The 228,288-nt window shown below is 39.7% G+C and overlaps 3 protein-coding genes and 1 pseudogene across 5 annotated transcripts; 1 reads left to right on the top strand and 3 right to left on the bottom strand.

Moving 5' to 3' along the window:
* Positions 1-10,114: 10,114 nt before the first annotated feature.
* PRPF38B (pre-mRNA processing factor 38B) lies at positions 10,115-18,974 on the bottom strand. The gene is made up of 6 exons (XM_030327817.1): positions 18,421-18,974; positions 15,485-15,553; positions 15,039-15,190; positions 14,899-14,959; positions 12,459-12,682; positions 10,115-12,163 (listed from the first exon to the last, which is right to left on the bottom strand). Exons 1-6 carry the CDS (start codon positions 18,697-18,699, stop codon positions 11,302-11,304), a joined length of 1,647 nt encoding a protein of 548 aa, XP_030183677.1. The 5' UTR covers positions 18,700-18,974; the 3' UTR covers positions 10,115-11,301.
* A 26,962-nt stretch (positions 18,975-45,936) lies between these two features.
* Positions 45,937-55,306, top strand: HENMT1 (HEN methyltransferase 1). Its single transcript, XM_030324727.2, has 8 exons — positions 45,937-45,988; positions 46,914-47,015; positions 48,273-48,383; positions 50,905-51,020; positions 51,613-51,747; positions 52,757-52,936; positions 53,595-53,793; positions 54,671-55,306. Exons 2-8 carry the CDS (start codon positions 46,992-46,994, stop codon positions 55,094-55,096), a joined length of 1,191 nt encoding a protein of 396 aa, XP_030180587.1. The 5' UTR covers positions 45,937-45,988; positions 46,914-46,991; the 3' UTR covers positions 55,097-55,306.
* Positions 55,307-63,727: 8,421 nt separating this feature from the next.
* On the bottom strand, positions 63,728-159,082 carry FAM102B (family with sequence similarity 102 member B). 3 transcript variants are annotated; one of them, XR_003970789.1, is made up of 12 exons: positions 158,885-159,082; positions 109,957-110,077; positions 98,941-98,970; positions 92,778-92,894; positions 88,582-88,628; positions 79,426-79,535; positions 76,218-76,313; positions 75,888-76,077; positions 75,661-75,788; positions 74,437-74,506; positions 66,186-67,928; positions 63,728-64,457 (listed from the first exon to the last, which is right to left on the bottom strand). XR_003970789.1 is itself a non-coding variant. In XM_030324728.1 (11 exons), exons 1-11 carry the CDS (start codon positions 159,019-159,021, stop codon positions 67,886-67,888), a joined length of 1,083 nt encoding a protein of 360 aa, XP_030180588.1. In that variant the 5' UTR covers positions 159,022-159,080; the 3' UTR covers positions 67,508-67,885. The 3 variants fall into 3 exon arrangements, 1 of the variants encoding a protein (XP_030180588.1); XR_003970790.1 differs by lacking the exon at positions 63,728-64,457 and having other exon boundaries at positions 65,609-66,272; positions 67,509-67,928; XM_030324728.1 differs by lacking the exon at positions 63,728-64,457 and having other exon boundaries at positions 67,508-67,928; positions 79,432-79,535; positions 158,885-159,080.
* Positions 159,083-171,321: 12,239 nt separating this feature from the next.
* LOC115522466 lies at positions 171,322-171,448 on the bottom strand (annotated as a pseudogene).
* Between the last annotated feature and the right edge of the window lie 56,840 nt (positions 171,449-228,288).

Raw genomic sequence — 228,288 nt, 5'->3', positions numbered from 1 at the left:
GTCAGTTGAGTATCTGACTTTGGCTCAGGTCATGATCTCATGGTTTGTGGGTTTGAGCCCTGCGTCGGGCTCTGTGCTGACAGCTAGGAGCCTGGAGCCTGCTTCAGATTCTGTGTCTCCCTATTCTTTGTCCCTCCCCTGCTCTGCTCTGTCTCTCTCTTTGTCTCTCAGAAATAAATAAAACATTAAAAAAAAAAAAAGCTAGCTCCTCTAACAATGATGCATGACCGTGCAAAGGTTTGTTTGTTTGTTTTTGTGAAAATTGCCATCCAGTTCTATTAATCTGAGAGTGGATCTTTTTATATGTGTCCCATCTTACCAGAAACCTGGAATTGTTCTAATTCCTGTTTAAGTGAGCTCATACATCAAGCAGAAAGCTTTTATTACAAGACAGTTCATAGTTTTCCAGCAGGTATAAGTTCTCCTGGAGTTACCAGAATTTCTTTTCTCTTTTTGCAAACTTAATTTCACAGATACCAACATTTTCTTTCTTAAAGAGGCCAGTGAACTATTTAAGGTTAATAGGAATCTTAATTTTGAAAGTTTTTAGTTTTTTTTTTTAACGAATCTGGCTGTGGCATAATTGAACCCATGTTTTTGCCACTGTGAAAACTTGAGAGTTGAAAAAGTTTCCAATGTTTAGAGATAAGTTGGGAAAAGTATGTCCCTTAGTGTTTATTTGATGCATACCATAAATGGCTACTAGGATACAGGTATTCCCTGAATATGACTAAGACATGGTGTTGCTTCATACTGAAACATAAAAAAAACTTTTCCCGTGAATGATTAAACATGGAATACTACTCAGCAATAAGAAGGAATAATAAATAAACTTGATACACGCAGCAACTTGGATGAACTTCAGCAAAATTATGCTGAGTGAAGAGCCGAGTTATATCTCAATAAAGTTGTTTAAAAAAGCAGTCTTGGGGGAGCCTGGATGGCTCAGTCTGTTGAGCGTCCAACATCGGCTCAGGTCATGATCTCGTGGTCTGTGCGTTCGAGCCCTTTGTCGGGGTCTGTGCTGACAGCTTGGAGCCTGGAGCCTGCTTCGGATTCTGCGTCTCCCTCTTCTTCTGCCCTTCCCCTACTCATGCTCTGTCTCTCTCTGTCTCAGAAATAAATAAACATTAAAAAAAATTTTTTTTTTTTTACAAAAAAGCAGTCTAGGGAGCGCCTAGGACGCCTGTCTCCCTCTCCCTCTGCCCCTCCCCCACTTGCATTTTCTCTCTCTCTCTCTCTCTCTCAAAAATAAAAACACTAAAAAAAAAAAAGAACAAGTCTAACTCTAACACTCTGAGATCCTTCCCCTAAACTACTCTGCCTTCTACAAGTTGGCTACTTTGAATTCAAGGCATTTTTGTTTGTGCATTCAACAAGGATATATTGATTACTTACTGTATAGCAAGATCTATTCTAGATCCTGGGGATATAAACATTAACAAGCCAAAGCCCTATACTCATGGAGCATACACTCTAGCGGGAAAAGACCAAAATAGGCAGCTAAAGTAATAAATGTCTAATATTTCGGGTGTTGCCAAATGTTATGAAGAAAAATAAAGCAGAGCAACAAGAAAGAATATTGAGGGGTAGAGTTTGTTTACTGTGGTCAGGGAAGACTTCTCTGACAATGAGGCGCTTGAGCAGAGCCTCCGGGAAGTGAGGATGAGCCCTTCTGAAACCTAGGAAAAGAGTATGCCAGGCAGAGGGCAAAAGAAGGGCAAAGGACCGGAGGAGCAGGAGCGCTAGGCTACAGCAAAGCGAGCACTCATCCCTCTGGCTGTAGGGAGTGTTTGTGATCACGGCTCAGGCTCAGTCTCTCAGACTTGCCCTTGGCAAAAAAGTCAGTCACACCTTCTTCTGGGGCAGCCACATCCAAAGAACTAGGAGATGAAGGAAGAGAAGTGCCCCTTGCCTGAATTCAGGACATATCTGGAGGGGAGACGGGAATGGAGCACTACGGCATCCCCCAGGGCTGGGCGAGGGTGAGGTTGGAAGGGCACTCGCTCTCAGGTTCACATGAGCCCCAGGTTCTGGAGGTTTATGGTCATGAGTTTAAGAGACACCAGTCAGCATGATCGTAAATTTTCTCCAGTCATGTCCAGCCACTGGTGCTCGGTAACAGAGAAGACTGAGGGTTGTATCCAACTAGGACTAGGAAATACCTAGGCAAGTATGATAGACAGAGACTGCAGGAAGGGAAAGGAGGGCGTTTATGAGGAAATGATGCATGATATCAGACTGTGGCAGCTGAGGAAGTGAGGCTGAAGGGGGTGCCGTGGAGAGTGAAGAGCTGGCAGGGACAACAGATAGGAGGCCCCAGTGGAGTCAAAGAATTGTTGGCAAGGGTATTAGAGGAAAGCAAGGAGAAAATTTGGGCGTTGGTAATTAGAGAATGGGATGTTTGAAATGGAAGCGGCGGAGAAATTTCAGTTACTGATAATGGCCAGTTCTTGGATGCAAAGAAGCTGCAGAGAAATTTCAGTTACGATAATGGCCAGTTCTTGGATGCAAACGTTGGAATCGGCAGCTGAGGTCGGGTGGAGGGAAAAACCACTGGCGGCCAGGAGATCAAGAAATTGAGAGTCCTGAGTGTTGGAAAGATTGGTCAGTGGATACTGGAATCACTAAGAATCATGGCAGGAGTAGTGAGGAAAGAGGTATCGAGACACACGTTAGACATAAGTGTTAAAATTCTAGGGGAGTATCTCTCAACGTCTGTGGATGACACAAGCTGAGGGATAGTGGATGGTAGAATCTGATGACATGAACTTGAGAGAAGCTAGGAGGTTCCAAGAGGGAGAAACGGTATCTGGAGGTACAATGATTTTATGTTACCAACTGGGTTCTGGCTAATGTCAACTTCTTGATTGTTGTTGAAATGGGTTATGAGTGTTACTGCTGAACACTCCACTGGTAAACAATGCCAATAAAGCCATTGTTTTGTAACATAAATGTACTTTAAAACTTCACATTTCTAAATTTGCCAACTGTCTGTAATTCTCCTTTCAGGGCCAGAATTCTGCAAAGCAGTACATGCTGGAGTTTAGGTCCTGAGGAGTATGGAGCCAGGACATCTAGAGGGGGAATGGCTACAAGAGGAGTCTGTTTAAACATTCTCAGTGTACCAGTTGGGTAATGCTAGGAAAATTAAATTAGCCAATAATCCAAAGGCCTGGAGAGGAGCTGAAAATAAAAATAAAGACAAAGTCGGAATGAAAGAGAGAAAATGTTAGGATGCTGCATATCAAAAGACATCAGCTTTCTTGCCCATGATACCTGTGTCTATGCCTCCTGACATCCGACCTCCTTTGTGGAGCTAATGTTACATATTTTAGGCTTTGTTACTTGGTATATAATTTCAGATATAAAAACTGTAATGTCAGGATCATGCTTTTCTGAGAGTGACAAAAAAAAAAAAAACCATATAAAGAAAGTAGCTTAAACAGAAGTTTCTTTAAAAAAAATTTTTTTTTAATTTTATTTGAGAGACAACGCATGAGTGGGGCAGGGGCAGAGGGAGAGAAAATCTTTTTTTTTTTTTTCCTTTTCTTAGAGAGAGAAAGTGTGTGACATGGGGCTCTATTTTAGTATTGTAAGGTCATGACCTAAGTGGAAATTAAGAGTCAGATGTTTAACGTTTTATTTATTTATTTATTATTTATTTATTTAATGTTTATTTATTTATTTTGAGAGAGAGAGAACATGCTTAGTAGCAGGGGAGGGGCAAGAGAGAGAGAGAATTCCAAGCAGGTCCCATACTGTTTGTGTAGAACCCAATGTAGGGCTCGAACCCACAAACCTAGAGATCATGATTTGAGCCAAAATCAAGAGAAGGATGCTTAACCAACTGAGCCACTCAGGTGCCCCGACAAGTTTCTTTCTGATATAAAATAGTGGAGGCAGAGCATTGAGAGCTGGTATGGCAATTCTGTTTCATGGGGTCTACCAGACCCAGGATCCTTTCAGTTTTTTAGTTTGCCATTCTGAGGATGAATTCTTCCTTTCTTGGTCCAAACTAAAGTTCCAGTTATCATATCAAATTCTAAGCAGCAAAATTCAGTAAAGGGGGAGAGGAAAAAAGATTAACTTTATGCCAACAAGCTCTTAAGGAAGGTTCCTGCTGCCATTTACATCCCATTGGGCAGAAAGTTGGTTTCATGGCTACATCAAACTGAAAGAAAAAAGAGGCGTACACAGTCAAAAAATTCTATCACTGTGGAAAAAGGAAGAATGGATATGGGACATTTGGCAGTCTGTGCCACACGAATGTAGAAGTATAAGTCTAGGGCAGAATTACAACATTTAACCAAAGAATAAAAGTGAGAGAGGTAAGGAGGAAAACAGGATAGATGTGACTGCAGCTAATGTTGTCATTTGAGGGAGAGAGGACAGCAAGTTGAGGGATTTTTTTTTTTTAATCTGATAGTCTCTGTAGATGAAGGGAGAATGAGTATGGAGGTGGAGAAGGGGACTTAAGAAACTAGTGAGGATTCCAAAGAAGACCTCCAGATGGCCAACCGACACATGAAGAAATGCTCAACATCACTCATCATCAGGGAAATACAAATCGAAACCACAATGAGATACCACCTGACACCTGTCAGAATGGCTAACATTAACAACTCAGGCAACAATGGATGTTGGCCAGGATGTGGAGAAAGAGGATCTCTTTTGCATCATTGGTGGGAATACAAGCTGGTGCAGCCGCTCTGGAAAACAGTATGGAGGTTCCTCAAAAAATAAAAATAGAACTACCCTACGATCCAGCAATTGCAGTACTAGGCATTTATCCAAGGGATACAGGTGTGCTGTTTCGAAGGGACACACACACACCCATGTTTATAGCAGCACTATCAACAATAGCCAAAGTACGGAAAGAGCCCAAATGTCCATCGATGGATGAATGGATAAAGAAGATGTGGTATATATATATAATGGAATATTACTCAGTAATCAAAAAGAATGAAATCTTGCAATTTGCAACTATGTGGATGGTTTTATGCTAGGCAAAATTAGTCAGAGAAAGACAAATATCATATGACTTTACTCATGTGAGGACTTTAAGATACTAAACAGATGAACATAAGGGAAGGGAAGCAAACATAATATAAAAACAGAGAGGGGGACAAAAACAGAAGAGACTCTTAAGTATGGAGAACAAACTGAGGGTTACTGGAGGGGTTGTGGGAGGGGGGATGGGCTAAATGGGTGAGGGGCATTAAGGACTCTAGTCCTGAAATCATTGTTGCACTATATGCTAACTAACTTGGATGTAAATTAAAAAATAATAATTTAAAAATTTTTTAAAAAGAAACTAGTGAGGATTTGAAATAGCCTTTATAGGAGAAATTAAAAAGTTGTTTCATGATATAGAAGGGACATGGAGTAGGATTAATCATCCAGGAAGAAACTGGACACTGTGAGATTTACAGTGGCCCTAGTTCGTACTTCATTTTCCTATATATCCCCCTTCTGCCCCCGGGCAGACAATTTCTACCAAGGAAAAGCAATTGCACTTAGAGCTGCTTTGTTGACTTCTTTGCCAAGTCCAATCAAGAAGATGATATTTTCTTACTGGTGCCAAGCACAGATAAGAATTAAATGTCAAGGAAATGTCAGGTAGACATCCACTGATCAGGGATCTCTGATGGTTATGATAAAAGAAACCAGAGTTAGGCTTGTGGGTTCCAAGGTAGAGAAACTCAGGCCATCTTAAGGGGAAAAGAATTTGCAAGGATAGCCAATAACCAGACCAAAAAAAAAAAAAAAAAAGCAAAAACAAAATCCAACTGGAGTCTGCAGGAAGTAAGGGCGCTTCAGGGTGTTTAGTGTACCATCTTTTTCATTTTTTTCATTTCATCCTCATATGACAACTACGCAAGTCTTATCCCTTCTTCTAAGGATTGGACAATTCTTAGTTCTCAGTCAAAATTCTGTAAGGAGTCAGTCTGATTCACTTAGAAACTTCCCAGCAAACTTAATGGGTTGAGCCCCTTATACTAGGGGTTATCAACCAACCTAATGAATGAGGTGGGCACCCTTATGACTGTTATCTTATTCCATTGTATCACTCAGGGTCCAGTCCAAAAAGGAGACACGGGAATTTGAACTGGGAAAGTGTGATATAGAGAACTAGTACCTAGTAACAGGGGATTAATTAGTAAGGGTAAGGAGAGCTCATGAATACAGCAGTAGTGGGTATAGGAGCAGCCGATATGTCTAGGGCTGAGTCAAGTGACCCAAGTAAGGAACAAATTTGGAACAGTTTCCCTTGCAAGACTGAGAGTCTGACTTTGTTGGAGAGGGTGTGGCTGTGACCCACTGTTTGCTACTGAAGCCCAGGGCTGGAGAGGAGAGGGTGTCAACAAAACTAGTTCAGACGCAACCCACTGGGCTGTCACTGAGACTTGCTGGCAAGTGGCCCACTTAAGATTTGCTGGGAAGCTGGTGGGGGGACCAGTGCACTCGCTGGGAAACGCCCTCCCACGAGGTGCCACCGGCCCCCACACACTGCCGAAGCAAGAACACACACACAATCAGGATGAGAAGCTTTTCTTCTGCAGCATCCCTCTAGTATCCTCTACCGACAAGTTTAGTACTGTGCTAGCAGGCAAAAAGAAATGTTTGGAGCGCTGAGCCCCAGTATCACCAAGCAAAGAGAGATTCAGGAACTGAGAAGAAATAAACTGGTAACTGGTACAACCACAAATCCGTGCAGTTCCTGCACAAGGCTCAGCATAACTCAACTTCCCAGAACGGGGGTCAGACATCAGAGCATTTCATTCAGGAAGGAATGCTCACTGACCCAGTAGCTGGACTGGCTGATTGAGTCCAGCATTTAAGAAATGTCATCTATTTACTATTATTAAGGACACTGGTGACTTCAGAATTTTTTTAAAAATATAATTTATTGTCAAGTTAGCTAACATACAGCATATACAGTGTGCTCTTGGTTTTGGGGGTAGATTCCTGTGATTCGTCGCTTACACGCAACACCAGTGCTCATCCCAACAGGTGCCCTCCTCGATGCCCATCCCCCATTTTCCCCTCCCCCCACTTCAACCCTCAGTTTGTTCTCTGTATTTAAAAGTCTCTTATAGTTTGACTCCCTCTCTGAAACTATTTTCCCCCTTCCCTTCCCCAATGGTCTTCTATTAAGTTTCTCAAGTTCCACATATGAGTGAAAACATTGATCTGTGACTTCAGAATTTCTGAATAGGAGGAAAGTAGAGCGGGCAAGAGAACTTCTCTTGCATTTGCTCAGCAAGCATGTTTTCTCACTTTAATTGTATATTTACTAGGGATGTTGGGAGGCCAGGACTGGTGGAATTTGTGGGGGGAGCCACTAAATTCAGGGACCCAATGGAGAAATAATTCAGCTTCAGAATGGCCAGAACAAGTACTGACCAAGGAAAACTAGCTTTAGACTAGTGGATTTTTGGTATTTGTATGTCAGGGAAGCTTAAGTGAAGATTTCCTTGTGATGGCTTTTCTTTTCCTGGTACTTGTGATTAAAAAAAGAAAAAAAACAAAACTTCATGGTTTGTGTATATGAAATGCTTTAAGGTCAACTGTTCAAGTTGAACAAATATAACTCATTCTTTCAACAGGCTGAAAAGTAACCCGAATACTCCACCTGTGCAACAGAAATTTGACTATGAATGCTCTGAGCAACAATGGATTTTAAGTTGGCTATGAGAATAACATTTTCTTTAATGCATGCTGTCATGCTTCCAACAGTAACAAATGACAGTGATCCTAAAATGAAAAAATGCCACTTCGATAGTATTCACAAAGTACTGTTAAGATCTCACAGGATGCAGTGAAGGAATTTCAGAGACTGAGACTATCAGGAAAAGTGTTTCCTTCTCCATAAAAATACGCTCTTCCTGTAATTGGATTACTCAAGGCTGACTTCATCATTTCCATGATGGAATCAGATTGGGACCAGAACCAATTTAAAGTCCATTAATTGATCAACAGAACCAGTGAGAACTGGCCAACTAAGTCAGTTGTGTAATCAAGGCTGCACATTGGAATCAGTTGAAAATATTATAAACTGCTGTCTGGGCTCATCCCTGCCCAAATTAAAAACTATTTATATTCATATTTGACAACTCTTTGGGGGAGTACCATTAGCTTTTTTCCGTTTTACCTTTTAAGTAACAAAACAACCCCAAAGCTATTGCCTTTGGTAGACTCTCAGGAATTTAAATTTACTATTCCTTCCCAACTACTGTTCACCTAATCACAGTTTTTTTTTTAAAAAGAAAACATCACAAAAGCCCTAGGGCAACTTAGTTCTTGTGAAATTACAAGCAAGTTTTAAGAGTACTTTTATTTTTGTAGACAGGATTTGTAGCTTTCATTATATTCCTAAAAAGGAACCCATAACTCAAAGGCTAAGAACCATTGCCTTAAAGGGACAGTGCCTGGGTGGCTTAACAGGTTGTGGAACTCTTGGTTTTGGCTCTGTGCTGTGGGTGTGGAACCTGCTTGGGATTCTCTCTGCCCCTCCCCAACTCATGCACATTTTTCTCTCCAAACAAAACAAAAAACAAAACAAAACAAAACCAACCCCTCCCCCCAAACCACACTGCCTTAGAGGAGCTAAGGCACTAAAACCCACCAAACATTATAAACTGATCATCAAAATGAAAATTTTACATTCAAATTTCAAGATTGAGAATATACTAGCCCATGTATAGTATTTAATTGCAAATGGAACATTAGAAAACAGGTGAAAGACGTTAATACATGAAAAGGTAAAATCATTTCAGTAAGCTGAGAACACTGGATGGAAGCTATTTATAATTCTATCAAAAGCTTTTCAAGTTTGCTCATGTTCCAAGAAATAATTCTGAAGGGCACCTGGGTGGCTCAGTCCATTAAGCATCAAACTTTGGCTCAGGTCATGATCTCACAGCCCGTGGGTTCAAGCCCCACGTTGGGCTCTGTGCTGACAGCTCAGAGCCTGGAGCCTGTTTTAGATTCTGTGTCTCCCTCTCTCTGCCCCTCCCCTGCTCACACGCTCTAAAAAATAAATATTAAAAAAATAAAAATTTTGAGGTCTTTTTCACAGCCATTTTTCCCCAGTGTTTCAGGAAGCCTCTCTCCAAATTAAATCATCATATTTGGCAGCAATTAGTATTAACATGTTCCACCACTTATCAAAGTGTTCAAGAGCAAACTTAACATTAAAAATCATATGAAATCAAATACAGCTTGATAGTACTTTTATCTCTATCTGAAATAAATTCTTCCCACATTTTACCTAAAATACAAGGTTAAATTAATATTTCAGGAGGAACTATATTCAGGAGTAGCACCATAATTAGGTATGCTAAAAATGTTTTCAATGTACATCTCCTTTCATTACTTGAAAATACTTTTTAATTTCTATGTCACGCCAATTTACTTGAAGCTCAATTGAATAGGCATGACTGAACTTATTTAAAAGAAAAAAGTATAGCATTTTTCAGAAAGGAATTCCTTCATTTAATGAGATTTTTCTGGAGTTAGGTAGGTACAAATGTTAAGCCAATACATAAAAGGACTTGTTTGTACATTGAAATGTACTTGTTTGCCCCATTTAACACTTTTGCAAGGTGGCTTCTGAGTGCCCATCAAGCTGGCCAATATGAACAGTGAGATAAAACATGTTAATATGGTATACACTCACTTTTAGTCTTGGCACTGACTGAACAAATCACCTTGCACCTCCATTTCTTGTTCTAAGAAAAACTAGATGAGTTAATCTTATAAAAGTTACTTCAAGTCCAAATTTTAAAGGATTCTAATATGTGATCTAAGTGCAAAGTATCTCAATAAGCACCTTTGACGTGAAAACTAAGTAATCCTCCAATCCAAAGAACCACCTAGTGACACAGAGAACACCCAATGACAAAGGGAACCGCTGTTATTTAGAACCTAGTAAGGGTTACTATCAGGTATGTCCAATTCTAGTCTACACGTTTAAAATTCACTGGTCATCTGGGCACTGAGATATCTAGTCCTCTACACAAAATGGGACTCTTAACACTGTTTCAATTTCCACAACAAAAATACTTAAAAAAATGCTGACAAGTGGGGCGAAAGCCAACACCCAGAATAAAGGATTTAATCCAGTATTTATTCCACACTCATGATCGTTCTCTGTAATCAGAATACAAGTCATAAGAACAATCTATCAAATAGTTTGTTGATAATCTTAAATAATGCAGCATAGCATTACTTTTAATACTTCTCTGTTCTAGATTAAGTTTAAAAACTCAAACAGCAATCTTCATTATCAATAAAAAAAGTTTTGAATTTTAAAAAAAGGACACTATATCAAGCGGTTTCATAATTTAAGTATTTCCCATTTATAAAAATGCTTTGGAAGCTTCAGGCTTGAATCTATTTCTCTACTCATCTGCCCCACCCTCTCCCAATTTCACGTTAGTACAGGGTTGCTGCAAGAATGCTAGGCTTTAGACATTATTTTTCTCCTTTAATATAGTACTTTAAAATCTGATAAATTCAAGAAAAAAAAGATTACATGTCATGTATTTTTTCAAATAAAAAAGGAAAGCTAAGTGAATAAACTTTAGGCATACTAACAGTGTCCCTTTGAGGTAGAATGCTAAAAGGACTTTTGATCAAATCACAGCCTAATTGAAACCTCTGCATCAGAAACAAACTTGTCATGAATCTCTCTAAAGTTAACTGTGGAGAATATTAAGTGTAACATAGTAACAAGAGCCTTCCAAGATAATATACAGTGGACAAGAATGTTAATCCTACGACTGCTGCCTTCATATACACTGAAAGCACAAAATTCTCCTATAAAAGACATCCAAGATCCATTCTCAAAGTCTTTAGCATTCTATTATGAAAAGCACAGCCATGCTAACTTCAGTACACAAACCATAATCCCACACCTACAAAACAAAAATAGAATTAGTGGCAGTTTATTGCCTTATACAAATTTAACCAACATGGCAACCATGCCAAAGGAATTAAAACATTTTCAGGACATATGTACAGACTGTACATCTCAAAAACAATTAAACAATAAAAATGCAAGAACAATCTGTGCATCATGTATCAAACTCAACAATTGGGTGAAAACATCAATGCAATAAATGGGATTACAAAGGCACTTCCCTACACAAAAGAGGAAATGAAAATGCAGCCTACAGGGAGCTTGAAGAGTGCGTAACTACTGCACAATCTCAACTTGGGAGGAAGAAAAAGAAAGCAGATTTAATCAAACATTTATAGGATTCAATGTGATCCACTTTTACAAAAAAATTTTCACACAGTCTCATCTTTGTTTTTATGTTGTTTCTCTTGGCTCTCTGGTTCTATACTTTGGCTCCTTCGACGATCATGTTTGTCAGACTGGTCCTTACTATCACTGTGATCTCGTTTGTGGGAACGTTCTTTGCTTCTGCTACGCTTTCTAGATTTTTCTTTGCTGGGGCTATGTTCCCGTTTTCTTGATTTTTCAACACTGTCAGTTCTTCCTTGACTGCCACTTCTACTTCGTTTATTTGATTTTTCTTTACTTTCATTTTTATGTTTACTTGATTTCTCTTTGCTTCTGCTTCTGCTTCGTTTCCCTGCATTTCTACTTCTACTCCTACTTCTGTGTTTCCTTTCTCTGCTTCTACTCCTACTGTGTTTTTTCTCCTTTTTGGAATCCTTTTTGTCATCTCTGTGCCGCCTATCCTCTTTATCTTCTTTGTGTTTCTTCTCTTCTACCTCACCTCTACTTCTCCTTTCCTTGGACCGTTCTCTCGATCGCTCTCTCTCCTTTTCTCGGTCATTGCCTCTTTCCTTATCATAGTCACGATCTCGTCTTCTACCTCTCTCATTTTCTTTCTCTCTTTCCCGATCCCTGTCCCTTCGATCCCCTTTCCTATCCCGACTTCGACTACGACTTCTATGCCTTTCCCTGCTTCTGCTACTCCGCCTGCGTTCTAATCCCCGATCGATACTTCGGGATCTTCGCCTTTCTTTCTCCCTTTCTTTGGCTTCACGCTCTAGTCGCTGGCGTTCTTTCTCTCTTTCTAATTCTCGGTCAAAACTAGAAGACCCATGGCCCTCTCGATGATGACTTCTACTTCTTGACCTTCTTGGGGACCTCCGTGGACTCAGTGATCTCCTTGGAGACCTAATATTTAAAAAAGGAAAGAAAAACATTTCAATGAATAAAACGTATCCTAAAACTTTAACTTTCATCAGTGTTATTTATTTACATCCCCAGACTTACACAAACACGTTAGGAACAATTAAAGGCCTTGAAAGGCAGAAAATGACCTTTTGGGGTTAAAGTGACAAACCCATAAAATGAACAGCATAAAAGCTGACTAACATGAACAGCATAAAATTTCCTACGAATTTGCCACTGATTTCCAAGGACCTTTGTATAAAGCCTATTTTTAAAGTAATTCAAGGAGTTACATTACCTCGAACGCCTGCGTTCAACATGTCTGTCTATTTCCTCAGCGCCTTCCTTCCCATCTTTTTTGATTTTTCTAGGCCGAGTTTTAATCTGTTGATCAATATTCTTCTGAACTGGAACTGGAATTCTTGGAAACAGGGTAGAAAACCACTCCAGCTTTGTGAGAAAAGACCGTAGCATTTCTCCAATGGTCATTACACAGCCTCCACCAGCCTTCACATCTAGGTCCTACAAAAACACAAAAGATACCCTAGCCGTCAAAAAAAAAAAAACAATTTCAATACGTATGTGAATACTATAAAAATATTACCATCTTTGGAATCTCAAATACAAAAAATTCTAACAGAAAAATTTTAATTTGTGTACCCTACTAATCTGGCAATGAACGATACAGAGAAATATTTGGGCTTAGTGTGTGCATGCAGGTGAGAACAAATCCTGCAGCCTCGTGGGCATAAAGAGCACTGAGCTCACTCAGTTAAAAGGAGTATGAAACAGCCCCTTAGGTTACTAAACTCTGTGGAACAATAAACTTAAACTAATATTCCACATACCTACTAAGTACGTATTTCTTTCTGTGGACACGTCTGCACACATCATTCCTAGCACTGTAGCCTAACTACACGTATGAACTACTTCAGACAATCGTGTCTAAAGATATCTTTTAACAGCTCTAATATAAAATGAAGCCCTAATAAAACTGGAAGCAATAGCAAACCAACTGCCATGAAGCAGTGAGGTTTCTAATTTAGAGTTATGTAGAAAATAAATAAATGAACAAATAATTGGAAACGCATAATCCATGATGACCATTGTCTCTGAAAAGGGTCATTACCGCATGAAGGCCTTCTTGCTATGCCCTCTCACAGCTCAGGACATGTTAGTCAGCTATTGTCAGTCCCAAACCTATAGTGCAAGCACACAAGGAAAGTGAGATTTGTTATCTAAACAGGAAAACAAGAGCTAAAGGTAAAACTGCTTGCACTCACACACATTTAAGTGTTCAGATATACAGTATTTCCAAATATAATCGCTGCAGATATCTAAGGAAGAAAACAATAAGTTAGCTTAAATAGAGATCCTCAGGTTTGTAAATACAATAAAAAACAGATTAAATAGAAGCATTCAGAAACAAACCTAATACAATACCAATCATAAAGAGGAACATGCTTTTTAAATATAGAAGAGAGAAGTGCTTTGGCCTGAAAAATCTCATCTAAAAAGAAAAACAATTTTAAAGATTGTGATTTATCACCTAGTATGTTTTTTGCTTCTCCAAAAATACAAACAATTCAGTAAACAGCCCCCATCAAAAAAATGCAGAGAAAAATTCTCATTGTCTATCTACACTAGTGAGATTTTTTTTTAGGTGTGCACGAATTAACAAAAACACACTAGAAAAATCTCTATTAGAATGACCCTTTAATAAATCCTTTGAATAAATGTTTTAAATAGGACTACTGGAACATAGCACTCAAAGTTTACTTTACGGACCTTATAATACAAAATGGTGGGAGCTTATGTATAGACAATACAGGTATGTTTTAAGTACCTTTTGAGATCTTGGACTTCATTGTGTAAGCATATCAATATATATGTATATATATGATTTAAATCTGACATAATTACGATTCCCAAAGTAACTTTTACTTTCTGAATGTATGTAACAAGCTCAACCTTGTTAAGCTTGAATGGTAAACTAGATTTATAATTAAATAACAAAAAGGGGCGCCTAGCTGACTCAGTCAGAAGAGTATGCGACTCTTGATCTCAGGCTCATGAATTCAAGTCCTACGCTGGGTGTAGAGCTTGCTTTAAAAATTTTTTTTAGTTAAAAAAACCTAAAGTACAAATTTTAAAAAAGGGTTTTTTTCTGGCTTTATAAATATGCATAGTATATCAGGAGTCAGAAAGCTAGAATTCAAATATTTTGATCATCTTGAATAAGTCATCTAAATTCTCACCCTATTTAACTCCCACTCAGCTCTTTGACTCTGCACTTCTATGCAAGTGGGAGTATTAACATGTGCAAGAAGTTAGAGCATAAAGAACTGAAAAGTTCCAGAAGAAGAAAGTGCTATAATTAGTATTGTATGCGCAGGTCTTAACGCCTCAATCTTGAGCATGGCCTACTTAAAAAGTCACTATCAACTGCACAGGTCAAATCAATGCAATATACAAAACGTAATTAGAAAGAATAAATTTTCAATTGTTACCAAAACACACTTAAACAGTTAAGAAATAAGAAAAATAAATTTAAGAAACTTAACCTAAGGTATATAAAGTCCACGAAGTCTTAGTAAAAGGACATTCATTCCAAAAGTATGAGTAAAATAAATTTAACTACAGAAAATTCTGAAAAACACTAAGCGTCCAATAAATAAAAGATATTAAAAACATGAGAATAATCAGAAGAAAACTAATTATTACCCTTGTTGACATACCTCTTCATCATCAAGGAAGGATTCAAACCAGTCCCATAGATCTGTAGGGGGCTGTGTGTACCTAGAATAACAAAAGATTGATTAGGCTATGTGATTTAAAATGACATATTTAATAGAAACGTAGATAAATGCATGCTTACCTTATATACATAAATCCAAGAGCTCTAATATATGGAGAGTCCGTGTGTGTTATGAGACCCATCACTTGCTTGCGAGTTAACTTCAGGGTAAATAATTTGTATAACAGGCAGAAAGCTGTAGAAACTATTCCTCCTGTTCCAACACCTCGAACCTTTAGGAGAAACAGTTAAGATAAAATAGTAAATTAACAGAGACATTTGACACCAATGATTCATCCCATTAGGTATTAATAACAAGATATAATCCAGAACTGAGAATGGAGCTTTAATAAATAGTAACTTTTCTAACCCCATTCACCAGACACTTGAATTTAGATCAAAACAAAAAAACAAACTTCTAAGCTTTGTCAACTGCCATTTGGGTAACTGTCAGACTTTTAGTTTCCTAAATATCAACTTAGTTATCAGACACAGAAAAACTGAAAAATGCACGTACTTCTACTTACCCCTCCGCACATCCCCGTTTGGCCCGCTGTTTTCCTGCTTCCTTTCTCCCAAGGTTCAACATGTGTGACCTGAAATAGAAAAGAGGAACACAACAAACATTCATACTTTGAATTTTTTTTAAAACCATGATTAAAGTAAACCCAATTCCATATCAGAGCAGCTTCTTCCAAATGTTTGGAAGTTGGGTATTCTGACATGATGCATGTATTTTGTTTAAAATCTTTTAAACTTTAAAACATCTTTTAAAAACTGCTTAGATTTTAAAGAGCACCAATAAAACTGCCAGGGCTTAACAAAACCTCAACAGCTTTATGAGCAGAGATTCCATTAAAATAGCTTTGTAGAGAGTGGATACGTGTGGAGCCAAGAGATTTCTAGTAGTCTCATGTACTTGTAAAAAATATTTGGTAACAAATCAACTTTGTATCTTATTATGAGTTGCCTAAAAAAATAAAAATTCTCATTTTAAATTGGATTTAAGGCTCCAATTTAAATAAAAAGGATCAAGATAAATAAATAAAATGAATACATAAATACATAAATAGAATCAATGAAGTTTTAGTATTTATTTCAAAAAAAATTCTTCAACACCCTTGATAATTTTATGGTGGTTTAAAATTTTACATTATAAAACAAATGACTTGGAAGTATGTACGTTAAAACAGTAACAAGTTACTTGTAATGCAAAATTATGGAACTTTGTATGTTTTGGTTTTTTTTTTTTACCATGAACAGGCATTATGTTCATTCCTGATTAAAGATGAAATTACAAGGACCACGCCTACACAGATCATTCTCGTTAGTGTGTGATTTATTTTCAGCCTAATTACATGAACCAAGTCAATTTTCCCCATAATATAAACTGCCAAAAAACTGAGTGTGACTAGTCATTCATTATATTAAGTGTAATCGATACAATATCGTCTTTGTTGAAGTGAGTACCCTATAAAAACCACATACTTTACCTAAAAATAGCAAAGAACGAATATTAACTCAATAACATATAACTCAAGGTGTTTTGGAAAAATAAGATCCATATTTAGTCTAAAATAAAAACAAAATTAAACCCTGTTCTTTCACTATGCATTTCTAAAACTGTATTTTAACTCATCCATGATTACATTTTATAATCTTTTTCAGTGGCTTCAGACAGAAAAGCACGCATTTAGAGCTCTACACTATTTTCCTCAGCACTGCTTTACTATTTCATTTCGTTCCCCCAGTTTGCTATATTAAAGATGTTTCAACTCCTTCCCGGCTAGCCAAAGGGGTGGATGCAAGACAAAATCCGACTTAAAACTAGAAGCATACATATTTCAGTAATTATTTGATCTGGACATCTTGATAACAAAACCTGGGTCTTTAATTTTACAACTAAATTTAAATTATCTCTACTATAATCTTAAGTTTTCAAAACACAGTATTTGAAATTTGAAAACAAACTTTTCCTCTATCACAGTAACATTTGCCTGTATTATTAAACAGAACCTGCCACAAAAAGGGCAGGAACCCAATTTTCAATTGTTTGAAGTTTACTACACAAAGCTAAGAATTAAATATTCACCATACTGTATTCATGCTGAAAAAGGCCTTACCTTTTTAAAAGCTAAAAAAAACCTAGTTCACAGTATTACAATTACTTACAATACTCTTGTAAAAGGATAACAAAATTTCAGTGTATTTTACATACCCAAGGTTGAACTGTATTCTCAAAATATGTTTTCTATAAAAAAACTACTATCTCAAATCCTTTGATAACCTAATCACTTGGGGGGGGGGGGTAGATTGTGGATAAAATATAACCTAAAAGCAAATAAAGAGAATTTCCTTTTGTTAACACCTCTACAGATATGTTCAGACCACAGAAAATACTTTATGTGGTCTGTCAAGTGTTTTCAGAGTCAAATAAACAAAATGGATGGTATTTTATTAGATGCTCTAGCTAAAATATTTAAAGGATATTAATTCTATTATTAATATTCCTTAAAATATTAATTAACCGTAAGAGGCCTGGAAGATATTTTTAAACTATATAATTTGCAGGTAAGTGGAGGAAACCTATCTAGTTGGTGAAGAAAAGCCCAAAACCAATGGCCAAAAAATACCTAAATAGCCGTTCATTTAACCAGGGAAATGCATTTATGGCGATTGAGCATGATTAATAGTGCATACCTCTACCTGCGACCCTGGGCTGCTCCGAGCCTCGCTGCAAGACTGAGTCAATCCTGCTAACGAAACAAGAACTGAGACAAGAGTGCAGTGAGGAGGCGCCAGGTGAGCTCCCCAGCACAGCCAAGCCAGCACCGACCCTGCCGCAGAAGCCCAGGGCCCAGATAATTCTAAATAAGCCCAATGCACAAGTTACTGAGACCACTTACTCCTGACTTCCTGCTGGGAAAATTTCCAGGCCTTCTTCTGCACACCTCTTGCACTGGCTCCTCTCCACCCTCAACCCTCCCACCCCCACCCGCAACACGCACTGACCATTTCCCTGTCTGGATCGGATAGAGAATACCAACAACACGAGGCCAACACTGTAGTCTATACACGCCCTGGCCCAGGGTGAGCGGGAGAAGCACCAACAAGTTGGTGCTGAGTAGATGCACGTCAAAAAGAATAATTTTAAAGCTGTAAACTGGAGAGGATGGTTACTCTTTTCTACCCTCCCATCCAACTCCCCCCAGGGGTGGGCAGGAGGTTGCGGGAGGAGAGTTCGATAGCGGCGGGCTCTCCCAGCCCTAAAAATCTGAAAAAGAAATGAGAGGGCGGCCCCCATTTGACCCCTCCCTGGCAGACTACTCGCCACCGCTCCCCCTCCCCACCTTCCCGCACCTACAAATGCTCAGACCTCAAGGGCTGCCTCCGCCCAACCGTATACCTTCCTCCGAGCTTAACCCGACCGCCCCCTGGCCCCCCAGGCCAAGACTCTTCGTACCTTAAAGTAGATCTCGTCCACCACCTCGTGGTAGGTCTTGAGCTCGTAGAGCTGCACTTTGAAATAAGGCGACGACAGGATATTGGTCAAGATCATGGGGTTGAGGTTCATAGTCTTCTCGTTGCCCCACAGCGGCAGCACATTTCCCTGCTTGCCCGAGACCGCCGGCTTGGTGGCGCCACCGCCGCCGCACTGCTGCTGCTGCTGCTGGGCCGCGGCTGCGGCCGCCTGGTGCTGCGGCTGCGAGTTGCCTGTCAGCGCGGGGCTGTTGTTAGCCATGTTGCGGCGGAAGGAAGGAGGGAGGGAGAAGGGAGGGGGAGGGGGGCCAAGCTCGATCTCGCTCTTCGGGACAACGGTCCGGGACCCTACTCCATGGAACGCCGTCGGGAGAGGGGACCGCCTCGCTGTCCCCCGGCTGGGTGAGGGAGGGCAACGAGGACGCCGACGAATGGACGCTGGATCGAGAGCAAACGCCGAAACGCGAGCTGCGAGAACTCCCGGCAGAAGGCGAGCCGGCGGCCACGGAGCGCGATCTCTTCCGCCAACTGCCCCTGGGAACAAGATGGCGGGCCCGGCGGAAGTGACGCCTCACGCCCCAGAGTTCCAAGATGAGCCGGGAGCCAATCAGAGACGCCCAGCTGGGCTGGAAATTCCTCTTCCTAGTTCCGCACGTTCCGTGCACGCTGAGGTCCCCTCGGTGGTCACCGGTCCCAGACTCGGGAGATTTCCCCTGGGAATCTAGGAGTCAGGGGAAGGGGTTATAGGTTCAGTTCCTATGCTTTAGGATCTGGGCTGCGGTCCCAGTTTCTCCTCTTGAAAGCCGGACAGGAAAGGGTTCGCATGGATATATGCTTGCGAATTCGTGACTCTGACTTCTGCGAAGTACCTTCGTCTCTTGAGTTCAGTTTTAAGATTCTCTGTAAGGAAGGATGATCAGGACTTTATTCCTCCATGTGATTCCGATGCAATTGTTACATCTTTCTGTCTGCCGGCTGTAGGGTACGACCGGAGGATTTATTGTTTGAACCTAAATTTATTCAGCTGTAAGATTGGAAAATGTGCTGGGCTGTTAAAACATCTGAACATTAAAAGAGAGACGGTACTTGTAGCGACTAGTAGAGTACTCCAAGTATGTGTTAGGTGACTTTTCTTTCCTCCTTACTCGAGTTAGTTCATTATGCGGATGCATTCTGAGTGGTAAACATTGGGCGAGGAATTGACGGGGTGGGGGATGGGGTTGAGGAGGCGGGAGGTGTAAAAATGAGTCAGAAATCGGTCTTGTCTCTCAGAAGCTATTGTTAACCTAGAGAGATTCCTGGTATTTGGAGTTAAGAGAAAGCTGCGAAAAGCACTTAAGTTTCTACAGATGCTGTCAGGCTGCTCAGCTTTATCAGCAGAGATCACCCTGAGGATATGTAGAAGCAGGAAAGATCAGGTTTGTTAGAGCGAAAATAGCCCAGTTACAGGAGCAGGGAAATAACGCTTATGGGAGGGAGAGTAATGGCCTGGTTGGAATTGGGCCACTGTTTAGTGCCTGGAATGCCAAGTTGAAACATTAGGAATTTAATGATGTTTAAATCCAAGGGCTACATAATTAAACCCCTAAATCTACTTTTAGATGCTAATATTCCTAATATTCTCTGGCTCCAATCCATTCTTCAGTACTCTTCAGAGTACTGCCAGACTCTTTGTTACAAAAGTACAAAACCCCTCCTCAAAACCTTGGATGGCTTACTTAGTGACATCCCAATTGCCAAAATTCAATGACTTTTTCATTCTTCATCCTATATGATTTCTGTGGCACTTTTTTTTTAAAGTTTTATTTGTTTAATCTCTATACCCAACGTGGGGCTTGACCTCAGGACCCAAGATTGAGTCTCATGCTCTTTGGACTAAGCCAACCAGGAGCCCCTGTGGCACTTTTTATCATTTACTCTTTCCTAGAAACTATTGGGGTTGGAAGTTTGAAAGTGGAGATCTTTACTTTCAGTGGCCTAGACACTGAGGAGGGGAAAGGGTAAGAGAGAAACCTTGGGAAAAATCCACACCTGGTTGAAGATGAACCAGCAGGAGACTGAAGATAAAGCAGTAGGAGGTAAACTGGGAGACCATAATATGACAATGCAAGGAAAGATAAATGATAAATGAAGGGTTGGAGTGACTAATAGAGTTAGTACATGAATGATCATCCTTTATTTTACATTAAAGAAATGAAGCTTTGAGAGAAGCGGGTTTCACTTCCTAGTAAATCTTGTTTTTCTATACATTAGTTTATACCAATGCACTCTCCAAGGAAAACTGATGATCTCAATCTCTAATGAATTACCAAGTTAAAAATACAACGGAAAAGGGGTGCCTGGGTGGCTCAGTCGGTTAAGCATCTGACATTGGCTCAGGTAACAATCTCACAGTTCATGAGGTCGAGCCCTGCTTCTGTGCTTTCAGCACAGAGCCTGGAGCCTGCTTCTGATTCTGTCTCCCTCTCTCTCTGCCCCTCCCCCCCCCTCGCACTCTCTTCCTCTCTTTCTCCCTCTCAAAAATAAATAAACATAAAAAAAATACAATTAAAAAGAATTTTGAGGGGTGCCTGGTAAGCCTCTGACTTCAGCTCAGGTCATGATCTCACAACTCTTGAGTTCAAGCCCCTTTTTGGGCTCTTTGCTGTCAGCACAGAGCTTGCTTCAGATCCTTGGTCTCCCTCTCTCTCTGTCCCTTCTCTCCCCCCCCCCCAAAATAAATAAAATTAAATAACATTAAAAATTTTTTTAAAAAAGAAAAAGAATTTTGAACCCAGTTTTTCCTTTACGTGTATTTTTCTTCCTTTTTTAAGACTTCTTTCCTTTTTGTTTTTATTTACTTTTAAAGATTCTATTTATTTAAAAAAATTTTTTTTCATGTTTATTTTTGAGAGAGCGCGTGCACATGTTAGCACAAATGGTGGGAGGGGCAGACAGAGAGAGAGGAGACACAGAATCCAAAGCAGGCTCCAGGCTCCACACTGTCAGTGCAGAGCCTATCCAGGGCCTTGAACTCACAAACTGAGATCATGACCCAAGCCGAAGTCAGATGCTTAATTGACAAATCCACCCAGATGCCCCTAAAGATTTTATTTTTAAGCAATCTCTGCACCCAACATGTGTCTCGAACCCACAACCTCAAGTTCAAGAGTCACATGCTCTAGTGAATTAGGTTGCCAGGCAGACAGGTGTTTTTCTGTTTGGATAATAAGTTTATTGAATTTTTCTAGTGACACTCCCAATTGCCAAATTCTATGATCTTTTTTATTTTTTACTGTTTATTTATTTAGAGGGGGAGAGAGAGAATTCGAGCAGGGGAGAAGCAGAGAGATGGCACAAGAGAGAATCCCAAGCAGGTTCCATACTGTCAACACAGACAGAGCCTGATGGGGTTTGAACTCACAAACCGTGAAATTACGACCTGAGCCGAAATCAAGAGTCAGACACTCAACTGACTGAGCCACCCAGGTACCCCCCCAAATTCTGTGATGTTTTAATAATTCCTTACTATATGGGGGTGCTTGGGTGGCTCAGTCAGTTGAATGGCTTTTTTTTTTTAATGTTTATTTATTTTGAGAGCGAGAGAGAGAGAGAGAGAGAGAGAAGGAGGCAGGGAGGGGCAGAGAGAGAGGGAGACACAGAATCCTAAGCAGGCTCCAGGTATGACTGTTGATCTCAGATCTTGATCTCAGGGTTGTGAGTTTGAGCTCCGTTTGTGCTGGGCATGAAGCCTACTTAAAGTAAAATTAAAAAATAAAAATAATAAAATAAATAAAAATTCCCTAAAACATATGATCTAGTCTTAAACACTCATTTACCCCTAGACTCTAATTTAATGAGCTCAGTAGAGGTTGAGGTTTAATGTCTAAGTCTCAGTAGCACCAAACTAAGGGAGCCAGGTATTATGATAAAATGCTTAGCACAGTCAATGACTCCTACAACAGCCTGAAGATATTACTATTATTCCTCATTAAAAATTAACCATTCATATTTAAATTAGAAACACTACACTGCATATAGATAAAGCAGGTAAGTCTGGTTTGATCTGTTTTGACATGTGCACACCCATTGTCTTAGTCCATTCATGCTGTTATAACAAAATAGCGCAAACTGGGTAGCTTATAGAAGTAATTTATTTCTCACAGTTCTGACTAGTAGTCCAAGATCAAGGGACATGCTCTTCCTGGTTCATAGTTGGCACCGTCTAGCTATAGTCACATGGTTGAAAGGGTGGGGAACCTCCTGGGGTCTTTTTTATAAGAGCACTAATCTAATCTCATGAATGTGGGCTCTACCCTCATGAATTAAATACCTCTCCAAGACCTCACCTCCTAATAGGTTACTTTGGAGGTTAAAATTTCAACACATTGGGGCCCCTGGGTGGCTAAGTCTGACTTCAACTCAGGTCATGATCTCCTGGTTTGTGAGTTTGAGCCCTGCATTGGACTCTCTGCTGTTGGCACAGAGCCCAATTCAGATCCTCTCCCCCTCCTCTGATTGTTCTCTCTCTCTTTCTCTCAAAATAAATAAGTAAACTTAAAAAAACAGTAAAAAAAAAAAAAGAATTTCAACACATGAATTTTGCAGGGATACATTCAGACCACAGCAGTCATTGTCATCACCACAATCAAGATAACACATCACTTCCAAAAGTTCTCATGCCTTTTTCTATTTTTCTAATCCATCTCTCTCTCCAACTCCATCCCCAGGCAGTCATTTTCTGTCAGTTTGCATTATCTTCTATTTTGAAGTTACTTCAAATATTTTGCCCATATCCTTATGTGGTTATTGGTCTTCCTATTGAGTTGGAAGAATTCTTCATATGATCTGAATATAAGTCCTTTGTCTAATATGTGTTTTGCAAGTATTTTCACGTAGTCTGTGGCTTGCCTTTTAATTTTCTTAATGGTGGCTTTCAAAGAGCAAACGGTTTTTTATTCTAATGAAATCCAAGTTACCAAATTTTTGTTTTGCTTATGATTCGCACTTTTTATGTTTAAGAACTATCAACGCTAAGGTGGCCATGACATTCTCTTATGTTTTCTAAAAGTTTTATAGTTTGGGGTTTTTTTTTTTATTTTTTTTTAACGTTTATTCATTTTTGAGAGACAGAGAGAGACAGAGCATGAGTGGGGAAGGGGCAGAGAGAGAGGGAGACACAGGATCTAAAGCAGGCTCCAGGCTCTGAGCTGTCTGCACAGAGCCTGACATGGGGCTCGAACTCACAAACTGCGAGATCATGACCTGAGCAGAAGTCAGACATTCAACCGACTGAGCCACCCAGGTGCCCCTATAGTTTGGATTTTGACACTTAGGTCCGTGATCCATTTTGAGTTACTTTTTGCCTACAGTGTGAGATAGTTGGTTTTCACTCTCCCTCCCCCCCCCCCAGAGATATTCAAGTGATCCAGTACCATTTGTTGAAAAGACTTCTTTCCGTATTGAATTGCTTTAACATCTTTGTCAAAAATTAATGGACACACCATGTATAGCTCTGTGTCTGTTCTGTTGATCCTTATGTTTGTCTTTTCACCAATACCCAACTATCCTGATTACGGTGGCTTCATAGCAAGTTTTGAAGTTGAGTAGGTTAAATCTTCCAACTTCATTCTTCTTTTTAAAATTGCTTTGGTTACTCTAGGACCTTTATGTTTCCATCAATTTCTTAAAAAAAAAAAAAAGCCTGGCATGTCGGCATGTAGTAGTTGCTCAATAAATATGTATACTTCACTAATAAACAAGTAAAGAGGTAAAATAATTGCCATGTGTAACTAAAATAAATGTTCTGGCATTTTGAACAATTTACTGTTTAGAACAACTACAAATCTAGGGGTGCATGGGTGGCTCAGTTGGTTAAGTGTCCGAATCTTGGTTTCAGGGTCATAAGTTTCAGCCCCATGCTGGGTGTAGAGATTACTTAAAAAACAATTATTAGAGTTAACTAGGCATATAAAAGGGAAAGGATATTCAGTTAGGGCTAGACTGTGCAAAGGTTCTGAGGCATGAAAGAACAAATGATGTATTCGGGGAAGTCTTTGTGACTATTATACTACTTAAATTTTTTTCAAGGGTGATATGAAAAATTGGTACAGTCATACAAATGAATACATAATCCTGATTATAATGTAATAATCTGATTTGTCACCTTCAGCCACCAGAGGGAGGGTCTTTCAGTGAATCATTCCCAGCACTAGGCATAGGGATGGACACATAATAGGTACTAAGTAAATAGTTAAAATCATTTTTCTTTTTCTTTTTTTTAAATTTTTTTAACGTTTATTTATTTATTTATTTATTTTTAAATTTTTTTTTAACGTTTATTTATTTTTGAGACAGAGAGAGAGAGAGAGAGCATGAACGGGGGAGGGGCAGAGAGAGAGGGAGACACAGAATCGGAAACAGGCTCCAGGCTCCGGGCTGTCAGCACAGAGCCCGACGCGGGGCTCGAACTCACAGACCGCGAGATCGTGACCTGGCTGAAGTCGGACGCTCAACCGACTGCGCCACCCAGGCGCCCCTAACGTTTATTTATTTTTGAGACAGAGAGAGACAGAGCATGAATGGGGGAGGGTCAGAGAGAGGGAGACACAGAATCCGAAACAGGCTCCAGGCTCTGAGCTGTCAGCACAGAGCCCGACGCGGGGCTCGAACTCACAGACTGTGAGATCATGACCTGAGCCGAAGTCGGCCGCCTAACCGACTGAGCCACCCAGGCGCCCCAAAATCATTTTTCTTCTCACAATATTTCTGACATCAAATGTGTGGTTTCACCCCCACCCCCACCCCTACCTTCTGCCTGGATATACACACCAACCAATTTTCAAACTCTTTAGACACTGACTAGATATTCTACAATTTAAATCAATTCTGGCACTAACTACTCAGAATTAGCACAGACTATGGGTTAAGGGCTCACTCCCACAAAACTGCCCCAATTTCAGACAAAATTACAAATAGCGGGGCCCCAGGTTACATATACTTTTGTCCTTTGGATACAAATTGGGAGTTCCCTTGACCCCCTCTTCAGGTTTGACAATTTGCTATCATAGCTCTCTGAATTCAGGGATATACTAGTTGCTGTTATAAATGACACTTAAAGGATGTTATCTTTCATTTATTTTTTTTAAGGATGTTATCTTTTAATATAAGGGATACAAATGATGAGCCAGATGAAGAAGTGACAGGACAAGGTCCAGAAGGGTCTCAAGTGCAGCAGCTTCTATCCCAGAGGAATTTGGAGTGTACTACCCTATCAGCACATGGATGTGTTCAGCAACTTGGGAACTCTTTGAAACTCATTACTTAGCATTTTTTAATAGAGTTTCTATTAAATTGACATTATTGATTATATCATTGGCCATGAATGTCAAGGATGGGACTGAAAGTTCCAGCCCTCTAATCATGTCATTTGGTTTATCTGGCAATCAGCTCCCACCTGATGCTATCTGGGGTCCTATCTAGAGTCATCTTATTAGCATACAAAAAGGCACCTTGGGAGCACCTGGGTGACTCTGTTGGTTAAGTGTCTGACTTTGGCTTAGGTCATGATCTCATGGTTCTGATTGAGACCTGCATTGGGCTAGTTGCTGTAGGTGGGAGCCCACTTTGGATCCCCTGCCTCCCTCTCTCTCTGCTTCTCTCTCTCTCTCTCTCTCTCTCTCTCTCTCTCTCACACACACACACTCTCTCTCTCTCTCTCTCTCTGTCTCAAAAATAAACACTAAAAAACAAAACAAAACAAGACAAAAAAGGCACTTTTATCCCTCTAGAGACTGGAAGGGATTTAGAAGCTCTTGTTTCAGGAACTGGGAGTGAAGACCAGATATATGTATATGTCTTATTATGTCACAATATCACAGTATTTATTTATTAAGTGAATAGACAACTGAATGAATTATTGCTTCTATTTGGTTGGAGGGTGAGACTGATCCAAAGTATTCAATGAATGTGAGAACAGTCCAAGAAAGTCAGTTAATGCCATGTCAGGGAAAGATAGAAAATAATAAGGAGGGATTTGTGTCTCAAAATGCAACAGTTTCTTTCAAGGATGGAGCAGTAATCACAATGTAAGATAACATTTCATAAGAATGAACCTGAATTACTTAAATTATAGTTATTGGGACATGAGATTATATATTTTAGAAAAACTTAAATGAAATTATTAAAGTTATTTAAGTTAAAAAAAAATTAATGTTTATTTTTGAAAGAGAGAGACAGAGTGCAAGTAGGGGAGGGGCAGAGAGAGAGGAAGACACAGAATCTGAAATAGGCTCCAGGCTCTGAGCTGTTAGCAGAGTCCAATGCGGGCCTCAAACTCAGGAACTAGGAGATCATGACCCGAGCTAAAGTGAAATGCCTAACTGACCGAGCCACCCAGGCCCCAAGTTATTTAATAGTTAACCCTTGGGGCACCTGGGTAGCTCAGTGGTTGAGCATCTGACTTCTCCTCGGGTCATGATCTCATGGTTCGCCAGTTTGAGCCCTGCATTGGGCCCTGTGCTGACAGCTCAGAGCCCAGAGCCTGCTTTGGATTCTGTGTGTCTCTCTCTGTCTGCTCGTCCCACACTCATACTCTGTTTCTCTCGCTCAAAACTAAATAAAACATTAAAAAAATTTTTTAATGGTTAACTCTTAGTTTTCTGAAAAAGGCTTTTCTACATCATTTCACTTAACTATAAGAAATAAGCCCACTGACCCACCCAAAGGATGGACATGGAGACTTGGAGCACAGTGAAGCATGGCTTGCAACGTTCCTGCAAGAGCGGGTGCCTGATGCGCAGTTAACAGCAGGCAATTTATCTCCTAGCGTCAAGTCCCTCCCCTGATTCCTCATTGGCTGTGTACTACACAGGTTTAGCCTTACCCTCCCCAACCCAAGTCGGCTATGTCCAGGTAAGGCAAAATGAGGTCTGAGTGGAGCAAATGTACATTCCTTGAGGTGACACAGAGACTTCAGTTCTCTGACACACGCTCATTGCAAAGCCCGCGAAAAATAAGCCCATGAAACAGAGAGGGGGGTAAAAAGAACCAGGAAGTGAAGTATCTAAGGGTTTGGCACTCCATTGGGGGTGGGGGGTGGCGTTGATACATATTTCCAACAGGTTGTCAACCTTCTGTTAACTAGACAGCACAGCTTTTATTTGGTATTTCTGAATATGAATCATCTCACTTCTCACATAACCAGCATGTTGCTGTAAAAAAAAAAAAAGGGGGCCACAGGCAGCATAGCACTTTGGAGCCAGGACACCTGGGTTTAAATTCTGTCTCCACTATTTTAATTTGGACAAATTGTTTCACCTTTCTCTGCTTTTGTTTTCTCATCTGTTAAAGTAGGGATGTTATTATTACCTACTTTCTCAGGTTTTATGTGAATAAAATTTCTTGATATATATGTAAATGCTTAGAACAGGACTTAGTACATACTGTGACCTTCAGTGTTGTCCATTATTGCTTTCTAAAAAGCATTTAACATTTTTATTATATTCTAAATTCACCTTGAAAATGTTAGTGCAGTCTTACTTTCTAAATCTGTTAACTTTTCACTTCCCATTAGGAATCTCAATCCTGATAACAGTTTCTGCCAGAGATATTTTGTGTGGCTGCCGGCCTTGTAGCATGGCCAGGATTACAGATGGGATTGATCTAGTTAGCAGATGGGTCATAAACTTGATACCAGATTTATTTCAAGCTGTTAACAAGAAATAGGGAATATTTCAGAGGTTGTACTCAAACCTTTGAAAATCATGTAAGAAGAGAATAACTGTGAATAACAGCCCCTTCTCTGTATAGCTTTTGTACACCCATTGCCCCTTCTATGTGTAACTGTCTCACTCCTGGTGCTTTTGGCAGGGCAACCCTATGTGGCCATGATTTATACCAAGTGATGTTGGCTGTCTGGCCATAGCTAGTTGGACCAGAGGTAATACTGATCAACAAGCTAGCCAGTGACCTGTGATAATGGCTCCCTCTGAATGAGATGAGCTGGGGCTTCCAGATCCTTGCTGGAATTTGGATGGGGAACATAGGGAAACCAAGCAGTTTGCAGTAGATCCTAAAGCAAAAAGAAAGGAGTGAGATAGGAAAGGAGTCATAAGAGGGGCACCTGAGTGGCTCAGTCGGCTAAGCAACCAACTCTTGATTTCGGCTAAGGCCGTGATCTCATGGTTCATGAGTTTGAGGCCCATGTCAGGCTTTGCACTGGCAGTGCGGAGACTGCTTGGGATTCTGTCTCCCTTTCTCTCTGCCCCTCCCCCTCATTCTCTCTCTCTTTCTCTCTCAAAATAAATAAACTTAAAAAACAAAAGGAATTATGTGGATTCAGCTGGGTTCATACCCAAATTCTGAAGAAGCAGGAAAAAAAAAATGAGCAAGGACCTATTAGAAACAACAGGCCCAGGCTCAGTCTATGGATCAGGCAACTCTTGATCTCAGGGTTGTACATCTGAGCCCCACGTTGGGTGTAGAAATTACTTAAAAATCTTATTTGAAAAAAAAAAAAAGAAAAAAAGAAAGAAAAGAAACAACAGATCCAAAATGGAATCACTTTCACTAAGCCTCACCAAGACTTAACAGCTAACCTAACTGCAGTTGCAGCCTCTTCTAGGAATGGATTTTTAAACGAATCAGTCTGGAATTTCCTGATCAGCACTAATAAGGTCATCTGTCTGATAAGACCCCCACCCTGTACCCAGGCTTGAAAGAATCAAGTCTTATAACTTTCTTGTCCCACCCTCCTTCTGCCTATGAAAGCATTTGGTACAACTCCTAGGACCTCCCTTGGATTTGCTAGATGGGATATGACTCATTTATGGATCCTTGAAAAAAGCTAATTATATCTTTAAATTTACTCAGTTGAATTTTTTTTTTAGCAGACCTATCAAGTTGAGAAAAGATTAAGTTCTCAAGCCAGTGTACTATGAAAATGCAGCATTTTGATATAGTTTCCTCTAAAAATTCCTTAAGTATACAATTCATATGGTTTTGTGAGGTTTGCCTGGATGCATGGACATTCATATTGTTTTAAGGGATTCACTTTCCAGATTCCCAATTTCTTTATCTGCACTTTGCTAAAACCAACCTTCTTCAGATCAGTGGTAAAATACTTGTTCTCTGTTCCCTCCTCCTCCTCTTCCACAATAGGTTTCTTCTCCCACTTTGCAAAAGAAAGGTATACATCTCACCCATCAAAATCTTATAATGGTGCATTGTCCTGGGGTATAAACACCTCAGGGTGCCAAACAAAGTGCCATGTTGGCACTGGTGTTCATAAAGTAACTGACTCTAATGACTAGGTAAAACATCCTTTTTCAGGTGGGGAAGACAGTTTTTTCAAGGTGAGGTGGTATCCAATAAATAAGAGGAGGGCCTAACAAAATTGTCTTTAAGAGATCATTAAAAATAATTTTTGGGGTGCCTGGCTGGCTCAGTCAGAAGAGCATGTGACTCTTGATCTCAGGGTTGTGAGTTCAAGACCCACATTGGGTGTAGAGGTTACTAAAAAAAATAGCCTAAAAATTTTTTTTTTAGTGTATTATCACCAAGTCAGCTTGGCATTGTTAAACAAACAAACAAAAAAAGTCCAACTGAATAAATTTAAAGATCTTACTGGCTTTATTCTATGATCATGAATCAGGCAGCATCCCATCTAGCAGATAGAAAGGAGCTCTAAGGAAGACTTTTATAGGCAGGAGGAAGTGGGACAAGGAAGTTATTCCAGCAAGAAGACGATTGTTTCAGCCAAGCTCACCTTCATATGGGGGACCACAGGGGCTCTGTCAGGCAGATTACCTCCCCTGTACTGACCAGAAAATTCTAATATTTCTTTTTTTTTTTTAAGTTTATTTATTTTTGAGAGAGAGAGAGTGAGAGAACACAAGAGCAGGGGAGGGGCTGAGGGAGAGGGGGACAGGGGATCCTATGTTGGGCTCAAACTCACGCACCATGAGGTCATGACCTGAGCCAAGGTTGGAAGCTTAACCAACTAAGCAACCTAGGTGCATTCCCCTAAATAATCAAATCATATAGAGCCGTTGGAGGACGTTTTCTCACCAAGAGAGAAAATATCAGCCCCCAGCTGTAGCTGGAACATGGTGAGAGCCAGACTGACCTGGGCTCTCAGTCTAGCTCTGCTGCTTATGGAATTTAGATCTTGGATAACTTTATTTATTTATTATTATTTTAAAACTCTTATTTTTTTAAATGCTTATTTCTGAGAGAGAGAGAGAGAGAGAGAGAGAGAGAGAGAGAATGTGCCAGCGAGTGGGGAAGGGGAAGAGAGAGAGAGGGAGACAGAGGATCCTAAGCAGGTTCCGCGCTGACAGCAGAGAGCCCGACATGGGGCTCAAACTCATGAATTGTGAGATCATGACCTGAGCCCAAGTCAGGTGCTTAACCAATGAAGCCACCCAGGTGCCCCTTAATTTTTTAAAGTAGGCTCTATGCTCAATGTGGGGCTTGAACTCAGGGCCCTGAGATCAAAAGAGTCGCATGCTCTACTGCCTGAGTCAGCCAGGTGCTCCAATCTTGGGTAACTTTAGGTCTCAGGTTTTTTTCTTTTTACCTGTAACATAGAATCATTGGTACCCAGCTTGCAGGTTCTTATGAAGAGTAAATGGATACTATATGTGAAATGTCTAGCATCACATATACGCTCTGCAATTGCTTAATAAAAGTTATCTATAATGAAGTACTAATTGTTGCTTTACTCTTATGGACTTATTTCCTGGAATCTAGCTCTTTTTGATTCTTCTTGTGGCTTTTATGGCCTGAGACATAAAAGTGTGCCTTTTTGAGGTAGAAATTTATCATTTGTAGCTTTGAACGCTTTTTATTTTTATTATTTATTTATTTTTTAAAAATATTTTTTAATGTTTATTTATTTATTTTTGAGAGAGAGAGAGAGCCCAAGCGGTAAGGGACAGAGAGAGAGAGCGATGGAGACACAGAATCCAAAGCAGGCTCCAGGCTCTGAGCTGTCAGCACAGAGCCTGATGTGGGGCTCAAACTCATGAACCGTGAGATCATGACCTGAGTGGAAGTTGGACGCTCAACTGACTGAGCCACTCAGGCACCCCTGAATGCTCTTTTTAAATTTGGTAATTTCCCACATAATGATATTCCTCTCAAGATAGAATCCTCACCCATACTGTAAGGGTTAAATTGTAGTGTAGGGCTAACCTGTAGCCTTAAGAAATAACAGCTTTGTTTTAAAACTATAGGTTAAGAGATAACAGCCTTATCCTATCAATCAAGGGATGGATTAGTGTTTGATTGGATTGGGGCCAGGGCATGTCTGAACTGTTTCCACCCCCATCTGGGAACTATTCCTTTGTTCTGTTCCCAGGTGATGATAAGACGATGTGGTCGGCTATAAAAACTCTGTACCCCAGCTGTTCGAGACCACACTCTGGTCCAGAGTGTCAGTCCCGATCAGTTGGCCTTGCCTCTTATTGCAATAAACTTTGTTGTGACTGTCACTGGTGCCCGTAGCATTCTGTTTCAGGAGTCGTGTGGATGCAACAATACCTCCCCAAAAGCTTGTATACCAATACACTGCCGGATACAAACTCTACTCAAATTATCAGATATACCTATAGAATTAGTTTCAAAAGTGAGCAATGGAAGAAGGTGGCCCCATGTCTAGGGATTAATCTTCTGACAAGTATGGTAGTAGAGGTGGCAGAGGTTCTGACATCCAGTGTGGAGCCTCAGATGGGCCAACTGGTGTTTTTGGTGGTGGTGTTTTTGGTAAAAAATCCCCTTGGTGGTTGGGTCTTATTCTAGGATGTATACAGTAGTTGCTTTCTCTACTTTTCTGAGAGATTAGGTGAGAATTCAGTATCCTATCATAAATTTCTTGCCACTACGAGCTCTGATTTAATACATTTCTAAGTAAATAAATATCAGAAAACTTTATCTTCATTCCACCCATCCCATCTTTTATCAGATCACCAGTTTGGTGTTAAAAGTCATTTTGGGGGGAGCCTGGGTGGCTTAGTCAGTTAAGCGTCCAACTCTTGGTTTTGGCTCAGGTCACGATGTCACATTTTGTGGGTTTCAGCCCCGCATCAGGCTCCATGCTGACAGCGTGGAGCCTGCTTGGGATTCTCTCTCTCCCTCTTCGCCCCCTCCCACTTGCTCTGTCTCTCTCAAAAATAAATAAACTTTAAAAAAAGTCATTTTTGTTTTAAAAATATCTTAGGGGTGCCTGGGTGGCTCAGTCAGTTGAGCATCTGACTTCAGCTCAGGTCATGACCTCATGATCATGGTGGGTTGGTGGGTTCTAGCTCTGAGTCGGACTTTGCAGTGACAGTGTGAGGCTGCTTTGGATTCTGTCTCCCTCACTCTCTGCCCCTCCCCCACTCACTCTTGCTTTCTCTCAAAAAGAAATAAACATTAAAAAAATGAATAAAATATCTTAAATTTATACCATTCTTTAGATATTTTAATTCTTTGTTTCTCTCACTTTGATAGATCTTTTTAATTCTCATTCTTCAGATAAGGAACTTGAGGGCCACCAAGTTATCTGTCCTACTTCCTCTCCAACCATGCTTCTCTATAAGAAGTCCTGATCTTCCAAGCCCACAGAGGGAGCCCTATGTCCCCAGTGAGCTTGAACAACCGCTCAGCCCTTACATGTGATTGACCCAGGAGTGGAGATTTGACCAAAGTGGACCAAACAGATCTCTCCTGTTGAGAGTGAGGACCACCATGTGCCTGAGGTCTTGCCACACTATATTGAGAGTGGGATCAGAGTAATTGTGATGTACAAGCAACTCCTCTAGACCTGATCCTGGCAGAGCAGATCCAGGTTTTGTGGGTTTATACAATGTGGGGGAAAATATTTTTATTTAACTAATTAATTTATTTACTTTTAAAGTTTATTTATTTTGAGAGAGAGAGAGAGAGAGAGAGCCAGCACATGTGTGCACGTGTGAATGGAGGAGGGACAGTGGGAGAGGGAGAGCAAGAATCCCAAGCAGGCTCTGTGCTGTAAGCATGAATCCCATGTGAGGCTTGATCTCATGGACCGTGAAATCATGACCTGAGTGGAAATCAAGAGCGGGATGCTTAACAAACTGAACCACCCAGGCATCCTACATGATATTTTTAGTATCATACAGAGTGTAAGCTGGCTCACAGACATCTGCCTTTCTTGAATATTGTAACTTTCTCTGAGTTACTATCTATGAATGAGAAGCCCCAGATAGTTTATAGCCCTGAAGTTAGAGGTTAACTTGTGGAACATTGATAAGGGGGGCTAAGCGAAACATGTCAATCAGAGAAAGACAAATACCATATGATTTCATTCATATGTGGAATTTAAGAAACAATACAGATGAACATATGGAAAGGTAGGGGGAAGAGAAGAGAGGGAAACAAACCACAAGAGACTCTTTTTTTTTTTTTATTAATTAAATGTTTTTATTTATTTTTGAGAGAGAGAGAGACAGAGACAGAGACAGAGACGGAGTATGAGCAGGGGAGGGTCAGAGAAAGAGGGAGACAGAATCTGAAACAGGCTCCAGGCTCCTGGCTCCAGGCTCCTGGCTCCAGGCTCCAAGCTATCAGCACAGGGCCTCATGTGGGGCTCAAACTCATGAACCGCGAGGTCATGACCTGAGCTGAAGTCAGATGCTTAACCGACTGGGCCACCCAGGTGCCCCAAGAGACTCTTTTTTTAAATTAAAATAAATATTTAATGTTTAGTTTTGAGAGAGAGAAAGATGGAGTGGGAGTGGGGGAGGGACAGAGAGAGAGAGAGGGAGACACAGAAGCTGAAGCAGGCTCCAGGCTACGAGCTGTCAGCACAGAGCCCTATGAGAGGCTTGAAGTCACATACCATAAGATCATGACTTGAGTGGAATTCAGAAGCTTAACAGACTGAGCCACCCAGGTACCCCAAGAGACTTAATGATAAAGAACAAACTGAGGATTGGTAGAGGGAGGTGGATGGGTGATGGGTCTTAAGAAGGGCATTGGTGGGAATGCTAGCTGGTGCAGCCACTCTGAAAAACAGTATGGAGGTTCCCCAAAAAACTAAAAATAGAACTACCCTACGACCCAGCAATTGCACTACTAGGGATTTACCCAAGGGATACAGGTGTGCTGTTTCGAAGGGACACATACACCCCCATGTTTATAGCAGCACTATCAACAATAGCCAAAGTATGGAAAAAGCCCAAATGTCCATCGATGGATGAATGGATAAAGAAGACGTGTGTATACACACACACACACACACACACACACACACACACACACACACTGGAGTATTACCAATCAAAAAGAATGAAATCTTGCCATTTGCAACTACGTGGATGGAACTGGAGGGTATTATGCTAAGTGAAATTAGAGAAAGACAAAAGTCATATGACTTCACTCATATGAGGACTTTAAGAGACAAAACAGATGAACATAAGGGAAGGGAAACAAAAATAATATAAAAACAGGGAGGGGGACAAAACAGAAGAGATTCATAAATATGGAGAACAAACTGAGGGTTGTTGGAGGGGTTTTGGGAGGGGGGATGGGCTAAATGGATAAGGGGCAGTAAGGAATCTACTCCTGAAATCATTGTTGCACTATATGCTAACTAATTTGGATGTAAATTTAAAAAAAAAATTAAAAAAAAAAAAGAAGGGCACTGGTTGTGATGAGCGCTGATTGTTGTATATAATTGATGAATCGCTGAATTCTCCCAAAACCAATATTGCACTGCATGTTAACTAAAATTTAAATTTAAAAAAAGGCATTCTTACTCATTTCTTTGTGACTTGATTTATTTCCTTTCCTTGGAACTCCCTTTTCGCCATTTCACCGTATACAGCCCAGCTGAGAAGCCACTTCTCTGTAGATTTCTCTGACCCACTCCTATCAAAGGCAGAATGAATTGTCCACTCATTTATGATCCCACTAGTTTTTACCTATCTCTCTCATAGTACTTATTTCACCCACTATAATTCATATTTTTGTCTCCAGCCAGGGTCAATGGAAACACTAGGGAGAACTTGTTCAATAATACCAAGAGATATCAGGGAATGCTTCATAGAGAAAGTATCCTCTGCAAATGCATAGCTCCTGAATACTTTCATTCTATAAATATTTTTTAAGTATTTATCATGTACTCCAGGAATATGTGGTTGAAGTAAGATATTATTCCCACCCTTAAAGCACTAGGTAGTGCTTTAGGTAACATCGCTAATCAACACACATTTGTTGAAAAGCCATATTCAAAACATGAAAAAAGATGAATGGCAATGCGTACCTTATTTTCTTAAGTGGTGAGTAGACTGCTGAATAATTTTAGCTTGTCCCCCCCCCCCAATTTTTAAAAGTAATTCTACACCCAATGACCCTGATTCAAGAGTCATGTGCTCTATGGAGTGAGCCAGCTAGGCGCTCTAGCTTGCCCCTGCAACACAGCTTGTATTGGCTAGGTAGATTAGATGACTGTCCTGGCACAATTCTTTCTCATGCAATGTTTTCCTTACCTTGGACAATGTAGATAGCTAAAGATTAATGGTTTCTGACAGTACTGCTTTTGCAGCACTTTACACTTCTTTTAAATCCATTAACTTTTTTTTTTTTTTTAATATCATGGTAAAATGTGTGACAAGTGGTGTGATTTAATCAGGAGCCATCTAATGTCTGATATGAAGAGGGGCTGACAAATAAACAAAGATCTAATGAAGACACATTTAACTCTTCTGCTATTTTTCCACAACTTTTCCTTTTTGGCGGCTTTTATTTTTATATTTTTTTAAAGGTTTATTTATTTTTGAGAAAGAGAGCGCATGCATGCGAGCGGGGCAGGGGCAGAGAGATGGGGGACAGAAGATCTGAAGCATGCTCTGTGCTGACAGCTGTGAGTCTGATGTAGGACTTGAAACCAAGAACTGTGAGATCATGACCTCAGCCGAAGTCGGACACTCAACCAACTGAGCCCTTTCTGGTGGCTTGTAAATGGCTTTTGTACTCAATTGGAACAGGGGAAAAAACAGACTTTTGGTAACTTAAGGATCTAACCAACAATCATTTTTTTTTTTCCAACAATAATTTCTTGAAGGCCAACGAAGTGGCCAACACTGTTAAGTGGGGTAACATTTATCAGAGTGGGTCATTAGTAAACATTTACTGAACACAATTTTTCTATTTTTTAATTAAGTTTTTTGTGTTTTTTTTTTTGTTTTTTGAGAGAGAGAGAGAGAGAGAGAGAGTGGGGGAGGGAAAGAGAGTGAGGGAGAGAGAGAATCCCAGGCAGGCTCAGTGCTGTAAGTGCAGAGCACAACATGGGGTTCGAACTCATGTACTATAAGATCATGACCTGAGCTGAAGTTGGACGATTAACCAATTGAGCCACCCAGGTGCCCCTCTCTCTTCCTTTAAAGAGTTAAAAACTTTAAGGGGTGCCTGGGTGACTCAGTTAGTTAAATGTCCTACTCTTGATTTTGGATCAGCTCATGATCTCATGGTTCATGGTTTGTCAGATCGAGTCCAACATTAGGCTATGTGCAGACAGCATGGAGCTTGCTTGGGATTCTCTCTCTCCCTTTCTGTTTGCCCCTCCTCAGCTCCTGTGTGCATGTCCTCTTTCTCTCAAAATACATAAATAAATATTTAAAACAAATCTTGCAACATGAGCAGGGGAGGGGCAGAGAGAGGGGGACGGAGAATCCCAAGCAGTCTCTGACAGTAGTGAGCATGACCTGGGGCTGGAACTCACCCCAACTGTGAGATCATGACCTGAGTTGAAGTCGGATACTCATCCAACTAAGCCACTCGATGCCCCAATGCCTGATTTTCAATGCTCTTTTCTCCATAGGTTTTTACATCTACTAAAGTTACCTCCATGTTTTTCAATTGATCACACCAGAAACTTGGTAAATATTTTTGGGGGGAGGGGTGCGCCACAACTTGTTTATGACAAATATTCCACATCCATGACCTTCCCCAGTCAGAAGTTCTCTGAGATAATGCTGTCTTGGTCAGATCCAGAATGGAATCATCTGACTGGCCTCTCCTGAGAATGGCCCTACAGATAGTATAGATTTTAAAGGGCCCATTGACCTGCCTTTCACCATTTCAGCCTCAGTCATGTTCATCTGGTTGGACACAATGATGTAGTTGCTAGCAGAGTGTTTCTGCAGCTTGTGCAGGCCCAGGAACTTGCCTGCGTCCTTCTGCACATCCAGGTCGCACCTAGGGCTACCACAGCGAGCAGAGGTGCACAAGGCTGGGAAACATCCTTGAGTTTTTCACCCCTTACAATCCACCATATCATTATGAAATTGTTAGTTTCACTGTCAAGGTAGGTTCGGACTCTGTCCACACCATTAGACTTTCCCTGCTGTTACAAAGTCCAGGCCTTTCTTGTACCTCTTCTGACTTACTGAAATGGCCTTCTAAATGGTCAGGATGTTTCCACTCCTAGGGGCCTCCAATTCATTCTCCACAAAGCAGCCAGAGGGGTTGCCTCTGGTCCAGCTCCCAGAGCCAGATCCTGAGACGGGAAGATTTATATGCAATTAATCTTCCTCGGGGAGAAGCTGTGAGGGAAATGGGGGAGCAGGACTGGGAGGAAAACAGGCAATATGCAATTTTGGGTCAAGTACTGTGGATAATAGCCTGATACCTCAGGGGAACTCTGGAGTATAAATTATACCCTATAGTTCTAACTTGAGGAAAGGAGCTGATTATTTATTTATTTACTTATTTATTTATTACAGATTGACTCTTTTTTTTAGGTTTTTTTTTTTTTTTTTTTTTTTTTTATTAATCTCTATATACTAACACGGGCATCAAACTTATAACCCCATGATTAAGAGTCGTATGCTCTTCTGGCTGAGCTAGCCAGGCACCCTGAGGAAGCCAACTTTTATATATCCACACTGCTTAGTTGTTGGCAAATGCTACCTAGGGGAATGTAAATTCTCAAGATACTTCCAGCTCTGTGTGTGTGGGCAAAGTTGCTCTCAGTCCTCAGGCAGTTAGCTAACATGGCTCATCTGGGTCTGGAGGATTCTCCTCTAAGATAGTTCACCCACATGGCCAGCAAGACAGGTTGATGCTGTCAGCCAAAGGGGCAGGGAGGGGGCAAGTTTTGGCTTCTCTCCCTGTGGGCCTCTCCATGGGGCTGCTTGTTCTTCCTCATAGCATGGCACCTGGATTCCAAGAGACAAGAGGTTGTGAAAGGGCGGGCCTACGCCGGCCGACTCCATCTTGTTCTGTGTCCTTCACCTTGACGACGCCTCCTCCCCTTGAGTAACCCCCCCCCTCACCTGCCTAACAGGACTCGGACCCTTCCCCAGCCAATCGGCTGAGGCCACAGCCATTACCTCACCAACTGCCCCTAGGCCCCAATAAAACCTTTGTCCTTTTGAAACTCGCTCTCTCTCCCTGGTATCTCACCTGCGTGTCGGTGCCGGTAGGGGATTGAGCTCAAGCTAGCTCGAATAAAGGCTCTTTTGCTTTTGCATCGGACTTGGCTCCCTAGTGGTCTTTGGGGATCAAGAATTCTGGGCATAACAGTTGAAGCTACCAGTTTCTTAAAAAAAAAAATTGTTTTTTATATTAGAGAGAGAGAGAGAGAGAGAGGGAGGGAGGGAGTGTGAGTCGGGGAGGGGAGCAGAGGGAGAGAGACAAAAGATTCTTAATTAAGCAGGCTCCAGACTCATCATGGAGCCTGATGCGGGGCTCCATCCCATGACCTTGGGAACACGACCTGAGCCAAAATCAAGAGTCAGAAGGTCAACTGACTGAGCCACCCATGCTCTCCAAAGCTTCTAGTCTCTTAATACCTGGGCCCAAAACTGGCATTCTGGTATTATATTCATTGGTAAAAATCATAAAACTTATTCAGACTCAAAAGGAGAAGAACTAGACTCCACTTATCGATACGAGTATCAAAGAATTTGGGTATCTTTTTTTTTTTTTCCTTTAAAAAATTTGTGAGGTGCGCCTGGGTGGCTCAGTAGGTTAAGCATCTGACTTTGGCTCAGGTTGTGATCTCACGATTCATGAGTTCAAGACCCTCATTGGGCTCTCTGCCTTCGGCCTGGAACCTGCTACAGGGGCTTCTGTCCCCCTCTCTCCCTCTGCCCTTCCCCTTCTTCTCTCTCTCTTAATAAGTAAACTTTAAAAAAAATAACAAATTTGAATTTGTGCATCTTAATTCCCCACCCCCATGCAAAAAAGGTGGTTTTATTAAAACACTGGGACAGGACCTGTGGGCAGGGAGAGCTGCCCTTCCATCTTAATCTGTCATAATCTTCCTTCTGGCCACAAGCTGTTTATATTCCTTTTATGTGCAAAATGCGATAATCTTCTCTTCAGACCTCTAAATATTTCAGCCTATTTTGAGTATCAGTTTCAATCTGGCATCCAGGATAACTTTTGGTCACTTATTGCAAGGCAGACGCATAAAAGAGGACTTCAACTACCTCCATTTTGACCTGTGAGTACATTCTAACTAAATTCTTCTCTCCAGCTTATCTCTTAACTCAGGCAAAAGACCCTGTAGGCAAAGCATCCCTTGGTGGGAACCAAAACTACCCCTCAAGGAATAAAGACTGCTGGGAGCCAGCAAGACCCTGAGTGATTGACCCTAACACAGTGCTTGACCTGACCTTTATTGCCCACCTACTTGTACCACTGACCTTTGTCCCACATTTTCCTTGCAGTAACCTAGAAGTATTTTCAGCACTTTGGAGATGAGAAGTTAGTTAGTCCTCTGTTTTCCCAGTGTTGGCCTCATTGACATGAATTCCTTTCTCGTTTCACCAATGCTTGTCTCTCTGCCTTTGGATTTTGTCAGCAGTGAGTGGCCAAGCCTGGTCTGATTGGAACCCTTGTAGCCCGGTGCTCTTGCACACCCAGTTACACACCAGCAGTTTCTGGACTTTTGTCTTCTTCACTCAAACCAGTACTTGGTCCATAATAGGTACACTCCACATAGTTATTGAATGCGTAATCTTATTTTTCACTTATCAACTGAAAAAATTTCCAAAGGTTAGAGTAATATTAAAAAAATGGTTCATGGGTTCGAGCCCACATGGGGCTATCTGCTGTCAGCACAGAGTCTGCTTCAGATCCTCCGTCCCCCTCTCTTTCTGCCCCTCCCTGACTTGCACTCTCTCTCAAATATAAACACTTAAAAAAGATAAAAGCACACACACACACACACACTTATGTAGAATTTATTATTGAAACCCTTGTTATAGATGTGAATGCATTCACCCAGAGACCTCCTCTTAGTTGGCCAAAGTCCAAGACTTTATTTTATAATAATAATAAGTAGCAACAGACAAAAGGCATCAAATCTAATCATTCTTTAACTTATCCAAACAAACACTGTTTACTGAGGGCCTGCTATGTGCCAGGTAGACAGTGCTCTAGCCACTGCAGATACAACAGCTAACAAAACCAAGTCCCTAGTAGCTAACATTCCAGGGGGAGGAAACAGACAATAAGCAAGTGAACAAATACTAGGCTATCAAATGGCAATTAAGTGCTGAGGCAAAAAACAATGCAGGGTAAAGAGAAAGGGAAGAGGGGTGGTGGAGAGAGATCTATTTGGCCTATTTGACTTAAACTCATTCTGAAAGCGTAGAGCATGGTCTGTATCTCAGTGGGACTTAGAATCTGGGGGCAGAAGTTAAGATGAGGTACAGTGAAAAAAGATGACAAAGAGTAAGCCAAGGTATTGGCCACGGGAAGGAACAGATGCAACTGACAGCTTGAAGAAGTCAAGATTTGGTGATTGTCCAAATGTGGGAGGGGTGGAAATGGACAGAGCCAAGGAGGATTTTCAGACTGAGAGTAGGAGACCAGGAAAATGATGAAATAGGCAAATTTGGAGAGGGAGCTGGACATGAGAATTCAAGTTCATAAATGAGCTGGCTAGCAGGTTAAGGCAAAAACTCTAGATCCAGGAATCCTGTACAGGCCATTAACTTAAATTCTTTAAATATTTTAAAATTGTGGTAAAATATAACACTGAAAATTTTTTTCCCAGTTTATATTGATTCAACAAGTCTGTTATGCTGAAACTTACCATCTTATTTAAAAAATTTTAAACATTTATTTACTTTTGAGAGAGAGAGAGAGAGAGAGAGAGAGAGACAGACAGAAGGAGAGAGGACACACAAGTGGGGGGGGGGGCAGAGAGAAGGAGAGACGGAATCAGAAGCTGGCTCCTCCCTGTGAGTGCTGAGCCCAATGTGATCCTCGAACTCATGAACCATGAGATCATGACTTGAGTGGAAATCAAGAGTCAGCCACCCAACTGAATGAGCCACCCAGGTGCCCTAAAACTTACCATTTTAAATATATGGTTCAGTGGCATTAAGTATATTGATATTGTTGTGCAACCATCACTTCACCACCCATCTACAGAACTTTTCCACCATCCCAAACTGAACTCTGTATCCATTAAACAACAACACTCCATTCCTTCTTCCCCCCAGCCCCTGGCAACCACCATTCTACTTTTCTGTCTTTATGAGTTTGACTACCTTAAGTGTCTTATATAAATGGGCTCATCTTGAAGGGGAGGAAAAATAATGTTCCCTCTATCCTTCTGAGTTTTTGGCTGAGACCCCTGTAATAAAATACATATTAAGGGGCCCCTGGCTGGCTCAGTTAGTGAAGCATGTGACTCTTGATCTTGGGGTTATGAGTTCGAGCCCCACATAGGGTGTAGAGATTACTTAAAAGATAGATTAAGAAGAGAAAAACAGACAAGTTTATTAACATGCATACCTCGTGTATACATGGGAGATACCTGGGAAGAATGAGTAACTCCCAGAGAAAGCCCAAACCAGGCCTTTAAATCCCATCTTCAATAAAAATAAAAGAAAGATGTTGGGGTAGGGGTATTGGGGGAGGCCAGTTATGGGAGGTTACCAGGAAAAGCACAGTAAACAAGGGTGATTTTTTTTTTGCATTTTTTTAATGTTTATTTTTTAGACAGAGAGAGAGAGGCAGAGAGAGAGGGAGACACAGAATCCGAAGCAGTCCCTAGGCTCTGAGCTGTCAGCACAGCGCCTGATGCAGGGCTCAAACTCAAGGACCCGAGCCACCCAGGTCCTCCTTAAATGTTTATTTTTGAGAGAGGGAACGGCACAGAGAAAGGAGGACAGAGGATCCCTTTTAAGGGCTTTGCGTTGACAGTAGTGAGTCTGATGTGGGGCTCAAACTCAAGAACCATGAGATCATAACCTGAGCTAAAGTTGGATGCTCAGCCGACTGAGCCACCCAGGCGCCCCTTATTGAGCCACTCTCTTAACCCTGAGAATAAGTCAGTTAAGTTAAAAAGTTGTGCCTCATTTCATGAAGTGGTGTTGCAGGTGAGATCCCAAAGTTAGGCCATATGGAACAAGCAATCAGGATTTAATAAGAGGCATTTATTAAAATTTTTTTTTAATTTTTTATTTATTTTATTTTATTTTATTTTATTTTATTTTATTTTTATTTTTTTTTCAACGTTTATTTATTTTTGGGACAGAGAGAGACAGAGCATGAACGGGCGAGGGGCAGAGAGAGAGGGAGACACAGAATTGGAAACAGGCTCCAGGCTCTGAGCCATCAGCCCAGAGCCTGATGCGGGGCTCAAACTCACGGACCGCGAGATCGTGACCTGGCTGAAGTCGGACGCTTAACTGACTGCGCCACCCAGGCGCCCCTAATTTTTAAAAAATATTTATTTTTGAGAGAGAGAGAGAGAGAGACAGAAACAGCACATGATCGGGGGAGGAGCAGATAACAAGGGAGACAGGCTCCAGGCTCTGAGCTGTCAGCACAGATCTCGACGTGGGGCTCTAACTCATGAACCGTGGGATCATGACCTGAGCGGAAGTCAGAGTGCTTAACTGACTGAGCCACCCAGGTCCCCCAGTAAAAGAAAAACAGAAGTTATGGGATAGACTACAAAGTGAGTTTTTGGGTGCAAAGGGGCAGTTAACTGAGAAGATTTCTAGATGCTGGACTTGAAGCATCTTCAGTCAGACTGAGGAGAGGCAGTGGTGACCATAGATTTTCCTGGGATGCAGTGTGAATGTCTCTGGTGATGTCACCAGGTGTTCTAGTGAACTTTCTGGCTTGGCCCATATAACAAGGCACAAAGGTTGTCCATACATGAAGTGTTGTGGTGACTTCCATGGAATTCATATCAAATTAACCAGCTTTGGCTTTCAGGGCTTTTGGAAAAGGACACTTTGTGTTATTACTGATTCCAAGTCAGAAGGATGGGAGAAAACTGATAATGTTAGAGAGTCAGATATTGGAGCAAACTAGAAAAATTCAAGATCCAGTCATTTGCAGGTAGATAACAAAACCTCAAACACAATGAACAGGACTAAAATCTGATATCCATTAAAGTGTGCTACTGAAAATTATTTTTCCTTGTTCCCTTGCCCCCTTCCAGTATTTGTCCTTTTGTGACTGGCTTATTTCACTTAGCATAATGTCTTAAAGGTTCAACCATATTGTAGTAAGTTAGAATTTCCTTCCTTTTAAGGGCTGAACAATATCTCATTCCATATATATGCGACTTTTGTTTATTGATGGGCATTAGGGTTGTTTCTACCTTTTGCTACTCTAAATACTGCTGTGAATATTGGTGTACAAATATCTGTTCAAGTCTGTTTTCAATTCTTTTGCATATACACTGTTAATAGGTAAACTGAAGCATATTGACATTTTTAGGAATTTGAAAAGACTAATTCAGATCAGGTAGGTCGTAACCACCGTCAGGAACTAGAGGAAAGACCTGTATAAGGAAGATGCCAAAGCAAAGCAGGGAAATTATTTGACTGGTTACAGCTTAACCAATTACCTTATTTGGGAAAGCCTAGAGATCTGTTTGCCCTTGGACATTCTTAGGTTTCCATGTTTTAACCTTGAGACACTTAGAGGTTTAGGTTTGCTTATGTAGGGCTGCCAAGGCACTAGAGTCATCTCAGTCTAACGGCCTCCTTGTTTAATTAATTTAAAAATACCCAGAAGTGGAATTCACTCATTAACTTGTAAGGTTCTGTTTAAAAAAAATTTTTTTAATGTTTATTTATTTTTGAGAGAGAGACAGAGACAGAGTGTGAACAGGGGAGGGGCAGAGACAGAAGAAGACACAGAATCGAAGCAGACTCCAGGCTCCAGGCCATCGGCACAGAGCCCTGCGGCGGGGCGGGGGGTGTGGGGGGGGTGTGCGGCAGGCAGGCTCGAACTCATGAGCTGTGAGATCATGACCTGTGCAGGAGTCAGCCGCCCAACCGACTGAGCCACCAGGAGCCCCTGTACGGTTCTGTTTAAATTATACATTCTGTAATAAGGAATATGCTTCTCTAATGAAGACAGTCTGTTCACATTTCAGTTTTAACCCCAGGACAATAGGAACCTCTCAAACAGTGAAGCTTGAGTTATATGCTTTTTACTATGAGACTAGACCCCTCAAAACACCAAAAACAAAGATTGTGTAATCTAACCTTGTGATATTCCAAAACCGTTAGCACCGTCCTTTGCATATTGTAGGTGTTGTTTGAAAGTACAGTTCTCATATGTAATTTATGATATATCAGGGGATTATTAATTCATTGGTAAACACCAGCTTTTGAGTCTTTTAAAATGGAGAAAAAAAAATTTTTTTCCCAAAGGCGGCGGCTTCGCATCTCTCCCCTCCGCCTCCTTAAACCCCTCTATCACATACAATAAAGAAATAACCGATTATAAAGTGTCAGGTTAAATGTCTGGCAGGAGAAGGACAGGATACAGTAACTTTTCTAGGAGATCATACAGTTGCATCCCCAGCATGCGTAAATTACCAGTTGGAGGTTTGGGGGCTGAAAGAACGTTCTTCTAGGCTTAGATGTTATTGGACCAACTTTACTCAGCCCAGAGTCCTCTCCAGGCCCCTGGGGATTGTTGTGAGGCTCTGAGAGGCGGCTGAATCGGACACAAGCCGCTGTCCGGCTCGCGCTCCGCCTGGCCGCTCACCTTGCTGCCTTCCGCTGCCGGGGACCGTTTTCTGTTCTTTGCTGCGAACGGGGAGAGCCAGGAACCCAACAGCCGCCGGAGCCCGCCGCCCCGCTCGCGGCCCGCAGACGCGCCTGGGGCGCCGCCGCTTCGACTCAACAGTCTCGGCTCCTGGAGGGCCGGGGCTGGTCGAGGTCGCGCGCCAGTGCGGGGCGTGGCGGTAACAGTGGTCTCTGCAGAGGTTCCGAGGGAAGGCTAGAAAATGGCCTCGGGACATGCGCTACAGCGGCCGTTTAGAGACGCAAAACCAACGCTTTGGAACCTGGAGCCCGGAGAGGAACAGGGCAGGGCGCGGGGCCCGCGAGCGCCACCTACCCTGAAGATTAGGGAGTACCGCGGCAGAGCCGGCGGCGCAGGTGTGGGCGGTGCAGGTGTGGCCCCGGCGGGCAACGCCCCGCGGCGAGGCGGCGCTAGCGGAGGCTCGGGGGCGGGGCCCGAAGTTAAATAAATACAGTGGCGGCGCGGCAGACCCACTCAGTGTTTTCTGCGCTTTGCTTTGCTGCGGTCGAACTCCTTATGCGGAGGTAGGACGTAGTGGGTATCGTGCCCTATGCAGACTTTGGCATTGGGTCGCGTGGGGTTGGGGGTGGCTTGAGATAGGACTTAGTGAATAACTGAAAAGTGAGGTGATTGACATGCTTACGTTTTAGGATGAGAACCAAAATTTAGTTTCAAGTCCATCTAAATTGGATAGATGTTGAAGCGTTTAGTTTATCAATTACTTGGGACATTCCCCCCCCCCCCCCCCCCCCCGGCCCAGTTTTGATTTTGGTCATGTGTGAGCAAGTGCTTGAAAGAAATTCAGGGGAGACGGGTGCCTGGCTGGCTCAGTTGGTGGAGCATGGGACTCTTGATCTTAGGGTCCGGAGTTCAACCCCATGTTGGTTGTGGAACCTACCTAAAAATTTTGAAGTTGAGGGCTTTAATGAAATAGTCACAACTGATAGGATTGTTCAGTTTGTATCAACTTTAACAGGAACTGGGAAGAATGGGTGTTACTGCATTTAGCCAGATTTGTCCTAGTGAAAAGTCACTTGGGCTTTCTGTGCTTGTTTCTTACCCGAAACCATACTCAGTAAATTCTGTGGATTAAATGGTAATATGTAAAGAGAAGGGAGGAAGCCTGCTTTCTCCCTTTCCTTGCCTTTTTTTTAAAACTTAGATTATTTTTTTTAAAAATGTTTATTTTTGAGAGAGACAGGATGTGAATGGGGGAAGGGCAGAGAGAGAGGGAGACACAGAATCTGAAGCAGGCTCCAGGCTCTGAACTGTCAGCACAGAGCCCAATGCCGGGCTTGAACTCAAAAACCACAAGATCATGACCTGAGCTGAAGTCAGACGCTTAACTGACTGAGACACCCAGGCACCCCACTCCCTGTCCTTGTCGGTTAATACAGTTCTTTCTTGTCCAGGCTCCTCTTTATGAGAACTAATATTTTGTGTTTACAGAAGAGTCAATGCTGATTCATAGAACTTGAAGGAGAAATCTGCTTTTTGTCTCAACGAAGCTTCAGACTTGGAAACAAAATGGAAAAAAACAGCATGGAAGAGGTAATGCTGCTTTTCTCAACCTACTTGTATGAGTTATCTCCCTGAGAGGTATTGTGAGGTAGTTAGAAGTAAAATCCATCAGATTTAGTCCCTAACATTTCCCAGGGTGTTGGTTGGGATTGAATAAGAATCTACATAGATGAAATTTCACATTGGTGTATCTGAAGTGGAATAATTTCTGGTTGTTAAGTTAAAATCTACATTAGACACATCTTTTAAAAATGTATATTTTTGAGAGCTACTGGGAGAGAGGCAGAGAGAGGGAGACAGAATCTAGAGCAGGTTCCTCTCAGCGCAGAGCCCGATGAATTGAGGCATTTTTTTGTCTGAAGAAATTTGATTTTGGCCACGTGTAAGCAAGTGATTGAAAGCAATTTGGGGGTGCCGGGCTGACTTAGTCGGTAGAACATGCCACCCTTGATCTCAGGACTGTGAGTTCAAACTGCACATTGGGCTCTGTGCTGGGCATGAAGCCTACTTCAAAAATGCTTGCATTTATTCTGGATTAATCCAGATATTATGATTAATCATTCCTCATGTTAAAGAAATTCTGATACTTGTAGAAGTGATTAACACAACTCAATGAAAAAGGAAGGCTTTTCAAGGACTGAAATAAACATGACAGTAGGTAGGGAAGGTGGATTTGGGTTTAACTCCTATATTCAACAGTTTGTGATTTATAGCCTATGGGATTTATAGTCTATGAAGACCACAAGGGTGTCAGGGTCTTGCTAAGATTTAACAGGAATCGGGATTAAGGCAGCCCAGGGGGACCAGATTACAAAAGTGGTGGTGAGGAATTTGATCTGATAAGAGTTTAATGAGCTATTTAGGGTAGGGAATTTTTGTCTCAATTGACTTAGTAAAAACTGGGCTAATAAGCAAAGACTAGTCAAGGCCTAGTTAGAAGAGGTTTTAAGGAGCCTGACTTTAGTTGGGTCAAGAAGTCTTTGTCAGTCTCCTGTCTCCAGTCTTGGCAGTTCACTCCACTATAGGTCCCTTGTGGCTAGGAGACTTTATTGTTATTAAATGCATTCATTAGGAATTTTGCTTTCGGCAGACTAAACTCTAGGAAAGCATAAAGCCAGATTCTCAAAAAATAGAAGGCTTAGATGAACTGGAGAGGAAATGCAGTATCACATAGTGGTTGAAAGGCCAAGCTATTCTACAAAGTGACTGGGGAAATTAAGCTGGTTTTTCCTCATGGAGTTCCTGAAGTTGGGCATGATTGAGAACACTTTTTTTTTTTGTTTAAAGTTTCAGCGCAGCACTGTTCCACGCAAGAACGTGATCGAGTTCAGACCTCCGTTATACAAACAAAGATACTTCTTTGTTAAAGATATAGTCAATCAATATAAACCAAAGAAGGTAGGTATTTTTCCTTTATTTTAAAATAAAAGTTTATCTATTTTGGGGTGCCTGAGTGGCTTAGTCATTTGGGTATCTGACTCTTGATTTCAGCTTAGGTCATGATTTCATGGTTTGTGAGTTCAAGCCCCACGTCAGGTTCTGTGCTGACTTGTGGAGCCTGCTTGGAATTCTTTCTCTCCCTCTCTTTGCTCCTCCCCTGCTCGCCCTCTCTCTCTCTCTCTCAAAAATCTATTTTGAAAAGAGTGTGAGTGGGGGAAGGGCAGAGAATCCCAAGCACACTTTGTGCTGGAAGATCATGACTTGAGCCACCTAGGCACCCTAGTATTTCTCTTTTCAAACACTGAAGAGGGTCTTTATGAAATGTGTAGTCAAAAAATAGGAAAAAACTTAAGGATTTAGCAAGTGGGTTTAGAATATTCAAAGATTTGTTACAAGGGAAGGAAAGGGATTAGGGCAATAGGGAGAACCCTGACTGTAAGATTAACCGGTATCCCAGTAGTTGGGAAAAAAGGTTTTTGTATAAAAACTGGGTGTGGGGAAGTGGGATAAGAGGGTGGGTAAAATTTAATTCCCCTGAGGCTATCCTGTTTTCTAGGAGGGAATCCTTGAGTAGAGGCTGCCTTCAAGTTAAGGCATGTGTGGGAAGAAAAGCTTTAGCTAGTTGGGCTAACAAGAAATTGGGTATACTATAGAAGCACAGTTTAAAGCTGCTAAGACTGTAATTTGCTCTCTGGGATTAGTTTTTTTTTAATTTTTTTTTTTAACGTTTATTTATTTTTGAGACAGAGAGACAGAGCATGAACGGGGGAGGGGCAGAGAGAGAGGGAGACACAGAATCAGAAGTAGGCTCCAGGCTCTGAGCCATCAGCCCAGAGCCCGACGCGGGGCTCGAACTCACGGACCGCGAGATCGTGACCTGGCTGAAGTTGGGATGCTTAACCGACTGAGCCACCCAGGCGCCCCTGGGATTAGGTTTTTTAAGTGCTTGCTATGTAACCCTTCTCCCCCATAGGTGTGCCTGCTTCAGAAAAGAAAATTACTGATTGTGGCCAGGGCACAACATTGTGGTTTACCTAAAACATTGAAGGAAATGATTTTGCAGTCAAACACATTTGAGGACTGAGTATAGGTTGAATATGCCTTATTTTTTAAAGTTTATATTGAGAGAGGTGCCTGGAGGCTCCATAGGATAAGCATCTGACTCTTGATTTCAGCTCAGGTCATGATCTCACAAGGTTCCTGAGTTTGAGCCCCACACCAGGCTCTGTGCTGACGGCATAGAGCCTGCTTGGGATTCTCTCTCCCTCTTTATGCAGATCCCCTGCTCACATGCTCTCTCACCCTCAAGCGTTAGAAAAAAAGTATTTTGAGAGTGAGCAGGGGAGGGACAGGAGAGGGAGAGAGAGCCTGAGTGGGGTAGAGGCTGAGAGAGGGAGAGAATCCCAAGCAGTCTCTCCATTGTCAGCACAGAGCCTGCCACCCAGGCTCCCCTAAATGTGCCTTTATTACTAAAGTATAGTTGTATTCCCCTTTTCCAGAGGAGAATTAGTGGCTTTTTGTTTGTTTTTTTAAAATATTTTTAACCTAATTTTTGAGAGAGTCCCGGAGAGCGGGAGAGGCCCAGGAGACAGGATCCAAAGCAGGCTCTACGCGGTGAGCACAGAGCCTGATGCTGGGCTCAAGAATTCAACGGTGACTGAGCCACCCAGGCACCCCCTTAGTGGTTTTTTTGAAAGCATCCTGGTAACTGCTGTAATGGAGAGTTTATGTAATCTTCGTTTTCTAATGGGATGAATTTTGAGGTAAACTTTAGTCTGTTTTTTAAACCCTTTGGAAACCTTTTTGTGCATTTTAAGATATATGGAATCTTTCCTGTCTGAGTATCCAGAAATAGTTCAAATCCCCAGATATCCCCTTTAGACTGGATTAGAGCCAATTAGCTACACTAGAAGCTGATTTGGGGTATCTTTGGTATTGGGTACCTTTAAATGTCATTAAATTTTTATCTTAATTTCCTTTTCCTAAAGTGGCAATCAGAAATTTAGGTGATACAGCTGTGGTAAATGAAGACTTCAGGGCATGATCAAAAAATCCATTTAAGAGTATATAACATTCACAATAAGGGGAATAGGTTAACATGACTGGATAAATTATAAAGCACTGGTAAAGATCAGGCTCTGTCCTGTCCTTTTTTTGTGTTAATTATGAAGCTCAGAGGTATAAAGTTTGTATAGGGTACCTGCTTGCCATGTGTGGTGTCCCTGTGCCAGGCCCCTAGGATGCTCTTGGTACTCAACCTGAATTAGAATTTACTTGTAACAATCCACAAATCTGCCTCACCGCCAGCTCATCTAACATCTCAGATTAATTTCCTTTTTGTGTACCTTTTTTCTACCAAAAAAGATCTTGGCATAGTGGTTTATTATATTGTAATTTATTTCTAATACCCAGTTTCCTATAAAGGCTTTGGTCATATTTGACTTCTGGCTATGTCTTCAATGTTCTATTTCATCTGTAGGTTGCAGACTTGGGGTGTGGTAACGCCACACTCTTATGCATGCTGAAATTCCATAGTTGTGTTCAAGAACTTGTTGGAGTAGATCTCCTCATGGATCGTCTATTAGATTGGAACAGGTAATTCAAGTGGCAAAATCTTAAATTTCTTTTTTTAAAAAGTTTATTTTATTTTGAGAGAGTGGGAGTTGGGGAGGGGAAGAGGGGGAGAGCGTCCCGGGTAGGCTCTGAACTGTGTGGAGTCCCACACGGAGCTTGAACTCACAAACTGAGATCATGACCTGAGCCGAAACCAAGGGTGGGACGCTTTACCCAGCCTCCCATGTGCCCCTAAATCTAATTTCTTTAATGCTGGACCCCAAGGCAACTCATTACAGAGGATTTAAGTTGCCCCAGGTCTTTTAATTTAATTCAAGGCAGAGCAGCTCTCTGGTCTCTCTCTTGTACACATTTTTTCAGGAATGTTTTTCCTCTACAGAACAAAAATTTGAAATCACTGATCCAAAGGGAGTGGGAAGACCAAAAATATTGAGCAACAGCAATATTCAAAATCTTGTTCTCATTGGCCAATTTTGAGAGGAAGTTACCCCTATGCTTAATACATCAAGTCATGGAAAACTGATATAGGGAGATAATCATCAAAAGATCAGATTTATAGCTAGTGAGATATTCTAAATTAGAGTGTTCAAATGTTCCTTCTATATTTTTGCAGTGATAAGTTGTCTCCGTCAATAGGGGATCATTTAGGTCCTAGGGACCTAGATTTGAGTATTGTCTTGTATCGTGGCTCTGCTGTAGAGAAAGACTCCCGCTTACTTGGATTTGACTTGATAACATGTATTGAATTGTAAGTATTCTTACTGTGTTGAAGTTATTAGAAAAATGTGAATTAATCTCCGTAAATTAGTGTCCTAACTAGATTTAAGTCCTCTTAATTCAGATTTGTAAAGTATATGCTTGACAGTTTGGACTGGCTTTTTACTAGCATGTTTTGGGGCTTTAATTCAGAAATTTCAAATTTACAGGTAAGCTGCAAGCAGTGCCAGGATCACCCTTTATGTAGATTCACCTATCAATTTTCTCCCCTACCCTTTTCTGAATTATTTAAGGGTAGGTTTTACCCATCATAGCCTTTTGCCCCAAATTCAGAATGTATTTAAAAGCAGGGGTGTTAAATGAGTCCCCCTCACCTCACTTTTAATAAGAATACTCATGTTTTGGCTCTTGGTGATTATGCCTTCCTGGAATACTGTAGAACGGTATTTGGGTCCTTCTCCGGGCTTCCATTCACAGAGGCCCAACGTCCATTTGTCTCTCCCCAGTGATGGTAATTTTGATAACTCCCCCAGTCAAGGTATATGTTCCTACTGGCTGCCTGTATTGGCAGTTGATCTTGTCCTTGGGTGTGGGTAGACAACTCTACTGGGATCTGCTGCTGAAGCCCACAACTTATTTAAGACATTCTGGTTATGGCCCTGCAGGGCTCCTGGGGAGCTTGCCAGTCTCCCCTTGCATGCTTGAATCCATTGTTCATTGTTGGTGTGCAGACTTCACATGTAGTCTCTGGCACTTGGCTATTCATCCCGGTGTCTGGGTTTGTCTGTTTTCTCATTACACATTCACTGTCCTGGTTGGTCTACCACAGAAGTGGTTGTATTTGCATCCTGCCAGGGAGCGGGCAACATGGCTGATGGGCAGAGTGAGAATATATGAATAGTTGATTTTTAGGTCATGTAAGTACTATTATATATTCAGAGAGGGGATAAATCAGTGTAGAGATAGAAAGTGTTTGCTAAATCAACTAGGAAAATAATTGCAAGAGAACTTCATTCTGTCCTTCCCGTTAACCATTTCAGAATAGAACATTTGGATTCAGAAGATCTGGCCAAGTTTCCCGAAGTCGTATTTGGGTACTTTTCTCCAGGCATGGTTGTCATCAGCACACCAAACTCAGATTTCAATCCCCTGTTTCCAGCATCGACCTTTAGAAATTCAGATCACAAGTTTGAGTGGAACCAAACGCAGTTTCAACACTGGTGATTTCATAAAGTGCTTCTTTGTTTTTTTGGGGGGCGGGGGACCCCACAGGAGTTTAAAGTACTATGAAGTCAATCTTGACCCCTATACATTACTGAAATTATTTTATCATAATAAAATTCCCAGGATGCAGCTTAGCAATTAATAAGATCCTAAAGGGACCAGCATATTTCGGCAAAATAAATGGGGGAGTGTATTTTCTATGTCCCACAGGCAAGCGTGGAAAAATGGGGTGCACCAGGTGCTTTTTTATATGAGAACATTAGGAGTATCTGTGTGGAGGAAACAGAACGGGGTGTGGGGAGGTGAAGATGTGCTTCATGCCCTCATGTGCAGGGGTGTTTCCTCCCAGGAGCTTGAAGGGTGGTCATGTTTCTGGTATAACTGCAAACCCTAACAGGTGTTGGGACTGTAGTCATCATGGTCTTGCTTACTCCTAAATTCTCCGTAACTTTCCCTTTCTGTCATTGTGATCACTTGGAAACTGACACTCATTATCCTAAAGCCCCTCAGAAGTAAGCAAAACCTGTGATTTGGCACTATCTGGTGCTGTAAGAATTTGCAACAAAAGTATTTTAGTTGTATTTACGCTCTATTCTAGTGGAGATTCTTTAACAGAACCTCTAAGTTTCAAAAGATGGTTTCTTGTGATTTCAGGGCTTCAAATGTGGCAAAACTCTATAGTTACACTGTAGAGTTTACTGGTGTGGGTGCTCCACCACCATGGGCTAAGCATGTTGGATACTGTACCCAGATAGGGATCTTCAAGAAAAAGCAACCGGATCCTGGCAGCTGGATCCTGGCAAAACCAACTGGATCCCGCGTTTCAGAGCCAGAGGAACATGCTTATCAAGTTGTGAGTATTCTTTGTGAGGTAGCTATCGGGGCAAAAAGCACATAGATTAGGATGGTTAATTATAGTGGGTACAGAGTCCCCACTGTAGAGATAAGTGTAAATGACCTTATTTTGAGATTGACTCTAGGAAGATCCTTCATGCTCACAAATGGTGTCAGAGTTGGTCTACTGCAGTTCCGGAGACCACCTGGCCTTTTGCCATATCTCAATGCGCACCACAGAGAAAGATCTGGAATCCTAGAAAGCTTCCAAGCGGTTGGGCTAGCTACCCCCCCATTGTAATCTGTCAGGATCAGCAGCAGGAAAGAGGAATGCCAGCAGACTTCCTCCACAGCGTGGCTCAGGAAATGACTGTTGGCAGCTGAGCCTCTAAGCTTAAGCTTCTTAGACCCTTTTGGTTGGGTTCAGGAGGAATGGTGAAGAATAAACAACACATTTCCCTTTTTTTTTTTTTTAATTTTTTTTAACGTTTATTTATTTTTGAGACAGAGAGAGACAGAGCATGAACAGGGGAGGGTCAGAGAGAGGGAGACACAGAATCCGAAACAGGCTCCAGGCTCCGAGCTGTCAGCACAGAGCCCGACGCGGGGCTCGAGCTCACAGACTGTGAGATCATGACCTGAGCCGAAGTCAGCCGCTCAACCAACTGAGCCACCCAGGCGCCCCAACACATTTCCCTTTTAACAATTTTTCTTTGCCTTTTTCCCTCTAATATCAAGTACAGGAACATTGGGTTAGTGTGACTTTGTGAATAGTGTGACTTGGTGGTGGCTTTTGTGACTTTGATCTTGATAATTAGAATTTTTAAAAGCAGATCAGATAATGTCTGTCAGTAGTTTGATTCCCATTATACTGTGGCATTTTGATTTGCCTTCAGGTTTTTACAGCCTCATTCCCGAGTTTACAGCAAAAACACTTCCTCCTGTTTGTATTGTGTACGGAGGTGTTAAAAGAAGTCGAAGCCATAAGACAGAAGTATGTCTGGATTATGAAGAGAAAGGAATCCAGTGAACCCGAGTCAGAAGAAGACACTGACAGTGGCTTGGTCAGACGGCCCGGATTATTCCTCACCGATGCCCAAGTAGCCCAAATAGAGAAGTCCCCCAAGCCCTACTCTGTGGGAAAGAGGTTTTATGTACCCCTGAAAAGACTTATTGGTTATCCGAAGGTGAACCGCTTGGTTGCTGATGTGTCCACGCTGAGAACACTCCTTGCTGAAGGAATTCCAATGCGAATGAACAGAGCTCATACTTCAGTGCAGATCGACTTGGACCCTTATGATTACCCTCACGATTACCGTTAGTGAGCGGGAGCTATCTTTGTCCTAAAATTCATGATTTTAAGGATAGTTAGGCTCATTTAGAAAATTATAGTCATAACATAGGTAGCTTAATTTTGATATTAACCTCGTTACGTGTTTTTTTAAATGCTTTTTTGGGTGGATGGTGTAAGTTCACAGTGTGCGTGTTCAGGTTTTTTTGTTAGACCCATGTTGATGTGACATTAAAATTTTTAAAAATAAATTGAGTTATCAATGTTTAAAGCTTTTCCCAGGGAATAAGAGTAACTTTAAAATCTTCTTAGGATTCCCTACCTCCTTTGGCCTAAATTCTGACCTGTAATACTTAGATAAAACACAAGACAGGGTGGGGGTGGGGAGGGGAGTGGGTGTTTGAAGGGAAGAGAAGCCTCAGAAGCCCTGTCCAGTTTTAGAGCATCATCCTCTTCGGGTAGTTTTCTGGTTAGAATTGGGGTAGTGGTCTCCATTGGGAGAGAAATAGAGTTTCACACAATGGGGAGAACTGGTCTAAATGAGACACTACTTTCTGAAGTATAGGGAGGGGTGTAGGGTGTAAGTTGCCCACACAGGGCAGCTCTACCACCAAAGGGACTTAATTCACCCACCTTCCTGTTCTGATGCCCCTTGGGGATGTTTTAGCTTCCACTTGCATATTCCAAGTCGGGAGAAAAAGGAAAAGGGGCAAACAGCATGTGCCAGCTTTTGGGTACAGTTCTACACTGTTAGGCTCTTGTTGAGCGGATTGAAGTCCTCCTTACCACCTGGGAAAGCTGGGAGGTGTAGTCTGATCTTCTGGGAGGGCGTATGCCCACGTGACACTCCTGTGAAGGGACAAGGACAGAAAGGACATTGTGGCAACTCTGCCACAACGGGCATATCTTCAACTAACCTGGGAGAGACTGGCTGTGCAGTGTTGGTGCTGGGAATGGCATGCTGGGGCAGATTTTTCAAGCCTTTTTGAAGGGTTAATAAGTAGATGGAAAGTAGATTTGGTGAAGGCAGGGAGGGAAAGAAGGGATTCTGGAAGAGAATCCGATCACTGTAACCACTCCTATTTTCTAAAAATTAAAACACTTAAAATTATTCGGAGAGAGAATCCCAAGGAGGCTCCATACCACGGGTCTTGAACTCACAATACTGTGAAATGGTGACCCGAGCCGAAATTGGGTCAGATGCCCAACTGAGCCCCCCCCCCAGGCATCTGGTGATCACCGTAACCACTGTTAACCAGTTGTTCTTAAATATAGACTGCTCCATCAGTCCCCTACCCCCTTTTTTTCTTACTGATTTTTCCCTCTTGAATGCATAGTACCAATAGATTTACCTTTGCTGCCCTCCCCTACCCACACAAAAGGCCCTGTCTGTCCTCCCCTTTCTAGGCCTCTGCCTGACTTTCACCCTAGGGTTTCCTTCTCATCTGTGTTAGAGCCAACATCTTAACCCCAGGGCCAACGCTTTATCCTGTTGTCCTCCAGGCTAATTGATCACTGTTCAAGCTGCTTCACCTGAAAACTCATGGCTGCTATGGGTGATGGAGCTACAGTCTTCCCAGGGCTCCCCCATGTCTTGGTAACAGCAGCACCTACATTCTTCATGAAATTGGTCTTTACCTTCTATTTTGATAGAGGCCTTTCTCTGCACATGGAAAGCTTCTGTTAATGCTCTAAGCCAGGGGTCAGCAGATGTTCTTGCAGGGACAGCAAATCTTTGCAACCTTGCAACTACTGAGCTCTCCGGGAGTTGAAGTGGAATAGCAGCCAGACATAACATGCAAACAAGTGCATGTGGTGTTCCACTGAAATACTTACTAAAAAGGCAGCTGCTTGACGTTGCCAATAGTTTGCAGTTTTTTGTTTTTGTTTTTTATTTTATTTATTTTTTTTTTTAATTTTTTTTCAACGTTTATTTATTTTTGGGACAGAGACAGAGCATGAACGGGGGAGGGGCAGAGAGAGAGGGAGACACAGAATCGGAAACAGGCTCCAGGCTCTGAGCCATCAGCCCAGAGCCTGATGCGGGGCTCGAACTCACGGACCGCGAGATCGTGACCTGAGCTGAAGTCGGATGCTTAACCGACTGCGCCACCCAGGCGCCCCTGTTTTTGTTTTTTAAAACAAAGCTATCTACTCCAACCTTCTGCAGCACAGAAATGCGATCTTTCTAAAGGGACAAAACCAAGTAGAGACCTGCTTTCGTACTGCTGTAAAAGCAGCCAAAGTCAGGTTTGCTAAGGGAATTTTTGGCCCACTTGTGTGTATGCCGGGAGCAACGAACTGCTTCACAGAGTTCTTGTAAGCACTAAGAAGACTGCGCCTGGCCCAGAGAAATGTTCCTTTATAAGGCAGCTGTGTTAATCTTAGGGATGTTAGGTAACTTCAGTGTCTGTTCAGTAATAAGGCTCATTCTTGTATCTGGCTAGTCAGTTCTCACATCAATGCATGTTGCAGGTCTAGAAGGTGAACAGTCCTTCTTTAAGGTTCTTTCTGAGACAACCATCAAATACCTGACTAAAAAACAGTGGTGGGGCACCTGGGTGGCTCAGGTCAGTTGAGCATCTGACTTCGGCTCAGGCCATGAGCTCATGTCCATCCGTGGTTTGAGCCCCACGTCAGGCTCTCTGCTGTCAGTGCAGAGCCAGCTTTGGATTCTCTGTCCCCTTCTCCCTGCACCTTCCCCATTCTAGCTCACTCTCAACCATTTTTAAAAAGTGGCAACCCTATTAACTTCTATGTAGAGAATTTGCTCCGTATACAGCATGAGTTGTATATACTTCAGGCCAGATTTGAGAGGACTCACAGGTAATTGAATGTGGGGAGCTGCTCAGATGAGAAGCCTAGTCCTCTCCAACCACTACCTCTGTTACACCTGCTCTCCCTTTACTACCCCATCCTAGGGCATTCCCTCGTTCTTGTAAAACCCACCACCCCGAGGGGCAGGGGCAGTGCTGGATGGCCACCTCCCTTCATCCCTATTCTGTATTTCTGAAAATGGTTTTCTAGGAGCTTCCCAAGAAAAGGGGACATGAAGGCAATTTTAAAATTTTTGTCTAAAAATGTCTCTTTACGTAAGAATCATGTCTTGCTATGAATGGCTTTTTTCTCATTTGGTGAGCTGTGTATTAGCTGCCACCCCCTCCCCTTTTTTAGGTTTATTGTGGGGGAGGGGCAGAGAGAGAGAGAGAGAGAGAGAGAGAGAGAGAATCCCAAGTAGGGTGTGCACCATCAGCCTGGAGCCCAACTTGGGGCTCTGATCTCATGAACCATGAGATCTTGTCAGACGCATAACCAACTGAGCCACCCAGGTGCCCCCCGTATGTAAATGGTAATAACTATTTTTTTGATGCAGCTTCCTTTATCATTAGCAATGTATTTTATTATTTTTTTTTTCCAACGTTTATTTATTTTTGGGACAGAGAGAGACAGAGCATGAACGGGGGAGGGGCAGAGAGAGAGGGAGACACAGAATCGGAAACAGGCTCCAGGCTCTGAGCCATCAGCCCAGAGCCCGATGCGGGGCTTGAACTCCCGGACCGCGAGATCGTGACCTGGCTGAAGTCGAACGCTTAACCGACTGCGCCACCCAGGCGCCCCTAGCAATGTATTTTATAAATTCATTAAAAAGAATGAATACACATAGATGGTACAAAACATGAACAGTAATGCAAGTTCATGCTAAAAAAATCTAGACTGATTATTAGGACAAAAAAAATGTCAACAGTTTGCATACCCCCCATTTCACTCCCTAGGGACAACTATCAAAAGTTCTTAGGTTTCTTCAATTAACTGAGAATACACACAGATTCCAGTGTTGCAAGAACCAGTGACTTTTTTTGTGGGAATGGTTGTTCCTTTTTCTAGGAAAACCCTTTGAATGGACCCCAGGGTTTTGTAAATATAGAGGCCTCGAAACATTTCAGATGACTTTCCTCCAAGGAATTTCACTGCACTGAATGACAATAAAAAATGTGGTTCTGCTGGAGACCATTTTATCTGCAGATCTTTTTCTTTTTAAAAATTTTTTTTTTCCAACGTTTATTTATTTTTAAGACAGAGAGAGACAGAGCATGAACGGGGGAGGGGCAGAGAGAGAGGGAGACACAGAATCAGAAGCAGGCTCCAGGCTCCGAGCCATCAGCCCAGAGCCCGACGCGGGGCTTGAACTCACGGACCGCGAGATCGTGACCTGGCTGAAGTCAGACGCTTAACCGACTGCGCCACCCAGGCGCCCCTGCAGATCTTTTTCTTAAGAGGGAGAGTTGTCAAGACCACAGTTCACCTCCCAGAGTAGGTGTGAAATGGGTTACAAAGTATTAGAACACCCTGGCCCTTGATCTGAGTGAAAGTTTGTCTCCAATTTTTCTTTTCATGGTCTAAAAGTGTAAGTTCTCACGGCACTCTGTCTTCAAGTTCGGTTTCCATGCATTCTGTTTCCATGCAGTTGAGATATAAAAGTGCGCTGACAGCTCCTTGAGGCTCAGCTCACACGCTGCCCCCCGCTGCTCCCCACCCTCCTCTGTTCTCTCACTTCCAGTCTCAGGTACATCATATCCTGCACTTGAGCTCTCTTTGAAGTACTTCTGTCAGCCCCTTGGGCTCTCAGTTCTGTTGCTGATTGTCAAGGAATAAATTCCTAGAGTTTTTTTTTTGTTGTTGTTACGTTTTTTTTTTTTTTTTTTTTTTTTTTTGAGAGAGAGAGAGAGGGAGGGAGGGAGAGAAAGAAGTGGGCTCACCCGATGCTGGACTTGAGCTTACCCAATTTGAGACTTGAACTCATGAACTGTGAGATCATGACCTGAGCAAAATCAGATGCCTAACCTACTGAACCACCCAGGTACCCCTATCAAGGAATAATTCCAAATGTAATTTCCTCAGCTAGATGACAACAAAAGCACCTTGTTACATGGGTCCTGTGCATTTAGCTGCTGACAGATCAGGGAGGAGCATGGTGCAAGGTACGATGTTCAAGGATGCCAGATGTTAACTATGACTGACATCCTTTATTATCTATAGGATACACATCTTTGGGGATATCCCAAAGCAGGGAACACTTACGGGTATTGTTGATCTAGCAAAACAAGCTGGTAGGAGTCAGAAGTCTAAGTCTGTATGGTAAATGTTAGTTTCACCTCTTGTGCAACTAGTTTTTGAAGACTGTATGAAGCATGCAAGTTAATATACTTTTTTAAATTTTTAAAAATTTATATTTTAATTTACATCCAAGTTAGTTAGCGTGTAGTGCAACAATGATTTCAGGAGTAGATTCCTTAATGTCCCTTACCCATTTAGCCCATACCCCTCCCACAACCCCTCCAGCAACCCTCAGTTTGTTCTCTATTTTTATGAGTCTCTTTTGTTTTGTCCCCCTCCCTGTTTTTATATTATTTTTGTTTCCCTTCCCTCATGTTCATCTGTTTTGTCTCTTAAAGTTCTCATAAGAGTGAAGTCATATGATTTTTGTCTTTCTCTGACTAATTTCACTTAGCATAATACCCTCCAGTTCCATCCACGTAGTTGCAGATGGCAAGATTTCATTCTTTTTTATTGCTGAGTAATACTCTATTGTATATATATCCACGTCTTCTTTATCCATTCATCCATCGATGGACATTTGGGCTCTTTCCATACTTTGGCTATTGTTGATAGTGCTGCTATAAACACTGGGGTGCATGTGTCCCTTCGAAACAGCACACCTGTATCCCGTGGATAAATGCCTAGTACTGCAACTGCTGGGCCGTAGGGTAGTTCCATTTTTAGTTTTTTGAGGAACCTCCATACTGTTTTCCAAAGTGACTGCACTAGCTTGCATTCCCAAGTTAACACACCTTTTATACATGTTTTGAAAGTTACCTGTCAGTGCTCTATGCCCATTTGTTGGGTTCTCCCTGTGCCTGTGAAACTGTGCATACTCCTGCATCACTGCAGTTCTCTCTGCTTCTCATCCTCCTGTCAGGACCCTAGCTGGAAGTAGTCAAATTAGGGTCTGATCCTTTTATTGGCTTTTCCAGAAACACTGCATTCCTACTTCCACACCTTGGCTTCGATCCAATCAGAAATTTTGCTTTTGTTGGATAGGCTGTTATTCCACTATCTTTGTCTAGCCTCATCCCTCTGGAAGCCATTTATCATGCTGACCATCCACTCCTTTTTGGTAGGAATCCTCATGAACTGAGCTGACAGAATCTTTTAATTCTAAACTGAAGGAAAGTAATTTTACCCAATTTAAGCAAAGTCTGTAATGCTTATTTTTTTGCAAGTATATCACATTATGTAAAATTTGTACTGAAAAGGGGCAGCTGCCTGGCTCAGTTGTTTGATCTCAGGGGTTGTAAGTTTAAGCCCCATGTTGAATGGAAAGAATACTTAAAAATTAGTAGTGGGGGCGCCTGGTGGCTCAGTTGGTTAAACATTCGACTTCAGCTTGGGTCTTGATCACTTGGTTCATGAATTCAAGCCCCATGTTGGGCTCTGTGCTGACAGACAGCCTGGAGCCTGCTTCGGATTCTGTGTTTCCCTCTTTCTCTCCCCTTACCCTGCTTGCGCTCTTTCTCAAAAAATAAACAAACATTAAAAAAAAGTTAGTAGTGGGGCGCCTGGGTGGCTTGGTCGGTTAAGCATCCGACTTCGGCTCAGGTCATGATCTCACGGTCCATGAGTTCGAGCCCCGCGTCGGGCTCTGTGCTGACAGCTCAGAGCCCGGAGCCTGTTTCGGATTCTGTGTCTCCCTCTCTCTCTGCCCCTCCCCTGTTCATGCTCTGTCTCTCTCTGTATCAAAAGTAAATAAACGTTAAAAAAAATTTAAAAAAAGTTAGTACTGAAAAAATTTAGTGTAGTTTTTCTTTGTCTAAATTCCATGTTGTATTGGGAAAGAAGGGCAGACACAGGGTCACTTTGGGAGAGTTGAACTGAATCACTGAATTTAAATACCACAAGGTGGCACACTTTTCCCATTTAAAAGTAACTGCACTCAAGAACTCCCCAATATAAATAAGCTATAAAATAACTTGAAGTTTTTTGCAATGATACTTGGAAATCACTGCTAAATGGTTTAAAGATGTAGTGGTGAAGTCAGTTTAAGAAATGGTTAAGGAGAGGGGTGCCTGGGTGGCTCCATTCTGTGCTGACAGCTCAGAGTCTAAAGCCTGCTTTGGATTCTGCGTCTCCCTCTCCCTCTGCCCCTCCCCTGCTCATGCTCTGTCTCTCTCTCTCTCTCTCAAAAATAAACAAATATTTTAAAAAATTTAAAAAAATGGTTAAGGAGAACTAGGAGTTAAAAGTACATAGGAATGGGGTCTAAAGTAATTCATGCAGGAAGGTCTCTAACATTTCCTTGTCTGGTGGGCCCATATGGAGATGTCATTGATTTGAGGAATGTCCATAGTTAAATCTTTTATTTTTCCTGAATTTTTGTTACATTTTGTGTAATGTGGGATGGATTAACTCCACTAATGATTTCCTATCATGCAAATGTAAAATATTTCATTTCCTTACATGTGTCCACACCAGGTATGTGAGATGTAGGTACAGGAAGGAAGGAGTAAAATGTAATGAGGCGGAATGAGGGAGATAAAAACACTGGTGTTGAGGAAAGGTGGGATAAGTCATAAGCAGGCTGGGCCTGGGAACTCCATGCTTCAGGTGTGGGCAAAGTAGTATGAGGGCAGAGCAGAGGGCCCTGCCAGGTTCTGCTGTGATCTGGCACAAAGTTATCCCCATCCCACTTAGGCCAGCAAGCAGGATCTTTCTCCTTAATGCACATTACCTCCCATAACCTGCACTGTCCAGGAAAGCCATGGCAATCTGCAGAGAGAGAGACAGAGAGAGACAGAGAGACAGAGAGAGAGAGAGAGAGAGTGCATGCACACATGCACACAGGGGAGGGGCAAAGTGAGAGGGAGGGAATCCCAAGCAGGCTCCACTCTGTCAAAGCAGAGCCCCAGGTGGGGCTCAGTCTCATGAACTGAACCGTGAGATCATGACCTGAACAGAAACCAAGAGTTGGATGCTTAACCCACTGAGCCACCCAGGCGTTCCTGAACCATTGCTCTTTATTTAAATTGCTATTGTAATTTGAATGACAGCAAAGGGAATGTCATGGCATTGTTTTTCATCTGTGAGGACCTAGTCAAAGGGAGGAACAGTCTGTACAGTGGTGACACTGAGTATCATTTAAGTGAGGGTCTTAACCTAATAGTGGCACATTTATTGACAATCTATGTGTCTCACACTAGAATTAAGCTCTGTACGTAGCTGCTGCACAAAGGCAAATTTTGGCTTGATAATAGTGCTTATTGTGACATGTTCTTCACACTTCATGGGCTCTTGCTCACAACACAGAAGAGTTAGTGGTAGTATTATCTCCATCCTAGATTAGAAAACAGGTTCAGAAGGGGGCTTGGATTCAGTCTCAGGTCGGTCTTACTCTAGAGCCCATGTTCACACCACTGCAGGGTGAACCTCAGAGTTCAAAGAAGGGTCTTTCACCAGAAGATTCAAGTCTGTGCTATACCATCTGCTAATAAATGAGGGGAACCTCTCAGGAAAAAGTTACACTGTTTTACTTCTGTTTTCTTACCTTGGCAAGGATCTGATGGATTTCTGGCAGAATCTTAACTGACATTTTAAAGTATAAACACTGTAAAGTTTAAGATGATTTTTATTGAAGATTCACCTTAACATTATTACAAATACAATAAAAGGGGTTTTTTTTTTTTGGTAAAAAAATTTCCTGGAATTACAGTTGTACAGTAAAACAAGAAATACATAAATATGAAGGTCATTTTCCAAGTATTAGAACAATACTAATGGAATCACTTCCATAACAATTTTTTTTTCGGTAAATATTTACATGATCACCCACAAGTATACCAACTTCCAGAATAAGACATATTTCCAAAAAACAATCAAACAATATATCCTAAGTCTTTCTCTGCATGGGATTTGGTCAATGAATATCAGCAAGAGAATTTTGTTATATATATATATAAGATGAACATAAACATTTGTAAATGCAGACTATGCTGTGTAAATAAAAAATTTTGCCAGCTTTGTCATATAGGGAGTAGCTAGAGACCACTCACATGATTAAAATATACTGTGTATATATTATCTTATGAAAAATCACATATAAGGTAATAATAAGGCCTTTGTTTCCAGAGTAGTCTTAAAATAAGGTTAACAGGCTTAATTTCATCCTTTATATTTTTAGAGTTCATATTCTTAAACATCTTGGCTATTAAAATTATGCATAGTACCTAAGCCAACACAGAAAGTGGCATAACAATTTCAGTTACAGTACTTGACTATATTCACATGACGTACCATCTAAGAATTGACCAAGTATAATTTCTGAACTGTCCCAGTTTGACCTGTTAAAACAAAATGCAACCCCATCATATGAGCCCAGTTTCTTTCAAGCATATTATAAAAGTCTTAGGAAGCCTAACAGTTCAGAGTACTTAAATGAAGTATTTTTTTAATTTTTAATTTTTTTAAATGAAGTATTTAATACTGTCAGCTTGAGCTTGCAAAGTGGTCTAGTTGGCATGGAAATCTCAGTCTAAAATTACTTCTGGATGTTTTATGTTTTGGTTGGTGGTTCGTTGAGGATTTGTTTTCTTTCTAGAAACAAATGGGCTAAGGTGGTGGATCTTGATGGCTCACAGTTTTCATGAAAAGCAAAACAAAACAGAAGAATCTAGTTTGGATAACATTACTCTCATGGTATTTCCTGGAATGGGATGATGGACTTCAGGATTTTTGGTCAAGACTTTCTCAGATTTTAAGTACTAATCCATATCGGTTGCTTGTATATGGAAGCCTTCAACACCACAAAGGGGAGTCAACCATCAGAATGCAAACTGATGGCCCAGGGCTGCTCCGCCTGCCCCCTTCACATCCACTCTGGTCTCAGTTACCAGCTCAAGTCATGGGAAGTGGGCTCCTGACCAGCTTCTGTACTTCCCCCAAACAAGGTATTTAAGATTTCTGTATCTAACCACAAATATATAGCTTTAATATGCCATTATGTTTCTCTAGGATAGGATTAGAAAGACAAGGTTATATATCTGCAAATTCTCTAAGACTGGGTGATTTGAAATTTGATTTTAATATTAAAAATCAATTTATTAAAATCTATTTTTTCAAATCCAATTTTCTAAACTCCAAATGGAACCAAAAGTGCACTTGGTATTTAAAAGGCAATTTTTTTTCAGTAGTTACATGGTTACATGTTCTAAGAAAAACCAGAAAAGTAAGGCAGACACTTAAGTGAACTTTAACAAATATTTTCAGAGGACTGTAATGAAATGTGATTGCAAAGTATCCCAATGCAACACAAAATAATATGAATCCAGACTTGCACTGATTTTTCACTGATCAATTTTTCTATTTATTAAAATGATTTCTGGGGTGCCTGGGTGGCTCATTCGGTTAAGTGTCGGACTCTTGATTTCGGCTCAGGTCATCGTCTCACAGTTTGTGAGTTCGAGCCCCTATGAGTTTGAGCCCCTGCATCTGGCTGTGTGCTGACAGTGCAGAGCCTGCTTGGGATTCTCTTTCTCTCCCTTTCTTTCTGCCCCTCCCCTACTTGCGCAGTACATGTGTGTGCGCGAGTGCACACACTCTCTCTCAAAAATAAACATTAAAAAATAAAATGATTTTCTACTACATAAATCAAGATGTATCTGGTGGCTGCTAAAATTATAAAGCCATGATATTTATGCATTTCAAGATTTCCACATTTTGTTTTTAAAAAATAATTCTGTATCCTTTTAAATACTGGGAGTCAGTCTTGTATAAAGGTATCAGGCTGAGCGCAGGCAAGATGGACAATGCCTGGATTACAGCATGTTTTACATATCTGAAGAATGTCTTCCCTGAACCTTGCTTACAATCTATAGTTATTTTCAAAACTGCAAAATTATTTGCATTAGTGCCAATGAAAAATATAGTCTAGAAATATTTTGAAAATAGAAAAATATGTTTTTAATACATCATAAATATCTCCAACACTACCTTCTTATCTCTGTTAAATACTTTGACACCCCCCCACCCCCGCAACACCCCCATAATATATAATGGACGGATCAACTCACTTGTTAATCACAGAGAGCAAGCAAGTCTTTACCACTTCAGCTAACATTTTCCTTGGTTAGACTAAAATGTTCAGGTCACATTTTTTCCTTTCAAAACAAAACAACAAAAGTATTAGTAACGACTCAGAAAACCTTATCTCTCAACATTCAAAATATTCTAAAATGGAATTTAACCTTTTAAAAAATATCTAGGTGCAACAGTAGTACTGGATTAATTTGGAATACCTAATCCTTGAATTGTTAAAAAACCGAAAACTGTAACATGAACTACTCAACTTTTTCTAAACCTTTAAATTTGGGTATTGAAATATTTTAATGTATTTTCCCTTTACTTTGCCAAAACAAAAATACCTAGACCAAAATTATTCAAACATACCACATTTTTTTTTGACATGGTTTTGAAAGTAAGGACTGGGAATTACTGGTTCTAAAGAATCTACATTTTTCTGCAGTGACTGAATGATTCCAAGAAAATTAAAACTCGTCATGTAAGACCAGAAAAACTCTTCCCACCTGATAAAAAGATGATCTATGTTTCGAGCTTGTTAAACTGGATCCAGATCAGATAATACTTGAAAAGCTGCATTGGATTATGTTATATTTTATTGTCTCAAAACAACAACTGTTATAGTAAAGGAAAAAACATACTATCCCATCGTGGGGAGTTAAAATAGAAAATCACGAGTCTATGTCAGTAATGTCAAGCAGCTGTCCCCTGTCTTATCTGCCACCTCCTTGGAACAATTTTCAGTTTCAGATAAGTCTGAACTTACACAGAAAAGGCTGCTTGGCTTTTGATGCTAAGGTTTTTCTCCTGTTCTGAATTTTGACTCCTGAAACCAGCAGATATTATTCAGTGAATAATAGAACAGCTCTTAAGGTGCCTCATGGGAGCCTACCATACTGAATATTAAGCTTAGCTTGAATCTCATATATAGTGCTAGCGGGAGTTGTGCAGCTCATCTAACATTAACAAGTAACAATGCATGCTGCATAATAATGGCGTTACACTCATTCACACATCTCAGACTTAAACACGCTTATTCCACTTGTGACGGATACATTTAGAATTAAGCATTCTCCACGCTTTGACTGTAGTATAACATTTCCCCGAGGGATGAACACCCAAACTTTCTATCAATTATTTAACTAAGAAGAGTTAATAAACCTAGTACAATACCATAGGTAGTATATAATATTATGGAAGATACCCTTAAGAGATTGTAACTATCTTGACAGAATTTATAGGGTTCAAGACATTCACTTACTATCTCCCAAACATTAAAATTAAATAATTAGAGCCCAAACCTGTTGAGCACCTACCTCTACTACAGGTTTTACACTTCAGGACTGAGCTATAGTCAGACGTATAATGTTGTTTTCCCCACCTGGCTGTTTCAAAAGAAAGAGCAGGCTTTCATTATCATGTGCAGTGACCACAGAAGCTGTGTGCCTCTAAACACACGTGGCACAGCACCTGGATACTACTGTTCTGATGTTCCCTTTTGGTGGGTGGGACAGGATGGTGGCACACACTTTCACAGAAGGAATCAGTGTTGGCTTTCCTCTTGATAGAGGAACGCGCTTCATGTTTCAAATATGTTCATTTTCTCATAAATGCTTGAATGAAGTGCCTTGACAGCTTGATTGCCCATGTCTCAAACTCCCAGGGAAGAAGCTTCAGTTCACCAGCTTGACTTCTAGCGTTTGATCACAACTTGTTCATAAGCTCCAGACCCCACCCTACAACCAGAGGAAGAAAAAAAAAAAAACCCTTCAAAATCTTTAACTGTAATGTTTGAAATTGTTCTAATTAACCTTGCACTCAAAGAGTTAGGTGCATTAGGCATTTTCTACTAGATTTGATTTCCACAAGGTTTAAAGATATCACAGATAGAAAACACTGAAAATATTAAATGTTTAGGATTAGTACACTGGATTAGTCTAGACACACTTATTCCTACAATAATCTAGTACTGTTCCTAAATCTTGACCTGTGGCAAGAAAACTTTTCTTTAAACATGTTTATACATAAATCCTAAAATCAGTCTTATCCTAGGGCATATACTAACTGGCAATTTACCCAGGCCTTGCAGAGTTATGGGTGATAGTTTTTAGTTGCAATTATAGTGTGATGTCTTTTTTGTTTGTTTTATTTACTTATTTTGTGAGAGACAGCACAAGTTTGGGAGGGGCAGAGAGAGAGAGGGAGAGGGAGAGAGAGAATCCCAAGCAGGCTCTACACTGTCAGTGCAGAGCCCCATGTGGGGCTTGAACCCACGAACTGTGAGATCATGACCTGAGCTGACGCTTGGACGCGCAACTGAGCCACTCAGGCACCCCTACAGTGTGAGGTCTTAATGCATCTTCCTGGAAAGTGTGAGAATTTTTTTAGTCAACATGCCAATGTTTTTATATGTAGTCAGTAATGTAAATTATACCCGTGTAATACAGATTTGAAGTGAAGTGATCTTGAAGAGAGGTTTATTTCTTCACTAGCTTGGTTTGGCAGGCTGCTGGTTGTCCCTCTGACTCTATCGTCTCCTTCTTCGCAGTTTCAGCTGGCAACAGGCTGTCCAGGCTGCTCAGCTAGAGGCCACATTTCCTAAATGCCTTGTTGATAGGTGTTGCCATGTGACTGTTTCATGCCATGGAACATGAATGGGGATGTGTCAACTTTGTCTCACTTGCTTAAAGAGCAATTGCTTGCCTTGGACTGGTAGCAATCCAAGTTTGACAACAGGTAGGGAGGATGGTGAAGGGCAAAACGGAGGGCACTTGCATCCATGAATCACCTTTTATGGCAAAACTCTCTGTCCTAACAGCCTGGCCACTGTATTTTCGTTATACGTATCTGTGATAGCAGCTTTGCCGCAAAGCTGCTCTGCCTTGATATTCCAGGTGCTAACCGACCTCTATCAATAAAATATGGAGAATACTAAAAATTTAAAATTAGCAAACTCTGTGAATAAAACAGGTGTTTAAATGAAGTAATGGCCTCATCAACAGAAGGTTTGTTACTGCTGATGTACCCAGAACCTTGGCCCTATGTTATAATGGAACACACATGTTCCCTCTATTGTTTCTTCATCTGGGAGGATACAGGTTTTCTACAAGTCTGTAAAAGCACAGTGTCTTTTTGATGGTAGCTGGATTTATTTTTAGATGAGGATTTTTGACCCCTCGAGCAATCAGGCGGGGAGCTGAGTGGTGGTGTCGCATGGAGGGGAGAGTATTACTGCTTTCAGTTTTCACCAGTACCTATCTCCTCATGTGTCAGGATGCCAGGGGCCACACAACCTGACATTTCACTCTGAGAATTCCAGAGACCAGTAAGACCAAAAGCAAACAACATGGTTGGTCTCTTCCCATAATGAGGAATAAGAGGAAATCCTAAAAAAGTGGGAGTAATGCAGTGGTTATCAGGCCACTGTGTACTGACTTGGAATTCTCAGTTGACTGCTTAGAGGCTCCTGTTCTTACAGATTCATTCTGCAGAAGAAACAGGAACATCCTTAATGGAACACCAGTGAACACCCATTCACAATTACAGATATTGGAATCTGAAGGAGTCTTGGTGAGCCCCACTGCACCCTGGCTGTTAGATGCCTTAAAACTGTTCTACTCTGGCAATAATGTAGTAATAGGAACCAGACTTTCCCTCCTGTTGTAAATAGCTATAATATTTTATAGAACATATAAAACAACATTTCATATCCTGGACAACAAGCAGCACAGGACTGGTCCTGAGAGAAGGGAAATCAACGAAGAAAAGTCTAAGACAGTTTCCTTCAGGGTCCTCCCAGCCTTCACTGCAGGAAGACAGAACCCAAACATAGCCAGGTGGTATGTATGTATGTATGTATGTATGTATGTATGTATGTATGTATTTATTTATTTATTACTTTCTAAGCAGGCTCCATGCTCAGTGTAGAGCCCAATGTGGAGCTTGAACTCACAACCCTGAGGTCAAGATCTGAGCTGAGATCGAGAGTCGGATGCTTAACCAACTAAGCCATCCGGGTGCCCCAGCCAGGTGGTCTTTCTGAGTGTGGGAGTCACAGGTCAGAGCACAGGGAGGCTGCGGGCTGGAATTTGTGGGTTAGGATAACAGAAGGAGGGGTAGGGGAAAATAATGGCTGGAGAATTTCCAAATTTGATGACAACTGTAAACCCACAGACCCAAGAAGCTCAATGAACCCCAAGCGGAATAAACACAAAGAAAAACCCAGGCACACCATAACCAAATTGCTAAGAACCAGTGATAAAATCTTAAAAAAGTAGCCAGAGATGAAAAAAAAATCACATAGAAGAATAAAAACCGAAATGAAAGCAGACTTTTTTGTCAGAAACTATTGTCTCAAAGGCAAGCAAGGAGCAGCCTGTGCAAGCACTCCCAGGCCGGTTGGGCTGTGTCCACTAGACTTTAAGTGTATGACTGGGGATACTGCTCCCCCAAGTCTCTATTACTCTGCTCTGTTCTCTTCATTTTCATGGGTTCACTTTTTTTTTTCAATATATGAAATTTATTGTCAAATTGGTTTCCATACAACACTCATGGGTTCACTTTCTTAACCACATATGGTTCTTGTGCCTCTTCAGTGCCTGAGTAAATGACTCTAGTTTCATCTTGTGCTGACAGTTTCTCTCTCAGAATAGATCTAATGCTAACACATTAGTTTCTCTGAGACACACCAGCTAGTTATGGAGAGTCTATGTGCACAGGTATTGTGCTGGACACTGCAAATAGCTCGATCTCAATAATCCTGCGAGAGAGACCTTTAATTAGTGTATATGCAGTACTGCATGCTAGATTATGTTTTAGTCACTTACATGTCTTACCTCACTTAATTTAGGCCTTGTAACTCTTACGAGGTGGGTTCTGTTATTGTCACTATTTCGTAGGTGAGGAGACAGGCAGAGAGAAGTGAAGTAACTTATCAAAGATGCACGGCTGATACGCAGGAGGGCTTGGGACTGAACCCATGTAGCCCAACTCCAGAGCCTGTGTTGTTAACCCCAGTGATAATGGTTGTCTTTTTGGTGGTAGGTAAGAGATGTAACTTGTCAGGATCATAGCTAAACTAAGCTAAGCTGGGTCATGATGGTTAAGCCAGGAATGAAATCCATGTCAGACTGCATGGCCCATTCTCTTCACCACGATACACTGTCTCTAACATTCCTCAGGCTTTCAGTGGCATGTAACATTAATCATCTACTTCAACCCCTAATTATCATTTTAGGCTTTCATGCATTAGGTGATGATTATTCTTTTTTTTAAAATGTAGATTAAAAAAATTTTTTTTTTAAAATTTACATCCAAATTAGTTAGCATATAGGGCAACAGTGATTTCAGGAGTAGATTCCTTAATGCCCCTTACCCACTTAGCCCATCCCCCCTCCCACAACCTCTCCAGTAACCTTCTGTTTCTTCTCCATGTTTCAGAGTCTCTTATGTTTTGTTCCCCTCCCTGTTTTTATATTGTTTTTGTTTCCCTTCCCTTATGTTAGGTGATGATTATTCTAACATTCATTTGGAAAAGGAGTGGGAGCCAGAATTCTAAATGCCTTCAGAGCCTAGGTTCTAGATTATTTCTCAAATAGAAAATTAACCTTCTTTCCTCTTAATAACAACGATATAAACAGCTAGCATATACTGAGAGCCTTCTGTGTATTAAGCACTACGCTAAGTATTTTACATAAGTTATCTAATTTAATCAGTAAAATCCTATCAACTAGGCATTTATTGGTCACTCCCATTTTTCAGGTGAGGAGAGTAAGGCTGACAGAAGTTAATAGTATCAGTGAAGTCAATAGGGGAGGGACTTGGACCCTGAGCAGTCTGAAATGAGAGTATAGATAGCTGTTGCTTTTGAACATTCACTATTTTGGTTCCTTTTGGTTGGAACTTCTATTGTTTGCTATTCCTGTACCTAAATTAATAAACACTAGAGCTTACTGAGTATATTAGGTCATTTGCTCTTTACAACAATCCCATGATTATCCCTGCTTTTCAATGGAGGTAACTAAAGTTCCATTGAAGTTAAATGATTTACTGAGGCCCCAAGTGGTCTGGCTCAGATATGAACTCAAGTCTCTTTAACTCAAAACACATGGTCTCTCTACCATATAATATGTATTACTGTCTTCATAAATGTCATTTTCTACCTGTTCCTTGCTACTAGTCTCTCCTTGTTCCAACCTCCCCACCCCCATCAAATTATGGCCGCTTAGTTTTCTAACATGCTAGTATCATAGATCATTTTCCTGCCAAAGAATGACCAAACTGTGCACATGACAGAAAAGGATACATTCTTTGTTATGGCAACAGAGGCTGTTTATAACCTGGCTTTGAGATTCTTACCAACTTCATGTCCCACAGGCAGCCTTCACATGCCCCCTCCTCAGAGTACCTGTTCACTGGCAACTCCCAAAGTAGGTTATATTATTCATAAGCCAGTAAGGTATGGCGGTTAGGTACAACGAATGTGCTCTGGGCTCAAAGAAACAGGAGTCTGAATCTTGGTTTTATCAGTTATTAGTTTTAAGGCCTTGGGCAAATTATTTAACCTCTTTGTTTTGTCTTTTTAAAGACTAATAATAGTACATCATGAGTACTGAAAGAGATAATGTAAGAACTGAATGAAGCATATATATGTGCCTAGCACATATGAGTAAATGCTCAGTGTTATTAATAATTATTATATATTTACTATTATATAATTAGATATTATAACTGTTATGCCTATACATTCATTCTCTTTGAATCTACTACCAGGAATATCTGTCTTCCTCACATCCACCTGCCAACCCCCCACACTTACTTTTAATTCTTTCCAACTCTCTCTTCAGGTGTCAAATTTCTAGTAAGTTTTCTCTGAGTGAGGTCCCATCTCTGTTCTCTCAGAGTCTCCTCTACTTCTCTATATTATAGTACTTATTACACTACTATAAATTTTAGTTTGTCTATCTCACCTGATAGAAAGAGTCAGATAATAAATATTTTAGGCTTGGTGAGCCATTATGGTCTCTATTATACTATTCAATTCTGCTGCTGTAGCATCAAGGCAGCCATAGATAATACATAAACAAGAGTTGCTGTATTCTAAAAAAAAATATTTTTTACAAAAACAGGTAGTGGGCCAATTTGGCTCACAGGCTGTAATTTCCCAACCCCATATGCTAGACACATAGGCTAGCTGAGGGTGAACTGGGTCTTTCTATCTTGCATCCTTACCCACGACTTGGCCCAATAAATAGCTACTGAATTTAATGGGTGGATAACTCAGTGAGAGTTAATGAAAACTATAAATTGCATTTACATCCTCTATAAACCCTAGTTCAAATTAACTACTTCCTCATGGCCTCTTTATATGTCTCTCTCTTACCTACCTATCACAACTGATTGCAGTTAGTTGCTGATGTAGGTTCTCTGCTATATCCTTTGTAACTTTTGGACTCTGCAACGTGCTGGACATGGAGGAGGAACTCAATAAAAGCAGTATTGGTGGAACAAATGAATTAGAAATTCCTTCAGGTTTTGAGCATTAGAGAACAAAATAACTGTCTTGGACACGGGGGCTCCCCAGTACAACTGTGACTTATTCTGGAACTCTAAATAAATATTACATGGAAATACTGAGTATAAGGGATGCACATAAGGTCAGGGGTCAGAATTCCTTAACTGTCCCAAGCCATCTGTGCTCAGTACTATTTGCTGCAGTACTGGAAATCAGAAGTAAGTCTGGCAGGTGCCTTTTCTTCATCTGAATCTGAATAACTACCAGAATGATGTTTGGTATTCTGAACTTTTCTTAGTATGTATGTTAGACTCTTGTAGGGTGGAGAAAGGGGAGTACAAAAAAGGTTAGTACCAAGTGTATGCTGGTGAGTGGTCATGTAACTGCTCATAACAGACAAGATCACTGACTGAAATGTAATTTTGCTTTGCTCTTTTTAAAATATCAGACTAAGAACTCTTTTCTAAACATCCTTTTTCATTGCATCTTGCCCAATGCTCTTCTGGTCCTCTACTAATATGTTCTAAAAACACATTTAAGAAAACCAACAGATAAAACTTATTAAATATAATTTCAAACATACTCAAGATAAGGAAAGCTAAGAGCTGTAATTCTTCTCATGGATGCATTATATGTATTTTCTAGCCTCAATCTAATACAAACTTTGTAACTTTCACCTTCTACTCAAGAACATATTCTTTATTTAATACGATGCTATCTGGACCACGTACCTATTTGGAAGATGATGGCTGCCGAAGGTCGTACTTCCCCCGGGACCCACAAATAACCTCAGTCCTTCTTCTGCAATTCACATTAAAATATTTGTTATAGGCACACGTATTACATTATTGTCAAATGATATTCCTATATTAAATTCATAATTTACATTTAAGTTTTATTAAATACATTTTTATTTTTTATTTTTAGATTTTATTTTTAAGTAATTTCTATACCCAACATGGGGCTTGAGCTCACAACTCAGAGAGCAAGAATTGCACACTGTACTGACTGAACCAGCCCCAAGAAATAAACTTTTAGAAAGCTACACATATATTTTAAAAACAGGCAATTTAAAAGATATGCTTTTTTTTTTTTTTAAGTAGGCTCCATGTCCAATGTGGGGCTTAAACTCACAACCCTGAGATCAAGAGTCACATGCTGTACTGAGTCAGCCAGGCGCCCCTAAAAGATATCCTAATAGTTATTTCTCATTAACTTCCCTAAAGTTGTTTTTCTTTAAAACTGAGTAAAAAAGATTTCTCTTCCTACAAATTTCCCTAAGTAAGGTTTAATTACTTCTCTTTACAACCAGTTACATAATGAAACTAAGTCCATTGCTAACTGCTCTCTATTCATGCCAGTGTGAATAATTACACCTTTCAAACTGGTGGCATGTAAATTTTGCCTCAGTGAAAATGCTGAGGAGGGAATAAAGGATTCTGTGATTCACTATCATCTCAAGATCACTATCCAACCCTGCAAATTACACAGTTGTTGTGTCCAGTTATGATAAAGCAGATACAGACATCTGCTGTAAGGTACATAAACACGGTAGACGTTGATGCATACACAATAAAAGGCTTCTTTAAAATTGGATGTTTTTAGGGGCATCTGAGGGGGGGTTAAGTCAGTTCAGCATCTTTTTTTTTTTTTTAATTTTTTTAAATGTATATTTATTTTTGAGAGACACACAGAACGCGAGTGGGTTAGGGGCAGAGAGAGAGGGAGACACAGAAGCAGAAGCAGGCTCCAGGCTCTGAGCTGTCAGCACAGAGCCTGACGTGGGGCTCGAACTCACGAGCTGTGAGATCATGACCTGAGCCGAAGTTGGACGCTCAACCGACTGAGCCACCCAGGCACCCCAGCATCTGACTACTGATCTCAGTTCAGGTCTTTATCTCAGGGTGATGAGTTCAAGCCCCACGCTGGGCATGCAGCCTACTTAATCCACACACCTTCTGCACTGGAATCTAGGCTGAAGTCTTGACTCTGCAGTATTTTCTCTACAATATCATCTGCATCCACTCTGGTGTCATCAACTCGCTTCAGCTGAGATTCTACAGAATCTTGCTTCACTGGGCATCTTTGAAAATAATTAAAAAATTTTTTCCCTTGTTTTTATTATGTTATGAGAACAAAGTTGTTTTTTTCCTCTCCATTTAAACAGAGACTGGAAAGATACCTGTTGAACGGTTCTGAAGTGGTATCTTCTTTGCCAGCTGTATCAAGGTTTGGTTCAACTATTTTTTGCTCAATTTCATCACAGGGCTCTAGAATACTTTCAATTCCTGTTGATGTGCTTCCCACTGAGGTATTTCTCCTGTGGCAGAGGTCAGAGAAGCTAGATGACCGGGAGTGGCACGAGCTATACCCTGTTAGAGAAAAATTGCTTTGGGTAAAATACTAACACCAAACACACTGCACGTAAACGTTCTCCCACACCCTGGCAGTTACAAGTAATACTTTAGAACAATAAATATCTAAGGAATTCAACTTCACTGTTAGCCTCTACCTGATACTTTTGACTGCTGGCTTGCATAGCTTGATGTTCTAGAATGTCCACAGGCACCAAGTTCATCTGGAACAGAGGCACTCTTTGCTGAAAGATCTGCAATAAGTCATAACATGATGTTACCATTACTGCCAAGAAGTCAATGGTCAATTTGTATTCTTGTCTGCAGATTTTAACTGCTAAGTTGATTATCAAGAAAAATTAGTTGCAAAGTGAAAAGAGACCCTTTTAAATTGGTACAAGGTAAACAACTGCATTGTAAGAAATCTAAAAAACTTAAATACCATGGTCTATTGAAGAAATATAGTTTTGGGTGCCTGGGAGGCTCAGTTGGTTAAGTATCTGACTCTGGACTTTGGCTCAGGTCATGATGTCATGGTTCATAGGACTGGGCTCTGTGCTGACAGTGCAGAGCCTGCTTGGGATTCTCGCTCTCACTGCTCTCTCTTAATATAAATAAACTTAAAAAAATATGTTTTTCGTAAGATTTAGCAGCACTCTACCTTAAATAAAACCATTTCAGGGTGCCTGGGTGGCTCAGTTGGTTAAGTGTCCGACTGCGGACTTCGGCCCAGGTTATGATCTCACAGTGCATTTGAGCCCCACCTTGGGCTTTGTGCTGACATGTCAGAGCCTGCTTGGGATTCTCTCTCTCTTTCTCTCTCTCTCTCTCTAAATAAATAAATAAACATAAAAACAAAAAGCATTTCAGTTTTTATGTTCAGTATTTCTCTAATAAAAATGAGTCAGATGTATTCTTATAAATACTCACAAAATTGTGTGCTTTTTGAGAAAATCCTGCTCTCAAAAATCCATCACAGCAGTAAACTAAAGAGCATGTTGTTACTTTAATATTAGTGTTGCTAGTGTTAGGCTATAATTTGGGCAAATGTCTGTGGTTTAAATCAACACAGCATGCAATGTAGCAGTGAGAATAAAAGTTCTTAAGAATTGATTATAGTATTCAGTTTCCAAGTAAATGTACAAAAAAACAGTGTCAAAGCCATTTCTAGCAGTTCCCTGATAATGTGCATATTCCAGATGCCAATTATGTATTTCCAGAACCAGGTTTCACAGAATGCAAAACTGTGGCCATTTTCATTAGCATGAACTATTTGAAAACTAGAACTGCTTTTCACTTAGAGGCAAAAGGAAACCAACTGAGTAACACAGCAATTACAGCAGCAGTTCTATAAATGATACTGGATGTTGCTGGACCAAGCAATGCTGCCAAATGAGTAAGCTACTGGAGCAGCCTGGCCCTTCTGCAAAGGTTTCTCACTTCTGGGCAGGCTATAAGATACAAACTCCAAACCAGCATCCCTAGTCCATTTTATAGTGGTCCTAAATGCACAGCTGATCTATACGAAGATCTAAACCCAAAGAGGTGGTTCATATCAAGAATTATATAGGACCAGGGTGCTTGGATGGCTCAGTTGGTTGAGGTCTGACTTCAGCTTAGGTCATCATCCCACTGTTCTGTGCTGACAGCTCAGAGCCTGGAGCCTGCTTTGGATTCTGTCTCCCTCTTTGTCTGTCCCTCCCCCACTTGTACTCTGTCTCAAAAATAAACAAACATTACAAACATAAAAAAATAAAATCTTAAAAAAATGATATAGGACTGTTTTTTTCTTATTAAAATATTTTTTTAATGTTTATTTTTGAGAGAAAAAGTGAGACAGCATGCACAGGGGAAGGGCAGAGAGAGAGGGAGACACAGAATCCAAAGCAGGCTCCAGGCTCTGAGCTGTCAGCACAGAGCCTAATGTGAGGCTCGAATGCACGAACTGTGAGATCATGACCTGAGCCGAGGTTGGATGTTTAACCGACTGAGGCACCCAGGCGCCCCCTAGGACTAATTTGCTAATCGCATCACTACACCTTTCTTTTCATTCTTTCAAATAATAACCCTGCTCACATCACATGAGAGAAGAAAGAAAGCTCCTAACTCCTTTTTCTTCAGGCAACTGAACATTTTAGGCTTTTAACTATTGGAGCAGATCTGGGTGTGGCTGGGAGTTTGCCTGGGGAGGTGGCTCTCAAGGTGTGGCCCGGGGCCCGGCAGCATCAGTGTCACCTTGGAACCCACGAATGCAATTTTCAGGCTCCAACCCCGATCTACCCAATCAAAAACCTCTGGCTGCAGTGTCAGCAACCTATGGTTTAACAAGCCCACCAGGGGACTCTGATGGACACTCATGTTTGGGACCACCAACAGAGGAGAGTGTTCAGTGGGGGAGAAGCAACACCTGACAGGTGGCTGGCAGAAGTTGCTAGGTACACTCCTGTAGTGTCCCGTTCCATCTGTGGGGAGAAGTACACCAAGGGGGTGTGTGTCAATACAACATTGAGTTGTTAATCTACCAGAGCCTGACATTTCAGACAAAACAAAGCACTGGCTCACCCCAAAATTGCATAATTAAAACTCTGCTGATAAATTCTTGGCCCATTTCAAGCCAGGTACCCACAGAATTTTTTATTTTTCTTTCCAAGATCTTATTAAAATTTTTTTTTAATGTTTATTTATTTTTGAGACAGAGAGAGAGCATGAACGGGGGAGGGTCAGAGAGAGGGAGACACAGAATCTGAAACAGGCTCCAGGCTCTGAGCTGTCAGCACAGAGCCCGACGCGGGGCTCAAACCCACGGACCGCAAGATCATGACCTGAGCCGAAGTCGGCCGCTTAACCGACTGAGCCACCCAGCGCCCCTCCAAGATCTTATTTAAACTCCAGTTAGTTAGGGGCGCCTGGGTGGCGCAGTCGGTTAAGCGTCCGACTTCAGCCAGGTCACGATCTCGCGGTCCGTGAGTTCGAGCCCCGCGTCAGGCTCTGGGCTGATGGCTCGGAGCCTGGAGCCTGTTTCCGATTCTGTGTCTCCCTCTCTCTCTGCCCCTCCCCCGTTCATGCTCTGTCTCTCTCTGTCCCAAAAATAACAAAACGTTGAAAAAAAAAAATTAAACTCCAGTTAGTTAACATACAGTATAGTATTGGTTTCATGAGAATTTAGTGATTCATCACTTACATATAACACCCAGTGCTCATCACAAGTGCCCTACTTAGTGCCCACCATGCTTCAGCCCATCCCTCTACTCACCTACCCACCTCCTTTACCCACAGAATTTGAAATCTGGGTGTGACTTTGGGAATCTTTCATGATGTCAAGTGGTGCCATTTCTCACAGATTAAAAAAAACAGTAAGCTACACACTCGTACCTGCTATTCCAAGATGGATTTTGAGAGTCTCTCCACCTTTTCTATCTTCTTCCAGAGATTCAGATTCACCAGCAATTGGTAGAGACATTGATGTAGAAGGAGGCCTGTAAATAAATATTTCAAAGGATCAGAACTTGATTAATGATGGGTGAATCAGAAAGCTTGAGATAGTGTTAAAGAATGGTTGTGGAGTCAGTGCACCACTTTAGTAAGGTGCCTGCTTAACGGTACCTCTTTGAGGGTGAATGTCATAAAAATCAACACATACTGTATGAGCTGCCTCAAAACTGGAATACACTACATGGGGAAAACAAAAGATTTTTACTCAACAAAAAATGTTGAGACAAGAAAGGGGATTGCCTCCACAGAGTCTGGAAAAGAGGGGCTCTGGTTGTATGTCCCCGGCACCATCTATGGAGGATGCTTCAACTGTCAACTCTCAGACAAGGCAGGGAGGTTACCTGAGGCAGAGAAGGTGGTATCAAAACCCTTTGTATCTGAGGTCGGAGGGGAATACGTCATGCCTTCCACTCCAGGGCCTGAGCTCTCTTGTTGGCCTACTAACTTCTTAAATGGTACCCACGTTTTTAACTTCTACCTTGTTCTCTGTCAACGGCTTACTTACCCTAGGGGGAATCTGTAAAGAGCCCCAGTTGTTTAGATTGTTTTTTGGGCTGGATTCTCTAGGGGTAGGTGATGGATAGCTTTTCATTGGCTAATTCAAGGCTCCTATCTCCATGTGGAAGATGTGTAGCAGGTTGGGGCAAATCTGAGTTCTAACAAGATTTTTTTTTTTTTTTTAAATAAAACATCCCTAACTTTTGAGGTTGACAGTCTAGAGGAAAACCACATCTTCCTAGAGACTATCCCTTGGTGACCTGAGGTAAAATAGGGAGGTGGCTGAAGGGATAGTGGGTGAAGCTGACCCACTACGTGGCAATTCCTTTTTTGTTTTTGTTATTTTGTATTTACTGAAATTCAAAACATCCTAGCAAAGTACCTCTAAAATAAAGATTGCTAAAATAAACTAGAAAAGTATTTCCAAGATACAGATGACCAAAAATTAGTTAGCCTGAGTATATTAGTTATGTTGTTGCTGGAACACATTACCACAAACTTAGAGACTTAACATAAATTCATTATCTTACAGTTTCTGTTAGAGGTCTGACATAGGTTCCACTGGACCAAAATCAAGGTGTTGGCAGGACCACATTCCTTCCTGGAGGCTTTAGGGGAGAACCTGTTTCCTTGCCTTTTCCAGCCTCCAGAGACTGCCAGCACTCCTTGGCTCAGGCTCCTTCCTCCATCTTCAAAGCCAGAAAGGCTGCATCTCTCTCTGACTGTTCTGTATTTTGCATTTCCCTCTAACCCTGACATGCTGCCAATTACCTTTTCTCTTGGATTATACCTCTTCCCTTTAAGGACCCTTGGGATTATAGTGGGTCCACGTGGAGAACCCAGAATAATTTCCCTATTTTGAAGTTAGATTACTACTTTAATTCCACCTGCCACCTCATTCTCCTTGGCCATTTAACTCAACATATTCACACGTTCTAAGGATTAGGTGTAGACATCTTTGGTGGTGCTGGGGACATTAGTCTACACACATTAATATACTACAGTTTAATATTTTCATGACAGTTCAGTAATTGTCATTCAGTTGCCCTAATACAGAATTTATCTTTTTTTATCTATGTAGAACATTAAACTGGCCAGATGCAATAGTAACAAAAAAAATGTAATGCGATATAAAACCCATTGTACAACAGTATAAGTAGTGGTTATTTGTATGCATACGTTCATATATGTATATATAAAACTATACATGTGTACACGTGTATGTGTATATATTGTGTGTGTACATATATTGTGTGGTAATTCTTAAATTCTTAATATATTATGTCAGTAGAATCCTCTGGCTATTTAGGTCCTTGAAGATACAGACATTTAAGACTGTCATTAAACCTATTTCGAGATTCTTTCTTTCTTTTTTCTTTTTGTGTTTATTTATTTTGAGAGAGAGAGAGAGAGAGAGAGAGAGAGAGAGAGAGAGAATGAATGAATGAATGAATGTGGGGAGGGGCAGAGAAGGAATCCCAAGCAGGGACATAAGACTTGATCTCACAAACCATGAGATCACAACCTGAGCCAAAATCAGGAGTCGGATGCTCAACTGACTCAGCCACCCTGGTGCCCTGAAACCTATTTATAAATTATTTTTATCATAAGGTCTCCTAAATTCCAAAATTGCATATCCTGTTGGGATATTTTCAAGTATTTGTCTTGCAAGTATATTGAAGTCAATATATGCCCAGCTAAGGCCATCTTCTCTTCCTAAATCTGCTTTCTTCTTGTATTCTCCAACTCTGTGAATGTCATCGTAGTCCACAAAGTCACTGAAACTACAGTCCTAGATACTGCCTCTGGGTCCTTCCTACTCACATTTCTCCATACCCAAACAGTTTCCAAATCCCACAGATTCTCCCATGTTTTTCCTATTTGTCATCTTTTCTCTGCCTCCAGTAATTACTTTAGTTTGGTCTTTGTACCTTAAGACCACAGGAGTCTCCTAGCTAGGAGCTTGTTATGAACATGTTATTCTCTGATTAAAAGCATGCCAATAGCTCCTTTCAGATAAAGCACAAACTCTTTATAAGGCCCTTTGTAGTCTGGCCTAGACCTACTTCTTCAGTTACCAAAGGCTGTATTTTTAAATAGTGTGAAATAATAGTGGCCTAAAAAGCCCTGCATTCAATATTCTATAAGAAAAAGTAACATGCAAAACAAATACACTTACAAAGAATGGAGTCTACAGTCCCAGTCATTAATCACTGATGGTGGCTCATGCCTGCCTGTCCTATTTTTTTAATGCCAAGTCCTTTGTTCTTCCTTTCACAGGTGGCCTGATTCCAGTGTCTCCATCCCTCTACCTCTTAGAACTGTTTTCCAACTTTCAGTGCTCCCAGCCTGTGGCCTCTTCCCTTTCTCCCTGTCTCCCTCTGGCTCCACTCTTTCCTGTTCAGCCTGACTTCAGGGCCACAATACTTCTAGCAATACCTTCAGTTTGGCATCCCTTGTTCTGAGGTCTCAAAACACTTGAAGAACCCCAACCCTTGATAATTTGAGCCTTCTTCACTAACTTAGTTAACTGGGGTAACTAAGCATTACAGAGAAAATTCAATAGTTTTGAATTATTGAATCAGTCCATAGGGACTGATATTAATTATGGTCTAAAATTTATAGTGGGGCCTTGGCAGCTCTCCTAAGTCTCCCTACACAACTCAGTCATGTTGAATAATCACTGTGCTTAACGTGTGTCAGTTTTTATTCTATTACCCCTTTTTGTTCTGAAAATGTTTTTGTATCCCTTATAAGAACTTGTTTAATATAGCTCAATTACAGAACGAAGAGATGAGATTTTATTTTAATGTCACAGCAACGTTAAGAGTATGTGAAAAATGACCTGAAGTGACAATATTACGTACTTGATATTCATGCCCTGTAACAATGCCATAAACTCATGCAAGACGTTTTCTATTCCTGGAATGTCCTACCCACCTCCTCTGCTTGATAATTTCCTATTCATCCTCTAAAAATTAGCTCAGTATCACCCCCTCAGTGAACACTTTCCTGCATTTCAAGAAAAAGTAGTTAGGGACTCTACCATCCATGCCTCAGTAGCATCATATGTTCTGTGTCTGTCTCCCACAGAAGGAGTAAATTTTTCAGAACAGGGGCTGGCCTTACTTAAGTTTGGTAAATGTTAGCACATGGCAGACAATCAATGCACACGTACAGAATAAATGAGTGAATCCTGGGACCCTGGACAAATTAGTTCCTTAACCTCGGAGCCTCAGGGTCCTCACTTAAAAAATATAGATACTGTATCAGAGTTGTTTCAACATTTAAATTGGAAGACAGTAATATTTACTAAATCATTTTGACAAATAGTACTCTCCTTCCTTCTAGAATATGAATGCTCCAGAACCCTAGCTATTCAAGAGGATTATCATCCCTAGATCTACTTTACCACCATATTGTCAGATGTCAGTGTAGCATGTATTTTTTCTCTCAAAATATCCTTTTTCTCTTAAAATTCTTAAAAAAAATTTTTTTTAATCTTTGTTTATTTTTGAGAGATAGAGAGAGACAGAGTGCGAGCGGGGGAGGAACAGAGAGAGAGGGAGACCAGAATCTGAAGCTGGTTCCAGGCTCTGAGCTGTCAGAAGAGAGACCAACATAGGGCTTGAACTCACATTCATGAGATCATGACCTAAGCTGAAGTCGGATGCCCAACCGACTGAGCCACCCAGGAGCCCCTCTCTTAAAATTCTTAAAAAGATTTTTATTTTTGTAAGTAATCTCACCCAGCGTGGGGCTCGAACTCACAATCCTGAGATCAAGAGCTGCATGTTCCACCAATTGAGCCAGCCAGGGGCCCCTATCCTTTTTCTTTATTAGCACTAGTGGTTGGCTTTTTTTTTTTTTTAGCCAGTTTCATTCTTTTACAAGAGTCGGATATTTGATGATTTGCAGAGAACTACAAAACAGAGTCCAGGGCAGGTAGGTAGAGGGTGACTTACCAGCTGTCTTATTCATAAATACAGGCCTTATGGTATGAAATTTATCTTTCAGAAAATGATACAAATTACGGTACAGATCCTATGCTCATAAAATGTCAAAACTAGGGGCGCCTGGGTGGCTCAGTCGGTTAAGCAGCTGACTTCGGCTTAGGTCATGATCTCGCGGTCCGTGAGCCCTGCGTCGGGCTCTGTGCTGACAGCTCAGAGCCTGGAGCCTGTTTCAGATTCTGTGTCTCCCTCTCTCTGACCCTCCCCCGTTCATGCTTTGTCTCTGTCTCAAAAATAAATAAACATTAAAAAAAAAAAAAGTCAAAACTAGAATTTAAAGCTGAGAATGCTGAAGGTCTGCTGTATTCTTGTTAGTTTCTCTAGGTTTAAAAAAAATTTTTTTTTAAATGTTTACTTATTTTTGAGACAGAGAGAGACAGAGCATGAATGGGGGAGGGTCAGAGAGAGGGAGACACAGAATCTGAAACAGGCTCCAGGCTCTGAGCTGTCAGCACAGAGCCCAATGCGGGGCTCGAACTCACGGACCGTGAGATCATGACCTGAGCCGAAGTCGGCCACTTAACCAACTGAGCCACCCAGGTGTCCCGAGGTTCTTAAAAACTTTATATCCTGAAAAATTCAAAGACATACAAAAGCAGAAAGAATAGTAGGATGAATCTCTCCAGCAGTTACTTACATCTATGTCTTAGAAATATTCAGTCATGTGACTCAGTTGTTTTTGCCTTAGTTTCCCCATCTGTAAAATGAGAACTTGGATTTTATAATACTTTTAAACTGGCTTGATGAAGCTCCTCCCTTAGAGACTTTAGGGGTAGTAAGGTACTATATCTTTTTTCAATAGAAAAAACTTATATATTGAGATTTATAATACATTTGAACACAAAGATTTTGTGGCTAAATATTCTGAAAAAAAATCACTGGACTGGACAAATTCCAACACTCTTTTCAGCTCTAAAGTATTGTGATTTTACATATTTGAGATATACTGAAATACAATATAATAAAAACAATTTACTTTTTATCTTAAAAAAAGTTTTTTTTAATGTTTATTTATTTTTGGGAGACAGAGAAACAAAGCAGGGGAGGGACAGAGAGAGAGGGAGATACAGAATAGGAAGCAGGCTCTAGGTTCTGAGCTGTCAGTACAGAGCCTGATGTGGGACTGGAACCCACGAAGTACGGGAACATGACCTGGGCCGAAGTCAGATGCTCAACCAACTGAGCCACCCAGGTCCCCCCAACCCCCCGCTTTTTTTCTGTTTTAGAGAAAAAGTGCGAGCAGGGGAGAGGGGCAGAGGGAGAGACAGAATCTTATTTATTTTAGAGACAGAGAGCATGCATGCAAGTGAGTGGGGGAGAGGGGCAGCAGGAGAAAGAATCCTAATCCATGCTGAGCGTGGAGCCCAATGTGGGGCTCGATTCCATGACCCTGGGATCATGACCTGAGTTGAAATCAAAAGTTGGATGCTCAACTGACTGAGCCACTCAGGTGCCCTCCAAATAATTTACTTTTTACATCAGTAGTTTAAACACTTTTCTGTTTTTTATTTATTTTGAGAGAGAGGGAGAGAGCATGTCTGCACACATGTGCATAGGGGAGGGGCAGAGACAGAGAGGGAAGAGAGAATTCCAAGCAGAGCCCAACTCTGGGCTCGATATTATGAACTGTGAGATCAGCACCTGAGCTGAAAAACCAAGAGTCGGATGCTCAACCAACTAAGATACCCAGGCGCCCCTTACCATTTTTCTATTCAGTCCATACTCAGTATGCATAAGTGCATGGATGGGTCAGAGTTGCTCCTTTTCCACTGACAGTTGTACAATTTCAGATATTCAGAGAAAAGAGAAAATAACTATTGGGAGTTTGGTTCTCCTGAGAAATATTTTTATGTATCTTGGGATTAGGTGAAGTCTGTTTATTCTAATGAGTTATAAACATCTTTCCTATAAATATAAATTCTAGACTCTCAGAATTACATTCCCAGAGATAATACAGAACATAAGGTGATATTTTTGAGCTCTTCAGTATTTGAGTTGCACAAGTGGAGAGATAAAATGGTAGAGAAAGGGCCAGAAAGGGAATATTCTTAAGTTCACGAGAAGGAATGATGAATTCCTTTCCTTCCACTTTGTTTTGCTGCTCATTTTCTCATTTTGCCTTAAACTGATTCCACTAGAAAAACACTGTTACCTAAGAAGCCAAATGTAGCATAGCAAAAATTGTTTAGTCTCAACAGAGCAGGATATAAAGAAAGAAGCCAGGAAATTACGGTTCAAGAGATGACAACACAGGAAAGGTAAGTTATAGTAAAATGCATAGTTTAATCAATTGATTTTTTATTAAATATGTATTTTCAACTTTACAAAACACTGTAAATAGGGAACTATATGGATGTTACTATTAAAAACATGGAAGTTGGTGCACAGGGAAAAATTAAGATTTTCTTTCCTTTACTAAATATATTTTTCTCAGATATTCAAGTGATATATAATTAATTTTCTTTTGTAATCGAGTGTCTTCAGTATTGCTAACAAGCAAGCCTCTCCCCATTCAGCTCACTCTCCCACACTCTGACAGGACTCTTCCACATCTTTCCTCTTTCCTCAAACTCATCGCCATCTTTCCCGTCCGCACTCTTCAATGATCATCTCATTTCCTATTTCACTAGGAAATAAGGAGAAAATTGAAAATAACTTCTATATGCTTCCATTTCTCATATAACTGCATCTAAAGCCATATTCTCTGCATTCATTGCTCTTGACAATCCAAGGACACCGTCTAGCAACTGTCCTTTTTCTCTTCTGTGTCCCCTCTCTCCCTACCGAACCATTCAGATCTGTACACAAATACTATCTCCCATCTTAAAAAACAAACAAACAAACAAACAAGTAAACCCAAAGACCTGCTCTTGACCCTGTATCCTCTTTTTATTTGTAACTTGATTTTCTGTTCCTTTTTTTGCAGCAAAATTGTTTATGCTGTCTCCAATTTTTCTCTTCTCAAGCCCTCTTTAACCCACTCCAGAAAGGTTACAGGCTCCCAGCAATCTATCAAAATGCTTGTCAAAGGCACTGGTGGTTTCTGGACAGCAAATCCAAAGGTCAGTTTCCAGTCCTCATCTTCCGTGATCTACTTCCACAGTGTGGGACACAGCCAATTACCCTTTCCTTTTCGAAACACGTCCCACACTTGGTTTTTCAGGACAGTCTTCCCCTTTGGTTCATTCCTTTTCTTTCACAGGTTGTTCCTTTGCAGATTCTTCCCCATCTCCCCAACCTCCAACACTGGAGTGTCCCACCCTTCAGTCTGTGGTTCTTTTCTTTATTTATAGTCACTCCCTTTAGGTCATTTAACCAAATTGCATGGCTTTAACTGCTCTGTATGTGCTGATGACGTCATGATTTCCAAAATTATGTCTTCAGCTCAGGCCTCCCCACTGAACTCTTAGTGTTATGTCCAACTGCCCACATGATGTGCCTGGCTGGATGTTAAATAGGGATCTCAAATCCTATTTGACATGCCTAACATCCAAGCTCCCAACCCCCAACCTGTTTTTCTTAGAGGCTCTGCTATTTCAGTAAGTGGAAAAACCATTTCTCTAGTTACTCAGGCCCTAAACCTTGGACTACTGAAATGGCCTCCTAACCCTTTACCTATTTCTGCCATTCCTCCTGTCGTTGCTCCCCCAAATTGTCTACTCTCTACCTAGCAGCCATAAGTCCGATGATTTTATTCCCTTGCTCTAAACCCTCCAGGAGCTTATTGTCTCACTCAGGTTATAAGTGGCTGACGAGACTCTTCATCACCTGATCCTATCTCCAATCCCCCTACTCCTCATTCTCTCTGTTCTAGACATACTGGTCTCCTGGCAGTTCCTGGGACATGACAAAAACACTCCTCCCTCAAGACCTTTGTCCCTGTTCCTCTAACTCAAATGCTCTTTCCCCAAATGTCTGCATGGCGTGCTTTCCACCTCCTTTAGGTCTCTGCTCAAATATCAGCTTTGCCAGGGAGGACTTTCTTGACTATACTCTAAAACAGCAACGTTTCTCCCCACCATGCCTTCCTACCCTGCATTATTTTTCTCCAAAACCCTCATTGCTCTTTTTAAATTATACATGTATTTATTAGCTCGTTATTTGTTTTCCTCTTAGAATACATGCTCCAAGAGGTCAGGGACTTGGTCAATTTTTTTTCACTGCTGTTTCTCTAGTGTCTAGAATAGGGCCTAGCACATGGTAAGGCAGTTAAGAGGTATCTGTTGAAGAAATGAGTAAGTCTGTGGGGGTCAAATTAAAACATTTAATTTGTATAGTTTCACCCAAAACTTGAAGATGATAAAAGACCTATAGCTTAAATAATTTTAGACTGTGGGGAGCTTGTTTGGTAAAAGGTCATAGTAACTTCTATGTGGGTCAGGTCAGTCTCCTAGAAAAAGAACAGTCCCTTCACTAGTAAATATTATGAAATATGAATGCAAAAATTTAAACAGACAAACAAAAAGAAACCACTTTTATACTTTCAGATAAATAATTCATTTACAAAGCTTCAACTTACGTTTTAAAACATGGGTCTCCAGACATCAGCTGCATACTGATCAAAACCTGAATATTAGGAAAAGAAATGTGATTATAAAAGTTTCCTTGAGAGGAGAAGCCACATTCCGCTAATCTATGCATCCGCCACAGAATCTAGGCCAATATTTTCTGTTTAGAAAGTATTAAATAAAATGATCGTTTAATTGGGTTACATCCAGTATTAAATTGCTGCTTTATACAGACACAGATTTAAAACCACTTTTTAACATTCAAAACTCTGTAACTGCAAAAATCAGAGTGGAAAAGATGGAAACAAAAAGCAAGTGCTGCCCTAATAACAGTTCTGTGGGTGTGTGCTGTGCTGGTCTAGTTTATCTGTCTTTCCTCCCCAATTCCTGTGGTGCCCGAGTGTCTGGAATGTTTCCCTCCAACTTGCCATGTTGTTGCCTCATGGGCTGCCTGAAGTGGCTTGCAAGAGCACAATGCTTCTGGCCCGTGTTCCAGCTTTAGATCAGAATTCAAACCTTTGCTAATGCTTTCTGAAATGCTGCTGTTCTCTAGTTGTGACTGTCTTTTAAGACTCAACCACAGCGGGCGGTGGGGGAGGAGGCGCCTGGGTGGCTCAGTTGGTTAAGTGTTGGACTCTTAATTTCAGCTCAGGTCATGATCTTGTGGTTGTGGTGAGATGGAGCCCTGAGTCAGTCTCTGTGCAGAGTGTGGAGCCTGATTGGGATTCATTCATTCTCTCTCTCTCCCCCTCTGCTCCTCCCCCAGACTCACTGGAGCTCTTTTTCAAAATAAATAAATAAACATTAAAAAAAAAAAAAAGACTCAGCCATAGGACCTTGTTTCCTTCTTCTGGGAGTAATAATGATAACGGTAGTAATAACAACAACATTAACAGCAATCATGATTTGAGAATTAATTATGTGCCAGGCATAAGCTGTGTTTTATAATGCAAGATTTCACTGGATCTTCAACACTCCTATGAGAGATGGATATTTTCATTTTAAGCTCAGGAGATATATTAGTATTTTCAAGATCAGGTAGCTAATAAAGGGCGGAGCTGAGATCTGAAGCTAGGACTGCACAATACTAAAACCCACAGTCTTTACGAAGAGGAGATATAGTGGCTGACATGTATCCTAATATAACCAACCTCATTTCTTTCTTATTTCTTCACCCCAGTGCCTCCACTGCTGTTCTTTTCCCCTTTGAGCACTACACTTACTAAATGTGTGCGTCTGGGCCTGCTGCGCTGGTAGCCTTATCCCCTCCACCACAGTCTGGTTTCTAACTCCGTCAAAACAGCACTCTTGAGTATCTTTAATGTCTGAGGAGGGAGGGAGATGGCACATGCAGCTCTTAAGAAATTGTGTGGGGAAGCAGAACAGAGAGAGTAGGATAGTGGTTGGAGGAGGTGAGAAGCGGTTTTTGTTTTAAACACAGCAGATACTAGAGCTGTTTCTCCGTATGTTAATGAGGATGATTCACTAGAGATAGAGAACATCAGGAGAAGGGATAGTCCAAATGGCACCGCTCTCGATTAGGCAAGCTCTGGATTCTTCAACCCAAGGGAAGCGATTGACTTCTGACAGGGAGAGGGGCATTTCCTTCATTGTAACCAGGGCAAAAAGGATAACAGGGCTGGACAGACAGGAAGAATCATAAATTCGGCAATGGGAATATGAGGGAATTTGATTTAATGGCTTCTGTTTTCTCAATAAAGGATAAAGAAAGACCATCAGTTGAGAGTAAGAGTGGTGCATAGAGATCCAAGGAGAAAGAAGGTATACAATAGAGTCTCTAGAAAAATGGGAAAGGATGCTTTCAAAGGAAGTACAGTTGCTTGATGGCAGGGAGCAAGACTGAAGGAATGGCAGCTGGATGGTTGTATGATGTTCTCCGGCAACATTCAGCAACTAGCATGCAAGTCCAGAGAGGACAGTTGAGTCTGACTGGGGTCGGGGATTACTCAGGGGAGAGCAATGAGGGAGACAGGGGCAAAGGAGCGAGGAATATTTTTGAGCATAGGATAATCATGGATCCCAGAATCAAAGCTGGATAAAGAGGGAAGTGGAAACAAGTGGAGGCTGGTAAACAATGAGAGCAGTCAGGTTAAGGATAGCCAAGTGAACAGTAGACCAAGAGGACTGGAAACATAATAGATGGGGGCAGGGGATACTTGGAACTAAAATTCTGGAGGTGGTGGAATTTCTAGAGGTAAGTCTAGACTGTGACCATGGGGTGTGGAATAGAGGTGAAGAAAAGGAAAAGGTTCCTCGAGAAGGGTAGTTTGAGGAAAGGAGAGGTCCCAGGCACATGAAAGATTAGCTAGAGGGAGAGAATGCACAGAAAAGACAGTCTGCAGGGACAGATCACCCACCAGATGGTGGAGCCATCAAAAAATGATGACAGAAGGGATGGAAAGAAAAACTGTGAGCCAGGAGCTAAGTCATCGTAAGTAGGAGAGAGAAGGTAACTAGGTGACCAGGAGATGACAGCTCAGGCCGGGAGACAGTGTGTGTGATACAGAGTGGTATGATCTATAAAAGACTAATTTCTTTGTAGGGCCAAGTGGGAGAAATGGTGTGAAAGGATCAATGGAGAGCCAAAAGGAAACTACTCCAGGAGCTGGCCCTAAGGAATAGCAGGGGATGGAATTTAAAATTAGAAGGTTATTTCAATTCCCAGAACACGTGGGTGGCTCAATCGGTTAAGTGTGGGACTCGATTTTGGCTCAGGTCATGATCTCACGGTTCAGTTCGTGAGATCAAACCCCATGTTGGGCTCCACACTGGGTGTGGAGCCTGCTTAAGATTCTCTCTCTTGGGGTGCCTGGGTGGCTCAGTAGGTTAAGAGCCTGACTCTTGATTTTGGCTTAGGTCATGATCTCATGATTTGTGAGATCAAGTCTTGCTTCAGGCTCTGTGCTGAAAGTGTGGAGTCTGCTTGGGATTCTCTCTCTCCCTCTCTCTGCCCTTCCCCTGCTCATGCTCTCTCTCTCCCTCTATAGATAAATAAACATTAAAAAAAAAAAAAAGATTCTCTCTTTTCCTCTGCTCCTCCCCTGCTTGAGTGCATGCGTGTACACGTGCCTTCTATCTCTTTCTTAAAAAAAAAAAAGAAAGAAAAAAAAGAAAGTCATTTCAATTCCTAATGAAAACACTATTCAGAGAAGGATTATCTTTCTTCTTACACTGCAAATATGAAGAAACTTAGCGGCTTGTTCAGCTTGTTTGGGATCAGTCTAAGAAGGAATAGGGCAGCCTGTTTCTTCGGAGTCTGATGCTTAGACGGCATGGCAACATGAAAAGACCACTGACTACATAATGGTAGAGATGCATTCTGGTCTCTGCTCTGCTACTGATGACTGATGACTTTAACCTTCTGAGTCTCAGCTTCTTCATCTATAAAATGGAGAGAATCTATCCCCATCTGAAGAACACTGTTTACCTTACACGGGTATATGCAAGTACTTTGAAATTTTTTTCAGTTATATTTATTGAAAACAAAGTTTGAAAAGTGTAGGTATAGGGTAATTCTTTGCTCCACTAACTTCCGACCATACAGTTTTTATTAGGAATTATTTTCCTTTCTTATCATTAGATAACTTACCATCAAGGGGTAAACTAACTAAAATACAGCAAAAGGTCTGTCCGGTGAGGCTTAGTAGGTACAAGACACTTTACAAACATATTCTGAACTGGTCTCATTTAATACTCCCACCAACCGTATGTGTTCTCTGTGGCCACCACACTATGGGGCTGCTGATGCTACTTGGAAACAACATCGCAGATGCCCAAAGTGAGTTCCACCTGTCGCTTTACTAGTTACCAGAGAACCCAGTGACTTCTATGTGCCCACCATAGCTGCTTGGGAAGTCACTTTTCGGGAGTGATACATGTTTTAAGGTATTCATTCATCATGCTCCTTACTGTCAATGAGCCTGATGCTGTAGCAGTTGTATGTACTATTCCCTGAATGTTCACAGCCTCAGAAACACCTTAGGATCATGAAGGTGAACATTTGTTACTTTTTGCTGCTTCTGTGATATGGGTAGCCTTTTTCCCTTGAAGGTGAGTATTTCAGTGTGGTGTGGTCAGCTTATGATCTCAGTACTGATTCCCATCTTGCCCTTGACTGTGTATACCTATGCTTATTCAAAGGCAGGGATTCTCATTTGTTGACATGTAAATCTCAAAACATGCTTACTTTAAGAATGGAATTATCCTGTCTTGTATTTTTGGTATCATAGCCTTCCAGTAAACAGCGACGAGTGGTATTTCCTGATCCAGCAAACTCTGCCAGGTTTAGATCTGCAAAGCCCAGCTATGAAAAGAAAGGGAATTATATTAATAGAATATCTACTAGGCTTCTATCATATTCTCCTTAAAATAAACATTCAACCCATGCTCTAGACAAGTTTTCTCAAACAATGGTCATTTGCAAGTGTGGCCACCTTAACAATACCTGCCCCATTATTTGCTTAATGTGTATCTTAAGATTGGCTCACCTTTTTGTTAAAATATATCACCTTTTCAATTCTTAAGCAATATGATCTCTGAAATCACAGACTTGATGCACTAAATATATATTTTTTCCTGTACACACTGAAATATATAACTGTTGAAGTAAAAATAATGTTTATCAAACAATTAAAATCATTCCAAGTAGCAGCAGTACTCATCCGACACTGTGGGAAACGGCAGCAGACCAATCATGCATGATCATCTGCATATTCATATAGAAAACTGATCAGACTTTCTTCTCCCCATTCTGGTTCTGGCTCCTTTCCCAGTTAATCACTGGTGACTGCAGATAGTGGCAGGTTATTAAATTCTTACTTTAAATGCAAGAAGTAGAATGATTTAAATGTATCAGACATTTTCTTTGGTATAAGCCCCTTCTAGTTCACCACCTTTCACATTTGTCTTGCTGATCTCTCTTTACCTTTCTTTTCCCCTTCCCCAAGGCTGCACCCCACAACAACGCTCTATGCTGCTATCCAGAAGTTCAGCTGAAAGCTGTTCCTCCCTCTCATTATGACCCAGGTTCTTCTCCATTTTCTGAAGTTACCAATGATTGTCCTGCACTCTTCCCTCTGATGTTGTTCAACTTCTATTTCCCGTTTCCAAGCAGTAAAGAAATATGCCCCACCCCACCCCCCCCCTTTTTTTTTTAACAAACTAAGTCTGTTCTACATGACTAAATGTATATGGAATCTTTTATTAAAAACAACAAAAAATGTTTTGAATTTGTAATTAAGCACATCTCCCTGAATACCTAATGAAGAGTATTAGCCATTTCAAGCACTGCTATGATTTTAAGCTGCCTGTTTTAAGATTTAAAAACACATACTGGACACATATGAATGGCATTCAAGATGAAGATTTTAACTACAGGCTGGAGCATTAATTTAGTAGCTTTTACTAATTTTTTTAAATGTTTATTTATTTTTGAGAGTGAGACAAAGAGACAGAGCATGAGCTGAGAAGGGGCAGAGAGAGAGGAAGACCCAGATTTCGAAGTAGGCTCCAGGTTCTGAGCTGTCAGCACAGAGCCCAATAAGGGGCTCAGACCCATGAACCGTGAAATCATGACCTGAGCCAGAGTTGGATGCTTAGCCGACTGAGCCACCCAGGTGCCCCTAGTAGCTTTTAACTGGTACAGAAAGAATGAAGAGTAAGAACTTTGAGACCAATAAAAGGGCCACAATTTCCCAATGCAGTAAGTCAGAACACATCAGGCCACAGGTGACATCTACTTAATTTTCACACGGCTACTCCGGCCTTAGGGGAGTACCTTTTAGGGGTTCAGAAGAATAGCCTGGATGCATCCAGGGCAAAGCCACATCCAAATGAGCATGTGAAGATTCACGTGGCTATTTGATTGCACATCACCCAAAGGCTCTATTTCATACATTATCCTTTTTCTTTAAACCTCCAGCACCTCCTTTCCATCCAAACTCTGCTGATGCCTTACTTTTTAATTCACTCAGAAGATAAAAGCAATCAAAAAAGTGCTTAACTTCCACAAGCTCTTACTGCCAGCCACATCTACTCACCTGCCTGCAGCTAGGCCTGCTTATTTTAAGTGAACTGGCTGTGCCCCGATCTGAGGCCACCCACTGTCCTCCGGCCTACTCAAGTTCACTGCTTCAGGAATTCCTCCCTCTCTTCTGCATTCTCAAGTTTCCCTTCTCTACTGAACCATTCCCATTCCACCACGTGGACCCGCTGGAGTTTTTGCCATCTGAATGAACAAAAAAAAACCTCATCTCACATCTCTGTCCAGTCTGTTGGACTATTTTTCTGCTCCCTTTCATAGCAAAGCTCCTTGAAAGAGTCGTCTATGTTGACTGTCTCTGGTCCCTTCATCCTTGGCCACTACCTTGTCAGCTTCACTTCCCTGCTTTCTTATTTATTTATATTTATCTTAATTTATTTCTTATTTCTTCTGGACACAATGTCCTTTTACTTGCAAATGCCAAGTCCACCTCAAGGCCTTTAACACTAACTGTTCTTTTGCCTGAAACATTCTTAGATCTTGTAGCTTTCTTCCTCACTCCGTTCAGGTCTACGTTCAAATGTCATCTAAGGGGCTTTCCATGACCATTCTAAGTGCCTTGACTCCTTCCTCCCTCTCGAACCCTGTAGTTGTCTCTCTTTACCCCTTACCTGCCTTGTTCTTCTCTTTAGTAGTTGTTACCATATCACATACATACATATTTCATATTTATTTTGTTTACTGTCCATCCCCTCCAACCTTCCATGAGAATATAAGCTCCATAAAGGCAGGAATTTGGGTCTGTTTTGTTTACTGCTATATCCACAGTACTCAGAATAGTGTCAAGAACAATGCCTGCCATATGGTAGGAGTTAATACATATCTGTTGAACAAATACCAGCCCACTGGCCCACTATCCACTATTAGAATGCTGGTATTATAGGGGCGCCTGGGTGGCGCAGTCGGTTAAGCGTCCAACTTCAGCCAGGTCACGATCTTGCGGTCCGTGAGTTCGAGGCCCGCGTCAGGCTCTGGGCTGATGGCTCAGAGCCTGGAGCCTGTTTCCGATTCTGTGTGTGTCTCTCTCTCTCTGCCCCTCCCCCATTCATGCTCTGTCTCTCTCTGTCCCAAAAAATAAATAAACGTTGAAAAAAAAAAAAAAAAGAATGCTGGTATTATAGTGTCACTATGCATAATTCAAGTAAAAAAAAAGGTATCTGGTCTGTCATCACTAAGAAAGCATATTAAAAGGTGGGGTATGTCAACGTGATGTTTTAGGCTGCAGGTCAACACTTACTGAGCACCTTTTATGTGCTAGGCCCTGTTGGGGACCCCACAAAACAGTGATGAACAGGACAGATAAGGACTGTCTTGAAAGAGCTTACATTCTAGTGAGGCACAAGATAGTCCACATTTCCTTAGGATTGTCTCTGGCTTCACTGAGATAACTGTCTCATTTTTAAAAAAAAATTTTTTTTTTCAACGTTTATTTATTTTTGGGACAGAGAGAGACAGAGCATGAACGGGGGAGGGGCAGAGAGAGAGGGAGACACAGAATCGGAAACAGGCTCCAGGCTCTGAGCCATCAGCCCAGAGTCTGACGCGGGGCTCGAACTCACGGACCGCGAGATCGTGACCTGGCTGAAGTCGGACGCTTAACCGACTGCGCCACCCAGGCGCCCCGATAACTGTCTCATTAAAATGGCAAGTGTACATAGACACTAGCTACATCTGTGGTAGATATTACTTCATTTGGCAAACAATTTTGAGCATCTACATTTCAGGTTAACACCAGGCATCAGGAATGTAAATCACTCCTATCCTCAAGGAGCTCATGGTTTAGTGAGGGAAGAAAGAAAGAAAACAAATTCTTATAAAAAGTGTAAGTGCTGTGACAGAGGAAGGCACAATTATAAGACAGAAAGGAAAAGAGAATTTCTCAGGGGAAAGGACAACTAAACTGAGTGTTTAATATTCTAAGAGGTGACAGGACAAGGGAAGGGGGAAGCACATACATGGCAGGGAAAACATCAAGTCACAAGGCAGAGGCTAAAAGAGCATGGCACACTCCAGGAATTTTCTGAGTGCAGTATGTCTGAAGCATAAGAATAAGTAAGTGAGTGGGGCACCTTAGTGGCTCAGTTGGATAAGTGTCCGACTCTTGATCTTGGCTCAGGTCATGATCCCAGGTTCATGGGATTGAACCCAGTGTCAGGCTCTGTGCTGATGGCATGGAGCTTGCTTGGGATTCTTTCTTTCTCTCTGCCCCTCCCCCTTCCCTGCTCACACCCACATACTCTCTCTCTCTCTCTCTCTCTCTCTCTCTCAAAATAAATAAAAAAAAGAAACTCTGGAAAATAATTTTTTAAAAAAGGAGTGAGTATATGCATGTACAAACAGATGATTTGTAAACCAAGATGGATCTAAATGTTGGGTTGAAGACTTTTCATTTCGTTTTCCCTTCCAGGCAATAGATAACTGTTGAAGAATTAAAAGGGCGAGAATGATTGTGTTTGAATTTCAGAATGATCACTCTGGCAGTAATGTAGAGGATGGATAGAGGGAAACATCAGAGGCAGAGAACAAAAGATAGGAGGCCAGTGCAGGTTTTAAATAAGAAATAATGAAGGTATAACCTAAGGCACTGGCCTTGGGAGTGGAAAAAAGGGATGGTTTTTAAATTAGAAGGGGGAAGTCACAGGATTTGTCAATCACAGCAGATCCTTTTTTTTTTGCTTACCCACCATTATTCAATGTTCTGATATTCCTTGTTAGCAGAACCCTGATTTTATTCAAGTGTCCACTCTTAGCTCATCTATGTGGAAAAGAAAAGTAACCCAATCCCTAGCTCATTGTTAAACTGTGAGACTAATCACAAGCTAGCCATGGCAATCCATTCCTATTGTCCATGACTGGTTTAGGAGTGGGGATATCATCTAGTTGTGGCTAATGAAAGCTATGGGGGAAATTCTCTGAGGTCCAACTAGGAAAAGTTTTCTCACTCAAAGCCATACATAGAGAAACAGCTGGATTTTGTCATATGTGAACGTGTGGACTAAAACTCGAGCTACCTGGTGACCATGAGAACAGCTATCCAAGGACAAAGTCATCACACAGAGAATGGAAGAATGAAAAGAGAAAAGTAACATGGGTTCTTGATGATGTTCTTCACTTAGTGGATTAACTAATTCTGAAGCAGCTCTATCTCCTATCTCAACTCTATTTCATACCTACTTGTTTTGTGACATTCAAATCTCTAGGTGAGAAGGGTATTCTGTTGCTTATAGCAAAGAGCATCCTAACTGACACTGCAACCAAGGAGTTTTAAGGAGTTAGGCAGATTTGATGGCTGAAGCTAGTGCCCCATCCTTGGCTCTGATGACTGAACTGATGGAGATACCATCAGAGACTGAAAATAAAAGAGGAGTATGTGGGTTTCTGGTAGTATTACTAATTACTAACTCCTTCTCTTCAGCAAAGAGGTGAGCACACTCATTAGTAATTCCATTTACGTAGTGAAAGTATAAAGGAGATTAGTGAACATGTATATAGAGTGCTAAGAGAGCACAGAGGAGAGGTCCTAAAACCCTGGAGGTGGGGGAGGTGGGATTGGGAATACTTTCCAGGACAGACTGAATTAATAGATCCTATTGCTTAATGGAAACCAGAGATCATCTTCTAGTAGGGAAGCTGAAATGTAAGAATAACATCCCATAATCAGCATTTAGAAAGAGTATGTCTATAATTTATTGTTGGGTCCAATTGTTCAATCTCCAAGTTGCTTTATTTTATTTATTTATTTATTTATCTATCTATCTATCTATCTATCTATCTATCTATCTATCTGAGAGATCATGAGCTGGGGAGAGGGGCAGATGGAGAGTGAATCCCAAGCAGGCTCCACACTAAGCGTGGGTCTCAGTCCCACAAACCTGGGATCATGACCTGAACCGAAATCAAGAGTCAGATGTTCAACCAACTGAGCAATCCAGGTGCGCCTCCAATTTTTATTTCAATTTGAAATCTATATTTAACAACAGCCAACTTGAACAGCAATAAGAAGAGAAAACCATTTGAGGGGCACCTGGGTGACTCAGTTGGTTAAATGTCCAACTCTTGGTAGTGGCTCAGGTCATGATCTTGCAGTTGTGATCTCGTGGTCATGAGATTGGGCCCCATGTTGGGCTGTGTGTTGAGTGTGAAGCCTGCTTGGGATTCTCTCTTTCCCTCTCTCTCTGCCCCTACTCTGCTCGTGTGTGCATGCTCTGTGAAAATAAACATTAAAAAAAGAAGCGCAAACCATTTGATTTTTAAGCTTATAAACAGCAAGAGTCATAAGTTCTAAAAGAGTTAAAAAACATCCACTTACCTTTGCATAAGCTTTTCCACCTTTTAATTCCTGTCAAAGATAAAAAACACTATAAGGATATCATATGATTAAAGATATAAAATTAAATATATGTCAAATAATTCTGAAGTAGATATTTACATATTTACATGCTGGAAAAGATTGATAGTAAATTTCTGATGACCTTGAATTCAACTATTTGGATGACCATCCCACCCCACCCCCCAAATTACCAGAATTTTATTTTAGAATTTAACTTAAATCTGAAAGAGACAAATGGTAAGAAGACAAACTAATATTTAATCTACTCTGAAGAAGAAATCACTAAAGTGTCATAGACACACTGTAAGAAATTGAATCACCAAAGAAAAGTGAAATTAGTTAACAAAAAAATTACTTGGTAAGCACATTAGTAACACTATAGATTTTCATAAGAGTTGAAGCCCCCACCCCAGAGATAACCATTATTACCAATTTTTAGGAACAGTCCAAAAGATGTTATGTATTCCCCTTTTATTCAAATATACCATACTACACACACTGTTCTAGACCTTACACACACACACACACACCCCATAACATAAATATTGTTCCATGTTCGTATAGAAGCCCTCTTAACTAATGTGACCAAGACTGGCAAAAGTGGAAAGTAACAAAAACCTAATATATAGATACCTTAACATTTTAATTTCAATTTGAAATCTATAACTACACTAATTTGCCAAATCTCTGGATTTAGGACACCACGCATATGTGTGAATTAAATGTAAAACACTTAGAACAAAGCCCTTATACTCTGTATCGTGTTTGCCATTACATGAGGGTGAACCCTCGATATACGAGGGTCAAACTCTCCTCTCCCGACCTACTTTTAAAAATGTGTTTGTTGAATGGAGTTATCTCATCTTTCTTGCATAAATGAGATATAATGCATTATATACCATTTCCATCTTTTTATTATTGAAGTATAGTTGACATACAACATTATATTAGTTTTAGGCACACAACACAGTGACTTGACAATTCTAAACATCACACAATGCTCAAAATGGTAAGTGTCATCACCATCTGTCACCATACAGCACTATTATAATATTAGTAACTATATTCCCTTATGCTGTACTTTTCATGTCTGTGACTTATTTTATAATTGGAAGTTTGTACTTCTTAACCACTGATTTCTGCCATCCCTTCATACCCCTCCCTCTGGCAAGCAGGAGTTTGTTCTCTGTACTTATGAGTCTGTTTCTGGGTTTTGATCATTTGTTTTGTGTTTTAGATTCCACCTATAAATGAAATCATATGGTATTTGTCTTTCTCTGACATTTCACTTAGCATAACAATACCCTTTAGGTCCACCCACGTTGTTCTGAATAGCAAGATTTCATTCTTTTTTATACCATTTCCATCCTTGAGGTGGTAAATTTAGGTTCTCTGCTCCTCCCCTTTCAATGGACAGCTGCATCTTTTGGTGCAGTACCAGCCACGTCCCTGAGACACGATGGTGAAGGTCAGAGGAAACAGATTTAGCCATACTGGGCACCTGGATATCAGGGCTGCCTTTAACTCCAGCAAAGTGGATACTGTCACCATCAATGACCCCTTCACTGACCTCAATTACATGATCTACATGTTCCATTGTGAGTCCACCCATGGCACATTCAATGGCACAGTCAAATCTGAGAACAGGAATCTTTTCATCAACGGAAAGCCCATCTCCATCTTTCAGGAGTGAGATCCCACCACCAACAAATGGGTTGATGCTGGTGGTGGGTATGTTGTGGAGTCTTCTGGGGTCTTAATCACCATGGAGAAGGCTGGGGCTCACTTGAAGGGTGGGGCCAAAAGGGTCATCATCTCTGCCCCTTTTGCAGATGCCCATATGTTTGTGATGGGCATGAACCGTGAGAAGTATGACAACTCCCTCAGGATTGTCAGCAGTGAGTCCTGGACCACTAACTGCTTGGCCTCTCTGGCTAAGGTCATCCCTGACAACTTTGGCATCATGGATGGCCACTCATGATTCTGTGCCATCACTGCCACCCAGAAGACCATGGACAGTCCCCCTTAAAAGCTGTGGTGTGGTGGCCAAAAGGCTGCCCATAACATCATCTGTTCTTCTACTGGCACTGCCAAAGCTGTAGGAAAGGTCACCTCTGAACTGAATGGGAAGCTCACTTGCATGGCCTTCTGTATCCCCACTCCTAACATGTCAGCTGTGGATCTGACCTGCCATCTGGAGAAAGCTACCAAATATGATGAATCAAGAAGGTGGTGAAGCAGGCATCAGAGGGCCCCCTCAAGGGCATCTTGGGCTACACTGAGGACCAGGTTGTCTCCTGTGACTTTAACAGTGACACCCCACTCTTCCACCTTTAATGCTGGGGCTGGCATTGCTCTCAATGACCAGTCTTTCAAGCTCATTTCCTGCTATGGCAAATGAATTTGGCTACAGCAACTGGGTGGTGGACCTTATGGCCTTCAAGGAGTTAAGAGCCCCCTGAACCAGCAGCCCCGGAAAGAGAAAGAGAGAGGTCTTCAGCTGCTGGGGAGTCCTTGCCCCAACTCACTCCCCCACCTGACACTGAGAATTTCCCAACCTCTACAGTTTCCACCCTAGACCTCCTGAAGAAGGGGGAACTTGTGGAGCCCTACCTTGTCACGTACCACCAATAAAGTATACCATAGGGCTCCTGGGTGGCTCAGTTGGTTAAGCATCTGACTTTGGCTCAGGTCAGGATCTCACAGTTTGTGAGACTGAGCCTTGCGTTGGGCTCTGTGCTGACAGCTGAGAGCCTTGGAGCCTGCTTCAGATTCTGTGTCTTCCTCTCTCTCTGCCCCTCCATTGCTCATGCTCTGTCTCTCAAAAAATGAATAAATTAAAAAAAAATTAAAAAAAAATATACCATATTCAGCCCCCCCCCAAAAAAAAGTGGTGAATTTAAATAATATGAGAAGCAATCTATGGTAAACTCTATTATCATGAATATTTGCTGCCCTTCCCCTTTCCTGTCCCATTGATGTCAGGCATGGCCATTCCCCTAGATCTACCCCTATTATGAATTATCAAATTATTCTTTTTTCTTAGGTTATTGTGATATCCCTTAATAGCACCTTGCACTAAATAAAACTTTACCTAGATGATCCCTGTCTCTTCTAGCTAATTCTTTGCTCCCCTCTACAGCCAAACTCCTCAAAAGACTTCTCAATTTGCTGTATCCCACTTAAATTCAGTCTATTTCAAATATGTTTTTGTCCTCATCTTCCTTCTGCAATTGCTCTTAATGTTATCAATGATACTCATTTTTGTAAAAGCCAAAGGCTCTGTCTTCATTTTACTTAACCCCTCAACAGCATCTGACAAGATTGGCCTCTCCACTTCCTTTCCTAGAACGTCATTTTTTTTTCTCTAACCTTCTGCGGTGCTGCAATGGCCTGGTTTTACTCCTACCTCAATGGCTGCTTCTTCTCACTCTCCTTTGCTGGACCTACTCCTGTTTTAACCTCTGTAGAAAAAAATGCTAGTTGTACTCCAATTATCCATTTCCCTGCTCTCCAAAGTAATAGAAACCTGCATTTTTAGATGGGTGTCTGGTTACCCAAAATAAAGTAATGACAACATTTTCTACCTTCCTTTTGTGCTGTGGCAGTATGATTAAGATCTGGCCAAAAGGATGTAATATGTGATATATAGGAATTCTTGCTCCTCTTCTGCTAACAGTAATTTATACTTCCTCTGAGTGTTAGACTGATCTAGGATTTGGTTCAGGGTCTCTTGTCTTCTGTCTATATTATCCCCCTGGGTGAGCCCATTCAGGTCTGTTGCTTTAAATAAAAACCATATGCTGGTAACTCTCATGTCTCTGTCTTTATTCTGACTTCTCCTAAGTACCAGATCAGTATCTTCAATTTTTTATTTTTTAAAGTTTATTTATTTTGAGAGAGCAAGTAAGCATGCATGAACTAGGAAGGGGCGGGGGGGGTGGGGGGTGGAGAGAATACCAAGCAGGTTCCATGCTGTCAGCACAGAGCCTGATGCAGGGCTCAATTCCATGAATGATGAGATCATGACCTGAGCTGAAATCAAGAGTTGGACACTCAACCGACTGAGCCACCTAGGTACCCAGACCAGTATCTATCTATCTATCTATTTTCCTTCCTTCCTTCCTTCCTTCCTTCCTTCCTTCCTTCCTTCCTTCCTTCCTTCCTCCCTCCCTCCCTCCCTCCCTCCCTTCCTTCCTTTTCAACGTTTATTTATTTTTGGGACAGAGAGAGACAGAGCATGAACGGGGGAGGGGCAGAGAGAGAGGGAGACACAGAATCGGAAACAGGCTCCAGGCTCTGAGCCATCAGCCCAGAGCCCGACGCGGGGCTCGAACTCCCGGACCGCGAGATCGTGACCTGGCTGAAGTCGGACGCTTAACCGACTGCGCCCCCCAGGCGCCCCAGACCAGTATCTTTAAATGAGTACTGGACATCCTTGCTTGGAATCTCATAGACACCTCCAATTTAACACGGCCAAAACAGGCCTGCTGATCTCTGCTTATTGGTCCCCCAAATTATTTCACTGTGAGCCTTTACCGTTTTAATAAATAGCACAATTACCTATCTATATGCTCAGGCAAAGGTCTAAGTTATCCTCAATTCTTTCCCCCTCATTTACCACACCCAATCCATTAGTGGAGGGGTCTACCTTGCAGAATCCATCCTGAATCATACCATCTCTGTATGGTATGCCATAGCAACAATGCCATACAATGCAAGCATTGCTCAACTGAACCATCCCCACTACCTGTGTGGTCTATCTGCAATGCATCCTCCACACAACAGAAAAGTCATCTTAGAAGATCATATATCTCTCCTTACTAAAATCCTCAAATGGATTCCAGTTATAATTAGAATAAAATCCAAACTCATTACCTGATCTACTGCCTCCAACCTCACTGACAAGAGCTTTCCCTCTCCGTGTTACCATCTTCCAGCCTGGCTGGTCTTCTGACATTTAAACATGCCCAGATTTGTTGTTTATCCTAAATGGGGTTCACAGTACTTTTGAATCTGTGGCCTAATATTTTTCAACAGTTTTAGAAGATTCTCCACCACAACTTCTTTCCTCTCTTTCTAGGGCTCCAATTATATATATATATTAGACATTTATACTGTTTCCCATGTCTCATATTCTTTTCTGTATTTTCTACTCTTTTTTTGCTCTGTGATTTTGTCTATATATCTTCTTTTGTCTTATTTTCCAGTTTTACCAAACCTCTTTTCACTTCTGATAAACCTGCTGTTAAATCCATCTGTTGAGATTTATTTTCATCTATTTAGCTTTAAATTTTAGTTATTTTTCAGTTCTAGAATTCAATTTGCTTCTTTATGGTTTCTAGTTCTCTAATAAAATTCCCCATATCATTCACTCATCATAGTTACTGTAAAAGTTTGTCTCTGATCCTCCCAAGACCTGTATCTTCCATGGATCTGTTTATTTAAATTTTATTTTTATCTGTTTTTATTATCTATTTTCCTTTTGATTTTGGTCATGCAATCACATCTCTTGGTATGCTTGATAAGTCTTGTGCATGATCACTTGAACAAGTAATGTGAGGTTTGGAGTAATGTTATTTTCCTTCAGAGAAGATACACATTTGCTTCTGGCAAGTTCTTATAAGGCAGATCACCTTCATCCAAGCAGGGATTAAGATGATTAGAAGCTGAGTTTCATTCTTTTTACAGGCTGATCTATATCCACTACACACCTTCTAGGTTGAAACTCATAGAGAATCCCAATGAAAAGCTCAGGGTATTTACCAAGGCCCTTCATGATAATGGGTCCTGGACTCCAGTTTTTGTCCCTTTAGTCCTGTAAAATTGCTGTGATCTCAGCTAGCTTCTTAGCCTCTAGATCGCTGCTTTCAGCTCAGCTTATTAACCACTGCTTACAACTTAAATGCTCTGAGGGAAAAAGCAATGCCAAATGTCAGGCTCATCTCTGTATGCTTCCCTTGTCTATGATTCTAAGCTTCTTAAGGCATTACTGCCATGGCAGCTTCTGATACCTTCAAGAAGCTGTTTTTTACATTCTGCCTCGTTTTCTTGTTGTTCTCAGAGGGACAGGAGGGCTTTAATAAGCTGGTCCATTAATTTCAGAAGCGTAAGTCTCCAGTCTTATTATAATCTTAGGGCCTGTTACAGATCGCATTGTGTGTTTCTCCCCCACACCCCTAAAATATTTTGAAGTTCTAACCCTCAATACCTTGGAATGTGATATTATTTGGAAATACACAGTATTCTGTGTAATCTAGTTAGAATGAGGTCCTAATCCAATAAGACTGGTGCCCTTATAAAAAAAAAAGAGAGAGATTTGAATGTAGATATAGATACAGAGGAAAGATGATGTGGAGACACAAAGGGAGAAAGCAGCCGCGTAACTGGAATGATGCATCTACAAGCCAAGGAATGCCTGAGGCTACCAAAAGGTAGGAGAAAGACATGGAACAGTTTCTTTCCTGGAGGCTTTAGAGCAAGGCCCTACTGATTTTTACTTCTGACCTCCAGAACTATGAGACGGTACATCTGTGTTGTTTTAAGGTACCCAATTTGTGGTATTTTGATATAGCAGCTCTAGGAAACTAACACAGGGCCTCTTTACTTGAAGGTATGGGATGGTTACTTTCATGTGCCAACTTGCTGGGTCATGGGGTGCCCAGATATATGGTTAAACACTATTTCTGGCTATGTCTATGAGTGTTTCTGGATGAGATTAACATTTTAATCAGCCAACTGAAGAAAGCAATCTGCTTTCCTTAGTGTGGGTGGGCACCATCCAATCTGTTGAGGGCTTGAATAGAAGAAAGAGGAAGAGGAAGGTTATAGTCTTTCTCTCTCTCTCTACCTGTCTGAATTGGGACACTGGTCTTCTCCTGCCCTCAGACTAGGACTTAACACCATTAGCACTCCTGGTTCTCAGGCTTTGACTTGAACTCACACCACTGGTTCCATGGTTCTGAGGGCTTTGGACCCAGACTGGAACTATGCCATCAACATTCTAGGGTCTCCAGCTTGCAGATGGCATATTGTGGGAGTTCTCAGCCTCCATAACTGTGTAAGCCAATTCCTTATAATAAATCTTTATCTATATACCTATATCTTGACTCTATTGATTCTGTTTCTCTGGAGAACCTTGACTAATACAAGGCTCTACTCCTCTATTTTTTAAAAAACATGTTTATTTATTTTGAGAGAGAGAGAGAGAGAGAGAGAGCAAGAGCGCATTAGCAAGGGATGGGCAGAGAGAGAGAGAGAGAGAATCCAAAGCAGACTCCATGCTGTCAGCACAGAGCCCAACGCTGGGTTTGATCCCATGAACCATGGGCTCGTGACCTGAGCTGAAATTAAGAGTTGGATGCTTAACTGACTGAGCTACCCAGTGCCCCCCAGGTCCTACTCCTTTAGACTGGTCTTTCCCTAAATCTTTACAAAGGTACCTCCTCTTCAAATGTTACCTTTCAGAGAAGTCTGCTGACCCTTCACCTAATTTTCTAAAATGATCTTCTCTGAGTTATTCTCTATTATCTTATTGTATTTTATATACAACACTTATCACCATCTCAAACAATCTTATCTGGTTACATGTTTACTCTGTCTTTCCTACCACTCTTCCCCCCAGCTCCAACCAGAAAGTAGAGTCCTTGAGGGCAGGAACTCATTCCAGTTCACTACGGTCCTTTAAGTGCCTAGAATAGTACCTGACACTTTGTAGGAACTCACATATTTGTTGACAGGTGATGGACGGCTTCCCTGTGTCCTAGGCAGCAGAGAGCATTATCAACCTTTTGGGTTGTTGTTAAATTTATAGGTAAAAAAGGATGCTTTATTTGTAGCTTTACTATATGAGTGAGATTGAGTAATTTTTTATATGTTTGAAAGCTATTTATATTTTCCTTTTTTGTGAAATATATTTTCCTCCTCTTGCCTGTTTTTTCTAAAGAATTATTGATCTTTTCTTTTTGATTGATTTGAAGGAACTCTTTCCATACCAAGGAAATTAGTCCTCTGACATGGTTTGGACGTTTTCCCCTAATTTATGACTTTGCTTAAGGTATTTTTAAAATGTTTACTTATTTGAGAGAGAGAGAGGGAAAGAGAGCACATGAGCAGGGGAGGGGCAGAGAGAGAGGGAGAGAGAGAATCCCAGGCAGGCCTTGCATTGCCAGCATGGAGCCTGGCTAGGGGCTTGATCCCATGAACTGTGAGATCATGACCTGAGCCAAAACTAAAAGTTGGACACTTAACTGACTGAACCATCCAGGCGCCCCCTACTTAAGTATGTATGTATGTATGTATTTTTTTTTAATGTTTATTTATTTTTGAAGGAGAGAGAGAGTGTGAGTGGGGGTGGGTCAGAGAGAGAAGGAGACACAGAATATTTTTTTAAAATTTTTTTAATGTTTATTTCTGAGACAGAGAGAGGCACAGCATGAGTGGGAGAGGGGCAGAGAGAGAGAGGGAGACACAGAATCAGAAGCAGGCTCCAGGCTCTGAGCTGTCAGCACAGAGCTCGATGTGGGGCTCGAACTCACAAACCGTGAGATCATAACCTGAGCCACAGTAGCTCAACTGACTGAGCCACCCAGGTGCCCCAGGAGACACAGAATCGGAAGCAGGCTCCAGGCTCTGAGCTGTCAGCACAGAGCCCAACATGGGGCTCTAACCCACAAACAGCAGGATCATGACCTGAGCCAAAGTCGGATACTCAACAGACTGAGCCACCCAGACGCCCCTAAGTTTTTTTCCCCCCCCCCTTAAGGTATTTTTTGCAATGCAGAAAATGTTCATATAGATGAGTTTACTAATTTTTCTTTATGGGTTCTTACTTTAATTCTCATGTGGCTTCTTCTCTTTTTTCCACTGGACGAAAGACAAGACTGGAGTGATTCCCTTGGATCTAAAAATGGGCACCATGTGGTGAAGATGGCAGAGCTACTCTAGTAGTCCTGGACCCCTTGGCTATTACCCAAGACAGACATACATCTCTATCTTGTCTAAGTTATTGTGTAGTTGGCTTTCTGCTTCAGCAGCTTAACATACGTACCGTGATACACTAAACATCATTAAAAAATATTTGAGAGAGAGCAAGTACATGCCAGTGGAAGAGGGGCAGAGAAAGAGGAAGAGACAGAACCCCAAGCAGGCTTCATGCTCAGCGCAGAGCCCAACACCCTGCTCAAACCCATGAGTGGTGAGATCATGACCTGAGCCAAAATCAAGAGTCAGACACTTAACCGACTGAGCCACTCAGGCACCCCTACACCAAACCATCATAATCTGAGGAACTGATTTCAGATGAACAAGTCTTACCTCAAATTACCCCCGCCCCCCCAAAAAAAGTGTTTTGGTAATAGACTTTAAGTGTTTTTAATTAGCAGTTATGCTTTACTCTAAACTGGTTATATGTTTTTTATTAAAATTGAAAGATTAACTGGTCACCTTTCAAAAATCATGACTAGAACCCATTTAGTAAAAGTTTCAATATAAGAGCCACAGCAATAATTAAAGTAGAAAGAGAAGATGGTAGGATGCTTAATTACATCTTGGTTAACCCCTGTAACTTCTAGACAAAGAAATTATCATACCCTTAATTTGCATGAGGAAAATGATTTTTAGTAAGTCAGGAAAACTGCCTAAGGTCTCACAGTGAGTAAGTGGCATATCTGGGATTCAAACCCAGATCACTATGATGACACACATCCTGTCACTGAACTATACTTCCTTTAGGGAAGCCTCTGTGCAATTATTGTGCTCCAAGTCAGACTGTTTATAGAGATCTGTTTTCAGTAAAGGCTTAAAATCTACAAATGTATACATATATTTTTGTTATATCATAAATGAGTAGATTAAGCAATATAAGAATTTAAAACATAGCCACACAAAACATAGTGCTATCAGTTCATTCAAAAAGCAGAATAAGGTTAAAAGTACAACTTTTTATTTGATAAAGGAGGACACAAGACTGGGGTGGAAAAGAACAAGGCAAGGGACTCTTGCTTTTCATTCCAAGGCCTTCTCTAATTTTTGAACATGTATATGTATTATTTTGGTAATTTAAACATTTTATATAAAGTGGAACATAAAGGTTATTATTATTTTTTAATGTTTACTTATTTTTGAAAAAGAGAGAGAGAGCGCTCGCATGCGAACAGGGGAGGGGCAGAGAAAAAGAGGAAGACACAGAATCTGAAGCAGGTTCCAGGCTCTGAGCTGTCAGCACAGAGCCTGACGCGGGGCTCAAACTCACAGACTGTGAGGTCATGACCTGAGCCGAAGTCGGACGCTTAACTGACTGAGCCACCCAGGTGCCCCATAAAGGTTATGTTTTAAAGCCAGCAGTTTAATTCACCCGTAGTGGTGACAAATGGATTCCCTCTTTTCACCCCAAAAAAGTAGGATTACATATTTTTATATATATTAGGTTGAACCATTTGAGATTATCATCTTTGTAGATTATTTGTAACATGTCTCAACCTAATATGTGGAAAGGAAATGATGTAAAAAATAAAACATGGCCTTGGAATTAGAAAGATGTGTGTTTGAGTCCTCAGTTTGCCATTTACTAGCTGTGTGAATTTGGGCAATTGACAGCCTTTCTGAGCCTCAGTTTTCCTGAAAGTGGAAAAAAATGACACCCATTTTCAGGGTTATTCTTAGACATAATATATGTAAAGTCCCTAAAAACAATGCCTAACAAAGAGAAATACAATGAATGGGAATATAAATATATATATAGCCACCCCCTGCAAATATTCAAATAGGGTTAACACTTAAATGTATAATGATCGTGAGATAAGGTTCCTGTATAATAATTTATAACTTCAGATTTTAAAAATCGTATTTGTCACACTAATTTAAATTACTGCTGCAAGTGTGAAGTGAAATTACATAGAGCAGTTCCAACAATAAAGTAGAGCTGAATAAAGTAGAGCTGACTATGGAACTAATTATGGTTTCTGAAAGGGGAGACGTAATAGGCTATTTTTATACCTTCCTCACAGATACTCTGTAGATACAAGGATCCAGGATGCCTGTGGTGGCACTTGCACTCATTTTGCACATAAATGAGAACTTCTTTCTCCAGTGAACACAGTTTGCCTGCACCACTTCCCTGAGGGAACAAAAAAAAAAAAAAAACACACAAGAAATTACTATTGATGACAGATTAAAAAAAGCGCACACTCTTTCACTCAGGTCTGTAATGCAGAAGTGGTAAAGTAAAAGACCGTATTTGGAAACATGAAGAAAACAAATCTTAACAATGTGATCCGAAAATCTCTAGTTTTAATTATCCACAGAAACTTAAAAGTGAAATTACTTATCAATTTAATCAATATAAATTGAAACTTCACTACTCATTCATTCGGCACATAATACATGCCTATTTTAGGTGTGCTGGCCATGTGCTAGGTGTTTGAAATATGAAGATGAGAATGACCACATTCCTAACCTTGGAGGGCTTATAGTTGACAGTACGAGAGACAGAAATATAAACAAATAGTTATTCTGAAATAAACTGCTGTTACAGTTTTACTCCTGTAAAGGAATATGTTGTGCTTTAAGGAACTTGGTTGTTCCTGTCACTGAGATCATTAACATATCAGGAATCAGAGGCAATATTAAAAAAAAAAAATCCCTGTATTTTACTTAAAAAAAAATTACATAAAAACTTTTACAGATTTCAAGTTGAGGGCATGTATTAACCTCTGTTCCCTCTCCAAAACATTCTATGTTAATTTTTAAGGCATCATTTAGCAAGGACAAAGAGAATCAGAAAGGAGACAAAAATAAACGACCAGGGATGAGGAAGTGATAGTGATTTAGCAAATCCAAGAAAGCTGAACATTAAGCTAGTTACTAGTGAAGCCAAGAGCAGGTATCTTAGGCTTGTGATGAAGTAGAATGAAGGAGAGACAAATGGCAGAAGAACTGACTGAAAGGTGTTTTAGAAAGAGACCCTCAGATCTTCCTGACTCCTACAGAAGACAGATTTATTTTCCTGATGAGGTAAAACAGGGAGATCTCTGTACTACCTGACTTGAGGGCAGGTATTGAAAATGGCACCACAACATGATCATATTGAGTGGGGGGTTGGTGGGGGGGTACACAGGATGAAAGATAACTTACTGAATGCTGAGACTTCCAACCTTTGTCCCCTAACCTGGCTCCTCAGAATATATTCTTTAACAAGATATAGGAAGAACAATCTCTGGGGAATTACAACCAGCCCCAAAGAAAAGCTCTAATGAGATGTATGTTGACGGTGACAAAATTGCTCTGTCTGCTCAATCTACAGTAAATACCTGAGTCAATGAACACTCTCCACATGTACAAAGCTGCTGAGCAACTTTTGCTGCCTCATAGTTAAATATGAGCAGCCACTTGAGGAAAGTCTCTTAATATGAACAAACTGAGACCAAAATGAAAAGAAAAAGGCAACCAAATCTATGCTGGAAGAAGAAAAAAGAGTCTCAGAGAGACAGAAACTGCATCTACCATAAAAGAATAGGACGTTATAAAGCAGGGTATATAGAGAGCTAAAAAGTACTCATGGAAATCAAAACTATTGTGCTTAATATTCTATTTGTCATTCCATATCCACTCTACTCTTCTCTGTGGCCCAGGAGCCTGGTCTTTAGGGACTACATCAACCAGGCTCACTTGCACTCTGTCACTGAATGTAGTGAAGGGACAAACACCAGGATAGAGGGTAGGAGAGAGAAGGTGGCATGTTTATTCCACTGGCTCTTTCCCTGTCAGACCATGTGGGAAATGGGTAAATGATTAGGGATTGCAGTTTTCCACAGTATGTCCACAGAAGTTAAACTCTAAACTATATGCATTTATAACTTTGTTAAAATAAAAACCAAACCAACAAATTAAGAAACACTGTCAATCGAGTGCCTGGGTGGTTCAGTTGTTTAAGTGTCTGACTCTTGATTTTGTCTCTGGCCATGATCTCACAGTTCATGAGTTGGAGCCCCACATCAGGCTTCACGTTGACAGTACGGAGCCTGCTTGGGATTCTCTCTCTCCATCTCTCTCTGCCTCTCTCTCTGTCCCTCCCCCACTTGTGCACAAGCACACTCTCTCTCTCAAAATAAACAAACTTAAAAAAACCCACAGTGTCAAGTACTGGAAAATCTGAAAATGAGAACAAGAGTATGTAACAGAGCAAGCTATTTTTCCCCTAACTGCCTAAAAAAACCAAAACTGAAGGTATCTTAAGGTGTTATTCAGTTATTCTAGAAATTATGTCATATGTACAAAAAGTCCATTAATACTAACTGCAAAACTCTGAAACTTTGTTTATGTTCTATTTTCATTTGTTTATGAAGTAATAATAATTCCTCAACAATACTAATTACAGAAACACATCTTTAGATTTTTATCTAGTTTAAAACACCTTATAAGGCAGCAGACTTTACATACCAAATAGTATATGCTATCAGTTACACAAATGGGCAGTTTTAGCCTGAGTAATAAAAATAAAGGAAGTCAGGGCACCTGGGTGGCTCAGTCAGTTAAGTGTCTGACTCTTGGTGTTGGCTCAGGTCATGATCTCATGGTTTGTGAGTTGGATCCCCACATTGGACTCTGTGCTGGCAGTATGGAGTCTGCTTGAGAGGGAGTCTCTTTCCTCTCTCTCTGCCCCTCCTACACACACTTGCTCACTCTCTCTCTCAAAATAAATAAATAAATAAATAAATAATAAATAAAAGAAGTCAAGTGAACTCTGTGTTTGTCTTAAAAAACAAACAAGCAGGAAGGGAATATTTACAAGAAATACAGATCTAGTTTATCTAGAGATTAGAGGAAGGCCACATGAAGTCTTGTGGGTCTGGGGAGAGATTAAAAAACAGCAGAGCATCATAAATTTGGGCAGATAACTGAAGTTATGGTACAGAACAGAGATGGAGAATATGTTTTCATAAAATATGTGACATTGAATCTTAAAGGAAAAAATACACCTCCATAACCCTCTGTTCCCACCTACTTACTACCACTCTTTCCCTTCAGGTCCAAGCTCCTTGAAGATGATACTAATGACGATGATGACAACAATGACAACATTTATGAGTGCTTGTTACACACCAGGCATTGTTGCAAATACCTCACATGTATTAAGTCATTTAATCCTCAAAACAACTTATGAGGAAGGTACCATAAGGTCCATTTTACAGATAAAAGAATGAGGATAAGGGGTAATTAAATGATTGTCCAAGGTCACTCAGCTAAAAAGGGTTGGAACTAGAATTTGAAGAACTGCCTATAGTGTAGACATTTTCCATTTCGTCATTTCTCAGTTACTTTTCTTTTTTTTTTTTTTTTTTTAATTTTTTTTTTTTCAACGTTTATTTATTTTTGGGACAGAGAGAGACAGAGCATGAACGGGGGAGGGACAGAGAGAGAGGGAGACACAGAATCAGAAACAGGCTCCAGGCTCTGAGCCATCAGCCCAGAGCCCGACGCGGGGCTCGAACTCACGGACCGCGAGATCGTGACCTGGCTGAAGTCGGACGCTTAACCGACTGCGCCACCCAGGCGCCCCTCTCAGTTACTTTTCAATCTCCCTTAAGAAGGCCTCTATCCTCCAGAACTCTACTGAAACTGCTTACTAGTGAGCAGCTAGTTGCTAAATCTAATTGGCTCTTGTTTTTAGCATAGTAGTTGACTCCTCTTATACATTCTTGACATACTCTAGTCCCTTTCTATTTCTGTGACTGTTTCTTTTCATTTTCTACTTCTGCCTCCTTAAAATATTGATGTTCACTAAGGTTCTACATTCTTAGCTTTCTTTTCTTTTCACTCTTATGGCCTTAATTACTATGTGTATACTAAGAACATACAAACGTAAAGTCTTTGCCTTTAGTCCTTGGATTCATATATCTACCTACTCACTGGCAATTTCCACCTAGTACTTCTAGTCTCTAGGTAAAGCTTTAGGCCTTTGACCTTTGTCCAACAGGATGGTTGTCCATCAGTATGACTAGTTAAACTAGTAAAATGGTTTGCCCAGGTGCATATGTGACAGGGACTGCCAGTTGCTTATTCAATATGCAGTCTCTTCTCTTCCTTAAAAACAGAAACGTGATTTTATTTAGAATGGCAATGTGTCCATTTAAAAGACTGCACCTTCCCATTTCTCTTACAGCTAGAGATGTGCTTATTACAAGCCAATAAGATATAATTGAAGGTTATCTGATATGACTTCTGTAAAGGCACAGGAAAGGTAATTGCTTTGTGTCTTTTTACGCCTCTTTCCTTCCTCTGCCTGGAAAATGTCATGATGATGGTAAGAATGTCAATAGCCATATTGGGCTACAAGGCTACCTGAAGGAAAAGCCATGTGACAGTGGTACACAGAGACAAAGGAAAATGGGTCCAAATAATCATGTACCCTGGATGGTCTCCCTTCAAAGTTCTTAAGTTTTATTATTTAAAGTGCTTACTTTGGACTTTGTTATATACGGCTAACTAAATCCTAACTAATAGAGCCTACGACCAATCATGTCCAAATAACAGAATCTGCAGAGTTCAAATGTCACACATTGTGGTAGGTGCTCAGGAATCCCAGAGTCCTGTTCTCTTCATTTAATGTTTACTTATTTATTTAGAGAGAACAAACAGGGGAGGGGCAGAGAGAGAGGGAGGGAGAGAGAATCCCAAGCAGGATCCAGCTATCAACACAGAGCTTGAGGTGGGCTTGATTCCATGAACTGTAATCAGAGATCAAGAGCTAGACACTTAACTGACTGAGCCACCCAGACACCCTTGCCCCTCATTTAAAATTACTCTGGGGGCACCTGGGTGGCTCAGTCGGTTAAGCATCTGACTCTTGCTTTTGGCTCAGGTCATGATCTTGTGGCTTTGTGGGTTTGAGCCCCACACTGGGCTCTGCATTGGCAGCACAGAGCCTGCTTGAGATTTTTTCTCTTTCCCTCTCTCCCTGCCCCTCCTGCACTTGCACTGTTTGTCTCTCTCAAAGTAAACTTAAAAAAAAAAAAAAAAAACTCTTAAAAAAATAAAATTATTCTGTAGAGTGAGACAGTGGAAAATGAGGTACCCAGACTATATCCTCTCAAAAACAATGGAAACTAATATAATTGGTTTCATTTCTCCGAAGGAAACTAATTAATAAAGCTCCAGTAACCAAATCTGAAGAAATGGAGACCCACAGACTGCTTGACAAAGAATTCAAAATAATCATCTTAAAGCAGTTCAATGAGCTGCAAGACAACACTGACAGACAATGAAAACAAAATCAGGAAAGTAATACATGAACAAAAGGAGAAGTTCAATGAAGAGAAACTATAAAAAAGAAAAAGTCTGGAGCTGAAGCACATAAGGTCTGAACTGAAAAATTCAACAGTGAGCTTCAATAGTATATTTGATCAAGCAAAAGAAAGAATCAGTGAGATTGAAAACAGGTCCGTTGAAATTACCTATTTGGAGGAACAAAAAGAAAAGAACAAGAAAGTGAAGAGAACCTCTGAGACTTACAGGAAAGCATCAAAAGAACCAACATAAGCATTACGGGAGTTCTAGAAGGAGAAGAGAAAGACAAAGGGGCAGAAAACTTATTTAAAGAAATAATGAGGGCGCCTGGGTGGCTCAGTCGGTTGGGCATCCGACTTCAGCTCAGGTCATGCTCTCACAGTCTGTGAGTTCAAGCCCTGTGTCGGGCTCTGTGCTGACAGCTCAGAGCCTGGAGCCTGCTTTGGATTCTGTGTCTCCCTCTCTCTCTGCCCCTCCTCCACTCACACTCTGTCTCTCTCTCTCTCTCAAACATAAACATTAAAAAGAATTTTAAAAAATAAATAATGGCTGAAAATTCCCTAAATCTGGGTAAATAAATATCCAGATTCATGAAGCCTAAAAGACCTCAAATAGGTTGAACATGAAGAGTTCTACAGCAAGACACATGACAAATTATCAAAAGTTAAAGACAGAGAGAATTTTGGAGGCAAGAAAAAAGCAACTTGTTATATACAAGGGAACCCCCATAAAATTAAGGATTTCTCAGCAGAAACTTTGCAGGTCAGGAAAGAGTGAGATGATATAGTCAAAGGAGTGAAATACAAAACTGCCAACCAAGAATACTATACCTGGAAAAACTGTCCTTTAAAAATGAAAGAGAAATAAAGACCTTCTTATATAAAACTGAGTAAGTTTGTCACCATTAGACTTGCCTTACAACAAGTGCAAAACAGTTTTTCAAATTGAAATGAAATGACACTAAACAACAACAAGAAACTATATGGAAGTATAAATCTCACTGGTAAAGGTAAATATCAACAAATTCAGAATAATATAATATTGTAATAATGGTGCATAAGTCACTTTTAATACGAGTATAAAAATTAAATGATGAAAAATATTAACAATAACCACAACCACAAAAATTTGTTAATAGATACATACGGTAAAAAAAAGTAAATTCTGACATCAATAACAAAATCTGTTGGGGGGGACATAGAAGTGTCAAGTTTTGGTAGGCAATTGAACTTAAAGAACAGACTGTTATGAGAAGTTTTATGCAAGCCTCATGGTAACCACAAAGAAAAAAATCTACAGCAAATACAAAAAAGATAAAGAATCAAAGTATATCACTACCAAAAAATCAGCAAGTCATATAGGAAGACAGCAAGAGAGAAGAGAACCATAAAAACAGAAAACAATGAACAAAATGGCCATATTAAGTCTTTACTTATTAATAATTACTTTATTTTTTTTTTTTAATTTTTTTTTTTTCAACGTTTATTTATTTTTGGGACAGAGAGAGACAGAGCATGAACGGGGGAGGGGCAGAGAGAGAGGGAGACACAGAATCGGAAACAGGCTCCAGGCTCCGAGCCATCAGCCCAGAGCCTGACGCGGGGCTCGAACTCACGGACCGCGAGATCGTGACCTGGCTGAAGTCGGACGCTTAACCGACTGCGCCACCCAGGCGCCCCAATAATTACTTTAAATGTAAGTGAACTAAACTCCCCAAAAGGTACAGAATGGCTGCATAGGTAATACAAAAACAAAACCCCAAACAAGACCCAACTGTATGCTGGCTATAAGAGACTCACTTTAGATTTAAGTACACACATGGACTGAAAGTGAAAAGGTAGAGAAAGATATCCTATGCAAATGGTAGCCAAAAGACAGCAGAGGTGGCTATATTTATATCAGACAAAATAGACTTCAAGTCAAAAACAAAGACGAGGTCATTATTTAATGATAACAGAGTCAATTCAGCAGGAAGATATAACAATTATAAATGTAAATGCACCCAACATCAAAGCACCTCAATATATAAAGTAAATATTGACAGATCTGAAGGGAAAAATAGACAACAATATAACAATAGTAGGAGATTTCAATACTCCACTCTATACGGGGACCTATAATAAATAGATCATCCAGACAGAAAATCAGTAAGGAAACAGCAGAACTGAACAACACCATAGACCAAATGGACCTTAAAGACATATACAGAACTTTTTACCCATCAGCAGAAGAATATATTTTTTTTCCTCAAGTGTACATGGAACATTCTTTAGAGCGGATTACATGTTAGGTCACAAAATAAGTAACCAAATTTTAAGAAGATCTAAATCATTACAAATATCTTTTCCAGGGGCGCCTAGGTGGCTCAGTCAGTTAAGCATCCAACTTCAGCTCAGGACATGATCTTGCAGTCTGTGCGTTTGAGCCCCATATTGAGCTCTGTGCTGACAGCTCAGAGCCTGGAGCCTGCTTCAGATTCTGTGTCTCCCTCTCTCTCTGCCCCTCCCTCACTTGCACTCTGTCTCTCAAAAATAAATAACCATTAAAAAAAATCTTTTCCAACCCTAAGGAATGAAACTAGAAATCAGTAACAATAAGATGGGAAAATTCATTAATACATGAAAATTAAACAGACACTTTTCCAAAGAAAACATGCAGATGGCTAACACACACATGAAAAGATGCTCAACATCACTCATCATCAGAGAAATACAAATCAAAACCACAATGAGATACTACCTCACACCTGTCAGAATGGCTAAAATTAAAATTCAGGAGACAACAGATGTTGGCAAGGATGAGAAAGGGGAACGCTTTTGCACTGTTGGTGTGAATGCACACTTGCGCAGTCACTCTGGAAAATAGTATGGAGGTTCTTCAAAAGATTAAAAATAGAATTACCCTACTACCCAGCAATTGCAATACTAGGTATTTATTCAAAGGATGCAAAAATGCTGACTCAAAGGGACACATGCACCCCAATGTTTATAGCAGTGCTAGCAACAATAGCCAAATTATGGAAAGAGCCCAAATGTCCATTGACAGATGAATTGATAAAGATGTGGTATATATATACACAATGGAATACTACGTGGTGATCAAAAAGAATGAAATTTTGCCATGTATAACAACGTGTGTGAAACTAGAGTGTGTTATGCTAAGTAAAATAAGTCAGTCAGAGAAAGACAAATATATTATTTCACTCATATGTGGAATTTAACAAACAAAACAGATGAAGGACCCTTGGGTGGCTCAGTCAGTTAAGCGTCCAACTCTTGATTTCTGCTCAGGTCATGATCTCACAATCATGGAATCAAGCCCCACACTGGGTTCTGTGCTGGGTGTGGGGCTTGCTTAGGATTCTCTCTCTCTCTCTCTCTCTCTCTGCCCCTCCCCTAATCACACTCTCTCAAAATTAACAAACAAACAAAAACAAAACAAAACAGATGAACACATGGGGAAGGGAAGGAAAAATAAAAAGAGAGGGAGGCAAACCATAAAAGATTCTTAAAAATTTTTTTTTAATGTTTATTTACTTTTGAGACACACACACAACACATGAGCAGGGGAGAGGCAGAGAGAGAGAGGGAGACACAGAATGTGAGGCAGGTTCCAGGCTCTGAGTTGTTAGCACAGAGCCTGATGTGGGGCTTGAACTCATGAACCGTGAGATCATGACCTGAGATGAAGTCAGACACTTAACCAACTGAGCCACCCAGGCGCCCCAAACCATAAAATATTCTTAAATACAGAGAACAAACTGAGGGTTGCTGGAGAGAAGGTGGGTGGGGGAATGGGCTAAATGGGTGACGGGCATTAAGGAGGGCACTTGTTGGGATGAGCACTGGGTATTATATGTAAATGATGAATCACTGGGTTCTACTTGTGAAACCAATACTACACTATATGTTAACCAACTTGAATTTAAATAAACTAAAAGAAAAAAAAGGTGGGAAAATTAATTCATACATGAAAACTAAACAATGACCCTGAATCAAAGAGGAAATTGAAAGAGAATTTAAAAACAATCTCAAGACAAATGTAAACTAAAACACAACATACCATAACTTATGGATTGTAGCAATCCATGCAGTACTAATAGGGAGGTTTATAGCAATAAATACTTTAAGAAAGAAGAAAGATCTTAAACAACCTAACTTTACACCTCCAAACTAGAAAAAGAACAAGCTAAGCCCAAAGTTAGTAGAAAGGAGAAAATAATAAAGATAAATATAACATAAATCAAATAAAGAACAGAAAAAAAATCAACAAAAATAAGAGGTGACTTTTTGAAAAAAGTAAACAAAATCAAAGAACCCATAGCTAGACTAAGAAAAAAAAAAGTCAAATAAAATCAGAAACGAAAAAGGAGACATTACAACAGATATTTCAGAAATAAAAAGAAACAAGGGACTATAATGAACAGTTATATGCTAACAAGCTGGGTAACCTAGAAATCAATAAAGTCCTAAAAGCATACAATTTACTAAACCTGAATCAAGAAGAAACAGAAAACTTGAACAGACCAATAATAAATAAGGAGATTGAATCATGAATCAAAAACTTTTGAACACAACAACAAAAAGACCAGGACCAGACAGCTTCTTGGGTGAATTCTACCAAACTTTCAAAGGAGAATTAATACAATCCTTTTTAAACTCTTCCAAAAAAATAGAAGAGAGATCACTTTGAAATTCATTTTGAAGCCAGCATCACTCTGATACCAAAGCCAAAGACACCACAAAAAGAGAAAGCTAAAGGCCAATATCCCTGATGAATACAGATGCAAAAATTCCCAATAAAATACTAGCAAACTGAATTAACAACACATTACAAGGATCAATCTATGCAAATCACTATGATAAACAACAGTAAAAGAGTGAAAGATGAAAAACCACATGATCATCTGAGTAGATGCAGAGAAACCATCACAAAATTCAACATCCACTCATGATAAAGACTTTCAACAAAATTAGTAGAGTAGGAACTTACCTCAATAAAGACCATATAAAGGGACGCCTGGGAGGTTCAGTCATTTAAGTGTCTGACTTTGGCTCAGGTCATGATCTCATGATTCGAGGGTTTGAGCCCCAAGCTCAGAGCCTGGAGCCTGCTTCAGATCTGTGTCTTCCTCTCTCTCTGCCCTCCCCCACTCAGGCTCTGTCTCCCACTCTTTCTCTCTCTCAAAAATAAACATTAAGAAAAAAAAAAAGACCATATATGAAAAGCCCACAGCTAACATCGTAATCAATGAGGAAAAACTGAAAGCTCTTACTCTCAGATCTAGTAGGGTACAAGGATGCCCTCTCTCACCACTTCTATTCAATGTAGTACTGGAAATCCTAGCCAGAGCAACTAGTGAAGAAAAGAAATAAAAGGCATCCAAATCAGAAAGAAAGAAGTAACATCAGCTCTATTTGCAGATGACATGATCATGTATAGAGAATACCCTAAAGACTCAAGAAAAAAACTGTTAGAAGAAATAAACAGATTTAGTAAATTTGCAGGATACAAAATCTAAATAAGAAAAAAAAATCTGTGGTGTTTCTATACACAAACAGCAAACTACCTGAAAAGGAAATTAAGGAAATAATCCTATTCACAATAGCAACAAAAGAATAAAATATCCAGAAATAAATTTAACCAAAGTGGTAAAAGACTTGTACACTGAAAATTATAAAACACTGATGAAGAAAATTAATGAAGACACAAATAAATAGACATCCTGTGTTCCTAGATGAGAAGAATTAATATTGTTAAAAGGTCCATTCTACCCAAAGTGATTTACAGATTCAACGTATCCTATTCAAGAATCTCAATGGGATTCTTTACTGAAGTAGAAAAAAACAACCCTAAAATTCCTATGTAACCATAAAAGACCCCCAAATAGCCAAAGCAATCTTGAAGAACAAGGCTGGAGGTATCAAACTTCCTGATTTCAAAATGTATTATAAAGCCACAGCAATCAACAGTATGGTATTATGAAAATAAAACAAAACTAGAAATATAGACCAGTGGAACAAAATAGACATCCCAGGAATAAATCCACCCACTAACACTCAACTGATCTTTGACAAGGGTGTCAAGGAAACACAATGGAAAAAAGGCCAGTAATATTGGGAAAACTGGTTATTCAAATTAGAAGAATGAAATTGGAACGTTATCTCACACCGTATACAAAAATCAACTGAAAATGGATTCTTAGGTCTTTAACGTAAGACACGAAATAGTAAAACTATTAGAATAAAAAGCAGAGAAAAAGCCTTAGAACTTTTTTTTAATGTTTGTTTATTTTTGACAGAGACAGAGCGCACGCGCGCACACACACCCATGGGGGAGGGGAAGAAAGAGGGAGATACAGAATCTGAAGCAGGCTCCAGGCTCCAAGCTGTCAGCACAGAGCCAGATGCAGGGCTTGAACCCATGGAGCACGAGATCATGACCTGAGCCGAAGTCAGATGGCCAACTGAGCCACCTAAGCACCCCAAGCCTTTTTCCTTTTTTTTTTAATTCAAAACATTTTTAAAAATATTTATTTAAAAAAATTTTTTTAATGTTTATTTATTTTTGAGAGAGACAGAGACAGAGCACGAGTGGGGGAAGGGCAGAGAGAGAGACACACACACAGAATCCTAAGCAGGCTCCAAGCTGTCAGCACAGAGCTCGATGTGGGGCCCGAACTCACGAACTGTAAGATCATGACCTGAGCCAAAGTTGGCCGTTTAACCGACTGAGTCACCCAGGTGCCCCAAAAATATTTATTTATTTTTGAGAGAGAGAGAGAGAGAGAGAGAGAGAGAGCGCGCGCGCACAAGAGGGGTAGGGGCATAGAGAGAAGGAGACAGAATCTGAAGCAGGCTCCAGGCTCTGAGCTGTCAGCACAGAAACTGAGGCTGGGCTCGAACCCACGAACCATGAGATCATGACCTGAGCCAAAGTTGGATGCTCAAAACTGACTGAACCACCCAGGTGCCCCCCAAGCTTTTTTTTTTTTTTAATGTTTATTTACTTTTGAGAGAGAGAGAGGGGGAGAGCGAGTGGGGAAGGGGCAGAGAGAGAGGGAGACAGAAACTGAAGCAGGCTGGGAGCTGTCAGTGCACACAGCCCAACATGGGGCTTGAACCCATGAACTGTGCCATGCAGGCACCCCGAGAAAAAGCATTTTGACATTGGTCTGGGCAATGAGTTTTGGGGTATGACACCAAAAGCACAGGCAACAAAAGCAAAAATAGACAAGTGTGATTGCATCAAGCTAAAAAGTTTCTGCAGAGCAAAGGAAATATCAATAGAATGAAAAGGAAACTTATGGAATGGAGAAAATATTTTCCAACCATGTATCTGATAAGAGGTTAATATCTAAAATATACCAGAAACTCCAACTCAGTGGCAAAAATAAACATACACCCATACAACACAATTAATAAATGAGCAAAAGATGTGAATAGACATTTCTTTTTTTTTAATGTTTATTTATTTTTGAGAGAGAGAGAGACAGAGTATGAGCAGGGGAAGGGCGGAGAGAACGGGAGACATAGAATCTAAAGCAGTCTAGGAGCCTTAAGGTTTTTTTTTAATGTTTATTTATTTTTGACAGGGATTGGGGGGGGTGAGGGGGAGGGACAAAGAGAGAGGGAGACACAGAATCTGCAGCAGGCACCAGGCTCCAAGCTGTCAGCACAGAGCCTGATGCGGGGCTTGAACTCATGAACTGCGAGATCACGACCTGAGCCGAAGCCAGATGCTTATTAACCAACTCAGCCACCCAGGCGCCCCCTGAATAGACATTTCTTAAGTGAAGATATGATATATGAGAAGGTGCTTGTAATCACTAATCATCAGGGAAATGCAAATCAAAACCACAATTAGATATCACCTCATGTCTGTTAGAGTGGCTATTATCTAAAAGACAAAAAATAAGTGTTGGTGAGAATGTGGAGAAAAAAGACTCCTCCTACATGGTTGATGGGAATATAAGTTGGTATAGCAATTATGAAAAATGGTATGGAGTTTCCTTAAAAATTAAATATAGAATTACCATCAGATCCAGCAATCCCACTTCTGGGTATATATATCCAAAGGAAATGAAATTGGCATCTTGAGATATCTGTGCTTCCATGTTCATTGCAGCACTGTTCACAATAGCTTAGGCATGGAAACAACCTAAGTGTCTGTTGAGGTATGAATAAAGAAAATATCACACACACACACACACACACACACACACACCTACACACCCATGCACAAATATTCAGCTGTAAAAAAAGAAGTAAATGTAGTCACACAGGGGAGGGTAGAGGACATGCTGCTAAATGAAATAAGTCAGACATAGACAAATACTACCTGACCTCACTTATATATAGAATCTAAAATAGTGGAACTCATAGGAACTCAGAATAGGATGGTGGTATCCAGGAGTTGCAAAGTGGGGAAATGGGGACGATGTTGGTCAAAGCGTACAAAATTCAGTTAGGCAAGATGAATAAGTTCTGGAGATCTAATGTACAGCATGGTGACCACAGTTAACAATGCTGTATTGCATACTTCAAATTTGCTAAACGAGTACATCTTAAATGTTCTCACCAGAAAAAAACAGGCAATTATGTGAGGTGATGGATATGCTAATTAGCTTGTTTGTGGTGGTCATTTTATAATGTATACATAAATCAAAACATCAAGTTGTACCTCTTAAGCATATGTAATTAATTTGTCAATTACACTTCAATAAAGATAAAAATTAAAATTATGGATGAAATGCTTTTATATTTTTACACATATTGTACATATTTTTCATTACCCGTGTAGCCCTACCCAATGAAGCCACAAACAAGCTCAGATCCACAATTCACTTGCTGGGAATTAAGGCACTATCCAGACATGTGAATACTGTCTCCCAAGTAGTAGACTGATATATATGTTAGGACTCTGGAATAGGTTCTTATGTGAAAGTAAGAAAGTTTAGTGAGCTAAGAGATCAGGTTTGCATGAATAGGGCTATGAAAAGTGTGCCTGATCATTAATTAACTCATAATGTCACACAATAAAGAATCCTTATTGGAGGAGAAACCCAGAAAGCTGAAGACAGAAAATAAGAGCCCAGCCTAACTATACTCTTGACAATACACTGCCAACCACAGTAAACGCTCGATAAATATTGACTAAATGAGTAAATGTCATGAATCAGTCACAAATAAACACACAATTACTTCACAGTTATTCTTAAACCAACCCCTTTCCTGAATCTAGCACAACTACCCTAATTCAGTCCCTCAACAGCTCTTTCTTGAAATATGGCAACAGCCTCCTACACGGTCCTTACTCAAATCTACCTTCCTCATTGCTACCAGAGAGCTCCTTCTAAAACACAAATTTGATAATGTCATTCCTGTTTAAAATCCTTCACCGCTTTGCCGTATCTTAGAGGATCAGCTCCAATCTCCTTAACATGGCCATGAGGAGGTCCTTGCTTATCTTTAGTCTCTTGACCCTTTCTGTCTCCTACTACTTATTGTTCCCCATTTGCTTCACACTATTTCTCATTTGTATGCCTTGTTCATGTTTCCTTTCCTTTGTATGCCATCCACTCTCCCTTTCAACTCTGACATTTACCAGTTTAATTCTTACTCACGCAGTCATTACCTGCTCTAGGAATCCTTCCCCAACTCAGCCTTCAGGTGAAAGCTCAGTGTCATGTATGGCGTGGTTTGCCCTAGTTCCCTGTATACCTCAGGGAACCATTGGGTGTCCTAGAGGACTGCCACCCAGGGGAGGAGTGGGCAAGAACTGGCAGAGTTGGCTTTCTCCATCATTCCATTCAGTCCTCATCTCCCAGGACATGGTCCTTTCCTTTCCTTTTTTCTCTGCCTTGTTTCTGGCAGATGCTCCCATGATTATATATATTTCAAATGAACCAATATTTTAAATTAATTTTAAAAATTTGTAAGCTTAAAAAATAGCTGTCTTTGCCCCTTAATAGGAATTCAAGTAGAAATAGATATGACAACTTAATTAATCTTTTTTGATTTTATAACATCAGAGTAATAGCCCTGGAGTATTAAACAATTTCTCTAAATTAAAAAAAAATTGTGTGCCCAAGACAATTATTCAGAATTTTTTTGTGATAATCTTCAGTGTGTATACACAAATACGGATATACATGCACATACACACAGCTGCCAGAAAGCTGTCCAAACTATACAAACAAAAAATAAGTGGCAAAGCTAGTTCGTGACAGTTTGTTATACTAATGGGTTACCATGGAAACAAACTCAGACTACTTGGCAACTGAGACAAAAGTCACATTAGTAATGTTTTCCGTTATGTGAGTCATTAACTTCCTATGAGTTTTATATGGTTGCTTACCCACTTTCAAGAAACAAAGAAAGAGAATAGGATTTGTGTTGAAACTGTGGAGAGTCAAGTATTTCCAAGATAAATGATAAAGTTGCTGATTGTGAAATACACAAGGACTTAAAAGAAGATAAATGTTGCTATGGACATTGTTTATGCTTCAATAGTCAAAAAAAATCTAAAAATTCTTTTAAAAATTAACATAAAATAAAGTGAACATTATGGATCCTTGTGACTTTGTTACTGTACCAGCAAACTGCATTACTTAATATTCTAAGAATAACTTGCATATGTATACTCTACACTTATATTTAAAATTATGCCATGTCCTGATAATTCGAAGTATTTTTAACTTTTTAGAAGCAGTGATAAAAAAAAAAAAAACTGCTATGAGGAATGCAAGCTGTTTTTCCAGACAACGTTATTGCCGGGAGGTTAAGAGCTTGTATCCAGAGCCAGTCTGCTTGGGTTCAAATCCTGCCTCTGCTACTTGCCAGGTGTCACACTGGACATTAACCTCTCTGCATTTTCCTTAACCTCTCTGCATTTTCCATTTTCTCCTCCATGAAACAGGGGTGGTAACAATTCCCACACCTCAAAGGAATTTTTGGAAACTCAGTGAATGTGAATTATTACACACAGTGTTTGAACAATGCCTGGCTTATAGTGGATCTCAATAATAAATATTAGAAGTTGTTATTATTAAGGATTTAAGTAGTTCGTTCATCCATCCATTCATTCATTCATTCATTCATTCTGATGGTAGTGTTAGACAGTGAGGGAAATGATGATCCAGTTTGGACATTTTGAGGTTGAGGAGCCTGAGAGTCCCTCATTTGGAAATGTTCAGTAGGTGGGTAGATATAGAGACCTAGAACTCCAAAAAGAGGACACAGCTGAAAACACAAATGTTAAGTTGTCAGCATGTGAATGGTCATTGAAATCATGGGAATGGATAAGGTCATTGAAGGCGAGTGGGTAGAGTAGGAAAGGAAGAGAACGGAGGCTGGAACTCTAGGGAACACAGATACATAAGGTATAGGAGTAGAAGGGGGCAGGTAAAGGAAACCATAGGGTAAATGGAGAAGCAAAGGAAATCATGTCACTGAAACCAAGAGAAAGATTTTTAATAAGGAACTGCTCAAGAATATCCAATGTGGCAGACAGTTCAGGTAACAGTATAATGAAAAAGAAGCAACAATGAAGTCACTGATAACACTGGAGAGTGTGGTTTCAGTGCAAAGGTGAGGGTGAAAGGCAGGAAACTATAGGAAGTAGAGACCGTAGTAATAAAGTAGAGAAATGAGGGTGGGGGTAGAAAGAAGATTTCAGTTAACATGTAAGAGACTTAGGCAAACATGTTTTAGTACTGATAGGAAAGAACTGGTAAAGAGAAAAGGTCAGGGGCGCCTGGGTGGCGCAGTCGGTTAAGCGTCCGACTTCAGCCAGGTCACGATCTCGCGGTCCGTGAGTTCGAGCCCCGCGTCGGGCTCTGGGCTGATGGCTCAGAGCCTGGAGCCTGTTTCCGATTCTGTGTCTCCCTCTCTCTCTGCCCCTCCCCCGTTCATGCTCTGTCTCTCTCTGTCCCAAAAATAAATAAATTTAAAAAAAAAAAAAAAAAAAAAAAAAAAAAAAAAAAAAAAAAAAAAAAAAAAAAGAGAAAAGGTCAAAGATTTGAGGGTGTATGAATGAGAGCACCAGGGAGGAACCATCCCTGAAAATGTCACAGGGGATGGGAACCAGGCAATAACTGGAGGAACTGGCCCTTGATGAAAGAAGGGGCTCCTCTTTCATCATGAGGAGGGAAAAAGAAAAGAACAAGCTCTAATGCAGGCAGGTTTGTCAGCAGATCACTGTTCACTTCCCAGAACTGTTCTGATGAGAAATTTCATATAAACACGCACACTACTATTTGGCATATAGTAGGTCACCAGATAAATGTTTATTGAATACTTGTTTATTAATAATCTGCTGAATACATGAAAACAAATCTTTGTAGCCTCATACAAGAAAGACTGTGACTTAGCAGTGACTTAGCAGATATCCTAACGAGCAATGTCATTAAAAAAAAAAAAAAGTATGCAGGGCACCTTGGTGGCTCCGTTGGTTGAGTGTCTGACTTTGGCTCAGGTCACGATCTCATGGTTCATGAGTTTGAGCCCTGCATCGGGCTTGTTGCTGTCAGTGCAGAGCCCGCTTAGGATCCTCTGTTCTCTCCTTCTCTCTGCCCCTGCCCAGCTCATGCTCTCACTCTCAAAAATAAATAAACATGAAAAAAAAAGTATGCAGTGGGGCACCTGAGGGGCTCAGTCAGTTAAGTGTCTGACTTCCACTCAGGTCATGATCTCATGGTTCATGGGCTCGAGCCCCACTTTGGGCTCTGTGCTGACAGCCCAGAGCCTGGAGCTGCTTTGGATTCTGTGTCTCCCTCCCTCTCTGCCCCCCCCCCTCAAAAAATAAACATATAAAAATATTTTAAAAAGTGTGCAAAATTATGCCAATTTTATACTATAATAATTGGGTAGTTGTTTTTATGAGTAGAATACAAATTTTATGTTCACTTAAAGAGACATATTTTTTAAGTTCCCTCATATCTAGTTACAGATTCTTTCTACATACTTTTGATCACATTTAACAATCAGAGTAATATAAAAAAGGAGGACCAGCACCCAGTTCACCTGCCAGTGAACATATAGTTTTTCTATTCACAACTTTTCAGCTTAACAGCCAAAGAAAAGTAGGATAATGGAAAGAGCAAAGGACAGAGAACAAACATGTTTTCTTTTCTTTTTTTTTTTTTTTAACAAAGATGTTTTCTATTATAAACTAGGTAAGTGACTAGTCATTTAACCTGATGGGGCCTCAACTTCTTCATTTAGAAACAAGTGTTAAACTAGAAGCTAAAATTTCATGATTCCATGTATCAAAATAAATATTTTTGACAAGAATATTTTATCATCCAAGAAAATTAATAATATATTTTGCTGTAAATATAGACATTCTACATAGCATTGCTTCCCTACTTTCTAGAAAGGACAGTACAGATGAAAACACAATAAAAAATGAAATAAGAGAAAAAACCCATGCCAATCTAAGGAAAGACTTTATACTACAAATTTAAGAATACACAGGATAATCTAGGAAAATTTAATGAAAACTACACAAAACTTCCCAATTTTAATAAGGTAAAATCCTTCATGAATATATGTACTTAAATCAGGTTATGTGAGGGGTGCCTGGGTGGCTCAGTCGGTTAAGTGTCCAACTTTTGGTTTCAACTCAGGTCATGATCTCGTGGTTTCTTGAGTTCAAGCCCGGCATCAGGCTCTGTGCTGACAGCTCAGAGCCTGCTTGGGATTCTCTCCCTCCCCCTCTCTCTGACCCTCCCCCACTCATGCTGTCTCTTTCTCTTTCTCAAAATAACTAAATAAACTTAAAAAATTTTTACATATCAGGTATGTGCATAGGAATGAAAGTATGTTCTCCACAACTCTTAAAAGCAAAGGGACAAGGGATTGATTTCTCAGAACTCATAAGCAGATGTGAATTGTGGAATCTATACCTAGCCCAAACTATGCATTGTGTACGAAGGAAGAAGAAGGATACTCTGTCAGACATGCAAGGATTAAAAAACCCCAAAACAATAACAACAAAGCAAAGCAAAAAAGCTATCACCCAGGTACCCTTTCTAAATACGACACTTGAAGAGTTGTGTAAGAATAAGAAAAATGAATTAAAAGTTAGATTATAAGAATCAAAAAAAGGCAAGAAACCAAGTCAGTAAGTTACCTGTTCTTTCAAAAGTACTTTACTTTTGAACAAAAGGACTTTTTTGTTCTTTCTGAGTAGTCTAAAAAACATGTTTAACAGCTGTAAACAGCTTCTTCCATCACGTAGTCAATTAGCCAGTTTCTAGATCAAGAAATGTATGGCTCCATTTTGTCTATAAACACCAAATTCTTCAACTACATATTCATCCTTCCATGGCTGCCCTTAAACTCTCAAATTTGATCCCCTATGGTTTACCTTCACTGACTCTTCACTAAACTCAATATCCGTTATTCTCTAGGCGGGCTCCTTGTCTCTGCCTTCATGCTGCTCTTTCCCTTGGGGTGCCTCCCCAATGCACGCTGTTCTTTGCCTACCATCCAACCTCAGGCACACAGTCTAATGGAAAGGGAGCAAAGTTCAGACTCAGAAGATCTGGGCTCAAGGCTAATTTGAACATTGAAAGATGTGGAACAATTTACTTTCCTCTATATCCCAAGTTTCCCCCTTTTATGAAATGTTTTGTAATTAGCTACAAATTGGTAAATCTATAGGCTAAAGGTAAAATCTATAGGCTATAAGTAAATCTATATTTAGGCTACAATTACCTAAATCTATAAAATGGTATAAAAACTTACTTCACAGGGTAGTTTGAAAAATTATACACACACACACACACACACACACACACACCACTGTGTAAATAACAAAATGTTATGAATCCAGAATTCACTCAAAAGCTTTTTCTTTTTCTTTGAGAGAGAGAGAGAGAGAGCACATGCAATGGAGGAGAGGGGCAGAAGGAGAGAGAATCCCAAGCAGGCTCCACGCTCAGCACGGAGCCCAGTGCAGAGCTTGATCCCACAGCCCTGGGATGACCTGAGGCAAAAATCAAGAGTCGGACGCTCAGGCGCCCCAAAAGCTTTTTCTATAATACACTTCCCGAGTCCCTGAGTAAAATTATTCTCTTGTTTTGATAAATTCCTGGGACAGTTTATTTTTAAAATTTATTTCATTTTATTTTTAAAATATTTTTGAGAGAGAGAGAGACAGAGAGAACATGTTGGCATGCATACAAATGGGGGAGGGGCAGAGAAAAGGAGAGAGAGAATCCCAAGCAGGCTTTATGCTGCCAGCACAGAGCTGGACATGGGGCTCGAACTCACAAACTGTAGGATCATGACCTGAGCCAAAATCAAGAGTCAGACACTTAACCAACTGAGCCACCAACACGCCCATCCTGGGACATTGTACAAGTGTGTCTGGAGCTACCTTACAAATGAAAGATACTGAGAACAAGGAAAATGGGACTTCAGTGAAGTTTTGCTGCATGTTATGAGAGTACTCCCCCTTTGGTATTTTCACAAGCACAATTATTGAAAGGGAACTCTATAGTATGAGAGGAGGTTTTCTGATACAGTGATATTAAGTAGTGAATTCAAAAGAACATGCACAGGCCATGAGGACTGATTTGGAGATACAGATAAGAAAAAGAAGAATGCAGAATGCTTACATTCTTGAGATCGGGAGTGAAATGAGCCAGTGACACAGTTGGAATGTGACAAAATAGCAGGAAAACTATAAAGGCTCTACTCTGGCTGTCTTGGTAATTCTTAAAATAATGATAATGATACAACAGTGAGGAAAAACTCATGCAAAATAAGTAAATTAAAATCAAAGTCACAGCAGGACAGTCTAGTGAGTGGGTTTTGTTTTTGTTTTTATTGGAGTGCTACTTTGAAGGGAGGTCTGGGTACTAGACAGAAGAGGGAAGAGATCTGGGCAGTGCTGAAAAGATAAGGTTACAGGGGTTGTGCAGAAAAGGCCTATCCTGGGTATGTGGGTTGGGATATTTCTCTTTTTTTTTTTTTAATTTTTTAAATGTTTATTTATTTTTTAGAGAGAGAAAGAGTGTGAGCAGGGGAGGGGCGCAGAGAGAGGGAAACATACAATCCGAAGCAAGCTTCGGGCCCAGAGTGCCCAATGTGGGGCTGGAATTCACGAATTGTGAGATCATGACCTCAGCTGAAGTTGTATGCTTAACCGACTCAACCACCCAGGCGCCCCAAGGGTTGGGATATTTCTTAAGTGGCAGAGACCCACTGTGGTATCTCCTGCTGACTGTGAGAACAGTCAGTGTAAGCTTTGTGCTTAGGCATCACACTGCATTGCCTGACACATCTGATACCATTCCTCACATAGAAGGAAACTCCAGGGGGAGCAGAGCAGGTGAGTTAAGAAAACTGCAATGAATACTTAAAATAGCTTCTCAACTTTTTTTTTTTTTGTAGTTGGTTTTATATAGATGACCTTAGTAAAAATAACTGTCAGATTCATTTTGGCTTACTATCACAGGTGGCACTAACGTACAGTCTCTCAAATGAGGAAACGGCAAGTGTTGATATGGCAGCTACTACTGAATTCCTGGTAGCTTCAGGAAGGCTTATACTTTATTAGTATAATGAAAGAGTTTGCAGTTCTCAGTTGTATATAATTACAAATGTTTATCATCTGTATTACTAATTTAATGATTGAATTAACTTTTCCATGAATAGAAATGCATTAATAGATATTATAAAGGTAATTTATGGCTGCTTATAAAATGTTCTTTATTAACTTAGACTACAAGCAAAAGTTTGGAACCAATTATTTTCTTTTGCAGGAACTATAAACAATCTTTCGAACTATGTTCCTGGGGTTGTTATTTCTGTAACTGTCTCTGCCTCGGAAACAGAGAAAATAGTGATGTCTACAGAACACTCTAAGGAAGATATTCATTTGAGCTTTCTGAAGTCATTCCTTAAAGAAATGACCAAAATGTGGAGACCTTCAAGATGGCACACAGAGGTGATACTTAAACAAAACAAAACAAAACAAAAAGCTTTACGGGACCCTGAAATGGCCTCAAAATGTTAACAACTTAATGTTTAGACACCAGCACTAGAGAATTCTCACGAATTGCTATTGAAATGTGGTTGCAGTCTGTGAACAAGGAAATAAATAAAATTTTAACTAGAGAGAAAATGTCACCAAATGAGTTTATTCCAATGCTATGCTAATGATGACTCACTAAAATGAAATGAAGCAAACATGTAACGTCCAAAATCAATACTCTGGGTACTTCCTCATTTCATTAAGATAAAATAAGACTTGGGTGTAAGCTAGTATCTAAGTCACAATGTTTGAAAATAGCATTTGACTAGGAAAAGCCTGAGAATTTCTTCTGAAACCAATGTCAGGGCAGGAAATTCTTTTTTCTTTGAGATTACGGAAAGGTGTTCAATCATGGGTTTGTTTAAAATATCTGTATGCCTATTTCCTCTTACATTGTTTCTTCAGGTCTCTATCCTAAACATAAATACGTAAAACTGTTGTTTTTTTTCCTGTGTTTCCCCCCTTTACCAAATTCCACTTTTCTCCTTCTCTTCATTAACAAACTTCCCCAAAGAACAATTACACTCAATGCTTCTGCTGCTTTACCACCTGTTCACTCCTTAACCCCTTGAAACCTGGTTTCTGCTCCTATGATTCTAATGAAACTACTCTCTGAAGTTCACCAGTGGACAACAACATGCAAAAGAATGAAACTAGACCACTATCTAACACCATACACAAAAATTAACTCAAATTGGATTAAAGACTTGAACATAAGACCTGAAAACATAAACCTCTCAGAAGAAAACATAAGTGGTAAGCTCCTTGACATAGGTTTTGACAACGATTTTTGGGGCTTGACACCAAAAGCAAAAACAACAAAAGCAAAAATAAGCAAGTGGGACTACATCAAACCAAGAAACTTCTGCACAGCAAAGGAAACCATCAACCTACTGAAAAGGAGAAATATTTGCAACTTATATATCTAATAAGGGGTCGATATCCAAAATATATAAAGAACCCATACAACTCAATAGCAAAAAAATCTGATTAAAAAAAATGAGCAGAGGAAATGAGTAGAGATTTTTCCAAAGACGACATACAGATTGCTAACAGGTATAGGAAAACGTATTCAACATCAGTAATCATCAGGACAATGCAAATCAAAGCCACAATATCACTTCACATCTGTAAGAAAGGATAGAATCAAAAAGACAAGAAATAACAAGTACTGGTAAGGATGTGGAAAAAAGGGGGAACCCTCATACACTGTTGGGAATATAAATTGGTGCAGCCACTATGGAAAACAGTATGGAGGACCCTCAAAAAATTAAAAATAAAACTACCATACGATCTAGCAATTTCATTGTTGGGTATTTATCAAAAACACAACAAAACACAACAAAATAAAACCAAATGAAAACACTAACTTCACTATTAATGTACTGCTCCTTAAAATGGTTTTTAATTATAAACACAATTCAAAAAGTTATTAGAATCAAAATGTCTGACATTCTACTATCCCATTTACCCCTACTGGATAAATCCTACTAATCTTTCAAAGTGTAGCTCACATACCACCTTTTCTAAGGAGTCTTTCCTATTTTCTCAGTCAGGATTAACAGCTCTGTTCCCCCTCTGGACTGCGAATTTGTACATATACTGTAGACTTGGTCACTCTGCCCTATATTGCATTCAACAATATATGTGTCAGTATCTCTCATGAAACTGCAGGTTTCTTGATGATGAAAATTGTTTTATACCTATGTTTACAGTAATTATTACTATATTATGCTATTATATATTATATTAATATATATTATTTTAATATATTTATAATATTGTTATTATGAAGGATATACCATTTGAGATAATGAAAAAGACTCATGCAAAAGACAAAAATAAATGTCATATACAGTAATTTCACATAACAAATTTATTAAGGTAATACATTTAATAAAAGATAAACCTGAAATAATATTATCAATAAATGCTATTTGTTGGTGAATGACAAATATCTTAAGACTTATGGCACAAGCAAAAATAGCTTATATACCCCGCTTTGTGCTCACTCTCTCTCTCTCAAATAAATAAACATTAAAAAAAAATCAGTGACTGATACTGTTAAAAAAAATAGCTCACATAAGCACAAATACAAGTAGGAAAAAGAGGGACCTGCCTAAAATTGTTATACAAAAATTAATTACTACATAAACTGATACATCTTAGTATTATTAAATCATATTGTTTGTAGAATGACTGAATGGACTCATCAATGCTATTTCAGAAAATTCATGGCAAAATATTCCTTTTTTATGAAGTTTTAAAAGGAGAAAACTTTCTTCTTGATACTAATCAACTTTACTTAAATATACTAATATGTAAACAATTGGCTTGACCTAATAAAAATTGGGGGAGGGGGACTGAAATACTTATTTAGAAACTGTGGTAAAATACACATAGCAGAAAACTTACTATCTTAACCATTTTTAACTGTACAGTTCAGGAGTCTTAGATACATTCATATTGTACCAAATCTTTAAGAAGTCTTTCCATCTTGTAAAAGTGAAACTTTGTACCCATTAAATAACTTCCCATTCCTCTTTCTCCCCAGGTCCTGGCAACAACCATTCTCCTTCCTGTCTCTATGAATTTGACTACCCTAGGTAACTCACATAAGTGGAATTTACACACACACACACACACACACACACGCACAGTGAATGGTAGGTGAACATATTATTTGTGGTAATTCAGACTATAGAATACAGCTATCAAGCTGTGAAGACATGGAAGAAACTTAAATGCGTTATTACTGAGTGAAAGAAGCCAATCTGAATAAGGTTAACTACTGTATAAATCCAACTATATGACATTCTGGAAAAGGCAATCTATGGAGCCTGGGATTAGGGAAAAGAAGGGATAAATAGGTAATACAGAAGATTCTTAGGGCACTGAAACTATTCTCTATGATACTATGAAGATGGATATGTGTCAGAACACATCTGTCACAAAAAGCCCATGGGATATAGAACACCAAGAGTGAACCTGAATGACAACCATGGACTTTGGGTGATAATGATGTGTGAATGTAGGTTCATCAGTTGTAACAAATGTACCCTCTGGTGGGTGATGCTGATAGTCCAGGAAGCTGTGCATGTGTGGGGCAAGGGGTACATGGGAACTCTCAATTTTTCCCGGAACATAATAATGCTCTAAAAGTTAAGTCTGTAAACAAACAAACCAAAAACAAAGAAGGTGAGCAGAAGTGACCTCAGAAGAATCAGAAGTGGGAGGTTAAAGTGAAGAATAAAATTCATGAAAGCCAAGATAGTCAAGTTTCAAGAAAGAGGTAAATTTACCAGATAATTTTGAATAGAGCACAAACGAAGGAATAAGAAAATATTGACTAGATGTGGTAGAGATGGCTGATGATGTCAGTAAGGACAGTCTCCACTGAGTGGTGGGGTGGAAATCAGAGTATAGGGTTGAGCAGGGAGGAGGAACACTTAAGAGGCAGCAAATGTGGATTATTGTTTCATGAAGTTTGGATCAGAATTGTGCAGAGGGAGAGGGAAGTTAGATGCAGGTGGCGTCAAAGATACTCAAAAAAAATGAGCACTGAATAGAAGGAAGAACATTTATCCTCTGAAACAGGGTGACAAGGTTAGTAGGGTGAAGATCACGTCTGTAGGTAGGGGACTGAGAGACACAATCAAGAAGGCCTCCTAGGAAGTGGAAGGAAAGATGCATGTGACCTTGTTTTTGTACTCCAAGAAGTGAAGTAGTAGAGACAGCTGGAGCAAATGTCTTGTATTACCTGGGCCTTAGAACGCTAAATTATTTCATGTCCATATTGGAAGTCTTCAGGCCATTCATTTCTCTATATACCTCTCGTCCCTGTAATTCACAGGAAAAGACTATGACGCAGATCCTAGTCGCCCAGCCTGCCTGAATCCCCAGCTGGCTCTTTCCCACTGTTCTATCCCTCCTCGCTCTGATTCATTCTCCTGTTGCTGCTCTCCTTCTCAACTCGTTTGACCATGTTGCCTGAAACCCTGGTTCCGGAGGGGTAAGTAAACTGATACAGCCTGAACCTCTTCATATAAGAACACTCTGCTCACTGCCTAACTGAAACCAACTATCTCAGGGGGACACTACTTGTACTGAAGCCCTGTGGAATAGGTGATGTTTATTCTCCACCCCCATCTTCCACAGAAGGCGGCACTAGAATTTCCCTAACTCCTCAATGTCATTTGTAGGCTGTAGTTCTACTTCCAAGTTTGAGGCACACAATGTCAGGCTATAGTATCAGCCTACACTCTTCTTCTCCTAGTTAATGTCACACTGAAGCATGTCTTTTTTGATCTTTCCCTCTTCACCCCCACACCTGCAATCATTGTCACTGTTTAACACCATGCACATGACCTAACACCCTAGACCCAGAGTTCTTTGCCCTATGCCTATCCTTACATCACTTTAGTAACACCTGCACCCTGGACCTTGCCAACCCTCCTGACTGCTCTAGAAGGAAGGAACCTCAAGCTTCCATACCCCACTCTCTGAGCACATCTCTTATTCCACCAAATCTGTCACAGCCTCATTCCTTCCATACATACAATCATCCAGGCCTGCATCTTCTAACCATTTTATGTTTTCCTGATTTATCTTTCTGGCCTGGTTTCTCTCCTTATGAAGTGCAGATCCCATGAGTGACTGCTTAAATTCCTTTCTCACCAACACTCTTAATTCCCTTGCCTCCTTGGTCTTTCCACATACCTAACAAACATTTAAACCTGAATCAAACCTTCTAACCATTTCTTCCTATCTCACTATCTCAAACCTATGAGCACTGCTGAAGAAAAAATGCATTAACATGTACATTGACATCACTAAAATTCATGTTTTAAATTCCACTTGGGCCTTTTGGATTTGTCTTTGGTCAGCTTCCTCTCCCATCACTTACAAAAGCTTTTCTGATCTTTTATGTTATCCTCATGTTCCTTATTCATCCTTTCTCAGTTGCTACTGAGAAAGCTAAGGTCGTCAGATGCGAATTCTCTTAAATGCCAGCCTTAAGCCAACCTACTAACTTGGCATAAATCACACACTCCTCTGCTTTTGGCTCCATAGACCCTACAGTATCAAAGTTAAATCCAAAATCCTTATAGAGACCACACTCTCTCCCTTTCTTTATGTGTCAGCAGTAATACACAATTATAGTAGTGCCCCCATGACTGGGGCGGGGGGTATGTTCCAAGACTCCCAGTGGATGCCTAAAACCATGGATGGTACTGAACTCTATGTGAACGTTTTTTCCTATCTATACATACGTACCTGTGATAAAGTTTAATTTATAAATTAAGCACTGTAAGATTACAGATTAGCAACAATAAGTAACGATAAAACAGAACAGCTACAATATACAGTAACAAAAGTTACGTGAATGTGGTTTCTCCCTCAAAATATCTTACTGTACTGTACTTACCCTTCCTCTTATGAGGATATGAGATGATAAAAGGTCTGTGATGAGTGAGGTGAATAATGTAGGCACTGTGACACAGCCTTAGGCTACTGCTGACCTTCTGACCATTCATTAGGAGGATCATCTGCTTCCTGACCACAGTTGACCTCTGGTAACTGAAGCCTCAGAAACCGAAACCACAAATAAGGGAGGGGAATACCACACACAGGTATCCCTCACTTTCTGAAGTTTGTGTCACGCCACTTCACGTTTAGGAAAGACCTACATTAGCGCCCGGTTTTGCTAACTGAAAGAAATCTGAAGAGGATTTCTGCTTTTATGAGAAAAGTTGTTACCACACGAAAGGAGATCTTTCCTAAATGTGAAGTGGTGTAACGTGAACGTTTGGAAAGGGGCGGGGGTTACTCTCTCCTTCAAAGAGTTCACAATCTTTTGGATAGTGTGATAAACCCGTCTTCACAGTGTTCCCTGCACATACCATGCTGCTGTTCCTTGCCATTGTGTATATACACTGCTCCTTCAGCTAGACTTTTTTCAAAATCTTGCTAAGGAATTCTCTTCCATGACACTTTCCCTGCTCTACTCTCCTCCCCCAAACAGTTAAACACTTCTTTCTACTTTTTCCTTTATTTATTATTACTACTGTAAATTTTATACTGTGTGGAAATTTTTCATAAAGGCAATTAAAAGAACAAGTTTGGGGTAGAAACAAGAACTATAGGAATTGAGTGTGAGGTAAAACTGGAGTGGGACAGTGAGGTAAGATTTCATTCATTCAACAGACAACCACCATTAATTAAGGACACAGTATGTGTAGTAAACATTGCAGGAAAGCAGTGGGTGGACTGTAGGTTGGGACAGGTATGGGCATAAAGGTGATGAGACATTTGACTTAGCTCTTGAAGAATGGTTGGAATGTGAATCAACTGAAAGAATGGTGAAGAGGTGGGCAAAGGAGAGAGTACCAAGGAGACAGAAACCCACACACATTTGGCTAATATAAGCTGAACAGTCTTGGCTAAAATGGGAGACTTGTGAAGAGCAGTATCAGGAAATACTGATAAAAAATCAGAAATCAGAAAGCCCTGTCACACAATCCTGGAGTTAGAAAGGGCTGTGAGAACCGTCTAGGTCACCAATCCTTCTAATGAAGGACAATATCCCTGACAAATGGGCCAGAGACTGAGGTAGCCTATTTACTACTATATTCTTCTAAATGTTAGAGATTACTTTTCTAATATCATATTGGATAGAGACATGCCTTCTTTAACACGTCTCCATTGGTCCTATGTTCTGTCCTCTGATGCACCCAGCATAAGTCTATTCCCTCTTTATGAGATAGTCTTTCAAATGTCTCTCATTTAAGTGATTTGTGACCTTGAACAAATTATGTTGCTTTTTCTGAGGATCAACTTTCTCATTTCTAAAAAAGTGGTGTGACAGAGGCAGGCTGTACCCTGATATCTGTCCTCCCTTTTCTTTACCATAATTGAATCTTTTTCTGAGTACACGGACACCCAAGAAAGAGTATATTTCTCAACCTTTCTTGGGGCTAGGTGTGGCTTTCTGCTTAAGTTCTGGTCAATGGGCTATTTGCAACAGGGACCTCCTCTTCCCCTTTCCTTTTTCCTAGTGGCTAGAATTCGGATGTGGGGTGAACCAACTTAGACCCTGTGGATGAGAACAATACCCTGGGTATGACAGAGCAACAAGATAAAGTCAGGGCCCCTGACAACTTGACAGAGCAGAGCCACCACATCAGCTTGGAATTTGTATGAGAGAAAAACAAACGTCTATATGTTTTAAACCACTTATTATTTTTCAATATACATGTTATAGCATCTAATGTATATCCAAACCCAATAGGAGGCAGCATCTCTATAAAAGGGATTTTATCAGAATTAAATAAAGAATGTAAAATACACACACACATACACACACTCACATACACACTTTTTTTGTTTTAGTATTTGAAGACTATCATTTTCTCTCGAGTCTCACCCTAGTCCCCCATTGTTAACATAATTCAAGATTCCTCAGAATCTTAACAAATTTCTTTGGATCTCACATAGTATCCCTCAAAGGCTGACACCCCAAACTGAACACTAATTTTTTATAAGCCATGTACATAGGACAGCATATACTTCCCTAAATGACTTCCCTATATATTTAATTTGGGGGTCTCTGTGTATTTGTCATCCTTAGCAAAGATATGACAGATGCTTTCTCTAAATATCTGCATTCTCTTGATAAATATTTATGAACTGTTTACTGTGCAAGACTTAGAGATGCAACAGTGAATATCAACTTACTGGTTAAAATGATATTAATAATGTTGTTATAAGGCACAACTATCCAGGAATGAGACTGAATTTTGAGGACTTCGTACTAGAAAACCACACCTTGAAAAAAGAAACATATGTATTAGTACTACGTTTCTTATGTCTGATATACAATAATCTTAGGGCAAACTTAGAGGGGCCAGGTCCAGTGACCTGTTTAGTGGTGTCACATATTGGAACCAGTTTTCTGAGACTAGCATTCAGAAAAAGTCATACTATATATATTTACCTACAATTTTGTTAGAATATAAAAATGAGAAAACATAAAACTTGAAAGGCAGCAAAATTTAGTGATCAAGAGTGTACCCTAGAACCAAACTACCTCCTAGCTCTATTGCTTATTAACTATAACTTCCAGTGCCTCTTTGCAGTTCTGTTTTCTCAGGTATAAGCAAAAGTAACAACAGTAATAATGTAATAATAGTACCTTCCTACTAGGGGTATTTTGAGGATATAAAGGCTTAGAAAAGTTTCTGGCACATGGGAAAAGCACTAAAAAATGTTAGCTATCATTATTACAATATAGCATTGTAATAATGTGAGATATTCTAATAATGTGAATAGATGACCCCATTTCTGGTCAGGGTATAAAGAATTTTGTGACACATACTCAATGGTGAAAAGCGGAAAGCTTTCCTAAGATCAGCAACAAGACAAGGATGTCCACTTTCACCACTTTTATTCAACATAGTACTGAAAGTCCTAGCCATAGCAATGCGGCAAGAAAAAGAAATAAAAGGCATCTAAATTGGTAAGGAAGAAGTAAAATGTCACCATTTGCAGATGACATGATACTTTACATAGAAAATCCTAAAGATTCCACCAAAAACTACTAGAACTGATAAATGAATTCACTAAAGTTGCAGGATATAAAATCAATACACAGAAATCTGTTGCATTTTTATACACTGATAATGAACCAGAAAAGAAATTAAGAAAACAATCACATTTACAATTGTACCCAACAAAATAAAGTACCTAGTAATAAACCTAACTAAGGACTTGTACTTTAAAAAAAATTTTTTTTTTTTTCAACGTTTATTTATTTTTGGGACAGAGAGAGACAGAGCATGAACGGGGGAGGGGCAGAGAGAGAGGGAGACACAGAATCGGAAACAAGCTCCAGGCTCTGAGCCATCAGCCCAGAGCCCGACGCGGGGCTCGAACTCCCGGACCGCGAGATCGTGACCTGGCTGAAGTCGGACGCTTAATCGACTGCGCCACCCAGGCGCCCCATAAGGACTTGTACTTTAAAAGACTTGTACTTTAAAAATTATAAAACACAGATGGAAGAAATTGAAAATGACACAAATGGAAAGATATTCCATGCTCATCGATCAGGAGAAAAAACATTGTTAAAATGTCCCAGCTATACAAAGTAATCTACAGATTTAATGCAATCCCTACCAAAATACCAACAACATTTTTCACAGAACTAGAAAAAATAATCCTAAAATTTGTATGGAACCACAAAATACTGTGAGTAGCCAAAGTAATCTGGAAAGGAAGAACAAAACTGGAGGAATCACAATCCCAGATATCAAGATATACTATAAAGCAGTAGTAATCAAAACAGTATGGTATTGGCACAAAAACAGACAAATCAACGGAACAGAATAGAGGACCCAAAAGTAAACCCATGATTAATTAATTAATGTCAATTAATCTTTGACAGAGACAAGAACATGCAATGGGAAAAAGGTAGACTCTTCAACTAATGGTGTTGGGAAAACTGGACAGCTACATGCAAAAGAATGAAATTGAACTACTTCCTTACATCATACACAAAAATAAACTCAAAATGGATTAAAAACCCAAATGTGAGACCTGAAACCATAAAACTCCTAGAAGAGAGCACAGGCAGTAATTTTCCTGACATCGATTGTAGCAACATTTTTCTAGACATGTCTCCTAAGGCAAAGGAAACAAAACCAAAAATAAACTATTGGCATTACATCAAAATAAAACTTCTTCACAGCAAAGGAAAAAAATCAACCAAACAAAAGACAGTGTACTGAATGGAAGAAGATATTTGCAAATAATGTATCTGATAAGGGGCTAGTATCCAGAATGTATAAATAACTTATACAACTCAATACCCCTTCCCCAAATAATCCAATAAAAATAGGCAGAGGACATGAAAAGACATTTTTCCAAAGAAGACACACAGATGGCCAAGAGACACACGAAAAGATGCTCAGTATCACTTATCAGGGAAATGCAAATCAAAATCACAATGAGAGATCACCTCACATCTGTCAGAATGGCTAAAATAAAAAAACATAAAAAACAAATATTGGTAAGGATATGGATACAAAGGAACCCTAGTGTTTGCATTGCTGGTGAGAATGCAAACTGGTACAGCCACTACAGAAAACAACATAGAGGTTCCTCAAAAAATTAAAAATAGAACTATGTCCAGTTATTGCACTACTGGGTATTTACCCAAAGAATATGAGAACACTAATTCAAAAAGATACATGCACCATTAGGTTTATTGCAGCATTATTTACAATAGCCAAATTACAGAAGAAGCTCAAGGGTCCACTGATTGACAAAAGAAGACGTGGGGGATAAAGATGTGATGAAATGCATAAAGAAGATGTAATATTATTCAGCTATAAAAAAGAATGAAATCATGGATGGTTCTAGAGAGTATAATGTGAAATAAGGGAAATAAGTCAGTGAATGACGAGGAATACTTTATGATTTAACTATGTGGAATTTAAGAAACAAAACGAAGAAAAAAAGACAAAAAAACAGTCTTAACTATAGAGAACATACTGGTGGTTACTAGAGGGGATGTGGGTGGGGGGGACAAGTGAAACAGGTGAAGGGGATGAAGAGTACACTTATACTGAGCACTGAGCTGCCTATAGAATGGATGAATCACTATATTGTACACATAAAACTAACACTGTATGTTAATTGTACTGGAATTAAAAAATAAATTAATTAAAAAAAAACCCTCCGGGATGGGGGGGGGGGGTTGTCCAAGATGTCAGCATAGGAAGATCCCAAACTCACCTCTTCCCACAGAAACATCACATCTATAGCTACATATGGATCATTTCTGATAAAGATCTGAAAACAAGATGAAGTACTCTCCACAACAAAGGAAAAGAGGACCACATCAAGATGGGTAGGAGAGGCAGAGACACAGTCTCACAAAAAACCCCACCCCTGGTGTGGTGACACATAAGAGAGAGGGATCTCACCAGATAGGCACTCTTCTGGAGGTGTCAGGGGTTGGTACTCCACAATGGGCTCTGCAGCCCCTGGAATATGAACCATGAAGACAAGACCCAAAATGTCTGGCTTGTAAAACCAACAGGACTGATGTCTGGGGGTCCCAAAGTGCTGTAGGATACTATGACTCCCCTCTTGGAGAGCTCATGTACCTCCTTACTCACCCTGAGACCCAGTGAAAAACAGCAGTTTGAAAAGAACTGAGGTTTTGTGTGAAGGAGATTCATTTGCTGATCTGGGGGCACTGGGTGGAGGAACGGAAGCTAGTTTAGATGCTTCCTAGATATGAAGGCACTGGCAGAAACCACTGTGGCACTCTTCACATAGACTACTAGCACAGGTGGGTGACCTTAGATATAGAACTGCTTTGCTAGGATGGGTTGGGTAAGCAGTCATGCTTACCTCTCACCTGCTGAGACCAGAGAGCACATACAGTTGTGGAGTTCTCCCACTCCCTAGCTACAGTATGCCAGCACCGGCTGTTCCAACCCCCCGCCCCCCAGCTGGGGCTGGAAAGTGCGAGTAGTTGGGGCATCCTCCTACTCCCAAGCCTAAAGCCTGTGTATGTGCATGGACCAGGCACTCACTCACTTGCTACACTGCTGAATCATATGAATACATGAGGTTAAGACATTTTCCTGTTGCTTTTCTAACACTGGGGAGCATGTCCTACCCCCTAGATTTTCCAGCTCCTTTACTAAAGCCAGGGGCACGTGCAATCCATATAGGGGATGTCTGTTGATTATCTGACACCGCTGGTCAAGAGGACTGGTGTTCCAGAGCTCCATGGGACTGTAACAGTCCAAAAGACAGCTCTTGGCAGGCCATCATGACCTGGGGACTACAAAGACAGCAGACTGAAACACAACTCTAGTCTTCCTGTGAAAAAGGCCTATTTACTTAGCCTGGAGCTTCAGCTCAAGGCATAGGCTTCAGGTTTCCCATACATCTAGAGGTTAACGAGGCCTATCAGGGAATGTAAGCAGGAAAATACCATCCTTGTGCATGCCACTCACCTTGCTACGGCTCAATGAGCCTTCCCAGATTTTTGCAACTGGTGCCCAGGGAATACCTCAAGATCTCCTGGTCTGGAGGCTAATATAGATTATGACTGTGGCTCCATAAGATTGTATATATTTTCAAACTTTAAAAGCTCCTGCCTGAGGGTCTGGCTTCCAGTCTGGAACTAGATGCTAAATGAGATTCCTCCCCTTGGATCACTAACAGGTATTGGCACAACCTCAACATGGGAATATCAAGAATAATAAATCAGGTGGCTTAGACAATCACAAAGGTTTGAGAGATAGTCAAGAGTTAGGGCAAAGTTGAATGACAAGGATTATCACCTACACAAGGCCATTCCTTCGAGACAGAGAGCGAGCTGTGTCACCTAATACACATAAACAGAGAGTCAAGTAAAATAAGGAGTCAAAGAAACATGTTCCAAATAAAAAAACAAGGCAAAATCTCAGAAAAAGGCCTAAATGATACAGGGATAAGTAATGTACCTGATAAAAAAAATTCAGAGTAATCGTCATAAAGACACTCACCAAACTCAGAAGAATGAACACAGTGAGAACTTCAACAAAGAGATAGAAAATATATTTAAAAAGTACCAAACAGAAGTCACAGAGGTGGAGAATACAACAGCTGAACTGAAAAATATACAAGAGGAATTCAACAGTAGACTTGGTGAAGTAGAACTATTGATCAGTGAGGAGGAAGATAAAGCAATGAAACTCACCCAAACAGAAGAGCAAACAGAAATAAGAATTTAAAAAATAAAGATAATTTAAGGAACATCTAGGACAACATCAAGTGGAATAACATTTGAATTTCTGGGGTCTTATAGAGAGAAGAAAGAGAGTAAGGGGCAGAAAACTTACCTGAAGAAATATGGCTGAAAAATTCCCTATCCTAGGAAAGGAAACTGATGTCCAGGTCCAGGATGCCCAGACAGTTCCAAATAAAATGAACCCAAAGATGCTATCAAGACACATTATGATTAAAATGTCAAAAGTTAAAGAGAGAATCTTAAAAGCAGGAAGAGAAAAACAAATTGTTATGTACAAAGGAAACCCCATGAGGCTATCAGCAGAAACTCTGCAGGTCAAAAGGGAGTAGCATAAAGTATCAAAGTGCTGAAAGGAAAAAACTTCAAACCAAGAATACTCTACCCAGCAAGGTTATCATTTAGATTTGAAGGAGAGAGAAAGAGTTTTCCAGACAAGCAAAAGCTATAGAAGTCCATCTCTATTAAAATGGCCTTATAAGAAATATGAAAGAGACTTCTTTAGGCTGAAAAGAAATGGCATTAATTAATAACAAGAAAACATATGAAAGTAAAAATCTCACTGGAAAAGGTAAATATATAGTAAAGGTAGTGGACTAATAACTTATAAGGCTACTAAAAGGCTAAAAGACAAAAGTAGTAAAATTAAAAACTATAATAATTAGCTAAGGGATACATAAAACAAAAAGATGTAAAAAGTGACACCAAAAGCATAAAATGTGTCAGGGGAGAATAAAAAACGTAGAGTTTTGGAATGTGTTCAAATTTAAGTTGCTTTCAACTTAAAGTAGACTGCTATATACATAGAATGATATATGTGAGCCTCATGGTAACCACAAAGCAAGAACTTATAGCAAATACACAAAAGAAAAGGAGGAAGGAATCTAAACACAACACTAAAGAAAGTCATCAAGCCACAAGGGAAAAGAGAAAGAACAAGAAACAAAGAGAGCAACTACAAAAACAACCAGAAAACACTTAACAAAATTGCAACAAGTACATATCTACCAATAATTGCTTTAAATGTAAATTGGACTAAGTTGTCCAATCAAGAGATGTAGATTAGATGAATGGATTAAGAAACAAGACACATCTATATACCACCTACAAGAGACTCACTTTAGAAGGGCACACACAGACTGAAAGCGAAGGGATGAAAAAAGATGTTCCATGCAAATGAAAACAAAAAGAAAGCTGTAGTTATACTCATATTGGACAAAATAGACTTCAGAATCGTCTGTTTAAAGCAAAAATGATTAAGATCACAAACCAGCAAAAAGATACAACATTTATAAATATAAATACACTCAACATAAAAGCACCAAAATATCTAAAGCAAATATTAAAAGACCTAAAGGGCCAATTGATAGCAACATAATAATAATATGGAATTTTAACACCCCAATTACATCAATGGATAGATTACCTACGTAGAAAACCATAAGGAAATATTAGCTTTAAATGACATGTTAGACCAGATGGACTTAATAGATATATACAGAATATTCCATCCAAAAGCATCTGAATACACATTCTTCTCAAGTACCTAGGAAACATTCTCCGGGATCAAATCACATTCTAGGCCACATAACAAATCTCAATAAAGTCAAGAGGACTGAAATAATATCACTCATCTTTCCTGACCACAATGGTATAAAACTAGAAATCACAAGAAGAAAACTGGAACAACTACAGGTACATGGAGATTAAACAACATATTACTGAACAACTACTAAGTCACTGAAGAAATCAAAGGAGAAATAACAAAATATCTAAAAACTAATGAAAGCAGAAATATAACATACCAAAATCTGTGTGATACAGTAAAAGAGGTTCTAAGAGACAAATTTCATAGCAATACCTCAAGAAATAAGAGAAATATCAAATAAACACTTTAACTTTACACCTAAAGAAACAAGACAAAGAAGAACACATGAAGCCCAAAGTTAGGAGAAAGAAGGAAATAATAAAGATCAGAGTGGATAAATAACAGAGAGACTTAAAAAGACAAATGGTCAATGAAACTAAGAGCTGGTTCTTTGAAAAGGTAAATAAAATTGACAAACCTTTTAGCTAGATTCCCCAAGAGAAAAAGAAAGATGGCTCAAATAAATTCAGAAATTAAAAGGGAGAAGTTACAACTTCTCAGAAATATGAAGGATCACAAAAGGATACTAAGAACAATTATATGACAACAAATTGGACAGCGCAGAAGAAATGGATAAATTCCTAGAAGTTTACAATCTTCCAAGACTGAATCATGAAGAAATAGAAACTCTGAACATACTGATTACTACTAAAGAGATCAAATCAATAATCAAAAATCTCTCAACAAACAGAAGTCCAGGACCAGATGGTTTCACTGGTGAATTCTACCAAAAATTCAAAGATTGAATACCTATCTTTCCCAGACTCTTTAAACACTAGTTTTTAAAAGTTTATTTATTTTTGGAGAAGGGCGGGGGGAGAGCACGCAAGCAGGGGAAGGGCAGAGAGAGGGAGAGAGAGAATCCCAAGCAGGCTTCTTGCTATCAGCAAGGAACCCAATGCGGGGCTTGATCCCATGAACCATGAGATCATGACCTGAGCTGAAATCAAGAGTGGGATGCTTAACCAACTGAGCCACTCAGGCGCCCCCTTCCCAAACTCTTAAAAACAAAACAAACAAAAAACACTGAAGAGGGAAAGCTCCTAAACTCATTTTATGAGGCCAGCACTACCCTGATCAAAATGACATAATGATACTGCACACAAAAATAGAATTATAGGCCAATATTACTGATGATCATAGCTGCACTATACTCACAAAATACTAGCAAACTGAATTCAACAATACATTAAACGGATCATATACCAAGATCAAATAAATGGGATTTATTTCAGGGATGCATGGATGGTTAAATACCTGTAAATCAATCAACATTATGTACCACATTAACAAAATAAAAGATAAAAAGCATACAATCATCTCAATAAATGCAGAAAAAGCATTTGACAAAATGCAACATTCACTCAAGATAAAAACTCTCAACAAATTGGGTATAAAGGGAAAGTACCTCAACATAATAAAAACTGACAAAATCACAGCTGTCATACTAAACAGTGAAAATCTAAAAGCTTTTCCTTTAGGATCAGGAACAAGACAAGGATGCCCACTATCCCTACTTTTATTCAACACAGCATTGGAAGGCTTAGCCACAAAAATTATGCAAGAAAATGAAATAAAAGGCATATAATTTGGAAATGAAGTTAAATTGTCACATTTGCAGATGACACTATTTGCGGATGACATGATACTACATATAGAAAGCATTAAAGATTGTACCAAAAGACAGTACTAATAAACGAATTCAGTAAAGCTGCAGGATGCAAAATCAATACACAAAAATCTGTTGCATTTCCATACACCAACAACAAAGTAGCAGAAAGAGAAATCAAGAGAATAATCCCATTTACAATTCTATAAAAAAGAATAAAATAGGGGTGCCTAGCTAGCTCAGTTAGTTGAGTGTACAACTCTTGATTTCAGCTCAGGTCATGATCCCAGGGTTGTGGGATGGAGCCCCACGCTGGACTCCATGCTGAGCGTGGGGCTTTCTTGGGATTCTCCTTCTTTCTCCCTCTCTGCTGCCCCCATCCCCCTTTATGCTCTCTCTCTCTCCCTCTCTCAAAAAAATAAATTTTAGGAAAAAGAGTAAGTTACCTAGAAATAAATTTAACCAAGAAGCAAGAGACCTAAAAACTGAAAAGTATAAGACATTGATGAAAGAAACTGAAGATGACATAAAAAAGTGTAAAGATATTCTAGGCTCATGGACTAGATTAATATTGTTTAAATTAAAAAAATTTTTTTTACATTTATTTTATTATTTTTGAGAGAGTGAGACAGAGTGCAAGTGGGGAGGAACAGAGAGAGTAGGAGACACAGAATCTGAAGCAGCCTCCAGGCTCTGAGCAAGCAGTCAGTACAGAGCCTGATGCGGGGCTCAAATCCACAAACTGTGAGATCATGACCTGAGCTGAAGTTGGATGCTTAACTGAGCCACCCAGGCACCTCTGGATTAATACTGTTTAAACGTCCATACTACTCAAAGCAATCTACAGATTCAATGTAATCCCTATTAAATCCCAAATACATTTTTCACAGAACTGAAACCAATAATTCTAAAATTTGTATGGAACCACAAAAGATCCTGAATAGCAAAAATAACATTGACAAAGAAGAACAAAGCCAAAGGTATCACACTACTTGATTTCAAACTATACTACAAAGCTATGGTAATCAGAACACTATGACACTGACATAAAACTGACACACAGATGAGTGAAAAAGAATAGAGAGCCCAGAAATAAACCCATGCATATATATTCAATTAATTTAGAACAAAGGAGGACTACCTAGATGGTTCAGTCAGTTAAGCGTCTTGACTTTGGTTCAGGTCATGATCTCCCGGTTTGTGAGTTCAAGCCCCATATTGGGCTCTGCGCTGACAGTGCAGAGCCTGCTTGGGATTCTCTCTCCCTCTCTCCCTGTCCCTCCCCCAAATGCACTCTCTAAATAAATAAATAAAAAATATTAGGACAAAGGAGGCAAGAATATACAATGGGGAAAGGACAGTCACTTCAATAAATGGTGTTTGGAAAACTGGACAGCCACCTGCAAAAAAAATGAACTGAACCACTATCTTATACCATACATAAAAATCAACTCAAAATGGACTAAAGACTTGAATGTTAAACCTGAAATCATAAAACTCCTAGAAGAAAACATAAGTGGTAAACTTTTTAACATTGGTCCAAGTGATGTTATTTGATTTGACTCCAAAAGCAAAGAAACAAAGCAAAAATAAACAAATGGGACAATCTTAACTAAAAAGCTTCTGCACAGCAAAGGAAACCAACAAAATGAAAATGCAACCTACTGAATGGGAAAAGATATTTGCAAATCATATATCCAATAAGGAGATTAATATCCCATATATAAAGGATTCATACAACTCAATAATAAATAGACAAACAATCAAATTAAAAATAGACAGAGAGGGGTGCCTGGGTGGCTCAGTTGATTAAGTGTTCGACTTTGGCTCAGGTCATGATCTCACGGTTCATTATTTCAAGCCCCATATCAGGCTCTCTGCTGTTAGCACAGAGCTGGCTTAGATCCTCTGTCCCCCTCTCTCTCTCTCTGCCCCTCCCTATGCTCTCTCTCTCTCAAAAATAAATAAACATTAAAATTTTTTTAAAGATTAAAAAATAGGCACATATTTCATTTAATCATGGCTGAGTAATATTCCTGTGTGTGTGTGTGTGTGTGTGTGGAGACACACATCTTTTTTTATCCATTCATCAGTCAGTGGACACTTGGGCTGTTTCCATAATTTGGCTATTATAGACAATGCTGCTATAAACATCAGGGTGCACGTACCCCTTTGAATTGGTATTTTTGTATTCCTTGGGTAAATACCTGATAGTTCAACTGCTGGATCATAGGGTAGTTCTGTTTTTAATTTTTTGAGGAACCTCCATACTGTTTCCACAATGGCCATACCTGTTTGCATTCCCACCAACAGTGCAAGAAGGTTCCCCATTCACCACATCCTCACCACCACCTGTTGTTTCTTGTGTTGTTGATTTTAGCCATTCTTATAGGTGTGTGGTGATATCTTATTGTAGTTTTGATTTGTATATCCCTGATGATTAGTGATGTTGAGCATCTTTTCATGTGTCTGTTAGCCATCTGCATGTCTTCTTTGGAGAAATGTCTGTTCATGTCTTCTGCCCATTTTTTAATTGGATTATTTGTCTTTAGGGGGTTGAGTTTCATAAGTTCTTTATATATTCTGGACACTAGCCCTTCATCAGATATGTCATTTGCATATATCTTCTCCCATTCTGTAGGCTGCCTTTTAGTCTTGCTGATTGTTTCCTTCGCTGTGCAGAAGCTTTTTATCTTGATGAAGTCCCAATAGTTTATTTTTGCTTTTGTTTCCTTTGCTTCAAGAGACATATCTACAATGAAATCTTGTCATTTGTGAGGACATGGATGGAGCTAGAGAGTATTGTGCTAAGCAAAATAAGTCAGAGAAAGACAAATTACCATATGATTTCACTCATATGTGTAATTTAAGAAACAAAATAAATGAGCAAAGAGAAAAAGAAAAGAGAGGCAAACCAAGAACAGACTTAATACAGAGAACCAACTGATGGTTACCAGAGGGAAGGTGGATGGGGGGATGTGTTTAATAGGTGATGGGGATTAAGAAGCACACTTGTTTTGATAAGCACCAAGTGTTGTATGGAAGTGCAGAATCACTTTGTTGTATACCTGAAACCAATAATACACTATATGTTATCTAATTGGAATTCAAATAAAAACTAAAAAAAAATAGGCAGAGGATTTAAATAGATGTTTTTCTAAAGAAGACATACAGATAGCTAACAGGCACATGAAAAGATGCTCAACATCACGAATCATCAGGGAAATGCAAATCAAAACCACAACGAAATACGTTACACCTTTAAGAATAACTATTATCAAAAAGACAAGAAATAACAAGTATTAGGGAGGATGTGAAGAAAAGGGAACCCTACTGGTGGGAACGTAAATTGGTGCGGCCACTATGGAAATCAGTATGGAGATTCCTCAAAAAATTAAAAATAGAGCTACCATATGATCCAGCAATTTCACTACTGGCTATCTATCTGAAGAAAAAAATATTAATTCAAAAAGATATACTCACCCTATGTTCACTACAGCATTATTTACTATAGCCAAGATAATAGAAACATGTGTCTATTGATGTGTCCATTGATGGCTGAATGGATAAAGATATGGTATACATATATAATGGAATATTATTCAGTCATAAAGAAGAATGATTTCTTGCCATTTTGTGGCAATGGCACAATGGATGGATCTTGTATTATAATAAAAGAAATAAATCTGACAAAGAAAGACAAATACTGTATGATTTAACTTACATATTGAAACTAAAAAACAAAACAAGGGGCACCTGGGTGGCTTAGTTGGTTGTGCATCCAACTTCAGCTCAGGTCATGATCTCATGGTTTGTGGGGTCTAGCCTTGTGTCGGGCTCTATGCTGACAGCTCAGAGCCTGGAACCTGCTTCGGATTCTATGTATCCCTCTCTCTCTGCCCCTCCCCTGCTCACGCTCTGTCTCTGTCTCTCAAAAATAAATGAAAATGGTAAAAAAAATTTTTTTTTAAATAAAACCCAGACTCATAGATATAGGGAACAGACTGGTGGTTGTTAGAGAGAAAGGGTTGGGAGGATGCGAAATGAGTGAAAGGTATTCAGAAGTACAAACTTCCAGTTATAAAATAAATAAATCATGGGGATGTAGTATACAGCATGGGAAATATAGTCAATAATAGAGTATTAACTTTGTAAGGTGACAAATGGTAATTAGACTTATTGTGGTGACCACTTTGCAATGTATACAAATGTCAAATCCCTATGTGGTACACCTGAAACTAATATGATATATATGTGAATTATATATGAAAAAATAGAATTCTGTGCCATATGGCCAAACAGCATTTCTAATACTGGTTATTTTTCATATTTGCTAATCATTAGTATTTTTTACCTTAAAAAGTCAACTTAATGTACTGAAGGGCAAGTTGATAATTCATCAAGGGCATTAGAAATCTGCATTCCCTTTGATTCAGTAATTCCATTTCTAAGTATTAGTCCTAAAAAATAATGATGGATGTGCACAAAATTTGGTTTTAATGATGCTCACTGTAGTGTGTTCATAAAAGTATTAATTAAAAAGATAGCAGAGAGGGGCAGCTGGGTGGCTCAGTCGGTTAAGCACCTGACTCTTGGTTTCAGCTCAGGTAATGATCTCACGGTTTGTGGTTTCGAGCCCCATAAGGGGCTCTGTGCTAATGGTGCGGAGCCTGCCTGGGATTTTCTCTCTGCGCCCCTCACCCCTCCCCACCCCGCCCCACTCCTGGGCACTCTCTCAAGATAAATAAATAAACTTAAAAAAAAAAAAAGGTAGCATAGAATAAAGACTATTTCAAAAGAGGCATGGTTCAATTAACCATGGAGATCCATACAATGGAATGAATGATATACAACGTATTAAAAAATATTTTATAATTGAATATGTAATGATATGGGAAGATACATTAAGGGAAAAACATATTAAGTACATTATGATACTATTTTGGATTTTAAAAAAGTATGTGATGTGATGTGATCTGTGGGTGTGTATCAATAAAGACTCCCATGTTATATACCAAAATATAATAGCAATACTTTCTAGTTGGTCCTTTATATGCAACTTCTGTTCTTTCTTTCTGCTTTTCTATTTCCTAAATTTTTAAAAAATTTTTTTAAATGTTTGTTTATTTTTTTAGAGGGAGACAGAATCCAAAGCAGGTTCTGTACTGTCGTTGCAAAACCCCATGTGGGGCTTGAATCCACAAACCCAACCATGAGATCACGACCTGAGCTGAAGTCGGACATTCAACCTACTGAGCCACCCAGGCACCCGTCTATTTTCTAAATTTTTCATAAGAATCTCTCACTTTTGCAATATGGAAAAAAATTACTAAAAATAAGTATACAATGCAGTGAACTAAAATCTTGAAAACAAGAAGACATACTCTGGCCAAAGAGAAGAAATCCCTTCAGCTTGTTTACAGAGTAAAAGATCCAACACACAGATGTGCTCATTAGCTTCCCAGACACTCCCTGAATTCACATGGTTTTTGCCACAGGCTCATGTGAAACTTAGAGAAGTATTTAGCGATGAGCACAGAAAAAGCTGAACAAAATATGGCAAACTTGGGAATCCTAAAAATGCAGGAAAATTTTCTTCTTATTCCTTTATTAAAGCAGACCAGAAATGAAACTTGTTCTCACAGTCTTAAGAAACCTCAAGGGATTTAAATGCTTTTACAAAGGAAGCATGCTCTTAAAAGATTTAAATAATGTAATTTTCTGTCTTTTTGAAAGGTTCAAAAATATTTTATTAGGCAATAATTGGGTTTCAGTTTATTAGATTACTGTAATCATACAAAGTGTTATCTGAATGTTTTATTTATTATGATATGTAAAATCTGACAATTTTAATAACATTTATCACAAATAAACACATTCTGGTCTTTATATTATTTCTAACCCCTTCACTAAGCACACTTTCCCAGGAGAAACTGGATCCTTCTAAAATTAATTTTCACTACTAATCTTTAAAAAGGCAAAACAGTGTAAGGAAATTCTAGATGAAAAGTTTAGTAAGCAGCCTTATTTGCAGTAGAACAGAACCTAAGAAATCTACAATAAATTTCTCTAAGTGCTTATCAGGCTCACTGTCACCTCAATGTTGTGTGTTAAACATAAAACCTACCTCTTCATATCCTCCCCCCACAGTATTCTATCAACAAATACACCTCAAATACACCACGATACACCTCAACAAAACAAAATGAAACAAAGATTCTTCTGGACTTCTTTGTCATGTCATAAGGGCATTTGTCATAGCATTATCATTTTATCAGTTACTTATATAGAACAACCTCCAAGTTCAGGTTCTTATTAGCTCCTTCCTGGGTTATTTTAACAGACTCCTACTTTGTCTCCCCACTTCTAGTCTATCCCCACTTGAATCTGACAAACATCAGCCCGCTAGCCATCTTCAATACCATTTTAATCACATTACACCTTAGTGCAAGAATCTCAAATTGACTTTTATCCAATGAGCAGTGGAAAGCAAACTCTTTGTAATGGTTTCAAAGTCTTTATCTTTGCTTCTGTTCGGTGTGAACTCTCTCTGCAATCAAGCTGATCTGTCACCAGCTCCTACTGATAACCTGCTCAAGCTGCCCTCTCACCCTCACTTCCTTGTCAATGCAAATTCATCCTCCTGGCATGCTCAGCTGAAAAGCCAATATGGTTTTCAGTAACCATTTCAGCTGCAAATAAATCCTCTACTTACAGAATTTCAACAACACTCATATACTGTCTCACCCATTGATTAGCCACTAAATCATACTGTCTCCTACTGGTGAGTAATTATACATCTATGATCTAATTTCATTAAGTAGAGCTAATTCATTTATGGGCATTTTTATTTGTTGTCCTTCTCAGAGCCCCTGATACACAGTTAGAAACCTGGTAAATGCTCAATTAATATTTGGTGAGCAATGAAAGATCTGCATCTTTAATTTCTACATAAAGCTAAATATATTTATAATTTGATATGTACCTCTAAGGCTTTTCTCTAAAAAAATGAATTATTATTTTATGTACATTCATGCATCAGGGGTCTCCAAGAATATCCCCAGGTTGAGTGATCCACTGGGAAGACTCATAAGACTCAGCATATAGTCATGCTCATTTCTAAGATTTATTATAGTGAAAGGACACAAAGCAGAATCAGTAAAGGGAAAAGGTTCATGGACCAAAGTCCTTGGAAACCATGGGCAAGTTTCTAAGTCTTCCCAGTGGAGTCACCCAGAACACAGTTTCTCTGGTATCAAACTGTGGCAACACCTGTCGTCTACCAAGGAAGCTCATTTGGTGACTGGTCATATAGCCACCCTTCCCCTGGCACAGACCAAAATTCCAGACTCCTAGAAAGTATTCAGCATAAATCACATTGTTTGTAGTCTAGGCACAGTGAGACACTCTAAAGTTTTACATCAGTGTAGGGAACTGATGACCATTCAAGTTCCCTGATGCCAGCAAAAACATTGTAAGCAGGTCTTTTTAAGAAATTAGTCTTGGGCCTGCTATGTTAACCCTTTTCTATGAAGTTAATTTCATATATTTTTAAAAAATGTTTATTTATTTTTGAGAGAGTGAGACAGAGCGTGAACAGGGGAGGGCCAGAGAGAGGGAGACACAGAATTGGAAGTAGACTCCAGGCTCTGAGCTGTCAGCACAGAGCCCAATCAGGGCTCGAACTCAGGAACTATGAATCATGACCTGAGCTGAAGTTGGATGCCCAACCGACTGAGCCACCCAGGTGCCCCAATTTCATATTTTTTTATGCGAGAAATGTTATAGTGTTAGCCATATGTGATTTATAGGAGGCACATAAAGTTATTTAAAAAAATTAAATTCTAGCATTTAATTACAGATGCAATGCCTAGCCTGGTACCCAATAATTAAAAATTAGGTAATTCAAAAATCACATCCTTTAGATATTTCAGGTTTTTTTCTCCCCTTGTAGAATAAGGTACATTTTTCAATTTTTTTTAATGTTTATTTATTTTTGAGAGAGACAGAGCATGAGTGGGGGAAGGGCAGAGAGATAGAGGGAGACACAGAATCTGAAGTAGGCTCCAGGCTCTGAGCTGTCAGCACAGAGCCTGATGCGGGGCTTGAACTCACAGACCGCGAAATCATGACCTGAGCCAAAGTCCGACACTTAACTATTTGAGCCACCCAGGCGCCCCTAAAGTATCGTTTTCAAACCAACACTTTTGTAATTGTCAGGATAAAGGAGTTAAGTATCAACATCTAAAGGAAGCAAACCCTCTCAGACAAGCTCCTCGTCTTCTCTTTAAATGTCAATTGGGTGCTAGAGCACTGTGATATCTGTTTTTGGTACATCAACTTACTAAATCCTCACAACAACCCCATATGCCAGTGATGGTTTCTATTTTGTAGATGCAATCTTTGAGAGGCTGAGTAACCTACCCAGGTTTACCACGGTGGAGTCAGGATTTAGGCTCAGATCTGCCTTATCCTAAATCCTTGCTCTTTGCTTTACACAAACTACCTCTCCCTAACAAGGCACAGGCTCCTTATGAATCATTTCCCTCCAAACTACAGGGGTTTTTATTTGGCCACATAGAGCACTATTCTCAACCCTACTGATTTTCATTAAGGTCACATTTTTGTTGGAAGAGAAGGGGGTAAATTTAACCCAGGATACTCTGCTTTTTCCTTTCCAACTCTTGCAAATTAGAAATCAAATTATACCCCTTGCTTGTTAAAACCATTAGGAAGCTCCCTACTCAGCACAGCACACTTTTCTCCTTCATCTGGCATCAATCTGAAATCAGACAGACCCATATCAAGATCTTGGCATTTCACTTACCACATGTGAATGCCTTGGGAAAATTAACCTGAGTCTCGGTTTATTCATTCATAAAATGTGAATCCCTACCTCACAGGTTTTCTGTGAGAATGAAATAAGGTAATAAGCTTAAAGGACCCAATTTACATGTATTCGCTGAATAAATGATTACCTGCAACACTGAAATAATGGATTTGTCAGTAGCAAGCCAAATCAATAATCTGAGGGAGGAAAGAGTTAAGAGAGAAGTAGTACCCTGACCACCAGGTGTCATCACTGGCCCAGAAGAGCTGGTCTAACAGCCATTAGTGGGGCATGTGACCCTGCAGCAAACAGGGTAAGATCCAGGATAAGACAGTCATTTGTACCTACAGGACATTCAAGAATTGGCTTTGGTTTTTCAACACTTTAGGAGCTGGTACAATAGTTGGTGCACCATTTTAAGTTACACTGTTCTCCTACCAGTGTGTTAAAATGATTGCAGTGTAATTAATTAGCTGAATAGCCACAAAAGATTTGTCATCACAGTTTAATTTTTAAAAGTATCCTTGGCTAACTGTTTTTTTAATTCTGAGAGTCAATAATGTTTTATAAATCCTTGGCTTTGGCCAACTAGCCATTACATTTTCTGGCTTCTACAGGCTTCAGTGTTGCCACTGTAGACAATCTTCTGGCCCCAATTTCACAACCTATTTATCTTATTCTCTTTACATTAATAGGGATGACAGATCAAAAGAAAGCAGAATATTTTTTAGGGTAAAAATAAAGTTCATGAACAGTAAATTTAGGCAAAATAAGTATTAATTGTTAATCTCTTTTCTTGATCTCAGGAACTTAAAAGTTCATTTTAAAAAATTATGTAAATTTCCTATTTTCTTAAAGAACACTTACCTTAGGGTAAATCTGTCAACCTACCCAATAGACCTTAAATTACTTAAGGAACACTATCACCTTGACTTCAGTCCGCAATCTGCCAACGACTCTCCCTGAGAGTGCCTTGGGGTTCATTTCAAAATGAGCGCAGGTCTGGGCTCTCCTTCTGGTTCCAAGTCCTTTACACTGAGAGCCACTAGTGGCCACCTCAAGGCTGGTAATTCAGTGAGTGTTGAGCGCGTAACTGGAGACGCAGCTCTCCGATGAGGCATAGACTGTTGTCTCATCTGCCAGGGAACACTTGACTGAAGTCAAGACAAGCCTGATCAGGCCTACCCTGGCCACATCCTGGGCTTCTGAGTACACCCCCCCCCCCCACTAAGAAACAAAAGACAAGGAGTTAATGCTAAGCACAGGTTTCTGTTCAGAGCGAGGGCTCTTGGAACGCAAGCGGTTTGGGTTATTTTTGTTTCTGTTTCAATAACAGTTCAATTTCCACTTTGCATTTCACAAATACGTAAATGTCTTAAGAGAAACCAGAAGCATTCTCTCCCTTCTGGCCACTGCACCCATTCCTAGAGAATTTAGGAGGGAAGAGTAGATACCAGGAACCATCTGGAATCAGGAGAGCAGGAGCCAAGCCCAGCTGGGATGGACCCATTTGCGAAGCACTTTGTGCAGATCAATAAACTCCTGACTGATTTCAGACTGGGTCCCTAGAGGACGAGGAGCTCACGAGGCTGGCTTTCCCCCTGAAGTAAACGGGCCAAGGAAAGACAAGCTGCCCATGAAACAAACCCCTTCGGGGCAGGCGGAACGGCTCGGGAGGCGCCGAGGGCGAGTTACCTGGGGGACTCCGCGGTGAAGCTGCCGCCGTCCAGCAGCCGCATCTTGCAGAAGAGGACCCCATTGACGAAGGGCACCGAGGAGAGCTCCTCGAGCTCAAAGTCCACCTTAAACTTAAACTTCTTCTTCTTCATCATCGTGAGAGCCAGACGCCGGCGAGCGGGATGCGGGGGCGGCCCCAAGGGGCGCGCGGGCCGGCGCCGCCGCCTCAGCTCGCCGGAGACCCGGGTCCGCGCAGCCCCAGGGCCAGAGCCAGGGCCGCGAGCTGCGCGCGGGGGCGCGGCCGGGGGGCGCCGCGGGCAGGCTGGAGCCGGGGCAGGGGCCGCCGCCGCCTCCGCCGCCGCCTCTCGCGGCAGCCCGGGCCGGAGCGCGGCGGCGCGGACCCCGCCCGCCCGCGAGGAGCGGTCGTGCTGCAGCTCGCCTGGGCGGTGGGCGCCTTTTCGGTGTGCAGCTCGCCGCCGCCGCCGCGCGTCTGAGAGCCCAGAGAGGCGAAGACTTGAAGACTGCCGTTGCCGCCGCCGCCTCAGCGCCAACCGGGCCAGAGGCGCCCCCAGCGGCGGCGGCCAGCAGCGCACCGCGGGCGGAAGCGGGAGGGCGGGCGAGGAAATTCGGGGCGGGCGGGCGCTTCGCCGGGAAATTGACCCACGACGGCAGTTAGAGCGTCACGCCTCTCTGGGGTTAAAAAAAGACAAAACCCAACCAAAATGGAGCTTCCTTCTACAGCTTCCCCCCAGCCTTCTTTCAGTTTTTGCTTCGCCTCCTTTCTCCCTTCCCCCTCCAGTGATTTTTTTCCACCCCTCTTGAGTTTGAGAGTCATGGGTTAATAGGGTTAATCAGAATCTCCACGACGTTACTTTCGTCAAATTGAAATCCTATAACTAAGATTTCCTTTACGTATTCTGAAGTCAAGAGGCTTCTAATATTAGGACGAGGTAGGAAAAAGGAAAGGGATTAAAATGTGTGGAGGGCCTACCAAGTGCCCAGGCACTCAACTGCTGTGGACACATTTTCTCCTTTATGTGTATGTATGTATGTATGTATGTGAAGTTATTTATTTATTTTTGAGAGAGAGAGAGAGAGAGAGAGAGAGAGAGAGACAGAGAACACAAGGGGGGTGGGGGGCGGGGGGGGGGACGGGTGGAGGAAGAGGGAGAGACACAGAATCAGAAGCAGGCTCCAGGCTCCAAGCTGTCAGCACAGCCAGACATGGGGCTGGAACTCAGGAACTGTTAGATCATGACGTTAGGGGAAGTCAGACGCTCAACCAACTGAGCCACCCAGGTGCCCTGTCTTATTTATACTTTAATTCCTATCCCTAGAATAAAAGACTATAGGAAGGGTTAAAAGAATACCTTCCCTTTTAAATTGTGGCTGTTGATAACAAAGAACTGAAAAGCCTGAAAATAAAGCCTCCTTAGATGCATAGCAATTACCTTCTTTCCATAGGCATGCATATGTTATTACAATATATTTGCCTACTTGGATACATAAAGTTAGTGTTTTCAAACTGAATTGTCCTTTCAACTCAAATATTCCCTCCCACTAATCTCTGAAAGCTGTAATTGAAGAGCTTCTCATTCTCAGTTCACTCTTTTATTCATGCATTCATTTATATAAAATAGTTTTTAATTTCCTAAAATGTCAGTCATTGGCTAGACCCAGTGATCAAAAAAACCAAAAGCCTGCCCTCAAGAATTTTACAACTTAGTGAGAGACATATATAAAGAAGTCATTAAAAACTAAATCTAGCATCAAGTTGTGTTTGTTCAGAATGAAGAAGCAATTTGTCTAGAACTCAGAAGAGGAAACAATTAAGTGAAGTTGACACTTTCTGGATAAGATGAATAGGATTTTCCCGTGTTCAGGGTGGAAGAAATAGAAGACCCAGAGGCAGAGTACAGGAGTTTGGGGCTGGGGGTTTGGTAGTGGATAAAGTTGGCTGCCCAACAGGACAGGGAGGAAAGGCAGTGGGAAGAGTTAAGGGGACTTTGGGGTATGTAATTTGGACAATTAGATGCATGTTAATTCCATTGGTTGAGTTTTGGAAGCAGGAGGAGGGCAGGCTGGGAATGGAAGAGATAATGAGTCTTTATTTGAATTGCCTGTGAGATATACAGGGTGAGGAGGGCGGCCTTAGCTCAGGTGAAAGGTTAAGATTGAAAACATGTGGAATTTAGAGTATTTTCTCTGATGGCTGAAGCCCCAGAGGTGGATAAAAATGAGTTACTTTGAACAACATTTCATGGGTAGATGGGAGAAGAGGAGCCTATGAAGGTGCCTGAGACAGTCAAAGAAAGAGGAGATCAAGAGAGATGACCTGAAAACCAAAGGTTTTAATCATTTGAAATTTATAGTTATTAAGACCTGTGTGCCAGGCACTATGCTCAGTACTAGAGATAGGAATGAACAAGACAAACAGGGGCTTATAAATGAATGGAGGGTAGCATAGATATGCAAACAGAACATTGAGAGAGAGAGAGAGAGAGAGAGAGAGCGCGCGCGCGTGCGCGCGCGCCATGGTCCCTGGAGAACAGAGGAGGGAGTTTCCAGAAAGCCTGCAGAGCATTCCTGGAGGATTTAGACTAAAAAGAATCTATTTGAAGGTCTAGGAGGTCATTGGTACCACTGGCAAGAGAAGTCCCCTTAAAAGGTGGTGGCCAATTAAGATTCAAATGGTCCGGGAAGTAAATTAAAGGTAGTAATGAGAACTGGGTGACTAAAATTTTTTTATGATTTTTGTCAGTGAATGAGAAGAGATAGGACAGTAGGTAGAGGAGGAGGCTTCAGGCTTTTTCAATAACATTTGGGTACTATCTAAGATTTGTTGAGAGCCTGTTATATACCAAGCACCTTAATAGGCCCTAGAGATCTGAGTTGCTGTCCCAGTTTTATATGCTACAGTCTACCAGAGGACACAGGTAAGTCCCCAGGCAGTTGCAGTATGATGTAACTTCGAGTTCTATCTATATGTGCTGGTAAATACAGGTTTCCTTGGGAACACATAATAACCTCTAACTCTTATGGAAGAGTTTCTGGGGTAAGTGACATTTACGCTGATGTCTGAATGATGAGAGTGGGGGGTAGGGAGCAGTTTCCAGGAAGAAGGTACTGCATGTGCAAAGGCTCAGAGGAAGAGAGACCATGTTGCAAGAGGAACTGAAAGTAGTTTAGTCTGGCCACAACTTAGAGTGGGGTGTGGTGACAAGGATATAATAGCCAGCCTTAGACATTTTAACACAGAGGAATGATATATTTTGATTTGCATTTTATAAAGACCTTCAGCTGGAGGAGGGAGAGAATTAGTAGCACTCTCTTTTTGATCCATGGTGTGATTATTAAACACCTTTTATGAATCAAAGTCCAGGCAAGAAACAGATATCACACTCAAAATTTTTACATGAGGAAAGTTTAACAAAAGGACTCTTTACTGAGGGCAGGGTAAGAGACCCACAGTTTGGTGGGGAGTTGAAATGAGGGGGGATAAATATCCTGACCTCTCTCACTTCCTGCCTCTGAGCTCCTGCTGGTACCTCCCATGATCCAAAGGCAGAGGGCAAAGGAACCTGGAAGATGCAGTTCATAGAGGATGGCCTTCTGGAACCCAGAGTAAGGCCCAGAGGGGTAGAGAGAAGTTAAAGGTAAGGAGACAGAAAGCCAGCAGCCCATACCTGATTCAGTCAGGTTCACCATCAGGACCTGAAACCACTCTACATATTTCAAAAAACAAAACTATATCAGGCAATTCAGTGCTTCAAACCCTTGAAAGGGCTGGAGGAATGGAAGTCAACAGACTATTGAATTCAAGGTCACATCATTTATAGTAAACATTACTAGTGTTCACTAATATCTGATTCTCCTTTGTTGCCTGGGCCTATGGAAGATTACCTTTCCTGATCCTCTTGCAGTTAGGTGGGGCCACATGACTAGCTCTAGCCAATCAAATGTGAGAAGTAATGTGTCACTTCAAGAATGAGGCAGTGAAAAGCCTTTGAAAAGTTTTCTAGACGTTCTCTTCCTTGCCACAATAGTCATAGAGGAAATATTGGGTTAAAATGTAGTAGCCACAAGATCGAAGCAGCCCAGACCACTGAGTCAGCACATGAAGAACAACTAACCACACCCATAGTAAAGTTCTGCCCCCCAAGTTTTGTTGAGATATAATTAACATATAACATTAGATTAGTCCAAGATGTACAATATAATGATGTGATATAGGTATATATTATGAAGTGATTACCTTAAGTTTAGTTAATATCAATCACCTCACATAGTTACAAATTTGTTTTCTTGTGATGAGAACTTCAAGATCTACTCTCTTAGCACCTTCAAATACACAGTACAGTATTAACTACGGTCACTATGGTATATATTACATCTCAGAACTTATTTATCTTATAACTTTGACCCCCTACACCTGTTTTGCCTTCCCTTCTCCCCACACTTCTGGCAGTCTGTTCTCTGTGTCTATGAATTTGGTTTTTCTGTTGTTGTTGTTTGTTTTTTAGATTCCATATATAAGTGAGATCATGTAGCATTTGTCTTCCTGTGTCTGACTTATTTCACTTAGCATAGTGTCCTCAAGGTCCATCCATATTGTTCCAAGTGGCAGGGTGTCTTTCTTTTTTATGGCTAAATAAGACGTCATTGTATAAACATACCACATTTTTTTTTATATTTTCAGCTATTGATGGACACTTAAATTTATTTCCATGAGTTGTTTATTATAAATAATTATTATGAACATGGGAGGGCAGATATATATTTTAATGTTTATCTATTGAGAGAGAGAGAGAGAGATAGAGAGAGAAGGAGAGACAGAGCACATGCCAGCAGGGATGGGACAAAGAGGTAGTGAGAGAGAATCCCAAGCAGGCTCTACCCTGTCAGCATGCAGCCTGACATGAGGCTCCATCTCATGAAATGTGAGATTTTGACCTGAACCAAAATCAAGAGATGCTTAACTGACTGAGCCACCCAGGCACCCCAGGAGTGCAGATATTTTGGGGGGACTGTGATTTTTGTTTCCTTCAGATATATACCCAGAAATGGGATTTCTGGATCATATAGTAGCTCAACATTTAATTTTTTGAGGAACCTCCATGCTGTTTTCCATAGTGGCAGCACCAATTTTCATTTCACCAACAAGTGAACAGGTGTTTCCTCTTCTGCACATCCTTCCAAGCACTTGTTATTTCCGATGTTTTTGATAATAGCCATTCTAACAGGTGTGAGGTGATATCTCATTGTGTTTGGTTTGTATTTCCCTGATCATTAGTAACGTTGAGCATTTATGTACTCATTGGTCATCTGTATGTCTTCTCTGGAAAAAATGTCTATTCATTTCCTCTGCCCATTTTTTAATTGGATTTTTTGGGGGTTCTTTTGCTATGAGTTGTATGATTCTTTTTTTTTTAAATTTTTTATTTATTTTATTTTTTTTTAACGTTTATTTATTTTTGAGACAGAGAGAGACAAAGCATGAACGGGGGAGGGTCAGAGAGAGGGAGACACAGAATCTGAAACAGGCTCCAGGCTCTGAGCCGTCAGCGCAGAGCCAGACGCGGGGCTCGAACTCATGGACCGCGAGATCATGACCTGAGCCCAAGTCGGCCGCTTAACCGACTGAGCCACCCAGGCGCCCCTGTATGATTCTTTATATGTTGCTTTTTTCATTTTGTCGATGGTCTCCTTTGCTGTGCATGCAGTAAACTTTTTTTTTTAATGTCACTGAGAAAGAAAATTTGTGGCATTAAGCCACTGTGATTTTGGGGATTGCTTGTTACTACAGCATGTTACTAGCCTATTCTGGCTATAGGCTATATCTCGTACACTATACAATGTAGCTGGGCTGGGAAGCTGACAATGGGACCCTGTTTCTGCTGCCGCCACCACCATGAAGCCCATGTGAAGAGGCTGGATGCTGTAAACACATTGTCACATCTTGCTTGTACATGGCTACTGCAGCAGGAACATTTCACTTCATTTTACTTGCACCTGTTATTTTTTTCCCCCATAAGTGCATCTATTTGGCAGACCTTATTTGTACCTAGAATTTGGGTGGCAAGGGAGTCTGAGAAATATAATTTTTAGCTTTCCAAGTTCTTCAAATAGAGTGATAGACTGGAAGTTGAGGCAGCAGATCTAAGTATTTACCCTACAGCCTATAATAAAGTTCCCAAAGGCAGGGATGGTTTGTAATCACCTTTGTATCTCTTGTATCTCACCCAGTATCTGACATTAGTGGGTATTCAATAGTGTTTCTTGAAATGATCTGAATTTATGGGCCAATCCTAAGTGTTTTACCTCTCAGGTAAAACAATAAAGATGCTCTCGACATGAGCTGAGACTACTTGTGTCAGAGATTTGGTAGTTCTTATGGTCCCCTCTACCATGAGAAGAAAGTATTAAAGGTCTTCAACCAAAAGGAGTGGGCAAAAGAAAAAGTAACCATAGCAAATAATTAGAGAATAACTATATAAGTTAAAGTTAGAGTAAGCCACAACTTAAAAACAAAAAACAAAAAAATCAAAACAACAGTGGCTTAAATATGACAGAAGTTTATTTCTCTCTTAATTAAGGTCAGGAGGTAAAGAGTCCAAAACTTGAATGAGATCTCTATGATTACCAGGGACCCAAACTCTGTTTCTCCATCATCCTTAACATGTGCTTTTCATCCTGTGGTCTAAGATGGTTGCTTAAGCTTTAGTGCCATTTGTCCATTCCAGCCAGCAAGAAGCTTGAAGGAACAAAGATATGTTCCTTCCTTCAAGAATACTTCCTGAAAGATGCACACTCCACTTTTGCTTCAATTCTAACGTCCAGTGCAATGTGAACAGAAATAATGGCACCAATTCCAGGCCTGGCTCACAGAAACCTCCTACACATAATCCTCCCTCTCTTCTGGCATCTGCTGGTTGGAATTTGGTGTAAAGGGAAAAATTTGAAGTTACTTGCTGAAGATGATAGAGCCTCCATACGCCCGGGGCCCTAGGTGACTGTGTGGCAAAGGGTTATTCTTTTGTTCCTCCAACCCTGACCAGGAACACTTATACTGAACTGTTATGGGAGCAAGAAACAGATTTTACTGTGACTTTTTGAGGTATGTTTTCCTCAACAGTTAGCATTACCTTAATACAGAAATTGTTACAGAAGTAGAGTGCAAATCTTTTTTTTTTTATATATATGAAATTTATTGACAAATTGGTTTCCATACAACACCCAGTGCTCATCCCAAAAGGTGCCCTCCTCAATACCCATCACCCACCCTCCCCTCCCTCCCACCCCCCATCAACCCTCAGTTTGTTCTCAGTTTTTAACAGTCTCTTATGCTTTGGCTCTCTCCCACTCTAACCTCTTTTTTTTTTTTTTTTTCCTTCCCCTCCCCCATGGGTTCCTGTTAAGTTTCTCAGGATCCACATAAGAGTGAAACCATATGGTATCTGTCTTTCTCTGTATGGCTTATTTCACTTAGCATTACACTCTCCAGTTCCATCCACATTGCTACAAAAGGCCATATTTCATTTTTTCTCATTGCCACATAGTATTCCATTGTGTATATATACCACAATTTCTTTATCCATTCATCAGTTGATGGACATTTAGGCTCTTTCCATAATTTGGCTATTGTTGAGAGTGCTGCTATGAACATTGGGGTACAAGTGCCCCTATGCATCAGTACTCCTGTATCCCTTGGATAAATTCCTAGCAGTGCTATTGCTGGGTCATAGGGTAGGTCTATTTTTAATTTTCTGAGGAACCTCCACACTGCTTTCCAGAGCGGCTGCACCAATTTGCATTCCCACCAACAGTGCAAGAGGGTTCCCGTTTCTCCACATCCTCTCCAGCATCTATAGTCTCCTGATTTGTTCATTTTGGCCAAGGTAGAGTGCAAATCTAAAATTAGGCAGGCAGTAGACAACAAGCAAACTATTATTAGGAGCTTGAAAATGGAAACCCACGGCAAGACATTGGGTAAAAAAAGTTCCGTGCAGTATTTGAGAAGGCTAATAAGGTGACTACAAAGTCCATAGCTTAGAAGAGGTTGGAAAATGAAATGTTAGTAGGTTAAGTTTAATGCTGCATTTAGCAAGATATTAGAAAAATGAGGGGTGCCCGGGTTGCTCAATCGGTTGAGCGTCCAACTCTTAATTTCAGTTTGCGTCATAATCCCAGGGTTGTAGGATTGAGGCCTGTGTTGGGTTCTGTGCTGAGTGTGGAGCCTGTTTGAGATTCTCTCTCACTCTTTCCCTCTGCCCCTCTCCCCCGCTCACACACTCTCTCTCTCTTTCTCTAGAATAAAAAAGATAGAAAAAATAGAAAAATGAGATGAGCTCATGCAATAATAATGAGCTCAAGCAGGTTTGCAAGCATAAATGAAAAGGAATATAGAAAGTACAGAAATTTGGAGCCTCAAGGGATTGGAAAAACTGCTCTGTACTTTAAAGAATAGGAAATAGGATTGAAAAAGCTTTTGAGCAACAAAGGTCCATTAAAATTCAGCCCTGCAGCAAAGATTAGATTTAGGGTGTGGCCTTCATATTTAAATCTGATAGCCCTTTGGGAAGAAGAGAAGCATAGGGGTGAAAAAGCAAAGAAATAAATTAGGTTGAGAATTATTTCTAGGAAAGAACTTTAGTGTTACTGGCAAATGGAACTGACTGGATGCAAATAGATCAGAAGTCTTTCAGTTTTTGAGGGAATATATTGCTAAAGAAACCATTTGCCTATATTAAAAGCTGTACTTTTTACAAGGAATTCACGTTTCTCCACACCTCTTTCACATGCGGGCTTAGAGGAAAAGCTTTCAGAGGGTAGAGCCAATGACCACAGAGAACAATAAACAAGAGGGGTCATTGCAGAATGTAGAAGCAAGGAACCTCTCTCACTTCAGGGTCATCATGATGCCTCCATGCAGAATTTCATCTTTGCAGTGGGTCAGTCTTTCCCTTTCTCCTCTTTCCCACCTGGAAGTATTTGCTGCAATACATTTGCTTCATAATTATATATTGGATGTGATTGGGGAAGATACCTTATTAGATTATATAGGTCACAACGAGCTTCTCACCCTTGGCACTATTTACACATTGAACCAGACAGTTTTGTATTGTGTGGGGCTGTCCTGTGCATTATACAATGTTTGGCAGCATCCCTGGCCTCTACTCCCTAGATGACCCTCCTTCCTAGTTGTGACAGTAAAAAATGTCTCCACACCTCCCGCATGCGATTCTTTTACTCTTTCCCCATCTAATGTCTGCATGTTGATGCCAAGCTGGCCTTGGAAGCCAGGTGCTAAAGATGAGAAAGCCTCCATCAGCCTAGGTCTTTCTCATTTTTTAATTTTTTTAAGATTTTATATTTTTAAGTAATGTCTACACCCAATGTGGGGCTCAAACTCACAACCCCAAGATCAAGAGTCAAACACTCTACTGACTGAGCCAGCCAGGCTCCCCAGCCCAGGTCTTTCTATCAGCAACTTATAGCAGAGCCCCTCACTCACTCTCCCAAACCCTTGACCAGAATACTGGTTTGTGAGGTGACTGAGAAATTAGCATTTAATTTTGTGTGTGATTTTTATTTTTTTATGAAATTATTTTTAAGTTTATTTATTTATTTTGAGAGAGAGAGACAGAGAGAGACAGGGAGAGAATCCCAAGCAGGCTCCACACTGTTAATGCAGAACCCAATGCAAGGCTTGATCTCACAAACCACTGTGAGATTGTGACCTGAGCCAAAGCAAGAGTCAGACGCTCGACTGAGCCACCCAGGTGCCCCCCGATTTTATGTTGAATGTAATTTAGGAAACCTTATAATTACAATAATTTAAATTAACATTGGGAGTCCATAACATATTTTTCCCCTGTACATTGTTCATTTCATGGGAAATACTGCTATATTGAGTTTGGAAAAAGCATATATTCTAAAAGTGTTAATTCAAATACTTGCCTTAATTTTCCATTGCCTGAAACCAAACTAGAGTTATTCAGGAATGATTGTAGGAGAATGAAATAGAAGTTTGAATAAAACATTCCTAGCCAAGCAAAAGCTTTTTAATTTCACATCAAAGGAAACATGGCAGTAAAAACACTCCTTCTTTCTTGGGTCCTGTGGTTAAATAGGGATATTACTAATACCTAAATACTGATATTTAGGTGTCTTAAATATCAGTTTGCCTGATAGAAGAATAAAAGCTTTCAAAGAAAGAACTAGGTTACTTTCTGAGGTGTCTCCAGTAATTTGAAAACTTGATTTCTTTCATCACTAATTCTTTTTACCTTTTTTCAAATTTCTGTGGAAAGATGGCAAATTGCCTTTGCGGCTCTTAAAAAAACAAACACTGGATTGTACACTTTTCTATCAGAAACCACCATGTTTAGTTAACAACTCTTTCCAGTCAGGGAATAATTACAGTGGATTACAGTGGGTTCTTTAGCTGTTCAAGTGTGATAACCTAAGAAACCTAAGAAACCCTAGGCTGAAACCTTTTCTGGGATCCTTAAACCCTGATTTGGTCCTTTCTTCTCTTGCCTCCTTCATGGTCTAATATTAAGGTAGCTATGGGAATGATCACTTCTTCATTTCTTTATAATTATTCATATCAGGCAGAACTAGATTTCTCTTTCTAGAGAATAGTAAATAATAAATTCATAAGCAAATATATTATGGAAATCATAGAAAATATGGCTATTTCTCTAAAAGTATTTTAGAAATTACAGATGCTCTCCAAAAAAAAAAAAAATGAGAAAATCTTTTAAGAATTCACACCAGGGGTGCCTGGGTGGCTCAGTCAGGTGAGTGTTTGAGTTTGGCTCAGGTCATGATCTCAGTGTTTGTGAGTTGGAGCCCCACGTCAGGCTCTGTGCTGACAGCTCGGAGCCTGGAGCCTGCTTCACATTCTGTGTCTCTCTCTCTCTCTGCTCCTCCCCTGTTCACATGCTGTCTCTCTCTCAAAAATAAATAAAGATTCAAAAAATTAAAAAAAAAAAAAAAGAATTCACACCAAATCAATCTTCAGTCCCAAATCTGAATAAACCTGATTAAGTTGTTGACTTTGATCCAAATATTCTTTTTTCAATTAGTAAACCAAAGAGGAATCTTTAAAGAAAGCAAACTAAAAAAGCAACCATTAAACCAGAACCTATTCTATGCATTTTCTAATTAAATTGGCAGAAGGCCAGAATACTATTTTGTTTAGCTAGGCAGCTGGAAGGCATTTTTAAAAATAGCATTATTTTCTACTTTTACACCAGAAGTACAGAACTTCTAGGTACATTTTTTATCTGTCATATATTTCCTGTTTCTAAAATATGTACATTGATCAATTACAATACAAAAATAAAATATCCTCTATGGCAATCCTAAGACAAATACCATGCCTCTCATAATATCACCAGCTCTAAGTTATGGCTACATACAATTGGAGCTCTGAAATGAGTTATGTTAAATTAGTTATGATTTAACAATGACGGACATTGATTTAGAAGTTCCAAGTTTTTTTTTTGTTTTTTTTGTTTTTTTTTTTTCAACGTTTATTTATTTTTGGGACAGAGAGAGACAGAGCATGAACGGGGGAGGGGCAGAGAGAGAGGGAGACACAGAATCGGAAGCAGGCTCCAGGCTCTGGGCCATCATCAGCCCAGAGCCCGACGCGGGGCTCGAACTCACGGACCGCGAGATCGTGACCTGGCTGAAGTCGGACGCTTAACCGACTGTGCCATCCAGGCACCCCAGAAGTTCCAAGTTTTAATCCTAGTTCTGCTTTTGAGGTTTGATTTGGAGCAAGCGACACTTTCCCTGAGCTCATTTTGTTCTGCAAAATGAGGGAAATAGTCTAGACCAGCACTGTCCAATAGAACTTTCTACACTGATGGAAATAGTCTCTACTCTGTTCAGTATGGTAGATGTTAGCCGCATGTGGTTATCAAACACATCAGATGTGGCTGGTGTGACTAAAGAATTAAATTTTAAATTATATTTAATTCTAATTAACTTAAATAGGCACATGTGGTTAATGGCTACCATGTTGCACAGCAGTGTTCTAGTCTCACTCTCACTCAGAAAACGTTTGAGTGCCTTTACTTTGCCAAGCATCAGGCTTCCCTGGGGGTCATCATAGTATCTTTGCATTCAAGGAGTTAACATGGGGAAAAGTGAAATAAATACTTGCTAATACATGTGCCTCAGTAAACATATGCAAAAAACATAGAAAAGAAAGCAATTACCAGAAGGCAAATCATCTCTAACATCCTCTCCAGTTCTAAAATTATATAAATGAAACTCAAGAAATATTTACTGAGCACCTATTTTCTGTCCAGCTCACTCTTGGCTTGATTTCTGAGTACAGCATTATCACTCACAGATAGTAGCTAATGAATACTATCAAAACTCTTATTTTGTAGATTAATTCACTCAATATTTAGTATTTCTTTATGTACCAAGCACTTTGCTAGACATCTGTGAAAAAAATGAATTCAATGATGTTTCAAAGGTGATCTCAAATCACCTCTCAGATCATAGTTTGAATTGATAGTGTTTCACTTGATCTTAGCCAAAAGGCCAAGAAGCAATGAATTGATAGTGTTTCAAATGTTATTTCAACTAGAGATAGGTCAGCAGCATTGACTAGTGTTAATAACAAAAAAGGTGGAAATGAAAGGATTAGGCATGTTTGTCTATTAAAAAGTACTCATAAGTTTTGCAGTAGAATATAGCAAAATAAATAATTTGAGGACATATTCCTTAGAAAAGAGTATTTTACTTTGTTATATAAATATAAGTACTCATTCCTTATCGTAATGTTCTTTCTTCTTTTTTACTGCTGTCTAGCTATATTATCAAGTCCAGTATTTTTATTTTTATTTTTTTAAGTTTTATTTAATTTTGAGAGAGAGAGAGAAATCGTGAGTGGGGTAGGAGCAGAGAGAGAGGGGGACAGAGGATCTGAAGTGGGCTCTTTTGATGACAACAGAGAGCCTAATGCAGGGCTCGAACTCATGAACAATGAGGTCATGATCTGAGCCGAAGTTGGATGCCTAACTGACTGGGCCACCCAGGTGCCCTAAGTCCAATATTTTTTTATGCATTAGATTATGTCTTCTTTGATATAAAATGTTTACTTGCCTTAAATCCCTATTATTTTGTATTCAATTAAATAATACAAAAGCATGTAAGAGTTGAAACTTCTAGAAAAGTTGAGGATAGGGGGAAAAAAACAGAAGAAAGTTGAGAAAGACGTATTTACATAACTACCAGAATACTTCAGGGGAGGAAGCAATTACTTCCAGATGAGACATTAAGAGAAGGTTTTGTGGAGGATGTGGCATTGAGCTAGACCTTGAGCCTTGAAGGAAGCGTAGGTTCTGCCAATGTAGAGAAGGAAGGAAAGGTCACTTCCGTCTTGAGCCAGGGCAGAGAGGCAGGAAAGCATGAAGTTAGGGAGGAAAAGAGTCTGAGTTGAAACAAAGGAAAAAATAGCTATGAAAAGAAGTAGAGGAAAACCAGGTTTGGAAACATAGATTGTGGCCAGAACCTGGTTTTAAATGGTAGGCTGGGTAGTCTCGACCTTATTTTGTAGATTGTGAGGCATTTGAGCAAGGGAATGAAAAATCAGAGATGTTCATTAGGAACATTGCTCTGACAGTATTTAAGATAAGTTAGTCTAGGGAGAGGCTAATGCAGGGGCCAGTCAGAAGGCTAGTTATTATAAGAGTGCAGAAATAGGCTCTGAATTGGGATACTAGCAGGAGAATTAGAGACAGAGGACGCATGAGAGGTTACTGTAAAAGTAGTATCCATAGGTCCTGGCAACCTATTGCATATATAGGAATAAGGGGAACAAGTAAAAAAAAAAAATGACTTCAATATTATGAGTCTCCATGACGAAAAGGGTGGTGGTACTTCAAGCTAATTTAAGGAATGCAGGAGGAGAAATGGATTAAGGTTGATATGCAAAATACGCTCTTGTAAGGAAGAAATATGTTCATATTCTATGCTGGAAATATATATATTCAATTGAAGATTGAACTGGTATCAGTGATGAAAGTATGAAATGCATTGGGGGACATCTTAAATTTTGCACTGTGATAATGAGTGTCCATGTTACTTGTACTCAGTGTTGTCCCCTTCATTACTTAAGTATATTTATGTTCTCAGACTGATAAATTGGAGAACCGCCTCTTGTAACCTTAGCCTGACCTTCTTGGTTAGCCAAGTGTCTGAGGTATATAGATTTTTTTTTAACTGCATTCAAAATCTTTAACCAAGGAGATTCTTAAAATAGCACAGATCTTTATCTTTAACAACAGCAACAACAACAGAAGTGCCCATCCATGGATGGACTTGATTTAAGCTTTTAGCTTACATGGTCTTTGAACACTTAAACTCGAGCTTTCTAGATTAAATCTGGTGTGGTTAATGTAGTTCAAATAAACAGCCTAGAGACAGGTTACTGTCGTTATCATGACTAACGCAATCAAATATAATTTCCCAGTTGGAAAGCATAATTTTCATTTGTATGATCTGAGAGAGAATATTCAGGTTTCTGTAGAATTGGTCAAGATAAAAAAATATTTTTTAAGGGTTTAGTGATTATTTTACTAGAGTACTTTCTAACTAGGTAGATAGGGATGAATCTGTTAAAGTGAGCCCATTTATAACACAAAACGTTCTGAGTAGGACCTTACTTAGAAAATCTGTGGTTTTTAATTTTCAATATGAAAAGAATAACAGTAGGAATGTACAATAAAGCTACTATTTATTCTGATACCTTTAATGCCATATTTAACTTTACTCATTTTAAGTTCTCCTTTGACTCTTAAGAGCTATCTTTATAAAATGCTATTGTTGTTGTTGTTGTTTGAGGGAGAGGAGGGCCAAGACTTAAGGTATGTTGAGATACCCTGTATCATTTCCTCTCTTTGGCATGCTTCAGAATCCCAGCTAAGAAAAGATGGGTGGTTGCTTTGTGAGAACAAGATCGCCACATGCTTGGCAGGTCAGTTTGGCCAAAGGAGGCTGTAGCCTAATCTCATCCTGATGGTTTTACTATGAAGCAAGAAAAAAAACAAAATAATAATGTGGATGATAAAAAACACTAAAAGAAAAAAATTTTTTCCAGTGACATGTAGGAAAGAAAACTGAGATAAATTCATAAACTAATTTAAAAGCAAGTTTTATTGAAATTATCCAGTGGTTTGTCAATTTTTGGCTTTATTTTCAGTGTAGGCTTGATTGCTTAGCACGTATTTTAGTTAATCAAATATATTCATTTATGGAAATATTTTCTGGGGCCTTGTACTAGTGTGATAAACCTGAGCTAGAACAAGGGTGATGTTGCTGTCTCCCAGATAGAAGTTGTTAGTAAAAGGAGGATACAATGGTTATGTGGTACAAAAGGGATAATAGCACAGGGAAAGGGTTCCCATCTGTCTTTGTTGATTAGAGTGACATTTGGTATTGAAGGATACAGATGTGCTTTGACTTAACACTGTAGACGTGTTCCTGAAAAGTTGTGTCTAAACTGATTCTTTTGTTGTTGTTAATCAAATCTGAACGTCTATGCCTTATTTCCGGAATTCCTTTATTTTTTTTTCTGATTGATCTTTAATTGGCAGAGGTTTCTAAGACTTTAATTCTAAATTTCTCTGCTATTTCTTACCTCTCATTTAGTTAAGCCCTGCTTTGTCAATCTGAACACATGTTTATTGGTTATTACTTTTATTTTTATTTTTTATTTTTTAAAGTTTATTTATTTGTTTTGAGAGAAAGAGAGAAAGAGAGAGAGAGAGAGAGCAAGTGGGAAAGGGGTAGAGAGAGGGAAAGATGGAATCTCAAGCAGGCTCCACACTGTCAGTGCAGAGCCGAATGTGGGGCTCGAACTCACGAACCCTGAGATCATGACCTGAGCCGAGATCAAGAGTCCGAAGCTTAGGCTGAGCCACCCAGGTGCCCCTATTGGTTATGATTTTTAAATTCCTTTGTAAGTGAAAAATGTCTGTTTCTTCTACCATATTAATTTAAACTTTGCAAATCTGTATTTCTGTTATTCCATATATTTGCTGGTATTATTATTCCATAATAACAGGAATAATATCAGCGTTCATTGAGCACTTACTATGTTGTAGGCATTGTTTTAGTCGAAGCACCTTCATGTATTCATTTGTTCAAATCTCACCATTCAGTGAGGTAGATATTATTCTTTCCTTTTACAGGTAAAGGAACTGAAGCATATAGAGATTAAGTCACTCTCTCAAGGTTACACAATCAGTGTAGAACCCCCCTATATCTGGGTTTCCTAAATAAGGTCCACAACTGTAATTGAGTCAAATTTAGAAGGCTTTATATCTGGGAGTGGTCTTTTTCTGCCTCTATTCCAGTAGCTAGAACTTAGTTATATGGCTGCACTAACTGCAAGGGAGGCTGGGAAATGTAGTCCAATTGTGTACCTAGGAGGAAAATGGAAATGCTTTGGTAAATAGTTAAGCAGTTTCTGCCATATGACTACAAACTAGTAAACATAAGATTACATAACTTGTGATAAATTCTGTAAAATAAAATAGCATGTATGAATGAGAATAATGGAGTGGAGGTGGGGAGCTATTTCAGGAAATTTCTTTGTAATAATAAGATAATATTTAAATTGAGACCTGAGAAATGAGAAGAAAAAGAGTGGTACAAGAAAGAACATTCTAGGCATGTATGAAGGCTCTGAGGTCAGAAGGAGCTTAGATAACCTAAGGAGTTGCAAGACCAGCATGGCTGAGCCCAGGAAAGAGTGGCACGAGACAAAGCTGGAGATGTAGGCAAGGGCCACATCATGCAGCACTCCATAGAACATATTAAAGAGTTTCCATTTGGGGCGCCTGTGTGGCCTGTTGGGTTGAGCGTCCAACCTTGTCTCAGTTTGTGATCTTACAGTTCATGGGTTTGAGCCCTGTGTTGGGCTCTGTGCTGGTGGTGCAGAGCCTGCTTAGGATTCTCTCTCTCTCTCCCTCTCTCTCTCTCTCTCTCTCTCTCTCTCTGCTTCTCCCCTACTTGCTTTCTCTCTCTCTCAGAATAAATAAACTTTAAAAAAATAAAGAGTTTGCATTAAATCCTAATAGCAGTGGAAAGACATCATATTTTAGTATTTCTAACAGGATGTTAAAATGGGATTCTTTCTGACTCACTGACTCAGCTGACTCTTTCAATTACCCCCACATTCCCAAGTGAAGTGTTAGAGTCAGATCATTAATGGCAGAATTACAGAGAGGGTGCTAAAAGCCAGTTCTGTGGATCCTTACTCCCCTGCCTATCTTAAGGCTATAAAAGGGCTAAAACTGAAGGAGCTGAGAAACTAGTCAAGATTTAGAAGCTTCCCTTGGAAAAAATTTTCAGTGCATTGTGAATCTTCCCTATACCCATGGGGACTGGTGGTACGGGTTTTTTTACTTCACCTCAGGCCTGGTGAGGAAGGTTTAAGGTGACAAGGTGGAGAGTTTGACTTGTATCCCCTGGATTCCATGGAACACAGAAATACGTGGAAAATAGTTTACTGGCATGAGACCAAAGAAATGCCTTTGGGAAGTAACTGTGATCCCTCCATTAGCATCTTAAAGGTATGAAATCCTTGGTAGGACTATGTACCTGGGTTGCTGAAAATGGGATCATGCCAAGAGGCCTTCTGCCTAAACCAGACAACCTTATCAGAAAGAGGCTGCAGATACACCATCAGAGGCTGAAGGTGAGGCTGGGGCTTGGGTTCCTGCATGAGTGTTTGGTTCAGGTAGAGATTTTGCCTACTTCAAGGAAGCTCTAGACAAGAGAACTCACAGCAGAATATCCAAGGTGCTCATAAAACCAACCCTGAGAACAGGAGTCAATTTTAAATACCTGCCACGGCCAGAGTATACCAGTGATAGATTACATTTGTGCCTGTCAAACAAGACCCAGCCCTTACTGCTCTTCCTGCTCTGGCCCCTCCACCCTTGATTGGCCAAAGGCCAGCTGAGAGAATGAAAATTTGTTGATCCTCACTGCAAAGGCTCTAGCATTAACTAGCAGTAGGAAGCATTAACTGCAATAAAGTTCAGAATTTTGACCAACACGCTGTACTGGGCATTTTTATTATTGAACTGGAACTACTTTGTGATTAACGGGAAGAATTTTGATTAACTGAGAGTACCAAAAAAGTCAAGGGACTTTTTGGCATTAGGAAAGAGCCTTTCTGCAGAGCTGATTTTATCAGGCTTTGGGGGAAAAAAGAATAAATCTGTTTTCTGTTCTCACCTTAAGAGAGTTTCTGGGTCTGGGTGAAGGATACTTGCTTTAAAGAATCACATTGGCTGCTGAGTGGATATCAGATCAGAGGATGATGGGTGTGAATGCAGAGGGAGCGTAAGGAGGTGATTGCTGGCTTCTCCACCTCCTTAGTTGTGTGACTTTGAACAAGTCACCGAACTCCTCTGTGCATCAGTTTCCTTGTCTTAGTGCAGAAATGTACTAAAAAACCTTAACAGGGTTGTTGAGAGGAATAAATGAGCTAACATGTAAAGTACTTAAAGCAGTGCCTGACCCAAAGTAAATATTATGAAGTATTTGTTGCTGTTTTTACTTTAAATATTATTATTGTAGCAGCCCAAATGAAAGACAGTGGTGACTTGGAATATCTATAACTAGAGAGCATGAAAAAGTTCAGGCTGTATTTTAAAATTATAGACAATAGGAGTTTGTAGGGGATGATCAGATATGAGGAGAATAAGGTAGAGGGAGAGGGCAAGAATGGCTCCCAGATTTCTAGCTTGGACATCTGGGTGGAATTGAGATTATTGAGATTTAGGAAGACAGGGATTGTGTTCAGGCTTAATAAAGATTCATGGGTGCTGATGCTTTTAAAGTATTCATTTTAATAGCATTGAAAGATTTGGGCACCACAGGAATAGTTTTTCTGAAATTGAAAGTGCTCTAAAACAAAATCACCTTCTGACCCTTTGCCCTCATCATTTTAAAAAATGAGGGCATGGTGAGTAGGTGATTGTGTGATAACACAGTTTTTCTTTCAAGAACCAAGAATGACCTCAACGGGTAATCAATCTTTGTAAAATAAACGTCAGAAAAAAATGGCATAATATTAACAATTCTAAAACTAACATTGTTATCTTTGGTGTCCTCCAAAATTTAGTTGTCCTTTGTTTAATACACTCAATAAACTACAAAATAAACTTATCCAGTGGGGGCTTCAATATAGCATTCAGATCTTTTTTTTTTTTTTTCAAAAGCACACACACATAAATGCACAGATAAAATTTTAGCACTTATTAGTTTAAATGCCTTTAATGTTGTGTCACCTTATCTTTGTTTTAGTTAAGTTGATCTTTGTAAATAAAGTAATGGCTTTCCCATACTATAGATATGCTGTGGAGATAAAGGAAACTTTTGTTCTTTGGTATTAACTGGTACTGTGTTCTTCTCCACCCTTTGGTCGTGCAGTCAGTGTTGAGAACCAGAATTTTTCTTCTGCTTGAAGTCTTGCTGATAGCTGTCTTTATCAACCCCTTCAGACTTGCTAGGGATTAGAAGAACATTGGTATAAGATGCTAGGGCTGACCAATGAATAAGTGGCTAAGGGCTTTTAGTCTGAGCCCTCGCATTTTGTAGAACCCTGTGTAGATATGCATAGCCTCTCATTATCAGAACTTCCCTCCCAGTTCTTAACACTATTGCAGAAGAAGATGCTCTGTCCTTCAGGACTCTATAAGAGTCAGAAGAAGCAGGTTGTTCCCTAAGCCTTTGGTGTCTAAGGTTATACTATCTGCCAGGGCTGGGGCCTCATCTGGGTTTAATGATTATGGTATTCCTGTTATAACAAACATTCCTATGGGTAAAAGTACTAAATCTCCTGTTTAGTGACAGATGTTTAGTTTGGCATTTTACTTTTGCTTTTGGCAAATTCATAAAGAGGTAAAGCTGACTCACATGATCTAGAAAGGAGAAAATAAAGTCAAATGTTAAAATACTAGACTAATTCTCTAGCAGGTGGATATGAGGGGAGTCCTTTGCTTTCAAATAGAGACTATTTTAGATAATAAAGGAACATTTTGAAATCCATACCAGGAATATACCAGGAAGTTAAAGTAAAACCAAATGTTAATGTTATTTCATCTCATTTTATTTTTTATAGTCATGGTGATCAACTGGAAACACCTGCTTTGAAAATTCCCAACATTGGCATGATATTGGTCTTGATGATATGGTGCTTTGGGAACCTATGGGATATTTGTTTCTGTGCTAGAGTAAAACTAGATCTGTTTATGCTTTTTATTCTTTCAAATTTATTTTCCTTCGGGGAGCCTGGGTGGCTCAGTCGGTTAAGCTTCTGATTTCAGCTCAAGTCATGATCTCACAGTTACTGAGTTTGAGCCCCGCATCGGGCTCTGTGCTGACAGCTCAGAGCCTAGAGCCTGTTTCAGATTCTGTGTCTCCCTCTCTCTCTGCCCCTCCCCTGCTCACGCTCTGTCTCTCTCTCAAAAATAAACATTAATTTTTTTTTCAAAATTTGTTTCCCTTCTTCAATTTTTGTCAAAGTAATACATGCACATGGCAAAAATAAAACAGAACTGAGGAATTTATACTGAAAAACAACATCTCTCTCAGTACCATTACCATCTACTACTCAGTACCACTTTCCGCAGGCAAACAACCTTCCTTTATTTGGTATAAAGATTAAAATTATTTTTAATAATTACTGATTTTTACTCTTTTATTCCTGTAAACTATCTAAGAAGTTACAACTGGCAGTAATCTGGTCTGTATCCTTCAAGTCTTTGTTTCTATGCTTATAACAAACATATACACACATAGTAGTAGCAGCTACTTTTAATAACTTTTTATTTTTAGTAGTCCATTAATTACCTCTCAACTTTCTTTTCTTTTTCAACTTTCAATTATGTGCTGTTGGTGCCATTTCTTGACTTTTCAATTTAAAAGACATTATCTATTCACTGCCTATAAGAAAAATAAGGATTTAGCTATACTTTCTTGAATTTTGATAGATATTATAGATATTATAGTTTTATTATCAGTTGCTTTTATGTTTCTAAATAATATGCTTCAGCCTCTAGGTTTTGTCCCAACAGCCTTATATAATATTTCTTGATTCTTAAGCTATATTTATTCATTTAACAATTATTTATTGAGTATCTACTGTGATGATAGACACTATTCCACATGCTCAGTCATTAACAGAAAGATCCTAGCCTCACTGGCCTGTACATTCTAGTCGGGGAGGGGGTGTTGAGACACATAAATTATATAGTAGACATTGACGAGTTTAATGGGGGAAAAAAAGGAGAATAAGGTAAGAGGAATCAGGAGGTAGGGAGGTGGGAGTAACAATTTTAGGCTGGATGGTCAGATTTGGCCTCAATGGGAAGTGATGTTTGAGCAAAGACTTAAAGGCAGGCAGGGAGTTATCCATGTGAATATCTTAGGGAAGAGAGTTCAGGCAGAGGAAACCAGCAAAGGCCTCAAAGCAGGAGTGTGCTTGGCACGTTCAAGGATTGGCAAGGAGGCTAGTATGGCTGGAATGGAGTGAGCAAAGAGCCCTGTGGTGGACGCTGAGGTCAGAGAGATAACAGAAGGTGACATGACATTGTGCCATATGGACCAATAGAAGGACTTTTCACTTTTACTCTGGGTGCACTGGAAAGCCATTGGAAGGTTTTGAGCAGAGAAGTGACATAGTCTGACTTGTATTTAGAAGGATTTGTATAGCTTCCATGTTGAGAATAAGTATAGGAAGGTGTTAGTGGAAACAGCGGTTAGTTGGGAGGCTACTGCAGTAATCCAGATAGAGATAAAGGTGGTTCTGAGTAGGGAGTGCTTGTGGAGTTGGTGAGAAGTAGTCACATTCTGGATATACTTTGATGAGACTATCAGCTCTTTTCCCCTTTCTTCCATTTTATATACTCTTCTATCTACTATATTCTGTCAATCATACTTTTGTTTTTACATTTTCAAGGTTAATGCCAAGTTCATTCGTTATTGTAATCTTTCATGTGTTGTTTATAGGTTGATCCTGAAAGTTAACAATCAACCCTTTCCTATTTAATTATTGTTTATTGCATAGCCAAATAATATGGAAAAATTACATTTAAACATAAATACATCCAAGATCATGGCCTCTGGGCTCCTTGAAGAAGAATGTTCCAGTGTCCAAATTAAATAAATTTTCTTTTATAATTTCAAAAGTTGCTTAAAATTATCCTACATTTTAGCTGCCTTCCTTTTTTTTTTTTAATCATGAATCATTTAAAAATGTAATTCTTATTGTCTCCCCCTAGAATTTCCAATTGTCTTTTTTGTATCTTACTGAGAAAAAAAATATGTTTTCTTTACCATATAGCTGATACCATCCATTTCTATAGTTATTATATCTTCTGCACAGACTACATTTCTTTTTTCTTCTTGAAGACATTCTAGTCGCGGCCCACTGACTTCCTCTTCTGATTTAGATTGTAAACCCTGTGCACAGCTTCACTCTGGAATTGTTTTTCATTAGACTCTTGGGTTAGTTTCACCTTTTTTATATTCCATATCTTCCTCTTTGTTGGTTTCTACCTCATTTGTCTGGAATATATTAAACAAATTTTCATCAGAAAACACAAATAGATGAAATTTCTGAGTACCTGTAAATCTGAACATGTTTTTAGTATGCTCTTCCATTGATTTATAGTTTGGCAAAGCACAGACTTCTGTATTCAAATATTTTATTCCCCTCAGAACTGTGAAGGTTTTGTTCTACTATCTTCTAGCATGAGAATTGCTGATGAGAAGTTTGATGTTAGTTTATTATTGTTCCTTGGTAAGTGACCTTTTTTGTCTTCTTATCTAAAGGCTTTAAAAGATTTTCTCTTCTCATTTTCATTGCAGCATTATTCACAATAGCCAAGATGTGGAAACAACCTAAATGTCCACTAATGAATGGATGAATGGATTCAAAAACCCTAAAAAAACCAAAAGACATACAATGGAACATTATTCAGCCATTAAAAAAAAAAAAAGGGAAATCCTGACATATGTGACAAGATGGATGAATACTGAGGATATTATGTTAAGGGAAGTAAGTCAGTCATAGAAGGACAGATACTGCATGATTTTACTTCTATTAGGTATCTAAAATAGTCAAATTCATAGAAGCAGAGAGAATGGTGGTTACCAGAGGCTGGAAGGAGAGAAAAATTGGGAGTTGATTTCCAACAAGTATAAGGTTTTAATTATGCAAGATGAACAAACTCTAGAGATCTGTTTTAAAACATTGTGCCTATAGTTAACAATATTCCATTGTACATTAAAATTTTTACTAAGAGATCTCATGTTATATGTTCTTACCATGATAAAAAAGTTAATTTAAAAAATCTCTTGGGATGCTTGTATGGCTCAGTTGGTTGAATGTCTAGCTCTTGATTTTGATTCAGGGCATGATCTCAGGGTCATGAGATGAAGGCCCTTGACGGGCTCTGCACTGGGCAGTGTGGCCAGCTTAAGATTCTCTCTCCTTCCCCTGTGCATCCTCTCTTTCTCTCTCTATTTTAATTTTTTTTTTAATTTTTTTTTTCAACGTTTATTTATTTTTGGGACAGAGAGAGACAGAGCATGAACAGGGGAGGGGCAGAGAGAGAGGGAGACACAGAATCTGAAACAGGCTCCAGGCTCTGAGCCATCAGCCCAGAGCCTGACGCGGGGCTCGAACTCACGGACCGCGAGATCGTGACCTGGCTGAAGTCGGACGCTTAACCGACTGCGCCACCCAGGCGCCCCTCTCTTTTTTAATTTTTAAAAATGTTTATTTATTTTTGAGAGAGAGTGATAGAGCATGAGCAGGGGAGGGGCAGAGAGAGAGGGAGACACAGAATCTGAAGCAGGCTCCAGTTCTGAGCTGTCAGCACAGAGCCCGAGGCGGGGCTTGAACTCATGAGCCATGAGATCATGACCTGAGCCAAAGTTGGATGCTTAACCAACTCAACCATGCAAGCGTGGTTGGAGTATGGAGTCTCCTCCTCCCTTTCAAATAAAAAAGAAAGAAAGAAAAAAAAAATTTCTTAATATGCGGTATTTAAAATTTTTCTGAAGTTATGTCTAGATGATCTTTTTCCATTCATTTTTGCTTGGCACTCCTTTTATCTCCTTTATTGGGAATACTTATGTCTTTCCTCAAGGGATATATATGTGTGTGTGTGTGTGTGTGTGTGTATATATATATATATATATATATATATATATATATAACTCAAGGTCAGGATGTGAGAAAGGAGCATCTAGTTTGAACTTTGTGGAAGTAATATGTTTTCACATTTCTTTGAAAATGCTAATTTAAAAATTTAAAAGCTTATATTTCTCTTCCAATAATCTTTCCCTAGGATCAGTACATGTACTATTTATCTCAGTCTTTCTCTTTTATTGTTTTATTGTTTTCTCTCTTGGCATCTTGAGTTGCCCATCAGGTTTAAGAATGGGACTGTTCTAGAGAGCTTTTAGGAGTTTACTGCTGTAGTATATATAGGTCTGTCTTCCTGTGGGATGGCTCTGTGTACATGGGAGGGATCATTGATTATGGGAATTCCAGTCACCCAGGTAAACCTCCAAATTACAATGGCTTTACACAATAGGTTTGTTTCTCATCTGTGTCACAGTACAAAGCAAATGTCTCTGACCGGTAGGTGGCTATCTTGCATGTGATAATTCAGAGGCCCCGAATCTTTCCACTAGCATCTCCTTGAGCCTTGGTGCCTTTTGTTCCAGCTGTCAGAGGGGTTAATAAGAAAGCGAAAAGTGTCATACATCCCTTCTACTTACATTTTACGAGTTAGAGAACTACACCTGGGTATAAGAAAACTGAAAAATGAAGTCCCTGGCTGGGTACCTATTTCCCAGAAGAAGTATGTCACACTAAGAAATGAGGAGCACAAATTTTTGGTGCAGAGTCAGCCATTGCTTCTATAAATAGACTTAACCACTGGTTGTCTTCATTTTAGGGTAAGAGTTCTGGAATCTTTTTGTTTTAGGGGAGATATTTAGCACTCCAAAATGCAAGACTAGAGACAGCTTTACCTGGGACACTGGCATCCAGCTTTAGCATTCCTGTTTCTCCTCAGTTTATTCAGCTTTTTAATGGCAACTTTTGGCAGGGGCAATGGGTAGGAGTAGATGCTAGTTAGTATTCCGTGTATTTAGAAATGGGAAAGGAGGGTGGGGAATGTTAGTTGGTGTCTGATGCAGTCATGTATTAGACACAATTTCAAATAATCCCTCTGTTTTAGCCTCCCCTGTGCCTCCTGCCCTCTGAGGCACCTGCCAACTCTGTCTGAAGCTTCTGTGGGTTTCTGCCATGGAGATTCACCCTCTCCTACTCTGAATGTCCTTCCTGCATATTCTGGACTGCCTGTTCTCTCTTTTTTTTTTAATTTTTTTTTTCAACGTTTATTTATTTTTGGGACAGAGAGAGACAGAGCATGAACGGGGGAGGGGCAGAGAGAGAGGGAGACACAGAATCGGAAACAGGCTCCAGGCTCTGAGCCATCAGCCCAGAGCCCGACGCGGGGCTCGAACTCCCGGACCGCGAGATCGTGACCTGGCTGAAGTCGGACGCTTAACCGACTGCGCCACCCAGGCGCCCCTGCCTGTTCTCTCTTATCTAACCACAGGATTTTAGTCTTTTTCCATTTTCCACATATTGGCTTTAGTCTCTCACACACTGACAACTCTCCTTGTGTTCTCTTTACTGTTCTGCATTTGTTCCTGTGTTATCATTAGGTCTCAGAAGGTAGGAAGGTAGGGAAGATAGAACTTTTTTTTTTCTTGAAATATAGTGTATTGAACTGAGGCCCCAGAACTGTTTCTTGAGGAAAGTCCTGAGTTTTCTTGCAGGAACCATTTGAGTATTTGTCCACAGTTCTATTTAGATTCTTTAACTTTCTTAAGAATATAACTTTACTATCTGCTTACTTGTTTTTTTTTTAATTCCAGGATAGTTAACGTACAATATTATATTAGTTTCAATATAATGATTCAATGTACAATATAGTGATTCAACAATTTCATACATCATCCAGTGCTCATCACAATAAGTGTACTCTTTAATCCCTTTCACCTATTTCCCCCATTCTCCCACCCACCTTCCCTCTGGTAACCATCAGTTTGTTCTCTATAGTTAAGAGTCTGTTTTTTGGTTTGTCTCTTTTTTTCCTTTGTTTGTTTGGTTTCTTAGATTCCACTTATGAGTTAAATCATATGGTATTTGTCTTTCTCTGATTTATTTCACTTAGCATTATACCCTCTAGATCAATCCATATTATTGCAAAATGGCAAGATTTCATTCTTTTTTATGGCTGAGTAACATTCATATACACCACTTCTTTATCCATTCATCTGTCTTTGGACACTTGGGTTGCTTCCATAATTTGGCTATTGTAATGCTGCAAACACATAGGAGTGTGTATATCTTTTCAAATTAGTGTTTTTGTATTCTTTAGGTAAATACCCAGTAGTAGAATTATCGTGTCACATAGTAGTTCTTTTTTTAATTTTTTTGAGGAGACTCCATACTCCATACTTACACAGTGGCTACACAAGTTTTGCATTCTTGCCAATAGCACATGAGGGTTTTTTTCTCCATATCCTCATCAACACTTGTTTCTTGTGTTTTTGATTTTAGCCATTCTGACAGATGTAGTTTTAAAAAAATATTTATTTAAATATTCTCTACCCGCAATGTGGGGCTGGAACTCATGACCACAAGATCAGGAGTTGCATATTTTTCTGACTGAGCCAACCAGGCACACTTTCATTGTAGTTTTGATTTGCATTTCCTTGATGATGAGTGATTTGAGCATCTTTTCATGTGTCTGTTGGCCATCTGTATGTCTTCTTTGGAGGAATGCGTGTTCATGTCTTCTGCCCAGTTTTTAATTGGATTTTTTTGTGTTGTGTTGTGTTGATTTGTATATGTTGTTTATATATTTTGACTACTAACCTTTAATTGGATATATCATGTGCAAATATCTTCTCCCATTCAGTAGGCTGTCTTTTCATTTTGTTGATTGTTTTCTTTGCTGTGCAGAAGATTTTTTTCAATTTTTAATTTTTTTTTTTTTTTTTTTTTTTTTTTTTTTTTTTTTTTTTTTTTTTTTAGAGAGACAGAGTGAGCTGGAGAGAAGGGCAGAGGGAGAGAGGGAGAGAATCCCAATCAGTCGACATGCTCAGTGTGGAGTTCAACTTGGAACTTGATCCCACAACCCTGGGATCATGACCTGGCCAAAATCAAGAGTTGAAACTCAACCGACTGAGTCACCCAGGCACCCCATGCAGAAGATTTTTATTTTGATTTAGTCCCAATAGTTTATATTTGCTTTTGTTTCTCTTGCTTCAGGAGACCTATCTAGAAAAATGTTGCTGCAGTTGATGTCAGAGAAATTACTGTCTATGCTTTTTTTTTTTTTTTTTTTAATTTTTTTTTTCAACGTTTATTTATTTTTGGGACAGAGAGAGACAGAGCATGAATGGGCGAGGGGCAGAGAGAGAGGGAGACACAGAATCGGAAACAGGCTCCAGGCTCTGAGCCATCAGCCCAGAGCCCGACGCGGGGCTCGAACTCACAGACCGCGAGATCGTGACCTGGCTGAAGTCGGACGCTTAACCGACTGCGCCACCCAGGCGCCCCTGTCTATGTTTTTTTGTAGGATTTTTATGGTTCAGGTCTCACATTCAGATCTTTAATCCATTTTGAGTTTATTTTTTGAATGGTGTAAGAAAGTGATCCAGTTTCATTCTTTCTATGTAGCTCTCCAATTTTCCCAACACCATTTGTTGAAGAGACTGTCTTTTTCCCTTTGCATATTCTTGCCTCCTTTGTTGAAGATTAATTGACCATATAATTGTGGGTTTATTTCTGGGCTCTGTATTCTATTCTATTGATCTATGTGTCTATTTTTGTGCTAGTATCATACTATTCTGATTATTATTGCTTTGTAGTATATCTTGATATCTGGGACTGTAACACCTCTAGTTTTGTTCTTCTTTTCAAGATTACTTTGTCTAGTTACAGTGTTCTGTGGTTCCATACAAATTTTAGGATTATTTGTTCTAGGTCTATGAAAAATGCTGTTGGTATTTTGATAGGGATTGTATTAAATCTGTTAACTGCTTTGGGTGGCGTGGGCATTTTAATAATATTTTTTCTCCAATCCATGAGCGCAGAATATCTTTCCATTTGTTTGTATCATTTTCAATTTCTTTCATCAATGTTTTATAGTTTTCAGAGTACAGCTCTTTCTTTTTTTAAAAAAATGTTTATTTACTTATTTTGAAAGAGTGCAAGCAAGTGGGGGAGGGGCAGAGAGAAAGAGGGATAGAGAGAATCTCAAGCAGGCTCCGTAACGTCAGCACAGAGCTAGATGCAGGGCTCAATCCCATGAACCGTGAGATCATGATCTGAGCTGAAATCAAGTCAAGCACTTAAATGGCTGAGCCACCCAGGTGCCCCAGAGTACAGATCTTTCTTCTCCTTGGTTAAGTTTATTCCTAGGTATTTTATTATTCTTGGTGCAATTGTAAATGGGATTGTTTTCTTAATTCCTCTTTCTGCTGCTTCATTATTAGTGTGTAGAAAAGCAACAGATTTCTGTATATTGATTTTGTATCTTGAGATGTTACTGAATTCATTTATCAGTTCTAGCAGTTTTTTGGTGGCATTTTTATGGTTTCTACACATGGTACCTTCTCATCTGCAAATAGTGTCAGTTTTACTTTCCTTAACAATTTTGATGCCTTTTATTTCTTTTTCTTATTTGATTGCTGTGGCTAGGACTTCCAAGACTATGTTGAGTAAAAGTGGTGAGAGTGATCATCCTTGTGTTGTTCCTGACCTTAGAAGAAAAGCCCTCAGTTTTTCACCATTGAGTATAATTTTAGTGTAATTTTCACATATGGCCTTTATTATTTTGAGGTATATTCCCTCTAAACCTACTTTGTTGAGAGCTTTTATCATGAATGGATGTTGTACTTTGTAGAATACTTCTGCATCTATTGAAATGATCATACGGTTTTTATCCTTTCCCTTGTTGATGTGATGTCACATTGATTTATGAATATTGAATCATGTTTACATCCCAGGAATAAATCCCACTTGATCATCATGAATGATTTTTTTTATGTATTGTTGGATTCAGGTTGCTAATATTTAGTTGAGGACTTTGCGTCTATGTTCATTAGAGATATTGGCATATAGTTCTCTTTTATAGTATTTTTGTCTGGTTTTGGTAACATGGTAATGTAGGCCCACATAATTAATTTGGAAGTTTTCTTTAATATTATTTGGAATAGTTTGAGAAGAATAGATAGTAATTCTTTAAATGTTTGGTAGAATTCATGTGTGAAGCCCTCTGGTCCTGGACTTCTGTTTGTTGGGACTTTTTGGATTACTGATTCAATTTCCTTGCTGATAATTAGTCTGTTCAATTTTCTATTTTCTGCTGATTCAGTTTTGGGAGGTTATATGTTTCTAGGAATTTATACATTTCTTCTAGTTGTCTAATTTTTTGGCATATATTTTTTATAATATTCTCTTATAATCCTTTGTATTTCTGTGGTGTTGGTTGTTATTTCTTTTTCATTTCTGATTTATTTTAACAATTATTCATTTTTGAGAGACAGAGACAGAGTTCATGTGTGGGGAGGGGCAGAGAAAGAGGGAGACACCGAATCTGAAGCAGGCACCAGGCTCTGAGCTATCAACACAGAGCCCAATGTGGGGCTTGAACCCACGAACTGTGAGATCATGACCTGAGCTGAAGTCGAATGCTCAACCGACTGAGCCACCCAGGTGCCCCCTGATTTTTTTATTTGAGCTCTCCTTCCATTTTTTTTTTCTGAGTCTGGGTAAAGGTTTCATCAATTCTGCTGATATTTTCAAAGGACCAGCTCCTGGTTTCATTGATTTGTTCCATTATTTCTTTAGTTTCTATTTTGTTTATTTCTGTTCTAATCTGTATTATTTCCTTCTTTCTACAGGTTTTGGGTTTTATTTGTTGTTCTTTTTCTAGCTCCCATAGGTATAAATTTAGGTTGTTTATTTGAGATTTTTCTTGCCTCTTGAGGTAGGCCTGTATATTTATAAAATTCCCTCTTAGAACAGCTTTTGCTGCATCCCAAAGATTTTGGATGTTGTGTTTTCATTTTCATTTTTCTCCATGTATTTTTTGATTTTCTCTAGATTTCTTGGTTGACCCACTCATTGTTTAGTACCATGTTATTTAACCTCCATATATTTGCATTCTGTCCAGATTTTTTTCTTGTGATTGATTTCTAGTTTCATAGTGTTGTGGTTAAAAAAATATGTATGGTATGTCTTCGATCATTTTGAATTTGTTGAGCCTTGTTTGGGGCTTAATCTGTTTTGGAGAATGTTTTTATGTGCACTTGAAAAGAATGTGTATTCTGCTGTTTTAGAATGGAATGTTCTGAATATATCTGTTAGATCCATCTGGTCCAATGTGTTGCTCAAAGCCACTGTTTCCTTGTTGATTTTCTGTTCAGATGATCTATCCATTGATGTAAGTGGGTGCTAAAGTCCCCTGTATTATTGTATTACTATTTATTACTTCCTTTATGTTTGTTATTACGTGCTTTATGTATTTGGGTTCTCCCATGTTGGGTGCATAAATAGGTACAATTTTGCATGTATTTAGATGTTTCTAAACATCTTGTTGGATGTTCCCCTTATTATTATATAGTGTCCTTTTTTAAAATGTTTATTTTTGGGGCGCCTGGGTGGCGCAGTCGGTTAAGCGTCCGACTTCAGCCAGGTCACGATCTCACGGCCTGTGAGTTCGAGCCCCGCGTCAGGCTCTGGGCTGATGGCTCAGAGCCTGGAGCCTGTTTCCCATTCTGTGTCTCCCTCTCTCTCTGCCCCTCCCCCGTTCATGCTCTGTCTCTCTCTGTCCCAAAAATAAATAAACGTTGAAAAAAAAAATTAAAAAAAAAATAAAATGTTTATTTTTGAGAGAGAGAGAGAGAGACAGAGACAGAGCAGGAGCGGGGAGGGGAAGAGAGAGACAGAGACAGAATCTGAGGCTCCAGGCTCTGAGCTGTCAGCACAGAGCCCAGTGCGGGGCTTGAACTCTAGAGCTGTGAGATCATGACCTGAGCTGAAGTTGGACACTTAACTGATTGAGCCACAGAGGTGCCTCTATAGTGTGCTTCTTTGTCCCTTGTTATAGTCTTTGTTTTAATGTCTATTTTGTCCAATATAAGTATTGCTACCCTGGCTTTCTTTTTCTTCCATTTGCATGGTAAATGTTTTCTCATCCCTTTACTTTCAATCTGCATGTGTCTTTAGGTCTAAAATGAGTCTCTTGTAAGCAGCATATAGATGAGTCTTCCTTTTTAAAATATCTATTCCATCATCCTATGTCTTTTAATTAGAGTGTTTAGTCCATTTACATTCGAATTAATTATTGATAGGAAAGAATTTATTGTCATTTTGTTACCTGTTCTATGCTTGTTTTTGCAGTTCTTCTCTGTTCCTTCTTGTGGTCTCTTCTCTCATGGTTTTGTTTGGTTTCTTTAGTGATATACTTAGATTCCTTTCTTTTTATTTGTTGCATATCTATTACTGGCTTTTGATTTGTGGTTACCATTAGGTCTGTATGTAACATCTTCTGCATATGGTAGTCTATACTAAATTGATGGTTGCTTAAGTTTGAATTCATTCTTTACTCTTCTCCCTGCATGTTTTAGATACATGGTGTCATAGTTTACATCCTCTTATTCTTATTACATCCTCTTATGTGAATCCCTTGACTGGTTTTTATAGCTATACTTAATTTTACTGCTTCTGTGCTTCCTATTTTTCTTACTCCTACTTATGGTCTTTCCTTTCCGCTCAAAGAGTCCACTTTAACATTTCTTGTAAGGCTGCATTAGTGGTGATAAATTCCTTAACTTTTGTTTGTCTCGGAAACTATCTCTCCTCCTATTTTGAAGGAGTCTTGCACCTTGCTGGAGAGAGCATTCTTATTTGCAGGTTTTTTCTTTCAGCACTTTGAATGTATCATGCCACTCCCTTCTGCCTGCAGAATCAGTTTCTGATTTCTGAAAAATCAGGGGATAGAGTTATGGGGTTTCCTTTGTATGTAACTATTTTCTATTCTCTTGTTACTCAAAATTTTTTTTTAATGTTTATCTATTTTTGAAAGAAAGACAGAGACAGAGTGTGAGCAGTGAGGGGCAGAGAGAGAGAGAGAGAGAGAGAGAGAGAGAGAATCTGAAGCAGGTTCCAGGCTCTGAGCTGTCAACACAGAGTCTGATGTGGGGCCCAAACCCACAAACCACAAGATCATGACCAGAGCTGAAGTCGGACGCTTACTGACTGAGTCACCCAGATGCCCCTCTCTTGTTGCTTTTAAAATTCCTTATCACTACTTTTTGCTGTTTTAATTACTGTGTGTCTTTATGTGGACCTCCTTGGATGATTTTTTGAGGGGCTCCTGCCTCCTGGTTCTGGATTTCTGTTTCCTTCCCCAGATTCAGGAAGTTTTCAGCTATTAGTTCTTCAAGTAAATTTTCTGCCCCCTTTTCTCTCTCTTCTGTGTATCCCTATAATGTGAATGTTATTATGCTTAATAGTGTTGCTAAGTTCTCTTAGTCTGTTTTTGTTTTTTGTTATTATTCTCTCTCCTGTCCAGCATGATTGCTTTCTATTACTTTGTCCTTCAGGTTGCTGATCTGTTCTTCTGCTTCCTCTAGTCTACTGTTTATTCTATCCAGTATAGTTTTAACGGATTTCTTGATCTCTGATTGGTTCTTTTTTGTTTTCTATCTCTTTGTTGTGTTTTCTATCTCTTTGTCAATGGTCTCACTGATGTCCTCCACTCTTTTCTCAAGTTCATGGAGTATCTCTATGAACATTACTTTACATTCTCTATCGGGCATATTACTTATCTCTGTTTCATTTAGCTCTTTTGCTATGATTTTTTTTCCATTTTTTCATTTGCAACATGTTTCTCTGTTTCCTCATTTTGTCTACCTCTGTGTTTGTATGTGTTAGGAATGTTAGCTACATTGGGAGCACCTGGGTGGTGGAATCAGTTAAGCATCTGACTCTTGATTTTGGCTCAAGTCAGGATCTCATTGTTCATGGGATTGAGTCCCACATCAGGCTCTGTGCTGACAGTACAGAGCCTACTTGGGAGTCTCTATCTCCCTCTTTCTCTCTTTCCCTCCCCTGCTTGTGTTCTCTCTTTCTCTCCCCAAAACAAATAAACATTAAAAAAAGAGGACTGTCAGCTACATCTCCTGCTCTTGAAAATAGTGGCCTTATGAAGAAAAGGAGCTATAGTGCCCTGCAGTGCAATGTCTCCTGTTTGTCAGAGCCTCATGCTCCAGGTGTATCTTCCATATGTGTTGTGTGTGACTTGCTATTGTGGCTGAGCCACTTTTCCTTTCAGTCCAGTCATCTGTAATAGTTCACTTTGCCTCTTGTGGTTAGGGTTTGGTCTTTGTGTTGTTAGTGGGCCAGTCTGGTGCCACCTTGTACTTGAGTTGAGTCATACCTGGTATTTGCCAGAGATGTAGTAGCACCGAATTCCAGGGTGCTTTCCCTGTATTTTGCCCTGAAAAGCTTTTGTTTGTGGGCAGGGCCTGTAGTCAGACCAGATGTCTGCCCCCAGCTCACTGGTGGGGCCATAGTTGAACTAGTATGTATGGTTACTTTCCCCTATCCCTGGGACAGTGGTCATTGTGGAGTAGTGCTGGACCCTGTCAGGACTGCTTTCACATGGCCAGGCTTGTGGCATCACTTTGGATGGGCTCAGACCAAGAAAATATTGGTGGGGCAGGTCTGTAGAGAGGTCTGTGGGGGGTGGGCACAAGGTGCTAAGGTCTGCACTGGTCCACTGCAGAAAGTGACATGCAGCTGCCTGGGAAAATCCCTGCTCAGGCATGGATGGAGGGGACAGATCACTGAAGCTCATGGGGGCAGGGCCCATTGTTATTTAGCAAGCTAGGTGGAGAGTGTTGGTGCTACACTGGTTCCTGCACATGTCCATGTATCTATGCTGGGAGGCAGAGGAGGGGAGTGGTGCCTGTCAGCTTTTATTCTTGGAGAAGTCTCCCAAAGATCTCTGTCCCTCCAGCACATGCTCTGAGATTAGTAAGTAAGTCTTCTGATGTATCTCACGCTTTTTTCAAACTGCTGCTTCTATGCTGTATCTCAGAAGGGCTGTTTATTATGCTGTCTTTTTATGGGTGGGAACTCTACCCTCTTGGCTGTCCAAGAAATTTCCAGGTATTAAGCTGCACTGATTGTTAGGCCCCTCTGTTTTTCAGAGCCAGATGTTACAGAGTTTTTTCTTCCCTCTGCAGATACCCTGTGCCTGGGATGCCTTTTGTGGGGTCTGGTCCTCTCCCTTTTCTGTGCCTGCCATGTCCCTCTCCCCCATGGGCAGTCCCACATGTTTGTTTGACTCCCAAACATGTCTCTGCCCTTCCTACCCTGTTCACTGTGGCTTCTTGTCTATATTTAGCTGTGGAAAGCCTGTTCTGCCAGTGTTTGGGTCATTTTCTGGGTTATTTATGTGGATGTGGTGTTATCTAGTTGTATCTGTGGCAATAGGTGAGCTTAGAATTCTCCAACTCTGCCATCTTTCCCGGAAGTTCTCTGCTTACTTGTTTTTAAAGAATGTCTAGATCTAGATCTGACATTCTAGATCTCAGAATATTAGCTTTCTGGATTCTCATCAGTGAGCACAAGGTGGCAGAGTCTTCCACTCAACACCTCCCCAAGGCCAGGTTGGGGAGTAATATTTGGGGAGGTGTGTTTGAAGGATATTTGTTTCAGTTACTCTTCCAGTTACTTTAATTTTTTAAAAATGTTTATTTATTTTTGAGAGAGAGAGAGAGAGAGAGAGAGAGAGAGAGAGAGAGAGAGAAACAGAGAATGAGTGGGGAGGGGCAGAGAGAGAAGGGGGAGACACAGAATCCAAGCAGGCTCCAGGCTCTGAGCTGTCAGTACAGAGCCCGATGCAGGGCTTGAACTCATGAACGTGAGATTATGACCTGATCAGAAGCTCGACCAACTGAGCCACCCAGGCACCTCATTCTTCCAGTTACTTTAATTTCTGTCCTTGGAATAAGCTGACAAAATTACTGGAATTGTGTTATCTTAGCCATTCTCAAAACTGCCTTTGCTAAGTGTGTTTTAGCATTATGGCTTCCACTTTAGCAAACTGCTGATGAGAATCAGCATCTCTTATTGCAATTACTTTAGGAATTTTTAAAGGACCTTATCTTTTCCTTTCATCACTCAGTGAGACATTTTTTGAACAACTCATTGCTACATAAAACTTTAGTTCCATGTCTCTCCCATAGAGCTGATGTGTTCTTTCCTGTCTGATAAAGAGAATTGTGGAACAGGTTGTGTTTCCCCTTATCTGTGTTTTTATCATTCTCTGGTCTTGACTTTCCACTGTATCTTAAAATTGTGATAATGTCTTTGACAAAATGTGAATTCAGATGGAACTCAATTGGCAAGTGGCTCCCATCCTTCACCTGGCCACAATTTTTAACCAGGAACCAGTTAATGGTATTATTTCCTGCAGGGTAAAGTGTCAGAAAACGACTTTGTGATTATTTGGGGCCTTCTCAATTCAGTGTATGATGCACATTTTGTAATAATTGGTCTGTTTCTTACACATCTCATAAATGAAAACAAATACATTAAACACATGGTAATTGGAGGATTAATTGAAAAGGGTTGTTTCCTTTTACATTGCAATAATGTGACTATGAATTTTATGTGATGGAATTTTAGGGATTGCATTTATAGAGAGGATTTTTATCTTCCTTTATTACTAAATCTCTAATTCTATCGGGTCTCAACAAAAAGTATATACTATTTATTAGTGAGCTACACACATTTTATATTGTGCACTGTACTAAGTGTTTTTATTATAAGATACCTCAAAGCTATTATAGAACAAGGCAAGTTATATACACATGAATGTGAAAATAAAGTAAAATAAAAAGACTTATTTGAATGGGATTTGTCTATTCTGAATATAATATATTCAGTTTCCATATTATTTCCATAAAGGAGAACCATCTTATTTTTTCTCTTTTAAGATTTCTTTGAAGATATATGAAATAGCATTACTACATGTACTGGGTAGTACTCTGAAATTTATGGCTACCTAGAACCTGAGAAGATGATCTTATTTGGAAGTAGGGTCTTTACACATGTAATTAGTTAAGATGAGGGCATACTAGGGCCCATACTAGTTGGCCCTAAATCCAATAACTGGTATCTTTTTAAGAAAGCCAATAGTGGTTCCTGGGTGGCTCCATTGGATGAGTGTCTGACGCTTGATTTTGGTGCAGGTCATGATCCCAGGGTTGTGGGACCAGGCCTTGTGTAGGGCTCCATGCAGAGCGTGGAATCTGTTTAGGATACTCTGTCTCTGTTTCTGTCTGTTTCTCTCCCCCACTGCCCATGTCCCCTGCTTGCTCTCTCTCTCTAAAAATAAAATAAATCTTAAAAAAAAAAAAAACCTGTAAAGACACAGAAAGACACATAGAAAGCCATGTGATGATGGAGGCAGAGATTGAAATGGTGCAGCTAGAAGCCAAGGATTGCTAGATACTACTAGACACTGAGAAAGAGACAAGGAAAAGATTCCCTTTCAGAACCTCCAGAAGAAGCTGACCCTCTTTACATCTTGACTTCAGACTCTGTCTTGAATTGTGTAAATTCACAGTATTTTTAAATGATTTTAAAAAGTGATACTGAAAATAAGTATGTACAAATGATATGTAAATAAACATATCATTTGTACAATCACAGGATGTGTAAGTCCTGTGAATTTCTGTTGTATTAAGCCACCCAGATTTTGGTAATTTGTTAATTATTGAAAACATAAATTGAGCATCTAGTTGGTACTCCATAAATAACTGCCAGTTGATATCCTTCATAAGGGAAAATTAATTAAGACTATAATAACTGAACAAGAGAGGCACTTGTACAAAATTTTAAACAAAACACTTTATGATGCAGAAAAGCCTCTTTTTCTCTTTCTTTCTTTCAAAAACACTATAGTTTAATATAAAATGCCTACTACAATTGCATTTTGAAAAATTTGATCTCATTAATATTACATAATATGAATTATAGTCAAAGAAACAGACATAAATGAAGGGGATCAAATTTCATGCTTCAGAATGATGTTACCCACAGATAACATAAAGATTTTATCATTTACCTTCTGTTACCAGCCACAGGTGGCTCAGTTCACCCATTACACTGGGTTTCATTAATTTGACCACTCTTGGAAAGATATTGATAAGACAAACTATATTTGCAACACTTATGAGAAAAAAAATGATGTGATATATTTCCTTGGTTGATGAACTTTTTATTGTAGGACATAGAGAAAAAATGTAAAAAGGAATGATAAATAAAAGAGGAATGGTGAAAATTGTTTGTTTTTCTCACCCAAGTGTTTCCAGGTGATGAATGCATTTTATCCAGAATGGATTTATATACTTTGTATATTCACAGTTAAATATGTCACTGAGTCTGGGGGAAAATATTAATTGAATGAACTATAGAAAAATGCTTACAACATGGTTCATAAAGGCATTCTTAAGCTATCATTCTGATGTTCTATCACCCTCTACTGATCAGTGAGCCAAATTACATTCAGCTGTTTTCCTTGGCCAAAGAGGATTCTTGTTTGAAGACCAAAAAACGTATTTTTGTTTATTTGCTAAATCTACAAAATCTGATGATGAATTTTAAAAAATCATACTGAAAATAAGTATGTGCAAATGATATGTTTATGTTTCTCTCTACTATTAGTCAGCAAGCTCCTCAGTAAAAGTTAGACACTTACTTATATTTGTTTCTCTAGCAGTCAGCCTACTGCTTAGCACAGTAGGATAAATAAAATGTTGAGGCAATTTTTGCAATTATAGTAGTCTTTATTTTTCATTACTTTATAAAGTTCTTTGTCTCATAAATGTAATTACTATGTGGATTTATGTAACAGTGAAACATATTTTGAATATATTGTTTCATATAAAATGCTGAAGCTACTTTAACTTCTGTATGTTTTTAACAGTTTCAATCCCATGTTCATAGTCATCTTGATTGTGATTTAATCTGGGCATTTTTCTGGTTACATGTTATTCTGATTATCTCTACATTATTAATTGAGGATTTTTATTGTTTATATTGAGGATCAGCTGGGGGGTGAGAGATGCAGGAGACCAGAAATAATTGTCGCTTATGGTCTGTGTTTATTTCTGTTTCATATAAACATGGTCCAGAGGCTGACATGGTGGCTCTGTAGTCATCAGGATCCTGGTTCTTTCTGTCTTACTGCTCCATTATGCATGTGCTGCATGTGCTGAGTGGAATAAATAGATGCAGACCTTTGAGAGAGTAGACCAGAATAAAATCCATGTCACAGCACAGTGGAAGTTGGTGAATTGGTAGTTCTCACCAAAGGTGCTGATGTAACGGGCTTGGTCCATTACAACTATATGAGATTGGTGTGCCCAATTCTGGGTTACGTGATGCACAGTAAGTTTCACAAATTGACATTCTATAAATTCATGACCACAAATTGGTACTCATGGTGCTCAAAAATCTTACCCAGTTTCTTTTATAGCATAGCCTTCTCACTCTCCACAGTAACCATGCTATACCTTCTACTATTTCTTCAAATTTCTGGCTTTCACATCCTCTTTTTTTGACTTTCTCTCCTTCATATTTAACATCCCATTTCCATTAGTTCTTCATTTATTATTGAAGAAATGGAAGCCATTGCATGGGCCCCCTTCATTTTTCCACCACTGTACTTACAAACTCTCAACAGACTTTGCATCTATTTTTTCACTGCATTGGAGAAAGGGCATCCATAAGCTGTAGTCAGCCAGTGCAGTGAGATCCATTAGGAAATTCTTCGAGTGGTAAGCCTGAACTATACTGGTGGCAGTGGAGGAGAAGAGAAGCAGACAGGTCATGATATATTTTAGAGATAGAACTGAAAGAATGTTATGAAGGATTGGATAAGGGATATGAGGGAGAGGGAGAAGTGAAGTTGCAGAGAATGTGGAGAGTTGGATTTACTCAAGGTTATGGTTTTGCAAAATGAATAAGGCAAAGAAAGCAGGAGCAAATGTGTAAAGGAGTATGGAAGGTAGTGATTCAGATGATGGATTATGGAATCTAAGTGGAAGGAAAGAGAAAAATGAGGGCACAATGAAATAAGAACAGTGACAATGCAGAAACATTATTAGATTAAAGGTCCTGGTAAGATCTCTGCTCACATTATTTGCCTGTTTCTTAGGTCAATTGTCTTTCTCTTATTGATTTAGGATTCCTAATATATTCTGAATACTATTTTATGGAAGCCGTAATGTTGGATTTTCTATCTGTGACTCTTTTTCACCTTTTAAATGATGTATCTTCATGCACAGATATTTTCAATGTTATCAGACTTGTATTCTATGGTTTATGCTTTCTAATGTCTTATTTTGGAGTTCCTATGCACTGAGATCACAAAGGTATTCTCTTACATTTTATTCATAATATTTTAAGGTTTCACATTTTACTTTTAGGTCTTTACTTCACTTGGAATTTATCTTTATGCATGGTATGAGGTATGATCTACTCAGTATTTAACTCTCTCCAATCTGGTTTCTGTTCCACCAATTCACCAAAATTCCTATGCATTTCTTGCCAAATCCAAAAGACCCTTTTTGGCCCTAGGTTTTAATTTTACTCAGCATTTGACACTTTTAGTAGCACTGGACTCTCTTTTTCTAAAAATAGCCTCTTCTCATGCTTTCTTTAATAATACATTTTCCTGTTTCCTCCTACTTCTGTGAAGGCTCTTTCTCAGTCTCCTTTTTTTTTTTTAATGTTTACTTTTATTTTTGAGAAAGAGAGAGAGCGTGTGAGTAGGGGAGGGGCAGAGAGAGGGACAGAGGATCCAAAATGGGCTCTGAGCCACCCAGATGCCCTTCTCAGTTCTCCTTTAATAAAAATGACATTAACAATAATTACCATTTATGAAATGCTTTCTATGTGCCAGGGCTTGTGTTAAGTATTTTTTTCTACTTAATGCTCACAACAGAATGTTGAGACAGAATTGGTACTGATGAGGAAGCTGAGGTTCAGAGAAAATATGTAATGTGCCCAAGATTATTTGGTTGCAGGCAGTTTGCATTTGATGGCTCTGTTGCCTGCATCTGAGATGTACATTGTAGGGTTTTTCAGAACTTGGTCTAGGGCCCTCTTCCTACTCTATACTTTTTAAGTGATATTCTTCTCTCCTACAGTGTTAAAAGCTTTCTGTATGCCAATAAGTTACAAATTTATATTTCCATCTTGGACCTCTTTCCTGAGATAGGCATGCAATTTTGCCACTTGTATGACTCACTGGCATCTTAAACTTAATACATCTAAATTTGAACTCTTGATCTTAATCCCAATTGATCTCCTGCACCTCAGAGATTGACATCTTCATCTACATGGTGTCTCATTCTAGAAACCTAAAAGTTATTTTTGATACTGCCTTAGTCCCTTCATGCTGCTCTAACAGAATACCATAGACTGGGTGGCTTATAAACCACAGAAATTTATTTTTCTCAGTTCTAAAGGCTGGAAGTCCATGAAAAAGGCACCAACAGATTCAGTGTCTGGTGAGGGTCTGCTTCCTCGTTCATAGATGCCTTCTTGCTGTGCCCTCACATGGTGGAAGGGGCAAGAGAACTCTTTGGGGTGTCTTTTATCAGGGCTCTTAATTTCAGTCAGGAGGCATAATCACCTCCCCAAAGCTTCACCTTCTAATACCTTCACCTTGGGGGTTAGGATTTCAACATAGGTAATTTTGGGAGGACATAAACATTTAGTCTATAGCAGGTATCATTTTCTTCCTCATATCTTTCATCTAATCCTTCATAAAATTCTTTCAATTCTATCTCTAAAATATATCATGATCTGTCTGATTCTCTTCCCCTCCACTGACACCACTCTAGTTCAAGCTGACTACTCTGAGAATCTCCTAACTGATCTCACTGCACTGGCTCCTGCCTTTTCCCCCCATTCTCCACACAATAGCTAGCAGGATCTTTACACTGTGCATTAAGCCATGTTATTCTGCTGCTAAAAATGCATAAATACCTCCTGGTGTAGGCTGTAATATTTTTCACCAAAGGAGGTGAAGGAGGAATTGAAGTCAGGAGAGCATGTCACTTGTTTTGGCCAATAAAATATAAAAATATAAAATATAAAAAGAAATGAAATATGTCACCTACAGGCAGAGTTTTTAAGATCCACAGCCTGCTTTTCCATGCTCTTTTTTTCCCTTTGCCATGGCTACCAATGATGTTCCAGGAAGTGGCTGCCTCAGTCCCAGGGTAGGGACAATGACATCCCAGGAGCAGAACCTATTGCTGACCTATAATGGGTATATGTACAAATGAGATATTCACCCTGTAGGTCACCGAGATTCTGGAGTTGTTTGTTATCACAGCATAACCTGGTTTGTCCTGGCTGATATAACTCTATATTGTTCTTGGGATAAAAGCCAGTATCTTCAATTGAGCCTGTGTTTTTAATCTCAGTCTGGGCCATTCTTTCTGTTGTTCATTATTGTCCAGTGACAGTGACCTTCTTTAGTTCCTTGAACTTCCCAAGTTCTTTTCTTCTCAGGAATGTTAAAGATACAAAAAATGCTATTTTCGTTACTCTTCACAGGCCAACCCCTACTTATCTTTCAAGCCTTAGCTTAAATATCACCTAAACTTCAGGAAGCCTTCCTTCATTACCCAATATATTATGGCCCCTGTTACATCTTCCTAGAATAATTACAAACTGAGGTGAGCGTAATGAAGGAAAATTGGATTCATCTCAGTTTGTAATTATTTTGTGAGTTATGATTTTCTATGAGCTATACTTTCAGCTGTGACAGAATACCCAGAAGAAAGTGGCTTAAATAACAGAGGTTGAATTTGTTGCCTGTCCAAACAGGTCCAGTGGAAACTGGTTTCCAGAGTTGGTTCACTGGCTCAGTGATGCAATCAAGAACTTGGGCCCTTTCCATCCTTCTGCCCTGCCATCCTTAGGTTTTGACTTTCACCTTGTCTTGTTGACCCAACATCAGTAGAGATTATAAGGAAACAATCAGCAGTATCAGTTCACACAGAGAGAACTTATAAGCATGGATCCAAAATAATATTAATGAGTTAAAGTCTCCCTAAATTTCAGCTCATACTAAAATTCAGATATGTGCATAAAATGAACTTTGCCTAACCTGGTTTTGCCGGTCTTTATCCTGAGTGCTACCTGCTGCATAATAATAATAATAATAATAATAAAATTAAGCAAATATCTAATTTGTTTTAATGCTTAGTTTGTCTGGTAACTGATTAAACCCTTTTATATAGCATTTACTTTCTTTTAGATAAAATGTGTTTGTTCACTAATTTTCTCCCTAGGAGAGAATCTGGATGTCTGAAATCATAATGCGTTTTACTTGTGACTTCTGTGATATTGGGGCTAAGGGTCAAATTTCCTGTGCAGCTCCTTAGAGCATGCTGGTTGGTATTAGCTGGCCCTTCATCTATGTATTCAGTGCTGGTCTCTATTGCTCCACTGCTGTGGCTGGTCTGTTCTCTTGACTTGAGCAGTGCTTCTGATGGCTCTCAATGGCAGGTGCTGATTGCAGACTCCTGAATTTCTTTCTTTTTTTTTAAAGTTTATTTATTAATTTTGAGAGAGAGAGTAAGTGGGGGAGAGTCAGAGAGAGGGGAAAAGAGAGAGAATCTCAAGTAGGCTCTGCACTGTTAACACAGAGCCCAATGTGGGGCTCTAAACTCATGCATGAACTGTGAGATCATGACCTGAGCCCAAATCAAGAGTCAGATGTTTAGCCAACTGAGACACCTGGGCACCCCCAGACTCCTGAATTTCTTATCAAATTGACCACTGACCAGGTGATCACTCCCATTACACAAGAGCAATGGGCTCCAAATTTGTTTATCCACCCATGATTTGTGTACATTTATTTAAATATTACATATGTGCAGTTGTCAGTTCATGCTAAATATTAGAAAGCCTATTTTCCTCTTTAACTTTTATAAATATAAAAAGAAGTCTTAACATTTACTCCCTTGGTTACTAAGGTTTGGATTTCAACTAGCCTATGGGAATGACAGATGAAGTCTTGGTCTAATAAAAGGGAGAGAGAATTGGCCCAGGATGGCCCCATGGAGGCTGATCTATGTCAACCTTGGCTCTGAGCACAAAACTGAAAAACAAACAAACAAACAAAAAACCAAAAGCACCACCAACAAAAAAAACCTCCTCTGAAAACTCATAACCATGGGACTACCCTCACTCAGTTTGGAGTTTGAATTGAGAATATGCTGTCTGGGGGGACACCTGGGTGGCTCAGTACGTTAAGCAACCCACTTCAGTTCAGGTTATGATCTCATGGTTCCTGGGTTAGAGACCCACATTGGGCTCCCTGCTGTCAGTGCAGAGCCCCCTTTCCATCCTCTCTCTCTCTCTCTCTCTCTCTGCCCCTCCCCTGCTCGGGCTCTCTCTTGGTCTCTCTCAAAAACAAATAAAACATAAAACAAAAATACTGTCTGGGAATCCCTGGCCAAACATTAATCTGGGGGGGGGGGGAGGGGGCGGTCCTAAGCTGCTTTCCCCCAGCCAAGACTGGCAAAATCAAATCCAGAACCAGGGCTGTTGCCGGACAGGCGGGAACCGTCCTGGCCCACTTGCTCCAAACCCAGAGACTTGGGAGCCCACACGTTCCAGGGTCCGTTGCTGCGCGCTGCCTCTGAGGCTCCCTGACGCCGGTACCGGCGGCAGCTCAGCCTGAGGGTGGGGCTTTCCCACTTTTCAGGGTACCCTTAGCGCTGTGTCAGCATGCTGCGCCGAGTACGGGGCTTCCTGTTGCCCACCGTGGCTGGCCAGGAGGAGGAACCCGACCGCCTTTTTGAAGAGCTCTTCCACAAACTGAACCATCACGGGGACGGGATGGTGGACATCACAGAACTGCAAAAAGAACTGGAAGCTATGGGCATCCCTGTGGGCCAGGACGAGGAGGTGGGCCGTGATGCGTTCAGGCCACATATTGTACAGGGCTGCAGGTCCTCTGGAGCCATTAGGAGGTGTCGGTGGGGCTGGGATTGGGGGTGGGGACGGAGAAGACCCCCTCACCCCTTCCCGAACTCCTCTCTGGGCTCAGAAATTCTTTCCGTGTGAGCTGCTTCGCTTAAAACTGCCCAGCTGTTGGAACACTTGTCACAAGTTTGTCCTAATAATGACCTGCCATGGTAAAACATATTGAAGACTTTACCATCTTGCCTAAGTGGGGGCCAAGCCATCAAAACTCTTAAAAGGCCTGCTTGCATCATCGCAACGTTAACCAAAAACACTCATTGAGCCAAATGCCGATGGCATGTGTTCAAATCTGGTTAGCTTTTGGGAACTCTAAGGATCTGCCTTGATGGCCTGTGATGGCTCATCCTACAAGGGCACCCCATAGGTTGGGCTATGCAGCCTGCAGGGCAGTTTGCTCCAGAATGCCCCTGCCTCAGGGCTGCATCATGCCCTTCTGGGACATTCCTGGGTGTGCACTGGCTCCTCTGCAGGCTGTAGCTGGAGATGTTCTGATACTAACACATGAATTACAACCATGTATTTTCAGTTTACTCTAGCACTACCAAAGAATCTATACCGAAGAATCTACAACAATATACCATTCACTAGAGTGTGGACTTATTAAGCTTAAAAAATGACAGTATCCATACTGATTGCTGTGTTTTCAAAGAAGCCTCACTTCCACAGCTGTACATTTAACCAGTTGACCAACTAGAGTTAAAAAAAAAAAGCTGCTTTAATTTAAGCTTCTCTAAGACACAATGAGGCCCAGCAGCAGCATAAGAATATGTGTGCACATGCATTTGAAAAGGGGAAGGGGACACCAGGTTTTGTAGAAATCTTTTTCTTGTGAGGAGGCTTAATTAAATCCAGTAAGAGGAAATGACAATATTTAATAAGTTTCCATCTGGTAGGCTTGAATTGAATAATGGATGTGAGGTCACACAACATGGAGTCCAGAAAAACATACAATCAGGACGGTAACATTTATTCTTAAGTCCATAATCCTCGGGGTTTATAAAATGCATGCCAGAGAAATGAGGGGATAACTACATACCCTTGATTATGCTATGTCACATTTTGTCATAGAAATTGATGATTTGTTCCCTGGGGCTTACCCAACCACAGATGATGGTTTTGATTATATACAATATACCTATTGTATTGATTTCACTGCGTTCTCTGTGTCCAAGGCTTTTTGCTGCATTCACTTTGCATTATCCAGAAAAGAAACTCATGACATTATGCTTTTCTTCTAATATAGACCCAGAATCTTAATATTCTATTTCCCTTCTCAATGAAGATCTGGGTCTTCTGTTTTGTCCGACTGACCAGTGTCAGCTCTGTCTTCATTCAATTTATCCCAGTGGTTCTCAACTAGAAGTGATTTTGCCCCTCAAGGACATGTGGCAATTTTTACTTTTCTGATGGTCATGACAGTGGGGGATGTGAGTGTGTGTGTGTGTGTGTGTGTGTGTGTGTGATACTAGCATCTAGTGAATGAAGTCCAGGGATGTTGCTAAATATCCTATAATGCGCAGGACAACAAAAGATGATCTGGTCCCGAATATCAATAGTGTCGAGTTTGAGAAACCCTGACTTACCCCAACCGCAGCCCCTGTTATTCCTTGCTCCCATCTTCCAGTAGCTGTACATGCCTTGTATGTCAATGAGTAAATAGAAGTTCCTTCGGGTTTCTAGCTCTCCTGTAAAATTACCTCAGCTGTAAAATGAGGATAATAATAGTACCTAGCTCATAGGGTTGTTATGATGATTAATGAGCAAACAAATGAAAAATGCTTAAACTTCTTTCCTGAGCTTAAAGCTGCTAGTAAGCCTCTATAAATCTGATACACAGACTATAATCTTACCTTTATTTACATTCCTGATCACTTTATTTCCATAGTCCCAAGGAATGAGGTATTTCTTCTTTTCAAAGTTGGTTCTTCCAGTACATTGTCGACTTCATGTCCTCTCCATCTCCTTTCAAATAGGAAAAGTACAGCTTCTGTAATTCCTTTTCTTTGTCCCGTATTTTCAAACTCTTCCTCTCTAATAACAATGATCCTCCCATGGCCCTGCCCCCCGACCCAGACATTGTCCTATCATTCTCCTCTGTGTGTAGTCTGGGTCTTTGACAAAGCTATGTCTATGCTTTCTGCCTTCTCTTGTCTGTGGTGAGGTTTCTGCTTCCATTCTTTCCCTCTGTGAAAGGTCACTAAGGACTTCTGCATTATGCACCCATGGGATCTTTCTAGTTATTTGTTTGGCCTTTCTTCAGCATGGAACACTGGTGATGGCTCCTATATTTCCTCCTTTGGCACTATGTCTCAGCTCTCAGGCTGTTGCTTTTCAGATCCCTTTATAGACTCTTTTTTGACTCAACCCTCAAATGTGGGTGAGCTTCAAGATTACTTTTCAAGGCTCCAACTATCATCCTAGTGTGGGTGACTCAGAAATGGATAGCTATCCCCAGCTTCTGAGTCTCTCCATTTCCCTCTATGATCATAGCTTTGGTTAAGTGTTCCACCACCAAATCATTCTATATTCCTTTTTCTTTATCCCAACATTCAGTTAATCACAGCGTCCTATGTAATTCCTTAGTATATCTCATAACAAGTTCTTTTCTTCTCCATACCTATTGTTCCTGGTAAGCCCAGGCTCCCACCATCTCTCACCTAAGTTGCTGTAACCAGTTTTATAATCAGTCTTCTTGCCCTTTCCTCTCACCATTTCTTCCTCCACATTGCCACCCTGTGACCCTTCTAAAAGGTACATCTGATTGTTTTGGGGCTTACAATGTCAGTGGGAAAGTCCAAGCCTCTTAGCATGGTATGTAAGATGATTTCTTCCTTCCTTCCCTCCCTCCCTTCCTTCCTTCCTTCCTTTTTTTTTTTTTTTTTTAATTTTTTTTTCAACGTTTATTTATTTTTGGGACAGAGAGAGACAGAGCATGAACGGGGGAGGGGCAGAGAGAGAGGGAGACACAGAATCGGAAACAGGCTCCAGGCTCTGAGCCGTCAGCCCAGAGCCTGACGCGGGGCTCGAACTCATGGACCGTGAGATCGTGACCTGGCTGAAGTCGGACGCTTAACCGACTGCGCCACCCAGGCGCCCCTTTCCTTCCTTTTTTTAAAAGTAGGTTCCATATCCAGTATGGGGCTTGAACTAATGACCCTGAGATTGAGAGTTGCATGGTCTACCAACTGAGCCAGCCAAGCATCCCTATAAGAAGATTTCTTGGTAGGTGTTGAGGTTCATGGGGCAGTTCTCCAGTTTTCCACCTTGCAATTATTCAAAGATCTGGATTCCTTTTTTCTTGTGGCATATATATATATATATATATATACACACACACGCACATATATACACACATATATATACATATTTACACACAGACTATAATCTTACATATATATATATATATATATATATATATATATATATATATGAGGATTTTGTTAGCTAGGCCTAGAAGTGGTACACATTACTTTCACTCTTATTGTATTGGTGAAATCTTGCTCATATGACCATGTTTAACTTCAAGGGAGACTAAGAAATGTAATCTAGCTGTGTGCCCAAATAGGCAAGAAAGAATTCTGGTGGAATTCTAGTGGTCTCTGCTATATCCCTCGCACTTTTGTATCTTTGTTCACCTTTTGCTAGACATTTTTAAAATATTCAAGTGGAGTCACTTCTATGAAGATTTCTCTCATATCTTTATTCCCCACTGAACCTTGAACATTCTTTTTCTTTTGATATATTTTATAATGTAATTAGTATTTCTGTTCTTTAATAAAACATTTATTGTAATAAGAATTTTAGGGGGCACCTGGGTGACTCAGTCGGTTAAGCGACCGACTTCGGCTCAGGTCATGATCTCGCAGTTTGTGAGTTCGAGCTCCGCATCAGGCTCTGAGCAGTCAGCACAGATCTGAAGACTACTTCAGATTCTGTGTCTCCCCCTCTCTCTACCCCTCCCCTTCTCATGCTCTGTCTCTCTGTCTCTCAATAATAAATAAATGTTAAAGAAAAAAAAAATAAAAGAATTTTAGTGGTGCCTGGGTGGCTCAGTAGGTTAAGTGTATGACTTCAGCTCAGGTCATGATCTTGTGTTTTGTGGGTTCAAGCCCTGCATCAGGCTCTATGCTGACAGCTCAGATTCTGTGTCTCCCCATCTCTCTGCCCCTCCCCTATTCACATTCTGTATCTTTCTCTCTCAAAAATAAACATAAAAAAAGAATTTTATAAAATATGTAGACATATTTCCTAAGAGTTCTAGTTTTTTTAAAAAAAATGTTTATTCATTTTTGAGAGAGAGAAAGCATGATTGGGAGAAGGACAGAGAGAGAAGGGGGGAGAGAGGTTCCAAAGCAGGCTCTGCTCTGACAGTAGTGAGCGCCATGTGGGGCTCGAACTCACAAACCATGAAATCATCACCTGAGCTAAAGTTGGATGCTCAATTGACTGAGTCACTCAGGTGCCCCGACATAAAATTAATTTAATTTTATTTTTATTTTTATTTTTTAACTTTATTTTTTAAAATTTACATCCAAATTAGTATATAGTGAAGCAATGATTTCAGTAGGTTCCTTAATGCCCCTTACCCATTTAGCCCATCCCCCCTCCCACACCCCCTCCAGCAACCCTCAGTTTGTTCTCCATATTTATGAGTCTCTTTTGTTTTGTCCCCCTCCCTGTTTTTATATTATTTTTGTTTCCCTTCCTTTATGTTCATCTGTTTTGTCTCTTAAAGTCCTCATATGAGTGAAGTCATATGATTTTTGTCTTTCTCTGACTCACTAATTTCACTTAGCATAATACCCTCTAGTTCCATCCATGTAGTTGCAAATGGCAAGATTTCATTCTTTTTGATTGCCGAGCAATATTCCATTGTATATACATACCACAGCTTCTTTATCCATTCGTCCATTGATGGACATTGGGGCTTTTTCCATACTTTGGCTATTGTTGATAGTGCTGCTATAAACATGGGGGTGCATGTGTCCCTTTGAAACAGCACACCTGTATTCCTTGGGTAAATGCCTAGTAGTGCAATGGCTGGGTCATAGGGTAGTTCTATTTTTAGTTTTTTGAGAAATCTCCATACTGTTTTCCAGAGTGGCTGCAGCAGCTTGCATTCCCACCAACAATGCAAAAGAGATCCTCTCTCTCTGCATCCTCCCCAACATCTGTTGTTGCCTGAGTTGTTAATGTTTGCCATTCTGACAGGTGTAAGGTGGTATCTCCATGTGGTTTTGATTTGTATTTCCCTGATAATGAGTGATGTTAAGCATTTTTTCACGTGTCGGTTGGCCATCTGGATGTCTTCTTTGGAAAAGTGTCTATTCATGTCTTTTGCCCATTTCTTCACTGGATTATTTGTTTTTTTGGGTGTTGAGTTTGATAAGTTCTTTGTAGATTTTGGATACTAACCCTTTATCTGATATGTCATTTGCAAATATCTTCTCCCATTCTGTCAGTTGCCTTTTAGTTTTGCTGATTGTTTCCTTCACTGTGCAGAAGGAGGTCCCAGTAGTTCATTTTTGCTTTTGTTTCCCTTGCCTCCAGAAATGTGTTGAGTAAGAAACTGCTGCGGGCAAGGTCAAAGAGGTTTTTGCCTGCTTTCTCCTTGAGGATTTTGATGACTTCCTGTCTTACATTGAGGTCTTTCATCCATTTTGAGTTTATTTTTGTGTATGGTATAAGAAAGTGGTCCAGGTTCATTCTTCTGCATGTCGCTGTCCAGTTTTCCAACACCATTTGCTGAAGAGACTGTCTTTATTCCATTGGATATTCTTTCCTGCTTTGTCAAAGATTAGTTGCCCATACGTTTGTGGGTCCATTTCTGGGTTCTCTATCCTATTCCATTGATCTGAGTGTCTGTTCTTGTGCCAGTACCATACTGTCTTGATGATTATAGCTTTGTCGTATAGCTTGAAGTCTGTAGTTGTTTTTTTTTTTTAATATACAACATTGTATTAGTTACAAGTGTATAATATAGTGCTTTGACAATTCTATAATTACCCAGTGCTCATCAAGATAACTCTTAATTCCCTTCAGCTATTTCACCCATTCCCCACCCACCTCCCCTCCGTTCTCTATAATTAAGAGTCTGTTTTTTTAATTTGTCTCCTTTTTTTGTTTGTTTCCTAAATTTTACATATGAGTGAAATCCTATAGTACTTGTCTTTCTCCAACTGACTTATTTCACTTAGCATAATACTCCCTGGATCCATCCATGTTGTTGCAAATGGCAAGATTTCATTCTTTTTTATGGCCAAGTAATATTTAGATAGATAGATAGATAGATAGATAGATAGATTAGTATACCACTTCTTCTTTATTCATCTATCGATGGAAACTTGGGTTGCTTCTATAATTAAGCTATTGACCCTTGAATATTTTCTATCATAGTGGCTTTGGTGTCTTCCCTGTTAGCCTATAAACTTTGTGAGGGCAGAGGCTATTTTATTAACTGCTAAATGAATATTTAGCAACATTCTGTGAGGATTCAAAGATAATTTTTTTTTCAGAAAGACAGTTTAGTGATTTATTACTTACATTTAACACCCAGTGCTCATCCTATCCAGTGTCCTTCTTAATGCTCCTCACCCCTTCAGCCCTTTGAAACTCCACCCAACAACCTGCCAGCAACCCTCAGTTTGTTCTCTGTATTTAAGAGTCTCTTATGATTTATCTCCCTCTCTGTTTTTATATTATTTTTGCTTCCCTTCCCTTATATTCAACTGTTTTGTATCTTAAATTCCATATATGAGTGAAATCATATGATATTTGTCTTCCTCTGACTTAGTTCACGTAGCATAATGCACTCTAGTTCTATGCATGTTGTTGCAAAGGGCAAGATTTCATTCCTTTTTATTGCTGAGTAATATTCCATTGAGTGTGTGTGTGTGTGTGTGTGTGTGTGTGTGTATACATCAGATCATCTTTATCTATTCATCATCAATGGACATTTGGACATTTGGGGTCTTTCCATACTTCGGCTATTGTTAATAGTGCTGCTATAAACATTGGGGTGCATGTGCCCCTTTGAATCAGCATTTTTATATCCTTTGGATAAATACCTAGTAGTGCAATTGCTGAGCCATAGGGTAATTCTATTTTTAATTTTTTGAGGATACTCCATCCTGTTTTCCAGAGTGACTGCACCAGTTTGCATTTCCACCAGCAGTGCAAAAGGGGTTCCCCTTTCTACACATCCTTGCCAACATCTGTTGTTGCCCAAGTTGTTAATTTCAGCCATTTGACAGGTGTGAGTTGGTATCTCATTGTGGTTTTGACTTGTATTTTCTGATGATGAGTGATGTTAAGCATTTTTTCATGTGTTGGTTAGCCATCTGGATATCTTCTTTGGAAAAGTGTCTATTCATGTCTTTTGCCCATTTCTTCACTGGATTATTTGTTTTTGGGGTGTTGAGTTTGATAAGTTCTTTATAGATTTTGGATACCAACCCTTTATCAGATATGTCTTTCACAAATATCTTCTCCCATTCTGTTGGTTGCCTTTTAGTTTTGCTGATTGTTTCTTTTGCTGTGCAGAAGCTTTTTATTTTGATGAGGTCCCAGTAGTTCATTTTTGCTTTTGTTTCCCTTGCCTCTGGAGACATGTTGAGTAAGAAGTTGCTGCAGCCAACGTGAAAGAGGTTTTTGCCTGTTTTGTCCTCTAGGACTTTGATGGCTTCCTGTCTTATGTTTAGGTCTTTCATCCATTTTGAGGTTGCTTTTGTGTATGGTATAATAAAGTGGTCCAGGTTCATTTTTCTGCATGTCGCTATCCAGTTTTCCAACACCATTTGCTGAAGAGACTGTTTTTATTCCATTGGATATTCTTTCCAGCTTTGTCAAAGATTAGTTGCCCATACGTTTGTGGGTCCATTTATGAGTTTTCTATTCTGTTCCATTGATCTGAGTGTCTGTTCTTGTGCCAGTACCATACTGTCTTGATGATTACAGCTTTGTAATACAGCTTGAAGTTTGGGATTGTGATGTCTCCAGCCTCAGTTTTCTTTTTCAGGATTGCTTTGGTTATTTGGGGGTCTTTTTTGGTTCCATACAAATTTTAGGATTGTTTGTTCTAGCTCTGTGAAGAATGGTTGTGTTATTTTGATAGGGATTGCATTGAATATGTAGATTGCTTTGGGAAGTATCGACATTTTAACAATATTTGTTCTTCCAATCCATTAGCATGGACTGTTTTTCCACTATTTTGTGTCTTCTTCAGTTTCTTTCATAGGCTCTCTACAACTTTTAACGTATAGACTTTTCACCTCTTTGGTTAGGTTTATTCCTAGGTATTTTATGGTGTTTTGTGCAATTGTGAATGGGATCAATTCCTTGATTTCTCTTTATGCTGCTTCATTATCAGTGTATAGAAATGCAATCGATTTCTGCACATTGATTTTATATCCTGCGACTTTGCTGTATTCATCTATCAGTTCTAGCAGTTTTTTTGGTGGAGTCTTTTGGGTTTTCCACATAGAGTATCATGTCATCTGCGAAGAGTGAAAGTTTGACTTCTCCTTGCCAATTTGGATGCCTTTTATTTCTTTGTGTTGTCTGATTGCTGAGGCTAGGACTTCCAACACTATGCTGAATAACAGTGGTGAGAGTGGACATCCTTGTTGTGTTCCTGACCTTAGAGGGAAAGCTCTCAGTTTTTCCCCATTGAGGATGATATTAGCATTGGGTCTTTCGTATATGGCTTTTATGATCTTGAGGTATGATCCTTCTATCCCTACTTTCTTAAGTGTATTTTATCAAGAATGGATGCTGTATTTTGTCAAAAGCTTTTTCACCATCTATTGGGAGGATCACGTGGGCCTTGTCCTTTCTTCTATTGATGTGAGGTATCACACTGATTGACTTGCAGATATTGAACCAGCCCTGTATCCCAGGAATACATCTCACTTGATTGTGATGAATGATTCTTTTAATGTATTTTTTGATCAGGTTGGCTAGTGTGTTATTGAGAATTTTTGCATCCATGTTCATCAGGGAAATGGGTCTGTAGTTCTTTTAAGTGGGGTGTTTGGTTTTGTAATCAAGGTGATGGTGGCCTCATAGGATGAGTTTGGAAGTTTTCTTTCCCTTTGTATTTTTTGAAACAGCTTCAAAATAATAGTTGTTAAGTCTTATTTAAATGTTTGGTAGAATTCCCCTGGAAAGCCAACTGGCCCTGGACTCTTGTTTGTTGGAAGATTTTTGATTACTGATTCAATTTCTTTACTAGTTACAGGTTTGTTCATATTTTCTATTTTGTCCTGTTTCAGTTTTGGTAGTTTATATGTTTCTAGGAATTTGTCCATTTCTTCCAGATTGCCCAATTTGTTGGCATATAATTGCTCATAGCATTCTCTTATTACTGTTTGTATTTCTGCAGTGTTGATTGTGATCTCTCTTCTTTAATTTTTTTGATTTTATTTATTTGGGTCCTTTCCTTTTTCTTTTTGATCAATCTGGCTAGGGGTTTATAATTCTTTCATAGAACCAGCTCCTGATTTCATTGATCTGTTCTACTGTTTTAATAGATTTTAAAATCATTGGTTTCTGCTCTAATCTTTATTATTTCCCTTCTTCTGCTTGTCCTGGGCTTTATTTGCTGTTTTTCTCCAGCTCTTTGAAGTGTATGGTTAGGTTGTGTATTTGAGACTTTTATTCCTTCTTTTGGAAGGCCTAGATTGCTGTATACTTCCCTCTTATGACTGCCTTTGCACAGAAGTTTTTGGTTTGCTATGATTTTATTTTCATTGGTTTCCATGTACTTTGAAATTTCCTCTTTAATTTTTTTATTAACCCATTCATTCTTTAGTAGGATGTTCTTTAATCTCCAAGTATTCATGGTCTTTCCAAATTTTTTCTTATGGTTGATTTTGAGTTTCATAGTGTGTTCCAAAAATATGAATTTTTTTTTGTATTTGTTGATGGCTGATTTGTGACCCAGTATGTGATCTATTCTGAAGAATGTTCCATGTGCACTCGAGAAGAATGTGTATTCTGCTGCTTTAGGATGAAATGTTCTGAATATATCTGTTAAGTCCATTTGGTCCAGTGTGTCCTTCAAAGCCATTGTTTACTTGTTGCTTTTCTGCTTATATGATCTGTCCATTGCTATAAGTGGGGGTTTTGAAGTTCTCTACTATTATGGTATTATTAGCAATGAGATTCTTTATGTGTGTGATTAGTTGATTTATATATTTGGGTTCTTCCATGTTGGTGGCATTAATATTTATAATTGTTAGATCTTCTTGTTGGATAGACCCCTTAATGATGATATAATGCCCTTATTCATCTCTTGTTACAGTCTTTAGTTTAAAATATAGTCTGTCTGATATAAGTATGGGTACACAGCTTTCTTTTGATGACCATTACCATGATAGATTGTTCTCCATCCCATTACTTTCAATCTACAGGTGTCTTTAGATCTAACATGAATCTCTTGTAAGTAGCATATAGATGGGTCTTGTTTTCCTATCCATTCTGATACCCTATGTCTTTTGATTGGAGCATTTAGTCCATTGACATTTAGAGTGAATACTGAAAGATGAATTTAGTGCCATCGTGTTGCCTGTAGATTGGTGTGTCTGATGGTGCTCTCTGGTCCTTCCTAGTCTTTGTTGCTTTTGATCTTTTTTGTTTTGTTTTGACTTTTCTCCACTCAAAGAGTTCCCCTTAAAATTTCTTCCAGGGCTGGTTTAGTGGTCATGAATTTCTTTAATTTTTCTTTGTCTGGGAAATTCTTTATCTCTTCTTCTATTTTGAATCAAACCCTTGCTGGATAAAGAATTCTTGGCTGCATATTTTTCTGATTCAGCACTGAATGATTGAATATATCCTGCTACTCCTTTCTGGCCTGCTAAGTTTCTGTGGATAGGTCTGCCGCAAATCTATTTTGTCTTCCCCTATAGGTTAAGGACTTTTTTCCCCTTTTCTGCTTTCATAATTCTTTCCTTGTGTGTTTATTTTGTGAAGGTGTCTATGATATGCCTTGGTGATAGTCGGTTTTTGTTTAATCTAATGCGAGTTCTCTGTGCTTCTTGGATTTTAGTATCTGTGTTCTTCCCCAGATTAGAAACATCTTCCACTATAATTTGCTCACATAAACCTTCTGCCTCTTTTTCTCTCTTCCTTCTTTGGGACTCCTATGATTCAGATGTTATTGCTTTTTAATAAGTCACTGAGTTCTCTAAGTATTGTATCATGCTTTTTTGCCTTTGTTTCCCCCCCCTTTTTTTTCCAGCTTCATTATTCTCCATAATTTTGTCTTCCAAATTGCTGATTCATTGCTCTTCTTCATCAATCCTTGCTGTCATGGCATTCATTTGAGATTGCATCTCAGTTATAGCATTTTTAATTTTGTCCTCACTAGATATTATTTCTCTTATCTCCACAGAAAGGGATTCTATGCTTTTTCAACCCCAGTTAGTATTCTTATTATCATGGTTCTAAACTATAGTTCAGACATCTTATATCTGTGTTGATTAAGTCCATGGTTGTCATTACTTCCTTTTCTTTCTTTTGGGGTGAATTCCTTCATTTTGCATTTTGGAGGAAGAAAAAAATTGATAAAGTAAAAAATTAAAAATTAAAAATTAAAAACAAGATGAAAGATCAAATAAAGGAAGCTAGATCCTGGGTGTGTTTTGGTCTGCTTGTTGAAAGAAGCTTGATAGAATAGAGAAAAAAGGGAAAGAAAAAAAAGAAAGAAAAAAAAGAAGGTAAAAAAAACTTTTTAATTAAAAAAATTATATAAAAAATTATAAAAAAAAGAATAAAATGAAATAGAGTAAAAAAAGTGTAAAAATAAAAAATAAAGTAAAAAAATAAAATTTTCTTCTTCTGTATCAAAGAATGAGGAAGAAAAGAAAAAAAGAAAACAATTTAAGCAAAAATGGAAGCAAATAAAATAAATAAATAAATGAACAAGTGAACAGAATGAAACCTGAATGAAGTTACATCCAGTTTCCCCTAGAACTGAAACTATGAAGCCTTCTATAGTCCATATACTAAGCAGGTGGAGTGACTTGTGTTGGTTTTCTATGGGATGTGTTTGGAGGGTGCAGTTGGGTGGGACTTGGAGTAATGGCTCTGTTCTTCACTAGGTGGCACTGTTTAGTTTACTGGGGTGGACCAATAAGGAGGGGTCTGTGTGCCACATGGGGAGAAGTGGTTCCCCTGCTTGGAGTGCAGGTGTGTGCATATGCACACATGGTTGTGGTGAGAATGGCTTTACCTAGCTCCCTAGTCTGTGACACAGGAATTTTGTACTCACACTGACCTGCCATCAAGCACTCCCCCTTTGTCTTCGTTCTCCATCTACTCTTCACCTCTACTCTGTCTATGTCCAAGCTGTTTGCCTACCAGGCAGCACCTCCCTCCAGAGTCTTATCTGAGATGGGGTTGGGTTTCAAAACCCCACATTTTATAGACCCTTGTGGCTAGGACCCGTGCCAACTTTCTGGGGAAGGGTCTCATTGAGCAATGGCTGGTGCTGGCTTCTCCCAGAAGATGTTTGTGGGATTGTGCAGTGGCAGAGGTTTATAGATTATAGCAAATGACAACACACAGCCAGTGCCAGATTTCACTGCACTCTAGTGTCTTTGTCTCAATACCAGCAAATGACTGCTCTCCAGGGTCTGCTGGGACCTTTGCCTGTGGGGGGGCTGTATGGCCTCCACTAAATGCACTCCAAGCAGGGGAACTGCTTCTCCCTGTGTGGCATATGGACCCCTTAGACACTGCTGCCTGCTCCTGGAGATTTGTCCTACCTCCTCACCAGACCACCACCAGGCACTGAGCTCTGAAACCTCAGTCTCTGTATTCCACTGTTTATAGAATCCTGGTGGTACTGAAACCCTCTTCTTTCTTCCTATCAATGGTTTTGGGGAACAGATTTCTTGTTCAGTCCCCTGCGAGTGTTTTCACTCTTTCTTTCTTTCCAGCTACTTTTGGGAGAGTGGTTTTCTTACACTCTCATGGTGCACTGCACTCTCCCCCTTTCCCTTTCTTTGTTCTCTCTCTGCAAAACCGGCTCCCTACCCTCCGTGGCTTTTCTCTCCCCCACTTCACCTCTCTGCACCACATACCTGACAAGTTTTGTGGCTCAAGTTATGCATATTATTGTGTTAATCCTCAGATCAATTTCCTAGGTGTTCAAAATGGTTCTGTGCTGATCTGGTTGCATTTCAGGGATGAGACAAGCTCAGGGTCTCCATGCTGCTCTTGGAAACATCTTGGAAACTCCCAGAAGCTATATCTGATTCATTTCTTTTTCTTAAGCATTTACTGAGTAAATGAATACATATAGGACTGTTGAGTAGAAGAGTAGACTAGTCAGTTGCTAAACCACTTTAAATTTCCAATACCAAACGATTCTATGTTTTCAGTGTTAGAAATTTTATTCTAAAACTTATGTACCAATAATCTATGGTAGAATTCTAATTTACCTAAGATAAATGTACAAATGTTTAAGCACTACAATTTGTAATGTAACTTGTCTGAATCCATGTCTCTAATAACATTTCTTATTCTTACAGATATTAAAATCTGTTGATATTAACACATGCAATCTGCTGAACCTTGGCACATTTATGCATTACCTTAAAGATAATGAGAAGACAATTAAGATGAACTTTAAGAGTTTGGATGCAAATAATGATGGTTTGTTCTTATACAGTGAGCAAACATGTGTAGCCAAGAATTAACTACAGTTTAGTAAAGGTTTATTCCTTGATATTTGGATTCTGTGAAAGGTTATTAAAAACTCATTTATTTAATTCATCATTTGTTTGACTGTTATTACTTCTAAGGAATATTTTTAAATGATATAATTTTTATTTGCATACTATCTTTCAAAAATAACAACCACCAACAAAAAAGCCTACACTTTGAACAATATGCTTTTTACCCTTTGAACAATATAAATATCTAAGAGATATTTATAACATTTTGATAATTTTTACACAAAGGTCAATGTAGCAATGGTAGTTAAGCTGAATCTGGAAAGATGAGCAAAAATTAGCTTAGTGAAGAGTGGGGAAGTGTTCCAGGCAGAGGAAATGGCTTCCTGGGAGACTGGTCACACCAGGAGAGCAGATCATGTCCTAGCAACTGGAGGAAGACCAGTGAGGCTGAAGCTGAAAGCAAGGGGAAATGTCAGAGATAAGGCTGAGAGGCAGGCCTGGTCAGGATCATGGAGGTGTTTGAGACCTGTGAAGCTTTCTGGACTTGATCCCCAGGGGGAATGAAGTGGGAAGTCACTTAAGAGTTTTTAGTAGGAGGAGTAGCACCATCATATTTGTGTGGAGCATGGATTGGCATCTGAACTAAGATGAGATTGTGGTGATGAGAATAAATAATTTGGCAGATGTTTAGTCATAGAACAGATCATATTTGGTGACTGAAATTGCAGGATGAAGGTAAGGAAAGAGGCAAGAACAATTGGTTTAAGCAACATTGGAGGCTGTTAATATTATTATTGGTATAGGAAATATCATATGGACTCTCCAGTCTCTTCTTTTTAGCTTGGCAGGTAAAAGAAATAATTGGAATATTAATGTCTTAATGAAATGTTGCAACAATGTAGTGAATATTGCTTAACTCTTTGCCTTTGTATCTTGTCATGTCTTCCAATTAATCTTTATTTTCTTTGTTCCTTTAAAGGAGTGATTGATACGTCGGAAATCATCAATACTCTCAACTTAATCAGTATACGTATTTTGGAAAAAAAGGCAGTGAAGATTCTTGAAAGGTCAGCCCTTACATGTGTGCATAGATTTTAAAATTATTTTTTATTTGCTTTAAAACCCTTTTCATTACAAAAGTGACAACTATGGAAACTTAGGGGAGCATGAGTAAGAGGGAGAGAGTATAATACTCTGAGTCCTGGTATTCTTTAATGTTAAGAGGCCAGGGGTTGAGGGGAAACCAGTAAAGGGGAGTAAAAAGGAGAAACTAGAGAAAAAGGACAAGAACCAGGAGAACTCTGTTTTGGAAGCCAAATGGAGAAAATGTTTTAAGGAGGAGGCACTGTCTTTGTCAAATGATGCTGATAGGCTAAATAAGATGAGGACAGAGACCAGACTACTGATTTGACACTGCTGAAGCCATTGGTGGGGTAATGATGGTGAGAGCCTGATGGGAGTGGGTTCAAGAGAGAATAAGAAGAAACTGGAGACAGAAGATAGACAATTCTTTAAGGAGGGTTACTGCAAAGGCAAAGAGAGATAAAGGTGATAGTGGGGGAAGATAAAGTCAACATATTTTTTTTTAAGATGAGAATGCATGAGGCGCACCTGGGTGGCTCAGCTTGTTAGTGTCCAACTCTTGATTTTGGCTTATGTTGTGATCCCAGGTTGTGGGCAACCCCTGCATCAGGTTCCATGCTGAGCATGGAGCCTGCTTAGGATTCTCTCTCCTTCTCTCTCTCCCTCTGCCCCTCTCCCCTGCTTGAACTCTCTCTAAAATAAAATAAAATAAAATAAAATAATGAGAATGCTTGAACACTCATGTTTTGGGGAGAAATAGGGGATTACAATGGCCTGAGTGTAAGTGTCTGTAATTGATTTGGTGGCTTAAGGAGATGTACGAAGTTTAGCAGTAGAGGAAGATGAAAAAGGGAGCAAACTGAGACAAGAAGTTTAGCAATATATTTCACTATATTTCTTCAAATTCTTAATTTCATTCAAGGATTTGAAAAATTCTCTGATGGGAACTCTTTAAAATTCTTAAAATTGTCCCAAATATATTAATTGTATTAATGGAAGTTATATTTCCATGGGTATTTGGGTTTCTTATTTTATATATATATATATATAATGTATATAATGTAATATAATATATATGTATATATATGTATAATTTGGATTTCTTATTTATATATAATATATAAATTATATATATTACATACATATTACATATATGTTATATATATATGTATATATAACATATATATATATATTTTTTTTTTAAGAGTCATATTCTAAGAAGGTAATTTTCAGCCATCATTCTGTTGCTAGAGAAGTTACAAGATGAGGTTACCAGACGGAAAGAAGTGGACTTGTTTAAGAAATGTGAGAAGATTGGGATGCAGGAACACTGGCTTACAGTTCTGTAGTTCTTTATAGTTTATAAGGCCATAGTATATATAATTCCACTTAATACTCTAATAGCTCTATATTGTAGGACTTATTCCCATAGAAACTGAAGTTTAGAGATGTAAGATGCACTCTCTACATCATGAAAGTAACAATGGACAGACCTCAACTATAACCCAAGTATTCTGACTTTAAGAAATAAGATGTTATTTTGATAATGCTTTTTGAAATTTATGTTTCATAATTTATATTTGAGCATATTCTTTTAAAAAATATACCCATCGGATGGATACCGATGGGTCAATGACAGTGGACTGGGATGAATGGAGGAAGTATTTTTATTTAAACCTGAAAGAAATGTTGAGGAAATTGCCCATCACTGGAACCATTTTATTGTAAGTGGTCTCTTCTTTAGTATATGTATATTTTATACCACGAGTCATGGGCATAAAATGTAATGCATCATAAACTGTTAGAAAATTAGGGGGCCAGAATATTAGCAAGTAAGGTTTCGTTTTTTTAACAAAGAATGATATAGAATGTTGTTTTCTCACAAATTTGTATAGTGCCAAATATCTGAAGTGACATATAATATCACCTTCAACCAAAGTTTTGACTTGCAAAAGGCACCCATTTGTTGGGAATAATTAACAACTTAACAGTTGATTACTCCTACACAGCACCACTATTCTGTATTATGGTTGCTTATTTTCTTGCCTGAAAGTAGGGACTGTGAATTGTTGATTGCTGTGTCATACAGTACATTCCCAATAAATATTTGTTGGATAAATGAATAAATTATAACTGGAATTCTTTTGAAAGAGCGCTAAGATTCTAGTTTTTTCATATTAATATTTATCCCATAGTCTGCATGGCTCTTGTTTCCCTGAGCACTCAGAGATCTGTGCTTCATAATTTCTTAAAATTCTCAAAAATTAAAAAAATTTTTGCTTAGTAAATCCAAATTAAAATATGCACTGTTTTTCTATAACTCTTTGAGGTAGAGATTATTATTCTTGTGTTAGGATAAGGAAATCAAGGCAGAGAGAGGTTAAGTAACTGGCTTTCTTATAGGTAAGGAGTTTAGTATAACGTTAAAGATCATGAACTCCAGAATCGTATTGCCCAAGTGTGCTTCCTAAGTGCCCCTACTTATTAGGCCTGTGAGTTAAGGGACATCATTTAACCTTGCTAGGCTGAACTTTTTCAGTTATAAAGTCAAGACGGTAATATTACCTACCACATAGGGTTGATATGAGGATTAATGAGACGATCCATGTAAAATATTTAGTGCAATGCTTAGTAAACAGAAGTCACCAATAAATGGTGTAGATGGTCAAGGACAAGGACTCTGGAGCTACTTGACTTGGCTTCAGATGCTGGCTCCACTTTTATAAGCAAGGTGACCTCTCTCTAAGTCAAGTTTTCCAATGTGTGTAAAATGAGGTTAAGAATAGTACCCACCTGGGGCACCCCAGTGGCTCAGTCAGTTAAGCATCAGACTTTGGCTCAGGTCATGACCTCAGTTTGTGGGTTCGAGCCCCATGATGGGCTCTGTGCTGAGAGCTTAGAGCCTGGAGCCTGCTTCGGATTCTGTGTCTCCCTCTTCCCCTGTTCCTCCCCCACTCAAGCTCCGTTTCTCTGTCTCTCAAAAATAAAAATAAACATTTAAAAAATTTAAAAAAAAAGAATTGTACCCACTTATTAGGTTGTTGTGAGGCTTAAACTAGTTAATTTACACACAGCACTTAGAACAACATCAGACACTTGTTAAGCACCATATGCATCAACTGTTACCATTTTTATTGGTAGAAAATAAAGGACTTTGAACTTGTATTTCAAACTTGTGACTTGCATTGTTTCTTTATGAAACCTATATTTTTTTCTTTCATTTTTCTTTAACATTTGGACTTTCTTTTAATAGTCTGTGTATTTAAGGAGAAGTTACAGTAAATAGCAATCTGCCCCATCCTGTCTCCCACAACTCCCTCAATCTTAAGATGCCAAAATTAAATATACAAAAGTTACTTCTAACCTAACTGCTTTTAATTGTCTTCTGGAGAAGGAGAAGTGAAAAGGAGTTTTGTATGATACATTACAGCTTTTCCTATATCTAGAAAAGATTCCTCTGAGAAAGGGAGATGACCAGCAGGATCCATTACTACTGACATTCCACTATCACCTTAGCTGTAATGGTGTGCCTTCCTTACTTTTACCATGCTGTTTATATGAAACACTTTAGTTACCAACATTCTCTTAACAAATATGTAATCATTAAGAGAAGATTTTATTTTTTTGTTGTTGTTGTTGTTTACTTTTGCCTTTTAAAAAAATTAATTAATTAACTAATTATTAAATTTACATCCAAGTTAGTTAGCATATAGTGCAATAATGATTTCAGGAGTATATTCCTTAATTCCCCTTACCCATTTAGCACATCCCCCCTCCCACAACCCCTCCAGCAACCCTCTGTTTGTTTTCTATATTTAAGAGTACCTTATGTTTTGTCCCCCTCCCTGTTTTTATATTATTTTTGCTTCCCTTCCCTTATGTTCATCTGCTTTGTATCTTAAATTCCTCATATGAGTGAAGTCATATGATATTTGTCTTTCTCTGATTGACTAATTTTGCTTAGCATAATACCCACTGGTTCCATCCATGTAGTTGCAAGTGGCAAGATTTTATTCTTTTTGATTGCTGAGTAATACTCCATTTTGTGTGTGTGTGTGTGTGTGTGTGTGTGTGTATAAATATATATATACCATTGTGTAATACTCCATTGTGTGTATATATATATACCACATCTTTATCCATTCATCAGTCGATGGACATTTGGGCTCCTTCCATACTTTGGCTATTGTCGATAGCACTGCTATAAGCATTGGGGGTGCATGTGCCCCTTTGAAACAGCACACCTGTATTCCTTGGGTAAATGCCTAGTAGTGCAATGGCTGGGTCATAGGGTAGTTCTATTTTTAACTTTTTTTTTTTTTGTATTTTTAACTTTTTGAGGAACCTCCATAGTGTTTTGCAGAGTGGCTACCCCAGTTTGCATTTCCACCAACACTGCAAAAGAGATCCTCTTTCTCTGCATCCTCGCCAACATCTGTTGTTGCCTGAGTTGTTAATGTTAGCCATTCTGACAGGTGTGGGGTGGTATCTCATTGTGGTTTTGATTTGTATTTCCCTGATGATGAGTGATGTGGAGCATTTTTTCATGTGTTGGTTGGCCATCTGAAGGTCTTCTTTGGAAAAGTGTCTATTCATGTCTTTTGCCCATTTCTTCACTGGATTATTTGTTTTTTGGGTGTTGAGTTTCATAAGTTCTTTATAGAGTTTGGATACTAACCCTTTATTTGATATGTCATTTGCAAATATCTTCTCCTATTCTGTCGGTTGCCTTTTAGTTTTGATGATTGTTTCCTTCACTGTGCAGAAGCTTTTTATTTTGATGAGGTCCCAGTAGTTCATTTTTGCTTTTGTTTCCCTTGCCTCCACAGATGTGTTGTGTAAGAAGTTGCTGCAGATGAGATCAAAGAGGTTTTTGCTGGCTTTGTCCTCTAGGATTTTGTTGGCTTCCTGTCTTATGTTTAGGCCTTTCATCCATTTTGAGGTTGCTTTTGTGTATGGTGTAATAAAGTGGTCCAGGTTCATTTTTCTGCATGCCACTGTCCAGTTTTCTCAGCACCATTTGCTGAAGAGACTGTCTTTATTCCATTATATATTCTTTCCTGCTTTGTCAAGGATTAGTTGGCCCTATGTTTGTGGGTTCTCTATTCTGTTCCATTGGTCTGTCTGTTTTTGTGCCAGTTCCATACTGTCTTCATGATTATAGCTTTGTAATACAGCTTGAAGTCTGGAATTGTGATGCTCCCAGCTTTGGTTTTCTTTTTCAAGATTGCTTTGGCTATTCAAGGTCTTTTCTGGTTCCATAAAAATTTTAGGATTGATTCTTCTAGCTCTGTGAAGAATGCTGGTGTTATTTTGATAGGGATTGCTTAACCCTTCCTTTTAAAGACGATTAAAGGAAATTCAAGTCAACGAAAAATACATTTACTGTATGCCTATTGTAAGATAAGTTTTCTGGTTCATAATAAAGATGAAGAGAAAACAGGCATGGAAAAATAGCTCTTTTGAAACTTGAATGACAGTGTCTGTGATAACCTAATAAAATAATATAAATTGAACTTAACTTTTTGGATATAGTGCTAACAAAGACTGCTTCATTTGTTCCAGAGGCAAGTTTACTGTTTGGCTTATAGTAATTTCATAAGAAATTACGTGGCACTGTAACTGTACACCACATAAGTAGAAAGTAGCCAGGTTTTCAGGGTGGAACACAGAGAGCAGGTTCTAGATTCAGGCTGCATTGGTTCAAATCCTAGCTCTGCCACTTATTATCTGGGTGAGTTTGGGTAAATTATTTTGTCTCTCTGGGTCTCAGTTTTCTTTAAAAAATTTTTTTAAAAATGTTTATTTACTTTTGAGAGAGAGAGAGGCAGGCAGAGAAAGAGGGAGACACAGAATCCAAAGCAGGCTCCAGGCTTTGAGCTGTCAGCACAGAGCCCTACACGGGGCCTGAACTCACGAACAGTGAGATCATGACCTGAGCCGAAGTGAGACACTCAACTGACTGAGCCACCCAGGTGCCCCTAGGCCTAGTTTCTTAACTGTAAAAGTGGGATAATAATACCTACTTCTATTAGGGTTATTATGAAAATTAAAGATGACACATATAACTGTTCAATACCTTTCTGGCTTTGCTCTGTAAATGTTAGTTTTTATTTATTAAACAGGTATTGAGTTATTTCCTAGTCACATTATTGCTAGTGACTATGACAGCCAAGCACTTGGAGGCCTAAATTTCTATTAAATAGCCTTAGTTTTATGATTAATAATATCAGTAACTAATATTTGCTGAGTGTTTTTTAGTATCAAACATTGTGCCAAGTGCTTTATATATTTTAAGGTATTTAATCTTAATTGTCTCCATTTTATTTATTTGTTTGTTTGTTTTAACGTTTATTTATTTATTTTTGAGAAAGAGAGAGAGATTGTGAGACAGAGAATCCAAAGCAGGCTCCAGGCTCTGAGCTGTCAGCAGAGAGCCCAATGTGGCACTAGGACTCATGAGCTGTGAGATGATGACCTGAGCCAAAGTCGGATGCTTAACTGACTGAGCCACCCAGGTGCCCCAGTATTGTCTCTTTTTTACATTTGAGGAAACTAAGTCCCAGAAAGTTAATTCACTTAGGAGTTAGGGACATCAGGATTTGAATCCCATCTGATTCCTGAGCTCAGGTCCTTAATCATGACATGGGTGATCAGCCTTCTAAACCCTCAGAAAATTCCTACTTATGATACATGTAAAGCAGAGCTTTTTACCTGCCCTAGGCACTATATGGGAAGGCTCAGGTTTTCATCAATTCTGCTATAGAGAAAGATATAAAGGAAACTGCTTCCAAATGTATGCTATATATTTTTTATTTATTTTCTTAGAGGTAAGGGGTGTCTGAAGATAATGTAGGAATCTACTAGATCTTGAAAACTGAATATACTTTTACATTATTGCCAGTTAAATAGTTATCTCACTAGTAGTTGATGTAGCCTGTATTTCACCATAGCTATTAATATTTGTTAGAACTTGACAGATGTTATTTTTTTTTTTAATTTTTTTTTTCAACGTTTATTTATTTTTGGGACAGAGAGAGACAGAGCATGAATGGGGGAGGGGCAGAGAGAGGGAGACACAGAATCGGAAACAGGCTCCAGGCTCTGAGCCATCAGCCCAGCGCCTGACGCGGGGCTTGAACTCACGGACCGCGAGATGGTGACCTGGCTGAAGTCGGACGCTTAACCGACTGCGCCACCCAGGCGCCCCGACAGATGTTATTTTTGTATTAAATCTTAAGACAAATAGTTTTGAATTGAAAAGGTATAGATTTAAAACTGGGAAATGTAAAGATTACCTTAAACATGCTAAAAATATTTATTTATTTATTTAAAAAGTTTATTTATTTTGAGACAGAGACAGCACAAGTGGGGGAGTGGCAGAGAGAGAGAGAGAGAGAGAGAGAGAGAGAGAATCCCAAGCAGGCTCCATGCTGTCAGCACGGAGCCCAATGTGGAGCTTGAACTCACAAAATGGTGAAATCATGACCTGAGCTGAAACCAAAAGCCGGATGCTTAACTGACTGAGCCATCCAGGTGCCTGGCTAAAAATGTTACTTCTAATTGATAGTATTTCAAGCTAACTTGTGAGTTACTTAAAATTATACTGGTTGGTAAAGTCAAAATTCTAGGAAAGGCTGATATTAATTTGCTGTGGAGCTGAGATATATAAAACATTATTTGCATCTTATAAGAAGAAAACATTACTCATCTTAGATCTAATTATAGTGTTATTTATTTATTTTGTTTTAATAGGGAATTGATATGGGAGAAAGATGGACTTTTCCTCATTTACTTGATGAAAAAAGTTCTGGCCTGTTATGGAAATATCTGTTGGCTGGAGGCATAGCTGGTACTTGTGCTCAAACATGCACAGCACCATTAGAATGTCTAAAACCCTAATGCAGGTGTGTTGCATAGTTCATGTGCATATTTTTGAGTAATGTGAATAATATTTGATGCTTTTCAAAAGAAGGGTTTCAGAGGTCTTAACACTATTCCTTTATATTCTCATGCACAAATTACTTCATTGCCAGTAATCTAGACTCATTTTATTCCATAAGCTGCCAGGCAGGCAACTCAACTTAACAGTGAAAAAAAATAATACACCATTCTCATCCGTATGTATTTTAGAGTTTAGTGATGGAGGCAGATATGTAAAGAAATAACTAAATGCAATCTAATAATCTAGCACTAGTATTGTAGGGAGGGCAAAGATTAGGGCAGTCTCCTTTTTTGTGAGGTGGGGGAAGATGATAGACAATACTCGGATTCTCTCCATGGGTTGGAAATTATGACACCAAGAATCAGAGGCTGGTCAAAGAGTTGCTCTCCCTCTTTATTCTTTATCAAATACAGAGCTCTGTACATGGAATTCTTCAATTGTCTGAAAAGTTTGGGGTTCTAGAGCTGTTGTGGTCCCTTTGAAGACAGTGTAGGCAATGTGGGTATTATCTAAGCCTGGTGGCCAAGTCTCTGTAGTTTTGGCTGAACAACTGAAACAAAGAGGGAAAGGGTTTTCATTCTATTTGTTGTTCTACTCAAGACAGAAATTATGAGCCTATGACAACACTCAGTCAATATCTCCTTTTATCTCTTTTGGGTCACTAAGCAACAAATTTCTCTATAATTTTTATATAAAATATACAAAGTAAAGAAACATGTCTGGCTGCTAGTGTTCTAGATTTCAAGGGGAAGGGGGCAGAAGGCCTACTGTCCATTGTACGTATTTTTTTTTTTTTTACTTAATCCATCTGTTTTCAGTCCTATGCCTCTCTTTCCCTTCCAAAGAAAGTCCTATGCCTTCAAAAGAAAGCTTCCTTGCTTTCTCCAGAGAATAAAGCCTCAGGTTTTTAAAAAAGTTTATTTATTTATTTTGGAGAGAGAGAGAGAGAGAGAGAGAGAGAGAGAGAGAGAATGTGTGTGTGTGCTTGAGCAGGGGAAGGACAGAAAGAGGGAGAGAGAATCCCAAGCAGGCTCTGCACTGTCAGCTCATAGCCCAATGTGGGGCTTGACTCACAAACTACAAGATCATAACCTGAGCCAAAACCAAGAGTCAGATGCTTAACGTACTGAACCTCCCACGTGCCCCAAGCCTCAGGGGTTTTTAAGGGTAAATTGCCTTCTTTGTGCATTCTCTTCCACAGACACTTAAATTGTAACTTTTACTCTGCTAAATCAGTTATCACCTTTCCCTTTATTTTCCACCACCCCTACATGTGTTGAAATCCCTAGTACACTTTTCCCTTGCAAATTAGTGGTGGGGTGACCATAAAATTTTCATCTGGACCAAGACACTTTTAAAAGTGAAAGGGAGGGGCACCTGGGTGGCTCAGTGGGTTGAGCATCTGACTCTTGATTTGGGCTCGGGTCACCATCCCAAGGTCTTGGGATCGAGCCTTGCATTAAGCTCTGCACCGAGTGTGTGAGATTCTCTTTCTGTCTCCCTCTGCCTTTCTACCCTGATTGCATGCTCTCTCGCTATCTCTCTCTCTTTCTCAAAAAAAGGGAATCTAAGTAATCATGGAAGGACAAGTTTTGGGCAATCTATGATATACGGCCATCCTAGTTATTGCCTTCTTTTTTACTTTACTATCATTTACTTTACTATCATTTTGATTTTGGTGGAGGAAGAATAAACATGTGTGGCCAATCTCTCATTTTTACTAAAATTCAATTTCTTGCGTGTCCAAAAATTATTTTTATTTTGCTTTTCCCCTTTATTGGCAATTGGCTGAGCACGGACACCAAGGTCAAAAATGCTTTCCCTCAGAACTTTTAAGGCATTACCCTATTACTGTCTAACATCTAGTGTACTTGAGAAGTCTGATGCCACTCTGAAATTTTGGTAGATGATCTGGGTTTTCTCTGTGGAAGCTTTTAGTCATGCCTCTATCCCGGTGTTCTGAAATTGTACAGTGTGAGTTTAAGTAGGTTCTTTTATCATCCATTGTGCTTGATACTTGGTGGGCTCTTTCTAAATGTAAACTTAAGTCTTTCCTCTGTATTAGTATATTTTATTTCTTAATTTTCTACCCTCAATTTTCTGTCTCTGGAATTCTTAGTAGTTGGATATTGTATCTCTTGGATTGGACTACTATACCTCTTACCTTTTCATAAATATTTTCTACCACTATGTCATTTTACTCAGAATTCTGGGGAATTTCTTCAGTCTTGTTTTTCTTTTTTTTTTTTTCTTTTTTTTTTTTTCAACGTTTTTATTTATTTTTGGGACAGACAGAGACAGAGCATGAACGGGGGAGGGGCAGAGAGAGAGGGAGACACAGAATCGGAAACAGGCTCCAGGCTCCGAGCCATCAGCCCAGAGCCTGACGCGGGGCTCGAACTCACAGACCGTGAGATCGTGACCTGGCTGAAGTCGGTCGCTTAACCGACTGCGCCACCGAGGC

The sequence above is a fragment of the Lynx canadensis genome, chromosome C1, assembly GCF_007474595.2.
Source record: "Lynx canadensis isolate LIC74 chromosome C1, mLynCan4.pri.v2, whole genome shotgun sequence".
Lineage (NCBI taxonomy): Eukaryota > Metazoa > Chordata > Mammalia > Carnivora > Felidae > Lynx > Lynx canadensis.
The sequence above is the reverse complement of the archived record's forward strand: the minus strand, read 5'-3'. Positions and strand labels throughout refer to the sequence as shown.

What these genes read in the sequence shown, in the direction of transcription:
- PRPF38B (XM_030327817.1), bottom strand. Translation starts at nt 18,699, where the DNA reads ATGGCTAACAACAGCCCCGCGCTGACAGGCAACTCGCAGCCGCAGCAC. An exon ending in TGGACGAGATCTACTTTAAG is followed by an intron (nt 15,554 to 18,420) that starts GTACGAAGAGTC and finishes TTTCTATTTCAG; the next exon opens with GTCACACATGTTGAACCTTG. An exon ending in CTTGGATTTATGTATATAAG is followed by an intron (nt 14,960 to 15,038) that starts GTAAGCATGCAT and finishes TTGTTATTCTAG; the next exon opens with GTACACACAGCCCCCTACAG.
- HENMT1 (XM_030324727.2), top strand. Translation starts at nt 46,992, where the DNA reads ATGGAAAAAAACAGCATGGAAGAG. An exon ending in TTGATAACATGTATTGAATT is followed by an intron (nt 51,748 to 52,756) that starts GTAAGTATTCTT and finishes TAACCATTTCAG; the next exon opens with AATAGAACATTTGGATTCAG. An exon ending in AGGAACATGCTTATCAAGTT is followed by an intron (nt 53,794 to 54,670) that starts GTGAGTATTCTT and finishes ATTTGCCTTCAG; the next exon opens with GTTTTTACAGCCTCATTCCC.
- FAM102B (XM_030324728.1), bottom strand. Translation starts at nt 159,021, where the DNA reads ATGATGAAGAAGAAGAAGTTTAAGTTTAAGGTGGACTTTGAGCTCGAG. An exon ending in GTGGAAAAGCTTATGCAAAG is followed by an intron (nt 92,895 to 98,940) that starts GTAAGTGGATGT and finishes TTCTTTTCATAG; the next exon opens with CTGGGCTTTGCAGATCTAAA. An exon ending in AGCCATCATCTTCCAAATAG is followed by an intron (nt 67,929 to 74,436) that starts GTACGTGGTCCA and finishes CTCTGGTTGTAG; the next exon opens with GGTGGGGTCTGGAGCTTATG.